At 43.5% G+C, this 271,842-nt stretch overlaps 13 protein-coding genes, 1 long non-coding RNA gene and 1 pseudogene across 20 annotated transcripts; 8 read left to right on the top strand and 7 right to left on the bottom strand.

Moving 5' to 3' along the window:
• Nucleotides 1-9,489: 9,489 nt before the first annotated feature.
• Nucleotides 9,490-32,200, top strand: LOC129833977 (deleted in malignant brain tumors 1 protein-like). Its single transcript, XM_055898796.1, has 14 exons — nucleotides 9,490-9,579; nucleotides 9,783-9,878; nucleotides 12,756-13,067; nucleotides 13,360-13,482; nucleotides 17,700-17,809; nucleotides 21,676-21,919; nucleotides 22,372-22,491; nucleotides 23,237-23,548; nucleotides 23,742-23,953; nucleotides 28,617-28,768; nucleotides 29,524-29,772; nucleotides 30,138-30,297; nucleotides 30,569-30,647; nucleotides 30,755-32,200. Exons 2-14 carry the CDS (start codon nucleotides 9,800-9,802, stop codon nucleotides 30,772-30,774), a joined length of 2,172 nt encoding a protein of 723 aa, XP_055754771.1. The 5' UTR covers nucleotides 9,490-9,579; nucleotides 9,783-9,799; the 3' UTR covers nucleotides 30,775-32,200.
• A 2,442-nt stretch (nucleotides 32,201-34,642) lies between these two features.
• Nucleotides 34,643-46,029, top strand: LOC129833967 (NACHT, LRR and PYD domains-containing protein 3-like). Of its 3 annotated transcripts, XM_055898782.1 has the most exons (11): nucleotides 34,643-34,917; nucleotides 40,073-40,322; nucleotides 40,657-40,718; nucleotides 41,748-41,898; nucleotides 42,030-42,067; nucleotides 42,203-42,236; nucleotides 42,335-44,108; nucleotides 44,233-44,577; nucleotides 44,742-44,888; nucleotides 45,113-45,159; nucleotides 45,330-46,029. In XM_055898782.1, the coding sequence occupies exons 2-11, from the start codon at nucleotides 40,073-40,075 to the stop codon at nucleotides 45,875-45,877; spliced, it is 3,396 nt and encodes a 1,131-aa protein (XP_055754757.1). In that variant the 5' UTR covers nucleotides 34,643-34,917; the 3' UTR covers nucleotides 45,878-46,029. The 3 variants fall into 3 exon arrangements, with proteins under 3 accessions (XP_055754757.1, XP_055754758.1, XP_055754759.1); XM_055898783.1 differs by lacking the exons at nucleotides 34,643-34,917; nucleotides 40,073-40,322; nucleotides 40,657-40,718 and adding an exon at nucleotides 40,730-41,285 and having other exon boundaries at nucleotides 41,377-41,898; XM_055898784.1 differs by lacking the exons at nucleotides 34,643-34,917; nucleotides 40,073-40,322; nucleotides 40,657-40,718 and adding an exon at nucleotides 40,730-41,349 and having other exon boundaries at nucleotides 41,409-41,898.
• A 3,508-nt stretch (nucleotides 46,030-49,537) lies between these two features.
• LOC129834012 (pseudouridylate synthase TRUB1-like) lies at nucleotides 49,538-50,979 on the bottom strand. Its single transcript, XM_055898834.1, has one exon. The coding sequence runs from the start codon at nucleotides 50,963-50,965 to the stop codon at nucleotides 50,063-50,065; it is 903 nt and encodes a 300-aa protein (XP_055754809.1). The 5' UTR covers nucleotides 50,966-50,979; the 3' UTR covers nucleotides 49,538-50,062.
• A 69-nt stretch (nucleotides 50,980-51,048) lies between these two features.
• On the top strand, nucleotides 51,049-59,089 carry LOC129834014 (E3 ubiquitin-protein ligase CHIP-like). Of its 2 annotated transcripts, none has more exons than XM_055898838.1 (8): nucleotides 51,049-51,361; nucleotides 52,173-52,372; nucleotides 52,630-52,825; nucleotides 53,938-54,103; nucleotides 55,221-55,308; nucleotides 56,206-56,262; nucleotides 56,798-56,914; nucleotides 58,424-59,089. In XM_055898838.1, exons 2-8 carry the CDS (start codon nucleotides 52,259-52,261, stop codon nucleotides 58,547-58,549), a joined length of 864 nt encoding a protein of 287 aa, XP_055754813.1. In that variant the 5' UTR covers nucleotides 51,049-51,361; nucleotides 52,173-52,258; the 3' UTR covers nucleotides 58,550-59,089. The 2 variants fall into 2 exon arrangements, with proteins under 2 accessions (XP_055754813.1, XP_055754812.1); XM_055898837.1 differs by having other exon boundaries at nucleotides 51,052-51,361; nucleotides 52,627-52,825.
• A 1,612-nt stretch (nucleotides 59,090-60,701) lies between these two features.
• LOC129834018 (jmjC domain-containing protein 8-like) lies at nucleotides 60,702-66,648 on the bottom strand. The gene is made up of 9 exons (XM_055898841.1): nucleotides 66,421-66,648; nucleotides 66,161-66,256; nucleotides 65,938-65,986; nucleotides 65,737-65,833; nucleotides 65,546-65,614; nucleotides 65,242-65,361; nucleotides 64,391-64,458; nucleotides 61,953-62,087; nucleotides 60,702-61,302 (listed from the first exon to the last, which is right to left on the bottom strand). Exons 1-9 carry the CDS (start codon nucleotides 66,507-66,509, stop codon nucleotides 61,222-61,224), a joined length of 804 nt encoding a protein of 267 aa, XP_055754816.1. The 5' UTR covers nucleotides 66,510-66,648; the 3' UTR covers nucleotides 60,702-61,221.
• A 37,715-nt stretch (nucleotides 66,649-104,363) lies between these two features.
• On the top strand, nucleotides 104,364-126,318 carry LOC129834026 (NLR family CARD domain-containing protein 3-like; annotated as a pseudogene).
• A 1,628-nt stretch (nucleotides 126,319-127,946) lies between these two features.
• Nucleotides 127,947-140,645, bottom strand: LOC129833996 (elongation factor Tu, mitochondrial-like). Its single transcript, XM_055898813.1, has 10 exons — nucleotides 140,565-140,645; nucleotides 139,875-139,921; nucleotides 139,491-139,635; nucleotides 139,111-139,277; nucleotides 135,723-135,992; nucleotides 134,452-134,584; nucleotides 133,682-133,786; nucleotides 132,016-132,167; nucleotides 128,494-128,613; nucleotides 127,947-128,378 (listed from the first exon to the last, which is right to left on the bottom strand). Exons 1-10 carry the CDS (start codon nucleotides 140,632-140,634, stop codon nucleotides 128,208-128,210), a joined length of 1,380 nt encoding a protein of 459 aa, XP_055754788.1. The 5' UTR covers nucleotides 140,635-140,645; the 3' UTR covers nucleotides 127,947-128,207.
• Nucleotides 140,646-144,239: 3,594 nt separating this feature from the next.
• Nucleotides 144,240-155,657, top strand: LOC129834008 (hsp70-binding protein 1-like). 3 transcript variants are annotated; one of them, XM_055898830.1, is made up of 8 exons: nucleotides 144,240-144,422; nucleotides 145,055-145,180; nucleotides 145,302-145,515; nucleotides 147,270-147,494; nucleotides 147,648-147,803; nucleotides 148,007-148,097; nucleotides 148,190-148,301; nucleotides 155,203-155,657. In XM_055898830.1, exons 2-8 carry the CDS (start codon nucleotides 145,061-145,063, stop codon nucleotides 155,281-155,283), a joined length of 999 nt encoding a protein of 332 aa, XP_055754805.1. In that variant the 5' UTR covers nucleotides 144,240-144,422; nucleotides 145,055-145,060; the 3' UTR covers nucleotides 155,284-155,657. The 3 variants fall into 3 exon arrangements, with proteins under 3 accessions (XP_055754805.1, XP_055754804.1, XP_055754803.1); XM_055898829.1 differs by having other exon boundaries at nucleotides 145,050-145,180; nucleotides 148,001-148,097; XM_055898828.1 differs by having other exon boundaries at nucleotides 144,241-144,422; nucleotides 148,001-148,097.
• A 1,080-nt stretch (nucleotides 155,658-156,737) lies between these two features.
• On the bottom strand, nucleotides 156,738-160,301 carry LOC129834033 (lysoplasmalogenase-like). The gene is made up of 3 exons (XM_055898854.1): nucleotides 160,061-160,301; nucleotides 159,547-159,790; nucleotides 156,738-157,505 (listed from the first exon to the last, which is right to left on the bottom strand). The coding sequence occupies exons 1-3, from the start codon at nucleotides 160,109-160,111 to the stop codon at nucleotides 157,051-157,053; spliced, it is 750 nt and encodes a 249-aa protein (XP_055754829.1). The 5' UTR covers nucleotides 160,112-160,301; the 3' UTR covers nucleotides 156,738-157,050.
• Nucleotides 160,302-161,769: 1,468 nt separating this feature from the next.
• On the top strand, nucleotides 161,770-168,149 carry LOC129834032 (aspartate dehydrogenase domain-containing protein-like). Its single transcript, XM_055898853.1, has 8 exons — nucleotides 161,770-161,863; nucleotides 162,406-162,465; nucleotides 163,511-163,655; nucleotides 163,911-163,995; nucleotides 164,382-164,531; nucleotides 165,520-165,743; nucleotides 166,102-166,241; nucleotides 166,449-168,149. The coding sequence occupies exons 2-8, from the start codon at nucleotides 162,411-162,413 to the stop codon at nucleotides 166,484-166,486; spliced, it is 837 nt and encodes a 278-aa protein (XP_055754828.1). The 5' UTR covers nucleotides 161,770-161,863; nucleotides 162,406-162,410; the 3' UTR covers nucleotides 166,487-168,149.
• Nucleotides 168,150-168,195: 46 nt separating this feature from the next.
• On the bottom strand, nucleotides 168,196-192,375 carry LOC129833982 (glycogen [starch] synthase, muscle-like). Of its 2 annotated transcripts, XR_008756159.1 has the most exons (17): nucleotides 192,229-192,375; nucleotides 187,641-187,759; nucleotides 187,278-187,459; nucleotides 185,423-185,614; nucleotides 179,837-180,022; nucleotides 179,004-179,148; nucleotides 178,608-178,725; nucleotides 175,944-176,064; nucleotides 174,315-174,421; nucleotides 174,130-174,189; nucleotides 173,290-173,482; nucleotides 172,683-172,809; nucleotides 171,500-171,595; nucleotides 171,072-171,235; nucleotides 170,904-170,984; nucleotides 169,391-169,969; nucleotides 168,196-169,298 (listed from the first exon to the last, which is right to left on the bottom strand). XR_008756159.1 is itself a non-coding variant. In XM_055898799.1 (16 exons), exons 2-16 carry the CDS (start codon nucleotides 187,756-187,758, stop codon nucleotides 169,721-169,723), a joined length of 2,139 nt encoding a protein of 712 aa, XP_055754774.1. In that variant the 5' UTR covers nucleotide 187,759; nucleotides 192,229-192,375; the 3' UTR covers nucleotides 168,196-169,720. The 2 variants fall into 2 exon arrangements, 1 of the variants encoding a protein (XP_055754774.1); XM_055898799.1 differs by having other exon boundaries at nucleotides 168,196-169,969.
• A 6,525-nt stretch (nucleotides 192,376-198,900) lies between these two features.
• On the top strand, nucleotides 198,901-230,254 carry LOC129834025 (DNA polymerase delta catalytic subunit-like). Its single transcript, XM_055898848.1, has 26 exons — nucleotides 198,901-199,087; nucleotides 199,425-199,538; nucleotides 199,791-199,931; nucleotides 200,828-200,953; nucleotides 201,316-201,484; nucleotides 202,470-202,584; nucleotides 202,665-202,794; nucleotides 203,441-203,607; nucleotides 203,830-203,934; nucleotides 205,823-205,963; nucleotides 206,816-206,926; nucleotides 207,269-207,460; nucleotides 207,573-207,661; nucleotides 209,138-209,254; nucleotides 209,813-209,926; nucleotides 211,176-211,323; nucleotides 214,468-214,563; nucleotides 214,731-214,868; nucleotides 215,360-215,535; nucleotides 219,475-219,627; nucleotides 219,806-219,908; nucleotides 220,026-220,158; nucleotides 220,671-220,784; nucleotides 222,377-222,429; nucleotides 225,533-225,630; nucleotides 230,073-230,254. The coding sequence occupies exons 1-26, from the start codon at nucleotides 198,901-198,903 to the stop codon at nucleotides 230,158-230,160; spliced, it is 3,318 nt and encodes a 1,105-aa protein (XP_055754823.1). The 3' UTR covers nucleotides 230,161-230,254.
• Nucleotides 230,255-245,196: 14,942 nt separating this feature from the next.
• Nucleotides 245,197-251,956, bottom strand: LOC129834022 (ribonuclease inhibitor-like). Its single transcript, XM_055898846.1, has 5 exons — nucleotides 251,781-251,956; nucleotides 251,013-251,189; nucleotides 250,665-250,838; nucleotides 250,038-250,211; nucleotides 245,197-245,526 (listed from the first exon to the last, which is right to left on the bottom strand). Exons 2-5 carry the CDS (start codon nucleotides 251,135-251,137, stop codon nucleotides 245,217-245,219), a joined length of 783 nt encoding a protein of 260 aa, XP_055754821.1. The 5' UTR covers nucleotides 251,138-251,189; nucleotides 251,781-251,956; the 3' UTR covers nucleotides 245,197-245,216.
• A 1,978-nt stretch (nucleotides 251,957-253,934) lies between these two features.
• LOC129833976 (NLR family CARD domain-containing protein 3-like) lies at nucleotides 253,935-257,684 on the bottom strand. The gene is made up of 4 exons (XM_055898795.1): nucleotides 257,297-257,684; nucleotides 257,024-257,187; nucleotides 256,837-256,878; nucleotides 253,935-255,979 (listed from the first exon to the last, which is right to left on the bottom strand). The coding sequence occupies exons 1-4, from the start codon at nucleotides 257,452-257,454 to the stop codon at nucleotides 254,148-254,150; spliced, it is 2,196 nt and encodes a 731-aa protein (XP_055754770.1). The 5' UTR covers nucleotides 257,455-257,684; the 3' UTR covers nucleotides 253,935-254,147.
• Nucleotides 257,685-258,754: 1,070 nt separating this feature from the next.
• On the top strand, nucleotides 258,755-263,440 carry LOC129834035 (uncharacterized). The gene is made up of 2 exons (XR_008756164.1): nucleotides 258,755-259,373; nucleotides 261,120-263,440. It is a non-coding gene; the product is annotated as an uncharacterized LOC129834035 (long non-coding RNA).
• The last annotated feature ends 8,402 nt before the right edge of the window (nucleotides 263,441-271,842 follow it).

The raw sequence follows: 271,842 nt of genomic DNA, 5'->3' as shown, positions 1-271,842 counted from the left end.
CCTGGTAAGCAGTGTATGGTCACTGGATGATTCGTTTTAAGTCTAATACTGCGGGTAATGGAGTCGCCAATGACTAGGGTTTTCAATTTGTCAGAGCTAATGGTGGGAGCCATTAGCTCGGCCTCTGACTCCGACTCGCTGCTTAATGGGGAGAACCGGTTGAAAGTTTGTCGGCTGAATGAGCGACACCGGTTGAGCATTCCAACAGCATTTCCCTCCAGAAGCCATGAGAAAGTTGTCCGGCTGCGGGGACCGTGCGAGGGGATTTATACTAACGTTACTATCTGTACTTACTGGTGGCACAGACGCTGTTTCATCCTTTCCTACACTGAAATTACCCTTGCCCAACAATTGCGTCTCAAGCTGGGCTTGCAGTAAGGCGATCGTTCTCCTGTATATTATGAGTACAGCGACTGCAATTAGAAGGCATCATGTTAATGTTACTACATAGCTTCGGCTGGTGGAGGTCCTGACGAACCACGTCCAGATAAAACGTCCGGAGTGAAAAAGTTGAATGAAAAAAAGTTGAGTGAGGGAAAAACTAAAAATATAAACGGTAATTAAAAAGTAAAAACCGTAAAGTTGTCAGGTTGGAAAATGAGGTTGGCAACAAAATGCACAGCAGCACGTAAACAAGTCTGCAAGTTGTGACCGGAAATGACAAGCAACCTCCTCCCCTAAAGGTTCCAGTTTGCACATCATTGCATAGGTTAAATGAAAACAGCATAGTTTTAAAACAGAAATATGGAAATCAAAAGGGCAAGAATGGATCAATAAATAATGCATAAATACACATAAAATAGTAACACATGCCAAACAACCGAAACAGTGATCACAGAAAAGTCAGAAACAAGATATTAGGACAGTAGACCTCAGTGGCCCTCAGTAGACCTCATTGGACCTCAGTGGCCCTCAGTGGCCCTCAGTGGCCCTCAGTGGACCTCATTGGACCTCAGTGGCCCTCAGTGGCCCTCAGTAGACCTCAGTAGACCTCAGTGGCCCTCAGTAGACCTCAGTGGCCTTCAGTGGACCTCAGTAGACCTCCGTAGACCTCAGTGGCCCTCAGTGGACCTCAGTAGACCTCAGTAGACCTCAGTGGCCCTCAGTGGACCTCAGTAGACCTCAGTAGACCTCGGTGGCCCTCAGTAGACCTCGGTGGCCCTCAGTGGACCTTAGGGCAATGAGTTCTGATGTCTTAGAACTTCCATCTGTCCATGTCAGCAGTGTGGAGACCTTGGCCTTGTTCATCCTAGCGGTGGACAACTCTAACATCACAATGTCCTGAAACTGTCTGAGTAATGCTCTCAATATTCAATCTAGGACATGTAGCCTGATGTAACAGAGGTGGTTTGTACTACACTGACGTGGTGTGTAACCTTGCCTGAGACCTGAAGACTTCAGCTCAGGGTAACATAGTTGTGTGGTACGCTGGCAGGCTTCAGCTCAGGGTAACATAGTTGTGTGGTACGCTGGCAGGCTTCAGCTCAGGGTAACATAGTTGTGTGGTACGCTGGCAGGCTTCAGCTCAGGGTAACATAGTTGTGTGGTACGCTGGCAGGCTTCAGCTCAGGGTAACATAGTTGTGTGGTACGCTGGCAGGCTTCAGCTCAGGGTAACATAGTTGTGTGGTACGCTGGCAGGCTTCAGCTCAGGGTAACATAGTTGTGTGGTACGCTGGCAGGCTTCAGCTCAGGGTAACATAGTTGTGTGGTACGCTGGCAGGCTTCAGCTCAGGGTAACATAGTTGTGTGGTACGCTGGCAGGCTTCAGCTCAGGGTAACATAGTTGTGTGGTACGCTGGCAGGCTTCAGCTCAGGGTAACATAGTTGTGTGGTACGCTGGCAGGCTTCAGCTCAGGGTAACATAGTTGTGTGGTACGCTGGCAGGCTTCAGCTCAGGGTAACATAGTTGTGTGGTACGCTGGCAGGCTTCAGCTCAGGGTAACATAGTTGTGTGGTACGCTGGCAGGCTTCAGCTCAGGGTAACATAGTTGTGTGGTGTGCTGGCAGGCTTCAGCTCAGGGTAACATAGTTGTGTGGTACGCTGGCAGGCTTCAGCTCAGTGTAACATAGTTGTGTGGTACGCTGGCAGGCTTCAGCTCAGGGTAACATAGTTGTGTGGTGCGCTGGCAGGCTTCAGCTCAGGGTAACATAGTTGTGTGGTGCGCTGGCAGGCTTCAGCTCAGGGTAACATAGTTGTGTGGTACGCTGGCAGGCTTCAGCTCAGGGTAACATAGTTGTGTGGTACGCTGGCAGGCTTCAGCTCAGGGTAACATAGTTGTGTGGTGCGCTGGCAGGCTTCAGCTCAGGGTAACATAGTTGTGTGGTACGCTGGCAGGCTTCAGCTCAGGGTAACATAGCTGTGTGGTGTGCTGGCAGGCTTCAGCTCAGGGTAACATAGTTGTGTGGTATGCTGGCAGGCTTCTGCTCAGGGTAACATAGTTGTGTGGTACGCTGGCAGGCTTCTGCTCAGGGTAACATAGTTGTGTGGTGCGCTGGCAGGCTTCAGCTCAGGGTAACATAGTTGTGTGGTGCGCTGGCAGGCTTCAGCTCAGGGTAACATAGTTGTGTGGTATGCTGGCAGGCTTCAGCTCAGGGTAACATAGTTGTGTGGTACGCTGGCAGGCTTCAGCTCAGGGTAACATAGTTGTGTGGTGCGCTGGCAGGCTTCAGCTCAGGGTAACATAGTTGTGTGGTGCGCTGGCAGGCTTCAGCTCAGGGTAACATAGTTGTGTGGTACGCTGGCAGGCTTCAGCTCAGGGTAACATAGTTGTGTGGTGCGCTGGCAGGCTTCAGCTCAGGGTAACATAGTTGTGTGGTGCGCTGGCAGGCTTCAGCTCAGGGTAACATAGTTGTGTGGTACGCTGGCAGGCTTCAGCTCAGGGTAACATAGCTGTGTGGTGTGCTGGCAGGCTTCAGCTCAGCGTAACATAGCTGTGTGGTGCGCTTGAAATCTGGTTTTGAACACAGTCAGTCACAAAAAAAAGAGATCTGAAGTGATGTGTTGTATTACAGTGATAAAAAGGGCTACATGAGGTCTTATCATTGAAAAAACACAGATGATGTGATAATCAATCTGATGAAGGTCCTGGCATATTGCCAAGTCTTGCTTCATTATCCTGTATCGACATCCCCCACCAGATGGCTCTACAAGACCAACTACGTTTGGTTGGTTCCTTTGTTAGGGGTTATAGGCTACTATTCCATAACACAAGGCTCTCCAACCCTGTTCCTGGAGAGATACCCTCCTGTATGTTTTAACTCCAAGCCTGTTCCTGGAGAGCTAACCTCCTGTAGGTTTTAACTCCAACCCTGTTCCTGGAGAGCTAACCTCCTGTAGGTTTTAACTCCAACCCTGTTGCTGGAGAGCTAACCTCCTGTAGGTTTTAACTCCAACCCTGTTGCTGGAGAGCTAACCTCCTGTAGGTTTTAACTCCAACCCTGTTCCTGGAGAGCTAACCTCCTGTAGGTTTTAACTCCAACCCTGTTGCTGGAGAGCTAACCTCCTGTAGGTTTTAACTCCAACCCTGTTGCTGGAGAGCTAACCTCCTGTAGGTTTTAACTCCAACCCTGTTGCTGGAGAGCTAACCTCCTGTAGGTTTTAACTCCAACCCTGTTGCTGGAGAGCTAACCTCCTGTAGGTTTTAACTCCAACCCTGTTGCTGGAGAGCTAACCTCCTGTAGGTTTTAACTCCAACCCTGTTCCTGGAGAGCTAACCTCCTGTAGGTTTTAACTCCAACCCTGTTCCTGGAGAGCTAACCTCCTGTAGGTTTTAACTCCAACCCTGTTGCTGGAGAGATACCCTCCTGTAGGTTTTAACTCCAACCCTGTTGCTGGAGAGCTAACCTCCTGTAGGTTTTAACTCCAACCCTGTTCCTGGAGAGCTACCCTCCTGTAGGTTTTAACTCCAACCCTGTTCCTGGAGAGCATACCTCCTGTAGGTTTTAACTCCAACCCTGTTGCTGGAGAGCTAACCTCCTGTAGGTTTTAACTCCAACCCTGTTGCTGGAGAGCTAACCTCCTGTAGGTTTTAACTCCAACCCTGTTGCTGGAGAGCTAACCTCCTGTAGGTTTTAACTCCAACCCTGTTGCTGGAGAGCTACCCTCCTGTAGGTTTTAACTCCAACCCTGTTCCTGGAGAGCTAACCTCCTGTAGGTTTTAACTCCAACCCTGTTGCTGGAGAGCTAACCTCCTGTAGGTTTTAACTCCAACCCTGTTCCTGGAGAGCTAACCTCCTGTAGGTTTTAACTCCAACCCTGTTCCTGGAGAGCTAACCTCCTGTAGGTTTTAACTCCAACCCTGTTCCTGGAGAGCTAACCTCCTGTAGGTTTTAACTCCAACCCTGTTGCTGGAGAGCTAACCTCCTGTAGGTTTTAACTCCAACCCTGTTGCTGGAGAGCTAACCTCCTGTAGGTTTTAACTCCAACCCTGTTCCTGGAGAGCTAACCTCCTGTAGGTTTTAACTCCAACCCTGTTCCTGGAGAGCTAACCTCCTGTAGGTTTTAACTCCAACCCTGTTCCTGGAGAGCTAACCTCCTGTAGGTTTTAACTCCAACCCTGTTGCTGGAGAGCTAACCTCCTGTAGGTTTTAACTCCAACCCTGTTGCTGGAGAGCTAACCTCCTGTAGGTTTTAACTCCAACCCTGTTCCTGGAGAGCTAACCTCCTGTAGGTTTTAACTCCAACCCTGTTCCTGGAGAGCTAACCTCCTGTAGGTTTTAACTCCAACCCTGTTGCTGGAGAGAAACCTACAAGAGGGTATTCGCTCCAACCCCAGTTGAAACTAACCTGATTCAGCTTGTCAATCAGATAATTAGGTGAGTGAAAACCTCTCCAGGAACAGGGTTGGAGAGCCCTGCCATAACAGCATCATAAGAGATGTTCACACCCCCATCCCCTCCGGCTCAGGGTCCAATCGCCAGTGGAAAGAAATAAAGGCAAATATTTGATGCACTTATTATACTAGTACGCTCCCAAAAATATGGGTACGGTTAGGGTTCAGTATTGTTCCCTTGGGTACAAAAAGGTCAAAAGTACACAAAGTATCTTCAGAGGTAAACATACTGTACTGTTCGGTACCTTTTAGGGTACATGTGCAGATAATCTAGTATAATGGTACATTTCTATACACAATATTGTGAATATAAGGTACAATCATCACTGCGTTTTTTTTCATGTTTGTGTGGGCAATGTAGCTGAGGGGGCTCATTAGCATATTGTATGGCCGTGGTTTCCACCGTGTTGTATTTGTGCCACTGTCATGCCCTGACCTTAGTTATCTATGTTTTCTTTCTTATTTTGGTTAGGTCAGGGTGTGACTAGGGTGGGTTTGCTAGTTTGTCTTGTCTAGGGTTTTTGTATATCTAGGGGTTTTGTAGGTCTAGGTATATATATGTCTATGGTGGCCTGATATGGTTCCCAATCAGAGGCAGCTGTTTATCGTTGTCTCTGATTGGGGACCATATTTAGGTAGCCATTTTCCCTTGGGTATTTGTGGGTTCTTGTCTATGTGTAGTTGCCTGTCAGCACTCATTTTGTATAGCTTCACGGTTCGTTTTGTTACTTTGTTAGTTTTGTTCAGTGTTCATTCTTATAATAAAGAAGAATGTACGCATACCACGCTGCGCCTTGGTCTCCTCCTTTTGACGGCCATGACAGAAGAACCCACCATAAAAGGACCAAGCAGCGTGTTCAGGAGGAATGGACCTGTGAGGAGATTTTGGACGGAGCAGGACCCTGGATGCAGGCTGGGGAGTATCGCCTTCCAAAGGTGGAAATAGAGGCAGCAAAAGCGGAACAGCTATATTGTGAGGAGAAATACAAACAAGGCAAGCACGAGAGGCAGCCCCAATATTTTTTTTAGGGGGGGAACACGAGGAGATTGGCTGAGTCAGGTTGGAGACATGAGCCAACTCCTCGTGCTTACCGTGTGGAGCGTGTGACTGGTCAGGCACCGTGTTATGCAGAAATGCGCAAGGTGTCTCCAGTTCCGTTCATAGCTCGGTGAGCTCTATTCCAGCTCCTCGCATTTGCAGGGTTAGAATGGGCATCCAGTCAGGATGCATTGGGCCAGCTCTACGTTCCAGATCTCCAATGCGTCTCCACGGCCCAGTGTATCCTGTGCCTCCTCCCCGCACTCGCCCTGAGGTGCGTGTCCTCAGCCCGGTACCACCAGTTCCGGCACCACGCATCAGTTCTCCAGTGCGTTTCCACAGTCCAGTACGGCCTGTGCCTCTTCCCCGCACTCGCCCTGAGGTGTGTGTCCTCAGCCCGGTACCACCAGTTCCGGCACCACGCATCAGGCTTCCAGTGCACTTCCATAGTCCAGAGCTTCCGGCGACAGTACCCAGTCCAGAGCTTCCGGCGACAGTACCCGGTCCAGAGCTTCCGGCGACAGTACCCGGTCCGGAACTTCCGGTGACAGTACCCGGTCCGGAACTTCCGGCGACAGTCCCCGGCCCGAGGTCTCCGGCGAGGGCCCCCGGTGCGGGGCCTCCGGCGATGATAATAAATAAAGAATAATAAAGAAGAATGTACGCATACAACGCTGCGCCTTGGTCTCCTCCTTTTGACGACCGTGACAGCCACCCGTTAATGGAAGTTTTGTACCAGTTTAGGTGGTCAATGGTTATGTTCAGGTTGATCACTATTATTGTCCAACGGCAGTTCTAAAGTCTTTGTAAAGGATTATGTAAGAGTATGTGACAACAAAGAGGTCTTGCTAATATTCATTTATTTTATTTTATTTAACCTTTATTTAACCAGGAAGGGCTCATTGAGATTTAAAATCTCTTTTTCAAGAGCGTCCTGTTGTTGAATCAACATTATATTACATTACATATTGTAAATGCAGAGAGGTTTAGAACGTCTTACTGGAGCTTTTTGCAACTTAAAGGAACAAATGTCTTTGTCATTGAGGTGGTACCTTAAGATGGCAAATGTGTACACTTTTAAACTTTTAAAGGTACAAAAAAACTGTTGAGAAGCCTTTTTGTCCTGGACATGGCACTCCGGTACGGCTTGCCATGCGGTAGTAGAGAGAACAGTCTATGATTGGGGTGGCTGGGGTCTTTGACAATTTTTAGGGCCTTCCTCTGACACCTCCTGGTGTAAAGGTCCTGGATGGTAAGCAGCTTAGCCCCAGTGATGTACTGGGCCGTACGCACTACCCTCTGTAGTGCCTTGCGGTCGGAGGCCGAGCACTTGCCGTACCATGCAGTGATGCAACCAGTCAGGATGCTCTCGATGTTGCAGTTGTAGAACCTTTTTGAGGATCTCAGAACCCATGCAAAATCTTTTTAGTTTCCTGAGGGGGAATAGGCTTTGTCGTGCCCTCTTCACGACTGTCTTGGTGTGTTTGGACCATTCTAGTTTGTTGGTGATGTGGACACCAAGGAACTTGAAGCTCTCAACCTGCTCCACTACAGCCCCGTCGATGAGAATGGGGGCGTACTCGGTCCTCCTTTTCCTGTAGTCCACAATCATCTCCTTAGTCTTGGTTACGTTGAGGGATAGGTTGTTATTCTGGCACCACCCGGCCAGGTCTCTGAACTCCTCCCTATAGGCTGTCTCGTCGTTATCGGTAATCAGGCCTACCACTGTTGTGTCGTCTGCAAACTTAATGATGGTGTTGGAGTCGTGCCTGGCCATGCAGTCGTGGGTGAACAGGGAGTACAGGAGGGGACTGAGCACGCACCCCTGGGGGGCTCCAGTGTTGAGGATCAGCGTGGCAGATGTGTTGCTACCTACCCTCACCACCTGGGGGCGGTCCGTCAGGAAGTCCAGGATCCAGTTGCAGAGGGAGGTGTTTCGTCCCAGGATCCTTAGCTTAGTGATGAGCTTTGAGGGCACTATGGTGTTGAACACTGAGGTGTAGTCAATGAATAGCATTCTCACATAAGTGTTCCTTTTGTCCAGGTGGGAAAGGGCAGTGTGGAGTGCAATAGAGATTGCATCATCTGTAGATCTGTTTGGGCGGTATGCAAATTGGAGTGGGTCTAGGGTTTCTGGGATAATGGTGTTGATGTGAGCCATTACCAGCCTTTCAAAGCACTTCATGGCTATGGACGTGAGTGCTACGGGTCTGTACTTTTGTATATATAGTGTACCTTACAGGGTACCACCCCAGTGACAAGCATTTGCACCTCAATTACACTGAACAAAAATATAAATGCAACATGTAAAGTGTTGGTCGCATGTTTCATGAGCAGAAATAAAAAATCCTATACATTTGCCATATGCATAAAAAGCTTATTTCTCTAAAATGTTGTGCACAAATTTGTTTACAAGTATGTTAGTGAGCATTTTTCCTTTGCCAAGACAATCCATCCACCTGACAGGTGTGGCATATCAAGAAGCTGATCAAACAGCATGATCATTACAAAGGTGTACCTTGTGCTGGGGACAATAACATGACACTTTAATAAAGCCCCTTTGTGGGGAAAAAATGATTATGATTGGCTGGGCCTGGTTTCCCAGTGGATGGGCCTGGCTGCCAAGTGGATGAGCCTATGCCCGCCTGCCCATGGCTGCACCCGTGCTCAGTCATGTGAAATCCATAGATTAGGGCCTAATGGATTTATTTCAATTGACTGATTTCCTTATAAAAGTAACACTTTGAGTAAAGCAAATCTCCCTCGTATGACAATTCATATTATTAGTAAGAAATGACATTGGGCTTGCATCCCAAATGGCACCCTTTTCTCTATATAGAACCCTATGAGCCTTGGTCAAAGTAGTGCACTAAATTGGGAATAGTGTGCCTTTTGGGATGCATTCCATGTATTCCCCAGCAACACTTGACGCAAACATGACATGACAACTTGGGAATGTAGGTTATCTGACCATCAGGGTTAGTGTGTTTGATTTAGATAGTGGAAATGCACTACAGGATTGTTTTTTATGGTTCACTACACAAAAGATAAAGCCTCTCTGAATTCTTGCACACTTTGAATCCATGGCAACTGTCTTGTGAAGGTTAGGGTCAGTTTACTTTGTGCAAAAGGAAACTTTACTTTGTACAAATAACTAATTTTGCAGACAGAAATACATTAAAGGAGTATCAAACATTCAAAGAAAAGGGTAAACCGCAATCAAACAAATTGGTCAGATTTACAATTGAGCTGTTAAAGTTTTGTATGTATGTTTTTATTTTGTTCACAGTTTTGCAATGGACTCAAATGACTTCAAAGGACTTCTTGATAGTAACACATTAAATACATTTTATAGACATGGCTGTTGCCTAAAGGTAGGTTTGGATTAAAGGGGTTGGCTGTGGTTTTACTGGAATGTACAAACTGTCTTTGTGTTCATAACCCCCAAGGTTGTTCTATTATATAGGGAGGTTGTGTCCATATTATTGACAAGTCCTATGACTAAGTATATTGACACAAGGATTTCTGACAAAGAGTTGTTTTATTCATCTGTCAGGTTAGTTTCTGTTTGGATTTAAAAGCGATGAATAAGTAACTAAATTCCGGTAATCACAATATAAATGTTCTTTATGGTCACATGATGTGTCCTAGGAAACAGTATAAATGGAGCTCCCAGGTGAAATCCAGAACACACGTCCTCTGACTGGTAAGTCACCGATGGAGGTCCTGGAAGACTTGACCATTCTAGCAGACTAAAACTACATTGTTGGATTTGGTTTCAATTATGCTTTATTTTATTTGTAATTCCTAGTAACACTTTATGTGAATTGCTTTCTAGATGTTTAACTATATACAGTATCACTCAGTTGTCCACTAACTACCCACTACTAACTCTAAACCTCTTCTCAGGTGTGTTTTGGATCTGAATGATGGTGTTCTTAATGACGTCCTCAGGGGCTCCGCTGCTGCTCCTGTTCATACAGGTCACCACTGGTCATAGCTCAGGTAACAGCTGCTGCTCCTGTTCATTCAGGTCACCACTGGTCATAGCTCAGGTAACAGCTGCTGCTCCTGTTCATACAGGTCACCACTGGTCATAGCTGAGGTAACAGCTGCTGCTCCTGTTCATACAGGTCACCACTGGTCATAGCTCAGGTAACAGCTGCTGCTCCTGTTCATTCAGGTCACCACTGGTCATAGCTCAGGTAACAGCTGCTGCTCCTGTTCATTCAGGTCACCACTGGTCATAGCTCAGGTAACAGCAGCTGCTCCTGTTCATTCAGGTCACCACTGGTCATAGCTCAGGTAACAGCTGCTGCTCCTGTTCATTCAGGTCACCACTGGTCATAGCTCAGGTAACAGCTGCTGCTCCTGTTCATTCAGGTCACAGCTCAGGTAACAGGGTTGATGGTCTTGGTCATTTGTTATTATGTGTTTCAGGTCCTTGTGTTTAAGATCTGTGCAGAGTTACATTTTCATCATAGTAGTTGACATTTTTCCTGAAGGTCTTGTTAGTCATACATAATTATGGTACATGATACTGTGGCTAGTAGCCGATACTTCATCAGAAACTCAATTGAGAAACAGATGCCTCACAAGTGCTCAACTGGCAGCTTCATTAAACAGTACTCGCAAAACACCAGTCTCAATGTGTCACGTTCTGACCTCAGTTCCTTTGTTTTGTCTTTTGTTTTGTATGGTCAGGGCGTGAGTTGAGGTGGGCAGTCTATGTTTTCTGTTTCTATGTGGGGTTTTTTGTTTGGCCTGATATGGTTCTCAATCAGAGGCAGGTGTTAGTCATTGTCTCTGATTGGGAACCATATTTAGGTAGCCTGTTTTGTAATGAGTTTTGTGGGTGATTGTTCCTGTTTGTGTGTTCCTGTTTTTTCTGTGTTCACTAGTTCGGGACTGTAGCTTAGTTGGTTTTCGTCAGTTTATTGTTTTTGTTTATTATTGAAAAGTATTCTAATAAATATGTATACGTACCACGCTGCGCATTGGTCCTCTGATCCTTCAAACTTCTCCTCCTCAGACGAGGAGGAAGACGAAAGCCGTTACACAATGTCAAAAGTGAAGAGGCGACTCCGGGATGCTAGCCTTCTAGGCAGAGTTCCTCTGTCCAGTGTCTGTGTTCTTTTGCTCATCTTAATCTTTTATTTTTATTGGCCAGTCTGAGATATGGCTTTTTCTTTGCAACTCTGCCTAGAAGGGCAGCATCCTGGAGTCAAATCCAGAGTCACCTCTTCACTGTTGACGTTGAGACTGGTGTTTTGCGGGTATTATTTAATGAAGCTGCCAGTTGAGGACTTGTGAGGCATCTGTTTCTCAAACTAGACACTCTAATGTACTTGTCCACTTGCTCAGTTGTGCACCGGGGCCTCCCACTCCTCTTTCTATTATGGTTAGAGCCAGTTTGCGCTATTCTGTAAATGGTGTAGTACACAGCGTTGTACAAGATCTTCAGTTTCTTGGCAATTTCTTGCATGGAATAGCCTTCATTTCTCAGAACAAGAATAGACTGATGAGTTTCAGAAGAAAGTTCTTTGTTTCTGGCCATTTTCAGCCTGTAATCAAACCCACAAATGCTGATGCTCCAGATACTCAACTAGTCTAAAGAAGGCCAGTTTTATTGCTTCTTTAATCAGGACAACAGTTTTCAGCTGTGCTAACATAATTGCAAAAGGTTTTTCTAGTGATCAATTAGCCTTTAAAAATGATAAACTTGGATTAGCTAACACAACGTGCCATTAGAACACAGGAGTGATGGTTGCTGATAATGGGCCTCTGCATGCCTATGTAGATATTCCATAAAAAATCTGCCGTTTCCAGCTACAATAGTCATTTACAACATTAACAATGTCTACACTGTATTTCTGATCAATTTGATGTTATTTTAATGGACAAAAAATTTGCTTATCTTTCAAAAACAATTACATTTCTAAGTGACCCCAAACTTTTGAACTTTTTTATATATATCCTCAGCTTTCTTATATCTCCTAGATACAGGACAGACACTTCAAAACCTTTTTGCTTATGATACATTTTTTGACTGTCTTTTTTCGCCATTTATGAATTTGTTATTCAATGAGTTTCTATGGGCTATGGTATTAAATTCAATATTTAATCAAATAATTATTAGATAAAAAAATTTATACCTACATTTAAAAAAAATCTAATAACGAAATTATCCATGGTAGGACACTCTTAAAACAATTCCATATGACAGCTTAGAACACTTTTTTGGGCCTTCTTCTGACACCTCCTGATATAGAGGTCCTGCATGGCAGGGAGCTTGGCCCCAATGATGTACTGGGCTGTTCGTAAGGTACCACCCTCTGTAGCGCTTTGCGGTCAAGAGCGGTGCATTTCCCATACCAAGTGGTGATGCTATCGATGGTGCAGCTATACAACATTTTGAGGATCAGTACATCACTTTTTACACACTTGTAGAAAAGTGTGCATTGAATTTGAAAAGCCGAAATTAGTTAAACATCCTGCCATTTAAACCATACTCGATTTTAGAAAATTCACATAATATAAAACATTGTGGTTTGGAATACTGAGAATGCTTCATGCGTGATTGCATTGTTTCTGCTATTCGTTCCTTTCGCTGGCGCATCCCCATATCCAATTGATCAGCTGTTGTCAAAGCAGAAATTAGCATCCGGGCATTTAAAATATACTTGATTTTTGAAGTGTTGCATACTAATAAACTTTTTCAAACAGTAGGACTCAGTATGAGCATTCGGACACAGGCATTGAGTTTTTTTTTCTCGCATTCTACCCTTTTTATCTGTAGAAAATGTGCTCTTCTTGTGTAAAATGCCCCTACAAATCCAACAAAGTTGTAACTTGACTGAAGGTAATTCATTTCTTTGTCAGATGCCCTGATTAGATTGGTCAATGGTCCTAACTCCTGCTCTGGGAGAGTGGAGGTCTACCACAGCGGTCACTGGGGTACGGTGTGTGACGACTCGTGGGACTTGAGTGACGCCCAGGTGGTGTGTAGACAGCTGGGCTGTGGAAGAGCTCTGTCTGCACCACACCAAGCCCACTTCGGACAGGGGAACGGGACAATCTGGCTGGATGACGTTCTCTGTTCTGGAGGGGAGTCTTCTCTCACGCAGTGTGGCCACCTAGGGTTTGGGTCACACAACTGTAATCATGGTGAAGATGCGGGTGTTGTCTGTTCAGGTAGGAGTATCGTTCTTTAACTAACCTTCTTTTTAATTTTGTACTCTGAGTTCATGGATACAGTCAGATTACCATCCTTCTTGTGCCCTATGATTTGATTACAGCCCAATGTTTTTTTCTGATTACATTACACTCTGGGCCCTGGTTATAACTCTGGGCCCTGGCTATAACTCTGGGCCCTGGCTATAACTCTGGGCCCTGGCTAAAACCAGGGGCCATTGTTGTTGTTTTGGCCCAACCTCCACTAGAGCCTGTAGTTTGAAGTAAGTTTGTTCTGAACTTTGGTCTTTAGCTTCAGCAGGTGGCAGCAACACCACAGCAGCACCACCAATCTACTGGAACACTACAACAGAGACACGAGGACCAATCTACCCAACAACCCCATCGGTAGTTAACTCCACGCCAGGGTGGCAAGGTGAGAGAAAAAAAAACATGCTTTTCTGCATTTCATTCTTCTATTTTTAGAAAGTGCTATCTTGTTTTTGTGTAAAATAACACTTCCAGACAAATTACACTCGACATTGCACTTTTATTTATTTTACCTTTATTTAACTAGGCAAGTCAGTTAAGAACAAATTATTATTTACAATGACGGCCTAGGAACGGTGGGTTAACTGCTTTGTTCAGGGGCAGAACGACAGAGTTTTACCTTGTCAGCTCGGGGATTCAATCTAGCAACCTTTCGGTTACTGGTCCAACACTCTAACCACTAGGCTACCTGCCGCCCCACTTAAAGACAGGGTTGCGCGAACAGGTTGTGCTTTGGCACACAGATAGTATGTGTGAAATGCTCATTAACATCTTAATGCAAAGTATCACCTCACTTTTATGGTTTGTTAATTTAACAAATGTGTTAAAATACCTTCACCTCAAACAATGCAGAGCCCAAGAAGGAATCAAAGGGAGAATTTAGGGACTCTAAAGCCTCATATTCAATCCCATTCATTCTACCCCTCTCCCAGCAGAATAACTGCATTTTACAACCACCTTTGTCTTTGAAGATCTACACACTATTTCAAATAAAATCTCTGCGTACGTACATGACCATCTCCAGTGTATCACAACCTTATATTTTATTAGCCAAGCGACTAATAACAGCCTCGGCTGGACTTCAAACCTAGCATAGATGACAGACGAGAACATCAGCTTTTTTTGTTGACTCCTACATGATCTTGCTGTCATGAATTTTAATATTCTTATAAATAACATTGATTTGTGGTTTTCAAACTGGGGTCCGTGGCCCGAGGTACTGCAGGGGGTCCGGTAATTTTGGGGGGTATCTTTTTGTAAAACATATTTATTTTATGAATATTGCTAGCTACAACAGAATACCATGGTGGATACCATTTGTATGTCTCTGTGTCCAGTATGAAGAAAGTTGGAGGTAGGTTCAGCCAATGTTCAGCCAAATGTGCATGTGTCAGCATATGGTCTCACAAGGGCTCTGAGGATCTCATCTCGGTACCTAATGGCAGTCAGGCTACCTCTGGCGAGCACATGGAGGGCTGTGCGGCCCCACAAAGAAATGCCACCCCACACCCACCGCCAAACCGGTCATGCTGGAGGATGTTGCAGGCAGCAGAACGTTCTCCATGGCGTCTCCAGACTCTGTCACATGTGCTCATGTGCTCAGTGTAAACCTGCTTTCATCTGTGAAGAGCACAGGGCGCCAGTGGCGAATTTGCCAATCTTGGTGTTCTCTGGCAAATGCCAAACGTCCTGCACGGTGTTGGGCTGTAAGCACAACCCCCACCTGTGGACGTCGGGCCCTCATACCACCCTCATGGAGTCTGTTTCTGACCGTTTGAGCAGACACATGCACATTTGTGGCCTGCTGGAGGTCATTTTGCAGGGCTCTGGCAGTGCTCCTCCTGCTTCTCCTTGCACAAAGGCAGAGGTAGCGGTCCTGCTGCTGGGTTGTTGCCCTCCTACGGCGTCCTCCACGTCTCCTGATGTACTGGCCTGTCTCCTGGTAGCGCCTCCATGCTCTGGACACTACGCTGACAGACACAGCAAAACTGTTTGCCACAGCTCGCATTGATGTGCCATCCTGGATGAACTGCACTACCTGAGCCACTTGTGTGGGTTGTAGACTCCGTCTCATGCTACCACTAGAGTGAGAGCACCGCCAGCATTCAAAAGTGACCAAAACATCAGCCAGGAAGCATAGGAACTGAGAAGTGGTGTGTGGTCACCACCTGCAGAACCATTCCTTTTTTGGGGGTGTCTTACTAATTGCCTATAATTTCCACCTTTTGTCTATTCCATTTGCACAACAGCATGTGAAATTTATTGTCAATCAGTGTTGCTTCCTAAGTGGACAGTTTGATTTCACAGAAGTGTGATTGACTTGGAGTTACATTGTGTTGTTTAAGTGTTCCCTTTATTTTTTTGAGCAGTGTATATTTGCTGCTCAGGATCACCTGGCCTTCTCTGCTCTGGCTGAAAAAGATTGTAATGTAAATTGTTCAGGAAATTAAGATGGGCAGTGTTGTATGGTCCAAGGGTGGCATGGCGGTAGAGGACCCCATTGTGGCTCATAGCTGCGCATATGGTGACATTTCCCCCCGCGCTGGCCAGGTACCTCAATGATGGCGCATTGACCAATGATGTTCCTTCCTCTCCTCCTCGTCTTCGCTAAATTGAATCCAGCCTCATCTATGAATATGAGTTCCTGGGGGATGGGACTTGCATCCAACTCCATGAGTCTCTGAAATTACGGTAAATACTGTAATTGCTGTATAGTAAAGTTCACTGGCAACATCAATGAGTCTCTAATGTTTTAAGAGTGTAATACTAGTACATTACTTACGTACATATATTTGTATTGTTTATCCTTCACTCTGGGAATTCCTTTCAAATGAGACTGTAGATTTGCTTAATCTGGAATTGGTGTTTCTTAAGGATCCTGGCTATGATTGATAAGCTTACTATGATGTTATGGAAGATGGCAGGGTTTTCAATAATCTGTTGTTGGATTTCTCGCAGTCTTGTGGCATTATTTTCAACAACCATTTGCATAATGGTAGCCTCCCGTTAGTCTGTAAATAGACGTGTTCTACCACCACATGGTGGTCGTCTTTCAGTTCTACAAAAACAAAATAGCATACAGTACAGTAAACACTACAGTTATACAGTATACAACATAAACATGTTACAAAATAGTATAGCTCCACCAGGAGCTGAGGCCTGGTCCCAAAAGTCTCAAGAAGCTTTCTCTCCTCGTCTCCTTAACGTTGTCGTTCCTGTTGTCTGGGAAACAACAGGAAGCTGTGGTGTAAGGTGGGATAATTAGTAAAAAATAGTATAGCTCCAAATTTCATACATGAAACATGTACTTTGTTTCCCCTTCCAGTGTGTATTGGAATCTCCAGTCTTCACTGTGCTTTATGTTGTTCTACTGTCAGGTAGTAAAGTAGTAGAGGTCCAATGTCTGCAGTACAAACCTCTTCTCATTGTGGAACGTCTGGAGGATGGATGCTACGGTGAAGCCGCTCAGATTGGGCTGCACTCTCTGCCCAGACTCTCTCAAAGTCAAACCACGGTTGACCACATGGTCCACCACAGTCGCCCAGATTTGATCAGAGATTACTCTCCTTGTTCTTGGTCTTCCTCCACCTCCACCTCTACATTTCTCTGCTAAGTTTGCTTCCATTATTCTCCAAACACAGGAGTCATCGCCTGTAGCCTTTTTATCCAGACCAAAAGTCTGATTGCAAAGTGAACATTTACGCAATTAGTGTTTGCACATGTTAGTGTTTACACATGTTAGTGTTTACACATGTTAGTGTTTACACATGTTAGTGTTTACACATGTTAGTGTTTACACATGTTAGTGTTTACACATGTGAAAAGGGAAAGTGATCAATTGGTAATTGAGCTTAGCTTGTTGAAGAGTGTTGCTTTCCATTTGCACACAAGATATTTTAGTTGTGAATGTTGTTCCTAAGGTAAAGAATTGTGTGTTGTGTTTTGACAAATGCTTCTCATAGAATAGCAATCTGAGTGTAAAGCAAAACATGTGCCAGTAGTATTGCAGTGTGGGTCATTGTGCCTCACGGGCCAGTTTATTCTTCTGACAAATAATGGGGGTCCTTGGGTCGCCGGTTTCACTGGGCAGGTGTCCCTGGGTCGTCGGTTTGCCTGGGCAGGTGTCCCTGGGTCGTCGGTTTGCCTGGGCAGGTGTCCCTGGGTCGCCGGTTTGCCTGGGCAGGTGTCCCTGGGTTGCCGGTTTGCCTGGGCAGGTGTCCCTGGGTCGCCGGTTTGCCTGGGCAGGTGTCCCTGGGTCGCCGGTTTGCCTGGGCAGGTGTCCCTGGGTCGCCGGTTTGCCTGGACAGATTTCCCTGGGTCGCCGGTTTGCCTCGGCAGGTGTCCCTGGGCCAGAAAACCCCTTACATAGATCATCTATTATTCTGTTTCTGCAGTTCAGAAAATAACCACATAATGTTAGCTAGTTAAGCAAAACAACAGGGAGTACTGTCATTTGTCATCAGGAGCTGAGGCCTGGCACCAAAAGTCTCAAGAACTTTCTCTCCTCGTCTCCTTAAAGTTATGGTTCCCGTTGTCTGGGAAACAACAGGAAGCTGTGGTGAAAGGTGGGATAATTTCCTCTTCTATTCTTCTTCCTCCCAGGGGCTAGGTCACAGTGGGTGGAGGTGGAACCAGAAGTGATATCATATCCTGGCCAGACGGTTAACCTGCGGTGTGCCTTCATAGGAACGCAGGTCATACAGCTCACACAGGTCAGTCACACAGGAAGTTGTGTGGACTAATATATATACAGTGGGGAGAACAAGTATTTGATACACTGCCGATTTTGCAGGTTTTCCTACTTACAAAGCATGTAGAGGTCTGTCATTTTTATCATAGGTACACTTCAACTGTGAGAGACGGAATCTAAAACAAAAATCCAGAAAATCACATTGTATGATTTTTAAGTCATTAATTTGCATTTTATTGCATGACATAAGTATTTGATCACCTACCAACCAGTAAGAATTCCGGCTCTCACAGACCTGTTAGTTTTTCTTTAAGAAGCCCTCCTGTTCTCCACTCATTACCTGTATTAACTGCACCTGTTTGAACTCGTTACCTGTATAAAAGACACCTGTCCACACACTCAATCAAACAGACTCCAACCTCTCCACAATGGCCAAGACCAGAGAGCTGTGTAAGGACATCAGGGATAAATTGTAGACCTGTACAAGGCTGGGATGGGCTACAGGACAATAGCCAAGCAGCTTGGTGAGAAGGCAACAACTGTTGGCACAATTATTAGAAAATGGAAGAAGTTCAAGATGACGGTCAATCACCCTCGGTCTGGGGCTCCATGCAAGATCTCACCTCGTGGGGCATCAATGATCATGAGGAATGTGAGGGATCAGCCCAGAACTACACGGCAGGACCTGGTCAATGACCTGAAGAGAGCTGGGACCACAGTCTCAAAGAAAACCATTAGTAACACACTACGCCGTCATGGATTAAAATCCTGCAGCGCACGCAAGGTCCCCCTGCTCAAGCCAGCGCATGTCCAGGCCCGTCTGAAGTTTGCCAATGACCATCTGGATGATCCAGAGGAGGAATGGGAGAAGGTCATGTGGTCTGATGAGACAAAAATAGAGCTTTTTGCTCTAAACTCCACTCGCCGTGTTTGGAGGAATAGAAGGATGAGTACAACCCCAAGAACACCATCCCAACCGTGAAGCATGGAGGTGGAAACATCATTCTTTGGGGATGCTTTTCTGCAAAGGGGACAGGACGACTGCACCGTATTGAAGAGAGGATGGATGGGGCCATGTATCGCGAGATCTTGACCAACAACCTCCTTCCCTCAGTAAGAGCATTGAAGATGGGTCGTGGCTGGGTCTTCCAGCATGACAACGACTCGAAACACACAGCCAGGGCAACTAAGGAGTGGCTCCGTAAGAAGCATCTCAAGGTCCTGGAGTGGCCTAGCCAGTCTCCAGACCTGAACCCAATAGAAAATCTTTGGAGGGAGCCGAAAGTCCGTATTGCCCAGCGACAGCCCCGAAACCTGAAGGATCTGGAGAAGGTCTGTATGGAGGAGTGGGCCAAAATCCCTGCTGCAGTGTGTGCAAACCTGGTCAAGAACTACAGGAAACGTATGATCTCTGTAATTGCAAACTAAGGTTTCTGTACCAAATATTCAGTTCTGCTTTTCTGATGTATCAAATACTTATGTCATGCAATAAAATGCAAATTAATTAATTAAAAATCATACAATGTGATTTTCTGGATTTTTGTTTTAGATTCCTTCTCTCACAGTTGAAGTGTACCTATGATAAAAATTACAGACCTCTACATGCTTTGTAAGTAGGAAAACCTGCAAAATTGTCAGTGTATCAAATACTTGTTCTCCCCACTGTATATATTGTTACAATATGCTGAGAAAAATATACTTTGTCCTTGATCATCCAAATTCCAACATGGATGAAGTCAGATAGTATTTGATTCAAAAATGTTTTACCTACAGTATAATAGACTGTATAATAGTTCAGGTAGTAGTAAATTATTTACCTATAATAGTTCAGGTAGTAGTAAATGTTTTACCTATAATAGTTCAGGTAGTAAATGTTTTACCTATAATAGTTCAGGTAGCAGTACATGTACAAGAAAATACAGGATGTAAGAGTAGTCATACATAGTTCCAGTCAAAGGTTTGGACACACCTACTCATTCCAGGGTTTTTCTTTATTTTTACTATTTTCTACAATGTAGAATAATAGTGAAGACATCAAAACTATTAAATAGAATCATACACATAGAATCATGTAGTAACCAAAAAAGTGTCAGACAAACCAAAATATATTTTAGATTTTAGATTCTTCAAAGTAGCCATCCTTTGCCTTGATGACAGCATTGCACACTCTTGGCATTCTCTCAACCAGCTTCACCTGGAATGCTTTTCCAACAGTCTTGAAGGAGTTCCCAGCATATATGGGAACTATTTCAAGCATATATGGGAACTCCTTTTCCTTCACTCTGTGGTCCAACTCATCCCAAACCATCTCAATTGGGTTGGGGTCGGATGAGGCCAGGTCATCTGATGCAGCACTCCATCACTCTCCTTCTTGGTCAAATAGCCCTTACACAGCCTGGAGGTGTGTTAGGTCATTGTCCTTCAAGGCAAACCAGATGGGATGGCGTATCGCTGCAGAATGCTGTGGTAGCCATACTGGTTAAGTTTGCCTTGAATTCTAAATAAATCACAGACACTGTGAGCAAAGCTCCCCCACATCATCACACCACCGCCTCCATGCTTCACGGTGGGAACCACACATGTGAAGATTATCCGGTCACCTACTCTGTGCTCACAAAGACACAGCGGTTGGAACCAAAAATCTTACATTTAGACTCATCAGACCAAAGGGCAGATTTCCACCGGTCTAATGTCTATTGCTCGTGTTTCTTGGCCCACACAGATCTCTTCTTCTTGTCTCTTCTTGTCCTTTAGTAGTGGTTTCTTTGCAGCAATTTGACCATGAAGGCCTGATTCACGCAGTCTCCTCTGAACAGTTGATGTTGATGTGTCTGTTACTTCAACTATGTGAAGCATTTATTTGGGCTGCAATTTCTGAGGCTGGTAACTCTATTGGGCTCACCGAGTGGCGCAGCGGTCTAAGGCACTGCATCTCAGTGCAAGAGGCATCACTACAGTCCCTGGTTCAATTCCAGGCTGTATCACATCCGGCCGTGATTGGGACAATGCCCAACGTCGTCTGGGTTTGGCCGGTGTAGGCCGTCATTGTAAATAATAATTTATTCTTAACTAACTTGCCTAGTTAAATAAAGGTTAAATAAAATTAAAATTAAATAGGTAACTGCGTCTTCCTTTCCTGTGGCGGTCATGAGAGCCAGATTCATCATAGCGCTTGATATATTTTTGCGACGGCACTTTCGAAGTTCTTGAAATGTTCCGTATTGATTGACCTTCATGTCTTAAAGTAATGATGGACTGTCGTTTCTCTTTGCTTATTTGAGCTGTTCTTGCCATAATATGGACTTGGTCTTTTACCAAATAGGGCTATCTTCTGTATACCAAACCTACATTGTTACAACACAAGGAAAGAAATTCCACGAATTAGCTTTTAACAAGGCACACCTGTTAATTGAAATGCATTCCAAGTGACTACCTCATGAAGCTGGTTGAGAGAATGCCAAGAGTGTGCAAGGCTGTCATCAAGGGTGGCTACTTTGAAGAATCTCAAATATAAAATATATCTTGATTTGTTGAACACTTTCTTGGTTACTACATTGAATTGAATTTATTTGGGGTAACAGACATATACAACAAAATGTACAATGTGGACCCAGAGGATATCACTTGAAAGTATTAATTAAAACGTTTCCAAAGTGGTCCTCGATGGTAAAAACAATAACACATATAATGATTCCATGTGCGTTATTTCATCGTTATTTCATAGTTTTGATGTCTTCACTATTATTCTACAATGTATAAATTAGTAAAAATAAAGAAAAACCATTGAATGAGTAGGTGTGTCCAAACATTTGACTGGTACTGTATATGGATGTTTACTTGTTTTCCCCCTCCATTCCCCCTTGTGTGCTATTAATAAATACTATACAGGTGTCCTGGATTTTTGAGTCCAGGAAGGGCGAGATGCTCAACATAGCCGTGTACCACCCCAATTTTGGGGTAATGTACCCCACGTCACCCCTGAAGGGACGAGTTAGCTTCCCCACGCCCTCCCTCAGCAACCCTTCAATCCAGATCTCTGACGTCAAGATGACTGATGAAGGGAGATACATCTGTAAATACGCCACCTACCCCAGCGGCAATGAACAGGGCATCACCTCCCTCGTTATACTAGGTACGGTGTGTGTGTATCCCTGTTTTTTTAGGATGTGTGCGTCTACTAAATCAAAACAATGTGTCTAGTGTTTAGTCTGTCGGTGTGTGTGTGTTTGTTTTCTGTCCAATTATGTAGTAGGGGTTTCCCTGGGATGTGTAGGTATCTTGTGTATGTTTAGGACGTGTGTGCTCGTGTTCTGTTGTGTGCTGCTCTAAATCTGTCTCTTTCACTGTGTGTAAGTGCTCTCGTGCCTCACCTTCCTGTGTCCAGCTACCTCTGAAGGTTAAAACCTTGTCTGATGCAGCTTAATTGGTGTTATAAGTGGTATTGTCAGATCAATTGTGTTCTTGTTAATGCATTGCAACCATAGATTAGGGCACAGAGGTTTCCCTGATCACATGACGTGATCGGGTTAAACTGAACATTTCAGAACCATATAAATTACATGTGTACTGAACTCCTGTCTTTAGCTCTGTCAACATCACCACCATTCTACTGGAACACCACAACAGAAACAGCAGGACCAACCAACCAATCAACCACACTGGCTGGTAACACCACAACAGTTACACCAGTGACAGCGTGGCAAGGTGAGTGTTAAGAAAGTGTGCTGTCTCATTGTTGTGTAAAATGCACTTACAATTCAATTGTAACTTGGATAAGTGTTGAAAGGGGCTGAAGTCTCTGAGAATATTACACTGGTTTGAGTAGGCAGAAATATGGAGATTGTACTCCTTCCTATTAGAGAGACGGTGAGAGACAGTTCCTCCGTTTAGAGTTCTTTAATGTTGATTTTCGATCAACACAGGTTCACATTCCTATGCCATTATCACCCAGCTATGATTATCCAATGAACTATCCTTTAATCCATACAGCATGTGGTCTGGAAATAATAAACACAAATACAATGGCATCAATACTAGGATAAGGCACATATTAATTTAGCAATAACAAAACAAGATATTGCTCATCTGTGACAATAATACGATGACTGAAAGGAAAATACAGGTAGCTAGCTATAAGACTACCCAGCTGACAATGATAGGCAAAAATGTAGCCTACATTGTCACAGAGCTAGCATGAAAACGAGATATATAAATGCTATAATAACTACGACAATATGATTTAACTATTGACAACTTTGTCAGTAAAGCATTGAGAAACAAGTACTGTACTCACAGTTTGGTATTCACGCACAGTGATGGATAAAATAGAGGCCAGAGCAGCAGATGGCGAGCTGCACTTGGTAATGAACTGAACACTGCAGGCCCGTGCTAGCTGTGACGTCTAGCTGTTACAATAAGTCATTTGTTTTGATTTTGATTTCTTTGTCAGATGCCCCGATCAGATTGATCAACGGTCCTAACTCCTGCTCTGGGAGAGTGGAGGTCTACCACAGTGGTAGCTGGGGGACAGTGTGTGATGACTCGTGGGACTTGAGTGACGCACAGGTGGTTTGTAGACAGCTGGGCTGTGGGAGAGCTCTGTCTGCACCACACCAAGCCCAATTTGGACAGGGGAACGGGACAATATGGATGGATAATGTTGGATGTACAGGCAGCGAATCTAATCTCACAAGGTGCAGTCACAATGGGTTTGGGAGACACAACTGTAATCATGGTGAAGACGCTGGTGTCGTCTGTTCGGGTAGGAGTATCATTCTTTAATGATCCTTATTCATCATTTTTTATAATTCAATCAACATCTTCAGTGAAGGTTTTATGGATATAGTTAGATCACCATTCTGGTGTCCTATTTTTAGACTCTGGGCCCTGTATGAATACCTTTTTTCTCCTCTCTCTCATCCCCACTTTCTTACCCTCCTCCCATTTTTTCTCAGACTCAGAGCGTCCTTCCAACTCAGGCCCAGAGCTGGTGTGTGGTCGGCGCCTCCTAAAGGTGGGTCTCAGCCGGTCTGCTCTGGAGACTGCAGGTCTGAACGCGTTCTCTGCTCACCTGGCCGACCTCGGCTGCTCCTCCCACCAGGAAGCTAACGGCACAGTGTGGTACCAGGTGGAGCGCAGGGAGGGACGCTGTGGAAACACACTGACGGTGAGGAGTGACAACACTGACTTCTCAATCTTTTCAATATTCTCTCTTCTTACGGTCAATTCACTTCAACTGAAGGGCAGCTCATACTGTATCTGTCAGTTGTTCAATAATATTTAGAAAACGGTCAATTCTGATCCGGGATGCTGAATGGTTGATAGCTGTTAGTTATTCCTGATAATCCTGGGGGGGAAATCCTGTTAACAGTTCCATTTGAATTATCAATGCGCATCCACTGTCCCACAGCCCGGCTAGGCAATTCATAAACTTAATCTCCACTGGAAAAAAGCGTCTAGACATTATTTCCCCATGCTTCTAGTCTAGCATTTTGTTTGCAACTGTGGGAGTGTGTCTAAACCTTGCTGCCTGCCTCTCTGAAACTGGCATTGTGGTCTGGACAAACTCCTGGCTCTACACATGAACAATGTGTAATGTGAATAACAACTCCAGGCTCTGCACATGAATCAAATCAAATCAAATGTATTTATATAGCCCTTCTTACATCAGCTGATATCTCAAAGTGCTGCACAGAAACCCAGCCTAAAACCCCAAACAGCAAGCAATGCAGATGTAGAAGCACGGTGGCTAGGAAAAACTCCCTAGAAAGGCCAAAACCTAGGAAGAAACCTAGAGAGGAACCAGGCTATGAGGGGTGGCCAGTCCTCTTCTGGCTGTGCCGGGTGGAGATTATAACAGAACATGGCCAAGATGTTAGGAATACCTAGGATAGGATAAAGTAATCCTTCTAACCCCCCCCCCCCCCCTTAAAAGAGTTAGATGCACTATTGTAAAGTGGTTGTTCCACTGGATATCATAAGGTGAATGCACCAATTTGTAAGTCGCTCTGGATAAGAGCGTCTGCTAAATGACTTAAATGTAAATGTAAATGTTCAAATGTTTATAAATGACCAGCATGGTCAAATAATAATAATCACAGTAGTTGTCGAGGGTGCAGCAAGTCAGCACCTCAGGAGTAAATGTCAGTTGGCTTTTCATAGCCGATCATTAAGAGTATCTCTACCACTCCTGCTCTCTCTAGAGAGTTGAAAACAGCAGGTCTGGGACAGGTAGCACGTCCGGTGAACAGGTCAGGGTTCCATAGCCGCAGGCAGAACAGTTGAAACTGGAGCAGCAGCACGGCCAGGTGGACTGGGGACGGCAAGGAGTCATCATGCCAGGTAGTCCTGAGGCATGGTCCTAGGGCCCAGGTCCTCCAAGAGAGAGAAAGAAAGAGAGAATTAGAGAGAGCATACTTAAATTCACACAGGACACCGGATAAGACAGGAGAAGTACTCCAGATATAACAAACTGACCCTAGCCCCCCGACACATAAACTACTGCAGCATAAATACTGGAGGCTGAGACACATTACACATGAACAATGTGTCATGTGAATAATAACTTCTACATATGAATAATGTGCCATGTGAATAATAACTCCTGGCTCTGGACATGAATAATGTGTCATGTGAATAATAACTCCTGGCTCTGGACATGAATAATGCTTAACACCCCGGCAGTCCTACAATCCAAGCTTGATGCCCTCAATCTCACACAAATCATCAAGGAACCCACCAGGTACAACCCTAAATCCGTAAACATGGGCACCCTAATAGACATTATCCTGACCAACCTGCCCTCCAAATACACCTCTGCTGTCTTCAATCAAGATCTCAGCGATCACTGCCTCATTGCCTGTATCCGCCACGGGTCCGCGGTCAAACGACCACCCCTCATCACTGTCAAACGCTCCCTAAAACACTTCTGCGAGCAGGCCTTTCTAATCGACCTGGCCCGGGTACCCTGGAAGGATATTGACCTCATCCCGTCAGTTGAGGATGCCTGGTCATTCTTTAAATGTTACTTCCTCACCATATTAGACAAGCATGCTCCGTTCAAAAAATGCAGAACCAAGAACAGATATAGCCCTTGGTTCACTCCAGACCTGACTGCCCTCGACCAGCACAAAAACATCCTGTGGCGAACTGCAATAGCATCGAAGAGCCCCCGCGATATGCAACTGTTCAGGGAAGTCAGGAACCAATACACGCAGTCAGTCAGGAAAGCAAAGGCCAGCTTTTTCAAGCAGAAATTTGCATCCTGTAGCTCTAACTCCAAAAGGTTCTGGGATACTGTAAAGTCCATGGAGAACAAGAGCACCTCCTCCCAGCTGCCCACTGCACTGAGGCTAGGTAACACGGTCACCACCGATAAATCCGTGATAATCGAAGACTTCAACAAGCATTTCTCAATGGCTGGCCATGCCTTCCTCCTGGCGACTCCAACCTTGGCCAACAGCCCCGCCCCCCCCGCTGCTACTCGCCCAAGCCTCCCCAGCTTCTCCTTTACCCAAATCCAGATAGCAGATGTTCTGAAAGAGCTGGAAAACCTGGACCCATACAAATCAGCTGGGCTTGACAATCTGGACCCCCTATTTCTGAAACTGTCCGCCGCCATTGTCGCACCCCCTATCACCAGCCTGTTCAACCTCTCCTTCGTATCATCTGAGATCCCCAAGGATTGGAAAGCTGCCGCGGTCATCCCCCTCTTCAAAGGGGGAGACACCCTGGACCCAAACTGTTACAGACCTATATCCATCCTGCCCTGCCTATCTAAGGTCTTCGAAAGCCAAGTCAACAAACAGATCACTGACCATCTCGAATCCCACCGTACCTTCTCCGCTGTGCAATCCGGTTTCCGAGCCGGTCATGGGTGCACCTCAGCCACGCTCAAGGTACTAAACGATATCATAACCGCCATCGATAAAAGACATTACTGTGCAGCCGTCTTCATCGACCTGGCCAAGGCTTTCGACTCTGTCAATCACCATATTCTTATCGGCAGACTCAGTAGCCTCGGTTTTTCTAATGACTGCCTTGCCTGGTTCACCAACTACTTTGCAGACAGAGTTCAGTGTGTCAAATCGGAGGGCATGTTGTCCGGTCCTCTGGCAGTCTCTATGGGGGTACCACAGGGTTCAATTCTCGGGCCGACTCTTTTCTCTGTATACATCAATGATGTTGCTCTTGCTGCGGGCGATTCCCTGATCCACCTCTACGCAGACGACACCATTCTATATACTTCCGGCCCTTCCTTGGACACTGTGCTATCTAACCTCCAAACGAGCTTCAATGCCATACAACACTCCTTCCGTGGCCTCCAACTGCTCTTAAACGCTAGTAAAACCAAATGCATGCTTTTCAACCGTTCGCTGCCTGCACCCGCACGCCCGACTAGCATCACCACCCTGGACGGTTCCGACCTAGAATATGTGGACATCTATAAGTACCTAGGTGTCTGGCTAGACTGCAAACTCTCCTTCCAGACTCATATCAAACATCTCCAATCCAAAATCAAATCAAGAATCGGCTTTCTATTCCGCAACAAAGCCTCCTTCACTCACGCCGCCAAACTTACCCTAGTAAAACTGACTATCCTACCGATCCTCGACTTCGGCGATGTCATCTACAAAATAGCTTCCAATACTCAGCAAACTGGATGCAGTTTATCACAGTGCCATTCGTTTTGTTACTAAAGCACCTTATACGACCCACCACTGCGACCTGTATGCCCTAGTCGGCTGGCCCTCGCTACATGTTCGTCGTCAGACCCACTGGCTCCAGGTCATCTACAAGGCTATGCTAGGTAAAGTGCCGCCTTATCTCAGTTCACTGGTCACGATGGCTACACCCACCCGCAACACGCGCTCCAGCAGGTGTATCTCACTGATCATCCCTAAAACCAAAACCTCATTTGGACGCCTTTCCTTCCAGTTCTCTGCTGCCTGCGACTGGAACGAATTGCAAAAATCTCTGAAGTTGGAGACTTTTATCTCCCTCAACAACTTTAAAAATCTGCTATCCGAGCAGCTAACCGATCGCTGCAGCTGTACATAGTCCATCTGTAAACTACCCACCCAATTTACCTACCTCAACCCCCATACTGCTTTTATTTATTTACTTTTCTGCTCTTTTGCACACCAGTATCTCTTCTTGCACATGATCATCTGATGATTTATCACTCCAGTGTTAATCTGCTAAATTGTAATTATTCGATTTATTGCCTACCTCATGCCTTTTGCACACATTGTATATAGATTCTCTTTTTTTTCTACCATGTTATTGACTTGTTTATTGTTTACTCCATGTGTAACTCTGTGTTGTCTGTTCACACTGCTATGCTTTATCTTGGCCAGGTCGCAGTTGCAAATGAGAACTTGTTCTCAACTAGCCTACCTGGTTAAATAAAGGTGAAATAAAATAAAATAAAAAAATAATAAATGTGTCATGTGAATAATAACTCCAGGCTCTGGACATGAATAATGTGTCATGTGAATAATAACTTAAACACATGAATAATGTGCCATGTGAATAATAACTTAAACACATGAATATTGTGTCATGTGAATAATAACTTAAACACATGAATATTGTGTAATGTGAATAATAACTCCTGGCTCTGGACATGAATAATGTGTCATGTGAATAATAACTTAAACACATGAATAATGTGCCATGTGAATAATAACTTCTACACATGAACAATGTGTCATGTGAATAATAGATACACTTCAGGGAGACATGACAGCGGTCTTTACTATATTATGTCAAGAGGTAATTTTGTTCATGTCATCCCAACTGTCATCCTCTCTTCTTCTATTCTCCAGACCAACAGCAGCCATGCCATCTACTCCAACAGTTTATTAATCTACCAGGTGCACAATGTCTCCTTCACCCGACCCGTGAGCATACCTTTCTCCTGTGCCTATCCGCTAGACACAGAGAGCAGCCTAGATGTGGCCGTCGTACCCTACCTGCCGTGAGTGGAGACGTCACATTACAGAAACAATACAAACGCCACAACACAACACATCACACCACATAACACAACACCACATAACACACCACAACACAACACAACACACCACACCACAACACAACACAACACAACACACCACACCACAACACAACACATAACACATCACAACACATCACACCACATAACACATCACACCACATAACACATCACACCACACAACACAACACAACACAACACACCACAACACAACACAACACAACACAACACACCACACCACACCACACCACAACACAACACAACACAACACAACACAACACACCACACCACACCACACCACACCACACCACACCACACCACAACACATCACACCACATAACACAACACACCACAACATTGTAGTCCCACCCCATCTGTGTTACACCCTGATTAGTTCAGGATTCTAACAATAGTCAGTCAGATATCTGGAAATATTACAGTATAAAGTTTTTTTCATGGCATTTTATACATCCAGTCTTGACAGTTGTTGTTATTAAATGCAGACAAATATGCACATAACAAGCTACAGCTTTGTAACTTTGTCATAAATTGACTGCATGTTTGTTTATTCCATGTGTAACTCTGTGTTGTTGTTTGTGTCGCACTGCTTTGCTTTATCTTGGCCAGGTCGCAGTTGTAAATGAGAACTTGTTCTCAACTAGCCTACCTGGTGAAATAAAATAAAATACATTTGTCTTGGCTTGTTCTCTTGGCACCAGGGTGGAAGGTGGAGTTTCAGGTATTGGCTCCGAGGCATCAGCCTCCATGTCTCTGTACCACAACTCCAACTACACAGAGCCTTACCCAGCGGGTCAGAGAGTCACTCTGCCACTGGGCTCTGCTCTGCATGTGGGTGTGTCCGTCAACGAGACGGAGACGGAGCGATTTGTGGTTGTCCTGGACAACTGCTACGCCACTCACTCCCCCAACCCTGATGACCCTATGAGATATTTCATCATTCAGAACAAGTATTTATGCTTCTTTATAGTTTATAGACTGAACAAGGCAAGTCAATTAAGAAAGTCAGTTAAGAATAAATTATTATTTACAATGACGGCCTGTAAGTGTGTGTGTTTGTTCTTGGCTATATGTCTGTGTATTTTTGTAAGTGGACTTGTCCGAGCCAGAATAGCCCATAGGGCAGGAGCTTACTTCCTGTTTCTGTAGCAATAGGCAACTTAATGTACAAGTACACCCCATGGGCCTTACATCCAATAAAAAAATTATGCTGATATGAATGCAAAGCAGAGAGGCATCAGGTCCCATTTTTTTGTTTGTGTATTTTTGTAGCAGTGTACAAGTTAAACCCTGGTCCTCCCTCTCTGTTCCCCAGATGTCCTAGTGATCGTACCCAGGTGAGGGTGGAGGAGAGTGGCTCATCACTCGAGGCTCGCTTCTCTGCGCTGCTGTTTGTGTTCCAGAGGGACTACCAGGACGTCTTCCTGCACTGCAGACTCAGCCTGTGTGACCAGAGGAGCTCCTCCTGCACTCCAGTGAGTCCTGGGCCCACATTCACAAAGCGTCTCAGAGTAGGAGCGCTGATTTCGGATCAGTTTGGCCTTTTAGATTGTGGTGAATTAGAGGTGTAACCTGATCCTTGATCAGCACTCCTCAGATCCTTTGTGAATACTGGCCATGGACTATGTCTGTCTTCCACTTTCCCTCTCTCTCTTTCTCCCTCTCACTCTCTCTTTCTCTCTCTGTCTAGTCTCTCTGGTACAGTACTCTCTTACCCTTCTAAAACAATTTTGTTTCTTTCCACAGTTGTGTTCCAGACGAAGGAGATCCCGTTCCATCTCCAGTTCCGTTCCCCTTAATCCCGTCACCATCGGTCCAATCAGCTGTGCGTATTATGCCTCTACCAACAACAACCTGGCTGCCAATCACACACACACACACACACACACACACATACATAATGGTAACAGTTTCTCTCTGTTTGACTTCCAGGGACTTGGAGTCTGGACTGAGCCTTGGGAGGTACTGCAGTGAGCCGTATCTGATTCATTGTCCTTATACTATTAAATGTACTTTTTCACATATCTCTCTGGTTGTGTTTTGTGACTATTGTATATTGTCTTTGTGTTTCATTGTTGCAGTAAGTATCCATACCCAGACATTCAGCTGTCTTAGATGTGTTTACCTTTTTCTGCAGCCTTAAAGGCCCAGTGCAGTCAAATTTCAGTTGTTCCTAATTTTTGTATCATATTATACAACAGCTCATAAAACTAACACTGTTAAAGTATGAAAAAATTGTATCACTGTTATTTCCTGATAGTTGGTGGTTGAAAAAACAATCTACACAGGACCTTCTAATCAGCAGGTTTGCATTTGTGGGAGTTTCGGCTTTCCATGGTGACATCACCATGCGGAAAATTTTGTTAATAGACCAATAACAAAGAGAATTCCAAACCTCTCTGTCAATAAGTTCGTTTTCAGTTTTCCCATCTCTACTCAGACCACTCCCAGACAGTCCTAGCAAAATTCTTGCTTGAGAAATAGTTTTTTGCTTAAAAGCTATTTTTGCCCATTTGAATGGAAGGCTATTATAGTAAGTTGCTTAATTGTTACCTAGAAATGATTTGATATTGATATAAAAAACGGCTGCATTGGTACTTTAAAACCACAGCCTTACATTTTTTAGATTATTGCTTTGAAGCTGTTTTTTAAATGTATTTGATGGTGATTTTATAGATGTGTATCCTTCCATTATTTGTGTGATATATTGATTCTTATAAACTGGGTGATTCAAGCCCTGAATGCTGATTGGCTGAAAGGCGTAGTCTGTCAGAAAGTAAACCACGGGTATGAAAACATTACATTTAACTCTTCTAATTACGTTGGTAACCAGTTTATAATAGCAATAAGACACCCTGAGGGTGTGTGGTACATGGCCAATATACCACGGCTAAGGGCTGTATCCAGACACTCCCTGTTGTATCGTGCATAAGAACAGCCCTTAGCCGTGGTATATTGGCCGTATACCAAACCCCCTCGGGCCTTAATGCTTAATTAATTACAGTCTCTTTGCTTTTGATGGTGAGTAAATGTTTTGATTTTATTTCTTGTTTATTTTTTGACTTAAAGCAATAATTGTTAAAAGTTCAATTATTTGAACCTTCATTTTGAACCAGATTATTGACTTTGATTTTGAGTGAACGTTGAAAAACATTCTGTAAAACTGACTTAAGACAAATAAAATAACATAATAATCTTAAAATCACTGGCCATTGCACCTGTGGCTGTTGAGAACTGAAATTGAAGGGGAGAATGTAATTAAAGCTTGTGTGTAATTGGGGGCACAGCTAATAAATGTGGTTAAATAATAATGTATTTTTGTTGTGTAATCTGAGTAATTGGTTTAGGTTGATTAAAAATGTAGATGTATTTAATTTTCCAATTCTGTTTAACTATGCATGTTTCTTGTGATGTAGCCTAGTACTGATTGTATTGCATTGATGAAGATTAATATATATACAGTACCAGTCAAAAGTTTGGACACCTACTCATTCAAGGGTTTTTCTTTTTTTGACTATTTTCTACATTGTATAATAATAGTGAAGTCATCAAAACTATGAAATAACACTTATGGAATCATGTAGTAACCAAAAAAGTGTTAAACTAATTGTATATTTTAGATTCTTCAAAGTAGCCACCCTTTGCCTTGATGAATGCTTTGCACACTCTTGGCATTCTCTCAACCAGCTTCATGAGGAGGTCACCTGGGATGCATTTCAATTGAACAGGTGTGCCTTGTTAAAAGTTAATTTGTGGAATTTCTTTCCTTCTTAATGCGTTTGAGACAATCAGTTGTGTTGTGACAAGGAAGGGGTAGTATATAGAAGATAGGCCTATTTGGTAAAGACCAAGTCTTATATACAGTTGAAGTCGGAAGTTTACATACACCTTTGCCAAATACATTTAAACTCATTTAATTCAGTACATTTAGTTATTGCATGCTTTTCTAGTCTACCAACCTTGCCACCAGGCATGCTAGCTAAGATAGTTAGACAAGCTAACTACTCTAACTTGATTGATAGCCTGAAATGTCTTCTTGGTAGCTAGTTATGAGGTAGGTGGCTAGTAGTGTGTGTGTATACAGTTGAAGACGGAAGTTTACGTACACCTTAGCCAAATACATTTAAACTCAGTTTTTCACAATTCCTGACATTTAATCCTAGTATATATTCCCTGTTTTAGGTCAGTTAGGATCACCACTTTATTTTAAGAATGTGAAAGTCAGAATAATAGTAGAGAGAATGATTTATTTCAGCTTTTATTTCTTTCATCACATTCCCAGTGGGTCAGAAGTTTACATACACTCAATTAGTATTTGGTAGCATTGCATTTATATTGTTTAACTTGGGTCAAACGTTTCGGGTAGCATTCACACAAGCTTCCCACAATAAGTTGGGAAAATTTGGGCCGAATCCTCCTGACAGAGCTGGTGTAACTGAGTCAGGTTTGTAGGCCTCCTTGCTCGCACATGCTTTTTCAGTTCTGCCCACACATTTTCTATAGGATTGAGGTCAGGGCTTTGTGATGACTACTCCAATACCTTGACTTCGTTGTCCTTAAGCCATTTTGCCACAACTTTGGAAGTATGCTTGGGGTCATTGTCCATTTGGAAGACCCTTTTGCGACCAAGCTTTAACTTCCTGACTGATGTCTTGAGATGTTGCTTCAATATATCCACATAATGTTCCTTCCTCATGATGCCATCCATTTTGTGAAGTGCACCAGTCCCTCCTGCAGCAAAGCACCCCCACAAAATGATGCTGCCACCACCGTGCTTCACGGTTGGGATGGTGTTCTTCGGCTTACAAGCCTCCACCTTTTTCCTCCAAACATAACGATGGTCATTATGGCCAAACAGTTCTATTTTTGTTTCATCAGACCGGAGGACATTTCTCCAAAAAGTACAATCTTTGTCCCCATGTGCAGTTGCAAACCGTAATCTGGTTTTTTTATGGCAGTTTTGGAGCAGTGGCTTCTTCCTTTCTGAGCGGCCTTTCAGGTTATGTTGATATAGGACACGTTTTACTGTGGATATAGATACTTTTCTACCTGTTCCCTCCAGCATCTTCACAAGGTCCTTAGCTGTTGTTGTTCTGGGATTGATTTGCACTTTTCGCACCAAAGTCCGTTCATCTCTAGGAGACAGAACGCCTCTCCTTCCTGAGCGGTATGACGGCTGCGTGGTCCCATGGTGTTTATACTTACGTACTATTGTTTGTACAGATGACCGTGGTACCTTCAGGCATTTGGAAATTGCTCCCAAGGATAAACCAGACTTGTGGAGGTCTACAATGGTTTTTCTGAGGTCTTGGCTGATTTCTTTTGATTTCCCCATGATGTCAAGCAAAGAGGCACTTGAAATACATCCACGGGTACACCTCCAATTGACTCAAATTATGTCAATTAGCATATCAGAAGCTTCTGAAGCCATGACATCATTTTCTGGAATTTTCCAAGCTGTTTAAAGGCACAGTCAACTTGAAATAACTTAGTGTATGTAAACTTCTGACCCACTGGAATTGTGAAATAATCTGTCTGTAAACAATTGTTGGAAAAATGACTGTCATGCACAAAGTAGATGTCCTAACCGACTTGCCAAAACTATAGTTTGCTAACAAGAAATTTGTGGAGTGGTTGAAAAACGAGTTTTAATGACTCCAACCTAAGTGTATGTAAACTTCCGACTTCAACTGTATACACACACTTTTATATTTCTTTATTATTCTTTTGAAACGCCTGCTTTCAACGGGGAACAAATGTATTACTTATTAAATGCAATTGTCTGAGAATGAGGGGAGGGACTGACTTTCACACTCCACCCACACAACGAGGAGGCAGTTCTATTGATACCGAAAGCGACACATTACCATTGGTTTCTGCAGAAAGAAACCAGAAAACGCATGTGCTTTTCCGTAGAATTATGTAGCCACAGTACGTTTTTATCACTTTAAGCCAATTGATTTGGTATTTAGTCGAGATAATTCGAGACAGTTGAAGAAAAAACAACGCAGACAGACAATCCTGTGAATGGACATTTTTTCGTTGAGTGAAACAGCAGCAGAGACAAACGATTTGAGAAATCATCAAATCTGAAGGTAGGTTGCTAACCCTTTTATCATGTATGATAATAAAATGACTTTTTGTCGTTAATTTAGCCTACAGTCTGAATTGCATTGGCTGTAAGAATGCACCTACCACTATCCTTGCATTTGACGCAAATGGTGCACTAATGTTACAGTAGCCTACAAGCTACAATTAATACTAGACTATTTGTTTATTTAGTCTGTTTGTGGTAACTTGTGCGCTAGTGTGAGGATTAAGTTTGGATTCGAGTTAATACTTGATTTATCGATGGATTATTGTTGCTATTGCCTACGAAACGGTCAAGTAAAATGTCGCAGTGAACCAAGAAAATATCATCTTTGCAGTGAACACGGAGGTGGGGGGGCAGCAGCAAATTGAACAACTCTTCATTGAAATGAATCCTTTAGTTCCATTAGTCGACATTAAAACGTGTACAATGCTTCTGAGACTCGCTTGAACTCTCCGTTAGAGTAGTCCTGAGGCTGCAGGCTACATTCTCCAGTGCACTCCAAGACATTGAGATTGAGCAACCGATCAAAGTTTGCCGCCATTTCAAAAGCCCGGGCTCTCAAATCTTCACTTCCGTCGACACGCCCATTTCTGGTAGGAGGGGGAAATAATAAAAGTGACTCATTAATGAACAGCTGATATGAAATTACACTTCATTAGGTTTTAAGTAGTTGCTGTAATTACATTAAAATGTTCACATTACATTAAGTCACAAGTAATTCATAGGTCTCTGCCTATCCAGATAAATGGCATGAGCAGGGGCGAAAATCTGATATCAACCTTGGAGGGGACAATTACATTACATTTTCTCAAGAGCAATTCCTGAGGGGGACACCAAAAGTAGTGCTGTAACACATAGCCTACGTTGTAATATGTTAAATGTATATTGAGGAACCATAAGTCCTACAACTGAATAATTGATAGGTACAGTAGTTAACTGAAGGGTTTAACCAACTTGTTCAAATGTTTAAATCATTATAATACTACTACTAATAATAGTTATAGCAGTGCTCCTTACCAGTCCAGTATGTATGCAGGTATTCGTACTTACAACTAGCAATATCAAGAAAGGCCAGTAGGTAGCAATGGTACTGTACACTGTATGGGTGTAGTTTTCATAAATACAATGAACATGGTGTGATCTCATCTAAAATAATCTCCATTGAGAACCATCACAAAGTTAGTCTCCGTATTGAATTGACCTTTTAATTTGACTTTTTCTGATACATTTATATAGTCATTAAATGTGCCACTGGCCTGAGTCTACTACAATATCTTTACAAGAACAAAAAGCTTAAAATAAGTACAGTTCTAAAAGCAAAATAACTACTTCAATGAAAAACCCAAATAAATCAAACAAAATATCCTTCAGTCAGTGTCTCAACTCTTCAAACAGCAGCTATGGACAAGTATGTCGCACAAAGTATGCAATTTTAAATAAAATAACATGAAATAAATAATTTGTAAGTGTACTGTCGTGTACTGTCATGTACTAAAAACTACTCTCCTCTAGGCTGCTTAGTACCCGCTCATACTGCCCTAGCACAGCTCTAATAGCAGTATTCCGCACAGTCCACCTTGTTGGACATAGGGGTTTCCGGGTGGGCAGATGTGTTTCTTTGGACGTGGCAATTGATTCAAACATGCTCTTAAACTTTCCTGACTGGCCATAGAGGACACCTAACTGATGGACCCAAGAAAGGGAATCCCGGATCAGTGGGGAGGCTGAGCAGCCAGCCTGTGTAATCAGATTTACACAGTGTGCTCCACAATGGACATAGAGGGCTAATGGCTGCTGCCTTCTCACAATTGCCTGTGCACCTGTGTATTTTCCTGCCATGTTTGAGGCACCATCGTAACTCTGCCCACGTAAGCCAGACATGGGCAAATTGAGCCTCAACAACACTTCAGTTGCCACTTTCGCAATTACATTTGTAAGTCGCTCTGGATAAGAGCGTCTGCTAAATGACTTAAATGTAATGTAATGTACAATCGGAAGAGATCTAATCTCAGCTGCAATGCCTCGAATGATTGTATTGGCCATGATGTTCAGAATTTCATTCTGTGCTTTGGGGCCTCTTGAAACGTCAACACTCTGTTGGCAAGAGTTTGCAGTTCAAAAATTGTGGGTGTGGCTGATATGGTTTTGTGCCATCACTGAGGTAACTGGACAATGCTGTGCCACTGTCCCCTATACTGGTGCTGCTGGCAACAAGGGTGACACCTGGTCCTGCCGTGGCTGTGACATTGTTCTCTGAAGTCTCTCTCCCTGGCTCTTTCCCTTTCACCACCCTCACAGACTCAGTCTGTCTCCTAGAAAAGAAATAAGGTGTTTGCCGTACTCCTAACTACCGGTACCCAAAACTACACAATTAATCACAACAGCAATACCATTGCCATAAACAAATCTTAGTTTAGTCATCAGTTTAAGTTGAGAGCGGGGGTATCCATGGCATTTTCCAATTATGTCCCTATTTTACAAGTAAAAAAAATTGAGAACCTTTCATAATGTGGCCAAACAAAGACTCAACAAACTTACCTGAGACTCCCTGTCTCTGCCAGTCTGTCCCTGCCTATCTGTCCCCAGCTCTGCTGTCTGTGTGCCATCTGTTGCCTGCTCTGCCTAATGACATCATTGTGAAACATTCCATTAGCATTTCACTTCTTTCTTATGAACATTTTATCAACTCGTCTTTGAGATATTAGGCTACTAGAGTTCTTACTTTGCGTTTTGGTGTACTGAAAAATACTCTGATGTCCGTCTTTTTACTTTTTTCTGCCATTTTTCTACCTGGCTGGCTGGCTGGCCGGTCTAGCTGCACACACACACATTTACACAACATATGCTACAACCTTTTCTAATTTTAATATAGTTTGTTTCATATTGGCTGGCTTCCAACAATAGCTGAATTTGTAAAGCTAGCGAGCACCAACTCCGTTTCTGTGGTGTTTGCCATAATCTTAAAAAAAAAAAAGGTGAAATAAAATAAATGTAAAAAAGTTCACTAGCGACAATTTAGCTTTTGCAACGAGACCATTAAATATATTTAAGACAATGGTATAAGAGAGTGTAGTTCTGTTCAGTTTGGACTTCAGTTTATCGCCAACCTTATCACAGGGACTTTGAAGCACTACAGCTGCATGCTGATCTTGGAATAAACTGACGATAGCAAAGATTCCATCTTTGACGACGCCACATTAATGGAATAGGTACTAGCTAGCTTGCTAGTTAATGTTTGCTTTAGTTTGCGCGCTAGCTCTGCAAATTCAGCTAGTGTGTGAACCCTGCCAACATAAAAATGTAAACATTGCTATGGCGCGATTGACTGGATTAACCTCACGTCAGTTACGTACATGTGCCTTTCAGACAGTAGATACGAACCCTCTATTACCTTGCCAGCTAAAGAACTGGCAGTGGATCAAACCATTGTGAGGCAAAGGGCGGGGTGGTCGCAATCTTTTGAAACTTAAAAAGGCGCTATTAAGTGTCTATAATCAGCACAACTGCTTTCATTGCGTATTATTAATATTATTGAAATTACATAGTTATGTTTACAGTGATAGATTGGGGGGGACAAATCATATTTTTCCCAGGATGGGGGGGTCGTGTCCCCCCCGTCCCCCCTGGGATTTCCGCCTATGGGCATGAGTAATCCAATTTATGCTTTATCTGTAATGTGATTGGAGGCGCTGGATGGATGGTGTAAAGAAATTTCGTAGATTCCGGAGGCACGCAGGGGCCAATTTATGCTCAGTATCACTATGCAGGCGCCTCAAATTTTGTAACAATGTGGAGGGCTCAGTATAGCTCTGCATTGACATTATTGGTTGATGCCTGGTGGGGGGCATAAGGACCCCTATAAACACAAACTCACTTCCTTGACAACTTCCTTCACAACAGCACTGCACTGCGAAGCACAAGAAGTATGAATGCCCTGACTTCTGCAGAGGCCATATCACTGTAAATGCTGCCAGTCCAATGCAGACATCAGATTGACCTTCTATGCTTGATCTGAAAATGTTATCAGAGGCTCTGTATGGAGGGTGTGACACAATTGTGGAGCCTCCAAAGGCACGTAGAGGCCAAATTGAGCTCTGTACCGCATTGCTGTGCGCCTCCCAAATTTTGTAACAAATCAGAGGGCTCCGTGTAGCTCCGCATTGACACGATTGGTTGACGGTAGGTGGGGGCGGGAGATCCTGTATAAACACAAACACACTTCCTTCACAGCAGCTCTGCTCAACAGCTCTGCTGCTCCGGGGAGAGCAAGAAGTATGAATGCAGCACTGCCAATGCAGAGGTCGTTTTGACCATGCAGAGCCTTTTAAACATGTACCATATGCACAGCAGTGTTCTAGAATAGCAGACCGTTGGATTTCATAGGCCGTCTTTTTTAGAATTCTCACCGTGGCGCAAACAATTTCTCCAACTGTCAACACATTTCAATAGAATAAAGGACTTGTACGCAGAGTTTGTTGGGAATTTTGTTGAGGTGCGTGTTCTGCCATTGCATCCCCTTCTGATGGTGGTCTCAGTCTGTAGACTCTGAATATGTGGACACTTTACGGTAGATGTTACCATAACACGATGGGGCGATGAAACAATGGAAGCCCCATTCATTTTCAATGGAGGGAAGTGAAGCGGGGCGGAGGACCGTTGGGCGACGTGAACAGGGTGGGACCAACGTTGGGGAAAGCTGAACTTTATGCAAATACTCTGCGATATCGTGGCGCTATTGACCAATCGAAGCTAATTTTAGCATCCAGCAGCTACTGGATTGGCTATTGATAACTAGCAATACCTAGCGTGCTTGCTAGCATCCACATTAGGGCGGAATACAAGTGGTAGTTAATCAAGACAGTTATGCATGCATCTCACGTCAGTGTTACGGCCTTACATTTTGTAATTAAATTGACATTGGAACAGACGATGCTTTGATCTGGCTATTGTGGACATCAGTCTGTGTTGATCACGACCCAACTTATACGGTCATCACTGACCCAACTAATACGGTCATTGTGGAGGAGTGCTTTAATGGTTGTCGGGCTTTAATGTAGTCCACTGACAGTAATATTTTTATGTTCATGGGGGATTTAAAGGTCCTGTGAACTAGACTGCATGCATTCTAAATGATTTTTATTTATTGTGTTTTTCAGATGTCAGCAAGTATTTACAAACGGGTCAAAGCAGAGGTCAGTGCCAAACTGAAAATGTTGAAGTCGAAGAAGTTCAGACGATTTCAACGCCATCTGTGTCGGAAGATGGGTGATAAGAGTGTTAAGATGATGAAAGTGAAAGACATTGTGGCAGTACTGATGAAGAAATATGGAAAAAAGACCAGTCACCTTGTGTCCTCACTTCTAAAAGACAGTAAATATCGGAGTAAACGGAGACGAAGTCAACAAGGTGAGTATAGGCATTAATACTCAATAACGCAAATGTATGAGTTCACACAGGAGTAAAGGAGGGATTTGGGGCTTAGTCTTGATTATAGTATTTACTCAGTAGCATTTATTTTCTTATAAAGATGTAAGCATAATTGTTTATGGAATGACATACCCGGTAAACTCCCCTCACAATAAAATATCTGTGTGTGCATTGTATTACAACAGTGAATTTGATGACCTATATGCAGTGTTTACTGTATTTTATGGACTTAACCTTGGTCCAAAAAAGGCCCCTAATCTCTCTCTAGTCAATGTTAAATGATTCACCAAAGATATACGCCTTTCCTCCACAGGCATTGAGAGCGAGGAGATTCCGACAATAACTCCCATCGAGGTAGAGATGGATGACCAACAGGTAATGGAGCTTTTCTAGATGTGTTCTTTCCAGCTACAGTGATTCTGAACGTTCCTATAGATGTGTATGGGACATCGGTTTGTTTTCTGTTCATTGGCAGTGCCATTGATGCTTTCACCATTTTGAGCAGTCAACTGGGTGGGGCTTGGTATGGGTTAGGAGGGATCATAGAATTCCATTCAGGTCAGCAGGAGGGATCATAGAATTCCATTCAGGTCAGCAGGAGGGATCATAAGATTACATTCAGGTCAGCAGGATGGATCATAGGATTCCATTCAGGTCAGCAGGAGGGTTCATAGGATTCCATTCAGGTCAGCAGGAGGGATCATAGAATTCCATTCAGGTCAGCAGGAGGGATCATAGGATTCCATTCAGGTCAGCAGGAGGGATCATAGAATTCCATTCAGGTCAGCAGGAGGGATCATAGGATTCCATTCAGGTCAGCAGGAGGGATCATAGGATTCCATTCAGGTCAGCAGGAGGGATCATAGAATTCCATTCAGGTCAGCAGGAGGGATCATAGGATTCCATTCAGGTCAGCAGGAGGGATCATAGGATTCCATTCAGGTCAGCAGGAGGGATCATAGAATTCCATTCAGGTCAGCAGGAGGGATCATAGGATTCCATTCAGGTCAGCAGGAGGGATCATAAGATTCAGGTCAGCAGGAGGGATCATAGGATTCCATTCAGGTCAGCAGGAGGGATCAGCCAATTAATTATACTACTGCGTGAACATTCTGTAACTGTGTAGGTGGCAGTAAATCACCAACCTTGTCTCTGTATCTGTTTAGACTAAACACACTGCAGCACAGTAGGTGGTGGTATGATCCTATTCAGTTTATTTATGAAGTGTCACTACAGTCATAGAAGTAAAGAAAACCTGCAATGGCTCTGGCCATGTTGTCACAGAAGTTGAAGATAGAAGATGAGCTGTCTAGTACATCTCTATGTTATGGGGTGACGAGGCTAATCTGTTATTGTTTCTTTCCCTACACACCCAATTTGATGGATGTGACACCTCTGTCTAAGGCCAACCACGCTGGAGGACCACTCGATGCAATGCCAAGTGGCACTCAGTGTTCAAACACCGCAACTAATAGAAGCAACGTTAATGCACCAATGCTAACAAGGTGTTCAGTTGGAAAGGACTTGCATTTAAGTTGTACCACAATTATTTATGGTGAGAGAAGGTGTCAGGGCTTTTGGGGCAAAACATGGGTGGATCACTGTTTTATAAATTGTATGCATCTTTGTAAGTTGCTCTTCTATCCTAGTTTATTGTGATGTTTATGAAATGTTTTTTCTCTCTAGACCATGTGCACCCTGGAGGGGAGATGATTCACCAGCAGGTAATGAACGGGATTTCTTATAGACAATCTTTATAAGATTATGGACTGTTGCCAGCATTAAATCTATATGTTATTGAAACACTGTATTTGAAAGGGTATTTGAAATCTAAATGTCTGTTTTGCTAATTCCTGTAGATGCCAGTGTATGACCAGAGCAAGGAGAAACGGAGTAAGTCAAATTCAGTTGTTATCCCAGAGCAGAAAAACAGACTAATTTCACCCAAAATAACACTTATTTTATATTTATTTATTTTGCTCTTTTTGAAGACATCCTTCGCATCAGAGACGAGATCAAAAAATACCAGAAGATGAAGTCTGAAAGGATACTAGAGGGTATTGAAACCCAAAGCACATCAGTCCTTAACAAGGTCTACACAGAGTTGTACATTGTCACCTGTGATTCTACCAGCATCAATAAGGAACACGAGGTGTGGCAGGCCGAGACGGCACACCTCAAAGACTACTCTGAGGCCTCTGTCATAAAATGCCAAGATATCTTCAAGCCTGCTGATGACGAAACTATCAGATGTGTGATAACAAAGGGAATCGCTGGCATTGGGAAAACTGTGGCAGCTCAGAAGCTCAACTTGGACTGGGCAGATGGAAAAGAGAATCAAGATCTAGATTTTCTATTCCTCCTATCTTTCCGGAAGCTGAATTTGAGAAAAGGCCTGTACAGTCTGCATGGACTTCTTCAGATCTTCTACCCTGAACTTAAAGACATAAACGTTAGGAAGATGTATGATGAACATAAGGTTTTGTTCATCCTTGACGGCCTGGATGAGAGCCAACTGCCACTAGAGTTTGATGAAATTGAAAACAGGCTGATATCTGATGTGTCTGAGTCCGCTTCACTGGACGTTTTGCTTACAAACCTCATCACTGGCCGTCTTCTCCCTGGGGCTCTCCTCTGGATAACCTCCCGTCCAGTAGCGGCCAATCAGATCCCTAGAGAGTATTGTCATCGAGTTACAGAGATCAGAGGGTTCAATGACGATCAAAAGGACGAGTACTTCAGGAAACGCATCAGAGATCCAGAGATGGCCAGCCGCATCATCTCAGACATAAAAGCAACCCGGAGCCTCTACATCATGTGCCATGTACCGGTGTTCTGCTGGATGGCAGTAACTGTGCTTCAGGATATACTGAGTAAAGACAACAAGAGCGGGCCAAAGCTGCGATCTTTGCCCACAACCCTCTCTGAAATGTACATGCATTACATTAAGATCCAAACAAGAATTAGTTTCGAGAAGCATGGACCAACACAGGGGAAACAACATCCTTTGATGTCAACCAAAGACATCATTTTGAAATTAGGAAAGCTAGCATATCAGAACCTAGATAGTCAAAATGTGCTCTTTACAGAACAGGACTTGACAAACTGTGGTATTAGTGTCATGGAAGCTGCTACATGCCCTGGCCTGTGTACAGAACTTGTAGAATTATGTCATGGAATGGATCTCACGAAAGTGTATTGTTTTGTACACTTGAGTGTTCAGGAGTTCTTTGCTGCTCTTTACGCATTTCATGAATTAGAAAATGGCAGGATTGACTCAGTGAAAGCCTTAATCAAAAAGAGGAAAGGGGGCACTTTGTTAGATTTTCTCAAAGATGCTCTGGACAGTGCATTAGATAGTAAAAATGGACACCTGGACCTTTTCACACGCTTCCTTTTCGGGATCTCTCACGACTCCAGCCGGGCAATCCTTCAAGACATTCTGGGAAAAACAACCAGCGGTTCAGAATGCAACAAAAAGTTAATTGGATATATCAAGATGTTGAAAAGGAAGGACCTCTCTCCAGAGAGATGCATAAACTTGATCCACTGTTTGCTTCAGCTGAAGGACCACACCATTCTACAGAATGACAACAACCAAGTCTCGCCATCAGACACACAGCCAACTCCATTTCAGTGTTCTCTCCTGGCATATATGTTCATTATGTCAGAGAAGCCTGAAGAGTTTGACTTCAGGAATAACAAAACTTCTGAGGAAGCTTTTCGCAGACTGGCTCCTGCTTTGCTGTCTTGCACTAGAGCATTGTAAGTATCACTCACTATTTGTGTATCATGTTTATATTGCACAAGTACATTTTTATTTTATTTTTTCACGTACAGTATAAATTGAAAAGTTGAATGGCAATTATAAACTCAATCTTTTTCACAGACTCAACTTTTGTGACATCACAGCACTGGAGTGTAAAACTGTAGCCACAGTTCTTCAGTCTGAAAATTCCCACCTGACAGTCTTGGACCTGGGACACAACAACCTGGGAGATGAAGGGGTGATCCGCCTCTGCTGTGGGCTGCGGAACCCCAACTGCAAGGTGGAAACCCTGAACCTCAGACACAATCATGTGGGAGTTGGCGGTGTCAAGGCAATCTGCGAAGTGCTGACTTGTCCCACCTCAAAACTTCTGAACTTGGACCTCAGCTGCAATGACCTTGGGGACCCGGGGGCAGAGTTGCTTGCTTTTGCCCTCCACACGCGTTGCAAGCTGCAAGCACTGAGGTATGTACATCATTACCGAATAAGACAATGACACATTTTGAAGGGGTTCATCTCTGTGCTGACCTATGGATATAGATGGCTCTTCAATGTTCAATGTTTCTAGTTTTAATGGTGAAACAAATTTGTATGTTTTCCATAATTATTTTTCCTATTGTCATTTACAGGCTATCTGGCTGTTTGATCACATTGCCTGAGGAGGTGTCCTCTGTCCTGGCCATAGCTTTGAGGTCAGAATGCTTCCAGATGAAAGAGCTGGATCTGAGCTACAATCCCCTCAGAACCGTTGACTTGGATTTCCCCATTCAGCTGAAGTGAGTTAGATTGAGTAACAAGACAAACGTGTCTCTGAATAAAATATGAGTAGAGCTAAACATTGAGAGATTAGAACTTTAACAATGAAACGATTTAATTAACCTAATTCAACCTTCTAGATATGAGCCTTGTTACATCCTAGTGTTATTATACTGCATCCCCTGAGTAGTATGAGCTTTTCTAGGCTTTCATTAATCCCTCTTTTATTTTGTGTGTTTTCCAGCATGGACCACGGAGGAGAGAACAGGAATAAACCAGGTCTGCAGAAATGTGAGTAAATGTCCATTTATCATTCTCACCTTTATGAACACAGTGATTCACAGTGGTCTCTGTAGAATATTTGGCATATAGGAGGACTATGTACCAATTTATAATAGTGTCAAGGTTGATCGCAAAGGTTGTGTAGCAAGTAACTGAAACTTCTAATCTACAAATTTCAGATGCCAGTGAGGTCACACTAGACCCCAGCACAGTAAATGTTTTCCTGTCCCTGTCTGAGGGGAACAGGAAGGTGACGCGCCAGAGGAAGGAGCAGCACTATCCCATCACCGAAGAGAGGTTTGATAAATGCAACCAGGTGCTGTGCAAGGAGGGCCTCTGCGGGCGTCATTACCTGGAGGTTGAGTGTCTACACGACGTTCATATAGGCATGGCCTACAAGCAGTTAGAGAGGAAAGGAGCCGGTGACAATGTAATCCTAGGACGGAATGCTGTTTCTTGGACTTTGTGCGCCTCAAAGGATAAGTTTCATGCCCAGCATAAAAACAATATTCACAACTTACGGCTCCCTGAAATCAAATCAAATGAGTCCTATAGAATAGGGGTATTTCTGGACTGGCCGGCCGGCATCCTGTCCTTCTACAGCATCTCCTCGGAGTCTGACAAACGGACCCACCTGTACGCATTCCACACCACATTCACTGAGCCTCTTTATCTTGGGCTTAGACTTCAATCCCCAACATCAACCATTTCTCTCATAGTCAAATAGCCTACAGTACATCTAAGCATTGTCTTTCAGAAAGTATATGTGCCACTGGGTGGGGAGGGAGAGGGGTTATAGAAAAGTTTGTGGTCATACTTAGGTGCTAAGCTAATGTAGTATACTTGAGAACAGAATGGCTCACGGGTTTGCAATACTGTTGATATCTCCACTTATCTCCACTTTATTCCTCTTGTTATATTTTGTGAACAAAGAATGTAAAATAATGTCCTGTATAGCCATACTGACCATAACTTAATTTTAAAAGAATGTCAAAAGCTGGCTAATGATCAAACAATAGAACAAAACTTTGTGTGCCTTCAGAAGGTATTCACACCCCTTGACTTTTTCCACATTTTGTTGTGTTAAAAGTAGGATTAAAATGGATTTAATTGTCATTTTTGGTCAATGATAATAACAAAACTATAATACCAAAGTGTTTGAAATTATTTTAATTAATTTGAAATTAATTATTTATAATTTATTACAAATGAAAAATAAAACAAATATATCTTGATTAGATCAATATTCAATACATGTTAGAAACACCTTTGGCAGTGATTACAGCTGTGAGTATTTTTGGGTAAGTCTCTAAGAGCTTTGCACACCCGACGTACAATATTTTCTCATTATTCTTCTTAAAATTCTTCAAGCTCTGTCAAGTTGGTTGTTGATCATTTCTAGACAGTCATTCAAAAATCATGTTAACCACTATTATTGAGCACAGAATGAGTCCATGCAACTTATGTGATTTGTTAAGTGCATTTTTACTCCTGAATTAATTTAAGAGTAAAAATTTGGGCTGTAACCGTGAAATGCTTACTTACAAAGCACTTAACCAACAGTGCAGTTCAAGAAGAAGAAAATATTTACCGTGTAGATAAAAATAAAAACAAATAATAAAAGTAACACAATGAGAATAACAACGAGGCCATATACAGGGGGCACCGGTACCAAGTCAGGGTACAGGCTAGTTGAGGTAATCTGTACATGTAGGTGGGGGTGAAGTGAATATGCATAGGTAACAAACAAACAGCGAGTGTCCGGTGGCGATTTTATGAATTGTTCAGCAGTCTTATGGCTTGGGGGTAGAAGTATCTGTATCTATGTCATATTTTTGCACCATGCACATTAGGGACGACAATGTAAATAAGTCTTACTTTTTAGGTGATATCCTTGTCACGTTTCTTAAAATGTACGTTTTTTAAAAACTGGCAAATAAAATCAATTTCGTTAATGCATCCTCTCCTACCTTGCTGTTGAGCCCATCCTCTTTATTACAAAGCCAGTTGAAGCCAGTCCCTGCCCTGTTACAGGCATCATTTATGGATGTGTATATTACTAGAACATATTATATAGCAACCTGTTTTCCACCATTACCACATGTCATTGGAATTGACTGAAGACTAAAGAATTGAATCTTACATTCATTTTTCTTTTTTTTAACTAAGTTTCTAAATGAAATAATAGATTTAGTATTTTAAAATGTTGTTGAATTGTAATATATCTAATTGTTTTCATGCATTTTGAGGTTTACTTTTGAAGACCTCTACACCATGTAATGTTAGTACAAGGTAAGACATGGAAGCAACTTGAAATGTGTAACTCAAGACTTTTCTAACTGACAGCAGTACATGTCAGAATGAATACTAATATTAAGTCCACTTCCTTTTGGAGAATAGAATTGAACTAATGACCAACTGAATTGACCTACTTCTCACTTATAACAGTTTTTGTGTTTAATTCAAGGAGAGATTGGGTTTACCCCTGGAGGTGAGTCATGTGACTTCTGCCATGTAGCTGGAACACTGGCCTTTGCTCAACTCCTGCGTCCTCTCTCACCTCCTTTTGAAAAAGGTCAAAGGTAATTGAGGAGAGGCGGCAACGATTGGGAACATGGACGAAAATGCACTTGCTGAAATGAGACTCCTTCTCCACATGGATTTAATAAATAGTTGCATTTTTTTTTTTTAACACGGAACAAAAATTTTTACGCGACATGCAACAATTTAAAAGATTTTACTGAGTTAAAGTTCATATAAGGAAATCAGACATTTTGAAATAAATTAATTAGGCTCTAGTCAATGGACTTTACATGACTGGGAAGACTGATATGTGTCTGTTGGTCACAGATAGCTTAAAGAAAAGGTAGGGGCGTGGATCATAAAATCAGTCCGTATCTGGTGTGACCACCATTTGCCTCATGCAGCGCAACACATCTCCTTTGCGTAGAGTGGATCAGGCTGTTGATTGTAGGCTGTGGAATGTTGTCCCACTCTTCAATGGCTGTGCGAAATTGCTGGATATTGGCGGGAACTGGAACACGCTGTCATCCTTGTCGATCCAGGACATCCCAAACATGCTCAATGGGTGACATTTCTGGTGAGTATGTAAGCCATGGAAAAACTAGGACATTTTCAGCTTCCAGGAATTGTGTACAGATCCTTGCGACATGGGGCCATACATTATCATGCTGAAACATGAGGTGATGGCGACAGGTTGAATGGCATGACAATGGGCCTCAGGATCTCATCACGGTATCTCTATGCATTCAAATTGCCATAGATAATATGCAATTGTGTTCATTGTCCGTAGTTTATGTCAGCCCATACCATAACCCCACCGCCACCATGGGGCACTCTGTTCACAACATTGACATAAGCAGCCTGCTCGCCCCAAACATCTGCCATCTGCCTAGCACAGTTGAAAACGGGATTCATCCATGAAGAGCACACTTCTCCAGCACGCCAGTTGCAATCGAAGGTGAGCATTTGCCCACTGAAGTTGGTCACGACGTCAAACTGCAGTCAGGTCATGACCCTGGTGAGGAAGACGAGCACACAGATGAGCTTCAATGAGACGGTTTCTGACAGTTTGTGCAAAAATTCTTCGGTTGTGCAAACCCACAGTTTCATCAGCTGTCCAGGTGGCTGGTCTTAGATGATCCCGCAGGTGAAGAAGCCGGATGTGGTGTTCCTTGTCTGGCGTGGTTACATGTGGTCTGCGGTTGTGAGGCCGGTTGGACGTACTGCCAAATTCTCTAAAACAACGTTGGATGCAGCTTATGGTAGAGAAATTAACATTAAATTATCTGGCAACAGCTCTGGTGGACATTCCTGTAGTCAGCATGTCAATTGCACACTCCCTCAAAATGTAAGTAATCTGTGGCATTGTGTTGTGTGAGAAAACGGTACATTTTAGTGGCCTTTTATTGTCCCCCGCACAAGGTGCACCTGTGTAATGATCATGCTGTTTAATCAGCTTCTTGATATGCCACACCTGTCAGGTGGATGGATTATCTTGGCAAAGGAGAAATGCTCACTAACAGGGATGTAAACAAATGTGTGCACAAAATTGGACTGAAATAAGCTTTTTGTGCATACGGAAAATGTCTGTGATCTTTTATTTCAGCTCATGAAACATGGGACCAGCACTTTACGTTTTTATTTTTATTCAGTGTAGTATCCTCAAATAAATGTACAGTGGATTGGACTTAACCAATGTCTTATTGCAGATTTGAATGTGCTCTCTAGCAACTTCATATGTGCAAGGCTTATTGGGGGCCCAATGCTAAGAAAACCAAACATGACTAGGTTATAATGACCTAAATACGAGAAACACCATCTCTGTGTTTACAACAAAACATCTGCAAAAAACTAAAAACAAAAATAAGTGGAGACTTTTGTTGTTTATTAATTCTGACATGCACTGCTGTCAATTAGAAAGGTATGGGAGTTACATTTCAAGTTGCTTCCATGTCTTATCTTGTGCCAACACACGATCTTTGATTGTAACAATATTCAAAAACAAAACCTCAAAATGCATGACAAAATAAGACAGTTCAACAAAATAAAACCAATATTTAAAAATGATAAATTACTTATTTAATCTATAAAGCAAAAAACATTAAGTTGTCTTCGGTCAATTCCAATGACGATATCATATTCTAGTAATACACACATCAACAAAAATTGTGCATATAACAGTGCAGGGACTGGTTCAACTGGCTTCTGCCAAAGAATCGACCGGCATGAGGAATATGTTGTAAATTCCCACCAGCCATGCTTGCACCAAACCAATGCTTTTCCATGCATGAGAGGGAGTGAACAAGTGCACACCTCCGGGGAGGGGCAGAGAACCAAAACGCTGCCTCAGGCTCTCATATAGAGGGGACATTGTGACTTTGGGGGAGGGTTATAACTCCCCCTTTTCACCTTTGCCATTCTTATCCCCCTTCACCTGGGCGTTCGGGGCCCGTTTAACCCCCACGTTTGGGCTTGGTTTTGTGCCATCCTCATTGGTGACCTCTGACCCGGGACAGGGCTGCATGGACTGAACGATGTGCTGCAGTGTCCAGTGTTCCTCCTGCAGCGTGTGGTCGTCAAGGGTAAACTGACCCTGTTTGGTCCGGATCAGCTTCCTCACGTGGGCACACGACGAGAGTGCTTTTCCCAGGTCGTCCACCAAGCTTCTGATATAAAATCCACCACCGCATTCAACATCAAGAGTGAAGAGAGGGGGAGTGAAATCCTGCAACGACAGGTTATACACTGTGACCGGCCGTGCAGGTTTGGCTTCCACCTCGTGGCCTTGCTTCAGCAGGACAGAAAGACGCTTGCCATCCTTTTTCAGCGCAGAGTATAGTGGAGGAATCTGCATGATGTCCCCAGTGAACTGCTTCAACTTCTCCTCAAAGGCTTCTCTGGTAATGTGATCATAGGGCTTCTCATGAACCACCTTGCCTGTGGCGTCAAGGGTGTCTGTTGCTTTTCCCAACTCTCCAACAGCCATGTATTTCTTTGAACCAGCAAGCATAGTACTAAGCATCTTTGTTCCATTTCCAATCCCAACAACGAGCACACCAGAGGCTGCGCTGTCCAGAGTCCCGCCATGCCCCATTTTCAGAGCTTGCTTCTTCCTTTTTCTGGGATTAGGATCTTTCACACCTGCCTCTTTGAGGAGTGCCTCTTTTAATGAGTTTAAAACATCAGCAGACGTAGGTCCTTCCTTTTTATAAATGGCAAACAGTCCATTTAAAGATTGTAGTTTTGATAAAGAATGTTTAGGCACAGCTACGCCAGTTACTGTACCAGCCATGCTTGCTTTCCAAAACAATGAGGCGCGGGTTGATGACGCACTTTTAACTGAAAACACTTCCGTTTACAAATGCGTCATCATCAATGACTACCAGAAATGTATCAAAACATTATCTAGTTAGCTGGCTACGCACTAGCGTATCCTCCCAGCTAAAATAATACTACAGATTACACTATGTAAAATAGTATCAATTGATTATACACATGTTTGGATAGCTGTGCTATTCGTTATCGTTAGGCAGTTCGCTAGCTAACGTTAGCTATATTACATAATATTCAACTGTCTGCGTTGGAAGAGGTAACGTTAGACAGACGAGCTGTGTGGGAGGAGGCCAAAACCAGGACGAGAGCGAAGTCGGAGAGGCCGCTTGACACCTGAGGGGAGGGCATCGAAACGGTAACAGGCTAGCTAGCGTTATGCTTGCAGCTATTTGGAAGCTTGCCAGCTAGCTAGAGTTGACTATTTTTCCTGTATCTTTACTTCAGTGCAACTGTCAAATCAAACGATGTAGCAAGCTTTCCCCTGTTGTTTTATCCATAGACCGGCAACACCCCTGAATCACTGTTTACAGTAGAGTAGACCAGCAACACCCCTCAATCACTGTTTACAGTAGAGTAGACCAGCAACACCCCTCAATCACTGTTTACAGTAGAGTAGACCAGCAACACTCCTCAATCACTGTTTGTAGTAGTAGACTGGCAATACCCCTGAATCACTGTTTACAGTAGAGTAGACCAGCAACACCCCTCAATCACTGTTTACAGTAGAGTAGACCAGCAACACCCCTCAATCACTGTTTACAGTAGAGTAGACCAGCAACACTCCTCAATCACTGTTTGTAGTAGTAGACTGGCAATACCCCTGAATCACTGTTTACAGTAGAGTAGACCAGCAACACCCCTCAATCACTGTTTACAGTAGAGTAGACCAGCAACACCCCTCAATCAGTGTTTACAGTAGAGTAGACCAGCAACACCCCTCAATCACTGTTTACAGTAGAGTAGACCAGCAACACCCCTCAATCACTGTTTACAGTAGAGTAGACCAGCAACACCCCTCAATCACTGTTTACAGTAGAGTAGACCAGCAACACCCCTCAATCACTGTTTATAGTAGTAGACCGGCAACACCCCTCAAATGAAACTCCTCCATCTGCTTCCCCCACCCAAACTATTGATGTCTTGGAACTTGTGCATTCTCCCCCCAGCCAGCCGCAGCCCGGCCTGAGACACGGGTAGCAGGATAGGGAAGCAGAGCGGAGAGGCCGCCGCCACAGCGGGGCCGGCGGACAAGATGGCGGGCAGCCCCGAGAAGAGTGTCTCGGCGCAGGAGTGGAAGGAGCAGGGCAACCGCCTCTTCCTCAGCCGCAAGTACCAGGAGTCGGCCGCCTGCTACAGCAAAGCCATTGTAAGGACAAGGGGTCGGGAGAAGGGGGGAGAGCGATAAATAAAGAGAGTGTGGAGTGTGTGTGGGTGGAACTGAGGTAGTGTCCCAAATTGTAACTTTGCATGATGAGTAACCTCACTCCGAGACATAGAAAGTCAGCTGTCGCTTGTAGCGAAGAGTGTGTGTGTGTGCGTGTGCAAGCGTGGCATACTTAGGAATGGGATAAGCGTGTGAGAAAGGGGGATAGAAATAGTGAATAATGTGTTTGTCCCCAGAAGCGGAATCCCTCAGTGTCTGTGTACTACACCAACCGGGCACTGTGCCACGTGAAGCTGCAGCAACATGACAAGGCCCTGGCTGACTGCAAGCAGGCGCTGGAGCTGGACCCCCAGTCAGTCAAGGCCCTCTTCTTCCTGGGTCAGTGTCACCTGGAGATGGAGAACTACGACGAAGCCATCGGCAACCTGCAGAGAGGTGGGCTGGTGACCTAGGTGGCAATCAAGGGTCCAGACACAGAGGGTGCATCTTACTAGTCGAAATAGGCCTCCTATCCCGTAGTCCCCCTGTCCCATAGGCCTCGTGTCTTCTCTCCTTCATCTGTACTCATTTTAAAGAGCTGGACAAGTGTCAAAAGAAATTCCCAATATACATCTACCAGGTAGTGTTAACCAGTCTTTGGATTTCAGATCGGTGTAGATTAAGGAGAGGAAATTAAAAGATGTAGCTACTAGACTATTGAGATGGAGGAGATGAGAGGAAGCTACTCGACTATTGAGATGAGGAGAGGAAGCTACTCGACTATTGAGATGAGGAGAGGAAGCTACTCGACTATTGAGATGAGGAGAGGAAGCTACTCGACTATTGAGATGAGGAGAGGAAGCTACTCGACTATTGAGATGAGGAGAGGAAGCTACTAGACTATTGAGGAGAGGAAGCTACTAGACTATTGAGATGAGGAGAGGAAGCTACTAGACTATTGAGATGAGGAGAGGAAGCTACTAGACTATTGAGATGAGGAGAGGAAGCTACTAGACTATTGAGATGAGGAGAGGAAGCTACTAGACTATTGAGATGAGGAGAGAAAGCTACTAGACTATTGAGATGAGGAGAGGAAGCTACTAGACTATTGAGATGAGGAGAGGAAGCTACTAGACTATTGAGATAAGGAGAGGAAGCTACTAGACTATTGAGATGAGGAGAGGAAGCTACTAGACTATTGAGATGAGGAGAGGAAGCTACTAGACTATTGAGATGAGGAGAGGAAGCTACTAGACTATTGAGATGAGGAGAGGAAGCTACTAGACTATTGAGATGAGGAGAGGAAGCTACTAGACTATTGAGATGAGGAGAGGAAGCTACTAGACTATTGAGGAGAGGAGAGGAAGCTACTTCAGACTATCAAGATGCACCCATCCCGGACACACTCCCATTCAGGAGTCTAGATACACACATCAAAATATATTTATAAGTTACTTGCCTAAGTCTTGATAGGACATTGGATTAAGTCAGCTCTACCAGCTAATACAAAACTTAATTTTTACCATTAGATCATTAATAATAATAGTTGTCCTTCATTTGGCCCTCAGCATATAACCTGGCGAAAGAGCAACGGTTGAACTTTGGCGACGACATTCCCAGTGCCCTCCGGATAGCCAAGAAGAAGCGCTGGAACAGCATCGAGGAGAAGCGCATTAACCAGGAGAACGAGCTGCACGCCTATCTCACCAAACTCATCCTGGCAGAGAAGGAGAGGTGAGAGATTCTTTCTGTGCTCACCTATAGTTTGTTTCCGGTTGTGTGTTCTATATATGTTGTGTATCAGTGGACAGCTCATAGTAATGGCTGGAGTGGAGTCTAGTGGCTGGAATGGAGTTCAATGGAATGGTATCCAGCATATGTTTGATGCCATTCCAATCACACCGTTCCAGCTATTATTATGACCCGTCCTCCCCTCAGCAGCCTCCACTGTTGTCTGTGTGTGTATATAATGTGTGAGCTGTGCTAAGGTTCTCCTCTTGTAGAACAATAGAGACTCATCTGAATCTGTTCCGGCCACATGGTGGGAACACTGTAGGGTTTGGGAGGGGGATTTGCACAACATGAATTCACTTTGTGAATCAGAGAATAGCCATTTTGATTTAGTTTGATTTGATTTAGTTTTTCCACAACACTCAAGTTGAAATGAAACAACCATAAACGTGTTGCGCAATCAATTCCCATTAGTCAATGGGAAACCATTGCATTCTCCCAGCCTTGTTGGTAGAATGTCTCTTACAGTTGGGGGCATTAATATAATAATAATATATGCCATTTGGCAGACGTTTTCAACCAAAGCAGTCATATACTTTTCATGCCCGGTGGTTCCGGGAATCAAACCCACTATCCTGATGTTGCAAGCACCATGCTCTAGATGACTGTTAATAACTGTGTGCTTGGCGTCATCCTGGGAGAGTTTTTAAAATATATATATTTATGCCCCCAACTGTGGTTGGTGTGTAAAACCAGTTAGTCCATCCATTTATAGGCCTACAATCCATACTATCCATTTATATTGCTATACGTTAAGCCTTCATTGTTGAAAGTTACTGAAGTAATCCATACTATCCATTTATATTGCTATACGTTAAGCCTTCATTGTTGAAAGTTACTGAAGTAATCCATACTATCCATTTATATTGCAATACGTTAAGCCTTCATTGTTGAAAGTTACTGAAGTAATCCATACTATCCATTTATATTGCAATAAGTTAAGCCTTCATTGTTGAAAGTTACTGAAGTAATCCATACTATCCATTTATATTGCAATAAGTTAAGCCTTGGTTGGCTGAAGTTAGCAGAGTGATTTGGATGACTTTGGTTCTATCCTCAGGGAACTGGATGACAGCAGAGAGGAACAAGACGCCAAGTCGGAGGAATGCAGAAGCCGACACGACCTCACTAAGTTCCACTCCAAACATGTGAGTCCTAAACCAAGTGTACTAACATCCAGCTAACGTCCATAGACGCAGGGTATAAACAAATAACAATGGGACAATAAGGACTTACCCACATTCTGTTTAGAATGCTCTCGTAGCCTAGGTTACTAGAAATGGTTAAACAACAAAAACATCAGCTAAACCAAAGACATGTTAACACAACCTTACTAATCAAGATCTGTTTTTTTCCTCATAAGGATGTGCAACAGAACAGGGGTGTTATGCTCCCAAAAACTTAGTGGGCACAAAGTATGTGAGGATGGCAGGGGGTGGTCTGGAGGGGGGGTTAGGAGAATTTAGCAGTTGTGCTTAATTCTATGTCAAATTATAATTTTTTGCAAAGATAAAAATAACTCTTGAGCTGTCTGTATCCTCCTGACTAGTGGTAAAATAAAATATATAAATATGCTTCTCTGCATCCCTGCTAAAATCTGGGTAAAAGATTGAGAGGAACGTGAGTGTTATTCAGTACATTTAGTTATTGCTTGCTTTTCTAGTCTACCAACCTTACCAGCAGACAAGCTAGCTACTCTAACTTGATTGATAGCCTGAAATGGCTTCTTGGTAGCGAGTTGTGAGGTAGGTGGCTAGTAGTGTGTATATATAAAAACTTTTTTTTTAAAGAATTATTATTATTATTTATTTTTTACAGGACAAATCTGAGTGGGCACGTGCCCCTGTGTCCCCTATGGGCATGATGCCTCTGCAACAGAACATGTTTTAAACCTGTTTAAATCGTGTTTGGCCTTACTCTAGCTTATTGCATGTATGTGTGTCTTTCGGAGGAGTTGGGATAAAGCGGAAGTAACATTTTGGTTGGACCATGTGTACAATTGATGAATAAAGTGATTTTAATTTTGTTGTCACATTTCTCTACAGGACAAGCACCTGTCAGACATGGAGGAGCTCTTCTCTCAGCTGGATGAGAAGAGGAAGGTGAGTGCTCTACTGCCTCCTGCTGGATACAGGATCAGGGGGAGAATCTCTGTTGCATTTCCTTGATTCTTCCTCTCCCCTTTCCTCGCCTCTATCCGAAAACCCATTGGATGAGAAGGTCAGAGGTCCCTCCCCTCTAACCTTCCCCTCCAATGGTTTTTGAGAAGGAGGCGAGTAATAGGGAGATATAAATACAAGTTTCATCTTGTCTTCTGATTGGCTGGGTGAAAATGATTCCAAATTGCTTCCACCTGTCCAATCCTCTCAGATCTAGAGGAGCGGCTAGTCTGCTGTGGAGTAGGGGCTAGGGGTTTGGAACTCATCACTAGCCCATACATAATCAATGGTTTGTATTTGATGGCTATCACTCTGGCCATACTAGAAATAACTCTCTATTCCTAAACCCTTAAACAAACTTAACCCCTTCATTAATAACAAATACCAGGTCAGAATGTACAAGACACTAAAATATGTAACTACAGTATACATCTGTTCTATCATGGCTATTTAGTGATAACCTCTGTTTGTTTAACAGAAGAGGGAGATCCCAGACTACCTGTGTGGAAAGATCAGCTTTGAATTGATGAGGGAGCCCTGCATTACACCCAGTGGGATCACTTATGACCGCAAAGACATTGAGGAGCACCTACAGGTAAGGATTAGTCTCATCAAACCTGACCCTAGGCAACAGCAGTGACTGGGTCAGGTTTGAAAGATGGGCTCTTAAAAATTCTGGGGTGGGTCCTCTTCAGACAGACAACTCTCCCAGCAAATCACGAGGCAGACATGCCAGAAAGTCATGATTTGAAACCAAAGTTTGAAGGCGCAATCTTTGCAATGGTTTTAGTGAAGGTAGTTGATGCAAACTAGGCACTTGCAAAATGCACTCATTAAAAATAACCTCAGTGATCGCCATCTTGCTAGCTACTATTTAGTATTGTATTCAAGCGGATAAAGTAGTGATCAGGTATTGATGTAGGCAGTGAAGTAGTTCCTCTATGCCAAACTGACGTTCTGGTACGTACATGTTAAACTGGAACAATTGTGGGAGGTAACCTGGATGTTGCCTCCCACAACCCATGTAAAAGAATAGTTACACATCATTTCTGTGGTAGTATTATTAAGTATTAAGCAGGGGTGAATGTAAGGCGGTATGGTCCGGTACGGTGTCCCGGCAAAATATATCGTGGGGGTACGTTGTACCGGTAAAACATGACACTATCTCAACAATAATTAAAACAAGTCAAGAACTGTATGCCATTACAGCATGTCAGAGACATGAAACATGAAAACGGCTCCAAAGTAGAGATGAGTGGCCGACACCGAGACACGCGCGGTCAGCAGTGGACGCATAAATTCTGTCCTAATGACGATGGGCGAATGTCATCAGACTTTCTGGTGTTTTTATGTCCCAGATGCTTCTTTCCATTCACCACTGTGTTTGGAGGCTGGAATTGAAATATACTGTGAGTGGATGAACGCAGGCTGGTAGCCTATTAGTAAAGCAGCCCTTTTGAAGTGACAGCTTGACAATCAGATGAAAACATCATAACTGTTTGTGTTTATGCCACAATAAAAGGTCTAGCAGAGATGCTATTGAATTAATAGGGATTCAAATCAAATTTTATTTGTCACATCAGCCAACAACAGATGTAGACCTTACAGTGAAATGCTGAATACAACCGATGTAGACCTTACAGTGAAATGCTTACTTACAAGGCCTTAACAAACAATGCAGTTCTAAGAAAATACCACAAAAAAAGGTAAGAGATAAGAATAACAAATAATTAAAGAGCAGCAGTAAATAACAATAGTGGGGCTATATACAGGGGGTGCCGGTACAAAGTCAATGTGCGGGTGCACTGGTTAGCCGAGGTAATTGAGGTAATTGTAAGTCGCTCTGGATAAGAGCGTCTGCTAAATGACTTAAATGTAAATGTAAATGTACATGTAGGTAGAGTTATTAAAGTGACGATGCATAGATAGTAACAGAGTAGCAGCAGCGTAGAAGACGGGAGGGGTGTAATTCTCTGATCAGGCTCATACATTCTGTTGGTCAGGAGGTTCTGTACCAGGAAGAAATGAAATGTACTTTCAGCTCTGGTATTAAGGTGTTATGTCTCCCATAGGATCCTAACTGTCTTTGTTCTTATGTTTGCAGCGAGTGGGCCATTTTGACCCGGTGACACGCAGCCCTCTGACTCAAGACCAGCTGATCCCTAATCTGGCCATGAAAGAGGTCATCGATGCTTTCATCATGGAGAATGGATGGGTGGAGGACTACTGAAGGAGGGAGGGAGAGAGGGAGAGTAGGAATCATCATTCCAAAAGAAGAACCAGACATAAAAAGACCACAACAAACCAAACAAGTATGATCTGCACTTTAAAGCTGAGGCCACACCACAGACTGACATACCTTCACTAGGACTGAGACTACACCACAGACTGACATACCTTCACTAGGACTGAGACTACACCACAGACTGACATACCTTCACTAGGACTGAGACTACACCACAGACTGACATACCTTCACTAGGACTGAGACTACACCACAGACTGACATACCTTCACTAGGACTGAGACTACACCACAGACTGACATACCTTCACTAGGACTGAGACTACACCACAGACTGACATACCTTCACTAGGACTGAGACTACACCACAGACTGACATACCTTCACTAGGACTGAGACTACACCACAGACTGACATACCTTCACTAGGACTGAGACTACACCACAGACTGACATACCTTCACTAGGACTGAGACTACACCACAGACTGATACTAGGACTGCCATTAAATCTCCTGTTGATCTATACATCTCTCTCTCTGTTTCCATCCTTGTCCTTTCCCCCCCTTTTCTTTTATTGTGTCTCTCAGCTGCTCATACTAGTCAGACCCAACAATCAGGACACGCTACCAAACATTGCACCGAATCAGAGCACATCATCCAACAACAGGACCCAATCAGAATATAGTACCCAACACCTTGGGCCAATCGCTTGAACGTTACACTCAGAACAACCAATCACATTGCAGACTCCTAAACCCAGCGGCCCAATCACATCCTAGACCTCGAGTCTACAAGTGCAGCGATTGGTCAATCAGGGCTAAATGTACTCTACTTGTGGTGATGCTCCACAACTTGTCTTCTATTTTAAATCTCCTTTTCTATGGGGAAGAGGACTGTCTGAGGCGCCGCCATGTTTTCGCCACTCTCCCATTCTAGTCCTCTTGAGTGGCTTGTAGATGGTCCAATGTAGTCCTCCTGAGTGATGGGCCAATTTTAAACCCAACCTGATCTCTTACCACCACAATGCAGCACTTCTCTATATCCTCTTGGAGGGCTGAAAAGACTGTATAAGCATGAGTTGTATAATTTAGAAAGAAACCCTAGCCCTCATCTTCAGTGTTTTGCAGTATGTAGGGAAGCAATATGTGTAACCAATATGATGGAAGGGTCCGGGAAGAGCATTCAAGGCTTTGCGCAAAGGGTTATTGTTTGACCAAGGACGTCTCTAATTTTGGCTAGCTGAGTTTCCACTCATCTGGCTCATACAGAGCTGAGCGTTAATGAATGGGGAAGTGCGTAGCAGTAGGGGTCAGGGTCAATTAATTAAACCCAATTCCAAATTTTCTTTGAAAAGATTGGTTTAAAATTGTGTGAGTCACAGGTGTTATTTTGATGGCTGTGTTTAATTGTAATGTGTTTTCTCTGGTTTACATGTCACTGAATGTTTTCAGGTGGTGTCCTGTGTGCCTCAAGTGGAGCTTGAAGTAGAATATGGAAGTCAGTCATCTGATTGGCTTTGAGAAGGGCTGTCTTCTCTTCAGTATAACTTACTGCTTGTGGTCTCTTTTGTTTTAATGATTCCACGTTTAGAGCCTTAGTCCAATGGCTGCAAAGCATGGTTGGGGTCGATGACATTTTTCAATTGACGATTTTAGAATGCAAATTCATGGATAAAAAATAAAGGGGTCATTTTCAATTCGACCCCTCAACCCTGCTGCAAACAGATAATCAGTTTCCTCTTCTCGTAATTTCAGAAATCATACATTCCTCTCAGCCATACGAACCTGTTTGACTTACCAACTGAAAATGATTGAATGTGAAATGAACCTGTATATTCCTACCCTCTGCTGGATATGAGGATGCACAGTTTTGTTGTGTTAGTCTGTCATGTGTATCAATATTATGTGTACATGTAGGGGTGGGGACATTCTCCCCCTAGGCCCTGATTCCTCCTAAGAGAGGGGTGGGAACAGTCAAGTTTCTCTGGAGCCTCATTGGGGCTGTGAATGTTCTTTATTTCACTGTCGTGCTGTTATGTCTACCAGTGTTCCAATAAAGGCTACAACAGAGGCTGCAGTGTTTACGTTGATAATCAAGATACAAATGGTCATCTTATTTTCAAGTACTTTATTTTATTTTTTTAATTAATGTAAAATATATTAGCTGCATTTGACCTAGTTGGCCCGGTACCATGGAACCGATGGGAAAAGTCCCAGAAGTGGAAACGGGCTGGAAAACCAGTGAGTGACTTCCAGGGAATACAGTCAGAACAAGCCACACTTATCTCCTATTGGTCAGTAGACGTTCCAATAGTCTTTGATCGCTTTGTTTCTTTGTCTCTGAACAGATGGACCACTGATCTACATCGTAGTTATGACGACAGAGCGGCAATACAGCTTTTGGTTGACAGGAGCGGTGTGTTGCCATTTCAGTTGACATGATACTTTTGAAAGTGCATCCTTCCTGCTCCCCCTCACTAATCAGTAACCACTGTGTGTGTGGGATCTGTGCTGTCTGAGGGGGGTTGAGAACTGTGCAAGAAATCTGTGATTTCCTCAGAGGGGAAGAAGGAATGATGCATGTTGAAAGTATTCAAACAGGGCTTTGGTCACAGGGCAATGACCCTTATGACCTTTAGTCTGTTGCAGGGTCAGGGGTCAGCCCAGGAAGGTGGATATGAAGACACTGGTGTCCAAATTGAGCGTGGCGTGCCACCAGCGGTCAGGGAAATACAGCACCTATCAGCAACAACACAAAAAGTCAGTGACATTGGAATGACAAGTTATTAATACTTGATATTATTATCTTCCTGCTTTGCCTTGGTAAGGAAAAAATACGTAAGAAATAATCTGAATGCAGCCTATCATTCCAATTCAGTGAAAACAATGGCTCAAAAGTAATGTTTGCCTGAAGCGTAGTGACCCCATGGTTGTTTTAAGTGTTTAAAAGGATATCCCATAGTTGAAACATCAGAAAGGAGAACGGCTCCTACTATCCCTATATGGTTAAATGCCTCAAAAGTAATGTTAGCTCATGTTAGTGACTCAAGGTTGATACATGTGTTTAACATTTCATGGTTGAAATTCTTCCAAATGATGATGACTCTTGATTGTTATCCTCATTCTTTTGGAAAATGCATACAACATTGTTTTAGCTGATGTTAGTGATCTGTGTAGATGGAGGGAAGGGTGACTGTTAAAGTATTCCGATATTCAACCAGTCGGTCTAATCTATTATGGCTGCGTTGGCACAGGCAGACCAATTCTGATCTTTTGACCAATTATTGTAAAAAGAGCTGATCTGATTGGTCAAAAGACTAATTAGTAGAAGGAAGGAGAGATCTGAATTGGGCTGCCTCTGAACACAGCCTTAATGGTAGTTCTCTGACCTCTCCTGGCCGGATGGTGCACTCTATGGGCTTCTCCTCCTCAAGCAGGTAAGGGTATGTGTCTTTGACCCAGGACAGGGTGGTGTAGTTGGGGTGGAAATGGGGCGCCTTGTCCGGGGGGTACAGGAACCAGCGCTGTGGTGGTTGGAGATTAAAAAGGTATCTCATACTGTTGTGTTTAACAGACGTGCATCAATTACAACAAGGTAGTGTAGCGTTTTAAGGCTAACAGCATCAATGACAAGGTAGTGTAGCGTGCTAAGGCTAACAGCATCGATTACAACAAGGTAGTGTAGATGTTGAGGCTAACAGCCGACAGGGCTGACCCTGGATTCAGGCTTACACCAGCCTACCTACTGGTGTTGGACCAATGTTAACATTAACCAGGTGTCATTAGGGACGCTGGGAGAGCTGTAACCAGGTGTCATTAGGGACGCTGGGACAGCTGTAACCTGGTGTCATTAGGGACGCTGGGACAGCTGTAACCAGGTGTCATTAGGGACGCTGGGACAGCTGTAACCAGGTGTCATTAGGGACGCTGGGACAGCTGTAACCAGGTGTCATTAGGGACGCTGGGACAGCTGTAACCAGGTGTCATTAGGGACGCTGGGACAGCTGTAACCAGGTGTCATTAGGGACGCTGGGAGAGCTGTAACCTGGTGTCATTAGGGACGCTGGGACAGCTGTAACCTGGTGTCATTAGGGACGCTGGGACAGCTGTAACCTGGTGTCATTAGGGACGCTGGGACAGCTGTAACCAGGTGTCATTAGGGACGCTGGGACAGTTGTAACCTGGTGTCATTAGGGACGCTGGGAGAGCTGTAACCTGGTGTCATTAGGGACGCTGGGACAGCTGTAACCAGGTGTCATTAGGGACGCTGGGAGAGCTGTAACCAGGTGTCATTAGGGACGCTGGGACAGTTGTAACCAGGTGTCATTAGGGACGCTGGGACAGCTGTAACCAGGTGTCATTAGGGACGCTGGGAGAGCTGTAACCAGGTGTCATTAGGGACGCTGGGACAGCTGTAACCAGGTGTCATTAGGGACGCTGGGACAGTTGTAACCTGGTGTCATTAGGGACGCTGGGACAGTTGTAAACAGATGTCATTAGGGACGCTGGGACAGCTGTAACCAGGTGTCATTAGGGACGCTGGGAGAGCTGTAACCAGGTGTCATTAGGGACGCTGGGACAGCTGTAACCAGGTGTCATTAGGGACGCTGGGACAGTTGTAACCAGGTGTCATTAAGGACGCTGGGAGAGCTGTAACCAGGTGTCATTAGGGATGCTGGGAGAGCTGTAACCAGATGTCATTAAGGACGCTGGGACAGCTGTAACCAGGTGTCATTAGGGACGCTGGGACAGTTGTAACCAGGTGTCATTAGGGATGCTGGGAGAGCTGTAACCAGATGTCATTAAGGACGCTGGGAGAGCTGTAACCAGGTGTCATTAGGGACGCTGGGACAGTTGTAACCAGGTGTCATTAGGGATGCTGGGAGAGCTGTAACCAGATGTCATTAAGGACGCTGGGAGAGCTGTAACCAGGTGTCATTAGGGACGCTGGGACAGTTGTAACCAGGTGTCATTAGGGATGCTGGGACAGCTGTAACCAGGTGTCATTAAGGACGCTGGGACAGCTGTAACCAGGTGTCATTAGGGACGCTGGGACAGTTGTAACCAGGTGTCATTAGGGATGCTGGGACAGCTGTAACCAGGTGTCATTAAGGACGCTGGGACAGCTGTAACCAGGTGTCATTAGGGATGCTGGGAGAGCTGTAACCAGATGTCATTAAGGACGCTGGGAGAGCTGTAACCAGGTGTCATTAGGGACGCTGGGACAGTTGTAACCAGGTGTCATTAGGGATGCTGGGACAGCTGTAACCAGGTGTCATTAAGGACGCTGGGACAGTTGTAACCTGGTGTCATTAGGGACAGCTGTAACCTGGTGTCATTAGGGACGCTGGGACAGCTGTAACCTGGTGTCATTAGGGACGCTGGGACAGCTGTAACCTGGTGTCATTAGGGACGCTGGGACAGCTGTAACCAGGTGTCATTAGGGACGCTGGGAGAGCTGTAGCCAGGTGTCATTAGGGACGCTGGGAGAGCTGTAACCTGGTGTCATTAGGGACGCTGGGACAGCTGTAACCTGGTGTCATTAGGGACGCTGGGACAGCTGTAACCAGGTGTCATTAGGGACAGCTGTAACCTGGTGTCATTAGGGACGCTGGGACAGCTGTATTTGAAACATGTTCATTTTGTTTGTCGTTTCCCCATTACTCCTCTTTGTTCAAGGTCCTGTTGTTGTTTTATTGATGTAAAGTGTGTTGTGACTCATGTGAAATGCACTTTAAATAAATCTGACTTGATTTTAAGATAGTCTTAGGAGAAATGATCAAGCATTAACCATGATTTGATAGGCAGTTGTTAATGTGTTGTTTACCTTCCTGCCATAGATGACCTCAGAGTAGCCAGGTCCATGCCAATGGAAGGGTACACCTGTTCCTGGGCCTGGTTGGGTGGGTAGATAAAGGCACAGGAGATAAGCTTCAACAGAGGATGACAGCCTGTTCTTTAGTCACCACAGTAACTGGCTGTATGTATGACACACTAAGATGTCCTCTTCTCACAGATGCAGCAGTGTGCATGGAGGTTTGTTCAGCTCTCTGTCAACCTGATCGCTGCAGGTGGCAGTTAATGCATCGCAGTTTAGCCTCTTGCTTCGTACTCTGTGTCCCGTACAAGTCGCCCTGCTACTGATGGTAACTCCATATCGTTGAATCTACCCTGAACACCACTGCAGCTGTAAGACATGATTCTGATATACAACCCTTAACCCTGGTATAGTATAATCCACAACATATTAATAATAATATTATACACTGTGTACAAAACATTAGGAACACCAGCTCTTTCCATGAGGAACTGACCAGGTGAATCCAGGTGAAAGCTATGATCCCTTATTGATGTCACCTGGTAAATCCACAAAAAATCTGTGTAGATGAAGGCAAGGAGACAAGGTTAAAGAAAGATTTTTAAGCCTTGAGACAATTGAGACGTGGATTGTGTATGTGTGCCATTCAGAGGATATTTAAGTGCCTTTGAATGGGGTATGGTAGTAGGTGCCAGGTGCACCGGTTTGTGTCAAGAGCTGAAACACTGCTGGGTTTTTCATGCTCAACAGTTTCCGGTGTGTATCAAGAATGGTCCACCACTCAAAGGACATCCAGCCAACTTGACACAACGGTGGGAAGCTGTACTAACTGAGCCATACAGGTCCACAGATCCACTGACCTGCGATCCCGAAGCTGTAGGCCCCCGTGGTGTGAGGCAGCATGTAGTGTGGTGCCTTGTAGTTCTCAAACAGAGAGTGCCACTCAGTGAAGTTGTTGTCCCCGAAGAAATACAGAGTGTCTGTCAAAGAGAGACCGGGTGAGATACAGGATGTCTGGCTGTGTGAACTTTAAATTGTTTCTGTTAATGCTTTGACTTTTCAGTGTGATCACATAACATGTTGTATTATGTTACGGATCATGGTTTGCCTGTTGAGCTCATGTACCCTACAACGACCATTAGGTGTTCCAGACACCAAACTCACCACTGCCCAGTGTGTCCAAAGACTGAGGCCTCAGCAGCAAGTCCACAAACTCCTCAAACCGGACATCCACTAAATGATAATGAAGAGGCAAAGTAATGTACTACAAAGAGAGAACACTGAATACCTTCTAGGATGACTACATTGTGTGTGTGTGTGTGTGTGTGTGTGTGTGTGTGTGTGTGTGTGTGTACCTTTCCTGTAAGAGTAGGTGTTGGCAGTGCTGAGCCTCACTATCCTCTCTCCATACTGCTGCAGCAGGCTCGACTTGGAGCACAAGAACTGGAATTTCTGAAAACAAAACAATTACGTTCACCAGAGCCCATTGCTGGACTGATAGTAAGGCCTACGAGACAAGTTTATTTTTGTAATTGCTTTTTTTGATTGACATGTACCGTATTGTCAGAGAAACCTTTCAGGATGACTGGTTTGGAGTAGGCATATCTAGGAATAAAATGAGTTGTGTTACACATACTGGTGCAAAATTAGATAGAACATAGGTGTTTCCAATGTATGGGTGCAGAACACAGAGAGAGAGAGAGAGAGAGAGAGAGTAATGATTTACAGAGACTACAAACACACCCAGGCTGAACACATGAAATAGACTACAGTACGTACTGCTGGATAAACTGGCGATGTGATAACGAAGCTTTGTCCCAGATGTCAATGTTGCAAGGACCCTCATCAGTCAAACTGTTTTCTGAATTTGACGACCTGCATGCGAGGGGGAAAATACGCTTTTTGGGCTACGAATACTAGTATTATTGAATGAATGTAAGAGTTAGATATTGATTAAAAGTTTAAATCATTGGGGAAAAAGAATAAAAGTAGTCGTAATTTATAGATGGTCAAAGACGTAGCCTAAAAGAAACACTCACCACCCTCCGTCATTCTCCGACACCAGTGCATCTAAAGCCGATCTCCAAAACAATAGGAGAAATACTTGTATTCCGAATTTATATTCCATATGGAAATAGCTTTACAGTGCGTCGTAAATACGCCTCATGTCCGTATACCTTTATGGAGTTACGTGTTTCTAATAGAAAGGCTTTAGATTGCTCCTGCCGGTTGTGCCAATGCCCATTGGCTATTGATTTCCTTCTTCCTGAAGTGTAGTGTTCATATGGACCAATCACATTTGACCAACGAGCTGTCTATGGAGGGATCCACAAGAGGTACAATTTGTATTGTTTTTGGCTAGACAGGATGCAGTTTATGTCAGAAGGGACTTTTCGTAGCAGGTTAGAAGAATTTACACACACAAAAAACCATTCTTTTTTAAAAAGAATTTACACAGCAGCAGCAGATTAGGTAATTAACGTACCAGGTAAGGAGAATTAGGTTGAGGTTAGGAAATGGGATAGGGTTTGCTAAAATTCTCCCTGACGTGCACATTTTGACGTTACTTTGACATTAGCTGCATCCCTTCTAGCCATGACCATTTGAATAGCACAAATTTAATTGCACACGGTACATTTAATTTGTATTTTTGTTTAAAAATTCAACTGATGAAAGGGCATACATTTTCTCCACAACTCTTTCTAATTGTCCTTCACAGACTTTGACAATATTTATTTTGGCAGAATTATATACTAAAATAGCCAGGTATAATGTTTGCTTGGTATAGTATATTTCTCTTTGTATACCACAGTTCACCTTTTGATTAATACATGTAAACTCAGCAAAAAAAGAAACGTCCTCTCACTGTCAACTGCGTTTATTTCCAGCAAACTTAGCATGTGTAAATATTTGTATGAACATAACAAGATTCAACAACTGAGACATAAACTGAACAAGTTCCACAGACATGTGACTAACCGAAATTGAATAATGTGTCCCTGAACAAAGGGGGGGTCAAATTCAAAAGTAACAGTCAGTATCTGGTGTGGCCACCAGCTGCACTAAGTACTGCAGTGCATCTCCTCCTCATGGAGTGCACCAGATTAGCCAGTTCTTGCTGTGAGGTGTTACCCAACTCTTCCACCAAGGCACCTGCAAGTTCCCGGACATTTTTGGGGGGAATGGCCCTGGCCCTCACCCTCCGATCCAACAGGTCCCAGACGTGCTCAATGGGATTGCGATCCAGGCTCTTCGCTGGCCATGGCAGAACACTGACATTCCTGTCTTGCAGGAAATCACGCACAGAACAAGCAGTATGGCTGGTGTCATACTGGAGGGTCATGTCAGGATGAGCCTGCAGGAAGGGTACCACATAAGGGAGGAGGATGTCTTCCCTGTAACACACAGTGTTGAGACTGCTTGCAATAACAACAAGCTCAGTCCGATGATGCTGTGACACACCGCCCCAGACCATGACGGACCGTCCACCTCCAAATCGATCCCGCTCCAGAGTACAGGCCTCGGTGTAACGCTCATTCCTTCGACGATAAACGCGAATCCGACCATCACCCCTGTTGAGACAAAACCGTGACTCGTTAGTGAAGAGCACTTTTTGCCAGTCCTGTCTGGTCCAGTGACGGTGGGTTTGTGCCCATAGGTGATGTTGTTGCCTGTGATGTCTGGTGAGGACCTGCCTTACAACAGGCCTACAAGCCCTCAGTCCAGCCTGTCTCAGCCTATTGCAGACAGTCTGAGCACTGATGGAGGGATTGTGCTTTCCTGGTGTAACTTGGGCAGTTGTTGCCATCCTGTACCTGTCCCGCAGGTGTGATGTTCGGATGTACCGATCCTGTGCAGGTGTTGTTACACGTGGTCTGCCACTGCGAGGACGATCAGCTGTCCGTCCTGTCTCCCTGTAGCACTGTCTTAGGCATCTCACATTATGGACATTGCAATTTATTTACCTGGCCACATCTGCAGTCCTCATGTCTCCTTGCAGCATGCCTAAGGCACATTCACACAGATGAGCAGGGACCCTGGGCATCTTTCTTTTGGTGTTTTTCAGAGTCAGTAGAAAGGCCTCTTTAGTGTCCTAAGTTTTCATAACTTTGACCTTAATTGCCTAGCGTCTGTAAGCTGTTAGTGTCTTAACGACCATTCCACAGGTGCATGCTCATTAATTGTTTATGGTTCATTGAACAAGCATGGGAAACAGTGTTTAAACCCTTTACAATGAAGATCTGTGACATTATTTGGATTTTTAGTTTATTGACAGATTATAGAGATATGGATTTAATGCATTGCAATTTACGCATTGTTACGAAATTATCTTTTATTTAAAAAATGTCAGCATTCCATATAACATATTTTAATAAAGTTCAAAATACTGTATCAAGAAACCTATTGAAGAGGCTAGGTGGCTTTTGGAATGGGGCTTGATGGCAGGACACGTTTGAGGCACATATAATGTACCAATCATTATAGAAAACCTTTCTTATACAAAGTCACCAAGCAATTGGGGCGGCAGGTAGCCTAGTGCCTAGTGTTGGGCCAGTAACCGAAAGGTTGCGAGATCGAATCCCCGAGCTGACAAGGTAAAAATCTGTCGTTCTGCCCCTGAACAAGGCAGCTAACCCACTGTTCCTAGGCCGTCATTGAAAATAAGAATTTGTTCTTAACTGACTTGCCTAGTTAAAAAGGTTCAATAAAAAATAAAAATAAAGTAGATCTTAAAACAGGAAGGATGTTTTACTATTAAATACATTTTATTACACAAGTGAATAATTCCAGTTTGACATTTTCACAGAAAGACAACTCATTGTGGGTCTTCTGGTTGGTCAGTAAAGCAGAGAGACATGCAGTCTCAGCAGCTCCTTACTGCAGTGTGTGTGTGTGTGTGTTAGTAACCAGGCAGGTGCTGATGGTTTTGTTGTCATAGTGGCCTAGACCTATCTGCTGCATTCGACACCATAAACCACAAGATCCTCAGGCTGCGCACACTGCATTGCATCCTACCTAGCAGGTCGCTCCTACCAAGTGATTGTGGAGAAGGTCTGTGTCTTCACCACAAGGTTGTGCTACTGTTGTCCCCCAGGGCTTTGTACTAGCTCCTCTCCTGTTCTCTCTGTACACTAAGTCAATTGATTCTGTTAGGTATGTGAACCAGACGTCATTGTGCTGTCGACAGTATAGCTTCCTCCGCTGTCCCTGTAACATACTGGGCTAGAAATAGTGATCCTCTGCTCCTAAACACACGTGACCGTCCTCCTTGATAACGTACGAACCGATTGAACTATAGAAATCTCATTTGATATGTCCATTGGCGACATTTCAAGCTAGCTGTGGAGTTAGCTTACGGCACCTTTTTAACTCTGTTGCATATGCTCACATGGTGTCTTAACGTTGTTATGTGGATGACACTCAACTCTTTTCCCCCTTCCTCCCCTCTGACACCCATGTGGTGACACGTATCTCGGCTGGGTTTCTGGCCTACCTACCACTTCAAGCTCAGACTTGACAAGACGAGGAGAGAGCTGCTCTTCCTCCCGAGGAAGGCCTGCCCACTCCAAGACCTCTTAATCACAGTTGACAACTCCGATTCTATGTACAGTATACTGTATATACCAGTGGAGGCTACTGAAGGGAGGACGGCTCATAATAAGGGCTGAAATGGAGTGAATGGAATGGTATCAAACATGAGCTAGATACCATTCCATTCACTCCACTCCAGCCATTATACGCCACTCCAGCCATTATTATGAGCTGTCCTCCCCTCAAGAAATACCGTTTACATTTGTTCCAAAAGCCAGTGAAAACGAGACTTGGTAGTGCAAGACTATGATTGGGTTGACACATTTCAGACCTGTTCTTATTCCTTAAAGCTGGAATCCTTATTGATGAAACTGCCACGCCCGTTTGGGATATTACAACAACAAAGAAATTACTTGCAAACGACAAATACTGTTATTTTCCCCCTTGGGCATCATTGCACCAGCGATAGAATAGCAACATATGTAATGGCCTCAAAACAATACCACGATGTGCAACGCTCCCCAGCTCTGCTTTATCAATAAAACAATACCACGATGTGCAACGCTCCCCAGCTCTGCTTTATCAATAAAACAATACCACGATGTGCAACGCTCCCCAGCTCTGCTTTATCAATAAAACAATACCACGATGTGCAACGCTCCCCAGCTCTGCTTTATCAATAAAACAATACCACGATGTGCAACGCTCCCCAGCTCTGCTTTATCAATAAAACAATACCACGATGTGCAACGCTCCCCAGCTCTGCTTTATCAATAAAACAATACCACGATGTGCAACGCTCCCCAGCTCTGCTTTATCAATAAAACAATACCACGATGTGCAACGCTCCCCAGCTCTGCTTTATCAATAAAACAATACCACGATGTGCAACGCTCCCCAGCTCTGCTTTATCAATAAAACAATACCACGATGTGCAACGCTCCCCAGCTCTGCTTTATCAATAAAACAATACCACGATGTGCAACGCTCCCCAGCTCTGCTTTATCAATAAAACAATACCACGATGTGCAACGCTCCCCAGCTCTGCTTTATCAATAAAACAATACCACGATGTGCAACGCTCCCCAGCTCTGCTTTATCAATAAAACAATACCACGATGTGCAACGCTCCCCAGCTCTGCTTTATCAATAAAACAATACCACGATGTGCAACGCTCCCCAGCTCTGCTTTATCAATAAAACAATACCACGATGTGCAACGCTCCCCAGCTCTGCTTTATCAATAAAACAATACCACGATGTGCAACGCTCCCCAGCTCTGCTTTATCAATAAAACAATACCACGATGTGCAACGCTCCCCAGCTCTGCTTTATCAATAAAACAATACCACGATGTGCAACGCTCCCCAGCTCTGCTTTATCAATAAAACAATACCACGATGTGCAACGCTCCCCAGCTCTGCTTTATCAATAAAACAATACCACGATGTGCAACGCTCCCCAGCTCTGCTTTATCAATAAAACAATACCACGATGTGCAACGCTCCCCAGCTCTGCTTTATCAATAAAACAATACCACGATGTGCAACGCTCCCCAGCTCTGCTTTGTCAATAAAACTATACCACGATGTGCAACGCTCCCCAGCTCTGCTTTATCAATAAAACAATACCACGATGTGCAACGCTCCCCAGCTCTGCTTTATCAATAAAACAATACCACGATGTGCAACGCTCCCCAGCTGAGCTTTATCAATAAAACAATACCACGATGTGCAACGCTCCCCAGCTCTGCTTTATCAATAAAACAATACCACGATGTGCAACGCTCCCCAGCTCTGCTTTATCAATAAAACAATACCACGATGTGCAACGCTCCCCAGCTCTGCTTTATCAATAAAACAATACCACGATGTGCAACGCTCCCCAGCTCTGCTTTATCAATAAAACAATACCACGATGTGCAACGCTCCCCAGCTCTGCTTTATCAATAAAACAATACCACGATGTGCAACGCTCCCCAGCTCTGCTTTATCAATAAAACAATACCACGATGTGCAACGCTCCCCAGCTCTGCTTTATCAATAAAACAATACCACGATGTGCAACGCTCCCCAGCTGAGCTTTATCAATAAAACAATACCACGATGTGCAACGCTCCCCAGCTCTGCTTTATCAATAAAACAATACCACGATGTGCAACGCTCCCCAGCTCTGCTTTGTCAATAAAACTATACCACGATGTGCAACGCTCCCCAGCTCTGCTTTATCAATAAAACAATACCACGATGTGCAACGCTCCCCAGCTCTGCTTTATCAATAAAACAATACCACGATGTGCAACGCTCCCCAGCTGAGCTTTATCAATAAAACAATACCACGATGTGCAACGCTCCCCAGCTCTGCTTTATCAATAAAACAATACCACGATGTGCAACGCTCCCCAGCTCTGCTTTATCAATAAAACAATACCACGATGTGCAACGCTCCCCAGCTCTGCTTTGTCAATAAAACTATACCACGATGTGCAACGCTCCCCAGCTCTGCTTTATCAATAAAACAATACCACGATGTGCAACGCTCCCCAGCTCTGCTTTATCAATAAAACAATACCACGATGTGCAACGCTCCCCAGCTGAGCTTTATCAATAAAACAATACCACGATGTGCAACGCTCCCCAGCTCTGCTTTATCAATAAAACAATACCACGATGTGCAACGCTCCCCAGCTCTGCTTTATCAATAAAACAATACCACGATGTGCAACGCTCCCCAGCTCTGCTTTATCAATAAAACAATACCACGATGTGCAACGCTCCCCAGCTCTGCTTTATCAATAAAACAATACCACGATGTGCAACGCTCCCCAGCTCTGCTTTATCAATAAAACAATACCACGATGTGCAACGCTCCCCAGCTCTGCTTTATCAATAAAACAATACCACGATGTGCAACGCTCCCCAGCTCTGCTTTATCAATAAAACAATACCACGATGTGCAACGCTCCCCAGCTCTGCTTTATCAATAAAACAATACCACGATGTGCAACGCTCCCCCGCTGAGCTTTATCAATAAAACAATACCACGATGTGCAACGCTCCCCAGCTCTGCTTTATCAATAAAACAATACCACGATGTGCAACGCTCCCCAGCTCTGCTTTGTCAATAAAACTATACCACGATGTGCAACGCTCCCCAGCTCTGCTTTATCAATAAAACAATACCACGATGTGCAACGCTCCCCAGCTCTGCTTTATCAATAAAACAATACCACGATGTGCAACGCTCCCCAGCTGAGCTTTATCAATAAAACAATACCACGATGTGCAACGCTCCCCAGCTCTGCTTTATCAATAAAACAATACCACGATGTGCAACGCTCCCCAGCTCTGCTTTATCAATAAAACAATACCACGATGTGCAACGCTCCCCAGCTCTGCTTTGTCAATAAAACTATACCACGATGTGCAACGCTCCCCAGCTCTGCTTTATCAATAAAACAATACCACGATGTGCAACGCTCCCCAGCTCTGCTTTATCAATAAAACAATACCACGATGTGCAACGCTCCCCAGCTGAGCTTTATCAATAAAACAATACCACGATGTGCAACGCTCCCCAGCTCTGCTTTATCAATAAAACAATACCACGATGTGCAACGCTCCCCAGCTCTGCTTTATCAATAAAACAATACCACGATGTGCAACGCTCCCCAGCTCTGCTTTATCAATAAAACAATACCACGATGTGCAACGCTCCCCAGCTCTGCTTTATCAATAAAACAATACCACGATGTGCAACGCTCCCCAGCTCTGCTTTATCAATAAAACAATACCACGATGTGCAACGCTCCCCAGCTCTGCTTTATCAATAAAACAATACCACGATGTGCAACGCTCCCCAGCTGACCTTTATCAATAAAACAATACCACGATGTGCAACGCTCCCCAGCTCTGCTTTATCAATAAAACAATACCACGATGTGCAACGCTCCCCAGCTCTGCTTTATCAATAAAACAATACCACGATGTGCAACGCTCCCCAGCTCTGCTTTATCAATAAAACAATACCACGATGTGCAACGCTCCCCAGCTGAGCTTTATCAATAAAACAATACCACGATGTGCAACGCTCCCCAGCTCTGCTTTATCAATAAAACAATACCACGATGTGCAACGCTCCCCAGCTCTGCTTTATCAATAAAACAATACCACGATGTGCAACGCTCCCCAGCTCTGCTTTATCAATAAAACAATACCACGATGTGCAACGCTCCCCAGCTCTGCTTTATCAATAAAACAATACCACGATGTGCAACGCTCCCCAGCTCTGCTTTATCAATAAAACAATACCACGATGTGCAACGCTCCCCAGCTCTGCTTTATCAATAAAACAATACCACGATGTGCAACGCTCCCCAGCTCTGCTTTATCAATAAAACAATACCACGATGTGCAACGCTCCCCAGCTCTGCTTTATCAATAAAACAATACCACGATGTGCAACGCTCCCCAGCTCTGCTTTATCAATAAAACAATACCACGATGTGCAACGCTCCCCAGCTCTGCTTTATCAATAAAACAATACCACGATGTGCAACGCTCCCCAGCTCTGCTTTATCAATAAAACAATACCACGATGTGCAACGCTCCCCAGCTCTGCTTTATCAATAAAACAATACCACGATGTGCAACGCTCCCCAGCTCTGCTTTATCAATAAAACAATACCACGATGTGCAACGCTCCCCAGCTCTGCTTTATCAATAAAACAATACCACGATGTGCAACGCTCCCCAGCTCTGCTTTATCAATAAAACAATACCACGATGTGCAACGCTCCCCAGCTATGCTTTATCAATAAAACAATACCACGATGTGCAACGCTCCCCAGCTCTGCTTTATCAATAAAACAATACCACGATGTGCAACGCTCCCCAGCTCTGCTTTATCAATAAAACAATACCACGATGTGCAACGCTCCCCAGCTCTGCTTTATCAATAAAACAATACCACGATGTGCAACGCTCCCCAGCTCTGCTTTATCAATAAAACAATACCACGATGTGCAACGCTCCCCAGCTCTGCTTTATCAATAAAACAATACCACGATGTGCAACGCTCCCCAGCTCTGCTTTATCAATAAAACAATACCACGATGTGCAACGCTCCCCAGCTCTGCTTTGTCAATAAAACTATACCACGATGTGCAACGCTCCCCAGCTCTGCTTTATCAATAAAACAATACCACGATGTGCAACGCTCCCCAGCTCTGCTTTATCAATAAAACAATACCACGATGTGCAACGCTCCCCAGCTGAGCTTTATCAATAAAACAATACCACGATGTGCAACGCTCCCCAGCTCTGCTTTATCAATAAAACAATACCACGATGTGCAACGCTCCCCAGCTCTGCTTTATCAATAAAACAATACCACGATGTGCAACGCTCCCCAGCTCTGCTTTATCAATAAAACAATACCACGATGTGCAACGCTCCCCAGCTCTGCTTTATCAATAAAACAATACCACGATGTGCAACGCTCCCCAGCTCTGCTTTATCAATAAAACAATACCACGATGTGCAACGCTCCCCAGCTCTGCTTTATCAATAAAACAATACCACGATGTGCAACGCTCCCCAGCTGAGCTTTATCAATAAAACAATACCACGATGTGCAACGCTCCCCAGCTCTGCTTTATCAATAAAACAATACCACGATGTGCAACGCTCCCCAGCTCTGCTTTATCAATAAAACAATACCACGATGTGCAACGCTCCCCAGCTCTGCTTTATCAATAAAACAATACCACGATGTGCAACGCTCCCCAGCTGAGCTTTATCAATAAAACAATACCACGATGTGCAACGCTCCCCAGCTCTGCTTTATCAATAAAACAATACCACTAGTGCAACGCTCCCCAGCTCTGCTTTATCAATAAAACAATACCACGATGTGCAACGCTCCCCAGCTCTGCTTTATCAATAAAACAATACCACGATGTGCAACGCTCCCCAGCTCTGCTTTATCAATAAAACAATACCACGATGTGCAACGCTCCCCAGCTCTGCTTTATCAATAAAACAATACCACGATGTGCAACGCTCCCCAGCTGAGCTTTATCAATAAAACAATACCACGATGTGCAACGCTCCCCAGCTCTGCTTTATCAATAAAACAATACCACGATGTGCAACGCTCCCCAGCTCTGCTTTATCAATAAAACAATACCACGATGTGCAACGCTCCCCAGCTCTGCTTTATCAATAAAACAATACCACGATGTGAAACGCTCCCCAGCTCTGCTTTATCAATAAAACAATACCACGATGTGCAACGCTCCCCAGCTCTGCTTTATCAATAAAACAATACCACGATGTGCAACGCTCCCCAGCTCTGCTTTATCAATAAAACAATACCACGATGTGCAACGCTCCCCAGCTCTGCTTTATCAATAAAACAATACCACGATGTGCAACGCTCCCCAGCTCTGCTTTGTCAATAAAACTATACCACGATGTGCAACGCTCCCCAGCTCTGCTTTATCAATAAAACTATACCACGATGTGCAACGCTCCCCAGCTCTGCTTTATCAATAAAACTATACCACGATGTGCAACGCTCCCCAGCTCTGCTTTATCAATAAAACAATACCACGATGTGCAACGCTCCCCAGCTCTGCTTTATCAATAAAACAATACCACGATGTGCAACGCTCCCCAGCTCTGCTTTATCAATAAAACAATACCACGATGTGCAACGCTCCCCAGCTCTGCTTTATCAATAAAACTATACCACGATGTGCAACGCTCCCCAGCTCTGCTTTATCAATAAAACAATACCACGATGTGCAACGCTCCCCAGCTCTGCTTTATCAATAAAACAATACCACGATGTGCAACGCTCCCCAGCTGAGCTTTGTCAATAAAACAATACCACGATGTGCAACGCTCCCCAGCTCTGCTTTGTCAATAAAACAATACCACGATGTGCAACGCTCCCCAGCTGAGCTTTATCAATAAAACAATACCACGATGTGCAACGCTCCCCAGCTCTGCTTTGTCAATAAAACAATACCACGATGTGCAACGCTCCCCAGCTCTGCTTTGTCAATAAAACAATACCACGATGTGCAACGCTCCCCAGCTCTTTGTCAATAAAACAATACCACGATGTGCAACGCTCCCCAGCTCAGCTTTGTCAATAAAACAATACCACGATGTGCAACGCTCCCCAGCTCTGCTTTGTCAATAAAACAATACCACGATGTGCAACGCTCCCCAGCTCTGCTTTATCAATAAAACTAAAACAATAACAGCATCTGTGGGGTGGACAGTGGCACTATTTCCCCTACGGCAGATTTCCATCTTTAAAAGTGAACAAAGGGGCTTTCACCTGTACAGTCAGTTCCATTCAGAGCCTACTTAAATGATGTGAGGATTGCTGATGGCACTTTTAAAATAGTTTTAAAAGGGGCCATGCATTTGTGTGTACGCCTGTTTGCATTTCCATAGCCATGTTCAGTAGTTGAAAAATATGTTTTTATGTGAAATAGGGAAGTAGATATGCCTGAACTAGATGTACATTTTCCATTGCAAAATGTTTCGCTTTAGTGTGCCCATATTGAACACATCCCAGCAAGGAAATAGATCTTCGGCAGGAACATAAACAAATAAAGATAAATATTTATACCCATCATTGTGAAACAAAAGGTTGTGATGCAGTTATGCCCTCAGAAACCCGTGTTATGATGCTGGTTCTTTGTTGACACTGACAACTAAAACAACCAAAGCGTTGTCATCAGACAACTGGAGGTGTGAATATCCTTCTTCGTTGAGGTTTAATGGCGGTTTACATCCATATTATATTGCATTACCGCCACCAAATGCACTATATATAAAAAGTATGAAAAGTATGTGGACACTCCTTCAAATTAGTGGATTCTGCCATTTCAGCCACACCTGTTGGTGACAGGTGTATACAATTGAGCACACAGCCATGAAATCTCCATAGACAAACATTGGCCGTAGACAGGCCTTACTGATGATCTCAGTGAATTTCAATGTGGCACCATCATAGGATGCCACCTTTCCAACAAGTCAGTTCATCAAATTTCTGCCCTGCTAGAGCTGCCTCGGTCAACTGTAAGTGCTGTTACTGTGAAGTGGAAACATCTAGGAGCAACAACGGCTCATCCACCGGCCACACAAGCTCACAGAACGAGACTGCAGAGTGCTTTACGGTTGCAACACTCACTACTGAGTTCCAAACTGCCTCTGGAAGCAACGTCAACACAATAACTGTTCGTTGGGAGCTTACTGAAATGGGTTTCCATGGCCGAGCAGCCGCACACAAGCCTAAGATCACCATGCGCAATGCCAAGCGTCGGCTGGAGTCATGTAAACCTTGTCACCATTGGACTCTGGAGCAGTGGAAACGTGTTCTCTTGAGTTATAAATCAAGCTTCAACATCTGGCAGTCTGACAGACTAATATGGGTTTGGCGGATTCCTGGAGAACGCTACCTGCACCAATGCATAGTGCCAACTGTAAAGTTTGGTAGAGGAGGAATAATGGTCTGGAGCTGTTTTTCATGGTTCGAGCTAGGCCCCTTAGTTCCAGATACGGAAATCTTAACACTACAGCATACAATGACATTCTAGACAATTTTGTTCTTCCAACTGTGTGGCAACAGTTTGAGGAAGGCCCTTTCCTGTTTCAGCACGACAATGCCCCCATGCACAAAGCAAGGTCCATACAGAAATGTTTTTTTAAGATCGGTGTGGAGGAACTTGACTGGCCTGCACAGCGCCCTGAACTCAACTCCATCGAAAACCTTTGGGATGAATTGGAACGCCGACTGCGAGCCAGGCCTAATCGCCCAACATCAGTGCCCGACCTCACTAATGCTCTTGTGGCTGAATGGAAGGAAGTCCCCACAGCTATATTCCAACATCTAGTGGAAAACCTTCTCAGAGAGTGGGAAGGCTTTCCAACTCCCCATTAATGCCCATGATTTTGGATGTTCGACGAGCAGGTGTCCACATACTTTTGGTCATGTAGTGTATATAGGGTTAGATGACAGTGCAATTTCATAAATATAAAAAGCAATCTACCAGCCACTAAGATTTTCTACCATCCAAAATGTTTTTTCTGCAAAAATTACACCAACAAAACACGAAACAATTGATGAGCATGCTTTGTAATGTATCTAAAACAACAAATGTATTACTAGTAAGAAGTAATGTGGTATATTGTTTACAGTGGTGATTTTAGCATGTAAATCTTGGTGTGGCAGGTCACTCCTACCAAGTGAGGTGGAGAAGGTCTGTGTCTGCACCACGTCTGCACCACGTGGTCACACTACTGTTGTCCCCCAGGGCTCTGTACTAGGTCCTCTCCTGTTCTCTCTGTAACACCAAGTCAACTGATTGTGTTTATATGCTGATTATGCTCACATGGTGTATCTTACCACTGCTACGTGGTATACTGTATATACCATTTATTCTCGTGGCACATTGACTTATTGTCCCCCACAAGGTTAATCGAAGGTGGGACTATGGATCTGTTTCTGTCCGTTCGTACGTTAGTCACACAATATCTCAGATACCACTGGTCTGATTTTGACGAAACTTGGGTGAATGATGTGTCTTGCCATAGCGATCCAGCATTTACAAAATTACACTGATTGGCCCAAGGGGGGCACTATAGTAATCAACTGAAATTCCAAACTTTGAACAAGTAGGCCTAAATCTTCTGTCCAGTTTGAACTTGAATTGTTGACACTAATTTGACATGTTTACTCTTGCCTTGTTATAAAGTGTACTGCCCCTCACACTACATTTTTATATGGATTTAGCAAATCTCCATTTCTGAATTTCTCATGTTCCTTAATTGTTTGTTCCAAAGACAAAGTGAAAACGAGACTTGGTAGTTGAAGACTTATTCCTTAAAAGTGCATCCATCCCTCCTCCCTTCATTTAATTCAACTGTTCTGCCTGTGGCTATGTTCACCGGATGTCTACCTGTCCCAGACCTGCTGTTTTCACCTCTCTAGAGACCGCAGGAGCGGTAGAGATACTCTTAATGATCGGCTATGAAAAGCCAACTGACATTTACTCCTGAGGTGCTGACTTGCTGCACCCTCGTCAACTACTGTGATTATTATTATTTGACCAAGCTGGTCATTTATGAACATTTGAACATATTGGCCATGTTCTGTTATAATCTCCAACCGGCACAGCGAGAAGAGGACTGGCCACCCCTCATAGCCTGGTTCCTCTCTAGGTCTCTTCCTAGGTTTTGGCCTTTCTAGGGAGTTTTTCCTAGCCACCGTGCTTCTACACCTGCATTGCTTGCTGTTTGGGGTTTTAGGCTGGGTTTCTGTACAGCACTTTGAGATATCAGCTGATGTAAGAAGGGCTATATAAATACATTTGATTTGATTTGAATCACTGATTTGACAGGTGAACAAAAGTGCTCATTCACTTCCAAATAGTGATTAGGTGACATTTTTTGTCATTTAGCGGACACTCTTATCCAGAGTGACTTACAGTTTTCTTAGTACTGGTCCCCCATGGGAATCAAACCCACAATCCTGGTATTGTAAGCACCATACTCTACCAACCTGCCAACTGAGCTACACAGGACTAGAGTACTTAAATGAAGGGAGAATTATAAGTAATTTGAATGTTGTGTGTGTACACCTATGTGTATTTCCAAAGCGTAGTTCAGTTGCTGGAAAATGTTCAGTAATGTGAAATGGGTAAGTAGCCCAGATATGCCTACGTGGACAGATGTTCATTTTCATTGCAAAATGTTTTGCTTTCGTGTGCCTTTACTGAACACATCCCAGCCAGGGACTCGATCTTTGGCTATGCAGAACATTAACAAAGAAAGACAAGTACTGATTTGTAGAATGTTTATTGTGAAAGCAAGTTTGCACGGCAGTTATGCCCGCTGAAAGCGGCTGTTTAAATCCTGATGGCTGGCAGTGAATTGAGTCTTTGTGCTGGCAGATGTTTGGAATAAATACGTTATGGGTGTTGTCTGATAGCAGTTGGACCCGTCTTGAACGGTTGAAAAACAACTGAAAGACTCTTGATGAACCTGAACGCGGGGGTTTTTGTGGGAAAGGACACGAAAAAACGAAGGGAAAAAATGAGAAGGGGGTCAATTGGGGACATCAGGTGGATGTGCAACAACAAAGAAACTCCACCTCCTTATACAGTATGCGGGCAATTTGTCTGGAAAATGATTTGCAGGAGACAAAAGACAGGTAGGCAACTTTTCTGAATGCTTAAAAGAACATGCACCTCTAAGGGAAATAGGCTACCCTACTGTTAATCCATGTGTTTACAGATATATATGAAGTTAAAATGCAATAAAGTACAGCTAACTGCTAGGGCTGTGATGACACTGCAGGGATGGATCAAAAATCACAGAAAATAGATGTGACGCCAGCTGCAGCAGCCTGGTCTCATAGACTAGACGTAACATAATACATGAAAATCCGGGACACTGAAATTAGTATGTATTACGTTTGGTATGGTTACACAAGACACATGATAATTTAAGGCAAAAATGGAAGTAGGGTAGATGGTTTGGTGTATAACGCGAATGTCTAGCAGCCCAAAGGATGCGCGTACAAATCTCATCACAGACAACTTTAGCTAATTGGTAACTATTTTTGGCTGTAATAAATCCCTTTTGTAGGGAAAAACGAATTCTGATTGACTGGGCCTGTGCCCTCCCAGGCCCACTCATGCCTGCGCTCCTGCCCATGAGAAATCCATAGATTAGGGCCTAATGAATTTATTTCAATTGACTGATTTCCATATATGGACTGTAACTCAGCAAAACCTTTGAAATTGTCGCATAAAATGTTTTGTTCGGTATACTTAGCATGTAAGCTAACCCTTCCCCTAACCTGAACCCTTTAACCTAACTCCAAAACTTAACCTTAACCCCTAGCCTAGCTAATATTTGCCAGTTAGTTAATGCTAGCCACTTAGCTATAATTCGTAACATATCATACATTTTGCAAATTGGTAACATATTGTACATTTTCCAGATTCGTAGCATATTATACACAATTGGTGATGGACATCCTTAAAATAATACATACCGTACATACCGTAGCATGTCACACTAATTACTGTCTCATGTTTACGTACAGAATAATATGAAATGTTCTGAAACCAGGTTGGCTGAAGAGAATTACTTGGTTGTATGAGAGTTGACCAGAAGAGTAATATGTTTCTAAACCCTTCTACATTAATGTGGATGCATTATTATGATCCATTATTACAGATAATCCTAAATGAATCTTGAATAATGATGTGTGAGAAAGTTATATACTCTACATGACCAAAAGTATGTGGACGCCTGCTCGTCGAACATCTCATTCCAAAATCATGGGCATTAATATGGAGTTGGTCTCCCCTTTGCTGTTATTACAGCCTCCACTCTTCTGGGAAGGCTTTCCACTAGATGGTGAAACATTGCTGCGGGGACTTGCTTCCATTCAGTCACAAGAGCATTAGTGAGGTCGGGCACTGATGTTGGGCGATTAGGCCTGGCTCGCAGTCGGTGTTCCAATTCATCTCAAAGGTGTTTGATGGGGTTGAGGTCAGGGCTCTGTGCAGGCCAGTCAAGTTTTTTCACACCGATCTCGACAAACCAACGCTAACCTTGCGGGAGGTCCAGAGAAACTGCATTACGCCAGTGGCAACTATAGGTTTATAATGGGCTGCAGAATAGCATTGTTGTGTTGTGGCAAATTTGGAGAGCAGCTTGACATGGGACACATACATACACATAGCCCCCGGTCTCCAGGATCCTAAGATCATGTGTTTTAATGGGTGTGCTCACGTAGCTTACTAGCCTATAGTCGTTAGAAGGATATTTGCCATATGGGGGAAATAAATACTACTCTTTGTAAAGCACCATGGATAAGGTCATTTATAGTTGCTATTATGCACAGATTATTTTCAAAGTTTTGTCCTAAACTACGCAGCAGAACGTTGTAGCGAAATTAAGACAGCAGACTGACAGGGACTCAACCCCAGTTCTCTTCACATTCAGTGATGAGAAAGTTTTTTGTTTGTGCTCATACCACACAATGGCCGTTAGAAGAGAGTGTGTGTGCAAGTTTTTAGATCAGTAGATTAATAAACGTGTGTGTGCACATTGACGCCTGTTTAAACAAGTGTGTTAGATCGTTAGATTGATGCCCATTGGTTTTGTTTTGCCCCTACTTTTTACCACCTACACACACACACCACACACACACACACATCTGCATACACACACACACACACCTGCATACACACACACACACACACACACACACACACACACACACACACACACACACACACACACACACACACACACACACACACACACACACACACACACACATATACACACACACACACACACATATACACACACACACACACACACACACCTGCATACACACACACACACCCACCCACACACACCTGCATACACACACAGCCTGCCCGTCTCTACCTATGTATGTAACCATGGGTTCTCCTTCTAAAAATAATCTGTGGTACAACCTCTTCCTGGTCCTAATACTTATAATATGATAGTTATTATGTGCTAAAAGAGCAAGGATTTCCTTGTTACTAAAGCCAATTCTAAAGTATAGTTTCACCAGGTCATCTAACTCAGGTATTTCAACAGTGGTGCGTACAGCAACAGGCAACAAGGTAGACATGCAATTAACCAAATCCCCTACTTTAATCTTTAAATATAACTGCAACTTTATTCTCAAAATGTCAACTTTATTCTCAAAATGTTGACTTTATTCGCTAAATTAAATTGAGAGTTTATTGATGCAGTGCCTTAGACCGCTACGCCACTCGGGAGACCACTATTGTGGTGGTTAATTTCTTTACTATCAAATGAGGAGAGACAAACTTATCACACAAGTTAGAGTTATACTTAACTAAATCTTTATTCACTTATTAATAAGGAAAGCATGTCACACCACACACAAGTTGATGTGAGTGCTCTACAATAACGATTGCTGGTCGGAGATGCTTAATGTGAGTCTGGAAGGAGAGTTTACAGTCTAACCAGACACCTAGGTATTTGTAGTTGTCCACATATTCTAAGTCAGAACCGTCCAGAGTAGTGATGCTGGACGGGCGGGCAGGTGCGGGCAGTGATCGGTTGAAGAGCATGCATTTAGTTTTACTTGCATTTAAGAGCAGTTGGAGGCCACGGAAGGAGAGTTGTATGGCATTGAAGCTCGTCTGGAGGTTAGTTAACACAGTGTCCAATGAGGTGCCAGAAGTATACAGAATGGTGTCGTCTGCGTAGAGGTGGATCAGAGAATCACCAGCAGCAAGAGCGACATCATTGATGATACAGAGAAGAGAGACGGCCCGAGAATTGAACCCTGTGGCACACCCATAGAGACTGCCAGAGGTCCGGACAACAGGCCCTCCAATTTGACACACTGAACTCTATCAGAGAAGTAGTTGGTATACCAGGCGAGGCAATCATTTGAGAAACCAAGACTGTCGAGTCTGCCAATAAGAATGTGGTGATTGAGTCGAAAGCCTTGGCCAGGTCGATGAATACGGCTGCACAGTAATGTCTCTAATCGATGGCGGTTATGATGTCATTTAGGACCTTGAGCGTGGCTGAGGTGCACCCATGACCAGCTCTGAAACCAGATTGCATAGCGGAGAAGGTACGGTGGGATTCGAAATGGCTTTCGAAGACTTTAGAAAGACAGGGTAGGATAGATATAGGTCTCTAGCAGTTTGGGTCTAGAGTGTCACCCCCTTTGAACAGGGGGCTGACCGCGGCAGCTTTCCAATCTTTGGGAATCTCAGACGATACGAAAGAGAGGTTGAACAGGCTAGTAACAGGGGTTGCAACAATTTCGGCAGATAGTTTAAGAAAGAGAGGGTCCAGATTGTCTAGCCCGGCTGATTTGTAGGGGTCCAGATTTTGCAGCTCTTTCAGAACATCAGCTATCTGGATTTGGGTGAAGGAGAAATGGGGGAGGCTTGGGCGAGTTGCTGTGGAGAGTGCAGTGCTGTTGACCAGGGTAGGGGTAGCCAGGTGGAAAGCATGGCCAGCCGTAGAAGAATGCTTATTGAAATTCTCGATTATAGAAGATTTATCGGTGGTGACAGTGTTTCCTAGCCTCAGTGCAGTGGGCAGCTGGGAGGAGGTGCTCTTATTCTCCATAGACTTTACAGTGTCCCAGAACTTTTGGGAGTTTGTGCTACAGGATGCAAATTTCTGCTTGAAAAAGTTAGCCTTATCTTTCCTAACTGCCTGTGTATATTGGTTCCTAACCTCCCTGAAAAGTTGCATATCACGGGAGTTTGCTAATGCAGAACGCCACAGGATGTTTTTGTGCTGGTCTGGAGAGAACCAAGGGCTATATCTGTTCCTGGTTCTAAATTTTTTTGAAAGGGGCATGCTTATTTAAGATGGTGAGGAAGGCACTTTTAAAGAATGACCAGGCATCCTCTACTGACGGGATGAGGTCAATATCCTTCCAGGATACCCGGGCCAGATCGATTAGAAAGGCCTGCTCGCTGAAGTGTTTTTGGGAGTGTTTGACAGTGATGAGGGGTGGTCGTTTGACCGCGGACCCATTACGGATGCAGGCAATGAGGCAGTGATCGCTGAGATCTTGGTTGAAAACAGCAGAGGTGTATTTGGAGGGCAAGTTGGTTAGGATGATATCTATGAGGGTGCCCTTATTTATAGATTTGGGGTTGTACCTGGTGGGTTCATTGATAATTTGTGTGAGATTGAGGGCATCAAGCTTAGATTGTAGGATGGCCGGGGTGTTAAGCATGTCCCAGTTTAGGTCACCTAGCAGCACAAGCTCTGAAGATAGATGGGGGGCAATCAGTTCACATATGGTGTCCGGGGCACAGCTGGGGGCAGAGGGTGGCCTATAGCAAGTAGCAACGTTGAGAGGCTTGTTTCTGGAAAGGTGGATTTTTAAAAGTAGAAGCTCGAATTGTTTGGGTACAGACCTGGATAGTAAGACAGAATTCTGCAGACTATCTCTGCAGTAGATTGCAACTCCGCCCCCTTTGGCAGTTCTATCTTGTCGGAAAATGTTATAGTTAGGGATGGACATTTCTGGGTTTTTGGTAGTCTTCATTGGCCAGGATTCAGACACGGCTAGGACATCCGGGTTGGCAGAGTGTGCTAGGGCAGTGAATAAAACAAACTTAGGGAGGAGGCTTCTAATGTTAACATGCGATGAAACCAAGGCTTTTACGGTTACAGAAGTCAACAAATGATAGCGCCTGGAGAATGGGAGTGGAGCTAGGCACTGCAGATGTGAGTTAGACTTTTAAACAGGTGAACATTCATAAGGCCGCAGGGCCAGACGGATTACCAGGACGTGTACTCTGAGCATGCGCTGACTAACTGGAAAGTGTCTTCACTGACATTTTCAACCTCTCCCTGCCCGAGTCTGTAATACCAACATGTTTCAAGCAGACCACCATAGTCCCTGTGTCCAAGAACACTAACGTAATCTGGCTAAATGACTACCGACCCGTAGCACTCACATCTGTAGCCATGAAGTGCTTTGAAAGGCTGGTCATGGCTCACATCAACACCATTTTCCCAGAAATCCTAGACCCACTCCAATTTGCATACCGCCCCAACAGATCCACAGATTATGCAATCTCTATTGCACTCCACACTGCCCTTTCCCACCTGGACAAAAGGAACACCTACATGAGAATGCTATTCATTGACTACAGCTCAGCGTTCAACACCATAGTGCCCTCATAGCTCATCACTAAGCAAAGGACCCTGGGACTAAACACCTCCCTCTGCAACTGGATACTGGACTTCCTGACGGGCCGCCCCCAGGTGGTAAGGGTAGGTAACAACACATCCACCACGCTGATCCTCAACATGGGGGCCCCTCCTGTACTCCCTGTTCACTCATGACTGCACGGCCAGGCACGACTCCAACACCATCATTAAGTTTGCCGATAACACAACAGTGGTAGGCCTGATCACCGACAACGATGAGACAGCCTATAGAGAGGAGATCAGAGACCTGGACATGTGGTGCCAGGTTAAGAACAACTCCCTCAACGTGATCAAGACAAAGGAGATGATTGTGGACTACAGGAAAAGGAGGACCGAGCACGCCCCCATTCCACATCACCAACAAACTATCATGGTCCAAACACACCAAGACAGTCGTGAAGAGGGCACGACAAAGCCTATTCCCCCTCAGGAGACTGAAAAGATTCGGCATGGGTCCTCAAATCCTCAAAAAGTTCTACAGCTGCACCATCGAGAGCATCCTGACTGGTTGCATCATTGCCTGGTATGGCAACTGCTCGGCCCTCGACCGCAATGCACTACAGAGGTTAGTGTGTACGGCCCAGTACATCACTAGGGCCAAGCTTCCTGCCATCCAGGACCTCTATACCAGGCGGTGTCAACGGAAGGCCCTAAAAATTGTCAAAGACTCCAGCCATCCTAGTCATAGACTGAGCTCTCTGTTACTGCACAGCAAGTACTACCGGAGCACCAAGTCTAGGTTCAAAAGGCTTCTTAACAACTGCTACCCCCAAGCCATAAGACTCCTGAACAGCTAATCAAATGGCTACCTGGACTATTTGCATTGCCACCCCCACTATTTTACTCTGCTGCTACCCTCTGTTTATTATCTATGCATTGTCACTTTAACTCTACGTACATGTACATATTACCTCAATTACCTCGCCCCCGCACACTACTGTTATTTTACTGCTGCTCATTCATTATTTGTAACTTTATTTCTTATTTTTTACTTATTCATTTTTCTTACAACTGCATTGTTGGTTAAGGGCTTGTAAGCATCTACACCTGTTGTAAGGTCTACACCTGTTGTATTCAGCATTTCACTGTAAGGTCTACACCTGTTGTATTCAGCATTTCACTGTAAGGTCTACACCTGTTGTATTCGGCACATGTGACAAATAATGATTTGATTTAAATGTGTCGGAGGAAACACCGTACAGCTAAGTGACCGAAGTCGGCGTGCATGCGCCCGGCCGCCACAAGTAGTCAGTAGAGGGGATGGGACAAGGACATCCCAGAAGGCCAAACCCTTCCCTAACCCGGACGACGCTGTGCCAATTGTGCGCCGCCTCATTGGTCTACAACCGGATCGAACCCGGATCTGTAGTCACTCCTCTAGCACTGCGATGCAGTGGCTTAGACCGCTGCGCCACTCGGGAGGCTAGCATATTTTGTTTTGTCGACATTTGGAAGGTTTACCAACAAACTTGCTGTTTCCATCAGACCTGTCATGACATTTTTTATCCAACATGTACTTTGCTCACATTAAAAGGTTGGATGGAAACCTGGTTAATTTAGTTATAGATTTGTGTGGATTACTTATTTGCATCATCTTTCTCCAAGTTGAATGAATGCTGGCTTCAACTCTCAGCTTTAACACCTCAAGTTTGAGAGAGCTAGACCTGGGAGGAAATAAACTCCAGGATTCAGGAGTGAGATTCATCTGTGCTGGACTTGAGAATCCACAATATAAATTGGAGACACAGGTAACGCTAACCCTCATGGAGTTTAACTTACATTTCACTTGGTCCTGGATTTAATCCAAGGCAGTGCACTGGACAGCTGACAATGCGACTTTCAAAGGTAATGCTTGAGTCGAGATGCGCTACATTTAGATTGAATGAGATTTCCACAAACAATGGAAACACATTGTCAGCATTGTCAGCTTTCCAGTGCACTGCTCTATAACTTGGATTCAATTCCTGCCTTGGTCTCTGGTGTCATAATTGGGCCTTGGTCTCTAATGTCATAATTGAAGGCAATTTGTCAGTTTTTATCATTGATTGTATTGTCTTTAGATGCAAAACTGACATTTCTGTTATATTGTGTATATTTTCTCCCTCAATATCCGCAGCCTGGCAGGCTTCAGCATCACAGAGGAAGGCTGTGCTTCTCTGGCTTCAGCTCTGAGGTCAAACCCCTCCCACCTGAAGGAGCTGGACCTGAGTGGAAATACTCTAGGAGACTCTGGAGTAAAGCTGCTCTCTTCTGTACGAGAGGATCCCCTCTATAAACTGGAGACACTGCAGTGAGTTTTACTGATCAGTTTCATGAGCACACTGATGTAGTGATCAGTAAGCCATTGTAGACATCCAGACACTGAGTCATATTCAATATATGCTAGTTTCTTATTGGACAAGTTCAGGTAGTCCATGCCCGTTTTGTTCCGTGTTCTTCTCTTTGATGTCTAGTGAATACGACCCTATATGTCTATGCTGCTGTATGAGGACTTAGATCCACTTCCCTTCTTTCCTTCCCAGGTTAAATGATTGACAGCTCACAGATTCAGTGAAGGAATGGCCACAGCTCCAAGTCCTTGGTTGCGGGAGTGCGCTGCAGTTAAATGCTTCTGGGACAGTTACAAAATTAATTTCAAAGTGCGTGAATGTAGATATTCAATGCTTCGAATCGACGATGATAGCTCCTTGAATCTCTCAATCAATCAGAGAGCCCTGGCGAAGTGGTGCCAGGAAAATAACCCCTCCCTCAACATCAACAAATGCATCACTGGGGACACACTGCCTGCCCTCCAGGACAACTACAGCACCCGGTGTCACAGGATCTCAACAACCTTATTGTCTTCCTAGTAACTCTGCTGTACGTCTTACCAGACTGATAGCTTTATTTCAGTGTATTAAATGTCGATAGCTTTATTTCAGTGTATTAGATGTCTCTGGATTTTCATGCGTGTTGTACTAGTTGCTTGGATTTTTATTGTAGCATTCTTGGGTTTTTGAAAAGCGTGTTACAAATCAAATTGAAATAAAAACAATGTATTTTAGTAATATAGAATTACTTACATTGTATGTAACCATGTGTTAATCTATGATATCCTGTATATAAAAATGAATAATAGTCAAATTAATTTAATATAAATAGTATTTAATTTTAATAGTAAAACAAATAATGCTGAAGTTGTTATTGCCGTGTATGACTTGGGGCGCTATTCAATCTGTATAACTGAAGCGGTACAGATTGCTCTATAGAAATGTAAAGGTCATTTCCGACTGAGCCGACATATTCAGCATTTACCAAAACAATTAATATATTTTAATAGTTTGTCCTTACAAGTAACTCTACTGTACGTCTTACCAGACTGAGCTCTATTTCAGTGTATTAGATGTCTCTGGATTGTCATGTGTGTTGTACTAATTGCTTAGATTTTTATTGTATCATTCTTGGGTTTTTGAAAAGCGTGTTACAAATATATATATATTTTTTATTATAGTAATGTAGAATTATTTACATTGTATGTAACCCTGTTTTAATTATGATATACTGTATATTCAAAATTAATAATACAAATAAATAATAGTCCAATTAATTTAATATAAGTAGTATTTAATTTTAACAGGAAAATTCATAATAGTAAAGTTATTCCTATTGCTGTGAATGACTTGGGGCGCTATTCAATCTGTATAACTGAAGCGGTACAGATTGCACTATAGAAATGTAAAGGTCATTTCCGACTGAGCCGACATATTCAGCATTTACCAAAACAATCAATATATTTTAATAGTTTGTCCTTACAAGTAACTCTGCTGTACGTCGTACCTATCTTTTTATGTCAGTGTATTATAGGCCTCTAGTCTTTCTACAATTGAATACTAATTGCTTGGATGTGTTTTTATTGTAGCACCTTGGGGTTTAAAACAAGTAGCATTTCTTACATTCTATGTAACCCTGTGTGTTAATCTATGGTAAACTGTATGATATTCTTTAAATATATGAAGTAATGCTGTTATTCCTATTGTCGTGTGACATTGTGTCAATCTGTGATTAATTGAATGACTTGGTTTCTACAGCTATGAATGTTCATACTCACATATAGGCCTAACTGTGTGAACTCAATGGCTTTAAAGGGGGCAAGCTCACCAAGAAATGCTGTGAGCCACTGGCTTCTGTTATCTAATCAAACTCATGCTGTCTGAGAGTGCTGGACATGAGTGGCAATAAACTCCAGGATTCAGGAGTGAAGCTGCTCTCTGCTGGACTGAGGGATCCACACTGTAAACTGGAGACACTGAAGTGAGTGACTTTGACTGTCTCCACTGCAAAGGAAAGTGGATGATGTAAATATAAATATGTACGTTCTTCATGTTATAAATGTAGTTATAGATTTGTGTGGGTTACTTAGCTGCATCCTCTCTTCCCAGGTTGAATGATTATAACCTCACTGTGAAATCCTGTGAGGTGCTGGCTTCAACTCTCAGCTCAAAGCATGAGCTGGATCAGAGCTGGATCGGAGCAATAATGACCTGAAGGATTCAGGAGTGGAGCTACTCTCCACTGAACTGGGGGATACACACTGTAAATTGGAGAATTTCAGGTAAGACTATTTTTTACATTTTACCTTTATTTAACTAGGCAAGTCAGTTAAGAACAAATTCTTATTTACAATGACGGCCTACCCCGGTGACGCTGGGCCAATTGTGCGCCACCCTATGGGACTCCCAATCACAGCTGAATGTGATACAGCCTGGATTTGAAACAGGGACTGTAGTGATGCCTTTTGCACGGAGATGCAGTGCCTTAGACCGCTGTGCCATTCGGGAGCCCACTATTGTGGTGGTTAATTTCTTTACTATCAAATGAGGAGAGACAAACTTATCACACAAGTCAGAGTTATACTTAAACTAAATCTTTATTCACTTATTAATAAGGAAAGCATGTCACACACCACACAAGTTAATGATGTGAGTGCTCTGCAATAACGATGGCTGGTCGACGAACCACACTTAGATGATTCGTCGAGAGCCTCTAGACAAACGATACAAATAACTTTTATAGCAAAGATACATCCCCTTAGTCTACATGACAAACAATAGATGTGTGGAATTGGTCACAAGGTTAGGATTTGTATGAAAGATATTAATAATTCACAGCAGACAGTATCTGCTGTAAAGACTGTTCTCATTGTGTAGAAACCAGGGTCTGGCCCCCAAAACAAGGTTCCTCTCATAATTATCCATACTGGAGCCATCTCTACCCTGGTACCTCCCAGCAAACAAACACCAACTCATGCTATGGAATGCGGTCTTGTTAGGTTTATTGTAAATCTTCTGTCAGCATTACGCCCCAGAGGCCCACTTTCATTACACACAGACACAATAGAGTACTAAGAACCCCCTATTCTGTTGCATAAAACAACCATTTGATGTAATAACAGTATTTATAATATAATCTTGTAATTTCTCCACTATACTATCTCTCATGGAGGTGACTGCGTCAAATGTTGTTATTATGAAGAATGAAATTACTATTTAATGTTGTTTATAGCATCATTAGCTAGGTTTCCATTCTTATCTAGGTTTTCCTCATTATCTAGGTTTCCATCCTTAACTAGGTTTCCATCCTTATCCAGGTTTCCATCGTTATCTAGGTTTCCATCCTTATCTAGGTTTCCATCCTTACCTAGGTTACCATCCTTACCTAGGTTTCCATCCTTAACTAGGTTTCCATCATTATCTAAGTTTCCATCCTTATCTAGGTTTCCATCCTTACCTAGGTTTCCATCCTTAACTAGGTTTCCATCATTAGCTAGGTTTCCATTCAGTTTTTCAACAGATTTTCATGTGAATATTCAAAGATCTGCATAAACAAAATACACTGCTCAAAAAAATAAAGGGAACACTTAAACAACACAATGTAACTCCAAGTCAATCACACTTCTGTGAAATCAAACTGTCCACTTAGGAAGCAACACTGATTGACAATAAATTTCACATGCTGTTGTGCAAATGGAATAAACAAAAGGTGGAAATTATAGGCAATTAGTAAGACACCCCCAAAAAAGGAATGGTTCTGCAGGTGGTGACCACACACCACTTCTCAGTTCCTATGCTTCCTGGCTGATGTTTTGGTCACTTTTGAATGCTGGCGGTGCTTTCACTCTAGTGGTAGCATGAGACGGAGTCTACAACCCACACAAGTGGCTCAGGTAGTGCAGTTCATCCAGGATGGCACATCAATGCGAGCTGTGGCAAAAAGGTTTGCTGTGTCTGTCAGCGTAGTGTCCAGAGCATGGAGGCGCTACCAGGAGACAGGCCAGTGCATCAGGAGACGTGGAGGAGCCCGTAGGAGGGCAACAACCCAGCAGCAGGACCGCTACCTCCGCCTTTGTGCAAGGAGGTGCACTGCCAGAGCCCTGCAAAATGACCTCCAGCAGGCCACAAATGTGCATGTGTCTGCTCAAACGGTCAGAAACAGACTCCATGAGGGTGGTATGAGGGCCCGACGTCCACAGGTGGGGGTTGTGCTTACAGCCCAACACCGTGCAGGACGTTTGGCATTTGCCAGAGAACACCAAGATTGGCAAATTCGCCACTGGCGCCCTGTGCTCTTCACAGATGAAAGCAGGTTCACACTGAGCACATGAGCACATGTGACAGACGTGACAGAGTCTGGAGACGCCGTGGAGAACGTTCTGCTGCCTGCAACATCCTCCAGCATGACCGGTTTGGCGGTGGGTCAGTCATGGTGTGGGGTGGCATTTCTTTGTGGGGCCGCACAGCCCTCCATGTGCTCGCCAGAGGTAGCCTGACTGCCATTAGGTACCGAGATGAGATCCTCAGACCCCTTGTGAGACCATATGCTGACACATGCACATTTGTGGCCTGCTGGAGGTCATTTTGCAGGGCTCTGGCAGTGCACCTCCTTGCACAAAGGCGGAGGTAGCGGTCCTGCTGCTGGGTTGTTGCCCTCCTACGGCCTCCTCCACGTCTCCTGATGCACTGGCCTGTCTCCTGGTAGCGCCTCCATGCTCTGGACACTACGCTGACAGACACAGCAAACCTTTTTGCCACAGCTCGCATTGATGTGCCATCCTGGATGAACTGCACTACCTGAGCCACTTGTGTGGGTTGTAGACTCCGTCTCATGCTACCACTAGAGTGAAAGCACCGCCAGCATTCAAAAGTGACCAAAACATCAGCCAGGAAGCATAGGAACTGAGAAGTGGTGTGTGGTCACCACCTGCAGAACCATTCCTTTTTTGGGGGTGTCTTACTAATTGCCTATAATTTCCACCTTTTGTCTATTCCATTTGCACAACAGCATGTGAAATTTATTGTCAATCAGTGTTGCTTCCTAAGTGGACAGTTTGATTTCACAGAAGTGTGATTGACTTGGAGTTACATTGTGTTGTTTAAGTGTTCCATTTATTTTTTTGAGCAGTGTATAAACATTTTCCCACCAGAGATGTTTCCATCAAATTGACTTGTTACAGATTAGAGGTCGACCGATTAATCGGAATGGCAGATTAATTAGGGCCGATTTCAAGTTCTTATAACAATCGGTAGTCTGCATTTTTGGACACCGATCCTGGCCGATTACATTGCACTCCACGAGGAGACTGCGTGGCAGGCTGACTACCTGTTATGCGAGTGCAGCAAGGAGCCAAGGTAAGGTGCTAGCTAGCATTAAACATATCTTATAAAAAAGCAATCAATCTTAACATAATCACTAGTTAACTACACATGGTTGATGATATTACTAGTTTATCTAGCTTGTCCTGCGTTGCATATAATCGATGCAGTGCCTGTTAATTTATCATTGAATCATAGCCTACTTCGCCAAACGGTTATTTAACAAGCGCATTCGCACTGTCGTTGCACCAATGTGTGCCAAACCATAAACATCAACGCCTTTCTTAAAATCAGTGCACAAGTATATATTTTTAAACCTGCATATTTAGTTAATATTGCCTGCTTACATGAATTTCTTTTAACTAGGGAAATTGTGTCACTTCTCTTGCGTTCTGTGCAACAGAGTCAGGCTATATGCAGCAGTTTGGGCTGCCTGGCTCGTTGCGAACTGTGTGAAGACCAACTTCACCAAACGGGGGATGACTTAACAAGAGCGCATTTGCGAAAAATAGCACAATCGTTGCACGAATGTACCTAACCATAAACATCAATGCCTTTCTTAAAATCAATACACAGAAGTATATTTTTTTAAACCTGCGTATTTAGTTAAAAGAAATCCGGGTTAGCAGGCAATATTAAACTAGGGAAATTGTGTCACTTCTCTTGTGTTCATTGCACGCAGAGTCAGGGTATATGCAACAGTTTGGGCCGCCTGGCTCGTTGTAATTATGACATAAAATTGAAGGTTGTGCAATGTAACAGGAATATTTAGACTTATGGATGCCACCCGTTAGATAAAATACAGAACGGTTCCGTATTTAACTGAAAGAATAAACGTTTTGTTTTTGAAATTATAGTTTCCGGATTTGACCATATGAATGACCTAAGGCTCGTATTTCTGTGTGTTATTATGTTATAATTAAGTCTATGATTTGATATTTGATAGAGCAGTCTGACTGAGCGGTGGTAGGCAGCAGCAGGCTTGTAAGCATTAATTCAAACAGCACTTTCGTACGTTTGCCAGCAGCTCTTCGCTGTGCTTCAAGCATTGAGCTGTTTATGACTTCAAGCCTATCAACTCCCGAGGTTAGGCTGGTGTAACCGATGTGAAATGGTTAGCTAGTTAGCGGGGTGCGCACTAATAGCATTTCAATCGGTGACGTAACTCGCTCTGAGACCTTGAAGTAGTTGTTCCCCTTGCTCTGCAAGGGCCGAGGCTTTTGTGGAGCGATGGGTAACGATGCTTCGAGGGTGGCTGTTGTCGATGTGTTCCTGGTTCGAGCCCAGGTAGGGGCGAGGAGAGGGACAGAAGCTATACTGTTACACTGGAGTGCCAATAACAACATCCAATAGTCAAAGGTATATGAAATACAAATGGAATAGAGAGAAATAGTCCTATAATTCCTATAATAACTACAACCTAAAACTTCTTACCTGGGAATAATGAAGACTCGTGTTAAAAGGAACCACCAGCTTTCATATGTTCTCATGTTCTGAGCAGGGAACTTAAACATTAGCTTTTTTACATGGCATATATTGCACTTTTACTTTCTTCTCCAACACTTTTTTTTTTGCATTATTTAAACCAAATTGAACATGTTTCATTATTTATTTGAGGCATTATATTAAGTTAAACTAAAAGTGTTCATTCAGTATTGTTGTAATTGTCATTATTACAAATAAATAAATAAATCAGCCGATTAATCGGTATTGGCTTTTTTTGGTCAAACAATAATCGGTATCGGTATTGGCGTTGAAAAATCATAATCGGTCGACCTCTATTACAGATAAAAGGCTATGCGTGATGGTTTCCATCGCATTTTTAACTCTACTGAGTTGAAAATGTTGTTATATAGCGAATGTGCCAACTCTGGTATTGGCACGTTTACCAAAGTGGTAACCAAGAGCTGGCAGATACAGTGCGGGTATATAACCTACGTGATGAGATTATTATGGACAAAAGAGAGATATTGTTTTAATTTGTTAAACAGCAGCTAGTATCAATCATCATGTCATCAGAATAAGACCCTCAATATTTATTGGAAATTAGCATCAAGCACAACCCTGTGAAGTTCATCATAACTTATTTTATCTGTAGCCTAATAACCTGCATGCTTTCCCGAGTCGTAGTGGGAGGACCACACAACATATCATCGTGTGACTCCAAATTTGCTTCAATATGATGGTTATTATATCAATATTCGCTGATAAACGCGTTTCCACCGCCATTTCTCGCATAATACATTTTACAGACAGAAGCATTTTAGCTTATTTTTTTCTTTGTTTTTTTTACCCCTTTTTTGTGATATCCAGTTGGTAGTTAGTCTTGTCCCCTCACTGCAACTCCCATCTGAAACACAACCCCGCCAAGTCGTACTGCTTCTTGACACACTGCTCGCTTAACCCAGAAGCCAGCCACACCAATGGTAGTTACCATCACACCATCGCTCTCTGTAGCTGATGTGAGTAAGACCTTTAAACAGGTCAACATTCATAAGGCCGCAGGGCCAGACGGATTACCAGGACGTGTACTCTGAGCATGTGCTGACCAACTGGCAAGTGTCTTCACTTGCCACTTGCCACTCTCCCTGTCCGAGTCTGTAATAACAACATGTTTCAAGTAGACCACCACAGTCCCTGTGACCCGTAGCACTCACGTTTGTAGCCATGAAAGGCTGGTCATGGCTCACATCAAAACCATTATCCCAGAAACCCTAGACCCACTCCAATTTGCATACTGCCCCAACAGATCCACAGATGATGCAATCTCTATTGCACTCCACACTGCCCTTTCCCACCTGAACAAAAGGAACACCTATGTGAGAATGCTATTTATTGACTAAAGCTCAGCGTTCAACACCACAGTGCCCTCAAAGCTCATCACTAAGCAAAGGACCCTGGGACTAAACACCTCCCTCTGCAACTTGATCCTGGACTTCTTGACTGGCCGCCCCCAGGTGGTAAGGGTAGGTAACAACACATCCGCCACGCTGATCCTCAACAAGGGGGCCCCTCAGGGGTGCGTGCTCAGCACCCTCCTGTACTCCCTGTTTACTCATGACTACATGGCCAGGCACGACTCCAACACCATCATTAAGTTTGCCGATGACACAACAGTGGTAGGCCTGATCACCGACAATGATGAGACAGCCTATAGGGAGGTCAGAGACCTGGACGTGTGGTGCCAGGTTAACAACAACTCCCTCAACGTGATCAAGACAAAGGAGATGATTGTGGACTACAGGAACAGGAGGACCGAGCACGCCCTCATTCCACATCACCAACAAACTATCATGGTCCAAACACATCAAGACAGTCGTGAAGAGGGCACGACAAAGCCTATTCCCCCTCAGGAGACTGAAAAGATTTGGCATGGGTCCTCAAATCCTCAAAGGCCCTAAAAATGGTTAAAGACTCCAGCCAACCTAGTCGTAGACTGCTCTCTCTGCTACTGCACAGCTGAAGAATGATGAAGAATGTTTGTCCATAAGAAAGAGGGACTGTTAGTAGGCAAGGAACTGTGGCAGACAACTTGTGACCACTGTGAAACTGATAACAGGGAAGGAAGTCTCCCCACCCAGGGAGGGGAGAAACCTTGGGCTTGCAGTAGATTGTGTAACACGTTGCAGGATGGGATAAGCAATATATGCATAGGAGAAGACTTGTGAACTATGTTGCCATTGTATCTGAGAGGAGGAGGGACGTTTATGACAATGTGAGGTATATAGACCAATGTACCAGAAATGATAAGCAGAGCTCTCTAAATAAACATTCCTGACAATTGTAGCTGGGCCTCCGCCTGATTCATTTCAACCAGTTTATTACAAATTCTGGGTTTCAGGCTGAGTAGTTAATTCAATTGGGTATTATGAACAACTGAGAACAAAATTCTTGTAACAATTTCTTACTTCTGAATTTTTTGTGAGGCGGTTATGCACTCTGAAAGCAGTTTTAATCCAGATGGCTGGCAGTGACTTTACTTTTGTGCTGGCAGATGTTTGGAATAAACACGTCATGGGTGTTGCAGTAGGGCTACGAGAAGAGTTTGGGAAGCACCTGTCCCTGTAACAGTAACTGTGAGAAGTTGGACGTTGAAACATTCTTGTTGGACCTGATCTTAGGGGTTTCACAGTAAAGACCACCAAAAAAAAATAAAACATGAACAATTTGAAAAGGGAGTCAATTGGGGACACCAGGTGGAAGTGTGCACAACAAAGAAACTCCTCCCTTTATAACAGGCTCTACAAGGGTTTAAAATGAGTCTCTCTGGGGAGAAAGAGGGGGAAAGAACCCTCTAGAATGAGTCTCTCCGGGGAGAAAGAGGGGGAAAGAACCCTCTAGAATGAGTCTCTCTGGGGAGAAAGAGGGGGAAAGAACCCTCTAGAATGAGTCTCTCTGGGGAGAAAGAGGGGGAAAGAACCCTCTAGAATGAGTCTCTCTGGGGAGAAAGAGGGGGAAAGAACCCTCTAGAATGAGTCTCTCTGGGGAGAAAGAGGGGGAAAGAACCCTCTAGAATGAGTCTTTCTGGGGAGAAAAAAGAGTGGGAAGGCCCTCCCTCTAGTATCTGTGAAGAGACAGAAGAAAAGGCTACTGCTTCTGGAATGAGTTTGTCACTGAGTGAGGGAGCGTTGTCTTTTTAAAAGGAGTTGTCCTACAGAACAGGACACTGACTGTGAACTTAAGACATAAGATCATCAAATGGGTGTGAAGGAGCTGAGAGTTTGTAACAACTATCGAACAAGCCAGTATTGTTGTGATTTGTCTCTATTTCATGCAATAGATCAAGTGAATCAGACATTTTGTTGGATACATTTACTGTATCACTAACCTATTCCTAGCTGTTATGTGAATTAAGACTGATGACAATTATAAATAGGGTTGGGGAGTAACGGATAACAAAAAACCTGTAACTGTAATCCGTTACGTTACCGGCAAAAATATTGTAATCAGGTTACAGATACTTTTGAAAAACTATATGATTACTTTGAGGATTACTTTTAAATTCAGAAAGGATGTTTGCGAAAAAAATATTTGACAGTTCTCTGTTTTCTCAGAGGGGCAAGTTTAAATTTGTTCGACGTGTCATAGATCCATCCCTATGATGACACACCAATTTGTTTGATGGATCCCGGGGAAAGAGCAGACATAGGCTTTTGTAGGCTACAATCCAAGCTATGTCTTCCAATGGTGCGAATAAACGCTTAGAGGTAAGGATAACAGCAGTGGTGTAGTCTACGGCAATACAGATATTACTTATTCTTGATATCTATATAGCGCATTGATGTGAATCACACTGCTGCTCTCTGATTTAGCTATTTGCGCTTTACGGATTGTGGTTGTTGTGGATGGCTGTTCACAAATCTAAATGTGTATTTGAACACAATAATGGTTGAATTCAAGAAGTTTAATCTGCCTACCAATCATTGTTTTTGAAACCAGTGAACAGCCAGTGAAAAATGCGCTCTTGCAACAGTTGCATAGTGCGGGTCCCAGCCTATGGAATAAAAGTGGGTATTTTATTGGTCATCTAATTAATGATAATTTTAAAAGAATCCATAGGCCTAATGGAGTCATGCTCAAACTCGTACACTGTTGATAGACTTAAAAAGGCAGTATGTAGTTGCTACTGTCACGCCTGCTCCTGCTCCCCCTCCCCCTCCCTGGCGCTCAAAGGAGCCAGGCTCCCCAGCATTGCGCACTCCTGCCACCATCATTACGCACACCTGCCTTCCCCCAGTCACGCGCATCAGCGATTATCGGACTCACCTGGACTCAATCACCTCTGTCATTACTTCCTCTATATCTGTCTGTTTTCCCGCTCTGTTCCCTGCTTCAGCAATAATGTTCACATGTCTTTGTATACCCGTGTGCTGATGCTGTTAATGTCACCTGTCTGTTCTTCATTAAATGTTCAACTCTCCACACCTGCTTCTCATCTCCAGCGTCAGTCCTTACAGCTACATCCATTTTTGCACTTATAAACGTTCATATATATATATATACTGTATATATATACACAGTACCAGTCAAAAGTTTGGGCACACCTACTCATTCAAGGGTTTTTCTTAATTTTTTACTATTTTCTACATTGTAGAGTAATAACCACCCTTTGCCTTGATGACAGCTTTGCACACTCTTGGCATTCTCTCAACCAGCTTCATGAGGTAGTCACCTGGAATGCCTATCAATTAATAGGTGTGCCTTGTTAAAAGTTAATTTGTGGAATTTCTTTCCTTCTTAATGTGTTTGAGCCAATCAGTTATGTTTTGACATGGTAGGGGTGGTATACAGAAGATTTGGTAAAATACCAAGTGCATATTATGCCAAGAACAGCTCAAATAAGCAAAGAGAAACGACAGTCCATCATTACTTTAAAACATGAAAGTCAGTCAATCTGGAAAGTTTCTTCAAGTGCAGTCGCAAAAACCATCAAGCATTATGATGAACCTGGCTCTCATGAGGATTGCCACAGGAAAGGAAGACCCAGAGTTACCTCTGCTGCAGAGGATAATTTCACAGTTACCAGCCTCAGAAATTGCAGCCCAAATAAATGCTTCACAGAGTTCAAGTAACATACACATCTCAACATCAACTGTTCAGAGGAGACTGCGTGAATTAGACCTTCATGGTCGAATTGCTGCAAAGAAACCTCTACTAAAGGATACCAATAATAAGAAGAGACTTGCTTGGGCCAAGAAACACGAGCAATTGACATTAGACCGGTGGAAATCTGTCCTTTGGTGGAAATCTGTCCTTTGGTCTGATGAATCCAAATTTGAGATTTTTGGTTCCAACCGCCGTGCCTTTGTGAGACGCAGAGTAGGTGAACGGATGATCTCGCATGTGTTGTTCCCAATGTGAAGCATGGAGGAGGAGGTGTGATGGTTTGGGGGTGCTTTGCTGGTGACACTGTCAGTGATTTATTTAGAATTCAAGGCACACTTAACCAGCATGGCTACCATAGCATTCTGCAGTGAAACGCCATCCCATCTGGTTTGCGCTTAGTGGGACTGTCATTTGTTTTTCAACAGGACAATGACCCTACACACCAGGCTGTGTAAGGGCTATTTGACCAAGTAGGAGAGTGATGTAGTGCTGCATCAGATGACCTGGCCTCCACAATCACCCGATCTCAACCCAATTGATATGGTTTGGGATGAGTTGGACCACAGAGTGAAGGAAAAGCAGCCAACAAGTGCTCATGATATGTGGGAACTCCTTCAAGACTGTTGGAAAAGCATTCCAGGTGAAGCTGGTTGAGAGACTGCCAAGAGTGTGCAAAGACAGGTGAAACAGTTCAGGGTGTGACAGATATGGCTTAATTGATCATAGTCCAGACAGACTCGTTATAGTTGCAAATACGCTAGGAGCATTTAAACCAAGCAGATTTTTTTTGCCGGTCTCCTGTTTCCCCATATTTATTGATGAATTTCCCAGAATTAAATGTATCCCCATTCCCCAATCAAATACATACCTCCATCGATACCACAATTTTTTAAACAAATTTGGCCCTTTTCTCCAATCTGGCAATACCTTGTACAAAATGCATTATGAAAACATTTTTGTTATGTACACGAAAAGGTGGAGCCTTGTAATAAATGCATTATCAAGAAAATTATGTAATGTAGGCTACACAAAAAAGTGTAGCCTTGTAGCCTATTGTAGCTTTATGAAGAAAACTGTGTACTGTTGCCTACATGAAAAAAAGGCCTTTCAATTGAGCAATCTATGTCTATTTCACAATAACCTGTGATACTGTACACAGTACTGATCAAGGGGTCCGCTTTTTGTTATTTTCTGGTACTGTTTGGAGAGAGAAAGCTGATCCTAGACATGTTACTATGGGCACCGTCACCCAGAGTGAGTTTGGTCATGAAACAGATGTTTTCTGACTACAGTATCCCAAAATATTAAGCGAAATAAAGCATAGAAAACAGTATTGGTATTAACATAAAAAACGTAAGGCTACTATTACATTACAATATTTTTGGTGACAACCTGGTAGATTAACAATATTGTTTTTTTTTGTTAGAAATAAATGTTGGACACAAAAAAAAGCAGTGTAGAACACCATTGCCCATCATGCACTCCAATAACTTTCAAAAGATTGTTCCGAAATTTACCCCACAAAAACGTCTATTTTCCTACGAAAGAGGTAGCACAAAGATGTATGTCTTTACCACAAATTAAGTTGCACAAAAATGCACGACATCTGATGCAATACTTTTTGCAGTGTATTGCACAAATTGATTGTGAGTGTGTAGCCTATAGCAGTAGGCTACGACAGGCGAGGCTGCTGAGGGGAGGACTGCTCATAATAATGTCTGGAACAAGCGAAAGGAATGTCATCAAGCACATGGAAACCATGTGTTTGATGTATTTTATACAATTCCACTGATTCCTCTCCAGCCATTACCATGAGCCCGTCCTCCCCAATTAAGGTGCCACCAACCTCCTGTGGTCTACGAAAACAGTTTGGGAAGCATCTGCACCTGCCCCCCGCCCTTCTTGGACAGTATGAAAATGATTAGGGTACTAGGTGGTAACTAGCCACCCTTAAGAACAACGTCTAATTGCTGACACAAGAAAGCAACGTTTGGAGAGAAAAAATTGTATGTAAATCAAGGTCATGCTTAGGCAAATAAACTATAAAGGGAAATAAATGGCTACAGTTTTTGTTATATCATTTTTAATTATTTAATTAAAATATGGGGTGGAGGGGGAGGGGGAGTGGTGTTGCACATGTCACCATTAATATCCACACTAAGTGGAGATTTGATGTAAAGTCCCTCTTTTTAACTCACCTGCACATTCATTTTATATGTTCTTTCTTTGTTGATCCTTTTCCATACAATTCATTATGTACAAATGCACTAAATATGATTTGAATAATGGAAGACTTTAAATCCCAGCAATCTTTACAATGACATTCAGGAGCTAAGGGTTTTCAATAGTTGTTTATAATTCATTACAAAAATGTATATGGAATATAATATTGGAATGGAATATAACTAATAACATGAAATAACATTGGAATATAGCATTTAATAACAATAACTTAACTAATTAACTCAGTGGAATATTGATGTGGCAACTCTCTTATGCTCTGCTATTGCACGATTATAATTTGTACATAGGTCACAAATAAAGCGATCCACAGTCAAATTTAAGCACAACTCATGAACCCACCTCCTGCACTGCTCACACCTAATCCAGTCCCCACTTTTGACTGAAAACAGGGGGAGAGATGCCAATTGAAAAGCTCTCTTAAAAACGTAGCTAGCTATCTAGCAATATGACATAAAATGCTGTGTAAAATAGCTAAAAGGCTATAAAGTAATATTAACGGTAAATCTATCAGTCACTAGTGGAAACAGTTACAACTGCAATTAAGTATGTTATCTTTTTAATGTATTTTACCTCAGACGATCTGGTAGTAAGGTTGCTAGCTAGCACTCCTAGCAGCTTAAACTAGCTAGCTGGCTAACATTTATTGCTAGTGAAGTTGCTAGCTAGAATGTTCGCATAAACTAGCGCTAACTGGGCTAGTCATTGTCTAAATGACAGGTATAAATACATTCATAACCATAAAGGGGTAACTAGCCCCCAGGGCCCAGTTACACCCTAGTTACCAACACACTCATTCAACATATTACTACTTTACTCAAAAATGATCTACATTTTTCTCTCTAAACAAGTGGATTATTTTTCTTAAGGCTTTCCTACTTGTATATTTTAAAAACAATTATCGAACTAACTTAATCTAACTTTCCAAATGTCAAAGAATTTGATCAATTTACCACAAAATCGTTTTGTTGAAATACCTCAAAAAGTTGTGATGACCCAGGAATTGTGTTGTTGAGCAAGAGCAGTGGCAGCCAGGGAGGGGGAGGGGGGGCTGGTAGTTACCCCTTAGTACCCTACTGACAGATGGATGTTGAAAGATTGTTGTTGAACCTGATCACGTGTTTTGGGGCAGGAAAGAGCACCTTGAAAACGTTAAATTGCGGACAACATGTGGAAGTGGGCATAACAAAGAAACGGCACCTCCTTATATTACAGGCTCTGGATTACATTTACAGGAGACAAAAAACAGGTAGGGAACTTTTCCGAATGGCGTAAAATAAAATGCACCAATAACAAAATAGTCTATCCTACTGGGAATCCATGTGTATACAGATATACCTGAAGTTAAAATGCTATAAAGTACAGTATCGCAATATTACTCTTTGGTCCTTTAAAAAACGGCTGTATGTAAAACATCGCTATTAGGGCAGTTTTTCATTGCGGTCAATCCATCCGTTCTTTGTTTCCTCCTGAATTTACACGCGTGAATACACACTATAAGTAGTATTTAAAACAAACGACAACAAAGAACATTTGAAACTTATATTGATCTCAGATCGTTTTTCTTGGCCAACTTAACCTCTCCTTTCATGTAAGGAAGTCATGACCATCATGTTTTAGGAAAATATGATACTTTTGTACATGTATTAAATTGAGATTTTGGCCAATTCCAGTCCCGTTGTTTAGGGGGTCCGTGTTCCTACCCAGAATAATGTGTATATAGGACTGAGAAGCTCAGTGCTGGTGACTTTTTAAAAGGACATTCTACTGCAAAATGAATGAAAATAAAATGATGCTGAAACCATCTAAAATATAATTTCCACCTCCAGAAATTAGCCCCAAAACATATTGGGAAAAATTATGTTAAAACAATGTGTACATATTGGACCTATTATCAGATGTGCTATTAGCAATACGCATTATTACCTATAGCCCAACGGATGCAGCATAGTTGCTGTAAAATATGCATATGCTGAAGCGGAGTTTGTCCATCTGCTTTTACCCCATTGGACACAACATCCTGATTGTGGTTATTATTATTAATAATTATTTTATTAATTTTAGATTTTTGGGGGTATATATTAAAAAGTATGTCATTGCCCTTTTAAGATGCATTGTCTCCTTTGAGCTCTTTTGCGTAGTGATGGGCATTGCGAGTCTTTTCTGTGAGCCAGATCATTTGGCTCCATTCAACTAAAAGAGCCGTTAATTTTGCTCCCAAACGGCTCATCATTCAGTAAGTTTTAGAAATTGAAAAACCATTAAAAAAATGTCACTCCAAATGTATAGCCTAAAACGTTACCTACCATTATGTCAGGTCGTGAAATGTGAATTTTTACCTGACCAAATTATTAGATGGCCTGCAACTACAACAACAACAAAAATTGATGGGCAGACCTACAGTAGCTACAGGACAGAATCTTAAACTTAAAGCTACAGTCTTTGATCTGGGAATAATAGCCATTTCAATGATTGAACCATTGATTCTATTCTTAGATAAAATAATGTATAAAATATACACCAAGGTAATTCTCTGTCATGCCTTGGGCGGCCAGGGAAGACCTGTCTGTGACGGACCTGAGGTACATTTTTGCAGATAAAACACTTTGTTCTCTCTGTGCAGAAAACACTGGACAAGCCAGAGGATATTTTAAGGCAGTCTGAAAAACCTCACATTGATTTCCAAACTGTATCAAGGGTTGATAGAGGCTTTTCGCAATGACACAAAACATGTGTCATTGGGAAATGATCTGGCTCACAGACCTTAAGCACAGAAAAAAAGAGCATGGAGCAGATAATTGATATCTGGAGCTCAAAAAGCAGTACTAAAAGTATGCAAATCGGGGAGCCAAATTAACCGCTCTTTCGTTGCGCAACCCCTCCTAACCATGCTTGAAACTCCAGTTGTAACCGAGTTTGTAAAACGATGCCACTCGCGCAATTGAAGGAGTACAGAAATAAAATGTTAGCAATGGTAAACTGGGACGCCACGCTTTTTGAACAAAGGCCAAAACTGTTTTCAAAATAGCTTTCCCAAAACTACTTTCAAAATTGTTTTCCCCCCATTGCATTAATAATTGTTGTGCATTGAGTGCTTGTCAGAATAGTCTACGTGTTTCTCTCCCTATCACTCGCAACTAAAATGCCCCTTGAGAGGAATATTTATATCACATAGAACACACAACAACAAGCCTACTAAGTAAGTAGGCAGGGATGCCACTTTGGTTTTTAGAAGGATCTGGGGGTCCTCCCCCATATTTTGGTGGCGCATCTAAAGCTACTTTCCTGCATTTTTACACCATACAATATGGCGTCTCTATTTAGAACAAAAGTAAACAAAAATGCCCACAGTCATCAAGGTAGGTAAGAGATCATTATTAAATAAGGGATTAATAAGACTGAACTAGATCAAAGGTTATTCAATAATAAATATTGTGTTGCACCTTTAACCAATAGCATAACAAATTAACAACTCTTGAATAAATACAAAGACTTTTGATTGTCTTTATTAAGACATCCTCTATGTCAAATGTCAGCCAGACCATCCAGACAGCCTGAGCTGCCTGCACGCCCGACCCTCACCAGTCTCTCTCCCAACACATTTTCCTTCCCAGTTCCCACCTTAAAATGTTTTATTCCCTAATAAGGTTTGAAATAAATAAATAAACATATACACCTCAAATATATATTAACACACAGAAACAGAAAATCCTCCATATAATTAATCTCATAGGCCTAATAGTACTGTAGAGCTCTTTTTGGTTGCAGACAATATAACTGGGTTGTCCCATCCTGTCCCTAGGGGTCCACCACCCTGCAGCGCCCCAACACACCCCACTCAGCTTTAGGATCTTAGTGAAACATTCAATATTGGTTTTGGGAGTGTGTTAGGCCAGAGTGAGAACCCACAGGACGGCAGACCCTCCAGGGCCAGGACTAAGCAGCCCAGCAGCTAGGGATTGCCTAAATAGGTATCTCCCCTGATGTGGTCATGTTTTCAATACAGACTCCTTTAGTCGTACTGTATTCCATATAAGGCATCCAGACCTTATTTGTATGTGTATTTATTATGGATCCCCATCAGCTGCTGCCAAGGCAGCAGCTACTCTTCCTGGGGTCCAGCCAATTTAAGGCAGTTATACATTTTAAAGACATTGAAATACATTAATAACAGATTTCACAACATATTAAGTGTGGGTGAATCTTGTAATAAATCAAATCTCGTGATATATAACTTGACATTTTGGGAGGATAACCAACCTTCCAATAAATGGCAATGCATTTCTTAGCCGCTATAAATGCTTGGTTACACAATTTCTTCAAAGAAGTCTACAGTGTCAACATTTCCAAGCAAACAAAAACAGGGAGAAGGGAAAATCTGTAGACATACTGAGATAACAAAAAAAACATACTCTTTTGCCAGAATTCAGCCAGCCTTCACAAGACCATAACATATGCAAATATGTCCCCTTTTGTGTTTTACACCTCCAGCAGACGATTTCTGAGTGCATGTAATTCAGTTTCACTGGCATATAGTACGTTCTATGGACGGTTTTATCTGGCTGATCGGATTTTCCTTGGGTTTTTGCCTGCCATATCAGTTCTGTTATACTCACAGACATTATTTTAACAGTTTTAGAAACTTCAAAGTGTTTTCTATCAAATACAACCAATATGTATATCCTAGCTTCTGGGCCTGAGTAACAGGCAGTTTACTTTGGGCACGTCAGACTGTCCGAACTTCCCGAATACTGGCCCCTAGCCCGAAGTGCACTAACTGCACTAATTTATGTCTGAGATTCTATGAAGATGACTTGGCATTCTAACATATCTCTATCCATTCATCATCATTGGCTTCTACCAGATCTTCCTCACATGTTTGTTTTGCATGTTTTGTGTCATTGGGAAAAGCCTCTATCAACCCTTGATACAGTTTGGAAATCAACTTTGGAGGTTTTTTAGACTGCCTTAAAATATCCTCTGGCTTGTCCAGTGTTTTCTGCACAGAGAGAACAAAGTGTTTTATCTGCAAAAATGTACCTCAGGTCCGTCACAGACAGGTCTTCCCTGGCTGCCTAAGGCATGACAAAGAATTACCTTGGTGTACATGTTATACATTATTTTATCTAAGAATAGAATCGATGGTTCAATCATTGAAATGGCTATTATTCCCAGATCAAAGACTGTAGCTTTAAGTTTAAGATTCTGTCCTGTAGCTACTGTAGGTCTGCCCATCAATTCAAGGTGGATCTTTGTATCATTCACTGATATTGTTAATATACTGCAAAATTCACCTGAGCTCCATATACTGGTATTCCCTGGCTGTCTTGTAATCATTGTTCTTCCTCTGTCAACCATGGTTACCTGCAAGGAAACACGTGCCGTCATCATTGCATTGCACAAAAAGGGATTCACAGGCAAGGATATTGCTGACAGTAAGAGTACACCTAAATCAACCATTTATCGGATCATCAAGAACTTCAAGGAGAGCGGTTCAATTGTTGTGAAGAATGCTTCAGGGCGCCCAAGAAAGTCCAGCAAGCACCAGGACCGTCTCCTAAAGTTTATTCAGCTGCGGGATCGGGGCACCACCAGTACAGAGCTTGCTCAGGAATGGCAGCAGGCAGGGGTGAGTGCATCTGCACGCACAGTGAGGCGAAGACTTTTGGAGGATGGCCTGGTGTCAAGAAGGGCAGCAAAGAAGCGACTTCTCTTCAGGAAAAACATCAGGGACAGACTGATTTTCTGTGAAAGGTATTGGACTGCTGAGGACTGGGGTAAAGTCATTTTCTCTGAATCCCCTTTCCGAATGTTTGGGGCATCCAGAAAAAGCTTGTCCGGAGAAGACAAGGTGAGTGCTACCATCAGTCCCGTGTCATGCCAGCAGTAAAGCATCCTGAGACCATTCATGTGTGGGGTTGCTTCTCAGCCAAGGGAGTGGGCTCACTCACAATTTTGTCTAAGAACACATCCATGAATAAAGAATGGTACCAACACATCCTCCGAGAGCAACTTCTCCCAACCATCCAGGAACAGTTTGGTATTGAACAATGCCTTTTCCAGCATGATGGAGCACCTTGCCAAAAGGCAAAAGTGATAACTAAGTGGCTCGGGGAACAAAACATCGATATTTTGGGTCCATGGCCAGGAAACTCCCCAGACCTTAATCCCATTGAGAACTTGTGGTCAATCCTCAAGAAGCGGGTGGACAAACAAAAACCCACAAATTCTGACAAACCAAGCATTGATTATGCAAGAATGGGCTGCCATCAGTCAGGATGTGGTCCAGAAGTTAATTGACAGCATGCCAGGGCGGATTGCAGAGGTCTTGAAAAAGAAGGGTCAACACTGCAAAGACTCTTTGCATCAACTTCATGTCATTGTCAATAAAAGCCTTTGACACTTATGAAATGCTTGTAATTATACTTCAGTATTCCATAGCAACATCTGACAAAAATATCTAAAGACACTGAAGCAGCAAACTTTGTGGAAATTAAAATTTGGGTCATTCTCAAAACTTTTGGCCACGACTGTACACAGGCGTACAGAGGCCCATTATCAGCAACCATCACTCCTGTGTTCTAATGGCACGTTGTGCTAGCTAATCCAAGTTTATAATTTTAAAAGGCTAATTGATCATTAGAAAACCATTTTACAATTATGTTATCACAGCTGAAAACTGTTGTTCTCATTAATTAAAGAAGCAATAAAACTGGCCTTCTTTATATTAGTTGAGTATCTGGAGCATCAGCATTTGTTGGTTTGATTACAGGCTCAAAATGGCCAGAAACAAAGAACTTTCTTCGGAAACACGTCAGAACAGCACTGTGTACTACTCACTTCACAGAACAGCGCAAACTGGCACTAACCAGAATAGAAAGAGGAGTGGGAGGCCCCGGTGCACAACTGAGCAAGAGGACAAGTACATTAGAGTGTCTAGTTTGAGAAACAGATGCCTCACAAGTCCTCAACTGGCAGCTTCATTAAATAGTACCCGCAAAATACCAGTCTCAATGTCAACAGTGAAGAGGCGACTCCGGGATGGTGGCCTTCTAGGCAGAGTTGCAAAGAAAAAGCCATATCTCAGACTGGCCAATAAAAAGAAAAGATTAAGATGGGCAAAATAACAAAAGAAATATGAAAAGATAGATGGTATCATCATAAAACAATATCAATTGATATCATATAAGGGACAAACCTTACTTTAAATTGAGGAGATCTTAGAATTTTTCAGTTAAGTGCCTGCACCTGCTGTCCTTTCAAATTCAAATCCAAATGTTTCAGTTTGGCAGTCAGGGTCCAGCAAGAACCCGAAGGAGGTTCCTTGATGAACCCCACCTCCTATGGGGTTCTTGGAATAACCTTTCTGTGGCCATTTTCATTGCCAAGAACCCTAAGGTTCTACGAAGAACTTTGAAGATCTTAGAATAACCCTTGTTGAACCCCTAATTGTTAGAGGGTAATATTTTTGCTAGGTACAGTTGAAAATACAGTGGCTTGTCTTTAACCATAGTGAAGGCAAATTAAGCCATAGTGTGTCCATTCAGCTTGGAGGATTTTAACATTCAATTTAACCACTTCTCTGCTGTGTGTCAAAAACAGTGCTACCCACAGTGTCCTTTTTAGATCTTAAGACACTTTTTTTCACTGAATTCAGAGCAGATCAGAATCTCACTTTTGATTGGTGGATTATGTATGTCTCCTAACGTTGCTTTATTAAACTTGGAACTGACAGCATTTTAGCAACATTAAATCTTATTAAAATTTGTTCGTATACACCCCCAGGAAGAATATTACACTTTTTTTTTTTTTTTTTTGACAAGCGAGCACGTATGGTCATTTTCACATTTTCATTCATTTTTAGAATGTTTGGGAATTACGTGTAGTATAGCATTTGTGAAAATTATATAGCAGTATAGAGTGGGAAAGCAGATGTGTGTTTAGACAATTAATAGACACTGCAGTAAATAAAACCGAATAAAAACATCTGTCTCGTCCAGGACCAGTCTGCACAGACCGGTGCGCCATAGCCAATCAGAGCTACAGTAGGCCTTTATGCAAACAAATAATTTGCCTCATAGGCCTGCCATCATTCACTTTGAACTGGACTGTGTGTTTACAGGCAGTTGCAACAGCACAACTTTAGATCATTAGAACGCATTCCGCAATAGCCACAAAGTATACCTGAACGGAATTCTGCAAATATGTAAATACCACAGGAGTCCTCTTACATATGGGAACTTTACAGTCCTATTGATCAAACAACCATTAAAAAGGTAGGCTCCCTCTCCCTCAGTTATGCACATCAACAACAACAAGATCAACAACTCATGCTAGCCAGAGTAAGATGAGCTAAAATCTAACGAAGAAACATTAGATAAATCATAATCTTTTTCAGAAAGTTGGCTATCAAAATTGCACTGATTAATGATGGTTAATAGTAAGTAGCCTGCTCGTCCTTCTGCAGCTTGCCTGCCAATGCATGCTTGTCCCAACCAAGCACCCAAGCTAACTGGATAAAGTTGGATAGCTTGCTAGCTAGCTACTTCCAGACACAGATGTTAGAACACCTCACTCTGACCATTTTACTCGCCCTCGCAGGTTAGAGCATTTGTGACTAACTGTTACTTTTTTGGCCTACGTTTTCTGACACCGATCATATTCAGCGGGTGTTGCGCACTCGTAAATTAATTAGTTATTCTGTGCTCTGGCACACAGACGAGAGTGCTCTGAAATCGGAGCAGATGGCCAGAGTGATTTTATGAACGCAAGAGATATGCTAACTGGATAAGTCATTCAAATTCAGCATAGCTAGCTAGCAAAGAACTCTGAGATCTCAATGTTAAAATAGGGACTTTTCGTTTCCATTTCCTGGTTTCAGTTTTGGAGGTTTTTCTTCCGACAGCAAGGATGCAACCTGGGTTGCACTTATGCACTACTAATCATACTTAATTATGCACTTCTGTCTACCAGCAGTGAATTACAGGCATAAAGTAAATAAGGCTACAAAGCACCAAGACGTTATTTTATTTTGCACAACCCCCTATCAGGGTAGATCAGCTTCAACTGTCTAAGAAGTTGTAATTCTGTGCAGTGCCAGTGTTAAAAAAAAAAAAAGTAAAAAAGTAAATATAAATAATATTATTTTTGTGTACAAGGTGTCAAAATGAGTCTCTCTGCGGAGATTGAAAATGGAAGCAGTCCTAGTAACTGTGAAGACACTGAAGAGGAAGCCAGTTCTTCTGGAATGAGTTTATCAGGGAATGAGGAAGCGATGTCCCCTAAAATACGTTTTCCTGTTGAACAGGACACTTGCAGTGAACTTAAAAGGTAAGCTCATCAAATAGGTAAGTGTGAATGGGCTGAGATTTTTTAAAATCTTTAGTACAAACCAGTATTGGTTGCGAAAAATGGGGCTGGGATGTATGGCTACCGTTTTACGGGCTCATGACCAATTCTGCTATTTTGTGTTTTTTGCACTATTCTTAATTTATTTGTACATAATGTTTCCGCCATACTTTCCTATGACCAAAAGAGCTTCTGGACATCAGAACAGCAATCACTAACCTCGATTTGGATGAGGACTACCTCAATGAGTCTTCGGCCCAAGGTATACAAACTGCTCACCCAGGAGCCTAATCCCTGACACTCGGAAGAGAAAAAGACGGCGCTATAGGGGCCGCCGTGCAGGCATCCTTAAGAGACGACATCGGTGAGTGGATAGACCGCCTCGACCCTCCATTCTATTGGCGAATGTGCTATCTCGTTTGAGACTATCCTATCAACGGAACATTAAGAACTGTAATATACTATGCTTCTCGGAATCATGGCTGAACAAGGACATGGATAATATACAGTTTGCTGTGTTTTCTGTGCATCGGCAGGACAAAACAGCAGCTTCCGGTACGTTCAGCTGTATAAGGCCATAAGCAAACAAGAAGATGCTCATCCAAAGGTGGCGCTCCTAGTGGCCAGTGATTTTAATGCAGGAAAACATCAATAAGTTTGACCTATTTTCTACCAGCATGTCACCTGTGCAACTAGAGGGAAAAAAACTTTAGATCACCTTTACTCCACACAGAGATGCATACAAACAGGAAGTACCAGTGATGCGCTCAATATGGAAGCGGTCCGATAAAACGGATGCTAAGCTACAGGACTGTTTCAATTAGCACAGACTGGAATGTGTTCCAGGATTCATCCAATGGCATTGAGTATACCACATCAGTCACCTGCTTCATTAAAAAGTGCATTGACGACGTCATCCCCACAGTGACCATACGTACATATCCCAACTAGAAGCCATGGATTACAGGCAACATCCGCACTGAGCTGAAGTCTAGAGCTGCGGCTTTCAGGTAGTGGGACATTAATCTGGATGCTTATAAGAAATCCCACTTCGCCCTCCGATGAACCATCAAACAGGCAAAGTGTCAATACAGGACTAAGATCGAATCCTACTACACTGGCTCTGACGCTCGTCGGATGTGGCAGGGCTTGCAAGCTATCACGAATTACAAAGGGGAACCCAGCTGCGAGCTGCCCAGTGACGCGAGCCTACCAGACGAGTTAAACGCCTTGTATGCTCGCTTTGAGCCAAGCAACACTGAACCATGCATGAGAGCACCAACTGTTCCGGACGACTATGATCACGCTCTCCGTAGCCGAGGTGAGTAAGACTTTTAAACAGGTTAACATTCACACCAGACGGATTACCAGGACGCGTACTTGGAGCACGCACTGACAAGCTGGAAAGTGTCTTCACTGACATTTTCAACCTCTCCCTGACTCAGTCTGTAATTCCTGCATGTTTCAAGCAGACCACCATAGTCCCTGTGCCAAAGAACGCCAAGATAACCTGTCTAAATGACTACCACCCCGTAGCACTCACATCTGTAGCCATGAAATGCTTTGAAAGGTTTGTCATGGCTCACAACACCATCATCCCAGAATCCTGGACCCACTCAAATTCACATACCGTTCCAACAGATCCACAGATGACGCAATATCTATTGCCCTCCACACTGCCCTTTCCCACCTGGACAAAAGGAACACCTATGTGAGAATGCTGTTCATTGACTACAGCTCAGTGTTCAACACCATAGTCCCCTCCAAGTTCATCACTAAGCTAAGGACCCTGGGACTGAACACCTCCCTCTGCAACTGGATCCTGGACTTCCTAATGAGGCTAGTCAACAACTCATCCGCCACGCTGACACTCAACACAGGGGCCCCTCAGGGGTGCGTGCTTAGTCCCCTCCTGTTCTCCCTGTTCACCCACGACTGTGTGGCCGTGCACAACTCCAACACCATCATCACAGGGCTGTAGTGGAGAGGGTCAGCAGCTTCATGTTCCACATGCCACATCACTAAGGACCTATCATGGTCCAGACACACCGACACAGTTGTAAAAAGGGCACGACAATGCCTCCTCCCCCTCAGGAGGTAGAACATATTTGGTATGGGCCCTCGGTTCCTCAGAGTTCTACAGCTGCACCATTGAGAGCATCTTGACTGGCTGCACCAATGTTTGGTATGGCAACTGGTCGGCATCCAACCTCAAGGTGCTACAGAGGGTAGTGTGTACGGCCCAGTACATCACAGGAGGTGAGCTCCCTGCCATCCTGGACCTCTAACAGGCAGTGTCAGAGGAAGGCCCTAAAACTTGTCGAAGACTCCAGCCACCCAATCATGGACTGTTCTCTCTGCTACCGTACAGGAAGTGGTACCGGAGTGCCAAGTCTGGCCCAAAAGGCTCTTGAACAGCTTCTACAGAGCAGTACGGTTGGTCCTTACATTTACATTTACATTTAAGTCATTTAGCAGACGCTCTTATCCAGAGCGACTTACAAATTGGTGCATTCACCTTATGATATCCAGTGGAACAACCACTTTACAATAGTGCATCTAACTCATTTAAGGGGGAGGGGGGGGGTTAGGAGGATTACTTTATCCTATCCTAGGTATTCCTTAAAGAGGTGGGGTTTCAGGTGTCTCCGGAAGGTGGTGATTGACTCCGCTGACCTGGCGTCGTGAGGGAGTTTGTTCCACCATTGGGGTGCCAGAGCAGCGAACAGTTTTGACTGGGCTGAGCGGGAACTGTACTTCCTCAGAGGTAGGGAGGCGAGCAGGCCAGAGGTGGATGAACGCAGTGCCCTTGTTTGGGTGTAGGGCCTGATCAGAGCCTGAAGGTACGGAGGTGCCGTTCCCCTCACAGCTCCGTAGGCAAGCACCATGGTCTTGTAGCGGATGCGAGCTTCAACTGGAAGCCAGTGGAGAGAGCGGAGGAGCGGGGTGACGTGAGAGAACTTGGGAAGGTTGAACACCAGACGGGCTGCGGCGTTCTGGATGAGTTGTAGGGGTTTAATGGCACAGGCAGGGAGCCCAGCCAACAGCGAGTTGCAGTAATCCAGACGGGAGATGACAAGTGCCTGGATTAGGACCTGCGCCGCTTCCTGTGTGAGGCAGGGTCGTACTCTGCGAATGTTGTAGAGCATGAACCTACAGGAACGGGTCACCGCCTTGATGTGAGTTGAGAACGACAGGGTGTTGTCCAGGATCACGCCAAGGTTCTTAGCGCTCTGGGAGGAGGACACAATGGAGTTGTCAACCGTGATGGCGAGATCATGGAACGGGCAGTCCTTCCCCGGGACGAAGAGCAGCTCCGTCTTGCCGAGGTTCAGCTTGAGGTGGTGATCCGTCATCCACACTGATATGTCTGCCAGACATGCAGAGATGCGATTCGCCACCTGGTTATCAGAGGGGGGAAAGGAGAAGATTAATTGTGTGTCGTCTGCATAGCAATGATAGGAGAGGCCATGTGAGGATATGACAGAGCCAAGTGACTTGGTGTATAGCGAGAATAGGAGAGGGCCTAGAACAGAGCCCTGGGGGACACCAGTGGTGAGAGCACGTGGTGCGGAGACAGATTCTCGCCACGCCACCTGGTAGGAGCGACCTGTCAGGTAGGACGCAATCCAAGCGTGGGCCGCGCCGGAGATGCCCAACTCGGAGAGGGTGGAGAGGAGGATCTGATGGTTCACAGTATCAAAGGCAGCCGATAGGTCTAGAAGGATGAGAGCAGAGGAGAGAGAGATAGCTTTAGCAGTGCGGAGCGCCTCCGTGACACAGAGAAGAGCAGTCTCAGTTGAATGACTAGTCTTGAAACCTGACTGATTTGGATCAAGAAGGTCATTCTGAGAGAGATAGCAGGAGAGCTGGCCAAGGACGGCACGTTCAAGAGTTTTGGAGAGAAAAGAAAGAAGGGATACTGGTCTGTAGTTGTTGACATCGGAGGGATCGAGTGTAGGTTTTTTCAGAAGGGGTGCAACTCTCGCTCTCTTGAAGACGGAAGGGACGTAGCCAGCGGTCAAGGATGAGTTGATGAGCGAGGTGAGGTAAGGGAGAAGGTCTCCGGAAATGGTCTGGAGAAGAGAGGAGGGGATAGGGTCAAGCGGGCAGGTTGTTGGGCGGCCGGCCGTCACAAGACGCGAGATTTCATCTGGAGAGAGAGGGGAGAAAGAGGTCAAAGCACAGGGTAGGGCAGTGTGAGCAGAACCAGCGGTGTCGTTTGACTTAGCAAACGAGGATCGGATGTCGTCGACCTTCTTTTCAAAATGGTTGACGAAGTCATCCGCAGAGAGGGAGGAGGGGGGAGGAGGGGGAGGAGGATTCAGGAGGGAGGAGAAGGTGGCAAAGAGCTTCCTAGGGTTAGAGGCAGATGCTTGGAATTTAGAGTGGTAGAAAGTGGCTTTAGCAGCAGAGACAGAAGAGGAGAATGTAGAGAGGAGGGAGTGAAAGGATGCCAGGTCCGCAGGGAGGCGAGTTTTCCTCCATTTCCGCTCGGCTGCCCGGAGCCCTGTTCTGTGAGCTCGCAATGAGTCGTCGAGCCACGGAGCAGGAGGGGAGGACCGAGCCGGCCTGGAGGATAGGGGACATAGAGAGTCAAAGGATGCAGAAAGGGAGGAGAGGAGGGTTGAGGAGGCAGAATCAGGAGATAGGTAGTGGTCGGAGACTTGGAGGGGAGTTGCAATGAGATTAGTGGAAGAACAGCATCTGGTAAAGATGATGTCAAGCGTATTGCCTGCCTTGTGAGTAGGGGGGGAAGGTGAGAGGGTGAGGTCAAAAGAGGAGAGGAGTGGAAAGAAGGAGGGAGAGAGGAATGAGTCAAAGGTAGACGTGGGGAGGTTAAAGTCACCCAGAACTGTGAGAGGTGAGCCATCCTCAGGAAAGGAACTTATCATGGCGTCAAGCTCATTGATGAACTCTCCAAGGGAACCTGGAGGGCGATAAATGATAAGGATGTTAAGCTTGAAAGGGCTGGTAACTGTGACAGCATGGAATTCAAAGGAGGCGATAGACAGATGGGTCAGGGGAGAAAGAGAGAATGTCCACTTGGGAGAGATGAGGATCCCAGTGCCACCACCCCGCTGACCAGAAGCTCTCGGGGTGTGCGAGAACACGTGGGCAGACGAGGAGAGAGCAGTAGGAGTAGCAGTGTTATCAGTGGTAATCCATGTTTCCGTCAGTGCCAAGAAGTCGAGGGACTGGAGGGAAGCATAGGCTGAGATGAACTCTGCCTTGTTGGCCGCAGATCGGCAGTTCCAGAGGCTGCCGGAGACCTGGAAGTCCACATGGGTCGTGCGCGCTGGGACCACCAGGTTAGAGTGGCAGCGGCCACGCGGTGTGAAGCGTTTGTATGGTCTGTGCAGAGAGGAGAGAAGAGGGATAGACAGACACATAGTTGACAGGCTACATAAGAGGCTACGCTAATGCAAAGGAGATTGGAATGACAAGTGGACTACACGTCTCGAATGTTCAGAAAGTTAAGCTTACGTTGCAAAAAATCTTATTGACTAAAATGATACAGTGCTGCTGGCTGGCTGGTGAAGTAGGCTAGCTAGCAGTGGCTGCGTTGTTGACTTTGTTTGAAAGTGTAGCTGGCTAGGTAACCTCTAACTAGCTAGGTAACCTCGATAATTACTCTAAACTACACAATTATCTTGGATACAAAGACAGCAAAGACAACTATGTAGCTAGCTAACACTACACTAATCAAGTCGTTCCGTTGTTCCGTTGTAATGTAATAGTTTCTACAGTGCTGCTATTCGGTGGCTAGCTGGCTAGCTAGCAGTGTTGACTAGGTAGGAGAACGGCAGCGCGGCGGACGAAAATAGCTGGCTAGCTAACCTCGATAATTACTCTAAACTACACAATTATCTTAGATACAAAGACAGCAAAGACAACTATGTAGCTAGCTAACACTACACTAATCAAGTCGTTCCGTTGTTCCGTTGTAATGTAATAGTTTCTACAGTGCTGCTATTCGGTGGCTAGCTGGCTAGCTGGCTAGCTAGCAGTGTTGACTACGTTAGAAGGACGAAAATAGCTGGCTAGCTAACCTCGATAATTACTCTAAACTACACAATTATCTTTGATACAAAGACGGCTATGTAGCTAGCTAAGATCAAACAAATCAAACCGTTGTACTGTAATGAAATTAAATGAAATGTAATACTACCTGTGGAGCGAAGCGGAATGCGACTACTCGCTCCAACCCGGAAGTGAGTAACCAACCATAAAAAGCACAGTTACACAAATCAGAAATGTGTGTAAACTCGACTATGTTGGAAATTCTAATCCTGCCTTAAACAGGTTCAAGACAGACAGACCAGTCTCACCTGTACCTAGTGGTATCCCCATGAAGAGTGACCAGTCTATGGAACATCCTGTTTTCTTCAGGGAGGGAGAACTTTCCAATGAACAAAGTTGAGACCTTCAAATGAATGCTTTTTCTTTAAAGCTACAGTCTAGGATTGATAAATCATTTTACTTAATTTAATCATATCTAGCCATTGTTTCAATTTTTTTTTACCCCTTTTCTCCCCAATTTCATCATATCCAATTGGTAGTTAGTCTTGTTCCATTGCTGCAACTCCCGTATGGACTCGGGAGAGGCGAAGGTTGAGAGCTTTGCATAAGTATTCACACCCCTGAGTTAATACATGGTCTAATCACCTTTGACAGCGATTGCATCTGTGAGTTTTTCTGGATAAATCTCTTAAGACCTTTGCACACGTGGATTGTACACTATTTGCCTATTTTTATTATTTTCAAAATTATTCAAGCTCTGTCAAATTGGTTGTTGATTATTGCTAGACAACCATTTTCAAGTCATGCCATAGATTTTCACGCAGATTTAAGTCAAAACTCTAACTCGGCAACTCCAGTGTCGATTTGGCCTTTTCTTTTAGGTTATTGTTCTGCTAAAGGGGGAATTAACCTCCCAGTGTCTTGTGGAGAGCAGACTGAACCAGGTTTTCTTCTAGGATTTGGCCTGTGCTTAGCTCCATTCTGTTTATTTTTGAAAAACTCCTTAGTCCTTAACCATTACAAGCATACCCATAACATGATGCAGCCTTCAATATGCTTGAAATTATGGAGAGTGGTACTCAGTAATGTGATGTACTGGATTTGCTACAAACATAACACTTTGTATTCAGGACAAAAAGTTATTTGCCTTGCCACATTTTTGCCTTGCCATATTCTGTACAGGCTTCCTTCTTTTCACTCTTTCAATTAGGTTAGTAGGGTGGAGTAACTACAATGTTGTTGATCGATCCTCAGTGTTCTCTTATAACAGCCATTAAACTCTGTAACTGTTTTAAAGTCATCATTGGCCTCATGGTGAAATCCCTAAGTGGTTTTCCTCCTCCCCGGCAACTGAGTTACGAAAGACTCCTGTATCTTTGTAGTGACTGGGTGTATTGATACACCATCCTAAGTGTAATTAATAACTTCACCATGCTCAAAGAGACATTCAATTTCATATATTTTTTTATACCCATCTACCAAAAGGAAAACCTCCATGGTCTTTGTGGTTGAATCTGTGTTTGAAATTCACTTCTCGACTGAGGGACCTTACAGATAATTGTATGTGTGGGGTACAGAGTTGAGGTAGTCATTCAAACATCATGTTAAACACTTATTGGACACAGAGTGAGTCCATGCAACATATGCGACTTTTTAAGGAAATGTTTTACTCCTGAATTAAGACATTTTAGCTTTTAATTTTTTATTAATTTGTAAAAAAAATTGAAAAGCGTGTAGACCAATGACCAAAAAATCTCAAATTAACCAATTGTAAATTCAAGCTGTAACACAACAAAATGTGAAAAATTTAAAAGGGTGTGAGTACTTTCCGAAGCTTCAATGTTTTTTATGAGTGAAAGTTGATTATTCTCTTTTGACAGGTTCAAGACAGACCGACCAGTCTCACCTGCACCTAGTGGTATCTCCATGAAGAGTGACCAGTCGATGGAACTTCCTATTTTATTCAGGGAGGGAGAACTTTCCACTGAACAAAGGTGACCTGAGAAATAACCTGGTTATGGCTTTTCCTTTTATTCATCATCATGTATAGATAAAGACTGAGGGTCATTTTACACTCATACCACTCGTACCTCTGGTTGACAAACCTCATCAAAGGAAATCTGTTTCCCTCTGCTAACATCTGTGTAATAATGTGATAATGGATAACCACTTGACCTGCAGCAGCCAATCATATTCCATCTGAGTTTGTTGATCAGGTGACAGAGGTACGAGTGTAAAATGACCCTCAGAAGGAGGAGTACTTCAGGAAAAGACTCAGTGATGAATATTTTATTTATTATTAATTCTTTACTTTTATTTACCATCTTCTGTATAGATAAAGACTGATGTCATTGCTCTCTGTGCTCATTTTTACCCAGCAGTACCTCTGAGCAGAATGACACGTCAATGGATAACCAACCCAGAGGTCCTACTGATGACAAAGTGTGAGTGATCGCAGTTTATACTACATCCTACCTGTTTTCTATTAATTATATTCACCAGCCATGTGTCTGACATCTGGTACCTTTACTCTGTGCATTTCCAGATAATAGCATCCAGTTCATCATTCAAGATGCCTAATTTAGCTTGTTATTAGATACCTTGTCTACAGGACATCATTCAGTCTGACTATACTAGAAATGTAGATAAAATAATAATATGATGACTATAATAGTGAGACTGGACCCAAGGTTTAGTGGAACTATCAGGAGATGCAGAGTGCATTGTCTCCCAGTAAATGCACCACATTTTGTGCTTTAATCTTCACTTAGTCTAGAAAACTCTAGGATGTCAAACTCTGTGCTGTTTCATCATTGATCACATCCAGGTCAGGGTTTATATTAGATTTTTTTTAACCCAAATTTAATTAAATTCCCAAGGAACATGTATCTTTCTTTTCCACCTATAGATACCCAACAGAAGTTCAGGAGAAAATGAAATCCTACTTGAAGAATAGGACATATTCTTTATTTGAGGGCATTGAAGATGCAGGAAAAACGACACCTCTTAACAACATCTACACAGAGCTCTACATCACACAAGGTGGAAGTGGAGAGGTCAATTCTGAACATGAGGTGAGACAGATTGAGACAGCATGCAGGTTTCCAGTAGAACAAGAGACATCAATCCAACTCAATGACATCTTCAAACCCTTACCTGGACAAGACAAGCCTATCAGAACAGTGCTGACAAGGGCAGTTGCTGGTATTGGAAAAACAGTGTCTGTGCTGAAGTTCATGTTGGACTGGGCTGAAGGAAAAGCAAACCAAGACATCCAGATCATCTTCCCACTTCCTTTTCGGGATCTGAACTTGATGAGAGATACAAATCAAAGTCTGATAAAACTACTTCATCACTCCTTTATGGAAACAAAAGAATCAGAAATCTCAGAAAACGAAAATATTGTGTTTGTTTTTGATGGTCTGGATGAATGTCGCCTTCCTCTGGACTTCCAGAATAATAAGATCTGCTGTGATATCACAGAGTCAACTTCAGTGGATGTGTTGCTGACAAACCTCATCAAAGGGAATCTGCTTCCCTGTGCTCACATTTGGATAACCACCCGACCTGCAGCAGCCAATCAGATCCCTCCTGATTGTGTTGACCAGGTGACAGAGGTACGAGGGTTCAATGACCTACAGAAGGAGGAATACTTCAGGAAGAGAATCGCTGAGGAGGACCTGGCCAGCAGAATCATCTCACACATAAAGACATCAAGGAGCCTCCACATCATGTGCCACATTCCAGTGTTCTGTTGGATTTCAGCCACTGTCCTAGAGAGACTATTGGTTGAAGCAGAGAGTCGAGAGATCCCCAAGAATCTAACTCAAATGTACGCTCACCTCATGATCTTCCAGTCAAAACTGAGGAGTCAGAAGTATCCTGTAGAGCCTTCCAACGATTTTTACTGGGATAAAGAGATGATTCTGGCACTGGGAAAACTGGCTTTTCAACAGCTAGAAAAAGGCCATCTGATATTCTATGAGGAAGACCTGAGAGAGTGTGGCATTGACATCAAGGACGCGTCTGTGTACTCTGGAGTGTGCACTCAGATCTTCAGAGAAGAGTCTGGGCTTAACCAGATGAAGGTGTACTGCTTTGTACATCTGAGTATCCAGGAGTTTCTGGCTGCACTATATGTGTTCCTCATGTTCACTAACGACAACAACAATCTGATGGCTAAAGAGAGATCCCTCCGCAACAAAAACAGTCTATATGAAGATGCAGTGGACAAGGCCTTGCAGTTTGAAAATGGCCATCTGGACCTTTTCCTCCGCTTCCTTCTAGGCCTTTCACATGAGTCCAATCAGCATCTCCTACAAGGCCTACTGACACCAACAGGAAGCAGATCACAAAGCAACAAGGAAACAGTCAAGTACATCAAGGAGAAGATCATAAAGAAACTCCCTCTGGAGAGATGCATCAATCTGTTCCATTGTCTGAATGAACTGAATGATCATTCTCTAGTGGAGGAGATCCAAAGCTACCTGAGCTCAGGAAGTCTCTCAAAATCTAAACTCTCATCTCAACAATGGTCAGCTCTGGTCTTCATGTTGCTGACCTCAGAGAAGCTGGATGTGTTTGACCTGAAGAAATACATCAGATCAGATGCATCTCTTCTCAAACTTCTCCCAGTTGTCAGACCCTCTAGAACGGCCCTGTAAGTGATTAGTCAAATTATATTCCAGACAGCATGCTAATGTAACATAATAATGAACATCAGCTTGCATTACCATTTAGGCTGACAACTCAGTCCTTAAGGGGAAATGTTTTGTTGGCACCTGGGTATCTTGAGATGCACCTTTTTTTCCACAGGCTGAACGAATGTAAACTCACCAAGAAAAGCTGTGAGGCATTAGCTTCTGTTCTCAAATCAAACTCTTGCTGTCTGAGACTGCTGGACATGAGTGGTAATAAACTTCAGGATTCAGGAGTGAAGCTGCTCTCTGCTGGACTGGGGGATCCACACTGTAAACTGGAGACATTGAAGTGAGTGACTTAAAAAATACATAAACAATTATTTAACTAGGCAAGTCAGTTAAGAACAATTTCTTATTTACAATGACGGCCTACCCCGGCCAAACCTGGACGACGCTGGGCCGATTGTGCACCACCCTATGGGACTCCCAATCCTGGGAGCCTGACTGACTTTGACTTTCTCCACTGCAGAGGAAAGTGGATGTTGTAAATATAAAGATGTACATTCTTCATGTTGTAAAGGTAGTTATAGGTTTGTGTGGGTTACTTAGCTGGATCATCTCTTCCTAGGTTGAATGATTGCAACCTCACTGAGAAATGATTTGAGGTGCTGGCTTCAACTCTCAGAGTTCAACTCTCTGGGTTCACCACCTCAAGTTTGAGAGAGCTTGACCTGGGAGGAAATGACCTTCATGAGTGGAGGTGTTCTCTGCTGGACTGGGAAATCCACACTGTAAACTAGGGAAACTGAGATGTATGACTGTTGGATGTTGTTATTATGAAGGTTGAAATGACTACTTCATATTGTCTATAGCACCATTAGCTATGTGTCCATCCAATTGGTGACAAATATTCTAAAATCAGCATAAATAAAATATGCGCATTTTTCCATCTTAGATATTTCCACCAAATTCACTTGTTTAGATAAAATGCTGTGCGTGATGGTTTCCATCGCATTTTTAACACTACTGATGGTTTTGTAACTAAAAATGTTGCTTTATATAGCGAATGTAGCCACTCTGGTATTGGCACTTGCCCTCTAGCCAACAGCTGGCAGATACAGTGAGGGTATATAGACTACATGATGAGATTATTATGGACAAAAGAGAGACGGCAGCTAAGCATCGGTCATCATGTCACCAGAATAAGACCCTCAATATTTATTGGAAAGGAGCATCAAGCTCATCACCTTGTGAAGTTCATCATAACTTATTTCATCTGTAGACTAATAAACTGTGCTTTCCAGAGTTGTAGTGGGAGGAACAACACAACATGTGACTCCAAATGTACTTCCATATGATGGTTATTATACCAATATTTGCTGATAAACTCGTTTCCACTGCCATTTCTTGCATAACACATTTTACCGACACTAAAAGATCCCACCGTATTTTGTTTAGTCGATATTTGGAAAGGTAACCAACAAAGTTGCTGTTTCCATCCGGCCTTTTCCATCCACATGTACTTTCCGCACATATAAAGGTTGGATGGAAACCTGGTTAATGTAGTTATAGATTTGTGTGCATTACTTAGCAGCATTCTCTCTCTCCAGGTTGAATGATTACAACTTAACAGGAATCCTGTGAGGTGGTGTCTTCAACTCTCAGCTTAAATACCTCAAGTTTGAGAAAGCTAGACTTAAAGGAAATGAACTCCAGGATTCAGGAGTGAGATTCGTCTGTGCTGGACTTGAGAATCCACAATGTAAATTGGAGACACTGAGGTAAAACTATCCCTCATCAAATCAAATTGTATTGGTCGCATTCACATATTTATCAGATGTTTTTGTAGCGAAATTATTGTGTTCCTAGCTCCAACTTAGTTTAGTTTATTAATTTCACCATTTAAAAAAAACAAACACACATAACACTTGAAAAAGCCATACATGCACATAATTAAAGTCATGGAGGATAACACACAATAAAGTCTGAGACTTATTTCCATTGTTAAATCATGGAGGATAACACAATAAAGTCTGAGACTTATTTCCATTGTTAAATCATGGAGGATAACACAATAAAGTCTGAGACTTATTTCCATTTTGGTCCTCTTACAGTGCAGTAATATCTAACAATTCACAACAATACACACCAATCCAAAAGTAAAAGTATGGAATTAAGAAATATATACATATTAGAAGGAGTAATGTTGAAGTCCGGAGTATAAATAATATATATGTGTATATGTCACAGGAGGTTGGTGGCGCCTTAATTGGGGAGGACGGGCTCATGGTATTGGCTGGGGCGCAATTAGTGTAATGGTATCAAACACATGGTTTCCATGGTTTCCATATGTTTGATGCCATTCTATTTGCTCCGTTTCAGCCGTTAGTATGAACCGTCCTTCCCTCAGCAGCCTCCACTAGTATATGTGATGGGATGTATAGACATTATGGACAGTATGTGGATAGAATATGTACTATATCTGAATAATATGTACAGTAGGGTAGAATAGTATATATACAGCAATAGTTGAATAGGATGGACTTGACTAGAATTTAGTATTTACATATGAAGTGGGTAAAACAGTATGTAACATTTAAGTGACCAGTGTTCCATTATTAAAGTGACCAGTGATTCCATGTCTGTGTACATAGGGCAGCAGCCTCTAAGGTGCAGGGTTGAGTAACCGGGCTAGTAAGCCGGCTAGTGACAGTGTAAGTTCAGAGCAGGGTACTGGGTGGAGTCCGGCTAGTGAAATTATGAATCTGGGCACCAGTCCATTATTTGACAAAATTGATCAGTTTAAATGTGTTCATTTCAATTCAATAAAAGGTTCAACATTGTTCAACATATGACATTAAAATGACACATCGCTACAGATGCAAAATGTACATTTTCTGAAATATGTTATATTGTGTGAATTTTCCTCACTTTCCACAGGCTGGCAGGTTGCAGCATCACAGAGGAAGGCTGTGCTTCTCTTGTTTCAGCTCTGAGGTCAAACCCCTCCCACCTGAAGGAGCTGGACCTGAGTGGAAATACTCCAGGAGACTCTGGAGTAAAGCTGCTCTCTTCTCTACAAGAGGATCCCCTCTATAAACTGGAGACACTGAGGTGAGTTTTACTGATCAGTTTCATGAGCACACTGATGTAGTGATCAGTAAGCCATTGTAGACATCCAGACACTGAGTCATATTCAACATATGCCAGGTTCTTATTGGATAAGTTCAGGTAGTCCCTGCCCGTTTTGTTCCGTGTTCTTCTCTTTGATGTCTAGTGAATACGACCCCTATATGTCTATGCTGCAGTGTGTGGACTTAGATCCACTTCCCTTCTTTCCTTCCCAGGTTAAATGATTGACAGCTCACAGAGTCAGTGAAGGAATGGCCTCAGCTCCAAGTCCTTGGTTGTGGGAGTGCGCTGCAGTTAAATGCTTCTGGGACAGTTACAAAATACATTTCAAAGTGCATGAATGTAAATATTCAATGCTTCGAATCAACGATGATAGCTCCTTGAATCTCTCAATCAATCAGCTCTGGCAAAGTGGTGCCAGGAAAAGAACCTCAACAAACACATCACCGGCGGCACACTGCCTGCCCTCCAGGACATCTACAGCACCCGGTGTCACAGGAAGGCCAAGAAGATCATCAAGGATCTCAGCCACCCGAGCCACGACCCGTTCACCTCGCTACCATGTAGAAGGCGGAGACAGTACAGGTGCATCAATGCCGGGACAGAGAGACTGAAAAAGAGCTTTTATCTCCAGGCCATCAGACTGTTAATTAGGGGGAAGGGGTGGTTGGATGGATGGGTGTGGCTAAAGAAACGGGATGAGAGGTTGAGACCCACTTTTTGTTTTCTTGTTTGAATATTGTACCAGTGTTCTGTTGCTTGTTAGTGTAGTGTGTGTTCTGTTAGCTTAGTAAAAAGCTCTCCTTTTATGATGACATCATGTCTATACATATTGACTGTAGTTCAGTGTGTTCTGTTAGCTCAGTATAAAGCCTCCTTTTATGATGACATCATGTCTATACATATTGACTGTAGTTCAGTGTCACTATAGTCAGCTTCTTAATCTCAACCTGATAGTCTTCCTAGTGACTCTACATTTTACCAGACTTTATTTCAGTGTATTATACGTCTCAGGATTGTCTTGTGTGTTGTACACTGCTTTGATTTTATTGTAGCACCGTGGCTTTTTGAAAATGTACCATTTCTTACATTCTATGTAACCCTGTGTGTTCATCTATGGTTAACTGTATTTCATACTATGTAACCATGTGTGTTAATCTATGGTAAACTGTATTTCATATTCTTTATACGAAGTAAAGCTGTTATTCATATTGACATTGTGTCCATCTGTTAATAATTGAATTACAGCTATGAATGTTCATACAGTAATAAATAGGTCTACCTGTGTGGTGAAATACGATCCCTTATTGATGTCACCTGTTAAATCCACTTCATTGTAGATGATGGGGAGGAGTCAGGTTAAAGAAGGATTTTTAAGCCTTCAGACAATTGAGACATGGATTGTGTACAGTATGTGTGCCAACTAAAATTGATTTGACATGGAACAAAATAAATGTGACTACTAAACCATATTTTAATAGTTTCTAAATGGTATATGAAGCAGCTAGTTCAGGTGACTATTGCTGCCCAAACCTGAATCTAAAGAACCTAGAAAACCTTTATTATACAAAGTCACCAAACAATGAAGTAGATGTGAAAACAGGCAGGATGTTATACTATTAAATACATTTTATTACACAAGAGGACAATGACAGTCTGGCCTTTTCACAGAAAGACAACTCTGAACATCTCATTGTGGGTCTTCTGGTTGGTCAGTAAAGCAGAGAGACATGCAGTCTCAGGAGCTCCTTACTGCTGTGTGTGTGTGTGTGTCTAAAGACCGATATATTGGACAGCTAGATACTTCCTTCCCCACCATTAGTCCCCCTCCCCTTCCCTTCCCTCCCCTCCCATATTTTCTCCTCTCTCCTCAGCCCCAGTTGTGTTGGTCTTCCTCTGTGGTGGTCAGTATGTCAGTAACCAGGCCGGTGCCAATAGTTTTGTTGCCATCTCTGAGAGTGAACCGTTGACCTTTCTCCAGAATCATAGGCTGGCGCAGTGTGAGGGTCAGAGATGTGTCTTCACCTGGCATCACCATGTCCTGTTAGAGAGAGGAGAAGGTAAAGCACAGCCCTGGAACTATGGTGCACACTATTTTAGAATACACAAATCACATTGGGGAAAAATATTTCAAAAGGTGACAGATGGACACATACCTTGTCTCCTGCCAGGTAGACCCTGCAGGCCATGTCCCAGGTGAGTGAGAACATGACTGGCATGAAGTTACTGACAAAGGGCTTGTGTCTGCCTCCCTCCTCCTTACTCAGAACATAGACCTGGGATGAAGAAATGTTTTAATGACAGATTCTACAGCCATTCAATTAAAGAACACATATCCTAACCTTGGACGACGAGAATAATACACTAGTACATAAACACAATTTACAAATATACCACAAATACTACACCATAGTTAAGAGGGTCAAATTTAAAACGCTGAATGAAGGGAAATTATTTCAGAAGACTATATACTGGGAATACTAGACAGCAACACTACGCATACAGTACACCAACAGTTCACCCTCCTCTAGGGCTGCTAGCTGAAGATACAGACCTGGACTTTATTTATGATGTGATACAGACCTGGACTTTATTTATCATACAGACCTGGACTTTATTTATGATGTGATACAGACCTGGACTTTATTTATGATACAGACCTGGACTTTATTTATGATATGATACAGACCTGGACTTTATTTATGATATGATACAGACCTGGACTTTATTTATGATATGATACAGACCTGGACTTTATTTATGATATGATACAGACCTGGACTTTATTTATGATATGATACAGACCTGGACTTTATTTATGATATGATACAGACCTGGACTTTATTTATGATATGATACAGACCTGGACTTTATTTATGATATGATACAGACCTGGACTTTATTTATGATATGATACAGACCTGGACTTTATTTATGATATGATACAGACCTGGACTTTATTTATGATATGATACAGACCTGGACTTTATTTATGATATGATACAGGCCTGGGCTTTATTTATGATATGATACAGGCCTGGGCTTTATTTATGATATGATACAGACCTGGGCTTTATTTATGATATGATACAGACCTGGGCTTTATTTATGATATGATACAGACCTGGGCTTTATTTATGATATGATACAGACCTGGGCTTTATTTATGATATGATACAGACCTGGGCTTTATTTATGATATGATACAGACCTGGGCTTTATTTATGATATGATACAGACCTGGGCTTTATTTATGATATGATACAGACCTGGGCTTTATTTATATATGATAGAGACCTGGACTTTATTTATAATATGATACAGACCTGGGCTTTATTTATATATGATACAGACCTGGGCTTTATTTATATATGATACAGACCTGGGCTTTATTTATATATGATACAGACCTGGACTTTATTTATGATATGATACAGACCTGGACTTTATTTATGATATGATACAGACCTGGACTTTATTTATGATATGATACAGACCTGGACTTTATTTATGATATGATACAGACCTGGGCTTTATTTATGATATGATACAGACCTGGGCTTTATTTATGATATGATACAGACCTGGACTTTATTTATTATATGATACAGACCTGGACTTTATTTATGATATGATACAGACCTGGGCTTTATTTATGATGTGATACAGACCTGGACTTTATTTATTATATGATACAGACCTGGACTTTATTTATGATATGATACAGACCTGGACTTTATTTATTATATGATACAGACCTGGACTTTATTTATTATATGATACAGACCTGGGCTTTATTTATTTATGATACAGACCTGGACTTTATTTATTATATGATATAGACCTGGACTTTATTTATTATATGATACAGACCTGGACTTTATTTATTATATGATACAGACCTGGACTTTATTTATTTATGATACAGACCTGGACTTTATTTATTATATGATATAGACCTGGACTTTATTTATTATATGATACAGACCTGGACTTTATTTATTATATGATACAGACCTGGACTTTATTTATTATATGATACAGACCTGGACTTTATTTATTTATGATACAGACCTGGACTTTATTTATTATATGATATAGACCTGGACTTTATTTATTATATGATACAGACCTGGACTTTATTTATTATATGATACAGACCTGGACTTTATGTATTATATGATACAGACCTGGACTTTATTTATTTATGATACAGACCTGGACTTTATTTATTATATGATACAGACCTGGACTTTATTTATTTATGATACAGACCTGGACTTTATTTATTATATGATACAGACCTGGACTTTATTTATTATATGATACAGACCTGGGCTTTATTTATTTATGATACAGACCTGGACTTTATTTATTATATGATATAGACCTGGACTTTATTTATTATATGATACAGACCTGGACTTTATTTATTATATGATACAGACCTGGACTTTATTTATTTATGATACAGACCTGGACTTTATTTATTATATGATATAGACCTGGACTTTATTTATTATATGATACAGACCTGGACTTTATTTATTATATGATACAGACCTGGACTTTATTTATTATATGATACAGACCTGGACTTTATTTATTTATGATACAGACCTGGACTTTATTTATTATATGATATAGACCTGGACTTTATTTATTATATGATACAGACCTGGACTTTATTTATTATATGATACAGACCTGGACTTTATGTATTATATGATACAGACCTGGACTTTATTTATTTATGATACAGACCTGGACTTTATTTATTATATGATACAGACCTGGACTTTATTTATTTATGATACAGACCTGGACTTTATTTATTATATGATACAGACCTGGACTTTATTTATTATATGATACAGACCTGGGCTTTATTTATTTATGATACAGACCTGGACTTTATTTATTTATGATACAGACCTGGACTTTATTTATTATATGATACAGACCTGGACTTTATTTATTTATGATACAGACCTGGGCTTTATTTATATATGATACAGACCTGGGCTTTATTTATGATATGATACAGACCTGGGCTTTATTTATATATGATACAGACCTGGACTTTATTTATTATATGATACAGACCTGGACTTTATTTATTTATGATACAGACCTGGGCTTTATTTATATATGATACAGACCTGGGCTTTATTTATATATGATACAGACCTGGGCTTTATTTATATATGATACAGACCTGGGCTTTATTTATTATATGATACAGACCTGGACTTTATTTATGATATGATACAGACCTGGACTTTATTTATTTATGATACAGACCTGGACTTTATTTATTTATGATACAGACCTGGACTTTATTTATTATATGATACAGACCTGGACTTTATTTATTATATGATACAGACCTGGACTTTATTTATTATATGATACAGACCTGGACTTTATTTATTATATGATACAGACCTGGACTTTATTTATTATATGATACAGACCTGGACTTTATTTATTTATGATACAGACCTGGACTTTATTTATTATATGATACAGACCTGGACTTTATTTATTATATGATACAGACCTGGACTTTATTTATTTATGATACAGACCTGGACTTTATTTATTATATGATACAGACCTGGACTTTATTTATTATATGATACAGACCTGGACTTTATTTATTATATGATACAGACCTGGGCCTGGACTTTCTGGTGGGGCTGGATGGAGCCTGGTTTGCTCATCACCATCCCTCTCCTAATGTCCTCCCTCTTCAGCCCTCGGACCAGAGCCCCCAGGTTGTCTCCTGCCTCCGCTCTGTCCAGAGACTGGTGGAACATCTCAATGCCTGGGGAGGAGAGAGGGGGAGCGAGGGAGAGATGGAGAAGGGAGGTGAAGGGAGAACAATTAGACTCAGAATGGTGGTGTGTTTGGAGGTTTTGGATGGAGTTGAGGGGTTACCAGAGGGATATTATGGGTAACTGTCCATTAGTGGGTAATTAGTGCTAGAAGTGCAGTGGAGAAACTGTTGTAGTTGTAACTTGGTGTTAGAGCTAGTTCTGTCACCACTCTGTACTAGGAGTTAGGACTAGTTATGTCACCACTCTGTACTAGGGGTTAGGACTAGTTCTGTCACCACTCTGTACTAGGGGTTAGGACTAGTTATGTGACCGCACTGTACTAGGGGTTAGGGCTAGTTCTGTCAGTACACTGTACCAGGGGTTAGTTGTAGTTCTGTCAGTACACTGTACTTGGGGTTAGTTGTAGTTCTGTCAGTACTTTGTACCAGGGGTTAGTTGTAGTTCTGTCAGTACTCTGTACTAGGGGTTAGTTGTAGTTCTGTCAGTACACTGTACTAGGGGTTAGTTTCAATTCTGTCACTACAATGTACTAGGGGTGAGTTGTAGTTCTGTCAGTACTCTGTACCAGGGGTGAGTTGTAATTCTGTCACTACACTGTACTAGGGGTTAGGGCTAGTTGTCACCACTCTATACTAGGGGTTAGGGCTAGTTCTGTCAGTACTTTGTACCAGGGGTTAGTTGTAGTTCTGTCAGTACTCTGTACTAGGGGTTAGGGCTAGTTCTGTCAGTACTCTGTACTAGGGGTTAGGACTAGTTCTGTCACTACACTGTACTAGGGGTTAGGACTAGTTCTGTCACTACACTGTACTAGGGGTTAGGACTAGTTCTGTCAGTACTCTGTACTAGGGGTTAGGACTAGTTCTGTCAGTACTCTGTACTAGGGGTTAGGACTAGTTCTGTCAGTACTCTGTACTAGGGGTTAGGACTAGTTCTGTCACCGCACTGTACTAGGGGTTAGGACTAGTTCTGTCACCGCACTGTACTAGGGGTTAGGACTAGTTCTGTCACCACTCTGTACTAGGGGTTAGGACTAGTTCTGTCAGTACACTGTACTAGGGGTTAGGACTAGTTCTGCCAGTACTCTGTACTAGGGGTTAGTTGTAGTTCTGTTAGTACTCTGTACTAGGGATTAGTTGTAGTTCTGTCAGTACACTGTACTAGGGGTTAGGGCTAGTTCTGCCAGTACTCTGTACTAGGGGTTAGTTGTAGTTCTGTTAGTACTCTGTACTAGGGATTAGTTGTAGTTCTGTCAGTACACTGTACTAGGGGTTAGGGCTATTGATGTCAGTCCACTGTGACAATGAACAGCAATTATAGTGTTAAACTGTACTTATAGGAATAATTCTAGAAATATGAACACAGTTTTACAGCATCTGTTACCTGTGCTACAGCTCTACAATTAGAAGAATGAAAGCTCTATGAATGACAAAAAATGACAAGAATTGTTGGAAATGAATTGAAATCAATCTTTCTATAGTGGTGTGGCTCCCCATTCACTTACCAGTGACCACAGACTTGAAGGCACGGTTGTGCCCCACAAACTCACAGTCGTCGCCCTTCTTAATGACACCCCTCTCCAAAGTGCCAGTCACCACCGTACCCCTGCCTGAAAGAGGGATGAATGAATACACGTTTAATAAATGGTTTTGATACCCAGAGGGAGACGTGGTTAGACAACAGACAGATCAGAACAGAGACAGGAGCACTGACAGCTGACGGGACAAGTACATCATACGTGCATCAATCAAATAAACGGTGAAACAGAAAGGTACAAAGGAAACTGATACAAGTGCTTCCAAACAGTTACTGTTACTAAGTCACAACGACAGGGGGAGGAGAACGGAATGTTATAGATATACTGATTATTCCTACACACAGATGTACAGGAAACAGGCACGTTATTCCCATCACAAAACACATGCTGCACAGACATAAAACATCTTTGAAATGATTCAGTTATCAAGATAGCTCAGTGGCTACGGAAACCGTTGTCAAACACTGGGATGAGCCTAGCAAGGGGGCAGGCTCTGTATGCACGGGACAGTGGGATCCTATCGCAGTGTTTTATCTATTGTCATGTGTTCATCAGGAAACACCTATCTGAAGAGCTTGAATTTATCCCTGCACTACTTCTGAATGATGTCATTTTAAATAGCTTAACAATGAGTCAGGTCGATGGCAGAGTGAGGAGGAACTACCTAGTGGCAACACAGCTTTTTAACTAAATGACAAATCTGTGTTTCTTTATGATTTGAGCTAGTTGTCAGTCACCTGGGATCGAGTAGACTCCCTCGATAGGCAGCAGGAAGGGTTTCTCCAGCTCTCTCTTGGGCAGAGGGACGTATTCATCCACTATTGCTAGGAGCTTCAGCACTGCGTTCACCCCCAGGTCAGGCTGTTTGTTCTGGGTAGGTTAGATGAGGTGAGACAACAGGTAAGGTTTCACCTAAAAGCTAGCCTCATAATTACCAGACTGATTACCGCTGCGCTGTCTGTCTGGAAGGGATGCCGTTTGGGCCAAGAGGCGTTACACAAAACAAATTCAAAGGTGATTGGATCACCTTCAAACCAATCAGAAGAGAGACCACAGTGCTGCATTTTTCGGAAGTAACACAAGCACTTGCCATCTTTCAAGAGAAAGGCATATCGAACAGCAGGACAAATCGGCTAAATGAGCCAAAAAAGGCAGATAAATATATACATGTCAAAGTGAAAATAAAAATTGTAGCCCAACATCAGCCAGGGGTATATCTTAATGAATTTGCACCTAATGTTTTTGCCAAACTGTAGCGATGATAGAGATTAGGGTACTTTATCAGAATCAATACAGAGAAAGTCTTGATACAGTAACCTCAGATAGCCTTCCGTTCTCTAATTTAGATGAGATGCTTTCACACAGAATGGAGCAGCTCTGATAGGGAGCAGAGTTTATTTAGCAGAGTTCAGACTGTCATGTAAAGCTTTATATTTAGCCATCACCTTGGAAGTATGACGTTACATGTGTTGTTGTCTACTGCCTGTCAACAACGACGCTACGTGTCCGTCATCAACTAAACCACCCCCATAGTTCAGAGGATGCTGATTGGTCCAGAAGCAACGGTGATAGAAAAGATGGGGCTCGTGCTGTCGCAGCCCTACCAGACTGACACCCCTACCAGACTGACACCCCTGCCAGACTGACACCCCTGCCAGACTGACACCCCTGCCAGACTGACACCACTGCCAGACTGACACCCCTGCCAGACTGACACCCCTGCCAGACTGACACCCCTACCAGACTGACACCCCTACCAGACTGACACCCCTACAGTGTTTAATGTAAGCTCGCGGGGTCAGGAGGATTTGTGAGGCTACCTAAAAGGAGCACATTGAAATAAGTCAGTTGACTTTGTGTTTTTAAACCTCAATTATGTTGCATGTTTGTATTTTAAAACGGTCAAATAAAATAAAATGGATCAACCTTGCCAGCGAGCTGATAGCCTATCTGAAGTTGTGAGGTTATTCTGTCACCGCCCCAACCCTACCTCGTACCATGCACTCACCTCCAGGGCACAGAGGGCCGAGCCGATGACGACGGGCGTGTTCTCACCGTCGTAGCCAAACTCTGTGAGCAGCTCTCTGATCTCCAGCTCAACCAGCTCCAGCATCTCCTTGTCCTCCACCGCATCCGCCTTGTTCACAAACACCACCACGTGCTCCACGCCGATCTGCCGGGCCAGCAGGAGGTGCTCTCTGGTCTGGGGCATCTGTCCGTCCGTGGCGGCCACCACCAGGATGCAGCCGTCCAGCTGAGCCGTGCCTGTGATCATGTTCTATAGGAGAAAGGTCAACATGTCACCTTGTGTGACCTTTCATACTGTCATTCTCTATTTCTTTACCTTTCATACTGTCATTCTCTATTTCTTTACCTTTCATACTGTCATTCTCTATTTCTTTACCTTTCATACTGTCATTCTCTATTTCTTTACCTTTCATACTGTCATTCTCTATTTCTTTACCTTTCATATTGAATAGTGCATTGTTGAGGATGAGCCTGCTAGTCACCATCTCTTGGTACTGTTTATACCTGCTGTATCCCGTGGCAAATCAACGTGGATTTGATCCAATGCCCCTAGCCTCTAACCCGCATTAAAATTCTGGTCCCGTAATCACAGTGTCTCAGTAGGAGTAGAGATCGAGGATCGGTTTTGCCTTTGAAATTACAGACCTGCCAAACACTTTGGCACCCCCAGTGGTTTAAAAAATAAATAATAATAATTACCAGGCAAGTCAGTTAAGAACAAATTCTTATTTTCAATGACGGACTAGGAACAATAGGTTAACTGCCTTGCTCAGGGGCAGAACAACAGATTTGTACCTTGTCAGCTCAGGAATTCTATCTTGCAACCTTTCGGTTACTAGTCCAACGCTCTAACTACTAGGCTACCTGCTGCCCTAGTTAACTAGAAATATGTTTAAATGTACAATCAGGGCTCTCCCTAGGATTTTCTGACAAAGTGGTGCTGATGTAAGCCAAAGGTTGGGTAGCGGGAGATCCGGAGCGGTTTAGTCAACTTCCCCCTCAGGAAGTTGGAGCATTTAGCAATTTTGAAAAACCTGTAACTGCCATTTCCTGAAACCTAGAGTCTTAAATTATATCAAACAATGTAGCCAACACAGAAGTCTTGTTTGAGACTAAATAAAACTGAAGTGGTCTCGAAGCTTTCAAAAATGTTCTAGGTTCAATTTAGGGGTAATGATTATTCTAATTAATAGTTGTCTTTATGTGGAAAGTCTAGTGAAAATATAAACTGTCTTCATTTTGTTTGTGGAGAAAATTCGGAATAATTAAATTACTGGATGCAATGTAGCAGTCCAGCTGACTGTAGCGGTCCTGCTGACTGTAGCGGTCCTGCTGACTCTAGCGGTCCTGCTGACTCTAGCGGTCCTGCTGACTCTAGCGGTCCTGCTGACTCTAGCGGTCCTGCTGACTCTAGCGGTCCTGCTGACTCTAGCGGTCCTGCTGACTCTAGCGGTCCTGCTGACTCTAGCGGTCCTGCTGACTCTAGCGGTCCAGCTGACTCTAGCGGTCCAGCTGACTCTAGCGGTCCAGCTGACTCTAGCGGTCCAGCTGACTCTAGCGGTCCAGCTGACTCTAGCGGTCCAGCTGACTGTAGCGGTCCAGCTGACTGTAGCGGTCCAGCTGACTGTAGCAGTAGGCTATCTGGAATATAAAACAACTGAACTAGGTCTATATGAGCTGGTTCCAGATCTCCATCCCTGACCTCATCCATCCAGTTAGGTCCGACTACCAGGCTGCCATTCATTCAACATGCCTTGTTGTCATCCCTGACCTCATCCATCCAGTGAGGTCTGACTACCAGGCTGCCATTCATTCAACATGCCTTGTTGTCATCCCTGACCTCATCCATCCAGTCAGGTCTGACTACCAGGCTGCCATTCATTCAACATGCCTTGTTGTCATCCCTGACCTCATCCATCCAGTTAGGTCTGATTACCAGGCTGCCATTCATTCAACATGCCTTGTTGTCATCCCTGACCTCATCCATCCATCAGGTCTGACTACCAGGCTGCCATTTATTCAACATGCCTTGTTGTCATCCCTGACCTCATCCATCCAGTGAGGTCTGACTACCAGGCTGCCATTCATTCAACATGCCTTGTTGTCATGGCTGACCTGACTATTATCACATCATTAGCAGCCTACTGTTGACCTCCAGCTATATGAACAGGACAGATCAACAACTGATTCATTAACATGGGACTACTAGTCTTTAACGGTGAAAGACTATTAGTGGAACAGCTCTCACGGCCATGTCTGTTTCCATCCACGCAGCGATGTGCACTTAACTACCGATGCACTGCACGTTTCCTTGCTCGTCAATGCGCTCGCGCCTACTACGGTGGTGGAGATCAAAGCATCTGTGGGGGGGAAAAAGTGTTCTCACTTCGTTGACTAAACGCTGTAGCTAGCTACTTTCTTCGTAATGACGCCTTAGCTAAGGAGCCACCTACCAAATAATAGTGGTTATGTGCTTGACTAACACAGCCATTACCCTACCCGTATTCCTCACACATCAGTGGTATCAACAGACGAAGTGGAGAGCTGCCATCCAGCTGGAGGGAGCAAATAATACTAAAGCAGAGAGCGAGAGATTCTCTCCTCGCCCAGGACCTCTGATTGGCTCAGCTCCAACATCAGATGGTTGAGTCAAAAACAATGTGTTCTGTATATTTTAGAGTCGTTTCTTTAACCGGAGTACTTTGATCTCAAATTGCGTGCATGGTATGCAAAATGCGTGCAGGTTGGCAGGTCTGAAATTACAGTGAATAAGAGGGAGGAACTGATCCTAGCACCCAGCACTCCTACTGAGACCTTGTGAAAACGGGCCTCAGGGTTATGGATAAGCAACATGCTGAACATCCCTGTGCCGTGTACCCATCCAATCCTGTCAGATCTTCTCAAACCCACAGAGGGGTTTACCTGACGACTCAAACTGAATTCTTCCACTGCTCTATGTTCGCTACATACTTCAGTCTGAGACTGCCATCATTTTAGTTTGTGGTGACGTCAAAATGATGGGTGTTTTACAAAACAAAAGTCTTCAGTGATTGGATCGTCTCTTACCAATCAGAGTATCAAAGCCAATGACGAATTTTCAAAATACCGCTTTACCCACGTGTGTTCTGGCTCTGGCCTAACCCATCAGTTTCTGGGACCAATCAGAATGGTTACAACGTGTTTGTGTTCTAGAAATCGTCAGGTAGGTACTCAGATCCAGACTCATTGTGGCATAAAAACTGTCGTCCGTGGATGTAGCCTGGCATTTGGCCGGAGCAAGGAGTTTGGGTAGCCAGGCAACAGAGAGGTATGGGTTTAGGGTGGATTTTAGAATGGGAATAACATGTGTGTTCAGGCGCTTGTGTTACCTTGACGTAGTCAGCATGGCCCGGGCAGTCTGTGTGTGCATAGTGTCTGTTGGCTGTGGTGTACTCTACATGGGATGCATTGATGGTGATGCCCCTGGCCTTCTCCTCGGGGGCATTGTCAATGTCCTCATACTTCTTATAGCGGGCGCCTCCAGCCTCAGCCAGCACTGGGAACCACAAAGGCTTAATTAGAAACATACAACAGCATCAAATATAGAACACACAGCATCTGACAGAACATTGTTATTTTGCTGGCAAATGCTTTGATTGGTCAACAGTCCACAGTAACTCAGTGGGTTTCAAGCACGCTTGTTATCTGTTTAGTTTGAATTCAATAATACAGATGTAAAGTGAGAAAAATAAAAGGTGACATCAGTTACCTTTGGTGATGGCAGCCGTTAGAGTTGTCTTGCCATGGTCAACATGGCCGATCGTGCCAATGTTCACATGGGGCTTGTCTCTTGCGTATGTTTTCTTGGCCTTGGCCTCTGCTGCAAAGTTCCGCCGAGTAAATGGCACTGCACACTGAGAGAGAAAAAGGATGAAGAAGAGTGTTTGATGGACAGCAGGAACAGAATACACATATGGGCAGGAGATCAGTCCAAAAAAGGCAATCGTGAACCCAGTTTTTGCCACCCAATGCATTACTAAAACCAGCAAACATTACTACCCCCTAGGACTGTGATTTTATATCCCTGATTGGTTAGCCATAGGATGTGTGAATGACTGCATACTCATACTCAAAACACTGTCTAGGTACTCACCAGTTTATAGGAGCTGTGCAGGAGACCCGGTGAGGAAAGCTGAAGGGCTAGAATGATAACATGTATTTAGTAATCAGGTGACCGTCGACTGTGTCAAGAGAAGTCGCTAGCTAAATATGACATGGTGTACATACATGGCTTAGGGCCATCTAGCTTCGTCCTGCAACATAAGGGATTATGTTGAGACATTGGTTTTATTATATACAACTCATAAGACTAATGTCACAACAAAACCCCTTAGCTATGTTGCGGGACGAAGCTAGGCCATCCATAATGTGTATAGGCTAGTTATCTGTTATAACCTAGGCTACATCAATACACGTTACTGTTCGCTGTATGTTATGCCTTCAAAATGCAAATGTGTCTGACGCTAGCTACATCGTTAGAAAACTAATTTCGTTTTTAACTGTGTCTGACACGTTTCTGATAGGCCTAACGTTTTCACAACGCAAGAGATAGCTAGTTTAACTAATATTATTTAACGTGACCTTGCTCTGCCTGCGGAACGAGTAGAGCGGCTAGCCTGCTACAGCATCCTTGCTCACTAGGGTTAATTCAAACACCACATACGTTTCGTCGCGATTAAAAAGCAAAACATTATAATGGTAAATAAAGACTATTAATAATTGAACGCAGTAAATTACAATATTGGGCGTGTGGTTGTGAATGCATTGTATAACTTTAACTAACCAGAGAAACATGCACGAAACCCAACGAGCGCCGCCATCTTGGACTGACAAGGGAATGAAAGTGACGTCATTACATGGTAACTGTTTCTTCTTCTTCGTCTGTGGGTTATATGGCGGACAACAACCCAAAAAGGTGTGTGGCCACCACCAACTGGATGGGTTAAAACCAAAACAAGGTAAAAAGAAAATCCATACGTGATAGGGAAACTAACTTAATCCACCCAAATAAAAATAGTACATTGACAAAACAAAACTCTCACTTCTTCCTTCTTTCAATTCTCCATATCTCCTTTCCTTTCTCATGCAGGGTGAAAGAGAATGAGGAGGCCAAAGTCAGGGCTGTCCAAAGCATATCACATGCAGTAGCTGTTAAAAGGGTTGAGGGTTTGAATGGTGCACCTGAAGAGTCCTTGGGGGTGGATAGGCCTTCACTGCAGGCTGCAGGGGTTGCCTTTCACCAGCAGGATCTTGACATTTTAAAGGTTAATAAGGTGAACTTTGTGGCCTTTATAGCTATGGTAATTAATGGCACTGCCAAGGTGGAGAGAAGGTCCAGGAATATAGAAATCATTGTGGAAGTGGCGGAGCGGTTCCTGGGGCTGAAAGATTTCTCAGCGAAGGAGTGACATGGAATATTGTCACAGGCCGTACCACCCTCTCAGTCCCTAGAGCCTGAGAAAGGAGATGTGGAGAATTGAAAGAAGGAAGAAGTGGGAGTTTTGTTTTGTCAATGTACTATTTTTATTTGGGTGGATTAAGTTAGTTTCCCTATCACGTATGGATTTTCTTTTTAACTTGTTTTGGTTTCAAGGGGAGGGCTAACGTCTTATCGGCTCTTAATTAACCAACCATGGTATTTTTTTGTGTTTTTGTGTTGTTCGTAACTTGTTTTGTACATAATGTTGCTGCTCTCGTCTCTTATGACTGAAAAGAGCTTCTGGACATCAGGACTGGGATTACTCACCTCAAATTGGACGAGGAGTTCTTCTTCAATGAGTCGGACACGAGGGATATACTACGGACACCCGACCAGGCCCAGATCTCTGTGATTCGCTGGAAAAGGAAACGTAGGTTTTGCGGAAAGAGATCAGGATACCTTGTGAGGATCAGGCGATGAGTGGCTAATCTGCCCTGGCCTTCTGTTCTGCTAGCTAATGTTCAATCGCTGGAAAATAAATGGGACGAACTGAAAGCACGTATATCCTACCAACAGGACATTAAAACGACGACATTAAGAACATACAGCTGGTGGGTTATACTTTCTATCGGCAGGACAGAACAGCAGCCTCCGGTAAGACACGGGGCGGGGGCCTATGCATATTTGTAAACAATAGCTGTTGCACGATATCAAAGGAAGTCTCAAGGTTTTGCTCACCTGAGGTAGAGTATCTCATGATAAGCTGTAGATAGTTTTCATCTGTATTTTTCATAGCTGTCTACATACCACCACAGACAAAGGCTGGCACTAAAACCGAACTCAATGAGATGTATTCCGCCATAAGCAAACAGGAAAATGCTCATCCAGAGGCGGTCCTTCTAGTGGCCGGGGAATTTAATGCAGGGAAACTTAAATCAGTTTTCCTAATTTCTATCAGCATGTTAAATGTGCAACCAGAGGGAAAAAAATTCTAGACCACCTTTACTCCACACACAGAGACGCGTACAAAGCTCTCCCTCACCCTCCATTTGGCAAATCTGACCATAACTCCATCCTCCTGATTCCTGCTTACAAGCAAATATTAAAGCAGGACGCCCCAGTGACTCAGTTTATACAGGACTGTTTTGCTAGCACAGACTGGAATATGTTCTGGGATTCTTCCGATGGCATTGAGGAGTACACCACATCAGTCACTGGCTTTATCAATAAGTGCATCGAGGACGTCGTCCCCACAGTGACTGTACGTACATACCCCAACCAAAAGACATGGATTACAGGCAACATTCACACTGAGCTAATGGTAGAGCTGCCGCTTCAAGGAGTGGGACTCTAACCCGGGAGCGTATAAGAATGCCTCTATGCCCTCCAACTAACCATAAAACAGGCAAAGAGTCAATACAGGAATTAGATCGAATCGTACTACACCAGCCCCGATGCCCGTCGAATGTGGCAGGACTTGCAAACTATTACAGACTACAAAGGGAAGCACAGCCGAGAGCTGCCCAGTGACACGAGCCTACCAGACGAGCTAAATAGAGCTATGCTCGCTTCGAGGCAAGTAACACTGAAACATGCATGAGAGCATCAGCTGTTCTGGACGACTGTGTGATCACGCTCTCCGCAGTCGATGTGAGTAAGACCTTTAAACAGGTCAACATTCACAAGGCCGCTGGACCAGACGGATTGCAGGACGTGTACTCCGAGCATGCGCTGACTAACTGGCAAGTGTCTTCACTGACATTTTCAAACTCTCGCTGTCTGAGTCTGTAATACCAACATGTTTCAAGTAGACCACCATAGTCCCTGTGTCCAAGAAAACGAAAGTAACCTGCCTAAATGACTACCGACTCGTAGCACTCACGTCTGTAGCCATGAAATGCTGTGAAAGGCTGGTCATGGCTCACATCAACACCATTATCCCAGAAACCCTAGACCTACTCCAATTTGCATACCGCACCAACAGATCCACAGATGAAGCAATCTCTATTGCACTCCACACTGCCCTTTCCCACCTGGACAAAAGAAACACCTATGTGAGAAGGCTATTCATTGACTACAGCTCAGATTTCAACACCATAGTGCCGCCCAAAGCACATCACTAAGCTAAAGACCCTGGGACTAAACACCTCCCTCTGCAACTGGATCCTGGACTTCCTGACGGGCCACCCCCAGGTGGTAAGGGTAGGTAACAACACATCTGCCACACTGATCCTCAACACGGGGGCCCCTCAGGGGTGCGTGCTCAGTCCCCTCCTGTACTCCCTGTTCACTCATGACTGCACGGCCAGGCACGACTCCAACACCATCATTAAGTTTGCTGATGACACAACAGTGGTAGGCCTGATCACCGACAATGATGAGACGTCAGAGACCTGACCGTGTGGTGCAAGGACAACAACCTTTCCCTCAACGTGATCAAGACAAAGGAGATGATTGTGGACTACAGGAAAAGGAGGACCGAGCACGCCCCCATTCTCATCGACGGGGCTGTAGTGGAGCAGGTACCAACAAACTAACATGGTCCAAGCACACCAAGACAGTCGTGAAGAGGGCATTCCCCCTCAGGAGACTGAAAAGATTTGGCATGGGTTCTCAGATCCTCAAAAGGTTTTACAGCTACACCATCGAGAGCATCCTGACGGTTGCGTCACTGCAGCCGCCCCCCCTCACTATGCTTCTGCTACTCTGTTATTATCTATGCATAGCCACTTTAATAACTCTACCTACATGTACATAATTACCTCAATTACCCTGACACCGGGGCTCCCGCACACTGACACATTGACTCTGTACCGGTACCCCCTGTATATTATTTACTGCTGCTCTTTAATTATTTATTCTTATCTATTACTTTTTAAAATATGTTTTCTTAAAACTGCATTGTTGGGCTTGTAAGTAAGAAATTCACTGTAAGGTCTACCTGCACCTGTTGTACTCGGCGCATGTGACAAATAAAATTGGATTTGATTTGAACCCGTCCAGTTGGTGGCGGCAATACACCTTTTGGGGTTGTAGTCCGCCATGAAACCCACAGAAGAAGAAGAATGGCTTCCCCTGAAACGCATGATGATTCTACGCACAGCAATTAGCTTGTCACCCAGCTAGAATGTTCTAGTATCGTTACAGTCTTGTACAGTATTAAAGGGCAGCGAAATAAAAACCAACTTTAACGTCGTGACAGTCGGAGTTTTGAACAAACAGGCAAGTATATGAGACCAAAGTAATAAGAGCAACCCAGCTACGTCAAACTGTCTGACATGTTGTTTACTGTGCTAACAGTAGCTAGTACGATCGCTTTCTTTCTGGCTTTGTAGCCTACCCAAGACCTTTGCTGTAGCTCTCAAAATAGCTAAACCTACCCAGCAGCTGTTATTCTGTATGTGTTTGATATTTATGTGACAACTTTCATAGCCAGCAACTTGCTCGCTGTTAGCTAGGCCTAGTATCAGGGATAAAATGTCCTATTTTTCATCACTCACCTAGCTAACGTTAGTTACAACCACTTTAATACCAACTCGGGCTATGGTTAGTTGATTCATTTGAGAATGGAATGTGTCAGCGGTCAGGAACTTGCGTCTCTTTACATGCCGCGTAGCTGCTTCCTGGAGATCTAGCTCAAATTAGTCATTCAAGTTATCAATAGACTATAGCATAATACTGATCGTATGTCAGAATTTGTAGAGCAGATTGGAACCCTAATTGCAATTAATTGAACGTTACCAAGTGCATAGGTTGATTTCACTTTCTGACCACAATTCAGTACCAAATTTGGGGAATAATACATTGACAAACAAGTTCTGGAATAATTTCACCCATTTTTCTCATCGGCACAGAGCATCATGGCAGAAGACCAACGCAACAGGAGACATCCCCAAAACCTCCAGGGTGTCCTTCGATTGGCTGTGGAGGCTGGCTCTGCTGCAGATGGACCCGCCCTCCCTGAACCCATGTCAGAGGAGGTAATGGTCCTTCCTAGTCACCTCCCAGGTCGTCTTCATTACAGATGACTGTGTGGATTAGCAGATCTCACAACAACTTGTTACATTGACAACCAATTGTACATTGACACTTTTGTTACAGAGGAAAGAATGGTTGAAAGGAGCTCTTGCGGAAGTGGCCAAAGGACAGAACAGCGAGGTGGAACAGATGAAGGAGTGTATGCGTGTTATGCTGAGAGATGGAGGGTGTGAGAGGGGGAGAGAGGGAGAGGAGGATGAAGAGGATGAAGAGGGGGAGACAGAAAGGGCACTGGAGTTTCTCTCAGAGCTGTGTGAGAACCTAGACAATGCCAGAGGTGAGACATGCCAAGCAACAGGTGCTGATGTAAAGAAATTACACTTCAGCTTGTGACCCAAATGAAAGATTCCACTGTCTTTGATGGACCCTAGTTAAAACAATATCAAATTAAACTTTAAGTTGCTGTAGTTTTATACATTGCATTCGGAAAGTATTCAGACCCCTTGACCTTTTTTCACATTTTGTTACATTATTCTAAAATGGATTAAACTATGTACAATACCCCATAATGACAAAGCAAAAAAACTGAAATATCATATTTACATAAATATTCAGACACTTTACTCAGTACTTTGTTTAATCACCTTTAACAACAGGTATGACGCTACAAGCTTGGTACACGTGTATTTGGGGAGTTTCTCCCTTTCTTCTTTGCAGAACCTCTCAAGCTCTGTCAGGTTGCATGGGGAGTGTCGCTGCACAGCTATTTTCAGGTCTCCAGAGATGTTCAATCGGGTTTAAGTCCGGACTCTGGTTGGCCACTCAAAGACTTTCAGAGACTTGTCCCGAAGCCACTCCTGCGTTGTCTTGCCTGTGTGCTTAGGGTCGTTGTCCTGTTGGAAGGTGAACCTTCGCCCCAGTCTGAGGTCCTGGGCGCTCTGGAGGAGGTTTTCATCAATGATCTCTCTGTACTTTGCTCCGTTCATCTTTCCCTCGGTCCTGATCTCCCAGTCCCTGCCGCTGAAAAACATCCCCACAGCATGATGCTGCCACCACCATGCTTCACTGTAGGGATGGTGCCAAGTTTCCTCCAGATGTGATGCTTGGCATTCAGCCCAAGGAGTTCAATATTGGTTTCATCAGACTAGATAATCTTACTTCTCATGGTCTGAGAGTCTTTAGGTGCCTTTTGGCAAACGCCAAGCGGGCCTTCACTCCTTTTACTGAGGTGTGGCTTCTGTCTGGCAACTCTACCATAAAGGCCTGATTGGTGGAGTGCTTCAGAGATGGTTGTCCTTCTGGAAGGTTCTCCCATCTTCACAGAGGAACTGGAGGTCTGTCAGAGTGACCATCGGGTTCTTGGTCACCTCCCTGACCAAGGCGCTTCTACCCTAATTGCTCAGTTTGGCCGGGCGGCCAGCTCTAGGAAGAGTCTTGGTGGTTCCAGACTTCTTCCATTTAAGAATGATGGAGGCCACTGTGTTCTTGGGGACCTTCAATGCTGCAGACATTTTTTGGTGCACTTCCCCAGATCTGTGCTTTGACACTATCCTGTCTCGGAGCTCTATGGACAATTCCTTCATTCTCATAGCTTGGTTTTTGCTCTGACACGCACTGTCAACTGCGGGACCTTTATATAGACAAGTGTGTGCTTTTCCAAATCATGTCCAATCAATTTAATATACCACAGGTGGACTCCAAGTTGTAGAAACATCTCAAGGAATATCAATGGAAACAGGATGCACCTGAGCTCAATTTCGAGTCTCATAGCAAAGGGTCTGAATACTTATGTAAATAAGGTATTTCTGTTTATTCTTTTTAATATATTTGCAAACATTTCTAAAAACCTGTTTACTCTTTATCATTATGGGGTATTGAAAAACATTTTTAATACATTTTTGAGTAAGGCTGTAATGTAACAATGTGTAAAAAGTCGAGGGGTCTGAATACTTTACTAATGCACTGTATATTACTGTATATTACTGATATTCCAGTAAAGACAGATCAACATGGACATGAATGACAAGTTATATTCATTAATAATAATAATACTGTGTCCATTGTAATGTGTCTCGTCTGTCTGTGTGTCAGACCTGATGACCCTGGGTGGGTTGGACCTGTGTATGTCGCAGTGCTTGAACCATCCTCAGGGCAGCGTGAGGTGGCGTGGTGCCCAGCTCATCGCCTCCTGTGCCCAGAACATGCCCGAAGTGCAGTGCCACTTACTCAGCAAGGGGGCGCTATCCAAACTGCTGCAGCTGACTGACTCAGATCCCCACCCCACCGTTCGAGTGAAGGCCCTCTACGCTGTCTCCTGTAAGTGTTGACACTTGGCAACAATATTGCTAATATATCCTGTTCCTCTCAGATCTAAATGAAGTTCCACTGGCCTGGGTGTTGCTGATAAGAGTTTATTTAGATTTGAGCAGCAGTGAAATACCACACAGTAACCCTTTCTCTCTCCATCAGGTCTGGTGCGTGAGCAGGAAGTAGGTCTCAGGGCCTTCCTGTCTCACGATGGCTTCTCTGTGCTGATGAGAGGCATGCAGTCTGACAACGAGAAACTGAGGACCAAGTCGTCTTTCTTACTCCTCAACCTGCTCACAGTCCACCCAGAGCATAAAGGTTTGTGTGTGACTAACAGTGACTCAGTCTGACAGCGAGACTCTGTTTGCTGCTGTGTATTGTTATTGGTAGTGTCAATAAAGAGTATCATCCTTTGTGTCCCCCGATCTAAGAAATGATTTGAACTGGGTTATTTGGATCATAACTAAAGAAATGTGTGTCCTTGTGTGGCGATGTACTATCTCTCCCTCTCTCAGATACAGTTCTCTCCATGGGTATGGTGCAACAGCTGGTGTCCGTTCTTCGCACGCCTCACTCCTCCTTCCACGAGCATGTGCTCGGCGCCCTCTGCTGGTAATACATGGGAACACACAAAGAGAAAATGGCTTGGAACTTGCAATGTCTTCTCAATAGAGCTTCAATAAAACAAATCTGTCTGTCTGTAGCCTGGTGGAGGAGAGTCCTCTGGGTCTGAGGGACTGTCAGAGCCCCACCTTGGGGCTGGAGGAGATGCTCAACCAGCGGGCTGAGGATCTGCAGGGGAGAGAGGAGTGTCAGGTTGGTACCCCTACACACTTTTCTCCACTCTTCTCCTTCTTTCACTTCCCATGTGACCCAAGAACCTCTCCATCTCTCTGTTTGGAACAGTTTGTGCATATATTATGTCATTTTGTGAAGTTTTTGGTCTTCGGCGAGGGTTCGGATGTTCTTGCACTTTTTTCTCGAGTCAAACTGAATTTCGGTAGCAGAAGTCTACGCCCCTTCGTCAGTCATTGGTCAACGGTAGGGATTCTTAAATTAAGTATTTATCATTCAACGACAGACACTCGTTCACATGCACATTTTTTTAGTTTAGAAATACTGCACCAAACATCTTAACTAGATGTAAAATTACGCGACTAAACGTCAAAAGTAATGACATTTTTTGAGTGATCTTATATTAATTCAGACTATTGAGGAAGTGTATACCGGCTACAGCATCTCAATATGGACAAACGCTAATGTTGCTGCTTTTTTCTCATTTTTCAAGCAAATGTCTTTGAAGGGAGGATGCAGCACACTCATTCTGCTAGGAGCCAGCCTTAATACCGTCCCTCTGTCACTCCCCGTGTCTCTAATACCATCCCTCTGTCACTCCCCGTGTGTCTCATCTCCCCATCTCTCTAATACCATCCCTCTGTCACTCCCCGTGTGTCTAATACCGTCCCTCTGTCACTCCCCATGTGTCTCATCTCCCCATCTCTCTAATACCATCCCTCTGTCACTCCCCATGTGTCTCATCTCCCCATGTCTCTAATACCGTCCCTCTGTCACTCCCCATGTCTCTAATACCGTCCCTCTGTCACTCCCCATGTCTCTAATACCGTCCCTCTGTCACTCCCCATGTGTCTAATACCGTCCCTCTGTCACTCCCCATGTGTCTAATACCGTCCCTCTGTCACTCCCCATGTGTCTAATACCATCCCTCTGTCACTCCCCATGTCTCCTCTCTCCATCTCTCTAATACCATCCCTCTGTCACTCTGCATGTGTCTAATACCGTCCCTCTGTCACTCTGCATGTGTCTAATACCATCCCTCTGTCACTCTGCATGTGTCTAATACCATCCCTCTGTCACTCTGCATGTGTCTAATACCATCCCTCTGTCACTCTGCATGTGTCTAATAACATCCCTCTGTCACTCTGCATGTGTCTAATACCGTCCCTCTGTCACTCCCCATGTGTCTAATACCGTCCCTCTGTCACTCTGCATGTGTCTAATACCATCCCTCTGTCACTCTGCATGTGTCTAATACCATCCCTCTGTCACTCCCCATGTCTCTAATACCGTCCCTCTGTCACTCTGCATGTGTCTAATACCATCCCTCTGTCACTCTGCATGTGTCTAATACCATCCCTCTGTCACTCCCCATCTCTCTAATACCGTCCCTCTGTCACTCTGCATGTCTCCTCTCTCCATCTCTCTAATACCGCCCCTCTGTCACTCCCCATGTGTCTAATACCATCCCTCTGTCACTCCCCATGTGTCTAATACCATCCCTCTGTCACTCCCCATGTCTCTAATACCATCCCTCTGTCACTCCCCATGTCTCTAATACCATCCCTCTGTCACTCCCCATGTCTCTAATACCATCCCTCTGTCACTCCCCATGTCTCTAATACCATCCCTCTGTCACTCCCCATCTCTCTAATACCGTCCCTCTGTCACTCCCCATGTCTCCTCTCTCCATCTCTCTAATACCGTCCCTCTGTCACTCCCCATGTGTCTAATACCGTCCCTCTGTCACTCCCCATGTCTCTAATACCATCCCTCTGTCACTCCCCATGTCTCTAATACCATCCCTCTGTCACTCCCCATGTCTCTAATACCATCCCTCTGTCACTCCCCATGTCTCTAATACCATCCCTCTGTCACTCCCCATGTCTCTAATACCATCCCTCTGTCACTCCCCATGTCTCTAATACCATCCCTCTGTCACTCCCCATGTCTCTAATACCATCCCTCTGTCACTCCCCATGTCTCTAATACCATCCCTCTGTCACTCCCCATGTCTCTAATACCATCCCTCTGTCACTCCCCATGTCTCTAATACCATCCCTCTGTCACTCCCCATGTCTCTAATACCATCCCTCTGTCACTCCCCATGTCTCTAATACCATCCCTCTGTCACTCCCCATGTCTCTAATACCATCCCTCTGTCACTCCCCATGTCTCTAATACCATCCCTCTGTCACTCCCCATGTGTCTAATACCATCCCTCTGTCACTCCCCCATGTCTCTAATACCATCCCTCTGTCACTCCCCATGTCTCTAATACCATCCCTCTGTCACTCCCCATGTCTCTAATACCATCCCTCTGTCACTCCCCATGTCTCTAATACCATCCCTCTGTCACTCCCCATGTCTCTAATACCATCCCTCTGTCACTCCCCATGTCTCTAATACCATCCCTCTGTCACTCCCCATGTCTCTAATACCATCCCTCTGTCACTCCCCATGTGTCTAATACCATCCCTCTGTCACTCCCCCATGTCTCTAATACCATCCCTCTGTCACTCCCCCATGTCTCTAATACCATCCCTCTGTCACTCCCCGTGTGTCTAATACCATCCCTCTGTCACTCCCCATGTCTCTAATACCATCCCTCTGTCACTCCCCATGTGTCTAATACCATCCCTCTGTCACTCCCCATATCTCTAATACCATCCCTCTGTCACTCCCCATGTGTCTAATACCATCCCTCTGTCACTCCCCATGTGTCTAATACCATCCCTCTGTCACTCCCCATGTGTCTAATACCATCCCTCTGTCACTCCCCATGTGTCTAATACCATCCCTCTGTCACTCCCCATGTCTCTAATACCATCCCTCTGTCACTCCCCATGTGTCTAATACCATCCCTCTGTCACTCTGCATGTGTCTAATACCATCCCTCTGTCACTCCCCATGTGTCTAATACCATCCCTCTGTCACTCCCCATGTCTCTAATACCGTCCCTCTGTCACTCCCATGTCTCTAATACCATCCCTCTGTCACTCCCCATGTCTCTAATACCATCCCTCTGTCACTCCCCATGTGTCTAATACCATCCCTCTGTCACTCCCCATGTGTCTAATACCATCCCTCTGTCACTCTGCATGTGTCTAATACCATCCCTCTGTCACTCCCCATGTGTCTAATACCATCCCTCTGTCACTCCCCGTGTGTCTAATACCATCCCTCTGTCACTCCCCATGTGTCTAATACCATCCCTCTGTCACTCCCCATGTGTCTAATACCATCCCTCTGTCACTCCCCATGTGTCTAATACCATCCCTCTGTCACTCCCCATGTGTCTAATACCATCCCTCTGTCACTCCCCATGTCTCTAATACCATCCCTCTGTCACTCCCCATGTGTCTAATACCATCCCTCTGTCACTCTGCATGTGTCTAATACCATCCCTCTGTCACTCCCCATGTGTCTAATACCATCCCTCTGTCACTCCCCATGTCTCTAATACCGTCCCTCTGTCACTCCCATGTCTCTAATACCATCCCTCTGTCACTCCCCATGTCTCTAATACCATCCCTCTGTCACTCCCCATGTGTCTAATACCATCCCTCTGTCACTCCCCATGTGTCTAATACCATCCCTCTGTCACTCTGCATGTGTCTAATACCATCCCTCTGTCACTCCCCATGTGTCTAATACCATCCCTCTGTCACTCCCCGTGTGTCTAATACCATCCCTCTGTCACTCCCCGTGTGTCTAATACCATCCCTCTGTCACTCTCCGTGTGTCTAATACCATCCCTCTGTCACTCCCCGTGTGTCTAATACCATCCCTCTGTCACTCCCCGTGTGTCTAATACCATCCCTCTGTCACTCCCCGTGTGTCTAATACCATCCCTCTGTCACTCCGCGTGTGTCTAATACCATCCCTCTGTCACTCCCCGTGTGTCTAATACCATCCCTCTGTCACTCACCGTGTGTCTAATACCATCCCTCTGTCACTCCGCATGTGTCTAATACCATCCCTCTGTCACTCCCCATGTGTCTAATACCGTCCCTCTGTCACTCACCATGTGTCTAATACCGTCCCTCTGTCACTCCCCATGTCTCTAATACCATCCCTCTGTCACTCCCCATGTCTCTAATACCGTCCCTCTGTCACTCCCCATGTGTCTAATACCATCCCTCTGTCACTCCCCGTGTCTCTAATACCATCCCTCTGTCACTCCCCATGTCTCTAATACCGTCCCTCTGTCACTCCCCATGTCTCTAATACCATCCCTCTGTCACTCCCCATGTCTCTAATACCATCCCTCTGTCACTCCCCATGTGTCTAATACCATCCCTCTGTCACTCTGCATGTGTCTAATACCATCCCTCTGTCACTCCCCATGTGTCTAATACCATCCCTCTGTCACTCCCCATGTGTCTAATACCATCCCTCTGTCACTCACCATGTGTCTAATACCGTCCCTCTGTCACTCCCCATGTCTCTAATACCATCCCTCTGTCACTCCCCATGTCTCTAATACCATCCCTCTGTCACTCCCCATGTGTCTAATACCATCCCTCTGTCACTCCCCGTGTGTCTAATACCATCCCTCTGTCACTCCCCGTGTGTCTAATACCATCCCTCTGTCACTCCCCGTGTGTCTAATACCATCCCTCTGTCACTCCCCGTGTGTCTAATACCATCCCTCTGTCACTCCGCATGTGTCTAATACCATCCCTCTGTCACTCCCCGTGTGTCTAATACCATCCCTCTGTCACTCCCCGTGTGTCTAATACCATCCCTCTGTCACTCCCCGTGTGTCTAATACCATCCCTCTGTCACTCCCCGTGTCTCTAATACCATCCCTCTGTCACTCCCCGTGTGTCTAATACCATCCCTCTGTCACTCCCCATGTCTCTAATACCATCCCTCTGTCACTCCCCATGTGTCTAATACCATCCCTCTGTCACTCTGCATGTGTCTAATACCATCCCTCTGTCACTCCCCATGTGTCTAATACCATCCCTCTGTCACTCACCATGTGTCTAATACCATCCCTCTGTCACTCCGCATGTGTCTAATACCATCCCTCTGTCACTCCCCATGTGTCTAATACCATCCCTCTGTCACTCACCATGTGTCTAATACCGTCCCTCTGTCACTCCCCATGTCTCTAATACCGTCCCTCTGTCACTCCCCATGTCTCTAATACCGTCCCTCTGTCACTCCCCATGTGTCTAATACCGTCCCTCTGTCACTCCGCATGTGTCTAATACCATCCCTCTGTCACTCCCCATGTGTCTAATACCATCCCTCTGTCACTCCCCATGTGTCTAATACCATCCCTCTGTCACTCCCCATGTCTCTAATACCATCCCTCTGTCACTCCCCATGTCTCTAATACCATCCCTCTGTCACTCCCCATGTGTCTCCTCTCCATCTCTCTAATACCGTCCCTCTGTCACTCCCCATGTGTCTAATACCATCCCTCTGTCACTCCCCGTGTGTCTAATACCATCCCTCTGTCACTCCCCGTGTCTCTAATACCATCCCTCTGTCACTCCCCATGTCTCTAATACCATCCCTCTGTCACTCCCCATGTCTCTAATACCATCCCTCTGTCACTCCCCATGTGTCTAATACCATCCCTCTGTCACTCCCCATGTCTTTAATACCATCCCTCTGTCACTCACCATGTGTCTAATACCGTCCCTCTGTCACTCCCCATGTCTCTAATACCATCCCTCTGTCACTCCCCATGTCTCTAATACCATCCCTCTGTCACTCCCCATGTCTCTAATACCATCCCTCTGTCACTCCCCATGTCTCTAATACCATCCCTCTGTCACTCCCCATGTCTCTAATACCATCCCTCTGTCACTCCCCATGTCTCTAATACCATCCCTCTGTCACTCCCCATGTCTCTAATACCGTCCCTCTGTCACTCCCCATGTGTCTCCTCTCCATCTCTCTAATACCGTCCCTCTGTCACTCCCCATGTCTCTAATACCATCCCTCTGTCACTCCCCATGTCTCTAATACCGTCCCTCTGTCACTCCCCATGTGTCCTCCCCATCTCTCTAATACCGTCCCTCTGTCACTCCCCATGTGTCTCCTCTCCATCTCTCTAATACCGTCCCTCTGTCACTCCCCATGTCTCTAATACCGTCCCTCTGTCACTCCCCATGTCTCTAATACCATCCCTCTGTCACTCCCCATGTCTCTAATACCGTCCCTCTGTCACTCCCCATGTGTCTCCTCTCCATGTCTCTAATACCGTCCCTCTGTCACTCCCCATGTGTCTCCTCTCCATCTGTCTAATACCGTCACTCCCCATGTGTCTCCTCTCCATCTCTCTAATACCGTCACTCCCCATGTGTCTCCTCTCCATCTCTCTAATACCGTCACTCCCCATGTGTCTCCTCTCTCCATCTCTCTAATACCGTCACTCCCCATGTGTCTCCTCTCTCCATCTCTCTAATACCGTCACTCCCCATGTGTCTCCTCTCCATCTCTCTAATACCGTCACTCCCCATGTGTCTCCTCTCCATCTCTCTAATACCGTCACTCCCCATGTGTCTCCTCTCTCCATCTCTCTAATACCGTCCCTCTGTCACTCCCCATGTGTCTCCTCTCCCCATCTCTCTAATACCGTCACTCCCCATGTGTCTCCTCTCCATCTCTCTAATACCGTCACTCCCCATGTGTCTCCTCTCTCCATCTCTCTAATACCGTCCCTCTGTCATTCCCCATGTCTTCTCTCCCCATGTCTCAAATCACCTTTTCATTCTGGCCCTCTTACTTTTCCCACCGGTCTTCTCCATCTCTCAAGGTGCATCGCTAATAACATGGAATAATGTATTGATCCCCCCCCACCCTTTTCTATTTATATCTATATTGTTAGTTATTTGCCACACGGCTGCATCTTGTCCTGTTTCCTTGACAGAGTTCTCCTCTGGTCTCCTCCTTATAGGAAGAGTTGGAGTTCTGCAAGCGCTTGCGTTCTGCTTGTTTCTGCGGACGGAAACCTGACGACAGTGGAATGGATCGCTGAAATCCAACTGGTCCTCCACTTCTCCTGCAGTGCCGTCATTGGCTAGGAGACATAGGAGGACATCCATTTTAAAAAATGAACTCTCCTTGAGGAAAATATGCTGATGTGGTTTGTCCATCTAGACCCATGTTACAGGGTGGCTGGATCCAAGAGTGTAGCAGGCTTTAGAGAGCAGAGGGTGCTTCACTAATCACTGTCACCAGGCGACGCAGATAAACTTCAGCGATCTCTTGTGTTCCAGTCACTTCTACCATGTCCAGTCTATATATCATTATGTATTGGATATACACCTGACTACTTCCTGCTGACCACTTGCAAAAGAGGTTTCTAACTTCAAAGGTGTTTTCCTGGATGAATAAAGATATTATATTTTATTTTCCGATAGTACCACAAGTCATTTCTGAACATTTATTCAGGTTCTCTGATCCTGCTTTGTGACGTACTTCCCCGTGTTGCTGTTATGCTGCTGAAGAAAACAGATTAGAGAAGCCTTGACCTTTGAATTCTGGGTGTGCCCAACAAAACCTCAGATTCCACACATAAAATATCAGATGTAACATTTTAGTGGTAATGCTATTTTACAGCCCTGTCACCATTTATTTATCTGGCATAGTGTGACGTTACTTGGTAATAATTGGTATCCTCTTGTATTCGTTAAAATTATTTACCAAGTGACAACTAGTTATTGGGTAATATTAAGTAATTTACACTGTTTAAACTACATAAAATAGTTATGTTTCTGAATAAGTAGCAGGTAATTAGGCTGTAAAATAAAGTTACCCGTTTAGCATCTTTCAGCTTCATTAGTCAGATGTTTTATTAGAATCCATTTTGATCAAGTTTCACTACCCATAAATCATTTCTGTTGGCTTCTTGTGTTTGGCTTTGTTAATGACTCTTTCATTCAGAATATCCACCATTTGTCAATGTTTTGTTGAGATGTTTCTGTCTTGTCTGTGTCTATAACACAATGGATGACTTTTGCAGAGTACTAATGTCTGAAATAACATGAAATATGTAACACAACTTTGTTTATTTTTCATCCTCATTTCATCATGAATAAATACACATTTTCTTTTTTCATAAGGGACTTAATTTCTGAGAATAGTCTCTTCATGTCAACAGACCGTTATACGGAATGTGTTTGATAAACCATAACTAACACAAGGGAAGTGCATCACATCTCAAATAATTTCTTTAAGACCGTAGGACTGTTTTCACAGACATTGAAATATCATTCTCCTTGACTAAATTGAATTTTATTCTGGACTATTAAAAAAACTGTCATGTGGATCTCATGTCAGTCCTTGCATCCGTAGCGGTCTATGAATTTTGGCAGTGGTTATGTTTCCCAGCCCCATCCCTGAGCTTTCTCAACAAATGGGACAGACTGTCTTGATACTCTGAGGTTTTGTTTAATAAAGAGGATTTTCTTTGGTGGAATCTTCCTTTTTCAACTTTTTCCTGACACATTCTCAGTCTAGTCTCAACACAGCTTGAAGTTCCTATAGCTGTCGACTAGTCAGAGAGCAGTAGTCCCAAGTTTGCTTTCCATGGCAACGTCCCGATTCTCCACCCTTTTCCAGAATTGTGCACTTGAACACTCCCTGTCATTGATTTAAAAGCATGAGATTAGTATAAGTAAGCATTGGCTGGAGGGAGTTTCCACCATTTTTAAATCCATGTAAGAAAGTGTGCAGTTATTTGCACACTTCGGGAGCAGGGTGGAAAATCGGGACCTAGCCCATATCTGACATAACCCCTTAACTAAGATTTCTTCCATTTGGCAAACTCATCCCCGCCCTCCACGGCCTTGATGTCGCCCACGGCGATCAGCAGCTGCGCCAGGTAGTACGTCGTCATGACGATGTGCCTGCCGTGCTCCAGGGGCTCCGTCACTTTGAAGGTCTGCAGCGCCAGCGTCAAGTCAGAGGTCATGAAGATCAAACTGCCCAGCATGATCAGCGGTCGGCGGGTGCGAACCGCCAGCGTAGCCATCAGAACGATCAGAGCCACGTACACCCCGACGCCGGGAGTCAGGGCGGCCGCGTCCGGCGTCTTCTGCAGGAAAGGGAAGAGGTAGGCGTAGAGGCCTCCCCCCAGCAGCCACAGGAGCAGGCAGAAGAAGTAGGACAGGGAAGAGGAGGGGCTGAGGGAGGAGTAACGAGTGGAGAGGAAGGTGAGGGAGTAGAGCAGGTGGGCCAAGGCGAAGTAGGCCATTCCTGAAGAGAGGATTAGAGAGACAACAACATTACTTTATTGCTCGTATTCCACCTGAAATAGAGATTTGTCTATTTGCTTTATCCGCCCCAACAAGACACACACAGAGCGGTTGGAGCACAGGGTCAGCTGCAGTGCAACACCCCAAGAGCAGCAATGGTGGGTTAAGTGTCTTGCTCAAGTGCACAACAGCAGGTGATGGCGCCATACATGGTTAATAGTCATAGAAGTATGTCAGAGTACTCCAGTGACGTTACACACCAGCCACCCTCCAGTGACATCCAGTCAGACATGAGATTCAAACTGCCAACCCTCCAGTGACATCCAGTCAGACATGAGATTCAAACTGCCAACCCTCCAGTGACATCCAGTCAGACATGGGATTCAAACTGCCAACCCTCCATTGACATCCAGTCAGACATGGGATTCAAACTGCCAACCCTCCAGTGACATCCAGTCAGACATGAGATTCAAACTGCCAACCCTCCAGTGACATCCAGTCAGACATGAGATTCAAACTGCCAACCCTCCAGTGACATCCAGTCAGACATGAGATTCAAACTGCCAACCCTCCAGTGACATCCAGTCAGACATGGGATTCAAACTGCCAACTCTCCAGTGACATCCAGTCAGACATGAGATTCAAACTGCCAACCCTCCAGTGACATCCAGTCAGACATGGGATTCAAACTGCCAACCCTCCAGTGACATCCAGTCAGACATGAGATTCAAACTGCCAACCCTCCAGTGACATCCAGTCAGACATGAGATTCAAACTGCCAACCCTCCAGTGACATCCAGTCAGACATGGGATTCAAACTGCCAACCCTCCATTGACATCCAGTCAGACATGGGATTCAAACTGCCAACCCTCCAGTGACATCCAGTCAGACATGAGATTCAAACTGCCAACCCTCCAGTGACATCCAGTCAGACATGAGATTCAAACTGCCAACCCTCCAGTGACATCCAGTCAGACATGGGATTCAAACTGCCAACTCTCCAGTGACATCCAGTCAGACATGAGATTCAAACTGCCAACCCTCCAGTGACATCCAGTCAGACATGGGATTCAAACTGCCAACCCTCCATTGACATCCAGTCAGACATGGGATTCAAACTGCCAACCCTCCAGTGACATCCAGTCAGACATGAGATTCAAACTGCCAACCCTCCAGTGACATCCAGTCAGACATGAGATTCAAACTGCCAACCCTCCAGTGACATCCAGTCAGACATGAGATTCAAACTGCCAACCCTCCAGTGACATCCAGTCAGACATGAGATTCAAACTGCCAACCCTCCAGTGACATCCAGTCAGACATGAGATTCAAACTGCCAACCCTCCAGTGACATCCAGTCAGACATGAGATTCAAACTGCCAACCCTCCAGTGACATCCAGTCAGACATGAGATTCAAACTGCCAACCCTCCAGTGACATCCAGTCAGACATGAGATTCAAACTGCCAACCCTCCAGTGACATCCAGTCAGACATGAGATTCAAACTGCCAACCCTCCAGTGACATCCAGTCAGACATGAGATTCAAACTGCCAACCCTCCAGTGACATCCAGTCAGACATGAGATTCAAACTGCCAACCCTCCAGTGACATCCAGTCAGACATGAGATTCAAACTGCCAACCCTCCAGTGACATCCAGTCAGACATGAGATTCAAACTGCCAACCCTCCAGTGACATCCAGTCAGACATGAGATTCAAACTGCCAACCCTCCAGTGACATCCAGTCAGACATGAGATTCAAACTGCCAACCCTCCAGTGACATCCAGTCAGACATGAGATTCAAACTGCCAACCCTCCAGTGACATCCAGTCAGACATGAGATTCAAACTGCCAACCCTCCAGTGACATCCAGTCAGACATGAGATTCAAACTGCCAACCCTCCAGTGACATCCAGTCAGACATGGGATTCAAACTGCCAACCCTCCAGTTTCTGGCTTGCCCTCTCTAACCTAGGCTATCTGCCATGTCTGTAGTGTCTGCAGGACTTTATCAGTAGCAGTAGAAAAAGCTCTCGTTACCATGGAGAAACAGCTCGGGCCATATAAGGCAACAGTCTCCGCCTGCCGAGAAGATCAGGCCCCCCGCCACGCCGAGGAGACTCCTCCCCCCTTTGTAGCTCAGCACCAGGAGAGCCAATGAGATGACAGGGGCGGCCTTAATAGCCGCAGCGAGGACGGAGGGGGAGGAGTCAGGGATCCACAGATAGAAGTAGACAGCGATGGCCAGGAAGAACGGCGAGAGAAAGAGAAACAGAACACAGTACTGAGAGAGAGAGAGAGAGAGAGAGAGAGAGAGAGAGAGAGGAAGGGGAGACGAGAGGAGAGGAAGAAGGGAGGTAGTTAATATGAGAGATTTACAATAATTACATTATTATACATTAACACAAAAGTGTGTGTGTTATTAATGTGTGTGTGTGTGTGTGTGTGTGTGTGTGTGTGTGTGTGTGTGTGTGTGTGTGTGTGTGTGTGTGTGTGTGTGTGTGTGTGTGTGTGTGTGTGTGTGTGTGTGTGTGATTAGAGGTAAGGATCATACCGTGTTTCTTCGCTGTCTTCGGTCATAGGCGGCTGTTTCAAGGATGTCCATCTCTCTCAGAACCAAGGCCTGTATGTATCTGGGCTGTACCTGTTTCTTTTCTTCAGTCCTGCCTCCTTCCAGAGGATTTCATGTGTTTCTCTTTTCCTCTGTACTTCTCTCTCTCTCTTCTCTCTCCACTGGTTCAGTCTGTCTGAGTGTGTCCCTGTCTCTTGGTGCCGGTCGACATTGAACTTTGGACCAATCACAGTGACACGTTATCTGTCAGATTGCTCAGTTATAATCAATGCCCAATGTCTCCTCCTCTCAGTTTTACTTTTCAACTCTGCCAGTAGTGACCCTTGGCCCATCCAACTAGACCAGATAAGTGACATCAACTTGAGGGTGAAGTTGAACTGGGCCAGAGCCATGTATTAAGACATGACTCTGAACCAGGCTGTGTTCAGTAGGACACATGACTCTGAACCAGGCTGTGTTCAGTAGGGCACATAGCTCTGAACCAGGCTGTGTTCAGTAGGACACATGACTCTGAACCAGGCTGTGTTCAGTAGGGCACATGATTCTGAACCAGGCTGTGTTCAGTAGGACACATAGCTCTGAACCAGGCTGTGTTCAGTAGGACACATAGCTCTGAACCCGGCTGTGTTCAGTAGGGCACAACGCTGTGGAACGTTCAGATATTTAGAAAATATAAATTATGTAGAACAAATGTGCTAGCCTGAGTGCCAGTCTGTCTCGGCTCTACTGCCAATTCCTAATGGAATTTAGTAGGCAAAAGTGCAAACAGATCTGGGACCAGGCTACAAATATGCAGACATGCAGAATAAGTACTTGTGTCAGAAGCCAATGTCAGATAGCATGGCTATTACCTTGGGGACAGTCCTACAACAATCCCTGTACAATATACAATCTCTATCAGTATCTCATCAAAACCATTCTTCTCATTGTCTCCTGCCTCAAGGTTGTAAATAAAGACAAGTATTAGTTGGTATGTGATACATTTTGTGGAATAGAGCGACTCACTCTACTTAAAGTGTATCTATCCACAACTGTATGCAACAGTCACCAGCAGTACTTAGTTTGTCCACACAGTGGCAGTAGAGACATTCAGTCATACCAACACTAAGGGTTCTAACCCTAGTTCTATGAACGACAGTGAACCTGTAGTGAACCCAGAACCCTACCACCAAGAGGGTCAACTGGCCTGTCGGGTCAGGTGATCTAAGGGCAGAATAGGGCATTAACTAGCAGGACGCCGGTATGACGTCACACACAGACAATGTTGTGATAGTATTCATTTGATGCTTCTACGACTGTGTTGCCACTGGAGGCAGCATGTGACTTAGGCTACTGTGTACATTGTACTGTGTACATTACATTGTCCCACATTCAGTTGTAATCACTTCTGTGTGTGGCACAGCTCATAGGCTTTGCTGTATCCATTACAAGACCAACCAATTTTGTTGATCAAAATATAGATAAAATCCATCAAATATATTATCAGTCAGATAACGGCAGTATAGTTATCATTTGTTTTGTCCATAATCTATGACTTGTTCAGGTAGTTTCCTTTCACTGCCAGCCTTTCCTTTCACGGCTGCTAAACGTTGTGAAAATGTGTGGGTTCAAAAACAAAACCCACAACAATTTCACTGATACAGGGACTAATAATTAACATATTCTCTCAGAGTCGAACTTTGACCCCTACCTTTCCCACAATCCTCTGAGAAGGGGTGTCAGTTGGAATGTAGATTGCGAAGGAGAAGGTTTGGAGAGAAAGAGAGCAGGGAGAGGAATTCACCGGTGAGTAGCAGTAAATGTTGTTAAAAGGACAGTTTTGAGGACCACCAGAGTAGATAGGGTCTAGGTACAAAGTGAAGTTCTTGAAAAGATGAAGAGCTGAGAGAGAGAGAGAGAGAGAGAGAGAGAGAGAGAGAGAGAGAGAGAGAGAGAGAGAGAGAGAGAGAGAGAGAGAGAGAGAGAGAGAGAGAGAGAGAGAGAGAGAGAGAGAGAGAGAGAGAGCGAGAAAATAGAAACAATGATAAAGCTGTAAATAATACAATAGCTGATGGCCCAATGAGAGAAGGAAGGGCTGCATAAATCTATAGTGAGGCTCTGACATGGAAAGGAAGTGAGGATGGTCAGGTGTCCAGCCTCCTAACAACCTGAACCCTGGCAATCAATCATTGGCCAGGTCAGAGGGGTCATGGATAGTTTGAAGAGCCAGTCTCTCTGGCACCATGGGGAGGTGGGTGGAGTGTGAGGTCATGAGAGAAGGAGAGCTCCATTGGCAGTGGGAATTATCAACTCATATACTTGTCTTCTCTGGTCTTCTTTCTCACCAGGAACCATGACTGACAAGTTGCCAGTGATGAGAATTGGAGTTGTGGGATATGGACATTTAGGTCAGTGGTGTATTCCCCTGTCTTCCTCCTCTCTTCCTCCCTCCTCATCACATCTCATATGTTCTCACTGTGGAATGGATTCATTTATTAAATGTAGTTTTACAGGGAAGATGCACATTCATCAACATTACTATAAAAGTGGCAGTTTTAGCCAGCCGACTAATTTTCAGCTGCAGTCCCTGGGTTGATTGCTGTGGTCAGTCTGTGTCAGTAGGTCCCATCTTCATAAATCATACCACTTTACAACAGGGTCATTCATTTACAGGCCCTCGAGGGCCTAAGTACTGCTGGGTTTCTTCTCTATCTGATTGTTAATTGATCAACTAATGTACTGATTGGGCGGAGAGTTCACCAGGTTTATGTTCTGTTTGACCTTTTATCTACAGATGTAGGATCTTAATTTGAGCCAGTTTGCTACAGCAGGAAAATAATCCTGCAGCAACAGGACATGTGCATTATTATGTGGATTATTATTAAAGGACTTTTTTGTGGGGGGTGATAAAAAAAAATTGTTTGGGAAAATCAAGTCTGGAATTTCAGAGTGGAAATTAAAAACTTCAGAAGACTTTTTAAAACTGAAATACACTACAAGTTGTCCTGCAACCGGGTGATCAAATGTAGATCCTACATCTGTACCTACTGGTATTCATAATGTTGATTGTATATTTATGATAGGCCTTTTGTTGTGTTCATGGTTTTCAGTTTGTATTGCCTACTACTGTATGTAGTAGTGAATACTACATAATAATGGCCGGAACGGAGCAAATGGAATGGCATCGAACACCTGGAAACCATAGAAACCATGTTTTATATGCTTGTTACCAATCCACTAATATCGCTCCAGTCATTACCACAAGACTGTTCTCCCCAATTAAGGTGCCACCAACATCCTGTGATTACACAGTCAGCCCAATTCTGATATTCCTTTCACCAATTGTTCTTTTGACCAATCAGATCAGCTCTTTGCCAGTAATTCAACAACATATCAGAATTGTTCTGCCTGTGTAAACACTGCCAATTAAACTTGAATTTGTTGAACTTCCAGGGCAGTACCTTGTGGAGCGGCTCCAGAGAGAAGGGGCCCAGGTGGGCCTGACACTGGTCTTTGTGTGGAACAGAAACACTGACAAACTCAGAGAATCAGTGGCTGAGGAGCTGATTCTACACAACCTCCCAGACTTTACAGACAGGTAGAGAGCCACGTCACACACACACACACACACACACACACACACACACACACACACACACACACACACACACACACACACACACACACACACACACACACACACACACACACACACACACACACACACACACACACACACACACACACACACACACACACACACACACACACACACACACACACACACACACACACACACTGTAATGTGTGTTATGTCATGTGCACAAGTAACGTGTGTGTGTGTGTGTTCTAGGGGTGCTGATGTGATTGTGGAGGTGTGTCATCCCAAAATTGTAAAAGACTTTGGAGTCCAATTCCTCTCTAAGGCCCATTTTCTGGTAAGATCTCGCTCTCTCTCTCTCTGTTTCTATTTTCTAGTAAGATCCCTCTCTCTCTGTTTCTATTTTCTAGTAAGATCCCTCTCTCTCTGTTTCCATTTTTTGGTAAGATCCCTCTCTCTCTCTGTTTCCATTTTCTTGTAAGATCTCTCTGTTTCTAAAAACATCTAAATTAACACTTTAGAGAATTATCTCTTATTGAACATTCTTTAGCTAGCTAGATTGTGGTCTAATTTCTTTCTTTTAAAGTCACTTTGTTACACTGTGCACCAGAAATGAAGTAACTACTCCCTCCCTCTCTCTCCCTCCCTCTCTCTCCCTCCCTCTCCCTCCTCCCTCCTCCCTCTATCTCTCCCTCCCTTCCTCTCTGTCTGCCTCTGTTTTAGGTGGGCTCTCCTTCAGCCCTCTCAGACCCACAGCTGAACCAGGAACTGCGCCAGGCTGCAGAGCATCATGGGAGGACCCTATATGTCCCCAGTGGTGCATTGTGGGGAGGCCAGGATATCCTGAGACTCAATGATAGTGGATCTTTAAAGGTGCAGGGAAGGAGGGAGGAGGAAAGAGGACTTAACAAGTAAAATATGTTCATTTATAAGGGATAGCATAGTTAATAGTTAAGTTGGTTACGTTATGTAGATAGTTAAGTTAATATATAAGAGTTAGTATAAGATAATGTGTAGACCTTATTAATGTGAGATTAAATTCAGATTGTTATTAAAGGTGAAGAAGGTCATTGTTCTCTATTACATAGAGCATACAGAATGGTTGTAGTGGACAGAATGCTGTTACATAGAGCGTGTAGAATGGTTGTACTGGACAGAATTCTGTTACATAGAGCATACAGAATGGTTGTACTGGACAGAATGCTGTTACATAGAGCGTGCAGAATGGTTATACTGGACAGAATGCTGTTACATAGAGCATACAGAATGGTTGTACTGGACAGAATGCTGTTACATAGAGCATGCAGAATGGTTGTACTAGACAGAATGCTGTTACATAGAGCATACAGAATGGTTGTACTGGACAGAATGCTGTTACATAGAGCGTGCAGAATGGTTATACTGGACAGAATGCTGTTACATAGAGCATACAGAATGGTTGTAGTGGACAGAATGCTGTTACATAGAGCATGCAGAATGGTTATACTGGACAGAATGCTGTTACATAGAGCATACAGAATGGTTGTAGTGGACAGAATGCTGTTACATAGAGCATGCAGAATGGTTGTACAAGACAGAATGCTGTTACATAGACCTAATTTTCTGCATTTTCCCAAAACCTCTACAAAACCCCCATTTATTTCCCCATAGACTTTGTCCAACGAACCATGGTGGAGTTAGTTCCTACAAAAAGACACCATTACTATTGCTCTCTATTCCCTTTAAATAGCTTTAAATCTGAAGAGTTTCTGTTGTATTACTGATGTACAAAACACAAGTTTTCTAAATCCCTCCTCTGCCTCTGTTCCTCTCCTCTTTCTTTACTAATCTCATGCCCCCTCCTCTCGTGTTTTGCTTGAAGGCACTGTTCATCCGGATGTCCAAGCACCCGTCATGTTTCCGTCTGACAGGAGACGTGCTGTCTGATTGGACAGAGGATGAGGGGAGGCGGGTCTTATTCGGTGGCTCGGTGGCAGAGCTCTGTCCTGTCGCCCCTAACAACGTCAACACCATGGCGGCAGCAGCCATCGCAGCGGGGACCCTGGGTTTCGCTGGCGTCCAGGGGGAGATTGTGTCGGATACGGCGTAAGCAGAGCTTCTTAAATAACCCAAGATAGTTCAGAGTCTGCTTTTACAATGGGAATCACTGTAACACTATGGGCAGAACAAGCAAGGAGGTGGACTTGTTCTGCCCATAGTGTTACAAAATACATGCTGGCACGTTTCAGCATGTATTTGCATAGTTAAGGAACCCCCACTCTCTGAAGCACAGCTGTGCAATAACTTAATTCACCCCCAAACTTCTACACAGCATATATTTTATTAGAAAGGTTGGCACTGAGTCAAGTGTACAAAACTTAGAGGAAACTAGGGCTAATTAGTCTCTAACAAGGGCAAAGGCATTGGCCCGCTATGTCATAGTCATATTCTCTCCCTCTCCTAGACTAAGTGATTACCATGTGGTGGAGGTGGAGGTTACTGGTGCCAATGGCTTCACAGTGCATACAGTGAGGAGGAACCCAGCCAAACTTGGAGCTGTAACTGGGAGTGCCACCTACAACTCCTTCTGGAGCAGCTTACTGGGTGGGTTCTGCTGTAGAGGAGGGTGTGTGTGTGTGTGTGTGTGTGTGTGTGTGTGTGTGTGTGTGTGTGTGTGTGTGTGTGTGTGTGTGTGTGTGTGTGTGTGTGTGTGTGTGTGTGTGTGTGTGTGTGTGTCGCATGAATCAGTGTGAGAACATGAAGGGTTGTATTGTCTAACGTCCGGTCCATCCTCTCCTTTTCTTCTCTCAGTGTGTAAGGGACATGGTGGCCGGGTTCACTTGTGCTGAAGAGGGAGGGATTTCAGAAGACAATTCCCTCTACCAACCAAACACTCACAACACTATGGTACTGAAACATACTACACAACACTATGGTACTGAAACATACTACACAACACTATGGTACTGAAACACACTACACAACACTATGGTACTGAAACACACATTACACAACACTATGGTACTGAACAGTCTGCAGTGGCTGTGTCTGTAGTTACTGATCATGTGTGAGCAAAGATGGGCTTGCTTCATATATGGTGTGACTGTATCAGGATTGACAAAGATGGGCTTGCTTCATATATGGTGTGACTGTATCAGGATGGACAAAGATGGGCTTGCTTCTTATATGGTGTGACTCTATCAGGATTGACAAAGATGGGCTTGCTTCTTATATGGTGTGACTGTATCAGGATGGACAAAGATGGGCTTGCTTCATATATGGTGTGACTGTATCAGGATTGACAAAGATGGGCTTGCTTCTTATATGGTGTGACTGTATCAGGATGGACAAAGATGGGCTTGCTTCTTATATGGTGTGACTGTATCAGGATTGACAAAGATGGGCTTGCTTCTTATATGGTGTGACTGTATCAGGATTGACAAAGATGGGCTTGCTTCTTATATGGTGTGACTGTATCAGGATGGACAAAGATGGGCTTGCTTCTTATATGGTGTGACTATCAGGATTGACAAAGATGGGCTTGCTTCTTATATGGTGTGACTGTATCAGGATTGACAAAGATGGGCTTGCTTCTTATATGGTGTGACTGTATCAGGATGGACAAAGATGGGCTTGCTTCTTATATGGTGTGACTGTATCAGGATTGACAAAGATGGGCTTGCTTCTTATATGGTGTGACTGTATCAGGATTGACAAAGATGGGCTTGCTTCTTATATGGTGTGACTGTATCAGGATGGACACAGATGGGCTTGCTTCATATATGGTGTGACTGTATCAGGATTGACAAAGATGGGCTTGCTTCTTATATGGTGTGACTGTATCAGGATGGACAAAGATGGGCTTGCTTCATATATGGTGTGACTGTATCAGGCTTGACAAAGATGGGCTTGCTTCTTATTTGGTGTGACTGTATCAGGATTGACAAAGATGGGCTTGCTTCATATATGGTGTGACTATCAGGCTTGACAAAAACAAGTCTGCATCTACAATTCTGGGGAATCAAATGTTGCACCTTCATCCTACAAAGTCCTACTACTGGATCCCAGCAGCACTTTCCTCCTTTTCTCTACAAATTAAAATATTACTTTGTGAAGTAACAATTTAAATGACCAACTCCCTCAGGGTGATGGCAGGCACCACATTCATTAGCAATCGTCTAGCAACAAGCCACAACTTTTACAGCTCTTATACAGTTACATCCACATCAATACATGTTAACAGTAACGTATGATGATCTTTATGTGGTGTCTTGGTGTTGTCACCACACACACCATTGTGACCTTAAAACTAGAAGGTTCTATCTGCAAAAATAAGGTTCTGAACCCTAATTGGTTTGAATTATGTATTTGTATCTTGTATTGTTTTGAACTTAACATGAATTGAATTATTTAGAGTACTATATATGTAGAGAACATTGTACAGAACAAGGAATAACAAAATGTCAATAACAAAACGTGCAGATAGAACCTTATAGTTCCAAGCTCTCACAGTATTTCCTGTTGTAGTAAAACCCCAACAAAAGAGAAGAGTCCTGTGTTTCATCATTAATACATAGACTTTATTTTCTCCTCCTCTGGTGTGTGATTGTAACACAAACAAACTGACAGCAGTGTGGGATCTGGATCAACTCATCTTGGGTTCTGGCTGTGCACAGCTGGGAATAGGATCCACCCAAACCTGTGACCTTTTCCCTTCCTCCTCTCTAATACAGTCTGTCGTCTAAAAACACCACTAGCTTCTCAGGACGGAAGCCCCACCTTTTACCTAAACCTCAGAGTGCAGGCAGAATCAGTGTTCCATCACAAACACACACACACAAAGAAAAACACTCAAACACAGGCTCACTGACTGAAAGGTTAAAAGGTGACCAATCGACAGTTTTTACACACAGTAATGCCGGTTCTAATACAGTACAAGGCCCAGAGACGACGACAACGCCCACAGAAAGGTCTGAATCTCTGAACGAATGGGAGCCTGTTTCAGCAGGAGGCTCTTCAGCAGGACGTTCTGAGGCTCAGCCATAGAGTTAGAAAGAGGACTCATCTTAGTATCTGTGGTAGAAGCCCTCAATGGCAATGTCCATGCAGAAAACGGGCTATATACAGTACATCTATCTAGTCTAGCTCTATGGGCCCAGCTCTAAATGTGTCGCTTATTGGTTTCCTAGCCTAGGGAAGTACTGCTGCTGGTTGGGTTGCTGTTACTGCTACAGGGTGACAGGAAAAGTGCTGCTGCTGTTTAAACAGGTTTCTGTTACTGCTTCAGTGTCTGAACAGGAAAATTGCCGCTGTTGGGTAGGTTGTGTGACTATGACATAGTGGGCCATACCTTTGCCCTTGTTAGCAAGACTAATTAGCCCTAGTTTCTTTATCCTGATGATACGGTTATCTTAGCCTCAGTTACAACTCATGTTAGTCTACACTGGCAAGGATTTCATAAATTCCTAGATTAAGGACCAGAGCACAGGAGGTTGGTGGCACCTTAATTGGGGAGGACGGGCTCATGGTAATGGCTGGAGCAGAATACCTGGAATGGTATCAAATACATCAAACACATGGTTTCAGTCATTACTACAGCTGATCCTCCCTCAGCAGCCTCCTGTGGACCAGAGGTAACCTAGATTAATGACCAGAGGTAACCTAGATTAATGACCAGAGGTAACCTAGATTAATGACCAGAGGTAACCTAGATTAATGACCAGAGGTAACCTAGATTAATGACCAGAGGTAACCCTCCTATATACTCCAAGTTACCCCACTTTGTTATCTCAAAGCAGGGCTCTTTAACTCAAGGAAACGTCACCCGGCTTGCCATCCTTTCCCTCTCCTCCTCCATGTCAGGACAGGATGCCCACAGAGGCGGAGCTGCATGTAGGTTTGGAAGACGTTCTGGCTGCTGGATGAATAACATTCTGTAACAGCTCATCTCTTCAGCAGTTGTCAGATCTATATTATGGAAGTGGAGACGGTCAAGATAAGAGTGCCGTGTTTGAAACATGTATGTTGTGTGGTGAGTGTCAGCATATGTACGTTTGTGTATGTTGTGTGTGTGTGTGAGACAGTCAGTTTTTCACGCTGGCGGCTCCGTTTTTCTCTCCGTTGGCACCTGGCAGGGTGTAAGGCAAGGCGGGACCCTTTTTACTAGGCAGGGTCAAGGGCTGGCGGATGTTCAAGCGGTCTTTCTCTGCCTCTGCATCTTCGTCATAGCGGTCATCATCTTCTTCCGCCTCGCTTTGGCGGGGGGAGGAGTGGCGCGACAGAGACGGAGATGGGGGCACAGAGGCCGGTCTAGGGTAACGGAAACCTTGGGCCTGAAAAGAAAGGTTGGTGGGGTTTAGAGGGTAAGACACAGACAACACGCCACGGCTGTGTTTAGACAGGCAGACACATTCTGATATGTTTTTCACCAATTGATCTTTTGACCAATCACGTCAGATGTATTTCAGATCTGATTGGCCAAAATACCAATTAATTAAAAAAGATCAGAATTGGGCTGCCTGTCTAAACACAGCCAGAGTAGCATAGCAGTATGTTGAATCTCTGACACTTTCTCATAAGATTTACTAATCCAGATGTTTATTTCATATATGAAATGAGATGCACAGGGGTGTCCAACTCAATCCCGTCAGGTGTTTTTTGTTAGTTCCTTTCAAATTGTATCCAATTAGGACAGAGACAACCAGGTGAGGGGCGTGCCTAATTAATATGACCTTAATTGATAAAGTACAAGGGAGGAAGGAAAACCTGCAGACACTCAGCCCTCCAGGTAATTGTGTAAACACCCCTGTTATAACCCCCAGGCCTCCAGGTAATTGAGTAAACACCCCTGTTATAACCCTCAGGCCTCCAGGTAATTGAGTAAACACCCCTGTTATAACCCCCAGGCCTCCAGGTAATTGAGTAAACACCCCTGTTATAACCCTCAGGCCTCCAGGTAATTGAGTAGACACCCCTGTTATAACATTCAGGCCTCCAGGTAATTGAGTAAACACCCCTGTTATAAAACAAAAATAGTCCAACTAAAAAGGTTCACTACAGCAAATTCCTACTGAATGGGTAAAGAACAAATGTTTTACTAATCTCCCCCGGGCACCATTATAGGTAGTTTCCAATGGTGGAGAATTATTTTCATTATAGGTAGTTTCCAATGGTGTAGAATTATTTCAAGTAAGTACCCATTGTTATCCAAAAGGAGGAAACAGCATCTCCTCTCCATACAGACAGACAGAAGACAGACAGACTTACAGTCTCAGAGTCATGAGGTTGGTAGAAGTAGGTATCCGGGAAGGCTTTAGCCAGGGCCATGTGACGAGCTGATATGTAATACTGAGAGAGAGAAAAGAGGAGAGATAAGATGATAGTTATAGTAGAACGGTTGACATTTCTTCTCTTGGTAAAGGTGAAAGTTCTCACCCTGCCCAGATATCTCCAGTCCAGAAGGTCACTCAGGCGCTCGGTGCGGTTCCGCTGGATGATCCTGGCGCGCCGGCTCTGCTGACAGAACTGGAACAGGTACGATGTGAGCTGGTTACATGACTCATCAACCCCTCTGTACCGTCGATCAAGGATGTAGATTCCTGAGGTAGAGTACAACAGCATTAGTCAAATCTACTGGAGATCAGTTGGTAGAGAATGGCGTTTGTAATGCCAAAGGTTGTGTGTTCAATTCCTGCTGGAACCACCCATACGTACAATATATACATGAATGACTGTCTCTTTGGATAAAAGCCTCATCTAAATGACATATCATATTGGGACCATTACTTCTCTAAATGTAGAATGTTTAATCAGCCCCTTGGAAGACACTAAACAACCTGGACTTGGACCCATTCTGAACACACCGTATGCTGAGGGATCCGCTATGTGTTCCTCCATGAAGCAGCCAAACCCAGAGAGGTTGGTAGAGATTGAGGGGATCCCCATGACTGTACACTCAGCTGAGAGAGAAAGATTGAAGTAAATATACGTGTATATGCCATACAGCCAATGTACAAGACAACCATATCTCCATGGTTCATAGTATCTATAAGAGTCTACCTGGTGTATATCCCCATGGTTCATAGTATCTATAAGAGTCTACCTGGTGTATATCTCCATGGTTCATAGTATCTATAAGAGTCTACCTGGTGTATATCCCCATGGTTCATAGTATCTATAAGAGTCTACCTGGTGTATATCCCCATGGTTCATAGTATCTATAAGAGTCTACCTGGTGTATATCCCCATGGTTCATAGTATCTATAAGAGTCTACCTGGTGTATATCCCCATGGTACATAGTATCTATAAGAGTCTACCTGGTGTATATCCCCATGGTTCATAGTATCTATAAGAGTCTACCTGGTGTATATCCCCATGGTACATAGTATCTATAAGAGTCTACCTGGTGTATATCCCCATGGTTCATAGTATCTATAAGAGTCTACCTGGTGTATATCCCCATGGTACATAGTATCTTTAAGAGTACCTGGTGTATATCCCCATGGTTCATAGTATCTATAAGAGTCTACCTGGTGTATATCCCCATGGTTCATAGTATCTATAAGAGTCTACCTGGTGTATATCCCCATGGTACATAGTATCTATAAGAGTCTACCTGGTGTATATCCCCATGGTTCATAGTATCTATAAGAGTCTACCTGGTGTATATCCCCATGGTTCATAGTATCTATAAGAGTCTACCTGGTGTATATCCCCATGGTTCATAGTATCTATAAGAGTCTACCTGGTGTATATCCCCATGGTACATAGTATCTATAAGAGTCTACCTGGTGTATATCTCCATGGTTCATAGTATCTATAAGAGTCTACCTGGTGTATATCCCCATGGTTCATAGTATCTATAAGAGTCTACCTGGTGTATATCCCCATGGTTCATAGTATCTATAAGAGTCTACCTGGTGTATATCCCCATGGTTCATAGTATCTATAAGAGTCTACCTGGTGTATATCCCCATGGTACATAGTATATATAAGAGTCTACCTGGTGTATATCCCCATGGTTCATAGTATCTATAAGAGTCTACCTGGTGTATATCCCCATGGTTCATAGTAAGAGGGGAACACTCCAAGATGGCAGCCTCTTACAAACTCTTCATAATCCATCGGCAGGAGGGGAGAGGTGGAGGACAGGAACTCTGGGTGGAAGATCACCTAAAAGGATGATGGGAAACACAAATGAAGCAGGGGATGAGGACAGAGTTGACCAGATGAAAGAGATGCACTTCCACCATATTATTTACACCAGTTTTACAAGTCTTCCAATCAGTGCAGAAGAAGGGGAAGAGAGGAATTATTTTGAAGCAGTTGAACCCATTTGACCCCCAGCTCTGCAGCAGGTTGGGCTATGGTTTCTAGTCCAGACTGGCCTGTGCATCAGTCGTAGGATAGTGTTATAGGAATGACATTTGTGTGACGGGAGGGACCAGAGCAGAGCACAGTGTGACGGTTATGTATTTGTAAAGTGTCAGTATGGCCCACATGTCATCTCACTAGCAAATGAGGACACAATGGCAATGAGCCTCTGGCCTTTGTGTTTTTATCCTGGAGAATTGTTGACATAGGCTATGTAACGTCGTCTCCGGCTGGAGCTGCCTAGTACTTTTAATTATCTAATTAATTCAATCAATCTACCTTGACGCGGTCGGCAGAGCTGTTGAACAGGCCGATGCGGCGAATGCAAGTGAGGATGGGGTCGTTGCTGTCCTCCAGCATGTTGTGGGTACAGATGGGAGGCTGGCACTGCCTCTGGGTGGCAAATATGGCACGCTTCATCATGGTGAAGTCGTCCTTGTCCAGCATCTTGGACACGTCCGGCAACTGCCCACTAATCCAGCACAAAGGTAGATTTTACTAAGGGTGTAAAATACAAACTAGCACAAAAGCTCTGATGAAGGCCAAGAGGCAGACACATAAGCTTGAATCAAATGTATGTGGGTTTCCCTTCTCTTTAACTAACACAAAGGTATTCATACAAACTGTAGTCTATAAGTTCTCTTACAGTAATAATGGTTCAAGTACAGGGATTCATATGGTTTTACAGGACAGTGATTCCTACGGGTTTACAGGACAGTGATTCCTACGGGTTTACAGGACAGTGATTCCTACGGGTTTACAAGACAGTGATTCCTACGGGTTTACAAGACAGTGATTCCTACGGGTTTACAAGACAGTGATTCCTATGGGTTTACAAGACAGTGATTCCTATGGGTTTACAAGACAGTGATTCCTATGGGTTTACAAGACAGTGATTCCTATGGGTTTACAAGACAGTGATTCCTATGGGTTTACAAGACAGTGATTCCTATGGGTTTACAAGATAGTGATTCCTATGGGTTTACAAGACAGTGATTCCTATGGGTTTACAAGACAGTGATTCCTATGGGTTTACAAGACAGTGATTCCTATGGGTTCATACAGTTCTTGTACTGGTAGTTCAACAGCACAAATGGGGATTCATAGAGGTCCACTTACACCAGCAGTGATTCATAAAGTTTCTTTCCGAAGCGTTCTTTCACTGTATGAGCGGTATCCCTGCCATGGGGATGTTAAAACAGAGTCAAGTTATTAGTCACTATAAATACATACGTTTACTTATTTTCTCACATGCAAGTGTCTCCCTCTGTGGCAGGAAACAGCCATGATGGTGTTGTCATTACCAGAGCTGCTTCCTGACTGCTTGGCCTTTCAGCGTCTCCACGTTGAAGTTGTTGGTCCGCGCAGGCATGATGAAGAACGCAACGACAGTCACATCGCTGTGGTTGACCTGAGGGAGAGAGAGGAGGCAGGGAGGGAGTAAATACATCTAACTAACCGACAGACAGGCATGATGAAGAACGCAACGACAGTCACATCGCTGTGGTTGACCTGAGGGAGAGAGAGGAGGCAGGGAGGGAGTAAATACCTGCAAGATTCTTGAATACATCTAACTAACCGACAGACAATGGGTATGTACACTCACACAGGCACACAGTGCATTCAGAATGTATTCAGATCCCTTGACTTGTTCCACATTTTGTTACGTTACAGCCTTATTCTAAAATGGATTTAAAAAACAATAACCCATAATGACAGTGAAAACAGGTTTAGAAATGTTTGCAAACGTATAAAAAAATATTTTAAAAATACCTTATTTACATAAGTATTCAGACCCTTTGCTAGGAGACTTGAAATTGAGCTCAGGTGCATCCTATTTCCATTGATCATCCTTGAGATGTTTCTACAACCTGGAGTCCACCGGTGGTAAATTAAATTGATTGGACATGATTTGGAAAGGCACACACCTGTCTATAGAAGGTTCCACAGTTTACGGTGCATGTCAGAACAAAAACCAAGCCATGAGGTCAAAGGAATTGTTTGTAGAGCTCTGAGACAGGATTCTCTGGTCTGATGAAACCAAGATTGAACTCTTTGGCCTGAATGCAAAGTGTCACGTCTGGAGGAAACCTGTCACCATCCCTACAGTGAAGCATAGTGGTGGCAGCATCCTGCTGTTGGGATGTTTTTCAGCGGCAGGGACTGGGAGAATAGTCAGGATCGAGGGAAAGATGAACGGAGCAAAGTACAGAGAGATCCTTGATGAAAATCCGCTCCAGAGCACCCAGGACCTCAGACTGGGGCGAAGGTTCACCTTCCAACAGGACGACGACCCTAAGCACACAGCCAAGACAACGCAGAAGTGGCTTCAGGACAAGTCTCTGAATGTCCTTGAGTGGCCCAGCCAGAGCCCGGACTTGAATCAAATCGAACGTCTCTGGAGACCTGAAAATAGCTGTGCAGCGACACTCCCCATCCAACCTGACAGCTTGAGAGGATCTGCAGAGAAGAATGGAAGAAACTCCCCAAATACAGGTGTGCGAAGCTTATAGCGTCAAACCCAAGAAGATTCAAGGCTGTAATCGCTGAAAAAGGTGCTTCAACAAAGTACTGAGTAAATTATCTGAAGATTTTTTGTTGTTGTAATACATTTGCAAAAATGTCTAAAAACCAAAAATCTATTTTAGAATAAGGCTGTAATGTAACAAAATGTGGAAAAAGTTGAGGGGTCTGAATACTTTCCGAATGCACACACATCCTCTGATACACGTGTGTACACACACGCAGTGCCGGACACACGCACACAGTGCCGGACACACGCACACAGTGCCGGACACACGCACACAGTGCCGGACACACGCACACAGTGCCGGACACACGCACACAGTGCCGGACACACGCACACAGTGCCGGACACACGCACACAGTGCCGGACACACGCACACAGTGCCGGACACACACACACAGCTTACTCTCAGTAGATAGTTGAGTCTGGCCAAAGCTTCCAAGAAGATATCAGCTCCTTTGTTGCTGAACTCATACCTCCCAGCGATGAACAGGAACAGACACTTGTCCAGGTTGAAGTCCAGGTGCCTGGCGGGTGGGACAACAAAAACCATTCAAGATGAGACCAAATGATGCAATCCTGACATCACCTGACCACATGTCCAGACCAGGGTTGGGGTCAATTTCATTTCAATTCAGACAGTAAACCGACATTCCATTTTTCCTCAATGCTTCTCTATGAGAATTGATATTGGAATTCAGGTTATTTCCTGAATTGAAATGGAACGGACCCCAACCCTCATCCAACCACATCATTCATTTATTCCCTTGTTCTCCATAATCAAGATTTAAAGCATTAAAATGAAGGTTGGGGTATGTAGAATTAGATAACGAGATTGAGAATCTTAGCAAATTAAAGAAAAATACCACAAAGTATATTTTGCCATTTGTTTAATTAGTCCACTGTTGATTTGGTCTCAAAATGTCAGCAATCAAGTTTTTTTGGTGTTGTTCCCCTTTAATTCAGGTGAGCACCAGACAGATAGTTGTGTTTGGCTAACTGTGTTTCTGTAGTCACTTGTGATGGAGTTTTCAAAACAATGGCCACTGGATTGATGCAAATAGTCATGATTCTGCCAGGTAGTCATAGGCTACTTTGTATTTACCTTTGAATTGTCTTTCCATCTACCCGAAAACAGTTAGCGATGCTAATGATAGTCTAACGGCTAAGTGCACAGCAGGGCTTGACATTCAGGTAAATTTGAGACACACTGGGCCAGTGCCAACTGAAAGCTACTGGCCCGAAGAAAAAAAATACAAGATCTGACAGCAGGTGATTTTATATTTCATTTCGTGGGCTGAGCAAGTCGCCTATACAGGGTTCATACAGACATTGGAAAGTCAAATTCAAGGACTTTAAATTATTTTTTCAAGCACTTAATTGTAGGCAAATTTTGAAGGAGCTACATTTTATGTCATTGTTGTAATAGCATATAGAAGAACATCCCCCCCAAAGCGTTTGCACTATGAATAATGCATTCTGTTTTAAATAGGCCTAACCAATTGTATTATGCATTGACATTCACATGACTTTTACATTCTAAAATGTCACAATAATGTGGACATTGCCTGACTAAATAGACAGCATGCTCCCGACACAAACACAATAATGAGTCTGTCCATGTGGAGTCAGTCTCATCACTTAAAAAAATAAGTGAACCTACTAAGCAAGTCAGTTAAGAACAAATTCTTATTTACAATGACGGCCTACACCGGCCAAACTACCTTTGTATAGAAAACCAAGTTGACGCAAACATTCAATGTTATTTTCTTATAATAACCGCATATGGTTTTACCGCAACAGACTTCAATAGAAACAGCGGGAAACAATCGAAAGCACCTGAATCCCTCAAAAACTGATCAGAAATGAAATCACGTAATAATTATATTGGAGCAGTAGAAGTTGTAAATCGGCTACCATAACCAATGACTTCTCAACAACCAAATAGTCGAGAAGAAATGTCTGATTTTCAAGGTAGGATATTCCATGATGACTGAATTGCGCATCGCCAATATTCAAATAAGACTTTGAACGTTTTACCTGGGTTGCATACCCATTCTGGCCTTAGCATTTACTGGTAGATAATAACTTGTAACATCTTTCCTACTGCTTTCCTCAACACAACAACCAGCTGTTTCAGAGCTGCGCGCTCTTTCTGCGCATCAGATTATCTATAGGCCGTGTGCAGCGCGAGTGATAAATAACCGACGTAACGAACGAAAAGCTTTGGGAATCCATTTTTATAAATAAATTATATAGCCTAGATTAAAACTAGCAATATTAAAATATGTTTTCCACTGGACAGGGGGCCACTGATGGAGGGTTTCTAAACCTCCCCTGTAAGTCAAGTCCTGACACACACAGACAGGGGCGTTCCCGTGACGATGTTGCCTCTTCAGAAAGTGGATTTATTTTTGGTCAATTGCACATTACTGTTTCAATAAATCATGATAAAAAAAGCTATGCAACTGGCACTCTAGCGAAAATGTCACTGGCACCCTTGCGACCAAAACATGTGTGTCGCACTGTTTTGGTCACAATATCAAACCCTGAAAATGATAGTGTCAATAAGGTTCAAGCAACAGGCTGTTTCTAGGGTTGTCTATTAATATGATAGGGTTAGGGTTGTCTATTAATATGATAGGGTTAGGGTTGTCTATTAATATGATAGGGTTAGGGTTGTCTATTAATATGATAGGGTTAGGGTTGTCTATTAATATGATAGGGTTAGGGTTGTCTATTAATATGATAGGTAACTTTGTCTTCCTCCAGTGGGCAATCACTGGGCAAAAACTGGTTGAATTAACATTGTTCCCAAATCATTTAAACAAAACAAATATCATAATGTTGAATCAACAAAAAAATCATCAACATAAGGGAATTTCTGATTTTCTTCACCCAACTTTGAACCTAAATCTAATGTGATGGTGATCATGTTTTGTTGAAATCACATTAGTTGACAACTCAACATAATGAAAATCAAAAATAGACATTGAACTGACATCTGTGCCCAGTGGGTCAGCAGTATGTATATATAGTATATTTGTGTTTGGGTGGTGACCCCACTGACCCATAGAAGTGACCTCTGATGAACTCCTGGATACGGTTCTTGCTCTGGGCGTGCAGGTTCTGGAACTCATGCATGGCAGAGAACTTCTTCACGTTCAGCCCGTTAGGGGTGATTATGTCTGTGGGGTGGGGTGGCGGGGGAGAAGGAGAGAGAGGAAGAACAGGAGCGGTAAAAGGGAGAGAGAGAGAGAGAGAGGGAGAACAGGAAAGGGAGAGAGAACAGGAGACGGCGAGGTAGAGATAACAAGAGAAGAGAGGTAGATAACAAGAGAGAGGAGAGGTAGAGATAACAGGAGAGGTTAGCCAGACAGTCAACTAAGAACAAACAAAGAGGTTAAAAGGTTAAAAAACAGAGACTTGACTGGAATTCCTGTGACAGGCATGCACACACACACACCTGGTTTCCTCTTGAGCAGGTGCTCTGCCTCAACGGCTGTGATCTGAGAGACGGTGGTGAAGACATGAGCGCAGCGCGCCGCTGTCCGCTCCAGACAATACCGATGGTAGATCTGTCTATCCCCCGCCTCCTTATCCACATTGAACTGAGACAGAGAGAGGACAATTCCAAATCGTCAATTCCACTCACCAAGACTAAGCTATTACCTACTATGAGATAAAGTTAATTGAATAAATAACTTGCAAAAAAATGTATTCTCAATTATTTTTGATCATAAAACAAAGCTTATCCAATCCTATCTGATCTAGAGTAGTGGCTATGGTGAAGAGGCTGGGAGACACTGACCCACAACGTTCAGCAGTTGTGGGTCAAGTAAATAGCACATCAAATAAGTGCTTTCACTGTTTTAGTGGAGAAATCCAGGGTCGATGAAACAGGACAGACTAGATGCTAAAAACCAACATGCTAAAAATGCTACGGTCCTGCCCGCCCCACCTTCCACACACTTACGTAACTCTGGAAGGATCAGATTGGTATCATCAGTCTGGTAACAGTTCCCTTTCAGATCTACACTAGTGAATACTAAGTAGGGGACTAGGGTAAGGGGTTGATTTATGATCAGGACAAAATATACTAGCTAGGGTGACAACTGACCTTCAAACAACCTAGAATGACCCACAACACTTACTGTGAGGTCAGTTACCTGTAAATGATGGTGAAGATGCACAAAGACAGAACATAGTAAACATGACATCCCAACCCTGACCAACACACACCACAGATCACGACATCATCACGTGTACACACAAACACACCCACACAGATGCACTCACGTCGGCGAGGTTGTTGTAGAAGTCCACACTGCCGGCACACAGGTAACGTCCCAGCAGGGTGGCGTGGGTGGTGAAGATGGTTGCCACGGGCAACTGTCTCTGTCTGCATAGCGCCAAGCCCAGGCCTGCCAGCCACTCATGGAAATGGGCCAGGATATGGGGAGGCTCCTCACACTGTGCTGCATACTGGAGGAAGACAATGTGGGGTTAATATAATGGGCCAGCATACTGGAGGAAGACAATGTGGGGTTAATATAATGGGTCAGCATACTGGAGGAAGACGATGTGGGGTTAATATAATGGGCCAGCATACTGGAGGAAGACGATGTGGGGTTAATATAATGGGCCAGGATACTGGAGGAAGACAATGTGGGGTTAATATAATGGGCCAGGATACTGGAGGAAGACAATGTGGGGTTAATATAATGGGCCAGCATACTGGAGGAAGACAATGTGGGGTTAATATAATGGGCCAGCATACTGGAGGAAGACAATGTGGGGTTAATATAATGGGTCAGCATACTGGAGGAAGACAATGTGGGGTTAATATAATGGGCCAGCATACTGGAGGAAGACAATGTGGGGTTAATATAATGGGCCAGCATACTGGAGGAAGACAATGTGGGGTTAATATAATGGGTCAGCATACTGGAGGAAGACAATGTGGGGTTAATATAATGGGCCAGCATACTGGAGGAAGACAATGTGGGGTTAATATAATGGGTCAGCATACTGGAGGAAGACAATGTGGGGTTAATATAATGGGCCAGCATACTGGAGGAAGACAATGTGGGGTTAATATAATGGGCCAGCATACTGGAGGAAGACAATGTGGGGTTAATATAATGGGTCAGCATACTGGAGGAAGACAATGTGGGGTTAATACAATGGGCCAGCATACTGGAGGAAGACAATATGGGGTTAATATAATGGGCCAGCATACTGGAGGAAGACAATGTGGGGTTAATACGGAACCTTATACAGAATACTGTTACTAATGAACTGCAACCTTGCACTGACACAAGTCATTATTCATCTGGCTGGAACAGTGGTCGCCAACCGGTCCCTCTTCAAAGCATTCCTAGTCTATTAAATATTTCTGTAGAAAAGCCAACGAACGATAAAGGCTTGCGCTCCTTTTTTAAATCTTGTTGAGCTGTTGCTGGTAGGTGCACTTGATTCAAAAGTCCTGCGCACCGGGTAAGCAAAGTGTTCCCATGAGACAAACTCTGCATACCCGGCAAATCTGTGACTAAATCGAGTGCACCTGCTGCGCTGCCCAATTGGAAAGCTCAAATCACCGTGGATACAGAGCTTCCATGACCCTGGGCACAGCCAAGTTTAATAGGCTACTAGTCTACATAAGATTTAATCACTTTTAAAACCATGACAACAGAGACTGTCAACGAATACAGCAAAGAGCTACTGTTATGATGAGTGTTTAAGTTTATATTCAGCTCTGTCACTGTTTATATTCAACACGCGCATCTCCGTACTTCTGCTCGGGCTGCAATGAATGAGTAGCCAAGTACCGATAGCCCTGCGTTTTATTATTATTAGCAGCTCGTCGTGTCGATTTTAATATTAAGGAATAATTCACTTTCTCTGGTCATAGGAACAACATGAATTTGTCTATGAGGCAGATGCGGTGCGACCGAGTTTGGCCATCAGGTGGAAGACGCTGTCCCCTCTCTCTGGTCAGTCTCACCGGAGGAAAGGAAGGAGAGAGCAGGGACCGTGAGACGCTGTCCCCTCTCTCTGGTCAGTCTCACCGGAGGAAAGGAAGGAGAGAGCAGGGACCGTGAGACGCTGTCCCCTCTCTCTGGTCAGTCTCACTGGAGGAAAGGGAGAGCAGGGACCGTGAGACGCTGTCCCCTCTCTCTGGTCAGTCTCACCGGAGGAAAGGAAGGAGAGAGCAGGGACCGTGAGACGCTGTCCCCTCTCTCTGGTCAGTCTCACCGGAGGAAAGGAAGGAGAGAGCAGGGACCGTGAGACGCTGTCCCCTCTCTCTGGTCAGTCTCACCGGAGGAAAGGAAGGAGAGAGCAGGGACCGTGAGACGCTGTCCCCTCTCTCTGGTCAGTCTCACCGGAGGAAAGGAAGGCGAGAGCAGGGACCGTGAGACGCTGTCCCCTCTCTCTGGTCAGTCTCACCGGAGGAAAGGAAGGCGAGAGCAGGGACCGTGAGACGCTGTCCCCTCTCTCTGGTCAGTCTCACCGGAGGAAAGGAAGGAGAGTGCAGGGACCGTGAGACGCTGTCCCCTCTCTCTGGTCAGTCTCACCGGAGGAAAGGAAGGAGAGAGCAGGGACCGTGAGACGCTGTCCCCTCTCTCTGGTCAGTCTCACCGGAGGAAAGGAAGGCGAGAGCAGGGACCGTGAGACGCTGTCCCCTCTCTCTGGTCAGTCTCACCGGAGGAAAGGAAGGAGAGAGCAGGGACCGTGAGACGCTGTCCCCTCTCTCTGGTCAGTCTCACCGGAGGAAAGGAAGGAGAGAGCAGGGACCGTGAGACGCTGTCCCCTCTCTCTGGTCAGTCTCACCGGAGGAAAGGAAGGAGAGAGCAGGGACCGTGAGACGCTGTCCCCTCTCTCTGGTCAGTCTCACCGGAGGAAAGGAAGGAGAGAGCAAGGACCGTGAGAGGTGGTTGGGAAAAATCGTTTTGAACGGTCATCTAACTCGGAATTCCAAGTCGGAAACTCGGGCATCTTTCTAGAGCTCCGACTTTCCGACCTGAAGATCACTGACGTGGCGATTTGACCTCGTTGACCGTCAGATGCAGGTACCATTAGTCCAGTAAATTAAAAAAGACAATTATTTAAATTCATGCCCCACAGTGACTCACAAGTGCTAAACCAACGGATCTATTTTGTTATCAAAGCTCGAGTTTTGAAATATAATATGGTCTGATTAACAATATTGGCAGGCCAATGATATAGCCAATATGCTGTGCTAATGTATTAGGCCTACTGCCCAAACCTCATTCCTACTAAACTGTGTGGGTTAATGTAAAGACAACGATCTGAGCAGTAGATCTCAGCTTGCTTTTTGACTGCGAAAGTGATCTTGACTCAGAAAAGGTTGGTGACCACTGGGCTAGAACCCCCTACTTCCCTGTTATAACAGTGAGCAGTGTGTAGGCCACACCCCCCTTATCCCCATTCAACCCTTTATCCCTGACCCTCCCTGGCATCAACCCACCTCTCCTAGTAACCCATTATCCCTGACCCTCCCTGGCAGCAACCCACCTCTCCTAGTAACCCATTATCCCTGACCCTCCCTGGCATCAACCCACCTCTCCTAGTAACCCATTATCCCTGACCCTCCCTGGCATCAACCCACCTCTCCTAGTAACCCATTATCCCCGACCCTCCCTGGCATCAACCCACCTCTCATAGTAAACCATTATCCCTGACCCTCCCTGGCATCAACCCACCTCTCCTAGTAACCCATTATCCCTGACCCTCCATGGCAGCAACCTACTTCTCCCAGTAACCCATTATCCCTGACAGCAACCTACTTCTCCCAGTAACCCATTATCCCTGACCCTCCCTGGCAGCAACCCACCTTTCCAAGTAACCCATTATCCCTGACCCTCCCTGGCAGCAACCCATTATCCCTGACCCTCCATGGCAGCAACCTACTTCTCGCAGTAACCCATTATCCCTGACAGCAACCTACTTCTCCCAGTAACCCATTATCCCTGATCCTCCCTGGCAGCAACCCTTTATCCCTGACCCTCCCTGGCAGCAACCTACTTCTCCCAGTAATCCATTATCCCTAACAGCAACCCACTTCTCCTAGTAACCCATTATCCCTGGCAGCAACCCACCTCTCCTAGTAACCCATTATCCCTGACCCTACCTGGCAGCAACCCACCTCTCCTAGTATCCCATTATCCCCGACCCTCCCTGGCATCAACCCACCTCTCCTAGTAAACCATTATCCCTGACCCTCCCTGGCATCAACCCACCTCTCATAGTAACCCATTATCCCTGGCAGCAACCCACCTCTCCTAGTAACCCATTATCCCTGACCCTCCCTGGCAGCAACCCACCTCTCCTAGTAACCCATTATCCCTGGCAGCAACCCACCTCTCCTAGTAACCCATTATCCCTGACCCTCCCTGGCAGCAACCCACCTCTCCTAGTAACCCATTATCCCTGGCATCAACCCACCTCTCCTAGTAACCCATTATCCCTGACCCTCCCTGGCAGCAACCCACCTTTCCAAGTAACCCATTATCCCTGACAGCAACCCATTATCCCTGACCCTCCCTGGCAGCAACCTACTTCTCCCAGTAATCCATTATCCCTAACAGCAACCCACTTCTCCTAGTAACCCATTATCCCTGGCAGCAACCCACCTCTCCTAGTAACCCATTATCCCTGACCCTACCTGGCAGCAACCCACCTCTCCTAGTATCCCATTATCCCCGACCCTCCCTGGCATCAACCCACCTCTCCTAGTAAACCATTATCCCTGACCCTCCCTGGCATCAACCCACCTCTCCTAGTAACCCATTATCCCTGGCAGCAACCCACCTCTCCTAGTAACCCATTATCCCTGACCCTCCCTGGCAGCAACCCACCTCTCCTAGTAACCCATTATCCCTGGCATCAACCCATTATCCCTGACCCTCCATGGCAGCAACCTACTTCTCCCAGTAACCCATTATCCCTGACAGCAACCTACTTCTCCCAGTAACCCATTATCCCTGACCCTCCCTAGCAGCAACCCACCTTTCCAAGTAACCCATTATCCCTGACCCTCCCTGGCAGCAACCCATTATCCCTGACCCTCCATGGCAGCAACCTACTTCTCCCAGTAACCCATTATCCCTGACAGCAACCTACTTCTCCCAGTAACCCATTATCCCTGACCCTCCCTGGCAGCAACCCTTTATCCCTGACCCTCCCTGGCAGCAACCTACTTCTCCCAGTAATCCATTATCCCTGACAGCAACCCACTTCTCCTAGTAACCCATTATCCCTGGCAGCAACCCACCTCTCCTAGTAACCCATTATCCCTGACCCTCCCTGGCAGCAACCCACCTCACCTAGTAACCCATTATCCCTGACCCTCCCTGGCAGCAACCCACCTTTCCAAGTAACCCATTATCCCTGACCCTCCCTGGCAGGAACCCATTATCCCTGACCCTCCATGGCAGCAACCTACTTCTCCCAGTAACCCATTATCCCTGACAGCAACCTACTTCTCCCAGTAACCCATTATCCCTGACCCTCCCTGGCAGCAACCTACTTCTCCCAGTAATCCATTATCCCTGACAGCAACCCACCTCTCCTAGTAACCCATTATCCCTGGCAGCAACCCACCTCTCCTAGTAACCCATTATCCCTGACCCTCCCTGGCAGCAACCCACCTCTCCTAGTAACCCATTATCCCTGACAGCAACCCATTATCCCTGACCCTCCCTGGCAGCAACCCATTATCCCTGACCCTCCCTGGCAGCAACCTACTTCTCCCAGTAACCCATTATCCCTGACCCTCCCTGACAGCAACCCATTATCCCTGACCCTCCCTGGCAGCAACCCACCTCTCCTAGTAACCCATTATCCCTGGCAGCAACCCACCTCTCCTAGTAACCAGGCGGTCAAGAAGCCAAAGAGGACGGCGTCGTTGGCCTCGCGGTCGAACCAGGGCACCCCGATAGAGAAGTTGTCCCACAACTCTTTTTTCCACTTATCCAGGTTCCAGGCAGTGAACGCCACATCTATCAGCACCACGTATGGACTGCCCTCAATCAGCCAACGACCAAAGTACACCTGGGGTGAAGAGAGATGGGGGGGGAGAGAGAGAGGGGGAGAGAGAGAGAGAGAGGGAGAGAAAGAGTGTGAAAGAGAGAGGAGGGGTGAGAAAGAGACTGGGATCAGTGTTTTTAAAGTAGCTTGCTAGCCAGGCAGACATGGTCTGGTGCTGTTAGCCATTGTGTCGCTACACAACTAGCATATTTTCAATGTGGTCACAGTCTGGACCTAGAGTGTTTGACATGTATATGTTTATTTGTCATTGCCCAGTACACAACTTACACAACTTCCAGTCCTCAAGTAAGGACGATTACGATTAGAGCACAGTATCGCTCTCATCCAATCAAATGATCTGACCTCACTACACAGGGCTTTCCCATGGTGCACTGCACTGCTATGACCCTGCACACCTAGAATGCCAAGGAGTGACTCAGTATGGCACACACACTTACACATATGAACTACACATACACACTAAACACACGCTACAGACTGCCTACCAGAAATAGACAGCAGTGTGTGTGACACTGATACAGCCTTTAACCTTTTAACAGAAATACCAGAGATTAGAACGACAAGGACAGAGAGTGAAGGATAGAGTGAAATAAATAGAGAGAGAAAGAGGGACACTATGTGCGTGTGTGGACGTGTTCAACTATACTTGTGGGGACCAGAAGTAAACATGTATTTTTGACCAACTGGGGACATTTTGTTAGTCCTCACAAGGTCAAAGACTATTTCTAGGCGGTTTATGGTTAAGGTTAGAATTAAGTTTAGGAACTAGGGTAAGGGAAAATATGATTTTGAATGGGAATGACTTGTGTGTCCCCACAAGGTTAGTTATACAAGACTGTGTGTGTGTGTGTGTCCTGGGGAAAGGCCAATGCCATAGACCAGTGTCAGGTGGGGTCTTGGGGTGTACAGGGGCTTTTGAGGCAAGGTTGACGTCAGGAAGTAACCGATCAAACCTTTTTAAAAACTGAAGGACACTGCTTAGAAATGCTTAAAATGGAATAATACTGCTTTTAACCTCATCATAATCCCCCAAAACTTAAATTGCAAGGACGTGAATAAGTTATGTATAGCTAATGTTTTTTTCTGTTGTTGTCAACGTCACGATCGAGAACCAATGGTAATTCAGGAAGCTGTACACACACAGGCTAGTTGAGGTAAACATTCTAATTAGAAACTTCACACTGGGTTCTAAAAAGGTAGTTTTAGTCTCATGGATTTATACTCCTTTGCTGCATTTGGTGCTAGTTGGTGCTAATGTTACATGTAGCTCCTTTAAAGCGACAATCTGCAGTTTGGTAAAAAGCTGAGGGGTGGGGCTGGGGAAATGTAACCACTCAAACTCAGACAGAGCTATGGACGCAAGGACTGACCATCCATGATACAACACTGATAGTTTAAACCATGTTTGATTTATACAGTGTTTGTTTATGTTTACAAACATTGGAGTAAAACAAGCTTATATATTGTGGGTTCTGATGGGGTACGACAGTTAAACTAAGCTCATGAGGCATTTATATAAGTTATATTCTTAAAGAATCAAAATGGGTACATATTAACTTCTAAGTCCAAAAATGGATGAAGCAACTGAGGATTTCCCCTTTAAGTCCTTTAATAGTGCCAGCAAACTGGTGTGGGTCTCTGTGTGGGTCTCTGTGTGGGTCTGTACCTTACATCCACTGGAATTCATCTTGTCTATGGCTCTCTTAAGGGCAGGGTTGGTGGGCTCGATCAGCTCCACCTGGGTGCGGACGTTACTCTCCACGTACGGACCAACCAGGAAATAGTTTTCTCCCCATTCCTCTGCCGTCAGACGGGCTTTGGTCTGGATCACTGTGTAAATCCCACCAACTGCACAGAGGCACGGACCAAGATTTATTACTAACATACTGTCGTTACACACAGAACCAAGAGTTATTACTAATATACTGTCGTTACACACAGAACCGAGAGTTATTACTAATATACTGTCGTTACACACAGAACCGAGAGTTATTACTAACATACTGTCGTTAGACACACACAGTGATACCTTTGTTGGCCACCTCCCATGCGATCTCGAAGAGGACAGCATCCTCCAGGTCAAACTCCTCATCCCACTCCTCCAACCCCGACAGGGAGGTGATGGACAGGCTGCGAGCCAGAGGCATGCTGGGAAGGAAGAACAACACACATGGTTTAGACATGTCATGAGAGACACATTGTTTTTAGGAAGGAAGGGCACATTCAGCTGGCAGAGATAAAATAGCTGAAGATGTACAGTTAGACATGGGGGTCATCATTGAGGTGGAAAAGAAATGGGGTTAGGAGTAGAGTTGGTGAGGTTAAGAGGTGAGGTTGAAAAGATACCATTGGTTAGGAGTAGAGTCAGTGAGGTTAAGGGGTGAGGTTGAAAAGTTACCATTGGTTAGGAGTAGAGTCAGTGAGGTTAAGGGGTGAGGTTGAAAAGTTACCATTGGTCAGGAGTAGAGTCAGTGAGGTTAAGGGGTGAGGTTGAAAAGTTACCATTGGTTAGGAGTAGAGTCAGTGATGTTAAGGGGTTAGGTAGTAGAGTCAGTGAGGTTAAGGGGTGAGTTTGAAAAGTTACCATTGGTTAGGTAGTAGAGTCAGTGAGGTTAAGGGGTGAGGTTTTAAAGTTACCATTAGTTAGGTAGTAGAGTCAGTGAGGTTAAGGGGTGAGGTTTTAAAGTTACCATTGGTTAGGTAGTAGAGTCAGTGAGGTTAAGGGGTGAGATTGAAAAGTTACCATTGGTTAGGAGTAGAGTCAGTGAGGTTAAGGGGTGAGGTTGAAAAGTTACCATTGGTTAGGAGTAGAGTCAGTGAGGTTAAGGGGTGAGGTTGAAAAGTTACCATTGGTTAGGAGTAGAGTCAGTGAGGTTAAGGGGTGAGGTTGAAAAGTTACCATTGGTTAGGAGTAGAGTCAGTGAGGTTAAGGGGTGAGGTTGAAAAGTTACCATTGGTTAGGAGTAGAGTCAGTGAGGTTAAGGGGTGAGGTTGAAAAGTTACCATTGGTTAGGTAGTAGAGTCAGTGAGGTTAAGGGGTGAGGTTTTAAAGTTACCATTAGTTAGGTAGTAGAGTCAGTGAGGTTAAGGGGTGAGGTTTTAAAGTTACCATTGGTTAGGTAGTAGAGTCAGTGAGGTTAAGGGGTGAGGTTGAAAAGTTACCATTGGTTAGGAGTAGAGTCAGTGAGGTTAAGGGGTGAGGTTTTAAAGTTACCATTGGTTAGGAGTAGAGTCAGTGAGGTTAAGGGGTGAGGTTTTAAAGTTACCATTGGTTAGGAGTAGAGTCAGTGAGGTTAAGGGGTGAGGTTTTAAAGTTACCACTGGTTAGGTAGTAGAGTCAGTGAGGTTAAGGGTTAAAGTGAATGTGTGTGCTCACTTTCCAGCGTTTTTACATATCAGTATCCTGACCTCCAAATAAATGTTGATGTAAATGAACAATAATTTCTTATTCTTATCATTAGCGTACCGCTGGTGGGACAGCCTTTAATATCTGCTGGTTGAATATACACTATTTTAAAGCATCAGTAGAAGCTATACACAGCTTGTTTACATTGTCTCCTATGACAAAGAGTATAATGCAGTGGTGAGATAAAGATGCAGAAGGAAATGTCTGTGTTTGCTGCCCCAAAACAGAAGAGTTAACATGAACACACTGTATGACATGACTGACTCAACTCACAACCCAGGTCATCTAAGAGTGTGTGCGTGTGTGTGTGTGTAAAAAGTACTGTATCCAAATCTGATAACTTGATCAAATGACACCAATGATGCTATAGGCCCATAGTTTTTGGTCAGTGGTACAGGGGGAACTTTCTAGACTTAAAAGACATCATGAGTCATCACCATGCTCTGTACCCCCAAACAACCACCCATAAACAACCACCCATATACAACCAGACCCTGGGAGTGGTCTCCCTAGGCAGATGGGTTGCCTCCCACAATGTTAACAATGTTCCAGCATAGGTCTGGGATTTTTATTTTACCTTTATTTAACTAGGCAAGTCAGTTAAGAACAAATTCTTATTTTCAATGACGGCCTAGGAACAGTGGGTTAACTGCCTTGTTCAGGGGCAGAACGACAGATTTTTGCCTTGTCAGCTCGGGGATTCGTTTTTGCAACCTTTCGGTTACTAGTCCAACGCTCTAACCACTAGGCTACCTGCCGCCCAGATTGCTAAGACCATTGAGAGAGTGGATGGTTACAACTACCTCAGTCACTCAGCTTAGAGAGAACTGGGGCGTCGTGGTCTAAAAATATGTCAGTTAAAAATGATTATTTATATTTTATTTCACTTGGTCCCCACACCCCTTCAATGGTAATTTAGTCTGTTGCTCCCCCTAAGGTCACCCCCCCCGACAGTCTTTACTCTGCCTCCACCCCAATGGACATGTATTTATTCATCACTGCTACAGTTATTACTGTGTCCCCATCTATGCTGCTATAGTCTATGTGGCGGGGGATATATATATCACACACACAGAACACACACACCTCTCTCTCGTGGGACTTCTTCCACATTGCTTGCTCTTTGGGGATTTTAGGCTGGGTATCTGTAGAAGTATTTGTGACAGCTGCTGATGTCAAAAGGGATTTATTAAATACATTTGATTGACTGATTCACTGGTCTACTTTGCAAACTGAGAAGGCTGGATCAAAATGACGTCAGAATGGGAGAGTTGGTTTATGTTCAAATGAGATGTGTTGAGACCAGGATATCGGTTGGAGAGCAGCGGGGCAGCTGAGTGTTTGGCTCCTTCACGGCCCAAAGAACTGCCAGACTGGCACACACACCTTCATTCTTTAAAAAGTCAATGAGAAGAGGCTCTTCTGTGTCTTATGGGGTTCTAGGAGTGTGTGTGAGAATGAGAGAGACAGTATGCAGTGTGTGTGCATATGGGTGTGTGTGAGAGAGAATGTGATCTGTGTGTGTGTGAGAGAGAGAGTGAAATATTTGTGGAAGTACAGTCATCAACTGTAATGTCGAGTAGTGGAAGAAAAGAGCAGGAAATGTAGAAGAGGTGGGGGGGAGGGAGAGGACAGGTAGAAGAGGTGGGGGGGAGGGAGAGGACAGGTAGAAGAGGTGGGGGGGAGGGAGAGGACAGGTAGAAGAGGTGGGGGGGAGGGAGAGGACAGGTAGAAGAGGTGGGGGGGAGGGAGAGGGCAGGTAGAAGAGGTGGGGGGAGGGAGAGGACAGGTAGAAGAGGTGGGGGGAGGGAGAGGACAGGTAGAAGAGGTGGGGGGAGGGAGAGGACAGGTAGAAGAGGTGGGGGGAGGGAGAGGACAGGTAGAATAGGTGGGGGGAGGGAGAGGAAAGGTAGAAGAGGTGGGGGGGAGGGAGAGGAAAGGTAGAAGAGGTGGGGGGGAGGGAGAGGAAAGGTAGAAGAGGTGGGGGGGAGGGAGAGGAAAGGTAGAAGAGGTGGGGGGGAGGGAGAGGAAAGGTAGAAGAGGTGGGGGGGAGGGAGAGGAAAGGTAGAAGAGGTGGGGGGGAGGGAGAGGAAAGGTAGAAGAGGTGGGGGGAAGGAGAGGACGAGGAAGAGATGGAGGGAGCGAGAGGATGAGAGAGGTGCAGGTGGGTGCTGAGTAGAGCCTAGGACCAGGAAGTTACTACACTATTTTAGTGACATGTTCTGACCAGACAATCTTGTCATGCCAGAGAAATACTGAATGTGACACACACCCCTCAGCTTTTGTGAAATAGCTGGGACAACAAACGATGCTGGTGACACACAGCACCATGATGAAATATTGCAGGGTGATTTACGACACTAGTTGCAGCAGCCCACGGGTGGTTGACTATTGGCATGCTGTGGCTCAGGCAAAACCAACTCCCATGGTTTCAGACTGTTGTTGGCCATGTAGAGACATTTCATATAGAGACGGTCATAATACTGTAGTGTAACACACTTGTGATGATCGAACAAATGTTCTCCCTCTTTTTTTTTTCTCTCTCTCTCACACACGAGCCAATTTGATGAATGATAGAGTTGTAAAAGACAGAGGAGACCCACTCGGCCCAGGGCAGGGTAATATAAATCATATGATAATCTACGTCACACTGACCATGTCTGAGGCTACTTTCTCTTCCTGACTATGAATGAAGTCCATTATACATTCGAAAGAAGCCTGTAGGGCTGCCTGGGAACAGGTTGATGGCTACTAGTACTGTCTGAGGCTACTTTCTCTTCCTGACTATGAATATAGTCCATTATACATCCTAAAGATGCCTGTAGGGCTGCCTGGAAACAGGTTGATGGCTACTAGTACTGTCTGAGGCCTCCTCTTCGCTCGTGCCGCTCAGTCACACCTCCTCTTCGCTCGTGCCGCTCAGTCACACCTCCGACACAAACACTCCAGCAGCGATCAACACACTATCATTTATAAATATGAAACACCGCTTTGTTACTAATAATGATTACAATGTAACGTGTTTACTGTCATCCGTTACATTGCGACGACACACTGTATCAGGAAAGACTGCTTGCCCAGCCAGAACACAGTGTGACTATGACAGCAAACACATCGCGATGCAGAGGACGCTCTCCTTACCTCGGCAATAATACACGTACTCATAGGCTATACGTTCCAGAAAACATGGAATTATCATCAGGTTACTTACCCTAAACCGGTGTCGTACCAAGTTCGGTAAAGCAAGCTATGGCAACATTGGCATCTGTTTCAATCAATCAACAAAAAAACTTGAGATAGCAGAGGGGGCGGAAGCCTCACTCGAATGCTGGAGATCCACATTGGTTTAATGCACAGTATGTCATGTTGATGGACAAAATGAACTAACGCCTGTGTGCGGATTACTGCACGTAAGGGGGCGGGGTTGTATCGGTAAAAGTACCGCCTTCTTTTCACATTATTTATGAGATGGCGTTCTTGACCCCTTGATTTCTATGGGGTACAGGCCCCGCCCATGGGAAATGGGTCGTTTTCACAAACCAAAATGTATAATTGGTTTACTGAGTTCACTAACACGGACTGTGGTTGGTGGACTTTGTTGTCAATCGAAGGAGAGGGAATCGTGAGCAGCGTGAGCAACTGGTCTGTCTTTTTTTATTTTTCAAAGAGGAGAGAAAAGGGCAAGCAAGTTATTTATAATGCTCGTTGAGTGTCAGATTGGAGTATAGCGGAAAGTACAACCGACAACGTGACTACAGAATGACATTTGACCATGCAGCAAGCCCCGCTCTCAGTTCTTATTAACTGTGAAACCTTACCTAACTTATAGTTTTTCCTCTTGCATGTCTCTCTGTCTCTCTCTCCACACACACGTCATTGCCCACATGGGGCATGTGCCCCCTCAGGTTGATTTGCAGGTAAAAAAAAAAATACTACTAGCCAACTAGCAATTTTATAAAGTTGGCTTTAGCTAGCCCAGATGGGTTCCCAATCTCCCAACCTCCAAGAAGCTAGATGCTTTTAGCAACGGTAGTATTTACACACTAGCCTTGTTAGGAATTAGCTTGCAAAGCCAGAAGTTCAATTTACTATGCAGATTGTCCGTAGGGTTGGTCCTAATGCAGGGGGGAAATTGAGATATATTTTTTAATAGAACATAAATTAAACAGACTTTTCAAATGTCTGTCTGTTGTAGACCCACTTCCTCTTCGCTTACTTCATAATTAAAGTTCTGCACGTGCGCCATACCTGCAACAAAAAAATCCAGAACTTGTGGGGGACTTTTATTTTGAAATGAGGAAAGCCGAAAGGAACTGACTTCGCTGAGGAACTGCATGGGTCTACAACAGACCCACGTTTGGAAAGTCTGTTTAATTATAAGTTCCACTGATGCAATCTATTGCACTCCACACTGCCCTTTCCCACCTGGACAAAAGGAACACCTATGTGAGAATGCTATTCATTGACTCAGCGTTCAACACCATAGTGCCCTCAAAACTTATCAATAAGCTAAGGATTCTGGGACTAAACACCTCCCTCTGCAACTGGATCCTGGACTTCCTGACGGCCCACCCACAGGTGGTAGGTAACAACACATCCGCCACACTGATCCTCAACACAGGGGCCCCTCAGGGCTGCGTGCTCAGTCCCCTCCTGTACTCCCTGTTCACTCATTACTGCATGGCCAGGCACGACTCCAACACCATCATTAAGTTTGTCGATGACACAACAGTGGTAGGCCTGATCACCGACAACAACGACGAGACCTGGCCGTGTGGTGCCAGGACAACAACTTCTCCCTCAACATGAATAAGACAAAGGAGATGATTGTGGACTACAGGAAAAAGATGACCGAGCACACCCCCATTCTCATCGACAGGGCTGCAGTGGAGCAGGTTGAGAGCTTCAAGTTCCTTGGTGTCCACATCACCAACAAAGTAACATGGTCCAAGCACACCAAGACAGTCGTGAAGAGGGCACGACAAAACCTATTCCCCTTCAGGAGACTGAAAAGATTTGGCATGGGTCCTCGGATCCTCAAAAGGTTTTACAGCTGCACCATCGAGAGCATCCTGACGGGTTGCATCACTGCCTGGTATGGCAACTGCTCGGCCTCCGACCGCAAGACACTACAGAGGGTAGTGTGAACGGCCCAGTACATCACTGGGGTCAAGCTTCCTGCCATCTAGGACCTCTATACCAGGCAGTGTCAGAGGAAGGCCCTGAAAATTGTCAAGACTCCAGCCACCCTAGTCATAGACTGTTTACTCTGCTACCGCATGGCAAGTGGTATTGGAGCGCCAAGTCTAGGTCCAAGAGGCTTCTTAACAGCTTCTACCCCCAAGCCATAAGACTCCTGAACATCTAATCAAATGGCTACCCAAACTATTTGCATTGCCCCCCCCCCCCCCCTCATCCTCTTTCACACGGCTGCTACTATCTGTTGTCATCTATGCATATTTACTTTAATAACTCTACCTACATGTACATATTACCTCAACTAATTATTCCGTTTTTTGCAAGCTAATTCCAAGCAATGCAATTGTGTAAATGCTAACGTTGCTAAAATTAGCAATCAAGAAGACATTTCAGAATATCAATCAAGTTAGAGTAGGCAAGGTAGGTTTAGAAAATCAAGTAATAACTAAATGTATCGAATAAGACTCAAATTCCTTTAACTCTTTTACCTAGATTTGATCAGAGATGCAGAGAAGAATATTTAGTTTCTTTAAAAAAAGAACCACCAGTCAGGAGGAAACAGACAGCTTAAGAGGTATGCTTAGATATGCAGAACATTTGAGATATTCTTTTACACAGAATTAAGTATGATTATGACTCTAGATTGCAGGAAAAAGCTGTTTGAGGTGCCCTCCGCACCACCCCCCCCAGCCATCTTCACGTACTTTGTGCCCCCTCAGATTATTGGGGTGCATGATGCACCTGCACACACACACACAGGCCTGATATATAACCCTTTAGTAGCCCGTAACGATAAATACATTACAGTGGACCACATTGCTTGTTAACAATATAATAATTGGAATAAAGATCTATTTCATCTATTGGGTTAGGTTATTAGCTCATAGAGATACAATATAAGTGTTTTATACGTCATTAAAATACATATTAAAGTCTATTTTCTGTGATTAGACTTCAAACTGAATGTCACTACAATATAAACATATTGTTATGATAGCTATCTAACACAGCTCACACAGAGTTTTCGGTCTCTGAGCCACACCAAATATGGCCGCTGCCTCCATCCCTTTTTTCAGCCACGGGTTTCCGCTCTATTGACCAATCACCACGTGCGCTGTGGAAATCCTCCGCTCTTTCCGGGGGTGGAAGTTCACGAATTAAACGCACAAGTGGCGGGAGTTGTTGTCAAGTAGAATCTGATCGAAGTCACCACATTGGACAAAGGTAGCTACAACATTTTATTACCAAGTAGCGAGAGCTAGCTAACGATGTCACATATGTCCGATTGCCAAATACATGCGGATGAAGAATCATTTGTTTCTTTGTAACTAGCTATTTACAATTGAAACAGGGCTAGCTAGTTAGCTATAGCTAACTTGCAGGCGTGTTGTTGTTCAACGACGTTGAGAAGTTCACATTGAAGCAAATAAACACCTCAACGGCGGCGTGTAACTATTAATATTGATAGCTACTTACTAATGATGCCTGCTCGTCTTCCAAATGTGACCAGTAGTTACCAGTGTTTCAACTTCATCAGCGGATAGCTAGCTATGAAGTTGGAAAGTGATATTTGGATTCGGTTATTGTAGCTAGGTAACGTTAGCTGTTAAAGGCACAGTCCTTCATTCGTGTTTCAGCCAAACGGCAGTCCTGCCACTAGGTTTCCTATAGTTAGTGGTGTAAAATACTTTAAGTAAACTACTTAAGTCGTTTTTTTTTGGTTAGTTCCTATTTATATTTGACAACTTTTACTTTTACTCCACTACATTCCTTACAAATTATTGTGCTTTTTACTCCATACATTTTCCCTGACACCCAAAAGTACTCGTTACATTTTGAATGTTTAGCAGGACAGGAGAATTGTCAAATTCACGCACTTATCAAGCAAACATCCCAGGTCATCCCTACTGCCTCTGATCTGGCGAACTCACTAAACATAAAATACTTCGTTTGTAAATTATTTCTGAGTGTTGAACTGTGCCCGTGGCTGTTTGTAAATTTAAAAAACAATAACACCGTGTGGTCTGGTTTGCTTAATATTAGACATTTTAAATGATTTCTACTTTTGATACCTAAGTACATTTTATCAATTACATTTGCTTTTGATACTTATGTATATTTAAACCAAATACTCTGACTGTTACTCAAGTAGTATTATTACTGGGTGACTCACTTTTATTTGAGTATTTTCTTTTAAGGTATCTTTACTTTCACTCAAGTATGACAATGTTTTACTTTCTCCACCACTGTAGTTAGTTCACAGGAATAGCCAGGGCTGGATACATGTAGGTAACTTTGTAAAAATGAGGGAGCTACTGAAGCTAGCTAGGTAATACTCAACTTCATAGATGGAGCTATGAACCTAACAAGTCCCAGTCTACATGAGATCAGAATGATAGCTAGTTTGACACACATTTTGAAGCTATAGCTACATTGTTTACAAAGACATTGTAACAACCTTATATTTTTGATTATGGTGGGGTAAGACCGTTCTACTAAACTCATGAGGCATTTCAAGAATCATTGGGCATTGAAATGAAGTGGCCTAAATATTGAATTTTATGAGGGTAGCTGGCAAGCAAGCTAACACTACAACCTTCACTGTCCACCCGAGTGATGCCCAGGCAGCCACTGCGCTAGAAAGCTCACCATAGCTACATCAGCTACAGTTGAAGTCGGAAGTGTACATTCACTTAGGTTGGAGTCATTAAAACTCGATTTTCAACCACTCCACAAATTTCTTGTTAACAAACTATCGTTTTGGCAAGTCGGTTAGGACATCTACTTCGTGTATGAAGCAAGTGATTTTTCCAACAATTGATACATACAGATTATTTCACTATTAATTATCTATCACAATTCCAGTGGGTCAGAACTTTACATACACTAAGGTGACTGTGCCTTTCAACAGCTTGGAAAATTCCAGAAAAATGATGTCATGCCTTTAGAAGCTTCTGATAGGCTAATTGACATCATTTAAGTCAACTGGAGGTGTACCTGTGGATGTATTTCAAGGCCTACCTTCAAACTCAGTGTATCTTTGCTTGACATCATGGGGAAATCAAAAGTAGTCAGCCAAGACCTTAGAATTTTTTTTTTTTTAGCCCTCCACAAGTCTGGTTCATTCTTGGGAGCAATTTCCAAATGCCTGAAGGTACCACGTTCACCTGTACAAACAATAGTATGTAAGTATAAACACCATGGGACCACGCAGCCGTCATACCGCTCAGGAAGAAGACGCGTTCTGTCTCCTAGAGATGAACGTACTTTGGTGCGAAAAGTCCAAATCAATCCCAGAACAACAGCAAAGGACCTTGTGAAGATGCTGGAGGAAACAGGTACAAAAGTATCTATATCCACAGTTTAGCGAGTCCTATATTGACATAATCTGAAAGGCTGCTTAGCAAGGAAGAAGCCACTGCTCCAAAACTGCCATAAAAAAGCCAGACTACGGTTTGCAACTGCACATAGGGACAAAGATCATACTTTTTGGAGAAGTGTCCTCTGGTCTGATGAAACAAAAATAGAACTGTTTGGCCATAAGGACCATTGTTATGTTTGGAGGAATAAGAGGGAGGCTTGCAAGTTGAAGAACACCATCCCAACCGTGAAGCACGGTGGTGGCAGCATCATGTTGTGGGGGTGCTTTGCTGCAGGAGGGACTGGTGCACTTCACAAAATAGATGGCATCATGAGGAAGGAACCTTATGTGAATATATTGAAGCAACATCTCAAGACATCAGTCAGGAAGTTAAAGCTTGGTCGCAAATGTGTCTTCCAAATGGACAATGACCCCAAGCATACTTTCAAAGTTGTGGCAAAATGGCTTAAGGACAACAAAGTCGAGGTATTGGAGTGGCCATCACAAAGCCCTGACCTCAATCGTATAGAAAATTTGTGGGCAGATCTCAAAAAGTGTGTGCGAGCAAGGAGGCCTACAAACCCGAGTTATACCAGCTCTGTCAGGAGGAATGGGCCAAAATTCACCCAACTTATTGTGGGAAGCTTGTGGAAGGCTACCTGAAAAGTTTGACCCAAATTAAACAATTTAAAGGCAATGCTACCAATTACTAATTGAGTGTATGTAAACTTCTGACCCACTGGGAATGTGATGAAAGAAATAAAAGCTGAAATCATTCTCTACTATTATTCTGACATTTTACATTCTTAAAATGAAGTGGTGATCCTAACTGACCTAAGACAGGGATTTTTTACTCTGATTAAATGTCATGAGAAACTGAGTTGAAATGTATTTGGCTAAAGGTCTATGTAAACTTCCGACTTCAACTGTATAATCAAAGTGGCCAGATGACAGTGAATTATATAAATCAGAATGAAATAGGCCTGGCTATATAATATACATGCAATTTAACTAACGTTTTTATCCAAAGTGACTTACGGTAGTGGGTCCATTTTTTTATGGATGGCCGTAGCGGTAATCAAACCCACGACCTGATGGTGTCAGCGCCATGCTCTACCAGCTGAACCAGTTGTAGCCTATTTGGTTCAATAGAATACACTAGAATTACTTAAATTTTCCAGAAGGAACTTAAGTTGTTGCAAATCAGATAGGATAAATATATAGTACTAAATATATAAAAAACATTCACACATGACAGATACAAATGCTTACAAGGTGTGTAAAGTACTAATCGTTGGTCCATTGATGTCTCCTGTAGGACACATGGATGCTAAAAGGCGGAGTAGCGGTCCGCCGAGGGGCGGGGCGTCCCAGGCCAAGCGTGGTAAAACTGGCGGGGATTGGGAAGACAGCCCGTCGATCTTCGAGGAGGAACTCGCCCTGTTCGAAGAAGCCGATATGGAGGCAGAGGAGAGGGAAGGACAGGCGGGGCATGACGTCATCCCTGTTGGTGAGAGGATGAGAGGAGAGCGCATGTTGATGTGCATTGTGCAGGCTTTAGTCTTACCAGGGATTCCTATTGTCTGGAATGACTGAAATGTTTAGGATTTCTGCCATTTGACTAGCCTGAAATCCAGAACCTGTTTAAAACCATCATTCCACTCCATGTAGGCCAACTACATGTTTAGCATGACAAGGAGTGGAATGATAACTCAAACACACTGGTACCCAGGCTACTGGCGCTGGTGGTGGAGAGTTTCATTCATTTTTCACCAACCTGCCTCTTTAACATCACACTGACTGACCAATCTCCTGTCTTCTGCATGTGACCCGTGACCCGGTTGCAGGTGAGCTGTTCTCTGCTGACCTCAACCCCCGATGGCGTCGGCCGCAGGCCGCCCCTCTTAACCCGGACTCTGACACCCTGGTCTTCCAACAGATCGACCTCGACTACTATTTAGGTAAGCTATGTCACAGTCAACTTCTGTTGCAATAAAGCTCAGGGATGCGGCTGGAGAAATGTACCCACTCTCAACATCATAGATGGATATGTAAAGGCAATGCCTGACAGTCCATGGGACCAACATGTTAGTTTTAGTTGAAGCATATTTAGGCTGCTAGAGACTTTTAAAGGCCATTTTTATGTCACGTTTTAAAGCAGGAGTGCGAGTCATGACACCAACCTAAACTGTTTGTGATGGTCTGTTCAACAGGGGCTGTTGTGGCTGGCATGCCAGGTCAGTCTCAGGGGAATGTACCAATAATCCGCATGTTCGGGGTGACTGACAGCGGGAACAGTGTGTGCTGCCACGTGCACGGCTTTGCCCCCTATTTCTACATCCCTGCCCCCAATGGTGAGTTTTCTCTGAAAATGAGTAATATAATGATACGCAACGTTACTCTACATATCAGACCTATTAGTGTGAGCTAAGCATGGTGATATGCAACGTTACTCTATATAACAGACCTATTAGTGTGAGCTAAGCATGGTGATATGCAACGTTACTCTATATAACAGACCTATTAGTGTGAGCTAAGCATGGTGATACGCAACGTTACTCTACATATCAGACCTATTAGTGTGAGCTAAGCATGGTGATAAGCAACGTTACTCTATATAACAGACCTATTAGTGTGAGCTAAGCATGGTGATAAGCAACGTTACTCTACATATCAGACCTATTAGTGTGAGCTAAGCATGGTGATACGCAACGTTACTCTACATATCAGACCTATTAGTGTGAGCTAAGCATGGTGATATGCAACGTTACTCTACATATCAGACCTATTAGTGTGAGCTAAGCATGGTGATACGCAACATTACTCTACATATCAGACCTATTAGTGTGAGCTAAGCATGGTGATACGCAACGTTACTCTACATATCAGACCTATTAGTGTGAGCTAAGCATGGTGATACGCAACGTTACTCTACATATCAGACCTATTAGTGTGAGCTAAGCATGGTGATATGCAACATTACTCTACATATCAGACCTATTAGTGTGAGCTAAGCATGGCATGAACGTGTGAGAGGTGTTTTCTAGGCATCACAGTAGTAATGTCGTGGTCACTTTAACAAGCAGAAGGCTACATTATTATTTAGGACTACATCTGATGGCCAACCACAAACCACATGAAAATAATGGCTTTAATATTGTCCACCGAGTCGGTGGAATGGAGTAACAATATCAAATTCATCCACCCCTTTTCTCTCTCACTTTCCCCTCCCTTCCTCCCTCTGTCTCAGGGTTCACCAGTGATCACTTGAGTGAGTTCAAACGGGAGCTTAACTCTGCTGTGCTGAAGGACATGCGCTCCAACAAGGACAACATGTCGGTCACTGTGCTGGCGGTGGACATCACACGCAAAGAAAGTAGGTATAGTGACCATGTCTGGTCTAATGGTGGCACTGCAATAGGCTGGTGGTGGGACTGCTGACTCCTGGATACACACAGGGTGCGTTCCAGTAGTCATTTGAGGCAAAGGAAAGATTAGAATGTTAACATGGACATTTTTTGGCCAGGTAGCAAAGAAAAGAGCGTTTGAATTGGTTGAATGAAGAAGTGAAGACTCTATCAGTCCTTACCTCCTTTTACCAAGGATGCAGAGGAGTATCCTGTGTGTTAACAGTTGAACTGTTGTTTTTGGTTGTGTGTGTGTGTGGTAGCTTGTAGTGCTGTGGTGTTGACTAGGCTGACAGGGTAGTTGATAACTTCCTCCCCATCTCTCCTCCAGGTATGTATGGTTACCATGGGAAACGGATTGCGGACTTCCTGCGCATCACCATGGCAATGCCTCGTCTGATTGCCCCGGCGAAGAGGCTCCTGGAACAGGGATTTAAGTTTGGACCTTTCCCCATTCAGAGCTTCTCTTCCTACGAGGCTAACATCGACTTTGAGATCAGGTGTGTGTGTGTGTGTGTGTGTGTGTGTGTGTGTGTGTGTGTGTGTGTGTGTGTGTGTGTGTGTGTGTGTGTGTGTGTGTGTGTGTGTGTGTGTGTGTGTGTGTGTGTGTGTGTGTGTGTGTGTGGGAGGGTGGGAGGGTGGGAGGGTGGGAGGGTGGGTGGGAGGGAGGGAGGGAGGGAGGGAGGGAGAAAAGTAAAAAAAGAAGCAGTCCTGGTTTTCTCTTGACATTTTAACCCAGTTCATTCCCTAAACTGCCAGGCCTCGCTGACCCCCCTTACTGCCTCAACGAGCTGGAACACTCTGACAGTCTAATAAATACAGTTCATATATGCTATCGAAAAAATGATCACTTGGTTGTGTTTATGACGCTCTTGAGTAACATTAGAATACAGAATGTATTTCATTTCAAAGAACCCAATATCATTGTCATTAGTTTATGTTACTGTAGGCCATCTGTTGCAGCGTGCGCACGTGTGGAGGGCATGAATCAGGGTTTATTCTTGTAGAAAGTTTTATTTTGAAATACTGTCAATCTTTTAATTTTTGAGAGTTAATTCACAATGGTAAGTGTGTTGGATGCCTCCGAATGTGCTCTTTCTGATCCTGTATAGAAATCAAAACGTCCTACCTGCGTGTGACTCGAGGAGGATTTGAAAAGTCACTTTATGGCGCTCAGTGAAACAAAATGGCGTGTCCTCCTGAAACTGCTTCTAACACTAATGAAATAGACTTATTTAGGATGAGTCTAGGAAGTAGTGTTGTGCAGGACTTTAAAAGGAGATTAACATGTTTTATTGATAAGCAGCTAAAATGACTTCCTCAGGGCTTCCAGTGTTAAACTATATAAACCAATTATTTTGACCTTTTAGGGAGAAATGTATTTTCAACCAAATTCACACAGTAAGCAGTTGTTTTTCATGAGAATGAACAAATGAATTTGTACACATTTTGATAAATGAGGTCCGCTGTGTCCCGGGGCGCTAGGTTTATGGTGGACAGTGATGTGGTGGGTTGCTGCTGGATTGAGCTGCCCAAAGGGAAGTACCGGGTGAGGGAGGAGAGGAAGTTGGGGGAGATGGACGCTCACTACCCAGGCAAGGTAAGAGAATAGAGACCTCTGGGCCTTTACACACCCAGGGGGTGTTCCAGAGTTACAACACCGCCCCTCCTCTCTCCTAGGTGTCTCTGTGTCAGTATGAGGTTGATGTGGGATGGACCCAGCTGATCAGTCACCCAGCAGAGGGAGAGTACCAGAGGATCGCTCCTCTCAGGGTTCTCAGCTTTGACATTGAGTGTGCTGGAAGAAAAGGTTTGTGCTCTGTACTGCATTGTACTGTATTGTACTATATTATACTGCATTGTACTGATTGTGTGTCTGTGGACTGGAGAGACTGTATTTACTGGCTTGTCCTCTGGCTCCTGTCGGCAGAGTCATGTATTTAGAGAGTTGGGACATTGAGGTTTCTGCATTATGATGCATTTACATGACTCTGCAACATTCTATGACAGCCATGTTAACTCTTCATTTACATGACTCTACAACATTCTATGACAGCCATGTTAGATCTTCATTTACATGACACTACAACATTCTATGACAGCCATGTTAGCTCTTCATTTACATGACACTACAACATTCTATGACAGCCATGTTAGCTCTTCATTTACATGACACTACAACATTCTATGACAACCATGTTAACTCTTCATTTACATGACTCTACAACATTCTATGACAGCCATGTTAGCTCTTCATTTACATGACACTACAACATTCTATGACAGCCATGTTAGCTCTTCATTTACATGACACTACAACATTCTATGACAGCCATGTTAACTCTTCATTTACATGACATGAGGAGTATTTAGACTGTTCTATGTAACTGAATGTCTAGAATCAGAACATTATTCACTATTGTAAAGGTTGGCCCAACTCTCTTGTCTTCTTGCAGGGATATTTCCAGAGGCAGAGAAAGACCCAGTGATCCAGATAGCCTCCATGGTGCAGCGACAGGGAGAGAAGGAGCCCTTCATCCGCACCGTCTTCACCCTCCAGTCCTGCTCCAGCATCGTGGGCTCCCAGGTCCTGTGCTTTACTAAAGAGAGCCAGTTACTACAGGTAACATATACAAACACACACAAACACACACACATACACACACACACACACACACACACACACACACACACACACACACACACACACACACACACACACACACACACACACACACACACACACACACACACACACACACTTGTGTGGAGTTGAGCTTGGCTGCTTTAAGACCAACAGCAGTGGAGGTTCCCCCCTGATTGGCTCTGTGTATTCCCCCTGCAGAGTTGGGCTGAGTTCGTGAGGACAGTGGATGCAGACATCATCACTGGGTACAACATCCAGAACTTTGACCTTCCCTACCTGCTGAACAGAGCAGCTACCCTGAAGGTCAGTACAGACAGGCCATGGTTCTATGGAAACTTCTAGAATCAGAACGTCCAGATTCTAAGTCTAACCTGCCAGATCAATGTCTGTTGATGCAGTATTTGTTGTATATTGCCTTGTTGTATGTGGACCTGTCAGTCTAACAACTGGAGCTGTACCTGCCTGTCATAAGATACTAGAAACCACTTACATTTACATATAAAACAAAATATAAAATAGTACATCATATAACATTATTACACCACTACATATCTACATATCTACAATAGAAAATGTACAGTACAGAATGAATAATACCACCATTCAACAATATTTCAATGTATGCGCATGTCTTCACAGTCCCCGCTGTATTTATATCCTGCTTTTTAAATCTGATTCTACTGCTGCATCAGTTACCTGATGTTGAATAGAGTTCCATGTAGTCATGGCTCTATGTAGTACTGTGCGCCTCCCATAGTCTGTTCTGGACTTGGGGACTGTGAAGAGACCTCTGGTGGCATGTCTTGTGAGGTATGCATGGGTGTCCAAGCTTTGTACTAGTATTTTAAACAGACACCTACATTCAGCTTGTCAACTTCTTACAAAAACAAGTAGGGATGAAGACAATCTCTCTTCCACTTTGAGCCATGAGAGATTGACATGCATGTCATTAATGTTATCTCTGTGTACTTTTAAGGGCCAGCCCTGCTGCCCTGTTCTGAACCAACTGCAATTTTCCCAAGTCCCTCTTTCTGCCACCTGACCACACTACTGAACAGTAGTCAAAGTGCGACAAAACTAGAGCCTGTAGGACCTGCCTTGTTGATAGTGCTGTTAAGAAGGTAGAGACTAGAGCCTGTAGGACCTGCCTTGTTGATAGTGCTGTTAAGAAGGTAGAAACTAGAGCCTGTAGGACCTGCCTTGTTGATAGTGCTGTTAAGAAGGTAGAAACTAGAGCCTGTAGGACCTGCCTTGTTGATAGTGCTGTTAAGAAGGTAGAAACGAGAGCCTGTAGGACCTGCCTTGTTGATAGTGCTGTTAAGAAGGTAGAAACTAGAGCCTGTAGGACCTGCCTTGTTGATAGTGCTGTTAAGAAGGTAGAAACTAGAGCCTGTAGGACCTGCCTTGTTGATAGTGCTGTTAAGAAGGTAGAAACCAGGACCTGTAGGACCTGCCTTGTTGATAGTGCTGTTAAGAAGGTAGAAACCAGGACCTGTAGGACCTGCCTTGTTGATAGTGCTGTTAAGAAGGTAGAGCAGTGCTTTTATGGACAGACTTCTCCCCATCTTAGCTACTGTTGTATCAATATGTTTTGACCATGACAGTTTACAATCCAGGGTTCCTCCAAGCAGTTTAGTCTCAACTTGCTCATTACCACATTCATTATGAGATGTAATTTAGGTTTAGGGTTTAGTGAATGATTTGTCCCAAATACAAATCTTTTAGTTTTTAAATATTTAGGACTAATTTATGGCATGTCGTTAGTAAAGATAGAAAAGGGTAAGGGGCCTAAACAGCTGCCCTATAAGATACTACAGATCGCCAAACAGCAGGGATTTTGGTCTGACCCAAAAAACAACTCGCACACAAACCTTCGATGCTAAGAAATGCATTTGAATTAGGCCCCAAAAATAATCATTGGATCTTCCTCAAATGAAATTCCCCAAAATGTTGTTTTCATAAACAATGACCTTTAAAAAGGCTGATGGAGTAGCGTGGCTGTCTCCTACCTGCCCACGTCTGTCCTCTGTTAACGTAATGGAATGAGACATCTGGAGGGATGTCTGTGTCTATGTGCTTCTGCCTCTGTATCTCTTGCTCTTTGGGGGTTTAGGCTGGGTGTCTGTGAAGCACTCTGTGGCTTTATAAAAGGGCTTTATAAAATGTATTTGATTGATATGTCTGATTCCAGGTCAATCTGTTCCCCTACCTGGGCAGAGTACAGGGCATCAAGTCAGTCCTGAGAGACTCCAGCTTCCAGAGCAAACAGATGGGCCGCAGAGAGAACAAGATCCTTAACATGGAGGGACGAGTTCAGTTCGACCTGCTCCAGGTAACTGGCCGGCCGCTGACCTCTGACCTTATGTATAGGAAAATATAACATACTCTCATCCTGTGTTGGAACCCAGAACCATATGTTGCATGCTGGCCAGCTACTAGATTAGCTAGGTTCTGGGAGTAGAGGTTTTCAACTGTAGACCAACGGAGCAGACAAGATGGAGTCAATATTGTGAGTGTTTTGTCTGACTGACTCTGGACCATAGTTAGACTCATCATGGATTCATGTTTTTGTCTGACTGACCCTGGACCATAGTTAGACTCATCATGGATTCATGTTTTTGTCTGACTGACCCTGGACCATAGTTAGACTCATCATGGATTCATGTTTTTGTCTGACTGACCCTGGACCATAGTTAGACTCATCATGGATTCATGTTTTTGTCTGACTGACCCTGGACCATAGTTAGACTCATCATGGATTCATGTTTTTGTCTGACTGACCCTGGACCATAGTTAGACTCATCATGGATTCATGTTTTTGTCTGACTGACCCTGGACCATAGTTAGACTCATCATGGATTCATGTTTTTGTCTGACTGACCCTGGACCATAGTTAGACTCATCATGGATTAATGTTTTTGTCTGACTGACCCTGGACCATAGTTAGACTCATCATGGATTCAGGTTTTTGCGTGGACATTGCCATTGAGGGCTTCCACCATTTTAAAGCAGTCAACTGGGTGGGGATTCCTATGGACAGACTCCATAATGGAACACATACACAGATGAGTCCTGTAACTCTATGGACTACAGACTGTTCTGTTGTTCTAAGGGTTCTGTTCTGACAGACTGTTCCGAGTGTTCTGTCTGACTGACTCTGGATCTGTCCATGTGGGTCCTTCAGGTGCTGCTGAGGGACTACAAACTGCGCTCGTACACACTCAACGCCGTCAGCTTCCACTTCCTGCAAGAACAGAAGGAGGATGTTCAGCATTCTATCATCACAGATCTGCAGGTACATCTCTCTCCTCTCTCTCCTCTCTTCTCTCCTCTCTCTCCCATCTCCTCTCTCCTCTCTCTCTCCTCTCTCCTCTCTCCTCTCTCTCCTCTCTCTCCTCTCTCTCCTCTCTCTCCTCTCTCTCCTCTCTCTCCTCTCTCTCCTCTCTCTCTCTCCTCTCTCCTCTCCTCTCCTCTCTCTTCTCTCTCTTCTTCTCTCTCTTCTCTCTCTCATCTCTCTCCTCTCTCTCTGCTCACTTTCTGTCAAGTGGAGGCCTATTAGTACCCTGACTCCCCCAGATACTGATAGCGTCTCATTCACGTTTCCTCTCTTTCCCTCCCTGTCGTCCTTCTATCCCAGAATGGTAATGAGCAGACCCGGAGGCGCCTGGCGGTGTACTGTCTGAAGGATGCCTACCTGCCCCTGCGTCTGCTGCAGAAGCTGATGTGTGTAATCAACTACATGGAGATGGCCAGAGTGACCGGGGTTCCCCTCACATACCTGCTCTCCAGAGGCCAGCAGATCAAAGTGGTGTCCCAGCTACTGCGGCAGGTGAGACACACACGCACACACACTCTTTCTTTCAATATAAATTCCTACAACACACGTTCTCACCTGAATGTTTGGGACCTAGAAAATGATGTAATCTGTGTGTGTGTGTTAGGCAATGAAACAGGGGCTGGTCATGCCAGTGGTGAAGCCTGAGGGAGGTGAAGACTACACTGGAGCTACAGTCATTGAGCCAGAGAAAGGGTGAGTAACACTGCTCTGAAGACTACTGGAGTTAGTCATTGAGAAAGGGTGAGTAACACTGCTCTGAAGACTACTGGAGTTACAGTCATTGAGAAAGGGTGAGTAACACTGCTCTGAAGACTACTGGAGTTACAGTCATTGAGACAGGGTGAGTAACACTGCTCTGAAGACTACTGGAGTTACAGTCATTGAGACAGGGTGAGTAACACTGCTCTGAAGACTACTGGAGTTACAGTCATTGAGACAGGGTGAGTAACACTGCTCTGAAGACTACTGGAGTTACAGTCATTGAGACAGGGTGAGTAACACTGCTCTGAAGACTACTGGAGTTACAGTCATTGACACAGGGTGAGTAACACTGCACTGAAGACTACTGGAGTTACAGTCATTGAGAAAGGGTGAGTAACACTGCTCTGAAGACTACTGGAGTTACAGTCATTGAGAAAGGGTGAGTAACACTGCTCTGAAGACTACTGGAGTTACTATCATTGAGAAAGGGTGAGTAACACTGCTCTGAAGACTACTGGAGTTATAGTCATTGAGACAGGGTGAGTAACACTGCTCTGAAGACTACTGGAGTTACAGTCATTGAGACAGGGTGAGTAACACTGCTCTGAAGACTACTGGAGTTAGTCATTGAGACAGGGTGAGTAACACTGCTCTGAAGACTACTGGAGTTACAGTCATTGAGACAGGGTGAGTAACACTGCTCTGAAGACTACTGGAGTTACAGTCATTGAGACAGGGTGAGTAACACTGCTCTGAAGACTACTGGAGTTATAGTCATTGAGAAAGGGTGAGTAACACTGCTCTGAAGACTACTGGAGTTACAGTCATTGAGAAAGGGTGAGTAACACTGCTCTGAAGACTACTGGAGTTACAGTCATTGAGACAGGGTGAGTAACACTGCTCTGAAGACTACTGGAGTTACAGTCATTGAGAAAGGGTGAGTAACACTGCTCTGAAGACTACTGGAGTTACAGTCATTGAGACAGGGTGAGTAACACTGCTCTGAAGACTACTGGAGTTACAGTCATTGAGACAGGGTGAGTAACACTGCTCTGAAGACTACTGGAGTTACAGTCATTGAGAAAGGGTGAGTAACACTGCTCTGAAGACTACTGGAGTTACAGTCATTGAGACAGGGTGAGTAACACTGCTCTGAATACTACTGGAGTTACAGTCATTGAGACAGGGTGAGTGACACTGCTCTGTGTTTTAGGGTGTGTTCTGGCATGGTTGTTACTTGTGATTTTAGCTTGAAGGTTTTGTTTGTGTATTAATGTAATCTAATATTGATTAGATTTTTATATAACAGTTCAATAAATATACACAGTACATACTTGCTGTCTGCGATAACACAGTAAAGTCAATGACTTATTTCCATTGTGGTCTCTCCATGTATTTCACTGTCTATGGCTGCTATGTGGGTCAAAACATCAACTTGAACTTGTTATCTCTCTCTGGGTTCTCCAGATACTACAGCGTTCCCATCGCCACCCTGGATTTCTCCTCCCTGTATCCCTCCATCATGATGGCCCACAACCTCTGTTACACCACCCTGCTTCAGAAGGGCTCAGCAGAGAAGCTGGGGTGAGAGAGTCACTCTTGTTGTCGTTTCACTAACCAGGGCTCACGAACCCTGTTCCTGGAGAGATACTGTCCTGTAGGTTTTAACTCCAACCCTGTTCCTGGAGAGCTAACCTGTAGGTTTTAACTCCAACCCTGTTCCTGGAGAGATACTTTCCTGTAGGTTTTAACTCCAACCCTGTTCCTGGAGAGCTAACCTCCTGTAGGTTTTAACTCCAACCCTGTTCCTGGAGAGATACTTTCCTGTAGGTTTAACTCCAACCCTGTTCCTGGAGAGCTAACCTCCTGTAGGTTTTAACTCCAACCCTGTTCCTGGAGAGCTACTTTCCTGTAGGTTTTAACTCCAACCCTGTTCCTGGAGAGCTAACCTCCTGTAGGTTTTAACTCCAACCCTGTTCCTGGAGAGATACTTTCCTGTAGGTTTTCATTCCAACCCTAGTCTAGCTACGGCAGGGCTCTGCAACAGGTGGCTGTGAAAACGGCAGCCATTTTTTTGACTGCATCCTTGATTGGTCGACCGAGGTAGATTTTGTGAGTGACATGGGTGTCTTGTCTCCTTAGTCTGACCCCAGAGGACTTCATCAAGACTCCCACAGGAGACCTGTTTGTTAAGAGCTCGGTGAGGAAGGGACTTCTGCCTGATATCCTGGAGGACCTGCTCTCTGCCAGGAAGAAGTAAGCACTGACTCGGAGTCAGCTGAAACAAGGGTCTATGCACATCTCTTAGGTTTCTCAATCTGATCTAGGACCAGTAACACTGCTATAGAGTATATGAGGGCTGTCTTTATGCAGACTATTCCTCTTAGAATTTCGGGTTTGTTTGCGTCTTTGTGTTTCCTGTCTTGATTGAACATTGAACTGTTTCTGTTTAACTTAATGTGTAATTGCTTGCTGGTCTTGAGATGCAGGGCTCCCTTGCCAAATAGACTTGTTTCTCTATGGGACTCCCTGCTTAAATACAGGTTACATAAATATAATGGCCAAAAGATGGCTTGGGGAAGACAGGTGGTTCTTGTAGATTTCTGACATTTTAAGTGTGCTCTTAACCCAGGTTCTTAGTCATTAGACTCGCCCGTAAGATAATTCAAATTAAATGTGTTTATAAAGCCCTTCTTACATCAGCTGATATCTCAAAGTGCTGTACAGAAACCCAGCCTAAAACCCCAAACAGCAAGCAATGCAGGTGTATAAGCACAGTGGCTAGGAAAAACTCCATAGAAAGGGCTCAGGTCCTCCGAGAGAGAGAAAGAAAGAGAATTAGAGAGAGCATACTTAAATTCACACAGGACACCAGATAAAACAGGAGAAGTACTCCAGATATAACAGACTGACCCTAGCCCCCCGACACACAAACTACTGCAGCATAAATACTGTAGGCTGAGACAGGAGGGGTCAGGAGACACTGTGGCCCCATCCGATGATACCCACGGACAGGGCCAAACAGGCAGGATATAACCCGACCCACTTTGCCAAAGCACAGCCCCCACACCACTAGAGGGATATCTTCAACCACCAACTTACCATCCTGAGACAAGGCCGAGTATAGCCCACAAAGATCTCCGCCACGGCAAAACCCAAGGGGGGGGCGCCAACCCAGACAGGAAGACCACGTCAGTGACTCAACCCATTCAAGTGACGCACCCCTCCTAGGGACGGCATGAAAGAGCACCAGTAAGCCAGTGACTCAGCCCCTGTAACAGGGTTAGAGGCAGAGAATCCCAGTGGAGAGAGAGCAACCGGCCAGGCAGAGACAGCAATTCAACTCTTGTGCCATCAAATGACCAAAGCGGAGTTGTGTATGAGCCAATTCATCCTGGACACAAGTCCTTCCATGCAGACCTTAACAAACAGTGAATGAACAGTGCTTAACAAATGGAAGTTATTGTGATTGTTGTTGTTTCTGACCCCCTTTCCATGTCTTCAGGGCCAAAGCAGAGCTGAAAAAGGAAACGGATCCTTTCAAGAAACAGGTCCTTGACGGCCGACAGCTCGCTCTTAAAATCAGCGCCAACTCCGTCTATGGCTTTACAGGGGCTCAGGTGGGCAAGCTGCCCTGCCTTGAGATCTCACAGGTGAGCACCCTTCCCAGTTTCCTCAAGCTCAGTGTTTCAAACTGGGAAACTGGGACCAGGACCCCAGGCCAGTGGAGCTGTAGGCATCCAGACAATGTCCTGTTTGTGTTTACATACCCAGCCAACACCATGTCTTGAGACATAAAGATGTCTAGATGTCTTTGGACACGTCTTAAGACGTCTTGGAAATACCAATGTTCCTAAACTCTCCCTGTGTTTCCAGAGTGTCACCAGTGTTCCTAACCTCTCCCTGTGTTTCCAGAGTGTCACCAGTGTTCCTAACCTCTCCCTGTGTTTCCAGAGTGTCACCAGTGTTCCTAACCTCTCCCTGTGTTTCCAGAGTGTCACCAGTGTTCCTAACCTCTCCCTGTGTTTCCAGAGTGTCACCAGTGTTCCTAAACTCTCCCTGTGTTTCCAGAGTGTCACCAGTGTTCCTAACCTCTCCCTGTGTTTCCAGAGTGTCACCAGTGTTCCTAACCTCTCCCTGTGTTTCCAGAGTGTCACCAGTGTTCCTAACCTCTCCCTGTGTTTCCAGAGTGTCACCAGTGTTCCTAACCTCTCCCTGTGTTTCCAGAGTGTCACCAGTGTTCCTAACCTCTCCCTGTGTTTCCAGAGTGTCACCAGTGTTCCTAACCTCTCCCTGTGTTTCCAGAGTGTCACCAGTGTTCCTAACCTCTCCCTGTGTTTCCAGAGTGTCACCAGTGTTCCTAACCTCTCCCTGTGTTTCCAGAGTGTCACCAGTGTTCCTAACCTCTCCCTGTGTTTCCAGAGTGTCACCAGTGTTCCTAACCTCTCCCCGTGTTTCCAGAGTGTCACCAGTGTTCCTAACCTCTCCCCGTGTTTCCAGCGTGTCACCAGTGTTCCTAACCTCTCCCCGTGTTTCCAGAGTGTCACCAGTGTTCCTAACCTCTCCCCGTGTCTCCAGAGTGTCACCAGTGTTCCTAACCTCTCCCTGTGTTTCCAGAGTGTCACCAGTGTTCCTAACCTCTCCGTGTGTTTCCAGAGTGTCACCAGTGTTCCTAACCTCTCCCTGTGTTTCCAGAGTGTCACCAGTGTTCCTAACCTCTCCCTGTGTTTCCAGAGTGTCACCAGTGTTCCTAACCTCTCCCTGTGTTTCCAGAGTGTCACCAGTGTTCCTAACCTCTCCCTGTGTTTCCAGTGTCACCAGTGTTCCTAACCTCTCCCTGTGTTTCCAGAGTGTCACCAGTGTTCCTAACCTCTCCCTGTGTTTCCAGAGTGTCACCAGTGTTCCTAACCTCTCCCTGTGTTTCCAGAGTGTCACCAGTGTTCCTAACCTCTCCCTGTGTTTCCAGAGTGTCACCAGTGTTCCTAACCTCTCCCTGTGTTTCCAGAGTGTCACCAGTTCTCCTAACCTCTCCCTGTGTTTCCAGAGTGTCACCAGTTCTCCTAACCTCTCCCTGTGTTTCCAGAGTGTCACCAGTGTTCCTAACCTCTCCCTGTGTTTCCAGAGTGTCACCAGTTCTCCTAACCTCTCCCTGTGTTTCCAGAGTGTCACCAGTGTTCCTAACCTCTCCCTGTGTTTCCAGAGTGTCACCAGTGTTCCTAACCTCTCCCTGTGTTTCCAGAGTGTCACCAGTGTTCCTAACCTCTCCCTGTGTTTCCAGAGTGTCACCAGTGTTCCTAACCTCTCCCTGTGTTTCCAGAGTGTCACCAGTGTTCCTAACCTCTCCCTGTGTTTCCAGAGTGTCACCAGTGTTCCTAAACTCTCCCTGTGTTTCCAGAGTGTCACCAGTGTTCCTAACCTCTCCCTGTGTTTCCAGAGTGTCACCAGTGTTCCTAACCTCTCCCTGTGTTTCCAGAGTGTCACCAGTGTTCCTAACCTCTCCCTGTGTTTCCAGAGTGTCACCAGTGTTCCTAACCTCTCCCTGTGTTTCCAGAGTGTCACCAGTGTTCCTAACCTCTCCCTGTGTTTCCAGAGTGTCACCAGTGTTCCTAACCTCTCCCTGTGTTTCCAGAGTGTCACCAGTGTTCCTAACCTCTCCCTGTGTTTCCAGAGTGTCACCAGTGTTCCTAACCTCTCCCTGTGTTTCCAGAGTGTCACCAGTGTTCCTAACCTCTCCCTGTGTTTCCAGAGTGTCACCAGTGTTCCTAACCTCTCCCTGTGTTTCCAGAGTGTCACCAGTGTTCCTAACCTCTCCCTGTGTTTCCAGAGTGTCACCAGTGTTCCTAACCTCTCCCTGTGTTTCCAGAGTGTCACCAGTGTTCCTAACCTCTCCCTGTGTTTCCAGAGTGTCACCAGTGTTCCTAACCTCTCCCCGTGTTTCCAGAGTGTCACCAGTGTTCCTAACCTCTCCCCGTGTTTCCAGCATGTCACCAGTGTTCCTAACCTCTCCCCGTGTTTCCAGAGTGTCACCAGTGTTCCTAACCTCTCCCCGTGTCTCCAGAGTGTCACCAGTGTTCCTAACCTCTCCCTGTGTTTCCAGAGTGTCACCAGTGTTCCTAACCTCTCCCTGTGTTTCCAGAGTGTCACCAGTGTTCCTAACCTCTCCCTGTGTTTCCAGAGTGTCACCAGTGTTCCTAACCTCTCCCTGTGTTTCCAGAGTGTCACCAGTGTTCCTAACCTCTCCCTGTGTTTCCAGAGTGTCACCAGTGTTCCTAACCTCTCCCTGTGTTTCCAGTGTCACCAGTGTTCCTAACCTCTCCCTGTGTTTCCAGAGTGTCACCAGTGTTCCTAACCTCTCCCTGTGTTTCCAGAGTGTCACCAGTGTTCCTAACCTCTCCCTGTGTTTCCAGAGTGTCACCAGTGTTCCTAACCTCTCCCTGTGTTTCCAGAGTGTCACCAGTGTTCCTAACCTCTCCCTGTGTTTCCAGAGTGTCACCAGTGTTCCTAACCTCTCCCTGTGTTTCCAGAGTGTCACCAGTTCTCCTAACCTCTCCCTGTGTTTCCAGAGTGTCACCAGTGTTCCTAACCTCTCCCTGTGTTTCCAGAGTGTCACCAGTTCTCCTAACCTCTCCCTGTGTTTCCAGAGTGTCACCAGTGTTCCTAACCTCTCCCTGTGTTTCCAGAGTGTCACCAGTGTTCCTAACCTCTCCCTGTGTTTCCAGAGTGTCACCAGTGTTCCTAACCTCTCCCTGTGTTTCCAGAGTGTCACCAGTGTTCCTAACCTCTCCCTGTGTTTCCAGAGTGTTACTGGGTTTGGCAGACAGATGATTGAGCAGACCAAACAGCTGGTGGAATCCAAGTACACCATCGCCAACGGTTACCAAGCTGATGCCAAGGTGAGAGAGGAGAGCGAGGACAGTCATTACATCATCCTAACCTCTCCTTTCTTTTGGGACCTTCATCCCTTTCTTCTTCTCCTTTAAGTTATTCTACTTTCATAACTGTCCTTGTTTGTCCTGTCTGTCTGTGTGTGTGTGTGTGTGTGTGTGTGTGTGTGTGTCAGGTCATCTACGGGGACACGGACTCCGTCATGGTCAAACTGGGTGTGGACACTGTGAGCAAGGCCATGGAGGTTGGGAGGGAGGCGGCAGAGTGGGTCTCCTCCCACTTCACCCCTCCCATCAAACTGGAGTTTGAGAAGGTACCAGTTCACTATTTAAAACACTGCTGCTAATAGCCCTGGGTGATGTTCAGTTGGTAGGAAACGTTTTAAAACGGAGTGAAACTCTATTGTTTGAAAACCCTAACCCCTGGGGGGAATGATGAAACCAGAAGGTACTACCACAGAGATCCTATTAAAATACTAAATTATAATATTTTATTATATGTGTACAACCTGGAGTTGTCCAATTAGGAAAAACAAAATGTATGTTGCATCGACAGTGTTCCCTAATGAACATCACCCACGTCTAGTGCTAGAGCAAGCTAGCTTGTACTACTTTGTATTTTGTTTAGTCTGGAATAAAGCTATGTGCATCCTCTCTTGGATGGTCAAATAACTAACATCCATACTCTCTTCTCCTGTCCCTATTGGACTTGACTCGGGGCTACTATGAGCTCCTTCCACGGTCAAATAAAGACTAGTTAAACTCCATCATATCGCTCTCTCCACTCTCTCTCTCCTCTCTTCAGGTGTACTACCCCTACCTGTTGATCAACAAGAAGCGCTACGCAGGCCTCTACTTCTCCTCCAGCGCCGACACTCACGACAAGATGGACTGCAAGGGTATCGAGACGGTCCGCCGGGACAACTGTACCCTGGTGGCCAATCTGATCAACACCTGCCTGCAGACCATTCTGATAGACAGGTAGGTACCATCTAGAACATTCTGATAGACAGGTAGGTACCATCTAGAACATTCTGATAGACGGGTAGGTACCATCTAGACCAGGGGTGTCAAACTCAAATACCCAGTGGGCCAAAATGTAAAACCTGAACAAAGTTGCGGGCCAACATTGAACAAATGAACCTTTTAATATGGACCCAAACAAGTTTTGCTTTAACATTGAATATGGAACAAGCATCGCTTATTACCATACAATATATAATTTAATAGTGGAGACATGCAAAATCGAATTTCAAATGAAAAAAAACATCAATGGCATTCATTTATTAAATAAATAAAATTTAAATAAAAATCGTATGCCTCTTTTCTATTTGCAGCCTTCTGATTTAAATACCAAAATAAACATTTTCTCCACTGGCTAATAATTTTACAAATAAAATGATAATAAATCAATCAACCATTCAAGCCCATTAAAGGGCCGGGCTGATTTTGCGATCTCTGCTGCCACTATATAACTAGCCTTTACAGCAGCCTCACTTTGTGATGTGGCTTTTTTGAACATATTCTGTTGTGAAACCAAACTTCTTTTCATCTCCTCTACTTTCTGGCTCCTTTGAGTCATGTCCAGGTCCTTGTATTTGTCATGGTGTTTCGTTTCATAGTGTCGTCTAATGTTGTACTCCTTACTTACAGCCACGTTGACTCCACCAACAAGACAAACAGGTTTGTCTTTTACATATGTAAACAGATATTCTGCCTCCCACTTGTCCAGAAAGCTCCTGTTTTCTGCCTTTCTTTTCGCCATTTTTGGGAAGGGATAGCGCGCTGACAGTTGTAGCGTCTATGTTGCTATGACTACTGTCACAGAGGAGAGGGCGTTTCTGGGTCCTGTCCTGATTGGCGCGCGAAAACAACAGCAGAGCATTATGGGATTCGTAGTATTAGCGGTGAATGCGCTGTATAATACCGGCGGGCCAGCTCTAGTAGTAATTTGGTATTGTCTCGCGGGCCAAATATAATTACCCCGCGGGCCAGATTTGGCCCGCGGGCCAGAGTTTGACACCCATGATCTAGACCATTCTGATAGACGGGTTGGTACCATCTAGACCATTCTGATAGACAGGTAGGTACCACCTGGAACATTCTGCTGGACGGGTAGGTACCACCTGGAACATTCTGATATATGGGTAGGTACCACCTGGAACATTCTGATAGACGGGTAGGTACCATCTAGAACATTCTGATAGACAGGTAGGTACCATCTAGAACATTCTGATAGACAGGTAGGTACCATCTAGAACATTCTGATAGACAGGTAGGTACCATCTAGAACATTCTGATAGACAGGTAGGTACCATCTAGAACATTCTGATAGACAGGTAGGTACCATCTAGAACACTCTGATAGACAGGTAGGTACCATCTAGAACACTCTGATAGACAGGTAGGTACCATCTAGAACATTCTGATAGACAGGTAGGTACCATCTAGAACATTCTGATAGACAGGTAGGTACCACCTGGAACATTCTGCTGGACGGGTAGGTACCACCTGGAACATTCTGATATATGGGTAGGTACCACCTGGAACATTCTGATAGACGGGTAGGTACCATCTAGAACATTCTGATAGACAGGTAGGTACCATCTAGAACATTCTGATATACGGGTAGGTACCACCTGGAACATTCTGATAGACGGGTAGGTACCATCTAGAACATTCTGATATACGGGTAGGTACCACCTGGAACATTCTGATAGACGGGTAGGTACCATCTAGAACATTCTGATAGACAGGTTGGTACCATCTAGAACATTCTGATAGACAGGTTGGTACCATCTAGAACATTCTGATAGACGGGTAGGTACCATCTAGAACATTCTGATATACGGGTAGGTACCATCTAGAACATTCTGATATACGGGTAGGTGCCACCTGGAACATTCTGATAGACGGGTAGGTGCCACCTGGAACATTCTGATAGACGGGTCCGTACCACCTGGAACATTCTGCTGGACGGGTCCGTACCACCTGGAACATTCTGATAGACGGGTAGGTACCATCTAGAACATTCTGATAGACGGGTAGGTACCATCTAGAACATTCTGATATACGGGTAGGTGCCACCTGGAACATTCTGATAGACGGGTAGGTGCCACCTGGAACATTCTGATAGACGGGTATGTGCCACCTGGAACATTCTGATAGACGGGTAGGTACCACCTGGAACATTCTGATAGACGGGTCCGTACCACCTGGAACATTCTGCTGGACGGGTCCGTACCACCTGGAACATTCTGCTGGACGGGTCCGTACCACCTGGAACATTCTGCTGGACGGGTCCGTACCACCTGGAACATTCTGCTGGACGGGTAGGTACCACCTGGAACATTCTGCTAGACGGGTAGGTACCATCTGGACCATTCTGATAGACGGGTAGGTACCACCTGGAACATTCTGATAGACGGGTAGGTACCACCTGGAACATTCTGATAGACGGGTAGGTACCACCTGGAACATTCTGATAGACGGGTAGGTACCATCTAGACCATTCTGATAGACGGGTAGGTACCATCTAGAACATTCTGATAGACGGGTAGGTACCATCTGGAACATTCTGATAGACGGGTAGGTACCATCTAGAACATTCTGATAGACGGGTAGGTACCATCTGGAACATTCTGATAGACGGGTAGGTACCATCTAGAACATTCTGATAGACGGGTAGGTACCACCTGGAACATTCTGATAGACGGGTCCGTACCACCTGGAACATTCTGATAGACGGGTAGGTGCCACCTGGAACATTCTGATAGACGGGTAGGTACCACCTGGAACATTCTGATAGACGGGTAGGTACCACCTGGAACATTCTGATAGACGGGTAGGTACCACCTGGAACATTCTGATAGACGGGTAGGTACCACCTGGAACATTCTGATAGATGGGTAGGTACCACCTGGAACATTCTGATAGATGGGTAGGTACCACCTGGAACATTCTGATAGACGGGTAGGTACCACCTAGAACATTCTGATAGACGGGTAGGTGCCACCTGGAACATTCTGATAGACGGGTAGGTACCATCTAGAACATTCTGATAGACAGGGAGGTGCTACCTGGAACATTCTGATAGACAGGGAGGTACCACCTGGAACATTCTGCTGGACGGGTCCGTACCACATGGAACATTCTGATAGACAGGTAGGTACCACCTGGAACATTCTGATAGACAGGTAGGTGCCACCTGGAACATTCTGATATACGGGTAGGTACCACCTGGAACATTCTGATAGACGGGTAGGTACCATCTAGAACATTCTGATAGACAGGTTGGTACCATCTAGAACATTCTGATAGACAGGTAGGTACCATCTAGAACATTCTGATAGACAGGTAGGTACCATCTAGAACATTCTGATAGACGGGTAGGTACCATCTAGATATTTGTGTTTGTTACTGACATGCCTCTTGTTGTATTGATGTAAGTTTTGTCAGGTTGATGTCATGTCTGAATCTGATGTTGCTTCTGTCTTGGTCCAGGCCTCTCCTGAAAAAGTTTTATTTCAATGAGACTAACCTGGTTAAATGAATCAAATAAATGACTCTGCTCCTTCTCTCCCTCATCTCTCTACCCTCCCTCACTCCACTACTCGTCTATCTACCCTCCCTCCTGGTCTCGCTACCCTCCCTCCCTCCTGGTCTCGCTACCCTCCCTCCCTCCTGGTCTCTCTACCCTCCCTCCCTCCTGGTCTCTCTACCCTCCCTCCCTCCTGGTCTCTCTACCCTCCCTCCCTTCTGGTCTCTCTACCCTCCCTCCCTCCTGGTCTCTCTATCCTCCCTCCCTCCTGGTCTCTCTACCCTCCCTCCCTCCTGGTCTCTCTACCCTCCCTCCCTCCTGGTCTCTCTACCCTCCCTCCCTCCTGGTCTCTCTACCCTCCCTCATGGTCTCTCTACACAGGGATCCCCAGGGTGCGGTGGCCCACGCCAAAGAGGTGATCTCTGACCTGCTGTGTAACCGCATCGACATCAGCCAGCTGGTTATCACCAAGGAGCTGACCCGCACAGCCCAGGAGTACACTGCCAAGCAGGCGCATGTGGAGCTGGCCGAGAGGTAAGGAGGGAGAGATGGAGAGAGGCACAGAGAGAGGAGGAACATTGGAGGCTGGTACAGGGAGAAATGGGGTGGACGTCTCATTGTAATTGCTGGATTGGAACACTTTATGGAAGCTCATCCAAATAAAAGTTGTTTTATCCTTGTTACCAGTTGATAACCTCTGACCCCTCTGCAGGATGAAGAAGAGAGACGCGGGTAGCGCCCCTCAACTGGGAGACAGAGTTCCCTATGTCATCATCAAAGCTGCCAAAGGAGTAGCAGCATACATGAAGTCTGAGGTGAGAACTGTGTCTGTCTATTGGAGGCTATTGGAAATATTCATGTGATTGTCGGTGTGCCGTATAAAAGTATACATGAATTAACATTCACACAAATCATTTATATTGTGTGTGTAGGATCCAATCTATGTTCTGGAGAACAACATTCCCATTGACACCCAGTACTACCTGGAACAACAGCTCTCCAAGCCACTGCTCCGCATCTTTGAGCCCATCCTGGGAGAGAGCAAAGCAGAGAGCGTCTTACTGAGTGAGTCAGCATGCCTCACACACACACACACACACACACATATACACACACACACACACACACACATATATATACACACACACACATATATATACACACACACATATATATATACACACACACACACACACATATACATACACACATATACACACACACACACACACATATATACACACACACACACACACACACATATACACACACACACATATACACACACACACACACACATATATATATATACACACACACACACACACACATACACACACACACACACATATATACAAACACACACACACACACATATATACAAACACACCCACACACACACACATATATATATATATATACACACACACACACACACACACATACACACACACACACAGGGTCTCTTCCTTTCTCTCGACCCTCTCACTCACTCACCTACACATGCACAAATACATACACCATGACTGCTGCTGCTGTTAGACGTATTGCAGTAATAAAGTTGCTGTGTGTTTCAGAGGGGGATCACACGCGCTGTAAGACAGTGTTGACCTCCAGGGTGGGGGGGCTCATGGCCTTCGCCACCAAGAGGAGCGCCTGTATCGGTTGCAGAGCAGTGCTGAAGGACGATGGTGAGAGAGAGTAATAATGTACTGTGTGTGAGAGTCATTTATCAGTTTGTTGGTGTGTGTGTGTTCCCACTAATCCATCAATCTTTCTACTGTGGCTGTGTGTTCCCACTAATCCATCCTCTTTCTACAGTGGCTGTGTGTTCCCACTAATCCGTCCTCTTTCTACTGTGGCTGTGTGTTCCCACTAATCCATCCATCTTTCTACTGTGGCTGTGTGTTCCCACTAATCCGTCCTCTTTCTACTGTGGCTGTGTGTTCCCACTAATCCATCCTCTTCCTACAGTGGCTGTGTGTTCCCACTAATCCGTCCTCTTTCTACTGTGGCTGTGTGTTCCCACTAATCCGTCCTCTTTCTACTGTGGCTGTGTGTTCCCACTAATCCGTCCTCTTTCTACTGTGGCTGTGTGTTCCCACTAATCCGTCCTCTTTCTACTGTGGCTGTGTGTTCCCACTAATCCATCCTCTTTCTACAGTGGCTGTGTGTTCCCACTAATCCGTCCTCTTTCTACTGTGGCTGTGTGTTCCCACTAATCCATCCATCTTTCTACTGTGGCTGTGTGTTCCCACTAATCCGTCCTCTTTCTACTGTGGCTGTGTGTTCCCACTAATCCATCCTCTTTCTACAGTGGCTGTATGTTCCCACTAATCCGTCCTCTTTCTACTGTGGCTGTGTGTTCCCACTAATCCATCCTCTTTCTACTGTGGCTGTGTGTTCCCACTAATCCGTCCTCTTTCTACTGTGGCTGTGTGTTCCCACTAATCCATCCTCTTTCTACAGTGGCTGTGTGTTCCCACTAATCCGTCCTCTTTCTACAGTGGCTGTGTTCCCACTAATCCGTCCTCTTTCTACAGTGGCTGTGTGTTCCCACTAATCCAACCTCTTTCTACTGTGGCTGTGTGTTCCTACTAATCCATCCTCTTTCTACAGTGGCTGTGTGTTCCCACTAATCCGTCCTCTTTCTACTGTGGCTGTGTGTTCCCACTAATCCATTCTCTTTGTGTACGTGTTTAAGTATGACACAAGAATAGTAAACAAACAAACATTTTGTTGGTCCCCACAAGGTCAAAGGCTATTTCTAGGGGGGTTAAGGTTAGGGTTATGTAAAGGGGTTAGGGAAAATAGGATTTTGAATGTGACTGAATTGTGTGTTAGGTTAGTTGTACAAAACTGGGTTTTGTAATCACAAAACTGTGTGATTTGTAATCTCTGCTGTCCTCCCCATAGCGGCTGTGTGTGATTTGTAATCTCTGCTGTCCTCCCCACAGCGGCTGTGTGTGATTTGTAATCTCTGCTGTCCTCCCCACTGCGGCTGTGTGTGATTTGTAATCTCTGCTGTCCTCCCCACAGCGGCTGTGTGTGATTTGTAATCTCTGCTGTTCTCCCCATAGCGGCTGTGTGATTTGTAATCTCTGCTTTCCTGTCCACAGCGGCTGTGTGTGATTTGTAATCTCTGCTTTCCTGTCCACAGCGGCTGTGTGTGATTTGTAATCTCTGCTTTCCTGTCCACAGCGGCTGTGTGTGATTTGTAATCTCTGCTTTCCTGTCCACAGCGGCTGTGTGTGATTTGTAATCTCTGCTTTCCTGTCCACAGCGGCTGTGTGTGATTTCTGTAAGAAGAAGGAGTCGGAGCTGTACCAGAAAGAGGTACAATATATCAACCTGTTCTGTTAATCTGGGTCCTGTTCATTAGGCACTAATATATCAACCTGTACTGTTAATCTGGGTCCTGTTCATTAGGCAGTAATATATCAACCTGTTCTGTTAATCTGGGTCCTGTTCATTAGGAGCTAATATCAACCCTGTTCTGTTAATCTGGGTCCTGTTCATTAGGCACTAATATCAACCTGTTCTGTTAATCTGATGCTAAATATTTAATGTAACAGGAATACTACATGCGTACATTGGGGTGTGTCAAGGTGACATGGTGTTAACTACTTACTAATGGTGAATCCATCTGATAACTACACTGAACAAAAATATTAAAAACTACAAATATTAATGCAACATGGAAAGTGCTGGTCCCATGCAGGGGCGAAAATCTGATATCAACCTTGGAGGGGACAATTACATGAAATTTTCTCAGGAGGGTTGTCCCAACTTGTTTAAATCATTATAATACTACTAATAATAATAGTTATAGCAATGTTCCTTATCAGTGCAGTGTTCCTCTCTCTTGAAACGTTTGCAAGAGTTTGCGGTTCTATAAATTGTGGGTGTGGCTGATATGGTTTTGTGCCATCACTGAGGTAACTGGACGATGCTGTGCCACTGTCCCCTATACTGGTGCTGCTGGCAACAAGGGTGACACCTGGTCCTGCCGTGGCTGTGACACTGTCCTCTGAAGTCTCTCTCCTTGGCTCTTTCCCTTTCACCACCCTCACTGACTCACAGTCTGTCTCCTAGAAAAGAAATAAGGTGTTTGCTGTACTCCTAACTACCGGTACCCAAAACTACACAATTAATCACAACAGCAATACCATTGCCTTAAACAAATCTTAGTTCAGTCACCAGTTTAAATTGAGAGTGGGGGTATTCATGGCATTTTCCAATTATGTCCCTATTTTACAACTAAAAAAAATTGAGAACCTTTCATAATGTTGCCAAACACAGACTCAACAAACTTACCTGAGACTCCCTGTCTCTGCCAGTCTGTCCCTGCATATCTGTCCCCAGCTCTGCTGTCTGTGTGCCATCTGTTGCCTGCTCTGCCTAATGACATCATTGTGAAATATTTCCATTAGCATTTCACTTCTTTCTTATGAACATTTTATCAACTGGTCTTTGAGATATTAGGCTACTAGAGTTCTTACTTTGCGTTTTGGTGTACTGAAAAATACTCTGATGTCCGTCTTTTTACTTTTTTCTGACATTTCTCTACCTGGCTGGCTGACCGGTCTAGCTGCACACACACATTTACACAACACATGCTGCAACGTTTTGAAATTTTAACATAGTTTGTTTCATATTGGCAGGCTTCCAACAATAGCTGAATTTGCAAAGCTAGCGAGCACCAATTCCGTTTCTGTGGTGTTTGCTATAATCTTTGCTACCTGGTTAAAGGTGAAAAAAATAAAAAATTCACTAGCGACAATTTAGCTTTTGCAACGAGACCATTAAATATATTTAAGACAATGGTATAAGAGAGTGTAGTTCTGTTCAGTTTGGACTTCAGTTTATCGCTAACCTTATCACAGGGACTTTGAAGCACTACAGCTGCATGCTGATCTTGGAATAAACTGACGATAGCAAAGATTCCATCTTTGACGACGCCACATTAATGGAATAGGTACTAGCTAGCTTGATAGTTAATGTTTGCTTTAGTTTGCGCGCTAGCTCTGCAAATTCAGCTAGTGTGTGAACCCTGCAACATGAAAAAAATATATACATTGCTATGGCGCGATTGACTGGATTACCTCACGTCAGTTACGTACACTGAGTGCCTTTCGGACAGTAGATACGAACCCTCTATTACCTTGCCAGCTAAGGAACAGGCAGTGGATCAAACCATTGTGAGGCAAAGGGCGGGGGGGTCGCAATCTTGTGAAATTTAAAAACGCGCTATTAAGTGTCTATAATCAGCACAAGTGCTTTCATTGCGTATTATTAATATTATTGAAATTACATAGTTATGTTTACAGTGATATATTGGGGGGTACAAATCATATTTTCCCCAGGATGGGGGGGTCGTGTCCCCCCCGTCCCCCCTGGGATTTCCGCCTATGGTCCCATGTTTCATGAGCTGAAATAAAATATCCCAGAAAAAGCTTATTTCTCTCAAATTTTGTGCACAATTTTGTTTACATCCCTGTTTGTGAGCATTTCTCCTTTACCAATATAATCTATCCACCTGACAGGTGTGGCATATCAATAAACAGGTGCACCTTGTGCTAGGGACAATAAAAGGCCATTCTAATATATGCAGTTTTGTCACACAACACAATGCCACAGGGAGTGTGCAATTGGCATGATGACTGCAGGAATGACCACCAGAGCTGTTAGCAGAGAATTGAACATTTCTCTACCATAAGCCGCCACCAAAGTTGTTTTATAGAATTCGTCAATACATCCAACCGGCCTCACTACCGCAGACTACGTGGAACCACGCCAGCCCAGAATCTCCACATCTTGCTGCTTCACCTGCGGGATCGTCGGGGGGGGGGGGGTTGCGGTTGCGGAGGAGTTTTAGTCTGTAATAAAGCCCTTTTGTAGGGAGAACCTCATTCTGATTGGTTGGACCTGGCTGTATCCCTGCCCAGTCATGTGAAATACATAGATTAGGGCCTAATGGATTTATTCAAATTGACTGATTTCCTTATTTGAACTGTATCTCGGCAAATCTTTGAAATTGTTGCGTTTTGTGTTTTTGTTTAGTATACTTTCTAATGGTGAATTTCTCCTGATTTGTACTTACAAATGGTGAATTTCTCCTGATTTGTACTTACAAATGGTGAATTTCTCCTGATTTGTACTTACAAATGGTGAATTTCTCCTGATTTGTACTTACAAATGGTGAATTTCTCCTGATTTGTACTTACTAATGGTGAATTTCTCCTGATTTGTACTTACTAATGGTGAATTTCTCCTGATTTGTACTTACTAATGGTGAATTTCTCCTGATTTGTACTTACTAATGGTGAATTTCTCCTGATTTGTACTTACTAATGGTGAATTTCTCCTGATTTGTACTTACAAATGGTGAATTTCTCCTGATTTGTACTTACTAATGGTGAAATTCTCTGAATTCTAGATCTTCCACTTAAGTACTCTGGAGGAGCGTTTCTCTCGCCTGTGGACACAGTGTCAACGCTGTCAGGGCTCTCTCCATGAGGATGTGCTCTGTACCAGGTACACAAACACACACACACACACACACACATACAATTGGTATACAGATATGTGTTTGAAAGTTACTTTGCTTGTACATCGTTAATGGGACTCTCACAGGATGATGTCAAGCTCCAAGTTTGTTTACAATCTAAAGATAATTTTGGTAAATAAATACATAGGTGACATTTCTGAAACAGGAGATACTCTGTATTCACTTCTGACATGGGAGATTCTCTATATTCACTTCTGACATGGGAGATTCTCTATATTCACTTCTGAAATGGGAGATGCTCTATATTCACTTCTGAAATGGGAGATGCTCTATATTCACTTCTGAAATGGGAGATTTCACGTTGGACAATTACCACACATAAACCCACATCAACATATCTGTTACACACAGACCCACTCTGAACTACACATCAACATATCTGTTACACACAGAGCCACTCTGAACTACACATCAACATATCTGTTACATACAGACCCACTCTGAACTACACATCAACATATCTGTTACATACAGACCCACTCTGAAATACACATCAACATATCTGTTACACACAGACCCACTCTGAACTACACATCAACATATCTGTTACACACAGACCCACTCTGAACTACACATCAACATATCTGTTACACACAGACCCACTCTGAAATACACATCAACATATCTGTTACACACAGACCCACTCTGAACTACACATCAACATATCTGTTACACACAGAGCCACTCTGAACTACACATCAACATATCTGTTACAGACAGACCCACTCTGAACTACATATCAACATATCTGTTACACACAGACCCACTCTGAAATACACATCAACATATCTGTTACATACAGACCCACTCTGAAATACACATCAACATATCTGTTACACACAGACCCGCTCTGAACTACATATCAACATATCTGTTACACACAGAGCCACTCTGAACTACACATCAACATATCTGTTACACACAGACCCACTCTGAACAAACACATCAACATATCTGTTACATACAGACCCACTCTGAAATACACATCAACATATCTGTTACACACAGACCCGCTCTGAACTACATATCAACATATCTGTTACACACAGAGCCACTCTGAACTACACATCAACATATCTGTTACATACAGACCCGCTCTGAACTACACATCAACATATCTGTTACACACAGAGCCACTCTGAACTACACATCAACATATCTGTTACACACAGACCCACTCTGAAATACATATCAACATATCTGTTACATACAGACCCACTCTGAACTACACATCAACATATCTGTTACACACAGACCCACTCTGAACTACACATCAACATATCTGTTACACACAGACCCACTCTGAACTACACATCAACATATCTGTTACACACAGACCCACTCTGAACTACACATCAACATATCTGTTACATACAGACCCACTCTGAACTACATATCAACATATCTGTTACGCACAGAGCCGCTCTGAACTAATAAAAAAAGCAGACATTGAATATCCCTTTGAGCATGGTGAAGTTATTAAATATACTTTGGATGGTGTATCAATACACCCAGTCACTACAAAGATACAGGCGTCCGTCCTAAGTCAATTGCCAGAGGAAGGAAACCGCTCAGGGATTTCAACATGAGGCCAATGGTGACTTTAAAACAGTTAGAGTTTAATGGCTGTGATAAGAGAGAACTGAGGATGGATCAACAACATTGTAGTTACTCCACAATACTAACCTAAATGACAGAGTAAAAAGAAGCCTGCACAGAATAAAACAAATATTCCAAAACATCCTGTTTGAAGAAAGGCATTAAAGTAAACCGCAAAAAATGTGGCAAAGAAATACAATTTATGTCCTGAATACAACGTGTTATGTTTGGGGAAAATCCAATACAACACGTCACTGAGTACCACTCTTCATATTTTGAAGCATGTTGGGGGCTGCATCGTGTTATGGGTATGCTTGTCGTCGTCAAAGACTAGAGTTTTTTTGGGATAATAAGACACGGAATAGAGATAAGCACTGGCAAAATCCTAGTGGAAACCCTGATGTAGTCTGCTTTCAAACAGACACTGTGAGACGATACCATAAAACACAAAGCCAAATGCACACTGGAGTTGCTTACCAAGACGACATTGAATGTTCCTGAGTGGCCTAGTTTTTATTGAAATCAGCTTGAAAATCTATGGCAAGACATGAAAATAGCTAGCAATGATCAACAACCAACTTCACAGAGCTTGAAAAAAAAATTAAAGAAAAAATGTGAGGTGGTTAATATCACCACTCTTAAATATCACATGTTATTGGTCACATACACGTGTTTAGCAGATGTCATTGTGGGTGTAGCAAAATGCTTGTGTTCCAAACTCCAACAGTGCACTAATATCTAACTAAATTCTTGTGTTCCTAGTTCCAACAGTGCTGTAGTATCTAACTAAATGCTTGTGTTCCTAGCTCCAACAGTGCAGTAGTATCTAACTAAATGCTTGTGTTCCTAGCTCCAACAGTGCAGTAGTATCTAACTAAATGCTTGTGTTCCTAGCTCCAACAGTGCAGTAGTATCTAACTAAATGCTTGTGTTCCTAGCTCCAACAGTGCAGTAATATCTAACTAAATTCTTGTGTTCCTAGTTCCAACAGTGCAGTAGTATCTAACTAAATGCTTGTGTTCCTAGCTCCAACAGTGCTGTAGTATCTAACTAAATGCTTGTGTTCCTAGCTCCAACAGTGCAGTAGTATCTAACTAAATGCTTGTGTTCCTAGCTCCAACAGTGCAGTAGTATCTAACTAAATGCTTGTGTTCCTAGCTCCAACAGTGCTGTAGTATCTAACTAAATGCTTGTGTTCCTAGCTCCAACAGTGCAGTAGTATCTAACTAAATGCTTGTGTTCCTAGCTCCAACAGTGCAGTAGTATCTAACTAAATGCTTGTGTTCCTAGCTCCAACAGTGCAGTAGTATCTAACTAAATGCTTGTGTTCCTAGCTCCAACAGTGCAGTAGTATCTAACTAAATGCTTGTGTTCCTAGCTCCAACAGTGCAGTAGTATCTAACTAAATGCTTGTGTTCCTAGCTCCAACAGTGCAGTAGTATCTAACTAAATGCTTGTGTTCCTAGCTCCAACAGTGCAGTAGTATCTAACTAAATGCTTGTGTTCCTAGCTCCAACAGTGCAGTAATATCTAACTAAATGCTTGTGTTCCTAGCTCCAACAGTGCAGTAATATCTAACTAAATGCTTGTGTTCCTAGCTCCAACAGTGCAGTAATATCTAACAATTCACAACAATACACACAGATCTAAAAGAATGGAATTAAGAAATATATAAATATTAGGATGAGCAGTACAGGTGAAACACCTTGAAGCAGCCCCCCCGCACCTCTCTGATTGAGGGGTTGGGTTAAATGCGGAAGACACATTTCAGTTGAATGCATTGTTGTACAACTGACTAGGTATCTCCCTTCTCCCTTTCAACCCCTGTAACACAGTTCAACCCTCCAGTAACCAACTGTCAGAGCAGCAGTCCCTTAAAAAGCATGGGCTGAGACACACCCCAACATTTTTGTAGGTTCTGACGGACGGTAAACTGTATAAAAAGAAAGTTGCACACTATATTGGTTGTATTACGTTTCTGGGAGCATATCTCCTGTGAAAATAGCAGAAATAGTCCCATAACATCAAAGATCCACCACCATATTTTACAGTAGGTATGGGGTTCTGTTCTGCTGATGCATTCTCATTTCGACGCCAAACCCACCCCTGGTGTGCGTGGCCAGAGAGCTCTATTTTCATGGATGTTTGATGTTATGGGGCTATTTTGCTTCCACTGTTCCTGGGGCCCCTTGTTAAGGCCAGTGGGATAATGTACTTCACCAAGTACCAGGATATTTTTGGCAAAAACCTGGTTGCCTCTGCCAGGAGGCTGAAACTTGGCCTCAAGTGGATCTTCCAGCAAGACCATAACCCCATTCACAGATCAAAATCCACAAATACATTTTTATTGGCCACTAAATCAACATTTTGCAATGGCCATCTCAGTCTCCAGACTTCAAACCCATTTGAAAACCTGTTGGTTGAATTGAGGAGGGCAGTCCATATGCACAGACAAAGGATATCAAGGATCTGGAAGCATTCTGTATGGAGGAATGGTCTAAAATCCCTCATATTGGATTCTCCAACTCATAAAACCTTTTAGAAAAAGGCTCAGTACCCTTACCCTCGCAAGGTGAGGTATTGTAAACGGGAGAAAAAAAAGTATTACCTAATCAAAATCTCTTTCTCTGAGCAATGATATAAGCATAAAATAATATTAATCCCCATTTTTATGGAGCATACAGTATTTTAATTATTTATTTTATACATTTTTGCTCATCTTTATCAAGGTTGTCAATCATTTAGGACCCCATTGTATATATGATATTATTATTTTTAAGTAAATGTTGCTGTCTATCCCTCTATCCAGCCGGGACTGTCCCATATTCTACATGAGGAAGAAGGTGCAGAAAGACCTGGATGATCAGGAGAAGCTGGTGTCTCGCTTTGGATGGTGATAGGCAGAACCAAGAGAGACTCCATATTCACCGGCTCCCCTCTCTCTCCCTTGGTCCCCTCTGTCCCCGCTCTTGCTCCCCACTCTCCCTCTCCCTCTCCTGGAAAGGATTTGTACTGTATTTTCTTCTTGTAAGAATTATAAATGTTACACTTAGACTATTTTCTTGAATTATGAATCTGAATAAATGGCATCTTTTTGTAGAAATGTGTCTTGCCATTGTTGTCTGTCTTCAGTATAGAAGATCTCAGTTGCATTGAACTAAAAGTATGGTGGTGGATGTTGTAGTATGTTGAGTACTAAAAGTTAATAACCAATGCAAAGCAGCAGTCGTTTTTTACTAAACACTTCTAATAGGCTACATTCCCATGCCATGTGTTATTATAGACTAGTGCCTGTATTTATGAAGCATCTCCGTAGGAGTTCTGATCTAGGATAGGGTTTGCAAAGGGAGGCTATACAGTACATTTGGAAAGTACTCAGATGTTTTACAGCCTTATTCTAAAATGGTTAAATCGTCCCCCGCCTCAATCTACACACAATACTCCGTAATGACAAAGCAAAAACAGTTTTCATACAAATGTATACAAAATAAGAAACTGAAATATCTCATTTATATAAGTATTCAGACCCTTTACTCAATACTTTGTTGAAACACCTTTGGCAGAGTTTACAGCCTCGAGTCTTCTTGGGTATGACACTACAAGCTTGACACCTGTATTTGGGGACTTTCTCCCATTCTTCTCTGCAGATCCTCCAAAGCTCTGTCAGTTTGGATGGGGAGCGTCGATGCACAGCTATTTTCAGGTCTCCAGAGATGTTGGATCAGGTTCAAGTCCGGGCTCTGGCTGGGCCACTCAAGGACATTGAGACTTGTCCCAAAGCCACTCCTGCATTGTCTAGACTATGTGCTTAGGGTCGTTGTCCTGTTGGAAGGTGAACCTTCAACCTAGTCTGAGGTCCTGAGCAGGTTTTCATCAAGGATCTCTCTGTACTTTTCTCCATTCATCTTTCCCTCGATCCTGACTAGTCTCCCAAGTCCCTGCCGCTGAAAAACATCCCCACAGCATGATGCTGCCACCATGCTTCACCGTAGGGATGGTGCCAGGTTTCCTCCAGATGTGACGCTTGGCATTCATGCCAAAGAGTTCAATCTTGGTTTCATCAGACCAGAGAATCTTGTTTCTCATGGTCTGAGAGTCCTTTCGGTGCCTTTTGGCAAACTCCAAGCGGACTGTCATGTGCTTTTTTACTGAGGAGTGGCTTCTGTCTGGCCACTCTACCATAAAGGCCTGATTGGTGGGGTGCTGCAGAGATGGTTGTCCTTCTGGAATGTTCTCCCATCTCCACAGAGGAACTCTGGAGCTCTGTCAGAGTGACCATTGGTTTCTTGGTCACCTCCCTGACCAAGGCCCTGCTCCCCAGATTTCTCAGTTTTGCCGGGCAGCCAGCTCTAGGAAGAGTCTTGGTGGTTCCAAACTTCTTCCATTTAAGACTGATGGAGGCCACTGTGTTCTTGGAGACCTTCAATGCTGCAGTAATTTTTCGGTAGCCTTCCTCGGGTCTGTGCCTCGACACAATCTTGTCTTGGAGCTCTACGGACAATTCCTTTGACATCATGGCTTGGTTTTTGCTCTGACATACACTGTCAACTATGGGATCTTATAAAGCCAGGTGTGTGCCTTTCCAAATCATGTCCAATCAATTGAATTTACCACAGGTGGACTCCAAGTTGTAGAAACATCTCAAGGATGATCTATAGAAACAATACACCTGAGCTCTCATAGCAAAGGGTGTAAATACTTATGTAAATAAGGTATTTCTGTTTTTTATTTGTAATAAATTAGCAAAAAATATTAACCTGTTTTTGCATTGTCATTATGGGGTATTGCATGTAGATTGAGGAAATGTTTGTTTGATACATTTCAGAATAAGGTTGTAACCTTAAAAATGTGGAAAAAAGGAAAGGGGTCTGAATACTTTCCGAATGCATTGTATTACGGATAACTTTCTAAGTTTACCAGTAACCTACCAGAATTTTGGTATCTTTCAAGGATTATATATAATCTATCACAAGACCTATAGTGGCCCTTTTGGGTAATTCAGATTATCATGTGTCTTATCTCTGGACCTTGTAGAAATTTTAAAATGAGATGATAAAAAAAAAAATCATGACAAAGCTGTAAAATATCCTAAATATAAACCATCAATTTAGTGAATACCATTATTTGTGTTTAATGATGGTTTCAGCGTGAAATATCCTTTATAGTTTCTATTACACCTATGTCAATATGTATTTTTTGTCCATATTTTGGCGTCAAACTGGTGGCAGTTGTAAAAAAGAAAGTAAATAGTTGGAGTTGCAGAAGTAATTGAAAAGGATGTCATTGTTGATTAGATACTTTTTGAATTGGGCTATTTTCTCTTGTACCATGTGGTCCATCTACTAGAAACTCATGGACCACATGGACATAGTACTTCCCTGTTTTTTCACTGGCAGCTGTAAGCAGCTGAATTGTCAAGCAGAGTGTTGTTTTGCCGATTTGTTCCAGGAAGGCTGCACACCACTCTTTCACTTTAGTATCTTACCTAATTGTTTTCTGATCTAAATTCTCTTTTGTATCTTTGGGAGGTACAGTGCCTCCAGAAAGTATTCACACCCCTGGACTTTTTCTACATGTTGTTCCAGCCTGAGAGAAAAGAAAAACCTGCACACTGCTCTTGCTGGTATTGGCCTTAAGGCCTTTGCCAGAGCTTTTGAGTGTTTTTAATTTGCACTCTTATGTAGACATTGCATTGGAGTCGAGGGAAAATAAACATGTTACCAAATATAACAATATGCATTAAATAAGTATTCGAATAAAGTGTTTACATAAAATATATTAAACACGTCTGTAAAACCACAATGAGGACATCGGCCTATCAAGTAAGTGGATAATCCCTGTCGTTTCTCCTGATCACTAATTCTCTGTTTGGGAGTGTTGTGAAAAGTCTACGCAGGGACCCTACATCTATTTTAAATTAATAATTCTTTATCATCAGCTCGCTGGAGAGGTTTCAACCAGCTCAATGCACCAAGTACACATGTCAATCAGGAGCTCCCCCGGGGCAGTCTCGTTAGTTCTTTATATTCTGCAGACAAGTCATATTTGCATGATTTAGCTAATTCATCATTCATAATTAACTTATTATTGACGTTTGCTTCATTCATGTGACCAACCAATACTCGGTCATGCATGTGACTGACCAATACCTCACAAGGCTTCTTCTCTAAACTGAGACCTTGAAACTGATATCTTACGTTCTCAAACCCAGGGTCTGTGTGTACTGCCAAATTGCAGGTACTGATAGTGAGGATTTGTTCAATCAGTCACTTGCATGAACACAGAAATTGGTTATTAGAAAAGCACATGAATAGAACACAAACATAAAATGTTCCATCACAGGAGAATGAGAGGTTTTACCTACATAACAACCCACATGGACATTTAATCATGTAGATAACATGGGTGGAGGTGGTGGACATGTCATTTATTTGGAACTGTTTTCCTGTATGTGTATGGCAGAAATATTCACACTTCATCGCATTGTTGCACTGTGCTGTATGTTACCCTTTCTATGAGCTTATAATATAAACTACTTTTTATTTATATTATTTTGTTATTTCACCTTTATTTAACCAGGTAGGCTAGTTGAGAACAAGTTCTCATTTACAACTGTGACCTGGCCAAGATAAAGCAAAGCAGTGTGACACAAACAACACAGAGTTACACATGGAATAAACAAGCGTACAGTCAATAACGCAATACGAAAGGTACTGTTTACGTGACTTTTAATCATGTCAGCAGTTTCCAGCCCTTTTTTTGTTCCTTATTCTTCCTCTTTAGCGCCGGTGACGAAGGCCTTCAGGCCGATACATAAAGCTGAAGCAAAAGCAGTGTGTGGGTTCTTCTTTTTCCTCTTATGTTATCCAGTTGTTACCATGCATCTGCACCACAGATAGCCCAGATGTGCGGGTTTCTCTTTTTCCTCTTATGTTATCCAGTTGTTACCATGCATCTGCAACACAGATAGCCCAGATGTGTGGGTTTCTTATTTTTCCTCTTATGTTATCCAGTTGTTACCATGCATGTGCAACACAGATAGCCCAGATGTGTGGGTTCTTCTTTTTCCTCTTATGTTATCCAGTTGTTACCATGCATCTGCAACAAAGATAGCTCAGATGTGCGGGTTTCTTCTTTTTCCTCTTATGTTATCCAGTTGTTACCATGCATCTGCAACACAGATAGCCCAGATGTGTGGGTTTCTTATTTTTCCTCTTATGTTATCCAGTTGTTACCATGCATGTGCAACACAGATAGCCCAGATGTGTGGGTTCTTCTTTTTCCTCTTATGTTATCCAGTTGTTACCATGCATCTGCAACAAAGATAGCTCAGATGTGCGGGTTTCTTCTTTTTCCTCTTATGTTATCCAGTTGTTACCATGCATCTGCAACACAGATAGCCCAGATGTGTGGGTTCTTCTTTTTCCTCTTATGTTATCCAGTTGTTACCATGCATCTGCAACAAAGATAGCTCAGATGTGCGGGTGCCTTTTGAGTTGTGTTACAGACTCAATTTAAAATGGATTAAATAGATTTTTTTGTCACTGGCCTACATATGTGATACCCCATAATATCGAAGTGGAATAATGTTTTTTGAAATATTTACAAATTAATTAACACTAGAACCACTAAAGCAGCCATTGTGGCTGCTCATGAATTGTATTTATTTATTACTCTGCCATTTTTTGTCATGCTCCCTCCGTCCTTCCTTGACTTTTCCTAAAAATACATCTATACAACACGCTGTGTTAGAATCTTAATATCACTAACAGAACTGGAGTTATAGCCAGTTTTAGAGGACATGTCATTTTTCTGAATGATTCCCCCTCACCAGGCAACAAACACTGCCATAAATGCATGGAAAGAAAAGTTGTTTTTTTGTCACAATCTTGGACAAATCTGTCAAGAAAGAGGATTAAACAGGTGTTAAATCAACTTGTGAATTTTATTGAATGTTTATGTTCTCCCCTTGATGTAATAACATGAAAATAATTGTCAGATTATTGTCAATGATTTATTAACAGCTGGATGGGAGTGTTCCCCGATGTGTTCTGGATCTCTTGGGACAGGTCACATGGACACTTACTGCAGGAAGAAGAGAGAGAGCGACATAAAATCCATGTACACAAGTGTGATGTTAAAATTGGCAAAAAATATATATATTTCCAAAGGGCTGGGGGTGAGACAATGAGGCAGCTTAAACCCCACCTTCAACAAATATATCAATGAATTGGCGAGGGCACTAGAACAGTCTGCAGCACCTGGCCTCACCCTACTAGAATCTGAAGTCAAATGTCTACTGTTTGCTGATGATCTGGTGCCTCTGTCCCCAACCAAGGAGTGCCTACAGCAGCACCTAGATATTCTGCACAGATTCTGTCAGACCTGAGCCCTGACAGTAAATCTCACTAAGACAAAAATAACAGTGTTCCAAAAAAGGTCCAGTTGCCAGGACCACAAATACAAATTCCATCTAGACACCGTTGCCCTAGAGCACACAAAAAAGTATACATACCTCGGCCTAAACATCAGCGTCACAAGTAACTTCCACAAAGCTGTGAACGATCTGAGAGACAAGGCAAGAAGGGCATTCTATGCCATCAAAAGGAACAAAGTTCGACATACCAATTAGGATCTGGCAAAAAATATGTGAATCAGTCATAGAACCCATTGCCCTTTATGGTTGTGAGGTCTGGGGTCCACTCACCAACCAAGAATTAGGCCGATACCCACTAATTATCAAAATCCAGAAAAGAGCCGTTAAATTCTACAACCACCTAAAAGGAAGCGATTCCAAAACCTTCCATAACAAAGCCATCATCTACAGAGAGATGAACCTGGAGAAGAGCCCCCTAAGCAAGCTGGTCCTGGGGCTCTGTTCACAAACACAAACAGACCCCACAGAGCCTGCATAAAGACATATGACATTTGAAATGTCTTTATTCTTTTGGAACTTTTGTGAGTGTAATATTTATTTGATATTATATATAAGTATATTGTATATTCATTTTAATTGTTTATTTCACTTTTGTTTATTATCTATTCCACTTGTTTTGGCAATGTAAACATGCCCTTTGAATTGAGAAAGAGAGAGACCCTTAAATTGAAATTGAATTGAAAGGGTTTACATACACACACACCATACATGAACACACAGGAAACGTTTTTGTTCCTCCCCACGCTGCTGATGGCTTTATGAGTCAGCTAATACTATTTCCTCACAGCATGTATAGAAAGTGGAAGAGTTATAAAGCATTTACCTTTTGTTCTGAGACTACATGTTGATGTTGATGGTACCTCCTACTCTGGAGTTGATCTCTGGGGCAATTACAATGCTTCCACCCTGGGCTGTGACGGTAGACTGGGGCTTGTAGGTTGGACTGTGCAGGGGGAGAGAGACAGAGGGAGATAGAGGGAACCCTGTGTCCTTACCCTGGTATTTTCAACACAAGGCAAAACTCTGACCTCAAACATTTAATTGAAATCAGTCTCACCTTTGTTGACAGGTCGTTTCTCCACCGTTGAGACGGTTGTCCTCTGCTATCCTGCCTTCAGTGTTCCCCTTTTTTCTTCCCCAAAACAAACTTCTCTCTTTGGAGAAAGTGTTAGTGTCCCTATATTCTCTCCTACCTTTCTGCACCATGCAGTGGTGCAGAAAGTACCAATTGTCATACTTGAGTAAAAGTAAAGATACCTTCGTAGAAATTGACTCAATAAAAGTGAAAGTCACCCAGTAAAATTATACTTGCGTAAAAGTCTAAAAGTAATTCCTTATATTAAGCTAACCATGTTTACGGATAGCCAGTGGCACGCTCCAACACTTAGACATAATTTACAAACTAAGCATGTGTGTTTAGTGAGTACGCCAGATCAGAGGCAGTAGGGATGACCAGGGATGTATGAGAGAGAGAGACACAGAGAGAGAGAGAGAGAGACAGAGACAGAGACACAGAGAGAGAGAGAGAGAGAGAGAGAGAGGAGTCTTAGCTGTTGACTTCAGGCTTGCAGTCGCACTGTCTATCCGTCTGAAGGTTATCTAGAGCGGTAACACCAATGTTCGAGTTAATTATGTCCTCCTTTCTGACTGAGGATGCGCTCTTAAAGTGGCAGCGCACGGTGAAGGCTCCGTGCAGGATTTCGGCAAGGTATGTACATAAAAGAAAAGTTGCGGTTAAACCCTTTCAATTCAATTTAAGGGTCTCTCTATCTCTCTTTTTCAATTCAAAGGGCATGGGAAACATATGTTTACATTGCCAAAACAAGTGAAATAGATAATAAACAAAAGTGAAATAAACTATTTAAATGAACAGTAAACATTACACTCACAAAGTTCCAAAAGAAAAAAGACATTTCAAATGTCATATTATGTCTATATGCAGTGTTGTAATGATGTGCAAATAGTTAAAGTACAACAGGGAAAATAAATAAACATAAATATAAGTTGTATTTACAATGATGTTTGTTCTTCACTGATTTCCCTTTTCTTAATATTCATATGATATTCAAAGTATCATTATTGTGTTGGACTGACACGCTAAATCTAGTTCTGTATGTCAATTGTGTTTGGAACATTTCAACGGACGTTGTCTTGATATCTCTCCACTGGAATGGCCATGTGACAGGTAAAGGACCAAATTAGAACTTGGAATGTAGTTTGGATCTCTCTACACATGTTTTCTACACAAAATATTTGTGGAAACGTTAGATAATATTCTTCAAGTACGAAAAGCCTTTAGCTAGCTATATTGCCAGAGAATGTTATATTTACACGTTGATAAGTTAGCTAGTTAACGGCCGTAATGTCTGTATAGTTAGCTAGTGGTGGGCATACTACTAGCTATGAAGTAAACAGTGCATTTAGTCGCCTAAGCGCTGTTTCTAAACTTTGTCATTTTTGTGTACGTTTTATATTAACCCGAAATAGCTATGTGACGTATTACCTACCTAGCTTACCAAAAAATGCATCGTCAGCAAACATTACCTTAGAACGGAACACATGGTGCCCCTGCAATTTAATGTTTGCCTGGGCAAGCTAGCCAGGCAGAGACAGTAACGAACAATACGTACAGTTGAAGTCGGAAGTTTACATACACCTTAGCCAAATACATTTACACTCAGTTTTTCACAATTCCTGACATTTAATTGTCTAGGGTTTTGTATGTCTAGGGTTTTTGCATTGTCTAGGGTTTTGTATTGTCTAGGGGTTTTGTAGGTCTAGGGGATTTGTATGTCTAGGGTTTTGTAGGTCTAGGTATTTGTATGTTTATGTTTATGTTGGCCTGATATGGTTCCCAATCAGAGGCAGCTGTTTATCATTGTCTCTGATTGGGGATCATATTTAGGTAGCCATTTCCCCATTTGGTGTTTGTGGGTTCTTATTCTATGTTTAGTTGCCTGTCTGCAGTATTTCATATAGCTTCACGTTTTGGTCGTGTTGTTAGTTTGTTCAGTGTTCTTTCTTTAATAAAGAAGAATGTACGCTTACTACGCTGCACATTGGTCCGATTCATAAGACGAACGTGACACTGTCTTAGGTCAGTTAGGATCACCACTTTATTTTAAGAATGTGAAATGTCAGAATAATAGTAGAGAGAATTATTTATTTCAGCATTTATTTCTTTCATCACATTCCCTGTGGGTCAGAAGTTTACATACACTCAATTAGTATTTGGTTGCATTGCCTTTAAATTGTTTAACTTGGGTCAAACGTTTCGTGTAGCCTTCCACAAGCTTGCCACAATAAGTTGGGGGAATTTTGGCCCATTCCTCCTGACAGAGCTGGTGTAACTGAGTCAGGTTTGTAGGCCTCCTTGCTCGCACATGCTTTTTCAGTTTTGCCCACACATTTTCTGTGGGATTGAGGTCAGGGCTTTGTGATGGCCACTCCAATAGCTTGCATACTATTGTTTGTACAGGTGAACGTGGTACCTTCAGGCATTTGGAAATTGCTCCCAAGGATGAACCAGACTTGTGGAGGTCTACAATTCTTTTCTGAGGTCTTGGCTGATTTCTTTTGATTTTCCCATGATGTCAAGCAGAGGCACTGAGTTTGAAGGTAGGCCTTGAAATGCATCCACAGGTACACCTCCAATCGACTCAAATATTGTCAATTAGCCTATCAGAAGCTTCTAAAGCCATGACATCATTTTCTGGAATTTTCTAAGCTGTTTAAAGGCACAGTCAATTAAGTGTATGTAAACTTCTGACCCACTGGAATTGTGATACATTGAATTATAAGTGAAATAATCTGTCTGTTAACAATTGTTGGAAAAATTACTTGTGACATGCACAAAGTAGATGTGTCAAATACTTGTTCTCCCCACTGTAGGTGTTCCTTTTGTCCAGCTGTGATAGGGCAGGGTGGAGTGCAATAGAGATTGCATCATCTGTGGGTCTGTTTGGGCGGTATGCAAATTGGAGTGGGTCTAGGGTTTCTGGGATAATGGTGTTGATGTTTGTTGCTATAGCAACTACTGTACTTCATATTCTGTAGTTGTCTACTTATTTCATGGTATTTCTGCGCAAATGAGAACTGATTTAATTTGATCTAGTTTACTATAACCCTGTTCACTTGTTATGATGAAAATATGGAGTCATTTTGAAAGTTCTTAAGAGACATGCATCTCACCAACATCGGATGTTTTGCAATGCAACGGAATGTCCTCGTTTCAGGAAGAGCTCATGACGTCTGGCTGCAGTTTTGCAGCTGTGAGCTGGAACCTGTCACCCTGATCCGCCACAGACTCTGGCCTGCCACCCCTACATCTGCCGCAAACAGCAATTTCAGTGGACCTCCTATGCCAGTTTGCAGCCCTGCAGCTGGAGTGTGGGGTGTCTTTGAGGGGGATTACCTTGGTTTTCCATAAATCCAATTCATGCTGGAAGGTAGTTATCATATTTGAAATTGGAAATCAAACCATACATGTAAGTGTTTTTTACCATGAGGAGTATTTTGATATATATATATTTTAATCTCCACACAGTTGAGCTCTACCAGAAGCTCACAAATGAGTCATCTGAGGAGTTCAAACAAGGGCAGTTTGAACTAGAGACTATCAGGAAGTTGGCGCCACTGACCTCGGACGGAACGAAGTGTCGTCTCTGTTCACAGGTATGTCAATGATAACAATTATGGAACAACTATAAAGTCTCAGCAAGCTAGGATTCTTATTTGCATTCAGTGTTGTTCATCATTTATAAGGGGAAATATATCCAACCTCCGTTGTCTTTCTTATATGTATTCTATCATTGCCTTGCCAAACAGTAGTAATGTCCTGCAGCAATACCATTGCAAGCGTCTCAAAAACCCAACCCCTCGTCCAAGTAGTGGGAGGAGGAAACAGGTAAAGTACGGGATTGCCAGACAGGGAAAGTTTTGTAGGAGGTGGTTAGTCTATACTCCTTCCACCCCCCTCTCCTCCTCCAGTCCACCCTCCTCTCCTCTCCTCCAGTCCACTCTCCTCTCCTCCAGTCAGTCCTCCTCTCCTCTCCTCCAGTCAGTCCTCCTCTCCTCTCCTCCAGTCCACCACCCTCTCCTCCAGTCCACCCCCCTCTGCTCTCCTCCAGTCCACCCCCCTCTCCTCTCCTCCAGTCCACCCCCCTCTCCTCTCCTCCAGTCCACCCCTCCTCTCCTCTCCTCCAGTCCACCCCTCCTCTCCTCCAGTCCACCCCCCCTCTCCTCTCCTCCAGTCCACCCCCCCTCTCCTCTCCTCCAGTCCACCCCCCTCTCCTCTCCTCCAGTCCACCCCCTCTCCTCTCCTCCAGTCCACCCCCCTCTCCTCTCCTCCAGTCCACCCCCCTCTCCTCTCCTCTAGTTTTACTTGCAATGATTGTGATGTGTGGTTGTTTTGCCTACTTTAGTTGAATGCAAAGCCTATGTGTAGTTGAATGGAAATGTTTAGTTGAATGGAAGTGGCTAAATGTAGTTCATTTTGTAGAGCGTGGCGCTTGCAATGCCAGGATAGTGGGTTTGATTCCCGGGACCACCCGTACGTAACATGTATGTTTTGGATAAAAGCATCTTCTAAATGGCATATTGTTATTATACATTATTATTAAGTTAATGTAAATGTTGCTGTGTCTCACTCTGTCCAGCCGGGACTGTCCATTATTCTACATGAGGAAGAAGGTGCAGAAAGACCTGGATGATCAGGAGAAGCTGGTGTCTCGCTTTGGATGGTGATAGGCAGAACCAAGAGAGACTCCATATTCACCGGCTCCCCTCTCTCTCCCTTGGTCCCCTCTGTCCCCGCTCTTGCTCCCCACTCTCCCTCTCCCTCTCCTGGAAAGGATTTGTACTGTATTTTCTTCTTGTAAGAATTATAAATGTTACACTTAGACTATTTTCTTGAATTATGAATCTGAATAAATGGCATCTTTTTTGTGTAGCTGTTGTTGTCTGTCTTCAGTCTAGAAGACCTCAAATGCATTGAACCAAAAGTGGTTGTGGTTTTGTACAATTTATAGTACTTAAAGTTGTGTACTGCTCATTTTGTGATAACCGATGTGTTACTGTTGTCTGTGGTAAAGCAGCAGGTAATTATTTTTTACTGTACTTTACTTCTAACAGGCTACATTTCAGGTTCCTATGGGGCAAAACATAATTCAAAACCACAATCAAAGCAAATTGCAAATGCATCTAATGAGTTTGTAGAGTCACCAACTTGATGTAGTCATTGCGTGCAAGACATATGGGACTAAATACAAAAGTTTTGACTACTTCAATACACTCTAAGTCAGTGTTTCCCTACTCTGGTCCTCGAGTACCTCCAGGGCAACAGTTGGGAAACACTGCTCTAAGTGAATTGGTCAGAATACTTATGACTTCTTCAAATGGGGGGGACCAGATACATAACGTGCTTTCATTTCTAAACTGTGAAACATATGTATGAAAATACCCTCAAATAAAAGGTGACATATACTGTCTCCTCATATTAAATAGTTGATCTCAAATCCAAAATGCTGGAGTATAGAACAAAATGTACAATTGTAGCTTTACTCTCAAAATACATATGAGGACTGTATATGCATTTATATTCCCTCTACTCAGTCTCCCTGCTTCTGCTCCTAACCTGTCAAATATATATAAATAAATCATCAATAGGAATTAAGGTTGTGTGTTTATACCTCTATCTGGTATAAACGGTTGTGTGTTTATACCTCTATCTGGTCTAGAAGGTTGTGTGTTTATACCTCTATCTGGTCCAGAAGGTTGTGTGTTTATACCTCTATCTGGTCGAGAAGGTTGTGTGTTTATACCTCTATCTGGTCGAGAAGGTTGTGTGTTTATACCTCTATCTGGCCCAGAAGGTTGTGTGTTTATACCTCTATCTGGTCCAAAAGGTTGTGTTTATACCTCTATCTGGTCCAAAAGGTTGTGTGTTTATACCTCTATCTAGTCCAGAAGGTTGTGTGTTTATACCTCTATCTGGTCCAGAAGGTTGTGTGTTTATACCTCTATCTGGTCCAGAAGGTTGTGTGTTTATACCTCTATCTGGTCTAGAAGGTTGTGTGTTTATACCTCTATCTGGTCTAGAAGGTTGTGTGTTTATACTTCTATCTGGTCCAGAAGGTTGTGTGTTTATACCTCTATCTGGTCTAGAAGGTTGTGTGTTTATACCTATATCTGGTCTATAAGGTTGTGTGTTTTATACTTCTATCTGGTCTATAAGGTTGTGTTTATACTTCTATCTGGTCTATAAGGTTGTGTGTTTATACTTCTATCTGGTCTACAAGGTTGTGTTTATACTTCTATCTGGTCCAGAAGGTTGTGTGTTTATACCTCTATCTGGTCTATAAGGTTGTGTGTTTATACTTCTATCTGGTCCAGAAGGTTGTGTGTTTATACCTCTATCTGGTCCAGAAGGTTGTGTGTTTATACCTATATCTGGTCCAGAAGGTTGTGTGTTTATACCTCTATCTGGTCCAGAAGGTTGTGTGTTTATACCTCTATCTAGTCCAGAAGGTTGTGTGTTAATACCTCTATCTGGTCTAGAAGGTTGTGTGTTTATACCTCTATCTGGTCCAGAAGGTTGTGTGTTTATACCTCTATCTGGTCCAGAAGGTTGTGTGTTTATACCTCTATCTGGTCCAGAAGGTTGTGTGTTTATACCTCTATCTGGTCCAGAAGGTTGTGTGTTTATACCTCTATCTAGTCCAGAAGGTTGTGTGTTAATACCTCTATCTAGTCCAGAAGGTTGTGTGTTTATACCTCTATCTAGTCCAGAAGGTTGTGTGTTAATACCTCTATCTGGCAATCCACCAAATTCACTTCAATATTCACCACCAACATTGACCAATATCAGTCAATGCTAAAATTAAATGAGTGTCTTAACCAAAGCTTTATTTCTCTTGAGAAACTCTGGCCTACTGTACACAGACAGAGACAGGTGTGTTATGTTTCCTGTATGATGCAACACATTTAACAAACGAGTAATATTTACAAATGATTTGATCACACTTAACAATAAAATATCTCGTATTCAAAGTCAAAGGCGTTTTACAGAACAGAGCATGGATGTACAGTCACAGGAATACAATATAATCATCTCCCCACAACTGTGATTTATTAATGTCCATATCTGAATTCATGACCACTGTCAATGCCATCAAGTCACACGGTTGTGTTAGAACCTGCCTGTGCCATTAAACCCCTACAACTCATCCAGAACGCCGCAGCCCGTCTGGTGTTCAACTTTCCCAAGTTCTCTCACGTCACCCCGCTCCTCCGCTCTCTCCACTGGCTTCCAGTTGAAGCTCGCATCCGCTACAAGACCATGGTGCTTGCCTACGGAGCTGTGAGGGGAACGGCACCTCCGTACCTTCAGGCTCTGATCAGGCCCTACACCCAAATAAGGGCACTGCGTTCATCCACCTCTGGCCTGCTCGCCTCCCTACCTCTGAGGAAGTACAGTTCCCGCTCAGCCCAGTCAAAACTGTTCGCTGCTCTGGCACCCCAATGGTGGAACAAACTCCCTCACGACGCCAGGTCAGCGGAGTCAATCACCACCTTCCGGAGACACCTGAAACCCCACCTCTTTAAGGAATACCTAGGATAGGATAAAGTAATCCTTCTAACCCCCCCCCCCCCCTTAAAAGAGTTAGATGCACTATTGTAAAGTGGTTGTTCCACTGGATATCATAAGGTGAATGCACCAATTTGTAAGTCGCTCTGGATAAGAGCGTCTGCTAAATGACTTAAATGTAAATGTAGAACAGGATGGTGTGTGTGACTGTTGTCATGGAGACCCAGGTGTTCCTCCAGGACCAAAAGGCTACTCTACCTGGCACAAGGACACTGAGCAAGGGTTACAGCCGGCTAGTCCAAAAGCTGGATAGAGGGGCTCAGTGAATGTGGTGTGGAATGTGTACAGGTGGGTCAATGTGTCAGAGAAGACCGTGTAGAAGGACAGAGTGCCAGCCAGCCAGTCCAGATACACTCCTATTCTATGCCTGGAGGGGTCCCTAAAGGGGGGGAATTTAATAGCTGCGCCATTATGACAAAAATGTGTTTTGTCCTCCATACACCAGGACTTGTCATTGTGTCCAATGGCAAAGTCATCACTGATGTCGCCTCTTCTTTTGATTCCTTTGTACGTCACTCCGAGAACAACGTCACCACTTGACTCCGTTTCCCAGTAATGGCGCTCAGTCAGACCCTCTCTACAAAGAACCTGAAAAACGCCATAAAATCTCTCCGGGTGATCAGGATATGGCTGTTCCTCAATCTCATATCTCACCACTCTGTTTCCTTCAGACAGAGAGAGGTGTCTGTTTGCTGTGTTTGGGTCCAGTGTGAGATCACAGGCATATGTAGACCAGAGGTAAGAGAGGATCAGCTGCATTAAATCACGAGTGTACTGAATGTCAAACTACTTTAAAACATTGTTTGTGTCTTATAATACTTTATGTTGTATCAATGTTACTGAGATTATATGTCAAGTATAGGGTATTCTTACACTTCTTCAGCAGCTCCAGATTCACCCAGCACTCTTCGTTGTGGTCCATACTGTGTGAGAGGCAGGAGAACAGACAGTGAATATACTACAGGTCTTACTAGAGTATCTTGCATTATTTTCATCATCTGCACTGACTTGATTTTCAGTCTACAGGCTGGATCTTCCATCGTAGCAGAGAGCATCTTCACTCCTGAGTCTCCTGGGTGATTGTAGCTCAGGTCCAGCTCTCTCAGGTGGGAGGGGTTTGACGTTAGTGCTGAAGCCAGAGAATCACAGCCTTCCTCTGTGACTCTACAGAATGGCAGCCTGCAAAGAGAGGTAATGATGATCCTTGGCACATAAATCCTGCTTTTATCACTCACAGCAGATTCAGACAAGAGACTAAATTGCAAGGCTCAAGACACGCCCACTTTATGATACACCTATCTGCCATAGGATTGCTTTCAAAATAGAAACTGACAATATTCATAGGATTACCTGTGCAAACCACCTTTTCTCCTGTACTTTACTATCGGGGAAACGTTTGAAACTATGTCTCAAAAGGATGGGGGTATCGTCGGAAATCATAGACATGTGACAAAAATGTTTTGACCCGCGTGTTTATTTATCAAAATGTATTTATCGATGGGGATTAAACGCACCGATACAGCAACTACTTACAGTAAGTGTTCCCCTTCGTGGGATATAACATTGTTGATGTTTGATTAGATGATCATGTAGCCTAAACAAACTCGCCAGTCAGAAAAGAAAGCTGACACGAAAAATCTAAATCAATCGCGCAATTTGTTATCGTTCTCCTATTGTCTAATCAAATATGCATTGGTTAATTCTAGAGCGATGTATATTGATGTTCACAACTGTTGGTTGCAATTTTTGGTACAAAACATTTCCGCCTTGTGTTTAAGCAGTTTTTAAGCTTCTCCGTTTTAGACTGTTTTGTTCTGGAAACTATTTGACCGGATCCGGTAACTCTCCTGGCATGAAAAATGATTTTAACTTTTTGCAATGTAAAAATTATAATAAAAGCGATCAAAGTTCTTTCGAGTTGCCTCTTCGTTAATTCTCCTGCCCCCACAAAAAAAAAACGTAATGTGAAAAAGTTGATTTTCAGCCCGGGCCTAATATTGTAAGAGTTCATTTGGGTTGGCCCGGCCCGGGTTTATGGTTTGAGCAACATTGTAACTAACCTATGTTTGAGACCAAAGCATGGTCGTGGCTGTGTGAGAAGCGCGCCAGTATCTCTCACGTAACTAGAATGAGATTAACTTTCTATGATCTCTCTCCCTCTCTGCTCTGATAGACATGAGCCTGCAACTCTCACCTCTCCAGCGTTGCACTTCATCGTTTATGTCCTTATAAAATCATAGCCGCGAAGGGTTCTGAACGAACTGCAGCACCCCATGATAAATTGAAAAACATTTGACAAAGTTGTATAATTTCTGCTGTCTGTTCAGAAATAAATTAAATCGTTCAGAATAGCCTACTACACCACGAGAAGGCCTATAATTTAGCCTAAGAGTATCAATAGTTAAATATATATATTTAACTATTGAGCCTAGCTGTGGATTGTAGCCAAATAACAAGGAATAGCCTACAGTCGGGAACGCGCTAGACACTCTAGACGTCCTGAGTGGCACTGCGGTCTAAGGCACTGCATCAAATTGTATTGGTCACATACACGTGTTTAGCAGATGTTATTGCGGGTGTAACGAAATGCTTATCATCTCAGTGCTAGAGACGTCACTACAGACCCGGGTTTGATCCCGGGCTGTATCACAATGGCCGTGATCGGGAGTCCCATAGGGCGGCACATAAATGGCCCAGCATCATCCGGGTAAGAGGAGGGTTTGGCTGGGTAGGCCGTCTTTGTAAACAATAATTTGTTCTTAACTGACTTGCCTAGTTAAATAAAATATGCGTTAGGCAAGAGAGAGAGAGGCATTTGGCATGAGGAAATAAGGAAAACTAAGAGTGAACCATAACATACACTACCGTTCAAAAGTTTGGGTCAATTAGACATTTCCTTGTTTTTGAAAGAAAAACATTTTTTTTGTCCATTAAAATATCATCAAATTTATCAGAAATACAGCGTACATTGTTAATGTTGTAAATTATTATTGTAGCTGGAAACGGCAGATTTTTTATGGAATATCTACATAGGCGTACAGAGGCCCATTATCAGCAACCATCACTCCTGTGTTCCAATGGCACGTTGTGTTAGCGAATCCAAGTTGATCATTTTTAAAGGCTAATTGATCATTAGAAAACCCTTTTGTAATTATGTTAGTACAGCTGAAAACTGTTGTCCTGAATAAAGAAGCAATAAAACTGGCCTTTAGACTAGTTGTATATCTGGAGCATCAGCATTTGTGGGTTCGATTACAGGCTCAAAATGGCCAGAAACAAAGAACTTTAATTTTGCACATTCTAAAGTTCAAACAAACAGTAACAGAATACCTGAATACTTCTCTACATGCTTTAGTGTCTAGCAAGCCAAGACCACTGGACTTGGTGTATGTAGGAGCAATGTATTTTCGTTAATAGGGTGGTGAACCTAATAAAGTGGCAACTGAGTGTAGATATCACAAACAACTCCTTTTGAGCAGTGTCTGTCTGTTATACGTTTGATCAATGGGTATGATGGTAAATCTGACCCCCAAGGTCCTCATTGGCTCACGTGGATATATAGAGTTGGCGGTAAAGAAACACATATGAAACTAGGACCTTAAAACACTGGCAGAATTCTTTCATCCACATCCATTCACATAAAATATGTATTTTAAAGTATAAATGCCCTTCTAAGACCACTGTCTTTGTGGATGTTTTAAAAGGTTTGCAAATAGAACAGTCTGTGATGGTCTTTTGTAAGCACAGTTCCAAAACTGTTTTTTAAAATAATTCCAACACTCAGCTTGTACTGGCTGTAATAGACTCATTTTTTTTTTTTACATTTTAGTCATTTAGCAGACGCTCTTATCCAGAGCGACTTACAGTAGAGTGCATACATTTTATTACATTTTTTTTTTATTTTTATTTTTATTTTTTTTTATACATACTGAGACAAGGATATCCCTACCGGCCAAACCCTCCCTACCGGCCAAACCCTCCCTAACCCGGACGACGCTATGCCAATTGTGCGTCGCCCCACGGATCTCCCGGTTGCGGCCGGCTGCGACAGAGCCTGGGCGTGAACCCAGCCCAGCCTGGGCGCGAACCCAGAGACTCTGGTGGCGCAGCTAGCACTGCCCTAGACCACTGCGCCACCCGGGAGATGACTCCAACTGGACATAAAAACATGAACACTCCATCTCCTTTCCCAGTTTCATCAACTGGTTTGAATTCACACTGTTCCAGATGCAAAGAGGGTTGTACCTAATAAAGTGACCACTGAATCTATAGACGTTCCAGAATGTGTTCTGGGAATACCCGGGGTATTAAACATTTGGCTGTAAGTGTTGAACAGTTGAATCTATTACCTCAGGAGATGGTACCATTCAGCTTGTCTGGGCTTCAACAAAGCCAAAATAGAAAATGATTGGAAGGGGGCTCTTTGCTGTTAAATTAGAGACATATAAATAAATAACTGTTGTGGCTTTTAACTACTTTAAAATGTGGAACTGTTGCACTAAAAATGCAAACATTGATTTGGCATACAATTTAAGATTGTAAACATTGTACAACTTCATATAGAACAAATTGCACTTGAAATGAACATTTCTTTAAAGTTATTGCAAATAAATGCATATTTTCTAAAAAAATTCTGCGACAATCACTGAATTAGTTATTGAATTATTCATCTTTAATATATATTTATTTGAGATTGTATGTATTTATATCAAATCAAAACTGGAATTTCTACTCAAAGCAAAGGTTGTAAAAGTATACTAGACATTTATAGAATAAATCATACCTAGTTTGATGATTCTGTCATAATCAGTGAAAACGTTGATTTATACCGCTTTAAATGGCATTTTATATATTATGTATTTCTATCAAGTCAACTGGGATTTGTACTCAAAACAAAGGTTGTAAAAGTATGCTAGACATTTATAGAATAAATCATATCTGGTTTGATGTTTCTGTGACAAACGGTAAATTAGTTATTGATTTATACCGCTTTAAATGGCATCTTTTACATTTGATGTACTTCTATAAAAATCTAAACTGAAATCTTTCTTCAAAACAAAGGTTGTAAAAGTATGTTAGACATTTATAGAATAAATCATATAAAGTTTGATGATTCTGTGACAAACGGTGAATTAGTTATTGATTTGTACATTTTTAAATGGCTTTTGGCGAATGTCTGCTGAATGTCTGTTGAATGTCCGAATGTGTGAATATAAAACCAACTTTACCTCGGTCGGGTTGTCAGTGTCAAAGTAGCCTGCCATTTAGATTATTTGTGCGGTATAAAAACAAAAGTTTCTGCCAAAGTCTCCAGTCATGTAAAACGATGTAGAATTGCATGAAATGCATTTATAAAAGGCCAAAGTTTTACCCGACCATAGGCTACTAAAAATGTTTACAGCAGGGTTGAAATGTAAAGGCCATGTTCCCGCTTTAGCGGATAATGCATTCACGTTTAACGCTGCATGTCAGCGGAATCGGAAATGACCTTCACATTTCTTCCAAGGAATCTGTAATGCTTCAGTCTTACAGATTGAATACCGTACCTTTGAAAGAGTTGGTTGGATAGAGAGTAATTTCATGCTAATTTATTAAATTAAGCTCATATGTATATGCAAATCAGTTGTTCTTTTCAAACGTTATTATTCAATCAAAATAATAACAAAACATAGAAAAGAGAGCCTACCAACCTCAGAGTCTCCAGTTTACAGTGGGGATTCCCCAGTCCAGCAGAGAGCAGCTTTACTCCTGAATCCTTCAGGTCATTGTTACTCAGATCCAGCTCTCTCAGGTGTGAGGGGATGGTCTTAAGGGCTGACGCCAGTGCTTCACAACTTTCGTTATTGAGATTACATTGATAGAGCCTAAATGAAACATTTCAAAGAAACATATGAAGACAGAAATTCCCCAGTCCCTGCCAGTCACCACCACAATTGAAAATGTTTTACTCAGCTACCTGTTTTGTTGGATTTGGCCCAAACCTTTTAGCCTGTGTCCCAGATCCGTTTTTGATCCATACAGTTTTCTCCTATATCAGCTGTTGAACTCTGTAGCTGTCTTAAAATCAACATTGGCCTCTTAATGACATCCCTCTTAATTATTTTGACCTTGCTCCAAGGAATATGTACTTAGTGTCTTGGAATTTGGTATAACCTTCCCCTGATCACTGCCTGTCCACAACATCAACGGGATGTTTTAGAAATCCTCCATAATATTTCTTTAACATTGAAAGTATGGAGTTGATTGTGGAGATCAGTGAACATAATCAGGCTATATCCTTCAGGAAATACAAACCTGAGAACAGGAAACATACTGACCTCAATTTCTCCAGTTTACAGTGTGGACTTTTGAGTCCAGTGGAGAGCAGCTCCACTCTTAAATCGATCAGGTCACAGTGAACAATGTCCAGCTCTTTCAGATGAGAGGAATTTGAGCTGATAGCTGAGACTAGTACTTCACAGAAGTTGTCTGTTAGTGTATTTCGATTCAGCCTGTACACAAGATTTCATTTTATTATAACATGCATTTTGTATGTAATTCAAAGATCCCAACATGCTAAATCAAAACGCCTGCATTTATTTAGTAAATCAAATAACCCCTGACAAAGCAATGAATGACTTTGAATTCACAGTCCAAATTGATGTACTAACAGAAAAACTACTGACCTCAGTATCTCCAGTTTACAGTGTTGACTCCCTAGTCCAGTAGAGAGTACCTCAACTACAGAATCCTGCAGTGTGAAGTTACTCAAGCCCAGCTCTCTCAGGTTGCAGCTGAGAACTGTTTTCATAGAGGAGACCAAATTATGACGTTCCTCGTTTGAGAGTCCATTCCCGCAGAGACTGCAATTGCAGATATAATGCATTTTAAGGCAGCTTGTTTCATCAACACATTGAGGCAGATTGTTTTGTGAGACATGCTATTATAAATGTATGTGTAATTACATGTTACTTAACCTCTTGTGGACAGATGCACGTAACTTAACTGGTATCGTAGCATCTGTCACCAGACTGATGCGACGACTAATGAGAAAGTTTGTTTCGGTGTGGCATTAGCACATGGTTTGCAGTAATATGTCATCTTGGACACCCAGAACTAAAATATTGCATAATTGCATCAGATGCTCGATTAATGCCGCATTCACGTGCTAGTCAGAAGAAGGAAACTATTACATTTCCGACTTGCTAACTAATTGAACGCGGCATGCGTAAAACTACAACCAGTTAGCAACTCAAAGATTTCAGAGTTTCCTAGTTACGACTAGCACGTGAAGTCAATTTGAGGCAAATGTTTGCCTAAATGGTCATTGTAGTGACAAAGAGAATATTAACACATACAAGAAATAAAATGTCACCTCATCATTCAACAGCACTTGCTGACGTAACTTTTATTTTTCTATTTAAAAAAATCAAATAAAAAATCTCTTCAATTACCTCAGTGCTTCCAGTTTACAGTCTCGGCTAGACAGTCCAGTACAGAGCACATCCACTTCTGAATCCAGCCAGGTTGAATCTATCAGGTGCAGTTCTCTCAATGGTGAGTTTGGTAACTGGAGAGCAGAGGCCAACGTTGCACAGTACCATCTATCCAGATAAACGCCTTCAATTCTGCAGAAACAGGAAAATTACATTTAGCCTACATTTGAGTCATTTAGCAGACTTACAAGAGTGATTAGGGTTAAGGGCCTTGCTTTTCACCTAGTCAACTCTGGGATTCGAACCCAATGGTCTTAACTGCTAGACTACCTGCTGCCCTAATTATTCCTGTGAGGATTTGGATCTGCACAGTTCTCCATCATTTCTGTTTGCACACAGGCCCCGATTCTGACCTGAGTTAAGCTGCTTAAATGGAATGTAATTCCCTTTTTATGTGCTTTTCTCTGACTATTTTTTTTTTACCTTGAATACTATTCACCCACTATTAATTTGAGGTGGAGCTTGAATACATTTACATTACATTTAAGTCATTTAGCAGACGCTCTTATCCAGAGCGACTTACAAATTGGAAAGTTCATACATATTCATCCTGGTCCCCCCGTGGGAACCCAACGTTGCACAGTACCATCTATCCAGATAAACGCCTTCAATTCTGCAGAAACAGGAAAATTACATTTAGCCTACATTTGAGTCATTTGAATAAATGAAGGTGTGGTGGAGGTGTGTCTACAAAATATGCCGTATTCTGCCCTTGACTTAATTCCACCACCTTTACGCGTGAGAAAACCATGAATAAGGTCGAGCGAACCTGACGGTTCCAAGTGTAATTTTTGTATTTTATTTAACTAGGCAGGTCAGTTAATAACAAATTCTTATTTACAATGACAGCCTAGGAACAGTGGGTGAACTACCTTGTTCAGGGGCAGAACGACATATTTTTACCCTGTCAGCTCAGGGATTCGATCTAACAACCTTTCGGTTACTGGCCCACGAGGCTACATGCCGCCCAAAAAGTTCAATATTTGAAAAAGCATCTACTTATTTTTCCCCCCGATAGAAATAAAAGCATTTTCCATGCACTGTAATTTATAAATTGACAAGTGCTAGGTAAATGAGTAACCCATTTGGAGAAAGGGATTGTAAATACTGTACACAGTAATTGTTTTAGATTTTTCTTTATCATCCCTGGAGAGTGCCAAACATTCAGGCCAAAAAAATCATGCCGTCAGAACGTCTGCACCATTAAAGCTGGAGTCCGTTCTTGGTGAAACTGCCACGCGCTTCTGGGATATTACAACAACAAATAATTTATTTCAAACAATAAACATTGCTGTCAGACACTCCTGGCCTCCGTTTCTTCAACAAAACAAAAACACTAATAAAGGTATTGGGGCGAACAGTGGCGTTGTGCGGATTCCAGCGTTAAAGGGGATATCCAGTAGAAATTGAGAGTTTTCGGTTGAGAAATTAAATTCTAGGGTTGGAAAGTATTTTTTTTACTGTTAAAGTAGCAGCCATATCAGCCAGGGAAACTAATTGTTCTCACTTTATGATTGAACATTAAGATTTTTCTCCCTGACTGTGGCGCTATTTACCTAAATTATTAGGATTTTCTTGTGATCACAACAAAACTACTTATTTTGCTCAAATAGAGATATCATTAAATTGTGTTTTCTTTGAAAAGATGGGCCTGGCTAAGAAAATAACATTCAGTTAAGTAGCCTACCTCTCCTCTTATAGTTGGGCGTGCGAGATCAAGTGGGTCTAGTATACTCTGGGGGCCCATGCGCCCGTCATCTCACACCTGTGTCTGAATTTTATCAAAATATTTAAAGAAATAATTTTGACAGTAACCCTCCTTTTTAATTTCCACATGTAGCAAGCGTGGTGTCCAATCTACATGGGTGGTAGGTGAATCAGACAATATCGTTTTCATGCATCTAATTGCTGCCTGCCTCTGCTTCCTCAGTTAATTGGCTATCAAGTTTTTAAAAAGTTAGTGAATCAGGTCGGACTCGGCTGGAGAGTGAGTGCGTTGTCCAAGATGGATAAACAAAAGGTAAGACCAAGTTGTGCACAAAAACGCAGCACAAAAGCTTTATCTGATCAAGGTCGTGCCATATTACCGAAGATAACCACATCATTGGGGGGGGGGGTCCCAAATGCCGACTTTATGGGGGTCCGGAGAAACTGAGCTACACCAGTGCATATGTTCCATACTAACAGCCATCCAAATACAGACTATGCTGATTTCTCAACAGCATGCCTATTGCAGTTCGGGTCAAAGAGGTAATGGGTAATGAAAACAATAACAATTCAGTATATTCATTGTTATTTGGAATGTGTGAATTTTGACGATCTTTCTTACATTGCCTTTCTGCAGTTCCTCACAGCTGGAAGAAGTCTGAAAAACCCCTTTTGGGAGGTTTTATATTTCTTCAGGACAAACTCATCCAACACCTTCTCTGACATCAGAAGTACATAGGCCAGTACTGAGCAATGAGCGGGTGAGAGCTCTCTGTCTGCTTCCTTTTCTGACAGATATCTCTGAATGTCTTCATGTAGGGAATAGTCTTTAACTTCTTCAGTCAAAGAGAAGAGATTGAGGCACCTCTCAGGGGAGACATCAATTAGATCCATCTCCTTAAGTATTATCTTCATTTCTTTAACAATCTCTGAACTGTTCTCTGTCTTTGGCAGCAGGCCTTGTAGGAGGCACTGAACAGATTCCATAGACATTCCAAGAAGGAAGCGGAGGAACATGTCCATCTCTCCATTTTCTCTAGACACAGAATTGTACATGGCAATCTCCACCAACTCATCCAAGGGAAGGTCTACAGGCTCCTTCTCCAATATAGCTTTGAGATATGGTTCTGAACCTTCCATCAGGAAAGACTTGAGGCTCGATGACGTCTTGAGGCTCTTGGTTGTGAAACAGTGGAAAACAAAGAGGGCAGCAACAAACTCCTGAATGGTCAGATGCATGAAGCAGTACACCTTCTTTTTGTACACCTTCTCTTCTTTAAAGATTTCTGTGCACAACGCAGAGTAGACTGCAACTTCACTGATGTCAATGCCATATTCATTCAGGTCTTCCTCATAGAACATGAGATTGCGTTTCTCCAGATGTTCAAACGCTAGCTTTCCCAGTTTCAGAAGGAAGTCTTTATTTGATTCCCAGATCTTCTGTTTATCTCTCTCATGCCCAGGATCCTTTTGTGCCAGTTGTATTTGAATGAGCAGAAAGTGAGTGTACATCTCAGTCAGAGTTGTAGGGATTTCTCCATTCACATTTTCTCTCAACAGTTCCTCAAGAACCTTAGCGGAAATCCAACAGAAGACTGGTATGTGGCACATGATTTTGAAGGTTCTTGATGTTGTAATGTGTGCAATGATTCTTCTGGCCACTTCCCCATTCTTGACCCTCTTCTTGAAGTACTCCTCTTTCTGTCGCTCATCGAACCCTCGTACTTCGGTCACCAGGTTGATGTATCTACGGGGAATCTGATTGGCTGCTGCAGGTCTAGAGGTTATCCAGATCAGAGCTTTGGGAAGCAGCTTCTCCTCAATGAGGTTTGTCACCAATACATCTACATTGTTACCTGTCTTTGTAACATCAGTCACCCTCTTGGTGTTGAATTTTAGTGGATGTCGCTTTTCATCCAGACCATCAAAGATGAACAGAACTTTGCTCGTAGCATATATCTTTGCGTTTTCTATCTCTGTAAGTTCAGGGTGGAAGTCATTTATAAGTCCATGAAGACTTAATTCATCATCTTTGATTGAATGCAGCTCTCTGAAAGGGAGCACAAAGATGAAATCCAAATCCTGATTGGCTTTTCCTTCGGCCCAGTCAAGGACGAACTTCTGCACGGAGACTGTTTTTCCAATGCCAGCAATGCCCTTTGTCAGCACAGTTTTGATGGGTCTCTTCTCTTCGTTCTCTTGTCCAGCTAAGGGTTTGAATATGTCATTAGAGTTGATTGGAGTGTCTGACGATGTTTCTCTCCTGGATGTATATTCAATCTGCCAAACCTCATGTTCTTTATTAACTCCTTCATTCTCTCCCAGTGTGATATAGAGCTGTGTGTAGATGCTGTTCAGGGAAGTTTCTTCCTCTTCAGTGCCTTCAAACACAAACTTAAACTTATTCTTCAGACTGGCTTTATGTTCCTCTTTAACTCTCTGTATGAGTTCTGTAAGGACAGAGTCAGAATAAAACAGCTTAGTTAGAGCATAAGATGAAGAAGTCTTATCCACCTTTCACTCATATGGATGAGAATGTCTACTAATAAACCACTATAAGGTCTAGTGAGGTGGTGTTTTCACGAGACTGTCTACTAATAAGCCACTATAAGGTCTAGTGAGGTGCTGTGGTGTTTTCATGAGACTGTCTACTAATAAACCACTATAAGGTCTAGTGAGGTGCTGTGGTGTTTTCATGAGACTGTCTACTAATAAACCACTATAAGGTCTAGTGAGGTGCTGTGGTGTTTTCACGAGACTGTCTACTAATAATCCACTATAAGGTCTAGTGAGGTGCTGTGGGGTTTTCATAGTTTTTTTCTTAATTTGTCACTAGTCAACTAATTCTTCACTATTCCTCATCCTACTCCTTTATCAGTAGTCATCTTCAACTCATTCCATTCCTCATCCTACTCATTTTGAGTCCACACTTACTTATACTGTATCTATGGTAACATCTCCTATGAATACCCTCTTCATAATGCATTATATGTGCATGCATATGCACATAATACGCAATGCAATATAACCTATTAGCTCCTATGTCATGCATCATAATAATGCATATGTGCTTATAATTAAAGATGTATTTTGTCTTCCTTGTCTTTATCTTCATATTGTGGTGGTAGTGGATGGCAGTGTGTGTTCCTCGACACGCTCTGGGTCTCTCTGCACACTGGGGACAGGTAGAATACATCACCATGCAACTCACTGCGGAAAGAGAGAGAGGGTTCAACTACAAAACTTTTATTTTAAACACACACACACACACACACACACACTAAAGTAAAACGTTTGACACCTTACCTTTTTTGTGTGTCACTGCATTGTGCAACCTGGGAGGAGTCATCTAGAATTTGGGAAAAAAGGAAAATATATGATCTTCTCCTTACAGTTCTGAAGGTGACTTGATTGAATACAGTATGAATTTAATGTGCCGGTGGATACTTTTCCCTCACAGCTATGTAAAGAAAGTGGAAGAGTTATGTTTTTACCGTTGTTCTGAATGATGTTCTGAGTGATGTTCTGAGTGATGTTGATGCTACCTCCTACTTCATTATTGTTGATCACTGGGGCACATAGATTGCTTCCACCCTCAGCTGTGAGGGAAAACTGGGGATTGTATGCTGGGGAGAACGGGGATTGTTGGCTAGGAAGACTAGGAGAGACAAAGAGCGAAATAGAGGTAACACTGGCCCCTGTGTCCTCACCCTTGTACTACAACACGAGGCAAAACCGACAAACCATTTCAGGGAAATCAGTCTCACCTTTGTTGACAGGTCGTTTCTCCACCGATGAGACTGTTGTCCTCTGAGATCCTCCCTTCAGTGTTCCCCTTTTTTCTTCTCCAAGACAAACTTTTATTTTTGGAGAAAGCGGTTGTGTCCCTATCTTCTCTCCTCCCTTTGGAGCAATTGCTCCCCATCTCTTTCTCTCAAGTCTCAATCTATGGAACATGAGTGAACTCATGAAAACATATTGTTGTATTACATTTACATTTACATTTAAGTCATTTAGCAGACGCTCTTATCCAGAGCGACTTACAAATTGGTGCATTCACCTTATGACATCCAGTGGAACAGCCACTTTACAATAGTGCATCTAAATATTTTAAGAGGGGGGGGGGGGTCAGAAGGATTGCTTTATCCTATCCTAGGTATTCCTTGAAGAGGTGGGGTTTCAGGTGTCTCCGGAAGGTGGTGATTGACTCCGCTGTCCTGGCGTCGTGAGGGAGTTTGTTCCACCATTGGGGTGCCAGAGCAGCGAACAGTTTTGACTGGGCTGAGCGGGAACTGTACTTCCTCAGTGGTAGGGAGGCGAGCAGGCCAGAGGTGGATGAACGCAGTGCCCTTGTTTGGGTGTAGGGCCTGATCAGAGCCTGAAGGTACTGAGGTGCCGTTCCCCTCACAGCTCCGTAGGCAAGCACCATGGTATTCTTCACAACTCCTAATATCTAAAACGCCAAATGTGTTCTAAACCATACCAAATTAAAGACAATAGCTGTTACAAATATATTTTACTCTTATGTATTGCAAATCCATTCGAGTTTGATAAATTGTCGAGAACACCTTCTGTTCCACCATATCAGTAGCATCTGATTTAAAGGGGAAAGGAAACCGTTTAGGAAGTAAATCTAAGCACTAAACATGTCCATTTAACATAAAAACATCTCTATTTTTTGTATTTTGATCGCCGATAAGGTTTATTTGAGCTATGGTCAGCGCCATTTTAAATTGCCATAGCAAATTGTCTGTGGTATTGAGCATTCGCGCGGAGAGTGAATTGAAGAGAGTGAGTTTAGGTGCGGACAACGAAGATGGCAACAACAAGTAGTAATTCAAACATGAACTGTATAGTGTTAGGATTTATGTTTATGCACTATAGCCTGCTACCATATTGTATGAAGATGAATATTGTTTTGTTACACACACACACACACACAATACAGATGTATGTGTGTAAAGACTGACCAACATAGAGTGACAGGCCATAAAAGCTGTGGTCAATCTGGAGAGGGGAGGGGTGCATATCTCTAGGCCAACCAGGGAGGTCAGGGCACTGGACAATACCAAATAAGGGACTGTTTGAGTGTAGAATCGGGGGAGACACAAAACGGATCTAATCTACCCAACAACCAGATGCGGACAGAGGAGAGCACTAAGGGACTTGGACGAGTCCGAGTGCCAGCATAGGCTGAGCAAAGTTTAAACCGCGCTCAGCCTCTACTGTGATAGGCCAACAGACGCGTTGGAACTACGTCATCACGGTATAAGAACAGCTGTTTACGTACTTCCTGCCAGTTCTCTGTTATACCCTGCGCGGAGATACAGTGAACCCGTATATACGAACATTGCATTTACCATTTATCGCTTGAGTTTAATTAAAATACTTAAAATATATTCGGTGACTCTGAATCACATTTTGTCCTGATACCAGATTTGAACTGACGCAAATCATTTTCAATAGCGCCAGGCTGTATGAATTGGCTCCAAAATAATCCCTTGGTAAGCTACCATCGGCTGTCCAAGGAACCACAATTTTTGAAGAAGTGGCTCCATGTCCCGAAGAGGAAGGACATGCCAGCTTGAGCTAGTAGGATGTGCAGACAGCACTTCGTGGAGTCAGACTTCGCGATGAAGGGCACTTTCTATGCGGCAACTGGGAGTTTCTGAATGGAAAGGAGTCATAGGCCTACCCTGAAGCCCTCTGCTTGCGCCTCCATTTGACATTAAGAGGGTTATGGTGTAGTAGTTACCGACCGATCAACATCGCTGACTTTGGAGTCAAGCAAAAGCAACGGAACAGAGGAGGTGACGCGAGTCAATGCAATGCCAGGAGCCTGAGGTAACGTGCAGGAGGCATGTTATTTCTAAGGCTATTGTTTATTTCAAGTATGTGCAGTGATTCTTGAATATACAGTTGAAGTCGGAAGTTTACATACACTTAGGTTGGAGTCATTAAAACTCGTTTTTTAACCACTCCACAAATGTCTTGTTAACGAACTATAGTTTTGGCAAGTCGGTTAGGACATCTACTTTGTGCATGAAACAAGTAATTTTTCCAACAATTGTTTACAGACATATTATTTCACTTATAACTCACTGTATCACAATTCCAGTGGGTCAGAAGTTACATACACTAAGTTGACTGTGCCTTTAAACAGCTTGGAAAGTTCCAGACAATTGTGTCATGGCTTTAGAAGCTTCCGATAGGCTAATTAACATCATTTGAGTCAATTGGGGGTGTACCTGTGGATGTATTTCAAGGCCTACCTTCAAACTCAGTGCCTCTTTGCTTGACATCATGGGAAAATCAAAAGAAGTCAGCCAAGACCTCAGAAAAAAAACTGTAGACCTCCACACATCTGGTTCATCCTTGGGAGCAATTTCCAAATGCCTGAAGGTACCACGTTCATCTGTACAAACAATACTACGCAAGTATAAACACCATGGGGCCACGCAGCCGTCATACCGCTCAGGAAGGAGACGCGTTCTGTCTCCTAGAGATGAATGTACTTTGGTGCGAAAAGTGCAAATCAATCCCAGAACAACAGCAAAGGACTTTGTGAAGATGCTGGAGGAAACAGGCACAAAAGTATCTATATCTACAGTAAAACGAGTCCTATTTCGACATAACCTGAAAGGCCGCTCAACAAGGAATAAGCCACTGCTCTTCCTTGAGAGCAGTGGCTTCTTCTACAACCACCATAAAAAAGCCAGACTACGGTTTGCAACTGCACATAGGAACAAAGATTGTACTTTTTGAAGAAATGTCCTCTGGTCTAATGAAACAAAAATAGAACTGTTTGGCCATAATGACCATCATTATGTTTCGAGGAAAAAGGGGGGGGGGCTTGCAAGCCGAAGAACACCATCCCAACCATGAAGCACGGGGGTGGCAGCATCATGTTGTGGGGGTGCTTTGCTGCAGGAGAGACTGGTGCACTTCAAAAAATAGATGGCATCATGACGGAGTAAAATTATATGGATATATTGAAGCAACATCTCAAGACATTAGTCAGGAAGTTAAAGCTTGGGTCTTCCAAATGGACATTGACCCCAAGCATACTTCCAAAGTTGTGGCAAAATGGCTTAAGGACAACAAAGTCAAGGTATTGGAGTGGCCATCACAAAGCCCTGACCTCAATACTATAGAAAATTTGTGGGCAGAACTGAAAAAGCGTGTGTGAGCAGGGAGGCCTACAAACCTGACTCAATTACACCAGCTCTGTCAGGAGGAATGGGCCAAAATTCACCCAACTTATTGTGGGGAGCTTGTGGAAGGCTACCCAAAATGTTTAAAGGCAATGCTACCAAATACTAATTGAGTGTATGTAAACTTCTGACCCACTGTGAATGTGATGAAAGAAATTAAAGCTGAAATAAATAATTCTCTACTATTATTCTGACATTTCACATTCTTAAAATGAAATGGTGATCCTAACTGTTCTAAGACAGGGAATTCTTACTAGGATTAAATGTCAGGAATTGTGAAAAACTGAGTTTAAATGTATTTGGCTGAGGTGTATGTAAACTTCTGACTTCAACTAACTATAGCCTAATAGATGCCTTAATTGTTATCTACCAACAGGAAAGAATGGTTAGTACAGCATGCCAAACTGACCCCTGTGTGCCAGAGTGTTCCTGTGCTGCGGTAGAGAAGAGGTCCACTGGGACCAGCACTAAAGAACTTGGGGCCCAGCTAGATTGCGCTCACGACCATCAGTATACAACCGAGTCTGTATACTGATACTGAGTCCCCTATACGCCACAGATGGAGCTGACGGAGAGCGAGATCAGTGAAGACCAAAACTCGCTGTATGAACCTGAGAGCTCAGAATCACAATCATCACAGAGCGAGCCAAGATATACTATCAATCACTTTGGGGGAGCGGGATGGTGTTCTGAAAATGGAGAAGGAGCAGGCCATTCAACAGCCAATTCAAAGATACACCCATCCATAAAGGGAATCGGAGTGGAATTGTTTTTCCACAGATTTTTTTTTACCCGTTTCAATGGATGTGCTACCTTGTCCCGGCCCTGCTGTTTCGACTCTCTCAACCTATGAATGCTCAGCTATGAAAAGCCAACTGACATTTGGTCCTGAGGTGTTGAACTGTTGCACCCTCTATAATCACTGTGGTTATTATTTTTGATGCTAAAAGGGCTTTTGTAAAATACATTTGAATGATTGTCTGCTGTACTGGATGCTGTGTATTCACTAACTGTCTGAGTGATGTGACATTTATAGTATCTGTAACACATTTTGGTGTGTATTTAATCTGCATCTTATTTTCTTAAAGTGGGAATCATCAGTAGAAACAATAAATCTCCCTGCTCCTTACTCGGTAAAAAGCTGAGGGATGGGCCTGGAGAAATGTAACCACTCTCAAATTCATAGACAGAGCTATAGATGCAAGGACTGACCGTCCATGATTTCAAAATTGTAATCCTGTTTCTGATCTGTTTCCACCTCCATGTACCCTGTTCGGTTTGGATAAAGGCGCCTGCTAAATGGCATATATTATTAAAGTCTCCTTTAACTCTGCCAACTAGTTGCCCAGTGTAGTTAACATTCCTTTCCAATAGATGGCAGTCAAAGCTAGTTGAAGTCACTCTAGCGGCAATGACAGGGATTACTACGCACTGAAAGTAGTAATCCCGAAAGTAGTCATTTATTTTTAAAGCAAGTTTATCTGGTTACGCTTGATCCTGTTGTTTATATTGGACAAGCTAACTAATACTATTTTTACATATGGAAGAAACGACACACGCTGGAATGAAACGCCGTACACCTCGTCCAATTCTCCCTTTTGCCCATAGGGTGAACTGGAAAAATCATAAGAAAAGTTAGTCTGATACCGAAACTAAATCACATAATGAGCACGCCCCATTATTGGTTAGAATGAGATGTCATGAATCATGATGTCTGCGATTCCAACCGGTCGTCTAATCTAAAGGTAAATGTGTTACCATAGCGCCAAACAGCGCTGGTGATAAACATCTTTATAGGGTACTGATTATGTATATTGAGCACCGACCCACTACAGATATTAACCTTAAACAATTTATAATCAAGCTAAATGTCACCAATTATTTAACTGGCATATCGGCTGCTGACTGGTCGAGAAACCTCTTCTGCCAGTAAGTACTTCATAACGATTAGTGACACGTCCAATAAATACATCGCCAGACATACAGGAACCTCTGACTGGATGTAATACATCACCATCCAGACAGACTGACAGGAACCTCTGACTGGATGTAATACATCACCATCCAGACAGACTGACAGGAACCTCTGACTGGAGGTAATACAGCCACCATCCAGACAGACTGACAGGAACCTCTGACTGGAGGTAATACATCACCATCCGGACAGACTGACAGGAACCTCTGACTGGATGTAATACATCACCATCCAGACAGACTGACAGGAACCTCTGACTGGATGTAATACATCACCATCCAGACAGACTGACGGGAACCTCTGACTGGATGTAATACAGCCACCATCCAGACAGACTGACAGGAACCTCTGACTGGATGTAATACATCACCATCCAGACAGACTGACAGGAACCTCTGACTGGGTGTAATACATCACCATCCAGACAGACTGACAGGAACCTCTGACTGGAGGTAATACAGCCACCATCCGCTGGGATTTTGTGCTGTATCGCAACCAATTCAAGGGGCTTTATTGGCATGGGAAACGTGTTAACATTGCCAAAAGCAAGTGAGGTAGATAATATACAAAAGTGAAATAAAAAATAAAAATGAACAGTAAACATTACACATACAGAAGTTTCAAAACAAAGACATTACAAATGTCATTATGTATATTTACAGTGTTGTAACAATGTACAAATGGTTAAGGTACACAAGGGAAAATAAATAAGCATAAATATGGGTTGTATTTACAATGGTGTTTGTTCTTCACTGGTTGCCCTTTTCTTGTGGCAACAGGTCACAAAGCTTTCTGCTGTGATGCACACACACTCCTACTCTATCTGGCTGCACCCCCCCTCACACCTATTAGTTTTGCTACGCAGACCCTCCAGCTGAGATGTTTCAGGCGGCATATCTGTGTTGTTACTGCTACGAAAATGAACTCTGATCTGGGGCAACGGTTGGCTCAAACATGAACGGCTTCAGTAGGTTTATTGGCTCCCTAACTAACATCATTTCCTTCTCTGTAATAAACTCATTCTCAGACTCGGAGCTACTTGGTCAATTCAGCCATTTTCCAAAATTTTCTCTCCTGCCAGTGACGCAACAATGCCAATATGTCGATTTACAGTTAGCTGGTGTTCTAAATCCTAGTGTTTCCATTCCTCTTTAAGGTGGAACTAAATATTCGGTTCAACAATGATTTACTTCAGAAGTTACTCCAAAACAAATCGAACATATTGTAATTATTGAAAGAAGATCCTTACCTTTCTGGTAATAGAAATTTCCTGCGGTGTGAATGTCATGTTATTGTGTGTGAGAGAGAGAAAGAAAAACAGAGAGCGATAATGAAAGAGAAAGAGAACCCCTAACTTGGCAGGTTGTTATCTTAGACTCAGGGCACAGTAGGACTGTCAGCAAACAATCTCTACAAAGATAAGCGCCGTTCTCAAAAAGTCCCCAACAGTACAGAGTTCCAGATGGTCCAATGTTTGGCTAGTGCACTTTAAATTCTATTAGATGTCTTTTAAGTGTGCACATACTATTTCTCTGGGTAGACAACACTGATCCTCTTCCAACATTCACTGTTTTCTAATTGTACAACATACATTTTCTCAGTATACCCCTAACTAAGTGTTATTTCCTGTTGCAACAGGCTCCTGCTCCACAGGAGGTTTCTGTCCTCCCTGAGCTCGCCTCGAACTCTCCTCTTCTTTCCCCCAAAGCTCTCTTACATAAACAGTATTCATATTTCCTCTAACTTAACGTCTAATTAACATTTCAAATATCTAATCAAATTATAGTTTTATCACATTTTCCAACAGCACACACTCGCACACTAAAATAAAAAATGTAAAAATATTTAGGGCAAGATAATTTCTCAGTGTGAAATACTAATAAACAGTTACCTTTTCGATTGTGAGTTTTGACATAATTTTTTCGTGAAAGGCGGAGTTTAGAGAGAGGCCTAGACAATGAGTCCATTGGTCTGCTAGTTTTGGAGTGATGGTTCGGTTCGTCTTTAACACAATCAATGAACATGATTGGCTAACCGGGCTATCTGCATTGTGTCCCACCACCCGACAACCCCTCTTTTTATGCTTCTGCTACTCTGTTCATCATATATGCATAGTCAACTTCTTATGGCTGCGATATGACAACAGCCAGTGAAAGTGCAGGGCGCCAAATTCAAACAACAGAAATCTCATAATTAAAATTCCTCAAACATACAAGTATTTCACACCATTTTAAAGATACACTTCTTGTTAATCCCACCAGTGTCCGATTTCAAATAGGCTTTTTGGCGAAAGCAACACAAACGATTATGTTAGGTCAGAGCCAAGTCACAGAAAAACACAGCCATTTTTCCAGCCAAAGACAGGTTTTACAAAAATCAGAAATAGAGAGAGAATTAATCACTAACCTTTGATGATCTTCATCAGATGACACTCATAGGACTTCATGTTACACAATACATGTATGTTTTGTTCAATAAAGTTAATATTTATATAAAAAAATCTCAGTATACATTGGAGCGTTATGTTCAGTAGTTCCAAAAACATCCGGTGATTTTGCAGAGCGCCACATCAATTTACAGAAATACTCATTATAAATATTGATGAAAATACAAGTGTTATACATGGAACTTTAGATACACTTCTCCTTAATGCAACTGCTGTGTCAGATTTCAAAAAAGCTTTACGGAAAAAGCAAACCATGCAATAATCTGAGTACGGCGCTCAGAGCCCAAACAAGCCAAAAAGATATCCGTCATATTGTGCAGTCAACCGAAGTCAGAAATAACATTATAAATATTCACTTACCTTTGATGATCTTCATCAGAATGCACTCCCAGGAATCCCAGTTCCACAATAAATGTTTGTTTTGTTCGATAATGTCCATCATTTATGTCAAAATAGCTCCTTTTGTAAGCGCATTTGGTAAACAAATCCAAACTCACAAAGCGCGTTCACTAGGAGCAGACGAAAAGTCAAAAAGTTCCGTTACAGTCCGTAGAAACATGTCAAACGATGTATAGAATCAATCTTTAGGATGTTTTTAACATACATCTTCAATAATGTTCCAACCGGAGAATTCCTTTGTCTTCAGAAATGCAATGGAACTCAAGCTAACTCTCACATGAACGCGCTAGGTCAGCGCATGGTCAGCTCATGGCAGACCTTACTCAATCCCCTCTCATTCGGCCCCGCTTCACAGTAGAAGCATCAAACAAGGTTCTAAAGACTGTGGGCATCTAGTGGAAGCCTTAGGAAGTGCAACATGACCAATATCCCACTGTATCTTCAATAGGGAATGAGTTGAAAAATGACCAACCTCAGATTTCCCACTTCCTGGTTGGATTTTTTCTCAGGTTTTTGCCTACCATATGAGTTCTGTTATACTCACAGATATCATTCAAACAGTTTTAGAAACTTCAGAGTGTTTTCTATCCAAATATACTAATAATATGCATTTATTAGCAACTGGGACTGAGTAGTGGGCACCTCTGGGCACCTTATTCATCCAAGCTACTCAATACTGCCCCTAGCTATAAGAAGTTAACGATACCTACATGTACACATACTACCTCAATAAGCCTGACTAACAGGTGTCTGTATATAGCCTTGCTACTCTTTTCTCAAATGTCTTTTTACTGTTTTTTTTTTCTTTACTTACCCACACACACACACACACATACCTTTTTTTCTGCACAATTGGTTAGAGCCTGTAAGTAAACATTTCACTGTAAGGTCTACTACACCTGTTGTATTCGGCGCATGTGACAAATAAACTTTGATTTGATAGACATGCTTTTAGGATCAATTGGATAAAACAATTCCTAAGAAGACCCACTTCTATGTGGAATTTTATTCCTCATCATGTCTTCTCTTCTTTTGGTGGCCTTAAAACCTCTTGACGCTAGGGGTCAGATTTTTTATTTATTTTTATTTTTAAATAACGTTCCCAATGTAAACGGACTATTTCTCAGGTCCAGATCGTAGAATATGCATATAATTTACAGATTAGGATGGAAAACACTCCAAAGTTTCCAAAACTGTCAAAATATTGTCTGTGAGTATAACAAAACTGATTCTGCAGGCAAAAATCTGAGGGAATCTAACCCGGAAGTGTTTTTTTTTTTTTTTAAGTCTGTTTTCTTGCCCGTCTTTCTTCCATTTAAAGGGGTATCAACCAGATTCCTTTTCCTCAGGCTTCCTCAGGCTGTGACCAGGCTTTAGACATAGTTTCAGGCTTTTATTTTGAAAAATTAGCGAGATTTTGGTCAAAACTGGTCAGGTGTCGTTTGATTAGTTCCTGCGCGCGAGAGGGGTAGCTCTCCATTTTCTTTCTCTCTTTTATTGAATAGGTTATGGTCCGGTTGAAATATTATCGATTTTGTTTTAAAAACAACCCGAGGATTGATTATAAAAAACATTTGACATGTTTCTACGAACATTACGGATACTTTTTGGAATTTTCGTCGAACGGAACGATATATATATATATATTAAAACAATTATATTAAAACAATTATATAACATGTCATGGCCTAGCCTACTGCTTGTAAACAAGAAAAATATAATTGTTTTAATATAATTGTTTTAATATATATATATATATATATATATATATATATATATATCACCACATTAGGGAAAATAAGTAGTGTGGTGTAAAATTCCAAATACACTTTGATGTGCTAAACTGTGTACACGACGAACACACTTTTATTTGACCACTATTTGAAGCCCCCATTGCCACAACAATTGAAGTGTAATTTAATTTAGAACAACTGACATAAAATAGTTGTTGTTTAATACAGTCAGCCACCTTGAATACATCATTCACACATTGAAAAATATATTAAAAAATCATAGCAATTTACAATATCCATATCCAAATAGTATTCAACATATCAACACACTAGATATTAAGATCAACAACACGAATAACTAAGCAAAGGGAGCTAGGAAAGAACAGGAGGAAAGGAAAGGGAGAGGAGCTAGAATAGAAAAGAGGAAAGGAAAGGAAAGGAAAAGGAGAGGAGCTAGAATAGAAAAGAGGAAAGGAAAGGAAAAGGAGAGGAGCTAGAATAGAAAAGAGGAAAGGAAAGGGAAATAAAGACAAGGAGCTAGGATACTAGGAAAGGAAATTATGAAAGGGAGAAAAAAACAACACAGAAAACAAGGGAACGTTTAGAATAATTCCTGTTTGTCAGTAGTTGTTGATGTTAATTATGTAATGTAAAATAATCTTACAGTATATGATATAGGCACATTGCACGGCATGACAGAAAAACATTACAGCCCATAGATGTAGCTAGCTATATATATTTAATTATTTTTGACTGTGAACTGTATTACTGTACTGTATTACTGTACTGTATTGTATTGTATTACTGTACTGTACTGTATTGTATTACTGTACTGTATTATATGGACTGGAATTATGCACATCATTCAAAACATGATCAAGCAGAAGAGAACATGCGATTCTGGTGCAGCACATGCGGCCTAAAAAGTTAAAAGTATAGGCTAGCGAATTAGATTTTAATTTTGAAATATAATAGGGCCTATTTGTAGAATTGGTTGGCTGGCGCATATATACCTTTCATAACATTTCCCCTATTGTTATTTACCATCCTCCTCTTTCTCTCTCTCGTGTTGCTTCACTCCTTCCTCACTCAACGGTTAAATGCAATAAGTTTCGTTGTCCTTATCTTCATCATTCTAATGACATCTTTGAATAATATAGGACTAGAATTAGATGCATAAGGCTTTCACTTCTCTTCATGAAGATTGAATGGTTGGGTCTTAATACATAACAACTACGGGTGAGTTCTACTGGCTGCTGTATTTAATGTTCAGCCAAAAACAGCTTGCGTCCCTCTTCGAATAGTACGGAAGAGTACTAGGGCCAAGTGAAGAGAAAAAAAAATAAACAGCGACGGGCGGTGGTCCTTGGATATTTATTTTTTTGCTCGACACTACCACAGATAGAACAATTGATAGTACTTTTAAAAAAGTGCCAATATTTCGAGAATAAAGTACACATTTTGAGAATAAAGTCGCAGTTATATTGTAACTGCATGTCTCCTGGCTCCCTGTTGCTGTACACGCCACCGTTGAAATGTCTGCCGTTATATTACCTGGTAAAACTAGACTTTAGAATTGGCTTTAGTAACAAGGAACTCCTTTCCAAGCCTATTGGGACCTGGAAGAGGTTGTGCCACAGATTATTTTCAGAAGGATGAACCACATTGACTCGGATGAGGTACATAGATAGAGACAGGTGGGTTGCCTGTGTGTGCAGGTGTGTGTGTGTGTACGGGGGTCACACAAACACACACGTTATCCCCAAACCAATAACATTCTAACGGCCATGGTGCGTTGTCAGACTGCAAAGGGACATGAAGTTGCGTGCATCACGCCCTGTCATGGTGACCTTTTAATTCACTACAATGTTATACTCAGGCCACTGCGTATACCAACACTTTGCATAGTATATTTTAGAGAGTAACAGCTAGGCCAGCAGCCTATAGGTCCAAACGAAAGGTTAACTTTCAAATGTGTGCGTAATGGCACGGTGTTTTATGTAGCCTACACTTCCAGTGAAGTAACGTCATAGGCCTGTGTTTATAATCTTGTGAATATAGGTCACGGATTGTGTAGAGAAGGATTGCGCGTTCCTGTCGGGCTCAAGGGATACTGCCCCCAAACCCCTGTCACGGACCTTACGGGGCAGGGGGCTCGGTAAAGCCACGTCTGAGACAGTTCTTTTACGTTCGATTATACCAACCAACAGGTCGAGCCTACGGAGAACATCAACACATTGACATCAACAGGCCAGAGGATAAACTCATTGGACTTGGGGCTCTGCTGGGAGTTTACCTCATATTTAGATGTGTTAATTCTGCTTTGCCACTATAATTATAATAAACACTGACACCAAAAATATTGTGTTATTGTTGTGCATATTATTAATAATAGATTTGACTATTTCTTTACAGCCTATATAGCCTATCATCATTGATCTAATATACCTATATTTAGATACATTATTATATTAAGAAAGGGAGAATCCATTAATTAATATCTGTGATTTTTTTTTTTTAAATTTAATTTTACAGGTGATTAACAAAATATGCACACGACAGTATTCGTACTTTGGTTTTGTGAATGAATAAAAACTGTTTTGATAATGGTTTTCATACACATACCTTGTCCATAATGTAGAGGCCTATGGGATATTCATTGAAGAGGTAAGGGAGGAGGATGGTACATGTGATCTGCATAACATACCAATACCAATTGACATACCTTTGTATGCCTCCTCTTCTGTATACCTGTAGATACAGACACAAAAGTGAGCAGTTCAGTCATCTGCACCCAATACAGCTAGCCTTCAACATATTCTTACAGCCTACATATTCTTACCTCTTTGTTGATTGATATCCATTGAATTGTGTCTATTTTCTGTTTTAGAAAGATTTGCACAAATATGAAAAGATAGATGGTAACATCATAAAACAATATCAATTTAGATCATACAGGGGACAAACCTTAATTTGAGAACCTTAAAAATTTTCAGTTAAGTGCCTACACCTGCTGTTCTTTCACATCCTAATGTTTCAGTTGGGCCGTCAGGTTCCTGCAAGAACCCCCACTAACTAAGGAGGTTCCTCCATGAACCCCACCTCCTATAGGGTTCTTGGAAGAAGCTTTTGAGGGTCATTTTCAGTGCCTTTTAACCTAAGGTTATTCAAAGAACTTTGAGGATCTTAGCAGAACCCTTGTTGAACCCCTAATTTTTAGAGTATAGCTCACCATGGCTGTTAGAAGTGAGTGTATGATAGACTGAAATTGCCAGGGAGAAACTCTGCCTGCCTAAGTAAGTAAGTAAGGTATTAGATTGATACGAGTGAGCAGTAGTGGTGCGTTAGTAAAATCACTGGGTAAGCCAGAAAAAAAGACATGTGTTTGCTTTATAAATTGTTCATTCATATTCCTTGCGGCCGTGATATATAGGCTTAAAGGCAGAGACAATAAGAAGACAGTGGCAGAATAAATTCAACCACACCTTTGTTTGGGCTTTGGGCTCCCAAGTGGCACAGCGGTCTAAGGGACTGCATCTCAGTGCAGGAGGTGTCACTGCAGTTCCTGGTTCGAATTCAGACTGCAACACATCTGACTGTGATTGGGAGTCCCATAGGGCACAATTGGTCCAGGTTTGGCCAGGGTAAATAAGAATTTGTTCTTCACTGACTTGCCTACTTAAATAAAGGTTAAATAATAATAATTTGTTTTAACACAAAACCGGATAGCAACCTCTGTCCTGTGAAGTCCACAAAGCATACTGCATTTAACAGACAGTTACTACATGACCTACAGCATGGTCAAGCAAATGAATGTTTCCAACATTTTCGGACTATTAAACAACTGTTGATTTAGAATCACAGAGAGTTACCGCAAGTCCCAAAGAAAACAGGAGCTGCCTTCACTATTCCAGCACCATTTCAACTTCAACATCATCAAATCACCTCTGCTATAATTGACCGGTTTCTCGCAGTTATTTATCACAGTAACTTTTGTTAACCGGGTTTACTTTTATGCTGTTGAGGGGAGTTTCTTCCTCTTCTGTGCCTTCAAACACAAACCTAAACTTATTCTTCAGACTGGCTTTATGTTCCTCTTTAACTCTCTGTATGAGTTCTGTAAGGACAGAGTCAGAATAAAACAGCTTAGTTAGAGCATAAGATGAAGAAGTCTTATCCACCTTTCACTCATATGGATGAGACTGTCTACTAATAAACCACTATAAGGTCTAGTGAGGTGGTGATTTCATGAGACTGTCTACTAATAAACCACTATAAGGTCTAGTGAGGTGCTGTGGGGTTTTCATGAGACTGTCTACTAATAAACCACTATAAGGTCTAGTGAGGTGCTGTGGGGTTTTCATGAGACTGTCTACTAATAAACCACTATAAGGTCTAGTGAGGTGCTGTGGGGTTTTCATAGACTGCCTACTAATAAACCACTATAAGGTCTAGTGAGGTGCTGTGGGGTTTTCATGAGACTGTCTACTAATAAACCACTATAAGGTCTAGTGAGGTGGTGTTTTCATGAGACTGTCTACTAATA

Source organism: Salvelinus fontinalis, chromosome 34 (genome assembly GCF_029448725.1).
Source record: "Salvelinus fontinalis isolate EN_2023a chromosome 34, ASM2944872v1, whole genome shotgun sequence".
In the NCBI taxonomy this organism is placed as follows: Eukaryota; Metazoa; Chordata; class Actinopteri; order Salmoniformes; family Salmonidae; genus Salvelinus; species Salvelinus fontinalis.
Note: the sequence above shows the minus strand (reverse complement) of the source record. Positions and strands in the feature narration are given on the sequence as shown.

What these genes read in the sequence shown, in the direction of transcription:
- LOC129833977 (XM_055898796.1), top strand. Translation starts at nt 9,800, where the DNA reads ATGATGGTGTTCTTAATGACGTCCTCAGGGGCTCCGCTGCTGCTCCTG. An exon ending in AGGTCATACAGCTCACACAG is followed by an intron (nt 17,810 to 21,675) that starts GTCAGTCACACA and finishes AATACTATACAG; the next exon opens with GTGTCCTGGATTTTTGAGTC. An exon ending in TATTTCATCATTCAGAACAA is followed by an intron (nt 29,773 to 30,137) that starts GTATTTATGCTT and finishes TCTGTTCCCCAG; the next exon opens with ATGTCCTAGTGATCGTACCC.
- LOC129833967 (XM_055898782.1), top strand. Translation starts at nt 40,073, where the DNA reads ATGTCAGCAAGTATTTACAAACGGGTCAAAGCAGAGGTCAGTGCCAAA. An exon ending in TAGAGATGGATGACCAACAG is followed by an intron (nt 40,719 to 41,747) that starts GTAATGGAGCTT and finishes CCTCTGTCTAAG; the next exon opens with GCCAACCACGCTGGAGGACC. An exon ending in TAAACCAGGTCTGCAGAAAT is followed by an intron (nt 45,160 to 45,329) that starts GTGAGTAAATGT and finishes TACAAATTTCAG; the next exon opens with ATGCCAGTGAGGTCACACTA.
- LOC129834012 (XM_055898834.1), bottom strand. Translation starts at nt 50,965, where the DNA reads ATGGCTGGTACAGTAACTGGCGTAGCTGTGCCTAAACATTCTTTATCA.
- LOC129834014 (XM_055898837.1), top strand. Translation starts at nt 52,259, where the DNA reads ATGGCGGGCAGCCCCGAGAAGAGTGTCTCGGCGCAGGAGTGGAAGGAG. An exon ending in CATCGGCAACCTGCAGAGAG is followed by an intron (nt 52,826 to 53,937) that starts GTGGGCTGGTGA and finishes TTTGGCCCTCAG; the next exon opens with CATATAACCTGGCGAAAGAG. An exon ending in CTAAGTTCCACTCCAAACAT is followed by an intron (nt 55,309 to 56,205) that starts GTGAGTCCTAAA and finishes ATTTCTCTACAG; the next exon opens with GACAAGCACCTGTCAGACAT.
- LOC129834018 (XM_055898841.1), bottom strand. Translation starts at nt 66,509, where the DNA reads ATGGAATATAAATTCGGAATACAAGTATTTCTCCTATTGTTTTGGAGA. An exon ending in TCGGAGAATGACGGAGGGTG is followed by an intron (nt 66,257 to 66,420) that starts GTGAGTGTTTCT and finishes CCTCGCATGCAG; the next exon opens with GTCGTCAAATTCAGAAAACA. An exon ending in AAGGTTTCTCTGACAATACG is followed by an intron (nt 65,834 to 65,937) that starts GTACATGTCAAT and finishes TTTTGTTTTCAG; the next exon opens with AAATTCCAGTTCTTGTGCTC.
- LOC129833996 (XM_055898813.1), bottom strand. Translation starts at nt 140,634, where the DNA reads ATGACGTCACTTTCATTCCCTTGTCAGTCCAAGATGGCGGCGCTCGTT. An exon ending in GCCATGCTGACTACGTCAAG is followed by an intron (nt 135,993 to 139,110) that starts GTAACACAAGCG and finishes TTTCTCCTATAG; the next exon opens with AACATGATCACAGGCACGGC. An exon ending in TCTACCTGGCAGGAGACAAG is followed by an intron (nt 128,379 to 128,493) that starts GTATGTGTCCAT and finishes TCTCTCTAACAG; the next exon opens with GACATGGTGATGCCAGGTGA.
- LOC129834008 (XM_055898829.1), top strand. Translation starts at nt 145,061, where the DNA reads ATGGCAGAAGACCAACGCAACAGGAGACATCCCCAAAACCTCCAGGGT. An exon ending in GGCCCTCTACGCTGTCTCCT is followed by an intron (nt 147,495 to 147,647) that starts GTAAGTGTTGAC and finishes TCTCTCCATCAG; the next exon opens with GTCTGGTGCGTGAGCAGGAA. An exon ending in AGGGGAGAGAGGAGTGTCAG is followed by an intron (nt 148,302 to 155,202) that starts GTTGGTACCCCT and finishes TCCTCCTTATAG; the next exon opens with GAAGAGTTGGAGTTCTGCAA.
- LOC129834033 (XM_055898854.1), bottom strand. Translation starts at nt 160,111, where the DNA reads ATGGACATCCTTGAAACAGCCGCCTATGACCGAAGACAGCGAAGAAAC. An exon ending in GAAGACAGCGAAGAAACACG is followed by an intron (nt 159,791 to 160,060) that starts GTATGATCCTTA and finishes TCTCTCTCTCAG; the next exon opens with TACTGTGTTCTGTTTCTCTT. An exon ending in GCCCGAGCTGTTTCTCCATG is followed by an intron (nt 157,506 to 159,546) that starts GTAACGAGAGCT and finishes TCCTCTCTTCAG; the next exon opens with GAATGGCCTACTTCGCCTTG.
- LOC129834032 (XM_055898853.1), top strand. Translation starts at nt 162,411, where the DNA reads ATGACTGACAAGTTGCCAGTGATGAGAATTGGAGTTGTGGGATATGGA. An exon ending in CTCCCAGACTTTACAGACAG is followed by an intron (nt 163,656 to 163,910) that starts GTAGAGAGCCAC and finishes TGTGTGTTCTAG; the next exon opens with GGGTGCTGATGTGATTGTGG. An exon ending in TCTCTAAGGCCCATTTTCTG is followed by an intron (nt 163,996 to 164,381) that starts GTAAGATCTCGC and finishes CCTCTGTTTTAG; the next exon opens with GTGGGCTCTCCTTCAGCCCT.
- LOC129833982 (XM_055898799.1), bottom strand. Translation starts at nt 187,758, where the DNA reads ATGCCTCTGGCTCGCAGCCTGTCCATCACCTCCCTGTCGGGGTTGGAG. An exon ending in CCGCCTGGTTACTAGGAGAG is followed by an intron (nt 180,023 to 185,422) that starts GTGGGTTGCTGC and finishes GTCTTCCTCCAG; the next exon opens with TATGCAGCACAGTGTGAGGA. An exon ending in GCAGTCAGGAAGCAGCTCTG is followed by an intron (nt 174,190 to 174,314) that starts GTAATGACAACA and finishes TCCCCATGGCAG; the next exon opens with GGATACCGCTCATACAGTGA.
- LOC129834025 (XM_055898848.1), top strand. Translation starts at nt 198,901, where the DNA reads ATGGATGCTAAAAGGCGGAGTAGCGGTCCGCCGAGGGGCGGGGCGTCC. An exon ending in CCTGCCTTGAGATCTCACAG is followed by an intron (nt 211,324 to 214,467) that starts GTGAGCACCCTT and finishes CTGTGTTTCCAG; the next exon opens with AGTGTTACTGGGTTTGGCAG. An exon ending in AGCAGAGAGCGTCTTACTGA is followed by an intron (nt 220,159 to 220,670) that starts GTGAGTCAGCAT and finishes TGTGTGTTTCAG; the next exon opens with AGGGGGATCACACGCGCTGT.
- LOC129834022 (XM_055898846.1), bottom strand. Translation starts at nt 251,137, where the DNA reads ATGAAAACAGTTCTCAGCTGCAACCTGAGAGAGCTGGGCTTGAGTAAC. An exon ending in TGTAAACTGGAGAAATTGAG is followed by an intron (nt 250,212 to 250,664) that starts GTCAGTATGTTT and finishes TGTTTCATTTAG; the next exon opens with GCTCTATCAATGTAATCTCA. An exon ending in TGTAAACTGGAGACTCTGAG is followed by an intron (nt 245,527 to 250,037) that starts GTTGGTAGGCTC and finishes CTCTCTTTGCAG; the next exon opens with GCTGCCATTCTGTAGAGTCA.
- LOC129833976 (XM_055898795.1), bottom strand. Translation starts at nt 257,454, where the DNA reads ATGGGGAGCAATTGCTCCAAAGGGAGGAGAGAAGATAGGGACACAACC. An exon ending in GAAACGACCTGTCAACAAAG is followed by an intron (nt 257,188 to 257,296) that starts GTGAGACTGATT and finishes TGTCTCTCCTAG; the next exon opens with TCTTCCTAGCCAACAATCCC. An exon ending in GAACATCATTCAGAACAACG is followed by an intron (nt 256,879 to 257,023) that starts GTAAAAACATAA and finishes CCCAAATTCTAG; the next exon opens with ATGACTCCTCCCAGGTTGCA.